Genomic DNA, 288,358 nt, shown 5'->3' with positions numbered 1-288,358 from the left:
GAAGAAAGTAAAAAGAAAATGGGAGGGAGGGTACTCATAAAAAAAGCAAAAACTCCAAACAACAGTAACCTGACAGGCCAGGCCAGTCAAGGGAGAGTAGAAATGAGGAAGTTCTTTGGACAGCCAGGCTTTCCTCATAGAAGGATTCTTTTAAGGCCCATCCCTGGTGGAAGGTTTTTTAGTTTGATCACATACTCATATTCACCTATGCCTACCTCCATTCATTCATTCCACAAGCATCTTTTGTGCTACGACCTGGGAATTCAATGATGCAAGTCAGAGAAGAACTTTTGCCCCCATGAAGCTTGCAGTCTAGTGGCAGCAGAATACGGTGGGAGAGAACATGGATGTTAACCAAATGATTACACAGACAAATCAATAGTTAGGGTTATGAAGAAAAAGCCCAGGGTGCTATGGGAAATATATGAGCTGGTGACTGATTGTTGGGGTGGGGGATGTGGAGTGGATATGTAGGTAGATAGACATCAGGGAAGTTTTTTTGTTGTTGTTTTTTTGTTTTTGTTTTTGTTTTTGGTTCAAAATGGTTTTATGGAAAAACTAATCTGTAACAAAAACTTGGCATTGAGTGCGAAGGCTCCACCGTTTTTGAGCAAAGCATACAAAAGGTTCCAAGGGGGACCGGGTGGGGGTGGGGGAGCGGGTGGACATTTACAACAGCAGGCATTTTCTCTTCCTCTTCTTGACGGGAGGGGGGCAGAGAACCCCTCGGATCGCTTCGTCAAACACTGTCTTGAGGCCCCGCTGCGTGAGCGCTGAGCACTCCAGGTATTTTATGGCACCGAACTCCTTAGCCATAGCCAGACCCTGCGGGTAGGTGATGGGAGTCAGCTTCTTTTCCTTCAGCTTCTCAATCGTGTCTTTTCCGTCCCTGAGATCAAGTTTAGTCCCCACCAAGATGATGGGGGTGTTGGGACAGTGGTGTCGCACTTCGGGGTACCACTTTGCTTGAACATTTTCAAATGATGCAGGACTCACAAGAGAAAAGCAAATTAAGAATACATCTATTTGCGGATAGGATAAGGGATGTAATCGGTCATAATCTTCTTGTCCAGCTGTATCCCATAAGCCCAAGTTCACCGGTTTTCCATCTACCATAACATTCGCAGAGTAGTTGTCAAAGACAGTGGAGATGTATTCTCCAGGAAATGCAACATATTTGTCCTGAGATCCAAGGTTGTATTAGGAACTAACTGAGGCAGATTAGGGTATAGGCAGACAATATAAGTCAAGGTCCTGAAACAGGAAGGCTTTGGTGCTTTTGAGGAACTAAAAGGAGGCTGTGGCTGGAGGAGGCAGGGAGAAGTGGTATATGCACTTGGAGAGAATGGCGGGGACCATATTAAGAATTTCTTTCTTTATCCTAGGAGCAATAGGGAACCATTTATTTGTTGCCTTCCTGGAACTGAAAAGAACAAATAAGTGTTTCATCCATTTGTGTGTTGACTCCCCACCCCACCCCACCCCCTGCCCGGGCCTGCCTCGGGTGGGGAGTACCCTTCCTTTGGGATAAGACCATATCTGTCTTGTATATCATTGTATTCCCAGCACTTCCCCAGTGGAGAATCAGTAAACATTTTGGATGAATTAATAGCAAATTATTTTGGTAGGGCCACGACCAAAGTCCAGGTGTTCTCCAAAGTCTGTGCTTCTTCCAGGATGCCAGATTACTACCTTAATAAGAGGTTGCTTTGAGATCTGTCTGCTCATGAATATGGTAGATGTTACATGTTTCCCTCAGTGCTTTTGCTCTCCTTAAATAACTCAGCTTCTAAAGCAGTGCTTATTTTTGAAAGTCTGGAAATTGCTCAGGAGTACTGCTATCTTCCATGATGGTAGGTGGATGTCATGTGAGCTATTAGGGACAAACTGTGCAAGAGGAAGGACTTTATGATTACATATCCATGTGCCCTGGACTTCTTTTCTGGAAAAACTAACACACACACAGTGGCCAATTGCTTTCCCACCAATAATCTTCACAAGTCTCAGTGAAATCTTAGTAACACTTGGTTTCTTAGTAGGTTTTCCCCCCAAGCCATGACACACCCAAAATATTTGACACTTGAAGCAGATGAGTTTTTAAGACCCTCTTGTATAAGACAAAGTTATTTTTAGTAATAGGCATGTAATAATCAGGAATGTTAATTCTTTTCTTGATTTTTTTCTTAGGTTTAAAACAAACAATAATTGAAAAAGAAGAGTAAGTTTAGGTGTTTGTTTTTTTTTTAAACCCACTTTAAATTCAGTAAAGTATTTCATGCTTGAAGTAAAATTTGCACTTACTAAACAAAAATATCACACTTTGCATTTTATGCCCATTATCACTTTTTAAAATTTAGATACAAATAACAAACTCAAAGTGGTCACAGAGAATGTCAGAATTAAAGTGAGACAAAACTGTTTTTGAAGTCACCATGCTATGATTATTTCTCTCAAGTCTACTCGCTTAAATGAAGAAATACGTAATACCAAAGGGGATGGAGACATAAAAATGCACCTGAAGTGAGTTCAAATGATTCTGAACAATTCAGAATGTATTCTCACAAGAGTCTGTGGCTGAATCACAGAAAGGAGTCTGTGAATGAATCCATGGAGATGGAGGGGACAGGTGGGGGGTGCGGATAGAAAGGCAGCCATTGAGTAAGCTATATAGTTCTCCAAATTAACTATATAGCTAGTTCTCCAAATTAACCCCCATTTAATACACAAGGCTTATTAAAGGCAAGAGCAAGATTTGCTACTTTGAAGCTTACATATACTTACTTAAACCCCACAGTAACCACAGCAATTGTTTAAATCTTAAACCAACAAAATGTCTTTTGTGGGGAAGAACATTTTATCACTGACATTGCTTAGAATAGCCAGCACATGATAACAAAAAGCAGACCAATCTTTCGAACTGATTATTCAAGGTATTATTTTTTTATAAGTCCTTTACAGAAAATGTACTCCTTTGCTGCCTGCACCTAAGGAGGCTGCCCCAGCGCCTGCCCTCGGTAAGCCACAACTCTAACTGTAAAACAATTAAAGAAACAGCAAACTCCATCAAAAATGTTACATGTTGTGTAAACCTGGCGATTCACAGACCTGTACCCCTGGGGATAAAAATACATTATATGTTTATTAAAAAAAAAAAAATTTGGAAGGGGAGGCGAACCATAAGAGACTATGGACTCTGAAAAACAACCTGAGGGTTTTGAAGGGTCAGGGGTGGGAGGTTGGGGGAACAGGTGGTGGGTAATGAGGAGGGCACGTTTTGCATGGAGCACTGGGTGTTGTGCAAAAAGAATGAATACTGTTACGCTGAAAAAATAAATAAAATGGAAAAAAAAATGTTACATGTTATTTAAGAAATGGGGGGTTTCCCACTTTCCCCTCCAGGCTTTAAGGATAATTTCTAGAAATTCCTTTCCTAAATAACACTTTGTGGAAATAATGAAAAAACTCCAGTGACCCTCTATTTGGGAAAATTGGGTTGTTGCCTGTTTTCCATATTTAAAAAATACATCACTTTGGCAAACATTTTAGTGTGTTTCTTCCCTCATTGCTGAAAAACCACTCCTAAGTGTGGAATTGCTGGAGTGACCAATGTTTAAAGCTTTTCCTACTTTACTACTACAGACAAACTGGCTTGTAAATATGAAGAAAAAGCACCACAATTTCCTACCTCCAAAGTTTCCACTGAGGCTATGGTAGAAAATACGTCTGCAAGATACAGAGGATCCTCGGACTCCGTAGTAGACAAGGAAGCTGTCGTCAGCAGGGAGGAGGCAGGAGAGGCAGAAGCCAGACTCCTGAAGTGACCCCCCACCCCCAATCCCCATTGTGCGCATGCCCATCTCAAGATACTGTGCCCCCTGGCTCCCTAAGGCTTGGGCTGTCTTTCCCGCTTCTCTTTCCCACAAGGCCCTGACTAGACATTATATTCCTCCAAAAAGCAATGTTAAATTTCCACAGTGAGAAAGGCAAATTTTGACTGAGTCAGGGTTGAATTGTGAGGCACCTGGAAGGAGTTTGATCAATGTTGTGTATCACACTTCAGGACCTGCACCACATGAGGACAATGGGTGTGGGGCAGGCGGTGGGGGGATCAGAGAACACTGAGACTCAGAGAGGGATAGAAGACTGTCAGGATCTCTAATATATTTATTTCAAAACTGTCCAGTGTAAAAGTATTCTCTATCTTCATATTCTTGCTTTATCAAGTGACTGTGGACTCACAGGATCTCAGACTCAAACTAGCACATTGGTTTCACGTTATTAGGGGTTAAACAGTGCTTTAATGGATAAGCTGGGTACTTCAGCGTTTTATATGTATTTATATATAATATGTGTATTTTGTATTTATATGCCTATATTTAGGCATATAAATTTATTTATTTAAAATATGGTTTACATGGAAAAATGGAAATTACATGGAAAAATATTAATTCTACATAACCAATTTATTAATAAATGAATAACTAGGTAACGAAATAAATGTCAAAATCCATGTAAAGGGCTTGGAAGAGTACCTAACACATAAGCACTGACCAAATGTTAGTTATTTGCTTGGCTGTCCTCTTGGTTATTATTATGAGTCTCCTTAAAAAGGGCATGGGCACAGGGAAGTCGTTCCTTGGGGCCAGCAAAACTACACTGGTAGATTAAAGTTCCCCAGTATTGTCATCCTGAATAATTGTGAGATTCTTGTGAGGATGGATGCTGGGTGGTCAACTAACAAAGAGGCCACATCAGGGCCTGTACCAGTGGGAAGGACCTACACACTTTTTTCCTCTGGGGACAGGCCAAGCTGCTTTGAATCAAGCTCTACTTCTCACCTGTGCTGCGTATGTGGGTAACTCACTTCACTTTTCTAAGCTTCCGGTTTCCTCACATGCAAATAGAGACCAGAATAGTCCTTACCTCCTGGGGTTGTTGTGATAAGTAAGTGAGACATAAAGCAGCTAGCATGGCACCTGGCTAGTAGCAAGGACCCAGAAAATATAGGTAATTATTATGCGTTCAGCCTGGATGACCTTTTAAGGGTTTTGTTTTTTGCCCAGATTAAAGAACTCATCCATTCCACAATTTAACAAAAAGAAACACTCTGGAAACTGAAGTCAGTACATAGTGAGTCGCGATTATCCAAGAAGGTCACCTTCAAATGTATTCCAGTAAAACTTTGTATCTGTCCGTGCAGAGACAAGTCTTACACCAGCTGTCTCCATAGCTGTCACTTACTTCGCCCACTTTTTGTACAACTGTGCTCTTTCATCAACCTTAGTGCCCACTAAAAGTAACAGCTGCCAAGTGCCATTGTTGTTTCACATGGTACTTGACAGCATTGTGGACTTCATTTTTCCACCTGCTGTCAAGCCGAAGAATTCTCAGAATTCTCCCTTTGTTTTGTTCCAGCATTGGTATTAAAAATATGAGACGAAGTAGTGAAGATTCAGGGCAAAGTCGGTTTTCTACTCAGTGAAGTTGAGTTTGCAGGTGAATGAGAGATGTGGGGGAGATGCCTGGCAAAGGGGCTCCAGGAAATGTATCTCTGTCTTGGTGGGAAACACTCCTGCCTCCACACTAAGCTCTCACTGACCCCTCCAGCCCCCACCCTGACCTCTAGGACCTCAGCAAGGAAGTACTTGCAGAGTTCAGGTGACTCTGCCAAAGGTCAGCCACCTCCGAGGTTTGCAGGGACTTTAGTCCCAGTTCTAGCAATGTCCTGATATTATTATTCTGACCTCAGATCTCTCCTGATCTTACAGCTCTTCTTCCAGGACTGAATTCTGCCTTTTTCTGATGAGTGCTCCATTCCCCCAAGCTGGGATTGGGATCCTACTCCACACTGCCAGCCCCAGGGCCTTGCTAATTCATGCCAAATTTTTCTAATGGCAACCAGTGGCTTGCCACTGACTCTGCCAAGACTCTGAACTGGTATTGCAGACCAGTTGGGTTTACTATCTAACACCTGTCTCTTTATTACATTCACCAGAACTATGATCGTCCAGACTGGCTGAATACTTATCCCAGTTTGGTTCAACATCGAACACTTCTGGACCAGGCGGGGAGTCCTTGTAGGTCCTGGCCCCTCTATAATTTTCCTGTCAGTGACTACTAAGTTTCAATTTTGGCATGGGACCCTACCCAAATATGTCACTTGCTGTATGACTCTGGATAAATATTGTAACTGAGAGGCCACAAATGCAGTTACCTATAGGGACCACCCAGGTGGGTAAGATAGATCTAAGTGGCTGGCTATGGGACTCAGCAAACTAGACGGTCATCATCACCCAGGCCTGGGTGGTTATTGTCATGGCAGACTATGGGACTCTTCTGTTGTGTAACAGGGAAGAAATGGACATGGGAAACCAGCTGATTCTTTCAGCTCCCTGTGTCACTCCTCACCCCTCATTAACTCCAGCCATTTTATGGCTTCTCTGGAAGAAGCCATATGGGTGATATGGGTGAGATCCTGTCACGCTGGATCATGGTTTCTCCTCTCTGTTACTCTCCCTACAGCTCCTAAATGCCTCGGTAAGATTTCCAAAAAACAGTTCTAGCCACGGCTTAGTATGGGATACTCTAAAAGTTGTTCTCTGTGCCTTGTTAGTCCAGTTTACTTGGTATGCTTGCTAATATGGGTCTTTTCTAGTTACTGTATTTGATTTCAAGGACAGAGAGGCTCCCTTTTCTCACCAACCATATCTCAGGTAGGGTCTGCGGAGAGAAAGAATATGTGGAGCACAACAAATACATCATGGCTACCAGGGAAGCTGCCAAAAGTGGTTCTGAATTCACTCACCTTTCTGGGCTCTGTAGGAAGAAGGAGTTGAGCTCTGTGGTCACTGGTATTAGACAGCTAAACACTCCTCAGAGTAAGAGAAGGTTAGAAGGGAACTCTTCCGGCCTTTCTTTCAACTAAGAAGCAAGATGATAGATATCAGATACCAAAGTGAATGAGACAGACACTCCCTTTCCCAACTAGTACATTTAAAACTGCTCCAGTAGATCAAGATAAGATTAAGAAGGAACTTATCTTGAGACAGAGGGAATAGGATGGGTGTAGCGAATGTTGTTAAGGCTCTTCTTCCAAATCCCCTTGACCAACTGGCCCACCCCCTCCCCACTCATAACAACATCCAGCTGCCTCCTTCTCCTGAGAATTGCCCTCAGCGGATAGCACCGGCCACCTGAATGCCCCCTGAATGCCCCCACTGTAAGCACCTCAGCAAACCTTGGCCCAACTATCAGGAGAGTATAAACTGAACTCCTTGCCTCAAGGTGGGACTATCTTTGTGATGTACTTTGAGCTGTAGGGTCTCCCCTGTGGGGTCAGATTGAAACCAGTCTCCAGCTGCAGTTTACATTCTTGCTTACCTTCTGCCTTCCCCAAGCTTTATCCTGTTTTTGGCACTCCTTTTCTAATGAGAACATTTTTTTCAATAAATCACTTGAACAAGAATCCTCATTTCAGCCTCTGCTTCTAGAAAGATTGACCTAAGATAGTGAAGTGTACCTCCTAGACAGTGGGGGTGGGTCTTAAAAATGGAGGCTCCAAGGCAACTACTTGGACAGCTTTGAAGTGCTCCCTGTGATCGAGAGACAAAGAGAACTGGTCCCTCAGTTAGGCTTGTGGAAGGCCACGTCGCCTGGGAATGATATCTGACTCTCACCCAGGACTTTAAAGGCAGGTGCCTCAATGGTGGAGCCAGGAGGGTCCTGCTGCACGGAGATGGCCTGACCCCAGATCATGGGCTGATAAGGACCACCGTGGGGCAGGAAGAGGAACAATGTGAGAGTCTTCTTGGCCCAATAGAGCTGCATGGAGGGGCACAGAAACCTCAACTAAAAAAGCCTCCTCTTTTCAGGTGAAGAAAAGTGTCATAGGTGAAGAAAATGTCTTCACTGCAGAGTGTAGAAAGTGTCATAACTGGCCACCAAGAATGGAGATCAATCATCCCAGATCAAGGGAGCTGCAAGAGCAACAAGAAACCTCTGAAGGACCCACAGAATTCCCACAGGAGAAAAGAATCAATTGCTACCACCTGCCAACCCCATCCAAGGGTTCCATCTTTAACCACTGCCAGGTTCACCCACCCAGTGAAGGCCCTACTTTGACTCAGCCAGAGAGAAATCACAGGTAGCACAGGTGAACTGGGAGAAAGGCAAGAAAAGAAGGACCATAAACTATGCCCCACCAAAATCTTGGGAAGCACACTATGGCTGGAGAAGGGGTGATGGTTTAACCCCGACTTCAAGTTTGGATTTTTGATTAGTATATGCGACTGAATATATTAAGGTTCTAAAATGAGACTGACTTACAATGAAACACCAAGAGTGATGCAAGAAGGACTTTATTCATGGACAAGAGAAATTGATCTCCACTGAATTTAGTTTAAAGTGATGGAGGGAGACAAAAATAATGTTTGGATCACATTGCATGGGTCAGCCTTGTGCGACATATGGTTACATAAGCAAGGAGCAGAAGTGGCTTCCCACTGCTTCCCGAAGAGAAGCCCCAGGCTGATTCAGTCAGCTGCATCCTCAGTCAGGCGCCCAGGATAAAAATATCTATTGGATAAGAATCTGAAACATCAGGTTCTGAAACTTTTGACTGGCCAAGTGCCAGGTGACTCAGAGCTATGCAGTGGAACTAAATGAGTCACATCATCCCTCTCTATGCTCTGGAGGAATCTGCTATCTTTAAAATGGTGGCAACCGGGCGCCTGGGTGGCTCAGTGGGTTAAGCCGCTGCTTTCGGCTCAGGTCATGATCTCAGGGTCCTGGGATCGAGTCCCGCATCAGGCTCTCTGCTCAGCAGGGAGCCTGCTTCCCTCTCTCTCTGCCTGCCTGCCTCTCTGTCTACTTGTGATCTCTCTCTGTCAAATAAATAAATAAAATCTTTAAAAAAATAAATAAATAAAATAAAATGGTGGCAACCTCGTTCCATGGCACCGGTTGGGAATTTGTGTGTTCCTCCTGTCATTGTGTTGTTGAGCACCTGCCAGGTGTGGAAGACTGAAGAACGGTGAAACAAGGACCTCAGCGGCAATGATACAATTTTCTATGTGCTCTCCTTTTAGTGCTGAGGAGGGAATGATTTTAACAGGGGTGATGATGAGAATGAGGTTGATCAGAGACTACTTAAGTGAGTGGATCACAACTTTGCTGGAACATTGGCATCACTTGGTATACTTTAAAACCACCATCCTCGGGGTGCCTGGGTGGCTCAGTGGGTTAAAGCCTCTGCCTTCGGCTCAGGTCATGATCCCAGGGTCCTGGGATCGAGCCCCGCATCGGGCTCTCTGTTCAGCAGGGAGCTGGCTTCTGCCCCCCTCTCTGCCTACGTGTGATCTCTGTCTGTCAACTAAATAGATCAAATCTTTAAAACAAACAAAAAACCCCACCATGCTCCATCCTTGGGAGATTTTGATTTATGTGTCTGGGCTGCTATCTGGGCAGTGGGATTTAAAAAGCAAGCAAACAACAAACAAATAAAAACTCCCCAGATAATTTTAATATGCAGCCAGAATTGTGATCTACTTTAGATAAGCATAACAAAACTCGGTGTCCCAATAAACCCATCACAAGTTGAAAATATTTTAAGTCAAAAATGCATTTAATACAGTTACCTACTGAACATCATAGGTTAGCCTAGCTTACCTTAAATGTGCTCAAAACACCTACATTAGCCTGCGTTGGGCAAAATCATCTGGATGGCTCAGTCCGTCAAGCATCTGCCTTTGGCTCAGGTTATGATCCCAAGGTCCTGGGATTGAGTCCCACATCAGGCTCCTTGCTCAGGAGCAGGGAGCCTGTTTCTCCCTCTGCGTGCTGCTCACCCTGCTTGTGCTCTTTCTCTCTCTCTGGCAAATAAATAAATAAAATCTCTTTAAAAATCATCTCACATAAAGCCATTTTAATAATAAAGTGTGGGGTATCTCCTGTAATTTATTGAATAATGTACTGAAAGTGAAAAATACCATGACTGTATATGGACAGAATGGTTGGGAATTGTTGACCCTGGTGATTACCTGTCAGCTGGGAACTCTGGCTCACTGCCTCCACCCAGCAGCATGAGATAGAATCAAGAGTATTGATGGCTTAGGCAAAAATCAAAATTCAAAATTCAAAGTATGGTTTCTACTGAATGCATATTGCTTTTGCACCACCATAAAGCTGAAAAATCATTAAGCTGAACCATTAGGAGTAGGAAACCATGTGTATAAGGGTACAAAGACAATAAGTGTATTAAGATTGTATTTTTCATAGTTTATTAGAAATTTTCATTTTATGAAAGCCAGTAATAAACATTTCAATGTATGCATGAACTTAAGATATCCAACTGATTAATTTAAAAAACACTAGCATTGGGGTGCCTGGGTGGCTGGGTCAGTTGGGTGTCTGCTTTCAGCTCAGGTTGTGATCTCAGGGTCCTGGGATGGAGCCACAAGTCAGGCTCTCTGCTCAGCACAGAGCCTGCTTCTCCTGCTCCCCCTGCTTATACTCTCTGTGTCAATTAATTAAATAAAATCTTAAAAAATAAATTTAAAAAATTTTTGAAAAGACTAGCATATATTATATCCACCCAAGAACAATTTCCTTTTCAATTATCATTAGAGTAGATTACCACTTGCACTCCTTTATAAAATCTATTTTTACCAAGTAATCCTGGTTTCAAACTATTCTATAAAAATAAATTTCTTATATTAAAGTGTTGAGTATAATAATATCTATAACATCTATAAATAAATAATAAGTAATCTCTTTATCTTTATCAGTGACTTCAATATCTCTGATTCAATAGCAAAGACTATCTCTGAAAAAATCAATGTACAAGATGCCAAAACATTCAGATTAATTCCGTAGGCAGCTTACTTCTGGGTGTTAGTATGGGAAAGAAAAGATGGAAAAAAAACTCCAACAAGATTTTATACAAGTGCACAATATGTTTTTGTTTTCAAAACTTATATTAGAGCTACAGGTAAAAATTATTTGGTAGTAGCATCTGGGTCCATCATTCATCACCTAACCTATTTTACACTCTGGAGGCCAAGATACAGCATGAAATAGCACTAGGTATTTAACTCCATAACTTAAATTGTTTTTATACACACACACACACACACACACACACACACACACATATGCACTGCAGCCACACGTAGGCAGGATTTTTGTTTATTCCATCAGTGAAATTTATTTTACTTTTTTAAAGACGTATTTATTTATTTATTTATTTATTTATTTTGAGAGAGAGGGAGGGAGGGAGGGAGGGAGGGGAGGGGCAGAGGGAGAGAGGCAGGGTGACAATCTCTAGCAGACTCCGGCTGATCTCGGCCCCTGACTTGGGACTTGATCTCACAGCTCTGAGATCTAACCTGAGTCAAAACCAAGAGCTGAAACTGACTGTGCCACCCAGGTGCTCCCCCCACCAGTGAAATTTAGAAGTGTGGGTTAGAAAAAAAGCGTGAATTTTTTTCTCTCTTTATATCATTATGCACATTGTTTACAACATATTTTTAAGTTCTCAACATCGATTTTTCTCCCTGTTTTTTAAAGTACTCTCCCCCTCCTTTTATTTTTTTGGTTCTTCAGTCTTTCCTTCTATTAATCAAACTGTATTCTCAGTTATAATAGGCCTGTCCACCCACTTGGTTCACTCATTCATTCCCTAACTCACCATTTGTGATATGACAATTAATTCTATTGTAGTCAACTGTCACACCCCAGATAATGGCTTCAGCACTTTGAAAAGAAAGGACACGTTGATTTCTCTACTGATGCAGTGAGCAGCTTGCTTCACAGCCCCACTTTCTGAGAGCAAAGTTTAATCATCAACAGAGCAACTTCTTAGTGAATAATAAAACTCCAAACCAGTGTCTCTGGGCAGTCCCTCTTCACACCCTCCCACCTCCTCCTCCCACCCACTCCCAACCCCTTTCACCTAGTGGCTGGGAACCTGCCATAAACCAAAGTAACAGCTGCATTCAGAGGTTGGAGAATCTGAGTCATGAACTGCTCCTCTTCTTTCGAGAAGGGATTACTTTCTTTCTTCTTTCCTCTCTTCTATTTTGCCTTCTCCTTCTGACCCCTACTGTTTTGCTCTTCTCGCTGTACTTTTTCTTTTCTTCCTTCCCCCTTCACCCCTCTCCTGGCCATCCTATGTCTACAGCCAGGGGCCCTTGGGCATGGTTGATTGTCACCAGTAGGCCTGAGGCTGGCCATGAGCTCCTCCATTCTCCCAGCTCAGAACAATAGAGGTCTGTGGCAATTAAAGAGGTAAATGCTGACCGCCTTGGGGGTGCCAGGTGGGAGCTGTATTCTGTGCAACAGGACCACAAGGGATGCATGCAGCAGATTTCCATTTCAGTGGTTTGTCAGCCAGTCCCCAAAATGAATATCCCAAAGCACTTGGGGAATTGGTAATAAAGGAGGGAGACTACTTTGACATGAACAACATGAATTTGGATGTGTATCAAAACAAAAATAATGTTTGGAGGATCCCTGTCATTTCCTTTTCCCCATGTGCCACAGAGAATTCTGACCTGATTGGCTTCCTGACCCTCCCCTGAGGTGATTCCTGGACTTTGCTGATGAAGAACAGAAAGAGAAGGGGAGAGAAGAGAAGAGAGGAGTTTTCCCAGTAGTTTGCTAAAATGAAGTCCTAACAACCGCTGAAGGTGATCATATTAGCAGGTGGGACCTTTTGCAAGTGCCTAAGTCATGAAGGAACCCTCAGAAATGGGATTAAGGCTTTATAAAAGAGCTTATGGATATTTTGAGGTAGGTATGGACTATTCCCTTTTTTGGTAACTGTGCCTGGTAACTGTGCCCATTGATTAGTTAGGACCTATGGAGAGTACCTTATAAAAGAGACCCGAATAGAGATCCCTAACTCATACCCCCATGTGAGCACACAGAGAGAAGGCACCAACTGTGAACCCCGGAGAGCAACTTCACTGAGCGAAACTGATCCTGGATATCCCAGCCTCCAACACTGGGAGAAATAAATTCCTGTTGTTTATAAGCCACCCACTCTGTGGTATTTTCTTATAGCAGCCTGACCAAAGACAGAAGTCCTCAAATCCACCCCCTCCCCGCTACACACACCCTGTTTCAGTGACTGGGAGGAAAATAGGACTCAGCATACAATCTTACCCAAGGCTCAGATTTAGTACAGTAAAAGGATACAAAGCAAAATCAGTGAAAAGAAAAGACACATGGGGTCAATGTGAAGAAAACCAGGTGCAAGCTTCCAAAAGTCCTCAGTCACACAGGATGTGCTTAATTCCCCCAGAACTGAATTGTGAGGACACAGACGAAGTGTGAGGGAAGCTCATTAGAGACTAGGCCTCAGGGTCTTTATGGGGGGCTGGTCATGTGGGCACTCTCTGCCTGGCCTGTGCCGGAATTTCAGACTCCCAAAAGAAAAACAGAGGTTCAGCATAAACCTCATTGTTTTATGGACAGTTTAGGCACAGTGAACCATGCTTCTCATTTTGGGGGCAGTGGGAACCCTCCCAAATACCAGACAAGTTCCTAGACACCAGCCAAGAGCCAACATTGCAGTCAGGCCTTAACGATGACGGCAGTCTCAGGCTTCCTAGAACTCTCTTCTATGCAGTGATTATGTTTTTACGGCTCCCGCCCCCCCCCCCTTTTTTTTTTTTTTTAAAGATTTTATTTATTTATTTGACAGCGAGAGAGAGAGAGATCACACATAGGCAGAGAGGCAGGCAGAGAGAGAGAGAGGGAAGCAGGCTCCCTGCCGAGCAGAGAGCCCGATGTGGGACTCGATCCCAGGACCCTGAGACCACGACCTGAGCCGAAGGCAGCGGCTTAACCCACTGAGCCACCCAGGCGCCCTACGGCCTCCCCCTTTATCAGGGAAGAAAAGGATGCTTAGAAAAGCCAACTACGTAACTTGTAAGCAGTGGAATTGAAATACAAACTCAGATCTCTGACTCCCAAGCCTGAGCATTAGTCTGTGAATCACAGTACGCTGGAACTGTACAAAAGAAATTTGGAAGGGACCATACAGTTCCAGCAGAATAGGTGGTACTGAAAAAGTTCAGGACATGCCTCCCCAAATATGCTGCTTTGGCATATCTGTTACTTTGAATTAAAGGCACTTGGAAACAGCAGATCCAAGAAGGGCACTCTGACTTTCCTTTTTTTCCCCCTGAAAGCCTGAGATAGAATTCCCACAAGAAAGGTGCCTTCCTTGTGCCAGGAGGAAGAAACATTCTTAATCACCAGAGAAGGGTGTCTAGGCTGTTAAAATAACTTCCTTCAGTCTCCATATATTTGAGTTACTTTTCCACAATTGCTACTCTTTGTTCAATCTAGTATGTAAGGGTTTAGGCCTCCTCACTTCTTTGGGTATACATTTTTTCCATGAGGGCTTTCATGTACATGCTTTTCTCCTGTTAAATCTACCTTTCTCTCTCTCTCTGTCCCTCTCTTTTTTTAAGATTTTATTATTTCAGAGAAAGTGCAAGCATGGTGGGGGAAGGCAGAGGGAGAAAGAGAAGCAGGCTCCCCACTGAGCAGGGCTCGATCCTAGGACCCTCAGATCATGACCTGAGCCGAAGGCAGACGCTTAACCGACTGAGCTTCTCAGTGCCCCTCTTGTTAAATCTGTGTTATGTCAGTCCCTGCCTTAAAAGCATAGAGGAAAGAGCCCAGATGCCCAATGACAGATGAATGGATATATGTATATCCACATACACATATATACACAATGGAATACTACTCAGTCATCAAAAATATGAAATTTTGCCATTTGCATTGATGTGGATGGAACTAGAGGGTATTATGCTAAGCAAAATAAGTCAATTAGAGAAAGAAAATCATCATATGATTTTACTCATATGTGTAATATAAGAAACAAAACAGAAGATCATAGAGGAAGAGAAGAAAAAAATAAAACAAGACAAAATCAGAGAGGGAGACAAACCATAAGAGACTCTTAATCATAGGAAACAAACTGAGGGTTGCAGGAAGGGAGAAGGGTGGGGGAATGGGGTAATTAGAGGGCACTTGATGTAATGAGCACTGGGTATTATACAAGACTGATGAATCACTGGCCTCTACCTCTGAAAACAATAATACATTATATGTTAATTAATTGAATTTAAATTTAAAAAAAGTTTCCCTCTAACCCAGTACTCTACTTCTGAAGATGTTTCCAAAGCAAATAAATTGATTTTTGTGTAAGGGAAAAAAAAAGGGGGGGGCGGTTAAACAGAAGTGCCGGGGTGATGTAGTTGGTTAGACATCCGACTCTTGGTTTTGGCTAGGGTTGTGATCTTGGGGTCATGAGATCAAGTCCCATATCAAGCCCAGCATTGAGCTCTGGCTTAGTTTGAAATTTGCTTGAGATTCTTCCTCCCTCTTCTTCTTTCTCTGCCCCTCTCCGCTGCATGCTCCCTCTCTCTCTCTCAAATAAATAAATAAATCTTAAAAAAAAAAAAAAGAGGAAAAATTTTACCTTTCCTGTGGTACATTCGGAAAAAGTAGTCCCTTCTTTTTAAAAAAATTGCTATTATGGACCCTTTTAAAAAATTGAGTGTAGTTGACACAGAATGTTACATTAGCATCAGGTGTACAACTAAGTGATTTGACAAATTTATATGTTACGCTGTGTCCACCACAAGTGTAGCTATCATCTGTCCCATTACATTACCATTATAATATCATTGACTATATTCTTCATGCTGTGCCTTGTATTCCCATGACTTACTCATTTATGGACCTTTTTTTTAGAGGGGACCTGAGCCAAAGGCACATGCTTAACCGACTGAGCCACCCAGGTGCCCCGGGAGAGAGAGAGAATCATAAGCATGCTCCACAACCAGGGAGGAGCCCCACCGGGGGCTCGATCTCACAACCCTGAGATCATGACATGAGCCGAAGTCAGGAGTCAGATGCTTAACCAACTGAACCACTTAGGTGCCCCTGTTGGGTCTCTTTTTAACTAGGCTTAGGTACTTGGGAAATACGTTATATTTAATGAGAACAGGAAACTTTGTCATGAATGAGGAATGAATAAGGAAACCAGTGTGACATGGGTGTGAATCCTTAGAAAATATCCTAAAATTACAAAGAGGTCATGGAGCTTTGATTTGTCCCAGCTCCTAGAAGCAATAGAGAATTCACACAGGAAAACCAAACCTATTCTAGGTACATCAAGCAGAAAGACCTCAACAAAGGGAATTTCTAGTTTGATACCTATTGTGACTGTCTCATCTCTCATGCCCTGGGGCTCCACTGACACATCCTCAAGGTAACCTCATTGACGGTTCTTGGAAGAAGAGTCCTCCTGATTTCCTAACCCACTCTCTCTGGCCTGGTTTTAGTGCCAATCAGGGACAATCCCTATAAGAAAACTGTCACTTCTACTCAAGTCTGAGTAGACTTTTCCCCCAAAGTGTGCTAACTTGACTGTGGTTCCCCCTCCCCCCGCCCCCGCTTGTAAATTCAGGTTAGAATGGTACATACTGAGAGAAAAGGGAAAAGAATACTAGCAGAAATATGAGCTGCACCTTCCCTCCCCAGTTCTGTCGAAATATTAATCTGGAATCTGGTGAAGAAAATGAAACAAAGGACTAGATGAGACAGGGTGCAGCAACACCTCCTTGTTCCCAAGTCGTGATGAAAAAATAAAGCTGACAAAAGACACTTTTGCAGACTTGAAAGGACCTCACTGAATTCATTCCACGCTGCTATCTAACAGCTTCACAAGATGCTGCTTTTCTTGTCAGAGTCAACCACGGAAACCCATTTTCCTGGCCCTGAGCTTCTCCTCCTCCTCCTCCTCATCTGCCTTTTGTTCACTTGGCTGCTTTTAGGGCTACAGTGGCTTAAATCCCCCATAGTCTACATGTACATCAACAGACGGAGTCAGAGTTTTCTGTGGAATTAATATATTTCATAAAACACAAAAAACTATGTCAAAATTGAATATGTATGCAATCGCTGTTTCCCGAGGCCATATTCAAGAGTCGATGGGCGACATTCCCAGCCATCTCCAAGCTCCTCAAGCCGCCTCCTTTTTCCCCAAGGTGGTTAACACTTTTTTATGGGTGGTGGTGCAGTAAGTTGAATTGTGTCCCCCCAAAATTATGTCCAAATCCCAATCCTCGGTACCTGCAAATATGTAACTTTATCTGGAAAAAGGGTCTCTGTGGATGTAATTAATGAAATTATAAACTTTGAGATTGGATCATTGTGGATTTAGGATGGGCCCTAAATTCAATGTTGTGTCCCTATAAGAGAGAGAAATGAAGAAGACAGAAGACAATGTGAAGACAAAGGCAGAAACTGAAACTATGAGTCTATAAGCAAAAGAACGGCAAGGATACTGGCCACCCCCACGGAATCAATTCTCCTTCAGAACTTCAGAGCTTCTGAAGTTTCCTTCAGACTTCAGAATCAGTCTTCTAGACACCTTGGCTTTGAATGCGTGGCCTCCTGAATTCTGAGAGAATAAAGTTCTATTGTTTAAGCCACCCAGATTATAATAATTTGTTATGGCAACCCTAAGAAACTAATACACGTTGGTATTTCTCATTGCTAGCATTTACTTTCTATACCCAGTCCTGTAGTTATAGTTTCATCATAACAGAGCTTGGCATTTTTTTAACATAAAGGGTGAAATACTAAATATTTTAGGCTCTGTGTGCCACACATTCTGTGCCATAACTACCCTACCCCGCTCTCGCAGAACAAAAGCAGCCACAGACAATACGTAAATAAATGGAGATGACAGTGTTCTAATAAAACTTTATTCACAAGAACAGGTGGTGGGCCAGGTTTGGCCTGTAGGTCACAGTTTGCTCAGCCCTGGTGAGGATGTTCACCTGTGATCTTGATGCCCCATCTCTTGGCATCTTCCTAGAGTCTTCTTTATACCATTTCTCCCTGAAGCACTAGGAGGTCTTCATGCAAGAAGGCTTGACATGGTTTGTTTGGGTTTTTCAAATTCTCTGATAGAGATTTGCTTTAAGTTCTCACTCTCAGTCGCTGGTTCTTTTAAAATAATCACCTGGCCCAATTTATCTCCTGTTTCTCAGAGTTAAAATATTGCTGTCGTGAAATACATTTTCCTCTTCTTACATCCTGCAGCCCCATTTGCATGGTGCATTTCACAAACTAATGATGAAGGCGTTGTGACTGTCATTTGACAGTGTTGAGTCGTCAGCGGCTGGGGACTGTGCTTCAGAGTGTGTGTGGGTGGCTTCAAACACTTGGGGGCAAGCAGCCCGACAGCTCTGTACTGCTGAGTGGAGGAAATAACAAGAAAAGAGAGAAGAGGCTGTTTATTGTAAGTAACTTTTATTTTAAGATCAAGGCCAATAGGAGGGGAGTTGGGAAGGGAGCATCAAAACAACAAATGAATATTTGGAGGCAGTGAATATAAGCTGGGGGGGGAAGGAGGCAAAACAATCAAAATGGGATTTTATACTAGAAAATCAAAATCAGTTTGTAGAGAACAGTGGAGCTTTAAAATACAAGTGTCAAGGTAAGAGAGGAAGGTTTACTTGGATTCAGAAAGAAATATTTGGGGTTGAGAAGGAAAAGGAAGCCAGAAACCTTCTCAAAAATCTGAGACAAATAGGCTCTGATCTAGACAATTCGTTTGTCCTTCCTTTGTCCAGATTCGTCCCTAGTCAGTTTCCTATGGCTGCTGTACCGAATTATCACAAACTTGCTGATTTAAAACAACAGAAATTTATTTTCTCCCAATTCTGGAGGCCAGAATTCTGAAACAAATATCACAGGTGTCACCAGGGCTGTGGTCCCTCTGGAGGCTCTAGGGGAGAAGCTGTTCTTTGCCTCTTTGAGCTCTGGTTACTGCATTCTTCCTCAACTTATGGTCCCCTCGCTGCATCCTCTGCTTCTGTGGTCACGTGGCCTCCCCCTTTTCTCTCTGCCTGCCCCTCTTCTGTCTGTGTCAAAACTCCTTCTGCCTTCCCCTCATGGGAAGACAGGTGATGGCCTTTGTGGCCCTCCCAGATAATTCAGGATAATTCCCCATCTCAAAACCTTTCATTTAATCACATCTGCAAAGATCCTTTTTTTGGCCATAGAAGGAACGTTCATAGCTTCCAGGGACTAGGATCTGGATATCTTTGAGGGAGGCATTTTCAGCCTACTAGAACCCCCAAACTTTATACCCAACCAAGTGAAAAGCAGTGTGGCTCATAGGGTCAGTTTCCTCCAAGGGCAGTCTGGCAAGAATCTTGAGCAAAGCGAGGGAGTGGGAGCAGAAGGATGGCTCAGTTTGTCAAATATTTCTTTCAACAATATAACATTTCAGCCCCTCTTCATAGACAGGCTCCCCACATATCCACATGGCTGCCTTCTCTTTAATCAGTCTTGGCAGTAGGGAGTGATTATGGAAAGGAACTAAAAAATGTAAAGGAGGGGGGTCATATTTTAAATAGGCAGAAACCCAGGAAAATTTTCTACAATGAACACGTTTCTAAGAAAAAAAAATATTTCTAAATATGGACACAGAAGAACCTGGACCCTAGGGATGGGGCCCATTGTACTGATACACACCCACCCACTTCCTCTTAATGTCAACATGCCTATAAAATCATACAAAACCAGGAAGCATTTTAAACTGCTTTCCACCTGAATATCGTGCCACATGCATCTCAGACTCACTACGCGTAAGACAGGACACAATACCTCCCACCACCAACATGTTCTTCTTCCTTATTCATTGTTACAGCCTGAAAGCAGCTGTGTTAATTTGCCATCCATGAGCTTCAGAACTGGAAACCCCACGAACTGTATGCAGACATTTTCGTATATGCACATTGATGGCTTTTCCAGGGGAGAAATCAATAGCCTTCATCAGATTCTCCACAGAATTCTTGACTTCAAAAGGGAAAGAAAGGCCTGCCCTGACAGGGCACTCAGTCAGATCTACAGAAACATTGCTGCATAGCCTTGTGCATTTGCAACAGAGAATGCCCACTGCTTTGTTTTTGCATGCATTTGTCAAATTTGCGTGCATTGTCCTCACAAATTTGTAGAATAGCTGGCTGGCACAGTAAAACAAATTTTGGCACCATTCCCTTCCCTGTAAGTAGGGCTACAAGTCCAAGATCAATCTTCTCTCTGAAGAAATGGATTTTGCTCTTAAGAACAAGGAAGCAGGGGACCATAATGAATACTTTTTTCTGTGTCTAAGGATTATTTTGACATGCCAACACATACCAAACAGACTTTCAAATTCTTGGAAGGCTTGCCTCCACTTCTTCCTCAGGTCTCAGTTTAAATATTTCTTTCCCCAATCAGCACTCCTGGGAAAAGATCATAGACTCAAATTCTGAAATATGGGTCTTGTTGCTTACTGAATATCTATAGAGGGGAAGGAAATTGACCACGAGCTAGGAACTGGAGGCTGTCCCTCTGGTCTTAACTCTTGAAGCAACTCAGGATTTCCCTCCAACCCCATCCTCTTCTGGAATCACTTTGGTATCCTCAGGAAAGATAGGACTGGTGCTCAGCAGCACACAGACTTCAATAGGCCATTTTATGAGAAAAGAGAGTGGAATGGCCATTTTGAAAACAAGGAGAGTCACAGTACTCCTTTAGAAAACTAAGAAGACCAAAAAGACGATGTCATTGAAAATAGCCATGATGAAGGTTCAAGGAAATAAAACATTAAGAATTATTTTCATTGATTTTACCATTTAGAAAATTGTAAGATCTACTGATTCTAGACGGGCAGTTTTCCCTTCACAATATGTTCTTATATCAGCCCATATAGTTTGTTTGTGGCATGATCACAATTACATCTGTATAATTTTATGTTTTTAATGACTTTCCATTGGACTTGTCCATAGCTCTACAAGAGCAGAAGCTGCCCATCTTGTTAGAGCTTAACAGTGCCATTTTGGGTAGATACCAAAAATATTTCATATGCAAACAGATGGATTAATGAATTAACACAGAATTGTGATTGTTTCTCTTCCCCTGAGAGAACTGTCCTTTGACCACAGCAGTTACTTGTCTCATTGGAAAGGCTTCTCGAAGTGGGGTGGTTCTGCCTGCCTCTGCTTTGAGCAGGGTTTCTCAACCACAACACGGTTGCCATTCTGGGCACGATGGTTCTTTGCTGGGGAGGGCAGTCCTGTGCTGTAGGCTGTTTAACCCAACGTGGGCCTCCACCCTCTCCATGCCACGAGCACCGCCCTCCTTCAGTCATGACAAGCAAAATTATTTCCAGACTTTGCCAAACTGAAAAACAATGCTCAAAGAAAGAAAGGAATTGCAGGAGGTCTTTCTGAATCTGGGACAAGAGCCCACTGGCAGGTAGAAGAAGAGGAAAACAAGCTGTGATTTAATGCCCAAAAAGTTATGCATCTGAGGCTCTCCCTGCAGAGGCAGGTTTGTTTTTTGTTTTGTTTTGTTTTGTTTTTTATTTACTATAATAAATCTGTACCCCCCAAATCCTTGTTTTCTGATCCTATCTTTGATGTTTTTTATATCCTATACTTTGATGTTTTATTATTTCTTAATTGCTTGCTGAAAATATCTCTTGAATAATTCCAACTTTATTTCTGTTGAACTAAGAAGAGGAATTTAAATTCTTTTGATGTGATTCAGCAGGACAGTTACCTCAGGCTGAGACAGATGGGAACCTAGAAAAGATTACAGAATTGGGGCAGCTGGGATGCGGCTCCCGACACACCTGGGCTGCTCTGCTCAGCGTGATTGGTGACAGCTTCTGACAGCTTCCTTCAGACAAGCAGCAAACTCATGGAAAGGTGACTGGAGTGACCAGGAGTCAAGTTCTTTAGAGGGTAGGTGCTAGAAATTTGCTTAGTAATCTCAGTTTCCTGTTTTCTCAGTTCTGGATCTTTCTACACAAAGCACGAGAGACAGGGGGATCTTAGAAGGGATAACGGTTTCTGCTGAAATGGCAAGTAATACTTTTGCTGTAAAATTAATGCAGCTGTTTCTGGATCCTGGGGCACTGCAGAATTCATTTCGGTAGGAAACCTGCTCATTATTAAGGAATGTACAAAGAATGAAGTTGCAAATGGAACACAAACTAAAACTGAAATGTACAAAGACCACATCCTTTCCATTTTCCGTAACAGACCTAGTCCTCAGGAGTCCCATCCCACTGGGTAGCAGCCAGTTTGGGCCAGGTGGAGTGGGGTGGTGGGAAGAACACATGAACTTTTCTAATGAATGCCCCACTTCCTTTAAAATACTCTGTGTTGATGAAACATTCTATTGATTGAAAGTTAAACTTCCTGTGGGAGCTGGATTTCTCCTTTCCCTTCCCTTCCTCAACGTGGCACCTGGGTATAGAAGAAGGTTGCATCTCGCTGACACCAGGGAGACAGGGCTGGGGCTGGCCTGGTGCCTGTCCTTCTGGTGTCTCTACTGCAGGCCACCTGGTCCTGTCCTCAGGTATGTACAGGCTGGTGCCCACTAAGGGGGGCTAGGTCTGGTCTCCTTCAGAGTATCCTGAAGGTGGGAGCTGCTAACGTCTGCAACTGAGGAACTCGTCTCGGTCTATTCTCTGAGTTTGGTTACGGTCACCCTGGGTACTCAGCCCTAGCTCCTCTCCCCCTCTACTTGTTGGTTGCTGTGCACCCACTGGAAGTCCAGCCACTAATCCCAAATATTTCCCATCCCACCTCAAGTTTCCAGCAACAAGGCTTCTTGGCCTCACCCCTGCATAGTGATATCTTGTAGCCAGTTTCTCAACCTGAATCTCCTGTTTTCAGCAGTCCCTCAGAGGATTTGAGAACTTCTAGATTCCTCAAATGCCATACAGACCCCAAGGAGTCAGGAGCTCTACCTCAGATGTCTCTTTGCACATCTCCCTCTCTTTTCTTATATCGACTCCATGTGTGACACTGCTAAGCAATAATAAGACAGCTTCTGCAGAGTTTATGGACAAGTGCAAAAGAAACATAATGTTATACAAATGTATTCCTTTATTATAATTGTGATAATGCCATAAACAAGGAAAAACAAAGGTCCCTATGCTGTGTGCCCTCCTCTTATTGATCTGATGACCTCCCTCCTTCCTTAGAGAAGATAGGAACGACACAAGGTTCTCCCAGCCTCACTACCTGTTCTGTGACCTGTGTCTCCCTTCTCCTTCCCATAATCCCTCAGGGCAGAAGGTGGGCTGTCCACACATTCACTTCCCAATCCCCCTATACTCTTGTAGCAGGGACTAGTCTTTCTGAGTTCTCTCTCTCTGGAATATTACTTCCATTTTAGCTCACCAGATTTTGTTCTTGATATGTTAATGATGGCTCAGGAAATTTTGAAAATCATCTCATCTCTTGAAAAAGACTGTCTTTTAAGACAGCTATTTAGTCTCCCAACTGCTCTGGAAGTCAAAAGTGGGGTATGGATTTTTGGGCGGTATGGATTTTCTTTGCATTCCTACTGCTACAATCTTAATCCTCCCCAAAGCCAGCAGTCAGCTCTGGCAGAACAGAGAATTGGCCATGCATAAAAATTATAAAAGATAAAAGTGTAAGTCATTAGGGGCATCTGGGTGGTTCAGTGGGTTAAAGCCTCTGCCTTCGGCTTGGGACATGATCCCGGGGTCCTGTGATGGAGCCCCACGTCAGGCTCTCTGCTCGGCGGGGAGCCTGTTTCCCCCTCTGCTTCCCCGCCTGCTTGTCAAATAAATAAATAAATAAATAATCAATTTTTTAACAGTGTAAGTCATTAATAAAAAAAGCATAAGATATATCCTTGTTACTTCCACTTCACACACTGATGGAGCATTTTAGGTGTGGGAGACAAAGCCCAGGGTCAGTCGTGTGGAGTGGGGAGGTTGAGATAAGGCTCAGCATGATAAAGTCGAAGTGTTTCTCACTGGGCGAAGGAGGTTTTTCTATCTTATCTGGATAGATATAAAAAGTAGAACTTGCGTAAGAGAGGAAACCCGAGAAGGAAAAACTAGAGAGTTAGGGCACTCCTCAAAAACTTGGCAGGAAAGCAGGCCTGAGCGAGAGGGATGGCTACCAGTAAGACACTCCCTGTGGGGGTGGAGGCTGCAGGCAGTAGTACTAGGGGTATCTGATGTCTGATTTCCTCTCCATCTGCTTCCATTGTCGCCCTTGTCATATCACTACCTTGGAGAATGGAAGTGCAGCTATGGTCCTATTCCGGTAAGAAATAAACCAGAAAGAAATGAGGCGTGGTGATAAAATAACCAGAAGCAAGCAACTGAGAAGAATCTAGGAGCAGGAATTTGGGGTGAGAGCTGATAGGTTACAACTAGGACAGATACCTTCCCTAATTCCATTCCCAAATCTCAGCACTTCCAGCTCTATGTGAAGGAGATCAAATTTTTTTCTTTTTTTTTTTTAAGATTTTATTTATTTGAGAGAGAGCGAGCATGAGCACAGGGGAGAGGGGGAACCAGGCTCCCCACTGAGCCAGGAGCCTGTCACAGGACTTGATCCCAGGACTCTTCTGTGATCCCACAGAAGGCAGATACTTGGCCAACTGAGCCACCCAGGTGCCCCACGGATCACGTTTTCCAATGGTCAATCCTAATATGGTAGATTAAAAGTGGCTGCCAATTGTTGGTTACTTCCTATACAGAGAAGTGATATTTATTTCCCACCATTTTGCATTTGGTTTGGCCTTGTCATTGCTTGAACCAAGAGAATGTGGTGATAGCTCTGCTCTGCTGATTCCAAACGTAAGTCTTTAAAAGCCTGGCAGTTTATGCTTTTCAAAACTGTGTCACCACACAGCTATCATAGATAAGGAAAATCCTCCTAGGAATCTTACCTCAGTTGGAACCACCTTATCTGACAAAAGTGAAATTAACACAAGAAAAGCAAACAGAAGTTTATTAACATATGCAACACACACACACAAAATCATTCAGCAATGAGTCACTCAAAGAGGTGATTAGAACTTTGGCTTATATAGTATCTTAGCAGAGGAACAATAAATTTTTAGAGAAATGACAAGACAAAGGAAAGAGTCTTTGTTTCTAGGACAGCAGGCTATCCTATGGGAAAAATGTTAGATAAGGACTAGCTAGAGCAAGATTTGCTCTGGTGTGGTCAGTGGCCTGATAAGGGTCTAGACTTGTCTCTGGTGATTAACTTCTGTCCTTCCTGGTAGAGAGGGGAGGAGGGACACCTTTATAAATTTATGTCCTGTTTTTGGACAAATAGGGGGAAAGAAGAGAGTTTGTCTTGCATCTACTCTTCTCAGTTGCCTTTAGCTCAAAATAATTCTTATGCTGAAGTGGCATATTTTGGGGTGGCATATTCATCTATTCTTCACTAGGTCTAGAAAGATCACATAGAGAAACCACATGAAAAGCTCAAATAGAGACTGACAAGCCCTGGGATGATATGGAGAAAGAGGGAGACCCAGCCAAGCTCAGCCTTCCAGCCCTCCTTTCCAAGATGCCAGACATGTGAGTGAGCCATTGGATACTGGAGCCCTGGCCATGACCTGATTTTACCAACATGAGAAACCTCCAGAAAAGACCAGTATTAGAACCTCTTAGCTGATTCCAGTCAATTCATAGAAGCATGAGATAGTAGTTACTTTAAGCCTCTAAGTTTTGGGGGTGATTTGTTATGCAGCAATCGATAAGTGGAACAGTAGGGTAGCGCCAAGGTAGGCAGGGAAAGAGAGTGTGGTGTATTGTGCATTGCCTTTTCCATGCCTCCATCCAGAAGTGACAGGTAAAATTTCCATTCCTATATCATTAGCCAAAGCAAGTTCTATAGCCATGCTTAACTTCAGGGACTTTATGTCCAGGAAAGAAAGTCCAGAGTGAAATCTACTACCCCACTTCTAGCAGGAAGGGAGGCTGGGGAAGCCCAGCAGGTTTGTAAGGATTTGTTGTATGGATTCATTACCTAGGGCTGGGCACACTGCAGCCCTGAACACAATCAAGATACTGTTGTGGCTGGGGGGCGGGGGGGAGGCAGGAATACATGCAGCATTTGCTCCAAGAGGGGAGTGGTAAGTGACAGAGAGATTGCAATGGCTGCCACTAGCTCTTGCACCCTGCCCTGACCCGGGCCCTACCCACTAAACTTGAGTTCTCGCCATCCTCACACTTTCAATCCATATATTTGGAATTTGAGTTTGTTGGAATTTGAGTTTGGAACAAGAAAGGGAGAGAGAGAACGGAAAGAGGAAGTAAAGGAGGAGGAAAGAGGCAACAGTTATGTACTTGGGTGTGAAATGAAAGACAGACCTTGAGTGCTCCTGACTCTAACTTCAGCACTTTTTCCACCACTTAGGGGGAGAAAATGTTTAATGTTTTCACAAAAATGTCAAACAGAAAGACAAAGGGAAAGGGAACATTTCAAAGAAGTGTGAAGTGTGTGGCAGTCTGGGTGGTCTGGTTGAAAAAGGAAAAAAAAAATTCTTCTCAAGTTGTGCTTTGGGAAAATTTTGGAGGAATGGAACATTCTGATCTAAGGCTTAATGCCTTGAGTGCTGCTCTCTCTATCCACAGCCCTAACGTAGATCATTGTTTTTTTCTCTTCTTTCTTCTAAGTTCCCAGCTCAGCTCAGTTTCTTCCTTGTTGGTCAAAATTAAAACCAAAATAACAACTCTTTTTTTCATTTCTATATTAAGTGAAAGATAAAATCCTAAGGAAATGTTTAACCATCTTCAAAAGCCTTTTCATATATTGTCCTCAAGAGAACTTTATTTACCATCCTTATTTTACTAGTAAAAGAATTGGGGCTAAGAGAGGTTAATTTATCCAAATTTACCTACCACATCTGAAACTAGATCTAGTCACCTTCATAATCCCTTAAGTTAACACCAAAATACTCAGACTTTCAAGAAGTTATTTGGTGCATTGTTCTTAATAGAACCTGGGATCTAGAAATTGTCTAGACAGCTTGGCCAGCATTCATTGTCTCATTCAGGAATACAATTTCTAGTTCCTCCTTCTGATGGAACTGTCTTTAGTATCCTCCCACAACTATATCATTTTTGCTTTTTCTCTACTTTTATTCTCATCCAAAAGTTCCCCACTGTACTCCTACCTAGCAGATATGGGTTTCCATACATGTGGATATCTCAAGTCATGTCCATTTGTGGCCAAGTCTGTTTATGCCGATTCTACTCACTTGACTTTATGATGCCTATTAGGTATATTTTCTGCCTTATATTGAAGCCTCAAGTTCACCTAGTTTTTGCCCCTGCTTTGCTGTCTCTCCCACTCTAGCCCCTTCAAATAAATCACATTACCCACAAAGCCTGTCTTGGGCTTCAGTAAAACTTTGAAGGAATTCATCATCATTTTACCCTGATTATCAGATCAATGGCTCTTATATTTCCTGGTTCTCTTGGGCCCTGAATCTAGCTCCTGTTTTCTGCCTAGTCCTGTTGGTTAGTGGCATGAAGTTGCTCTTCCAATTTCATCTATGCCCATCCTAAAAAATGCCTTATTGAAGCATGCAATAATAATGAGAACTGCCATTGGGTATGGGTCTACCACGTGTCTACCTCTAAGCTAAATATTTTATGTATTATTGCATTTACTCCTGTAGGGGAGGAAAAATAATTTACCCTCTACTCTTCTAAATTCTCTGCTAGGAACTCTGTAACAAAAAACAAATTAACAAAAGAAATACAGACAGAAATTTATTAACATGTATACTTCATATATGAATGGGAGACAGTAGCTTTCAGAGGTAGTTTAGAGTTTGGGCTTAAATATTATTTTCAGCTAAAGACAAAAGAGAGAAGGGTATGGGGGAAGTCAGTTATGGGGAGATGAGCAGGAAAAGTATGGTAAACAAGAATAAGTTTTGCTATGCAGACTTAAATCCTGTACCTTCTCCATTGATGGTTGAGTTTCTTCTGATGTAGTCATTCTCCTCCCCCTGGGGCAGAGAGGGAGAACCCCTTAAAAATGGAGACTTCTTGGGCGCCTGGGTGGCTCAGAGGGTTAAGGCCTCTGCCTTTGGCTCAGGTCATGATCCCAGGGTCCTGGGATTGAGCCCCGCATCGGGCCCTCTGCTCAGCGGGGAGCCTGCTTCCTTCTCTCTCTCTCTGCCTGCCTCTCTGCCTTCTTGTGATCTCTGTCTGTCAAAGAAAAAAAAAAATGGAGACTTCTTTATAAATGTAAAGTTCCCTTACAAAAGGGTAACTTCTAATCTGTTTTCAGAGCTTCTTCTTTGTCTTCTCTTTCTCAAAATAATTCTTACGCCAAAGATTTGGGGCGGCACATCTTACCACCCTTCACTCCTCATGACAAACCAGCCAGGTACTTCTATTCCCTTCATTTTTCCAGGAAGAAGAAACAGAAGCGGTATTAGTGCTGGGAAACATTCCTCATATTTTAAGTAAACCTCTTGTCTGGATACCGGGCACTGTGCTGGGTTCTCTGCATATACTACTTCATCTGGTCTTCCCAACAGTCCTGCAAACTGTCTAGGCATTCTCATCTCTACTTTTTTGGGGGCAGGGGGGAAGGGGACATGAGGCTCAAGGAGGCTAGGTGACTTCTGAAGCAGGCCAAGGTTTAAACTTCAGTCTCCTCTGTAGCCACACTGGCCTTCTTGCCAGACCCTTTTAAGGACCTTTGTCCTAATTGTTGCCTCTGCATCAGTGCTCTTCCCCCATATCCACATGCCTCCCTTCCTCACCTCCTCCACATTATTTGTTCAAATGTCACCTATCAGCAAGGATTTCCCTCCCCTTTGTATTAGACCTATACCCTCACTCATGGCTGTCCCTCACCTCTTCCCCACTTTATTTTTCCCCATAGCACTTATCATTCTCTGACACCACACATTTTAGTTACTAGAATGCAAGTTCCAAGACAGGATTTTTGTCAATTCACATACACTAGTATGTGTACAGTTTTTGAGAAGTATTTGTTGAAAGAATGGATGGATAAATAAATATCTAATTCCAAATCTATTCCCTTTCACCATGGTATTCTCAGATCTTTTGTGTCAATCATATCTTCCTTTTGCTTCTAGGATACTTTCTCATGCTAAGGAATTTTTTTTTTTTTAAATAAATGCCTACATTCAGTATTATCAAGGAAAAGAAGAAACAAGTCCAGCCTATCCCGGGCCTGGAAACCGCACTAGCAGCAGTTTTGAGCTTTATCAAAGAACACTTATTATGTGCCTTCCTATTTGTGATGCTCTGCTAGGTATTATGCAGAAAATATTAAACCAGAATGTTTATCTCTGGCTCCATCTCCCCCTCTAGTTGGCTGGTTACTGGGAGAGGCAGTATTCCATGAACAAATGGAATACACATTGCATGTACCACCCAGGCCTGAATGATAGGTGTTGGGAGCCAGTGTTTACAGGTCAGTCAGTCAGAGAGCTAATCCATGGGAGTTTCATTATTAGACAGGATGGGGTTTCCAGAAATCAACCAAAGAGAACTTTTCCATCCAAAATCTGTTTGATTTGGGGGGCTACTGCTGAGAAGCCATTTATCTCCTACACAGTGAGCTTCCTTTACAAGTTTATGGTTTGGTTCCTGGAACCAAACATTTGAATGAAGAAGCCACAACAAACATAATGCTGGAAGAAGAAATTGCAGCATCCCCTGTCCTTGGGAAGAACCCATTTTTCATGGTGCCATGCAGATCTTGGGCCTAATGCCAACTCTTTTTTAAAATTAATTTACTGGGACGCCTGAGTGGCTCAGTCAGTTGGGCGTCTGCCTTCAGCTCAGGTTCTGGTCTCAGGGTTCTGGGATCAAGTCCTGCTTTGGGCTCCCTGCTCAGTGGGGAGTCTGCTTCTCCCTCTGCCTCTGCCCCTCCATGTGCTCATGCTCTCTCTCTGCCTCTCTCTCAAATAAATAAATAAAAATCTTTTTAAAAAAAGGATATAAGTATATTCACAGATGCCGGTTCGTTAACTAGCAGGGCTAAATGGCTTTTTATAAGTGAATAAACCATAAACAAAGCCATCTCCAAGACAGTCTCCAACAGTCCCCCCTCCTGAGATCTTTACCCTTGCATAGTTCCCTCCCACATCATGCTAGAGTTGGTCTGTTTGACCATTAGCATACAGCAGAACTAGTGACATGTCACTTCCTAGATTAGGCTATAAAAATAAAAGGTGAGGGGTGCCTGGGTGGCTCAGTGGATTAAAGCCTCTGCCTTCGGCCCAGGTCATGATCCCAGGGTCCTGGGATCGAGCCCTGCATCGGGCTCTCTGCTCAGCGAAGAGCCTGCTTCCTCCCCTCTCTCTGCCTGCCTCTCTGCCTACTTATGATTTCTGTCAAATAAATAATCTTTAAAAAATAAAAATAAAATAAAAGGTGAGGAACTGAAACCTTCTGCCAACAGCCACGAGAACACATCTGCACGTGGATTCTCCTCAAAGCTTCATTCAAGCTTTCAGAAGACAGCCATCCCTGCTGACAGATTACCTGCAACCTCATGAACCAGAACCCCTCGGCTGAGCTGTTCCTGGTACACTGTTGTTGTTTAAAGTTGGTAAGTTTGGGGGTCTGGGTGGCTCAGTGGGTGAAGCTTCTGCCTTCAGCCCAGGTCATGATCTCAGGGTCCTGGGATGGAGCCCTGCATCCGGCTCTCTGCTCAGCAGGGAGCCTGCTTCCCCCTCTCTCTCTGCCTGGCTCTCTGCCTACTTGTGATCTCTCTCTCTCTGTGTTAAATAGCTAAAATAAAATCTTAAAAAAAAAAGTTGCTAAGTTTTAGGGTAATTTCTTATACAGCAATAGATCACTTAGACATTTTTTCATCCCAAAGTCCTCCCCTCTCCTAGGGCATATGAGCAATATCTCTTTCACCATTCCTAGACATTTTGCACTTTGTTTGGCAACATATATTTCATAAGAAAAGACACAATTTAGTACCAGCATTTTCTTAGCTACCTGGTTTTAAAATCAGCTTCACTCAAGCCAGAATTTTAAAAAGGCAGAAAAATGACCTTATTGGATGTAGGGGTCCCACTATGATTTCCAGCTCTAGTATTTTAAGATTACATGTAACTGTTACCAAAATTTCCCTTCTTTCATGGCTTTCCATCATGCTTACCTACTTCCTATGAATCTTCCTATGAATCCACTGATTGCTTTAAAGGAATCACATTCACAGGGCTTGGTTCTCTTTCAATACTTTTTTAATTCATTTGCTCTTCAGTTCATGATAAAATGTTCTTTGAAGATCTTTGAAGAATGTTTTTAGGTCTAAGAATTTAAAAACATTAAGTGGGGTGCCTGGGGCTCAGCTGGTTAAGTGTCCGAATCTTGATTTCAGCTCAGGTCATGACCTCAGGGTCATGAGAGGGAGTCCCACATCTGGCTCTGTGCTGGGTGTGGAACCTGCTTAAGATTCTCTCTCTCCCTCTCTCCTGGCCCCCTTCCCCCTGTGCACACTCTCTCTCTCTCAATAAATAAGTAAATAAGTAAAAGTAAGTTAAAACATGGAATTCAACTGCTTTGGCCATTCAGTGTTTGACCTAGGAGGTAATGTATATGAAGGTCTCAGAAGAGTTCCTAGCATATGTGTTCAATAAAATTATTATTTATATAGAAGTACAGATTGACTCCCTATTATATAGATAAGGAGATGCTTAATGTGCTTAATACGTAGAGACCAAAGTAGGGAAGAATTATCCACTAACACAGCTTGGACTCCACAGTGGATGTCAAATTCAGAATAGCTCTTATAATTCTAGTCAAGAATGCCCCCATAGCATGGTTTCTATGATTTCTCCATCATCTGTCATATAGAGCTGTTAACAAAGCTTGTCTCTCAAATGCTTCCTGATAGGTCATTGTATAATGATCTAGCATAAAATGACTCAAAAACTTCCGTGGATAGTTAATATCCATAGATATTATTAAAGGAAGAAAGGAAGGAAGGAAGAATTGATCATTTTCCAAAGCTTTAATTGTCCTTAGTTCTGACCCACAAATAATTGTGCAAACTCACTTTGAGTATATTATAACTTTGCAGATCAGGTAAAATGTTTACATGGTTTTATGTGTCAATAATTAACACATTACTGTGCCTTTGGGTAAACACATTTCTTAGATATAAGCTAGCAAATTATTGCCTCACACCTCTAGGAAACCATGTATACATTTTACCTGATCTGCAAGGGTATAGGCCATTATAATATCCTCAAAATGAGTTCGCACAATTACTTGTGGGTCAGAATTAAGGGCAATTAAAGCTTTGGAAAAATGATCTTTCCTTCCTTCCTTCCTTCCTTTGATGAATTTACTTTGAAGAACCAAAATTTATTTTCCCTTTTCCCCATCTTTATTGAGGTATAAGTGACAAATAAAACTGTAAATATTTAAGGTACGTAAATTGATGTTTTGACATAATATACATTGTGAAATAATTGTCACAATCAAGCTAATTAATATGAAAAAATGATGTTTCCAAATTTAAAAAATTTGAGTTGCAAGTGATTCCCTCATGATTTTACATAGGAAATGAAGACAAACTGTAAAAAAAATTAAACGACAGAATATTAGCACAAGAGAAAGAAGTTCCTGAGTGTTGTCTAGACAGGCATTCAGAAAGCAGTGACAGTATTACTTGTTCTTTTTCTTTTAACCACTTATCAAGAGAAAGAACATCAATTTTCACATCATAAATAAGTCACTGAAGATGATTACATTCCCCCTTCCTTCCCCAGAGAAAAAGGAAACTGAAAAGTTCAACATAAAATATACGTTATTATACTTGGACAGGCCTATAAGGGCAAAAGTTTTCTCATAACCTCATTACAATAAAACCACTAACACCTCTTGCTTACTAACACCGTATTAATCAGTTATGATCTTGACGTTATATGGTCCCTTATACCCCAAACACATGTAACTAATTTGACCCAATACCAGTTACCTTATTCTGTATAGCAACGACCCATAAACTTATCAGCCTAACACAGCGACCACTTATTACCTCACAATTCTCTGGGTTAGCAATTTGATATGGGCTCAGTTGGAGCTATTCTTCTGATCTTGGTGCTCAGCTGCTGGCTGGCTAAAGGGCTGTAGTTCAATGGGAGGGCTTATCTAAGACGACCTCAGCTGGGACAGGTCATCTCTGCCCCATATAGGCCTTTGACCTTGAGGCAATTTCCTGGCCTCTCCGGTGCTCTCTGCTGGCTCACTCACATCAACATACAAGTATGCTATTACTTCTCTCACACCCAGAAAGTCCACTTTCATCTCTAGCTAACACCTTATCTCTGTTCATTCTTATAGCAAAACTCTTGAAAATGTGTCTATACTCACTGCCTTCAATTCCATTCTTCCCATTTTTGCTTAAAACCTACTCCAAAAGGTTTTAGCCCACACCATTCTGCTCAAGTGGCTCTTGTCAAGGTCACTGATAACCTTTATGTTGCTCAGTTCAACGATCCATTCCCATTCCTCACAGGACCTGTCTGCATTTGACATGTGTCATCACCCCGTCTTCTCAAAACACTTCCTGCACCTGGCTTCTGGGCAGCACACCCACGTGCCTGTCCTCCTCCCTCACTAGCTTCCCCTTCCAGGTCTTCTTGGCTGGCTCCTTCTTATCTTCCTAATCTCTCAATTGCAGAGTTCCTCCAAGCTGAGTCCTTGGATTTTTCTCTTCTCTTCCTTGATTTTACTCAGTTCCCTGGTGATCTCATCCAGTCTCCTGGTTTTAAGTACCATCAATATTCTGATAACTCCAAATTTATATTCCCATCCTCTACCCCACGTCCAGACATAAATAGCCAGCTGCCTACAAGGTATCTCCACTTGGATGTTAGATTTTTCTATTTCTGCTGCAACAAACTGAGTAGTTTAAAACAACCTGAATTTAATGGGGCATCTAGGTGGCTCAGTCAGTTGGGTGTCTGCCTTTGGCTCAGATCTTGGAGTCCTGGGATCGAGTCCCACATCAGGCTCCCTGTTCAGCAGGGACTCTGCTTCTCCCTCTTCCTCTGCCCCTCTCAAATAAATAATATCTTAATAATAATTTAAAAAGGCCATGAATTTATTATCTTACTGTTGTGGAGGTCAGAAATCCAAAATGGGTCTCACTGGGTAAAGTCAAGTTGTCAGCAGGGCTGCATTCCTTCTAAAGGCTCTAGGGGAGAATTCATTTTCTTAGACTTTCCAGTTTTTAGAGACTGCTGGCATTTCTTTGCTTGCGGCCCCTTCCATGCTCAAAGCCAGCAATAGCTGTCAAGTCTTTCTTTTTTTTTTTTTTTTTTTTTAAGATTTTATTTATTTATTTGACAGATAGAGATCACAAGCAGGCAGAGAGAGAGAGAGAGGAGGAAACAGGCTTCCCGCTGAGCAGAGAGCCCGATGTGGGGCTTGATCCCAGGACCCTGAGATCATGACCTGAGCCGAAGGCAGCGGCTTAACCCACTGAGCCACCCAGGTGCCCCTGTCAAGTCTTTCTCACTTGCATCACTCTGACACTGACTTCTTAGTCTCCCTCTCCCACATTTAAAGACTTAAAATTATATTACATACACCTGGATAGTGCAGGCTATCCTCCCTATTGAAAGGTTGGCTAATTAGCAACCTTAATTCTACTACTTTAATTCCCCCTTGCCATGTAACCAAACTTATTCACAGGTTCCAGGGATTAGGAACTGGATGGCCCCTTTTGGGGGGTCATTACCCTGACTTCCACAAATGCCTTATAGTCATGTCAAACCTATCATATCCAGATTGACCTCCTGATCTTACCAAGCCTGCTCCTCTCTAGGTCTTCCTCAATTTCAGTCTGTGCCAACCTCATCTTTCCAGTTGATTAGAGCACCAAGTTTAGAGTCAACTTTTTCTTCTCTTCTCTTTCTAGGTCATATCCAGTCTATGAGCAAATCCCGTGGACTCCACCTGCAGAATATACTTAGCATCTGATGATTCTCAAAACCTCCTTTGCAAATACATGGGTTCATTCCTCTCCAGTACTCTCCCAGGTTGCTGGTAATGGTCTCTAGATCTCCCAGAGTATCCAAATAGCCTCCCAACCCATCTCTGTGGTTCTACCCTGGCCTACCAGCACCTATCTCCTGTCTGCCCCCACATAGTCTATTCTCAATTTAACAGCCAGATGATACATTTTTTTAAAAAAAAAGATTTTTATTTATTTGACACAGAGAGAGCATGAGAGAGAGCACAAGCAGGGGGAGCAGCAGGCAGAGGGAGAAGGAGGCTCCTGGCTGAGCAGGGAGCCTGATGTGGGACTCAATCCCAGGACCTGGGATCATGACCTGAGCTGAAACTGACTGAGCCACCCAGGTGCCCCATCCAGATGACATTTTTACAACAGAAGTCAGAAGTCAGTCACCCATAAAAGCTAACGACAGCAATGCCCACATGATCTGTCCATTCCTCCTACTTCTCCAGCTTCTTCTATTCTTCTCTGACATACTTGCTTCAATCCACCCACTAGGGCCTCCCTGCTTTGCCTCTAACAGTCCAGGCACCTCCTCGGGGCTTTTGTATTTGGTGCTTTATTCTTTGAAAGGTTTACTATATGGGTCTCTTCATCTCCCTTAATCTTTGCTCCAAGTCACATTTTCAGTGAGGCTTTCCTTATTCATTATTGTTTATTTTTAATTTTTCTGCTTTTTCTTTTATTGAAGTTTAGTTGACACACAAAGTTACATTAGTTTCAGGAGTACAAGGCAGTGATGTGATGACAAATCTTTTTTTTTTTTAAGATTTTATTTATTTATTTGACAGAGAGAGACCACAAGTAGATAGAGAGGCAGGCAGAGAGAGAGAGAGAGAGGGAAGCAGGCTCGCCGCTGAGCAGAGAGCCCGATGTGGGACTCGATCCCAGGACCCTGAGATCATGACCTGAGCCGAAGGCAGTGGCTTTAACCCACTGAGCCACCCAGGTGCCCGTGATGAGACAAATCTACTTGTTATGCTATGCTCACTACAAGTGTGGCCACCGTCTCTCACCATGCTACACTATCATAATACCATCGCTATAGTCCCTCTGCGTACCTTTTATCATGGTGACTTATTCATTCCAGAACCGGGAGCCTATACTTGCCACTCCCCTTCACCCACTTTGTTTATCTCCCCCAACCCCTTCCCCTGTGGGAAGTTCATCCTCTGTATTTATGAGTCTGTTTCTGCTTTTTGTTTTTTCGTTTTTGCAGATTCCACATATAAGTAAAATCCCAACGATACATGTCTTTCTCTGACTTATTTTACTTAGCACAGTACCCTCTTGGCTTATCCATGTTGTTGCAAATGGCAAGAGCTCATCCTTTTTATGGCCAAATAATATTCCTGTGTGTGTGTGTGTGTGTGTGTGTGTGTGTGTGTGTGTACACACACCACATCTTCTTTACCCATTCATCTATTAATGGACACTTGCATTGATTCCATATCTTGGCTACTGTAAATAATGCTGCAATAAACATACAGGTGCATATATCTTCTCAGATTAGTGTTTTCGTTTTCTTGGGGGTAAATACTCAGTAGTGGAATTATGGATCATATGTTATTTCTCTTCTATTTGATGAACCTCATACTGTTTTCCACAGTGGCTGCACCAATATATGTTCTCAATAATAGAGCGCAAGTTTCTTTTTCTCCGCACCCTCGCCAATACTTGCTATTACATATTATTTGGAGTTTAGCCTTTCCAACAGGTGTAAGGTGATATCTCATTGAGGGTTCAATTTTCATTTCCCTGACAGTGAGTAATGTTGAGCCTCTTCTCACATGTGCATGCACATGCACAGAAACACGTACATAGAAACCTTTCCTTCTTTAAGGCTTTACTTTTACCAGGAGCATTTATCACATTCTAACTTACCATATAATTTAAATTTTTATATTTTATTTTTGTCTCTTACCACTAAATAGTAAATTCCATGAACGCAGGGATGCCTTCAGGTATTCCTAGTTCTTGGGCCAGTATCAGGTACATAGCAGACACTCAGTAAATATTAGACAAATAAATGATCTGTATCAGTTTTTTCATCAGTAAAATGGGAATAAAAAGAATAGTAACTACACCATAGAGGTGGGAGAATTTAGTAAGTTAGTATACATAAAGTGTTATTAGAGAGCCTGGCACAGAGAAAGCATTGAAGAGGTGTTTGCGCTTGTAATCTCCCTACCATTTATACCGATTCTTCTCTTGTTACTCCATGAGCACCAAGGAACGCCTCTCAAGAGGGAACAATAGTAAGATGTTGAGAATACACTGTGTCCTAGCAATGAAGATATATGTAAATACTTGCTATTTTATATAATTTAACAAGCCCTCAACAAGTAAGGATGTTGCAGTGATTGCTATTGAATCTCTTGATGTGTATTTTGAGGACAGAATGTTCATCATTCTTATTTTTCTATTGGAGGCCCACACGTTAATACGGACAAGGTAACCTGAACCTTAGTCTCTCAGAGCCCGTTCAAAACTGACCACAAAGGGCAGGCAGATGAGCTAAATCCTCACGATTGCTGTAGTTCCACATTCCTTTGTCATTTGTTGGATTTAGGCGATGACCTTCACATCTAGAACCAGCACCAGTCTTTCCCAGTTTGAATATTGGCACAAACCACAGACCATATTAATCTTATTTCAAAATGTCAAAATTCCAATATTCAGAGCATTTGAAGCTGTGCAAATATCCTTCGAGAATACATTAAAAAAAAATCAAAGTATTATCGCTGGTTTTATTCTTTCCCCTCGCAGCATATACCAAACTGAATCCCAAAGATTTCAGCAAACTTATTTCCATTTACATACCAGTGAAGCCAAAGGGGGAATAAAGGGAGGCTATTGTCTGGAAACAGAAACTCAATGGAGAGCCAAACCTCAAACTTACACATCTATGAAAATTAAAGTCTCTCCTGACAAAGTAGGTCAAATATCACTGATGTGTGGCTGTTGGATGGTCAGTCTTACTCACTCCCTAGTAAATACAGAGCACCAAAAAAATCAACTTTATAATAAATAGGATCATAGCTGGCTGCTTGTCTCTGGTTAAATATAACTTCTGCTATTTAATTCAATTACTCCAGACAGAATTCTATAAAATTGGACTCTGAATACAACATTTTAACACCAAGTTTGAAAACAGCAGTGTGTGGTTGCACCTATCATTCACTGTACCAGGATATCTAGCTAAGAGGGCGAGGGAGGCCGAAAGATTTTTGGTTTTGTTTATTTTTAATTCCAAAGCTTCATTGTGAATATTAGGGATAAAACCTGGAAGACTCAGAGCACAGAGTACATGTCATAAGTCATAGAGCTGGAAAGAATAGGTGATAATATTATAGAGGATGGTAGTAAGTCATATACTACCAATGCCTAGATAATCCATAAGACCCTTCCAGAAATTTGGATCAGGCCTGGAGACAAGGGGAGAAAGGGAGAAGGTGGAAGAGAAAACCCTTGAATGTGGGAATTTATCTAAAGAAAATGAATTTTTCAAAAATGACTAAGTTATAGTGACTTGGCAAGATTACATTTTCTTCAATCTACTCAACAGAAATTGGGGGCTTGAAATCCAAACTCCATTTTTAAGCAGTTTTTTAAGATTTTATTTATTTGAGAGAGAGAGAGAGAGAGCCCATGAGTGGGGGTAGGTAGTAGGGGGGGGGTATTGGTGCTGAGGGAGAGGAAGAAGCAGACTCCCCGAAAAGCAGGGATCCCTATGGCTGGGGCTCAGTCCCAGATCCCTGGTATCAAGATATGAACCGGTCAGATGCTTAATCAACTGAGCCACTCAGGAGCCCCTTAAGCAGTTTTTTTTTTAAAGCCGAGAATGTGTAAACCTGAGTAACAAGGGTTGGAACTATAAAATTCATACCCAGCATATAGCTTTTATTGAGCTTCCAGGGTACCATGGCCACTAGGCTCAGAGCCTTATATACATTATCACCAGGGGAAAAAGTGATCTGAGAGGCTGGCTGGGTATTTTCTATTTGCTGCTCCAGAGCCTTATCTACTTTGCTCTGTGCCAAGAGAGGCTCACTGATATGAACCTTATCCATGCCGCTTCTTATGGAGAGGACTGGTGGAGAGGCAGATCTGGGTACTTACTCCACTGGCTCTCTTTATGTCATATTCCCTTGGATTGCCTTCATTCATCAGGCAGCCCTTTCCATTGCTACTGTTATGGACTGAATGTTTGTGTCCCCCTCCCTCAAATTCATATGTTAAAACCCTAACCCCCAAAATGATATTTGGAAGTAGGGCCTTTGTGGGGGGGGTTTGTTTGTTTTTTTAAAGATTTTATTTATTTATTCGACAGAGGGAGACCAAGCAAGAGAGGGAATACAAGCTGGGGGAGTGTGAGAGGGAGAAGCAGGCCTCCTGCTGAGCAGGGAGCCCAATGTGGGACCCGATTGCAGGACCCTGAGATCACCACCTGAGCGGAAGGCAAACACTTAACTACTGAGCCACCCAGGTGCCCCGGAAGTAGGGCCTTTGGATGGCAATTAGGTCTGACGAAATCATGAAGGCAAACCCCTATGACAAGATCAGCTTTCTTCTAGGAAGAGGAAGAGAGACCAGAGCTTGCTCTTTCTCTGCCGTGCGAGGACATGTGGGAAGGCAGCTGTGTGCAAGCCTAGGAACCAGCTCTCACCAGGAACCGAATCTGCAGAGGTCTGGAGCTAGGAATTTCCAGGCTCGGGCTATGCGAAACAAACGTCTATTGTTCAAGCTACCCATGCTGTTGGATTTTGTTGAAGCAGCCCAGCACCATAAGACAGCTACCCTCTCAGAATTCCGGGACCACTGCCCTCCATGGCTTCTTCAGGCACAGGGGAGATAGGGGCTCCACATACCACCCGTCTCAAAGCCCTGCGCTACTGCTTTCTGACTTCCGTAAAGCCCGCCCACGAGTTAGAGGCACCTTCTGCTGACCGGGTCAGAGAGTGTCCTCTCTTTCCTGCTAGGCCACTCACTGATACACGCGTAGTTCCTAAGCAGAGATGGGGTGACCATTTCACAGGAATTTTGCCATCTGCGTGGCTACGTGGCTCTTCATGCCTCTTCCTACTCCGACAGTCTTTCTGTTTAACGGTTACACTAATGAAGACAGTCTTTGTGTTTTTATCCAATTATACATGACACAACAACATTTTCCCAGAAAAAAAAGTTTACATTCCATTCAGCAAGCTTATTTTGTCTATCCTCCCAGAAGCTGTTGTGTGAACAGAGCCACCCCCACTCCCGCGGACCCCCTGAACAGGATTTAAAAGAAAAAGGAATGGAGAAAAAGCAACTGACAGCCCAGAGTCAGGGCCGGTGGGTGGCCATGGACTGGGCGTCCCTGGACAGTTGGCGGCTTCTCTGCCTTGGACGGCCAACTCTCTGGAGATGGGATTCAGATCCCCAGAGTGTTGCTCACTGGATGAAGAAGGCCTCCTGTCCTCACAGGGCTCAAAGCTTTGGATGGATCGCCATGCTTCTGAAAGCTGCAACACTATTTGTCAGTGCCCCCTGTGTGCTCCCTGTGTGCTCAGCTCCCCTGGAGAGACCAAATCTGCAACTGCTATGGTAAAACAGAGTGAGAAAAAAATAATGAAGAAAATGCTCCAGTGAATCTCAAACCATTTCACTTTACTATCCCATCTCCTTTTGTCTTATAACGGGGGATGATTGCCAAATTGTTGTTCACATTGTTGTAATTACTGCTAACAATCCCTCACACTTGTCTAAGGCTTTACAATTCACAGAGTATCACATTTTATTCTCACAAGGATCTCGTGTGTGTGCATGCACGCACACACACACACACAAACTGTGAAAATAAATAGGCAGGTATTCTCTTTTATTTTTATTGTTGGTGTTCTGTTTATTTTTAAGTTCTCACATTATCTTATCTCTTCCCATTCCAACCCTTCAGTGTTTTTGTTATATATTATAAATAGGCCTTTTCTTGATCTTCATAATAGTAATCTAATTAGTGATACTATGTGTTCTATGTTATTTGTTTGATATTCATTTGTTGACTATCTTCTGTAAACAGTGAAGTGTTATGGGGAATACGAGACCATTTCTGTCCAGTAGAACTTTCTGCAGTGATGAAAATGTTCTAAACGGTTGTCGAAAACTGACCTCTGTGTTATGGAGCCAAAATATAAAATGAAGAGAGAATGTGGGATAAAGAAGAACAATAGTTTGATTGCTGTGCCAGCAGGAGAGGCTGCAGCCGACTAAGGCCCTCAGAGACTGCAAGCCCACCTGAAGGCAGGGGCTGGAAGTTTTAGGAGGAAATACAGGATCGAGCCAGTTTTGACAGGAATAGTATACCGGCTGCCAGCTTTGTTCATCATGTTTATAGGGTGGTAGTAGGCTCCTGAAACAAAAGGTTAAGAAGAGGGGGGGTGCCTGGGTGGCTCAGTGGGTTAAGCCTCTGCCTTCTGCTCAGATCATGATCTCAGGGTCCTGGGATCGAGCCCCGCATCAGGCTCTCTGCTCGGCAGGGAGTCTGCATCCCCCCCCACCCCCACCCCCCACTACTTGTGATCTCTGTCTGTCAAATAAATAAAATCTTAAAAAAAAAAAAAAAAGAAGAAGAAGAAGGGAAGAGGGGAGGCTTGCAAAAGAAAGGAAAAAGGCTACTTTAAAATCGAGCTTGGCTGAAGCATTAGTACATCCATTTTGATTTTTGTTCAATTTTATGCTTTTAAGCATTTTCAAAGGTACTGTGTCCATTATGATAGCAACTAATTGCATGTGGCCATTGAGCATTTGAAATCTGGCCAATACAACTGAGGAATCGAATGTTTAATTTTTTTGGAGAGGTTGTGCTAAACTATCATATTTACAAAAACAGCACAAAAGTGAATTCAACAATCGATGCTCATGCACACTTCGTTCACGTCTTCAACAACAGATATTCTCATGCTATAGAATGGAATAAGAATACTAGCTTCAACAGCAGCGGCTAAGCCCTAGAGTCACACAAGTTACATCAGAATGGGCAAATACTGCCCAAGTAAAATTCTGTTGTTAAAGGGGGAACGGGTCTAAGGCCATTCAAGTTCAAGAACAGAGATACAAATCTTTCAGAGCCCCATCTATTTTTGTTTGAAGATTGTGACTTTCCTTCCTACTTGTGGTCTTAAACTTCTGTTTTACAAAATCTAAAAGGAAAATACAGAAGAAATCAATACAATAGGGGTTATGTTAAATAAGTGTAACATACATAGCTATAATTAAAATGAATTGAAGAAAGCCAAAACATTACAATTGTAAAACTTGCTTGTTACTTGTTGAATCAGTCCTATACTAGGAGTTAGGTAATAGATACAATTATTTTCAAGAAGATTGTGTTAACTTATCTTAATTTAATGTTGATTTTTAAAAAGATTATTTATTTGAGAGAGAAAGAAACAGAGAGCATGAGCAGGGGGGACAGGCAGAGGGAGAAGCAGGCTCCCCGCTGAGCATGGAGCCTGATGCAGGACTCAATCCCAGGACCCCAGAATCATAACCCAAGCCGAGGGCAGACGTTTAACTGACTGAGTCACCCAGGCACCCCTGATGTTAACTTTTAAAAATCAAAATGTTTGACTTCAATAGTTGTTATCTTTGGCAGTGCATCTCTAGAACCAGGATAGCTACTCCTCTCTTGCAGGAATTTAGAATCCAAAGGGATGTTGTTGTAGAAGTGGGGGGCCAGCAGGAGAACAATTACAAACTTGTATAAAATTCAAAACTATACCAAATATATCTAAACACTGAGATCATCTAATGAAGCTGTCTGTGCGGGATGAGATTTATGGAAGGAAAGCATTCAGAGAAAATGGGATTTCAGGAACTGCTATGATGGAGGAAGGAAGAGTAAAGGCAAGTAAAAGGAAAAAGACCATTTGGAGGAGTGAAAGAGATGGACCCTGAAGAACAAGAGATGGGAGAGGGGGAAGAGAGTCACACCCAGCCTGCTGACAGACTTTGAAGCAAATCTGAAGTGAAGGTGGATATTGATCCTGATTAGGGAAGGCTGACACCATATGCCAGTCCAAGGATAGCTTTCTGGCATAAGGAGTATTTCAAGAAGCAGCAGACACAGGAGAAGTGCTGAAACAGAATAGAAGTTACGACCCCCGCCTTTTTTTAGATTTTATTTATTTATTTGACAGAGAGAGAGAGAGAGCACAAGCAGGGGGAGTGGCAGGCCGAGGGAGAGGGAGAAGCATGCTCCCTGCAGAGCAGGGCAAGCCAGATATGGGACTCAATCCCAGGACTCTAGGATCATGACCGAACCAAAGGCAGTGGCCCAAGAAATTTAGCCACCCAAGCACCCCTGAAGTTACCTTTTTTTAAGAGAAGTTCATATTTATTAGGAAATTTCAATTTGTAAGTGTGTCTCCCTCTCTGTACCAGGAAAAGAAGTATGACTTAGTCACAAGAAACTCAACAATGCAGAAGTCATGACTTAAATCATCATGGCAATCTTACTCTTGTTTACCATATTTGTCCTGCTTATCTCCCTATAACTGACTTCCCCCACACCCTTCTTTCATCCTTAGCTAAAGATGGTTTTCAAGCCTGAATTCCATAGCACCTCTGAGAGTTAGTTCCTCAGTTTTCGGAGTACACCCCATGTATACATTAGATATACGTTACCAACTTCTGTTTGTATTTCTCTTATTAATCTTTTTTATTTTTCATTTTTTAAAAAAGATTTTTATTTATTTATTTGACAGAGAGAGAGATCACAAGGAAGCAGAGAGGCAGGCACGGGGGTGGGGGGAAGCAGGCTCCCTGCTGAGCAGAGAGCCCGAGGCGGGCCTTGATCCCAGGACCCTGAGACCATGACCTGAGGCGAAGGCAGAGGCGTAAGCCACTGAGCCACCCAGGCGCCCTCTTTTTTATTTTTATTTTTTTTAGATTTTATTTATTTATTTGAGAGAGAGTTAGCTAGAGAGAGAGACCACAAGCAGGGAGAGGGGCAGAGGGAGAGGGAGAAGCACACTCCCTGCTGAGCAGGGAGCCCCATCCCCAGGCTCAACCTTAGGACCCTGGGAGTATGACCTGAGCTGAAGATGCTTAACCAATTTAGAGCCACCCAGGCACCCCAATCTGTCTTTTTTAAAGGGCTCCAGCTGAGAACTTAGAAGGGTAAAGAGAGGGGCGCCTGGGTGGCTCAGTGGGTTAAGCCGCTGCCTTCGGCTCGGGTCATGATCTCAGGGTCCTGGGATCGAGTCCCGCATCAGGCTCTCTGCTCAGCAGGGGCCTGTTTCCCTCTCTCTCTGCCTGCCTATCTACTTGTGATCTCTCTGTCAAATAAATAAATAAAAAAATCTTAAAAAAAAAAAAAAAAAAAAAAAGAAGGGTAAAGAGACCTACATTAGTAGCATTGGAAACCATTATTGGATAGTATGGACAATGCAAGAGAAAAACAAGTGGAGAGGAAGAAAGAAAACTAGAGGAAAGTAAAACAAAACAAAACCCTAAAAATGTTGGAGTGCTGTGACCTGACACATCTTTTGTTATTTCATTTATTTCCTAAAAGTGGTTTCAAATATTAACAGAAGATTAGCTAACCATTTGCTGGTTTCTGAATTTGTGTAGGAGAGGAAATTTTTATTCTACCCTTCTAGATTCTGTGGCTGGTCTAATAATTAAAATGACACAGGACAGATTAACAGAAGAAAAACAAATTTAATTATGTACATGTACAGGAGACCCAAAAGGGAGCCAGTCAACTGAGGTTTATGTAAGATGCTGAGCTAAGGAAAGGAAAGGGGCCTGGGGCTTCAAAATGAAGAAGGTAGTTTATAGGAAGGGGAGAGGAGGAAATGTTTGGCAAACACAGGTTATGCAGATCAATTTCCTAAGTAAAAATGGTTTCTCTCTGGTAGTAGCTCTCTTCCTGATATAGGCCCCCTTTCTAATGTAAATTTCCTTTCCTAATGCAGATTTCCGCCACAAATAGAGAAATTTATGTTTCTTTTAGGTATTTAAGGGGGAGGTTAAAAGCTTTTCCTGAGCCTTCTGGGTCTTGACTGCCTTCAGCTCAAAGAAATCCTCATGCAGGAGTGGCATTTTTTCTTTTTTGGGAGGGGAGGAAGAGGATGGTCTTGTTCTGAATCCCTTTGTTTGCATAATATTGGGAAATATATATGGTCTTTTATTATTAAACATAAATCCCAGCTCTTTGGCCAACGATACTGTATTTAATCTAATGACTTTCCACTTAACCTCTCTTTTCCTTCAACCCTATACACACACGCACACTTCACACTCCTACCCAAAACCATGTTCAGAACAGGACTTCTCAAACTATCTGAGGTGAAGAACTGGTTTTTCTTTTCCCAATCCATCATGAACTCAAACTTTCATAAAATACAACAAAAAAAGAATAAAATTAGAAAAATGGAATAAAAAGACCAAGTTTTCTGCTCTTAGATTCAATATATATAAATGTACTCTGACATTGTTGCTTTAAACGTTTCTAAATGCTTACCCTCAATTTATTACTTATTTCCTTATGGACTGTGTTAAAAAATGATTAAAGAAGAGAAATTAGGTGATATACCTTGTGAAGCAGATGGCCTCCAATCAGAGAACTGTAAAATGGGGAGGAAGGTGAAAACTTCTACAGGACAAAGAATAAAGAACAAGGAAGAGAGAAATAGAAAATATCAGATTGGCTGGGGTACCTCGTTGGCTTGCTTGGGGTGAGAAGGAAGAAGGAAATAAGCACAGACTTAAGAGCTGGCAAAGCAACTGGGGACTGGCTGACTGGGGTAATCCGTTTGTGGTGAAGCTGAGCATTTCCAGGGACAGGAAAGTTATCTGAGTTTCAGTTTGCTGATGGGGCACCCAGAGAAGGAGCAGTTCCATCTTCTAACTAGAGATTTATTTCAAAAACTGGTGACAAATAATTTGCTATTTGGCACCTGGCCATGCGTCATACTTTAAATAGCATTGACTTAGACGCATGATGATTTACTATGTAGAATGTTGTGTAATAAATAGAAATTTATTATTTCTAATATATACACAACAGAATGCAGAGGCAGTATTATTTCTGATCTTCAACTATTTATGCCTTTTTAAAAAAAGATTTATTAATTGATTAATTAATTAATTATTTGAGACAGAGTGAGAAAGAGAGCATGAGCTAGGAGAGGGGCAGAGGAAAAACCAGACTCCCACACTGAGCAGGGAGCCAGATGTGGGGCTTGATTCCAGGACGCTGAGATCATGACCTGTACTGAAGGCACACCATTAACCAAGTGAGCTGCTCAGGTGCCCCTATTTATGTCTTTAAAATAAAGCAGATCATTTGAAGTTCATAATCTTTAAGGAATCAAGTTTTTGTCTGAGAAGTTCTTTTAGTTCTTTGTGTATTTTCTTGCACTCATAAATATTTTTAAAAGTGTCAGTTTTCCAATGGATTCTTAGGTTCAAATAAAAATATGTTGAACAGGGGCACCCGGGTGGCTCAGTGGGTTAAGCCGCTGCCTTCGGCTCAGGTCATGATCTCAGGGTCCTGGATCGAATTCCGCATCAGGCTCTCTGCTAGGCAGGGAGCCTGCTTCCTTCTCTCTCTCTCTCTCTCTGCCTGCTTCTCTGCCTACTTGTGATCTCTCTCTGTCAAATAAATAAATAAAATCTTAAAAAAAAAATATGTTGAACACCCCAAGTGAATATCAATGGGTATTGATTTCTAATACCCAATGTTTGTCTGTTTAATGTGTTCCTTGTTAAGAACATTTTTTTTTTTTAGAGGAGAAGGGAGTTGAGGGAAATTGGAAGGGGAGGCGAACCATAAGAGACTATGGACTCTGAAAAACAACCTGAGGGTTTTGAAAGGGTGGGGGTGGGAGGTTGGGGGAACCAGGTAGTGGGTAATAGGGAGGGCACGTATTGCATGGAGCACTGGGTGTTGTGCAAAAACAATAAATACTGTTACGCTGAAAAAATAAAGAAATTTAAAAAAACATTTTTTTAAAGATTTTATTTATTTATTTGACAGAGATCATAAGTAGGCAGAGAGGCAAGCAGAAAGAGAGGGGAAGGCAGGCTCCCTGCTGAGCAGAGAGCCCGATGGAGGGCTCTATCCCAGGACCCTGGGACCATGACCTGAGCCAAAGGCAGAGGCTTTAACTCATTAAGCCACCCAGGCACCTCAAGAACATTTTTATTTGTGAATGAAATCTTATAAGATAGCTGCTTATAACATTAGAGTTTATTGCCACAAAGAAGAGTGAACTATCAGAAAATGACTGAGTTTTCATAAATATCAATGTCATACTGCTGTATGAGGAAATGGAAAAAATCTGGCCAAGAGAGGTGAGGGAATCAGTTTTCAGCACTGCAAAGTTTTGCAAATGTGCAAAGTGCAAATTTGTTTATTAAAAACAACTAGCTTAAAGTTTTAATTACTTTAAAAATTCCTTCATCTAACACTGCCTTTATTCCTCCTAAATTTTAGAACAGATATAACATCATAACAGAAGCCTACAAGAAAAAGCAAACGCATATCACTAAGGAATAACAGCCTCAGGAAAAACTGAAACTAAAGCTCAAAGGCTGTTGGCATTTATTTTCCCTTCACTCCTTTAAAATTTTGGAGACTTTGCATTCTATTTCCCAAAAAATGTGGTTAATGTTTTAACATTTCCACCAATTATGCTGAGCAATCTAACTTGACCTCCCATTTAAGAGAAAGGTTTTCTTGTTCTTTTTAAGTTTATTACTATACAATATGAAAAACAAATGTTATGTGTGATCCTTGATTGGATCCTAGATTGAAAAAAAACCCAAAAACAAAAAAATTTTGACAGGGCATTATTAAGACAGCGGAGAAAGTTTGCATATAGGCAATATATTAGATAATTTGTTATATCAACATTAAATTTCTTTAGTGTGATATGGTATTATGGTTATATAGGAGAATGTCCTTGCTCTTAGAAAACACATGGTAAACTATTTAGAGGGAAAGTGTCATGATGTCTACAATATACTTTCAAATGGTTCAGTACTGGGGCACCTAAGTGGCTCAGCAGGTTAAGCCTCTACCTTCGGCTCAGGTCATGATCTCAGGGTCCTGGGATTGAGCCCCGCAGTGGGCTCTCTGCTCAGCAGGGAGCCTGCTTCCCCTCTCTCTCTCTGCCTGCCTCTCTGCCTACTTGTGATCTCTGTCTGTCAAATAAATAAATAAAATCTTTTAAAAAATGGTTCAGCATAAAAAAAAAGGTACATGGAGATGGATGGATAGATGATAGATAGATAGACAGACAGATAGAGACAGATAGATAGATAACAGACATAGCTAGCCAGTGCGGCAAAATGCTGATAACTGGTGTATTTAAGTAAGGCTGTTCCTAACCCTGCAGGGCCTAGGTCAAAAGCTCAAATGGAGACTCATATACCATGCCTAAATATTTAAAGTTATAAAGCAAACTCATAAAATAATGAAATACATTCTATCTTTAATTTTGACTAATACATCTTCATAATGATCTGGAAACCAAATTTAAATTTAGAATTCACAAACTCCTGCAAGTTTTACGTTAGAACGTAGTAATTCAAGGAAAGCCAGCCCTGGTCTCCTGGCCTGCAGCCAATCCCATTTCTCTCCCCATCCCTAAGACCATCCGTATCATAAGGGGCTCTACGCACATATGGGTGGACCTCAGTTCATGCATTCAAGCACCATCTGTGGGGTAGCAGAATATGAAACCCTAAAACATACCCCTTTCACATAAGGATTATTTTGAGCTGAAGGCAACTGAGAAGAAACAGGTAAAAAAAGCTCTCTTTCTCTATTTGCCTAAAACCAGGACATACATTTTCAAAGGTATCCCTCTTCTCCTGTCTAACGAGAGGACAAATTTGATCATCGGATCTGACTTTAGATCCTATCAGGCTGGAGATGGCACTGGAAGAACCTATATAACGAACTTCACTATCCAGCTTTTGTCTACTATTAGTTTCCTAGATATCAGCCCCCTCTTATTTGCTGCCCTTTGAGACTCAAAGTCTTTTTCCTTTGTCTCGTCACTTCTATAAAAATGTATGGTTTCCTTGCTAAGATACTATGTAAACTCAATTTTTTAAAAAAGATTTTACTTATTTATTTGTCAGAGAAAGAGAGAAAGAAAGAGAACAATTAGGGGGAGTGGCAGACAGAGGGAGAAGCAGGCTCCCTGCTGAGAAGGGAGCCCCATGTGGGACTCCATCCCAGGACCTTGGGATCATGACCTGAGCTGAAGGCAGATACGTAACTGCCTGAGCCACTCAGGTGTCCCTAAACTCAGGTCCTAACTAAATCTTTGAGTTACTCATTTTTCCCTGGGTATCTCCCATGTATATATGAGGTATACATATTAATAAGCTTCTGTTTGTTTTTCTCTTATTAATCTGTCTTTGGTTATAGAAGTCTAGCCAAGAACTTAAAAAGGTAGAGGGAAATTACTTTTCCTCCCCTACACACCCATATCACAGCTCCCAACTCCCACAAATAGCTGTTTCTTGGCCACCTTTTGGGTCAAAGGATATGCATAATGGACGCAGTCTAACCTCAGGAAAACAGACCCAAAAAGAGGAAAGAAGCAGGAATTCCAGAATCTAGGATACCTGCAGCATGGAATAAAAGTGAGGGGTTCTGGTGGGAGCTGAGCTCCAGATGGTCATGGCTCTTGGCTCAGAATACTTCTTATCCCTTGGGGAGGGCAAAGTCTCGAGGAGAAGAGGGGCCCTCCAAAGGATGTGTAGTACTGGATATAGGTGAAGAGATACGGATTTCCAGTGAAATTATTCTCTCAATTTTAGCTTGAACATTTTGGCATATTTTTTCCCACTTTCCAAAAATGCTTTGGAGATGATTTAGAAAAAAATATTTTATATCCTGTTCTTTTCACATATCATTCTAACAACTGCAGGGGGAGGAAAATTAATCTTCCCTCTACCCTAGAAGTTCTTAGCAAAGACCTCTGTAGTAAAAGAAGTTTATAAACATGTATATTTCATGTATATTTGGGAGATGCCCAGGGAAAAATGAGTAACTCAGAGGTGGCTTAGAGTTCAGGCTTAACTACCATCTTAATTGGGAAGGGAAGGGGGGATATAGGCCTCTTAGGGGAAAGTAAGTGATTTTTAGGGAAGATGAGTGGGTTCTTAGAAAAAATAGATGGGAGAGATGATAAAGTTTGGGTGCTGTGTCAGTGATTCCTAGTTGGTGACACTCCCAGGGAGGGGATAACTGAGTTCCTTTTGTTGTTCTGTCTTGGGACAGATATGAGGAGTTCAGAGAAAGCTCCTCCTTGCATTTAATGTTTTTCAAATGCCTGAGACTCAAAATAATTAATATGCCAAAGCAGCATATTTTGAGGTGGCATGTCCAGAGCTCCTACACTCATATTTTGAGATGACACATTGTTACACTTAGCAGTAATCTTTTACATAATTAAGAACTCTTTGCAAACATTATTTTTAATATTCATTATGTCTAATCTGTGGTATTGTGATTTTATAATAAGAAATACATATATGGTCTTCATCCTTGTTCCTGGCACAGAGCTCCTAAAACCGCTGGAATCTCCTAGGTGTTGACAGCAGGACAAGGTGTCTTTTGTTATGTTAATGAGGCGACTGGTGGATCGCTGGGAGGGATGGGGGTTCCTTGTTGCCAGGGGAAACAGCCAGGTGTTTAGACAGCTGGATCTTCCAATCCCGCCCCCTGATTTTTGACGGGGAGAGGGGCTGGAAATTGACATAAATCACCAATGGCCATTGATTTAATCAATCATGCTTCTGTGATGAAGCTTCCATAAAAAACCAAAAGGACTAGATTCGGAGAGCTTTCTGGGTGGGTGACTACATGGAAATTTGAGGATAGTGGTATGCTCAGAGAGCATGGGAGCTCTGAGCCCATTCCCACAGGTACTGTTTTGTTACATATCCTTTTATAATAAACTGGTAAAGGGGCACCTGGGTGGCTCAGTTGGTTGAGCGACTGCCTTCAGCTCAGGTCATGATCCCAGAGTCCTAGGATCGAGTCCCACATCAGGCTCCCAGCTCCATGGGGAGTCTGCTTCTCCCTCTGACCTCCCCTCTCATGCTCTCTCACTCTTTCTCTCTCTCAAATAAATAAGAAATTAAAAAAAAAATAAACTGGTAAATGTTTATTATACATAAACATTTTATATCTATGTTTATTATACATAAACATATACTCACAGAACTGAGTTCTGTGAGATGTTCTAGCAAATTAATTGACTCTAAGCTGGGGGTTGTAGGAACCTCCCATCTATAGCCACATAACAGGTCAGAAGCACACATAACAGACCTACACTGACACTGACTTCCCAAGAGGGTGGAGGTGCAGGCTTACACAACTGAGTCCTTAACCTGTGGGAGCTGATGCTATTTTTTAGATAAGTAGTGTCAGAATTGAGTTGGATTGTAGGGCACCTCGTCAGTGTCTAGTGGGAATTTCTCACGGACAAAACTTAGGCACGTGACCACATCTGACTTGTAGGAGAGCTGGAAAAGGCAGTCTGAAAGCCCAGAAGGAGAAGGAAATAACGTGACTAAACCTATCCAAACTGTTCCATCTACACAACCTTCCATCTGCAGGTTGTGTAGCTGATTCACTGTTTCAGCCTGTCAGTGGACAAAAGCAAGAGGCCTCTAGGGTTTGGTTTGGGTTTTCATTTCCTGGAGGAGTCCATGAGCCTCTACTCTGCCAAATGTGGCATGGATCTCGTAGGATCACCCCACAGTCTCCTGCCTTCATGAAAACTTGAGGTTGGAAACCCTCCGGAGGAATTTGTCTTGCCAACAATCCCTTTCCCTCAAGTGGATTCCATGATAAAAGTTCTGTTAGCCCTTGTATTTGAGCCAGTTTGGTGGTGATATTCACTGTATTCACTCTAGTGTGTAGACTGTATTCACTCTAAATGAGGGGTCCTTGCATTTGTGGAAATTACTTCCCAATAGTCTCTCTGCATTTTTTAAAATGGTGCATTTCTTATAAAGGAGGCCCAAGATACTTATTTTAGTTTAAATTCAAAGTGTTATTTTTACAGCTGGAGCAGAGAGTGACTGTGTGTTATTCACTACAATTTTGAGAAAATGTCAGACCTTAATGGATTTATATTTCAAACCTTCTGACTTTACTTTTTTTGCATTGATTTTAGGTACTGACAGAACTTATAATCAAGTTGAATGTCTGGCAGAGTTGGGGAATTCAGCTGCTGTCATGCTAAATAAAGGCTTTAATCTGGGGAAGAGGAGATTTAAAAGGTCATTTTAAGTTAAAGGATGGGGGTTCATTTGAGCACCTCCAAAAGAAATCTCCAAACTACTCAAAACTGGGTAAATCCTAAGGAAGCCTTATTGGAAATGGTTTTAGCTAGTAGGCCTACCAGTCAGGCTAGTTGCCAATGTTTGCCCATGAGCAAGAAGGTTGAAAATTGACTTCAGATGGTTAGTCATTGATATACACACAGGAATCTGCCAAAGAATCTTTGAGGCGCAGAGAGACACAAGGCTGCAGAGAACCTCAACCCAAATTCTCAAAATATTAGGGGAACATGATAGGACTAGTGAAGATACTACTTGTGTTTCTTAGAGGCAACATTAACTCTGAAATATTTTTTTTCCTGTCATTTAGGAAAAAAGCAAAAATAAAAGAGATGCCAGAAGTATGTTGGTATAAATAAGCCACCACTATTGGCAAAACAATTAATCATTTACTCAACAAGCATTTATTAAGCACTGGCACTTAGTAGTGGAGATAGGAAGATGAATGAAAGTTTTTGCCTTCAAAGAGCACATAACCTAGAGCAGAGGAAAATAATTGCAAAACAGTGTTATAAGGGCTCTAAGGGGGAGGCATGCGTAAATCCTGGGGGGTGGGGATGGGACACAAAGAAGGAAGCAAGTTTGGAGAAGATGGTGTGGGAGAGATTTACTGAAAAGACCCTTGGGATGCATCTCAAAGGATAGGAGTATAAGCAGTATTTGCCAGTAAAAGCAGCATTTTACTAAGAGAGGAAAAGCATAGCAAAGATTGTCAGAGCAGAAAGGCACGCTCCAACTTTCACATTAAGTTGGTTACTAAAGCTGTTTTCATAGCAGAACTTTTTTTATTTCAAGGTTTTCTCTTTTGATTTGCTTTTCTTTACACTTTAGAGTGTGTCTGTGGAAATATCTAATGGCGAGCCAAAGCAATCTCACCATTGTGAAGTCCAAAGTACCCAGGATGACATCTTCTGGATATCTTCCGCTGACCTGGTTTCCCTAAAATATTCCCTGGCAGAACCATGTGAATGAGAGCATGACCATTAGAAAAAAGGCATTTTAATCCTCTGGTCTTTTTTCAAATTAAAAACATACAAGACCCTTTTCTATAGTCATATAGCTAACTTTTGATTATGCAGGGTCATGGGGATAAAAGTTAGGGTGACCAAACCAGGAAAAACAGGGAAAAGAGGAAAGGAACCAAATTTAAAATTTAAAATTCATTTGTAAAAATCAGAGTAAAATGAAAGAATTAAAACCAAGTCCATCTGTTTTTACGATAATTATGAATGGACTGATTCGCCCATTAAAGTCAGAAACTACGTGAGCTTAAAAAGAATAAACTGCCCTAAATGCTGTTTCCAAGAAACACCTGACACACAGTGACAAAAAGGAAATGGGATAGTAAGTCATCTCAAAATCCACACTTGCTCATGATTTTAACTGCTTTCCTCCATCAGACTTCTTGCCTCAAACGAAGTTATAAAAGTCAAACTGGCAGTCTTAAGGACCCCTCATATTTACTGACAACATAATTCTCTGACAGAAGTAGAAGTAAAGAATTTATGTTAAAGCAAGTTGTATCTGTCAGGGTCCAGTCAGGAGACAGAAATGGCAACAACAGACAAGTTCATATGAGGAACTGGTTACACAAGTTGTTGGAAGGACCAAAGCACAAAAGGAGACACAGCGAGGTGACACGGACAGCAAGTACAGGAAACAGCCACCACTCCATCCGTTTGGGGAAGCAAAGGGAAAGTTGGGGCTGTCGGAATCTAGAAGTTTCAGTACCTAACTTGTAACACCTGAAATCTAGAGCCCCAAGGAGGCTTTTCTCCCAACACTGCTCATGTCATGTTATGTTAGGAAAGAGACAGATAGTAGGCATGCCCCAGGAAAATTATCTGTTGTACCCTACGGCAAGCTTATCCCTAATCCTGTTTCCTGGAGAAGAGGATTCACCATATGGGACTCCAGGTCTCCTTTTTCTAGAGAAGGTAACTCTTAAGTCTTACAACCCTACAAGTCGGCCAAATAGCCTCCTTGGCACCATTACTTTAGGACCACATGAAAATTGTAAGGATGGCAAAGAGGATCATGTCAGTGACAAAACAAACAAACAAACAAACAAACAAACAAACAGGCTAACTCAAGAAAGAAAAGAAAGGAAAGGTCTGCCCTTGGACTTCTTCTATAGTCTACAGCAGAACTGATCCTGATCATTTTAGAAATCAACAATTATAGCCTTCTAGGACATTGTATATCCTCCCTCGAGAAGACGGGAGTGGTTCCTACACCATTTTTCCTGAGTTCCAGATAACAGGAAACAGCTTCTATCAACCCAAATTAAGATGTCACTTTTATAGGAGGATAAAGATACAGAAGGATAAAAGCTTCTATTTGAAGTGTTTTTTGATCTCCTGGTCAAAAAAGCTTCACTAGAAATGGGGCTTTTCTAATTGCTGAAAGAGCACTGGAAAGATCATTCTTTCCAGTTTCCAGATGGTTTCCAGAACCATCAAAATATGACTACTGATGTACATCATCACGGACAAGGTTTTAATTCATCATAGTCAGTCCATGGCCCCTGAGAGCTGAGCTCTGTGCTAGGAAGTCATAATAAGATTACCTGGCTTTCTCTGTCTCTGTGCAATCAGTCAACTGCTGTGGTTGATGAAGTTAGATAAAATAATCAGATAAGCCTCTGATGCAATGATGATAATGACAAAAAAGCAGTGAAATAAAATGGAGCCAACACAAATCAATCCCCTTGCATAAAAGTTAAAGTGAGTAACTTTGTGAACCTAAAACATTGTTACTCAATGTCAAGATTTATCATTTACAACCCAACACTGGATTAAACTATTCTATAGGGGCGCCTGGGTGGCTCAGTGGGTTAAAGCCTCTGCCTGCGGCTCAGGTCATGGTCCTGGGGTCATGGGATCAAGCATGGAGTTAGACTCTCTGCTCAGCGGGGAGCCTGCTTCCTCCCCTCTCTCTGCCTGCCTTTCTGCCTACTTGTGATCTCTGTCAGATAAATAAATAAAATCATTAAAAACAAAATAAAAAATAAACCATTCTATAAAGCAAATATTCCGAGAGTCTCAGGTTTAAGGTTACCTTAAACATTATTAGTTGCAGAGATAACAAACTGACCAAAGACCAAATGTACATATGTGTTATGTGGCCCATAGTGGGGTTTTCTCTCCCGGTGGAATTTGACAGCACATTTAAGAATTAGAACCTTTTCTATACAAAGGTGAATTCCTGGCTTTTCTTCAAAAATAGAAAGATTTCTTAAAAGAGGACCCATGTTCCTGCATGAAAACTATCAGTGCTGAGTAACAATTGTGCTCTTTAGAGGAAGTATACGCAGACCCCCATTGTTCCCTATTATATCTCCAATTTAGAGGCTGAGAGTCAACCACTGTTTATCATGTTGCTGCAACTGTTTTACATGGAGTTAAGGGAAAAGTGAAGTACTTCCTACACTTGGTCACTTCTCTGATTTATGCTCCTTACTTGGCCTCCATAGACACCTGATTGAAGAGCCCTGGTCTGGTTGACAGCTCTCACCCCACTTGATGCTTGAGTCCCTACATACCATCTTCAGTCATGCTCTAGAGTCACAGGGAACTCACCCTCCCTGAGACAACCAGTTCCATAGTTAGTCACCTCTGAACAATACAAAGTTCTTAATACTGAAGAGAAATGTATCTTCCTATTGTCTCCACTAGTCCTAGTGCAATTCTTGGAGCTATCCGGCATACAGAACACTAACAAACACCAATTAATGCAATAACTTTTGCAAGCATTTAGTCCAGAGCCTGGTATGCAGCGGGCGCTCAGTATGTGTTGGTTTCCTTCCCTGCTCCATTTCTTTCATTTTCAAACATTTGTTGAGTGCCAACTATGTGCAAGGCACTGTACTGGGAGCTAAAAGTAAAAAGATGAATCTAAATAAAAACAAGTCTCTGAATTCTAGAGGCTAATGATCTAGTAGCTGAGGCTGATCAGTGTGCGTTCTGTCACACTGAATGAATACATACAGGACTCCCAAACTAGACCAAGATGTTCTACTGACTTTTATAGGGAAAAAGGGTAGACCAGGGTGTTATTTGAACATTATTTGTCTTGTACCTAAAGGCTGGCATGTTCCTTGGGAGCAGAAGTTCCATACTGCCCCATAAAGTGAATAAATAATAAATTTGGCTTTGCATTAGGGAATTAAAGACCTAAAGAGACTTAGTATCAGTTGGAACATGCCTTCATGAATACTTCCATTTTAAAATCTTAGATTTGTTACAAACTCAGAGATAGTAGTAAGTACAGTGAGCTATAGGAACAAAGAGAAGGATCACCTGACACATTCTGTTTACTTACAAAATAGTATGAAAGACAGTTTCAAGGGTGCATGGGCAATAAGGCAGGGAGACATACCAATTCCCTCTCTAGAACTTGCGGTATATAATGAACACTTGGCTTAGTGGTTTCCTCCTTGTCCCCTTGGGCCCCAGACCCTGTTTCCTCTCAGCAAGTGTTTAGAGAGACTTCAGTTTGTTACCTCTGCAACTAGGTAGTGTTTAAAGTAGGATAACCTACCTTAAGGAGGGAATTCCGACAAGTGGATGAGGTGAGAGGTTTTAAAAATACATAGTTAGGAAATTCTCTGACACCAAATGCACAGGCAACAAAAGCAAAAATCAGCAGGTGCAACGACATTAAACTAAAAAAACCTTGTGCAGCAAAAGAAAAAGCAACACAACGAAAAGGCAGCCTAAGTAATAAGGGAAAATATTTGCAAACCATTTTTCTGACAAGAGATTAATTTCTAAAATACATAATAGAGAACTCATACAACTCAATAACAAACAATCCAGTTTAAAAATGAGTGGAAGAACTGAATGGGCATTTTTCCAAAAAAGATACCCAATTGGCCAACAGGTACTGAAAAGGTGCTCAGCATCACTATTGATCAGGGAAATGCAAATCAAAACCACAATGAGATCTCACCTCACGTCTGTTGGAATGCTATTATCAAGAAGACAAGAAATAGGGACACCTGGGTTAAGTATCTGCCTTCAGCTCAGGTCATGATCCCAGGGTCCTGGGATGGAGTCCTGTATTAGGCTCCTTGCTCAGTGGGGAGCCTGCTTCTCCCCCTGCCTGCTACTCCCCCTGCTTGTGTGCGCATACTCTCTCTCTCTGACAAATAAACAAATAAAATCTTAAAAATAAAAGACAAGAAATTACAAAGATATGGAGAAAAGGGAACTCTTTTATTTTTTTATTATTTTTTTAAAGATTTTATTTATTTATTTGACAGAGAGAGAGAGAGAGAAAGACAGAGATCACAAGTAGGCAGAAAGTCAGGCGAGGTGGGGGGGGGGAAGCAGGCTCCCTGCTGAGCAGAGAGCCCGATGTGGGGCTCGATCCCAGGACCCTGAGATCATGACCTGAGCGGAAGGCAGAGGCTTAACCCACTGAGCCACCCAGGTGCCCCTCTTTTATTTTTTTTTTTTAAGATTTTTATTTATTTGAGAGAGAGAGAGAAAAAGAAAGAGAGAGGGAGAAGCAGATCCCCCACCGAGCAGGGAGCGGGATGTGGAACTCCATCACAGAACCAGGATCATAACCTGGGCTGAAGGCAGACGCCCAGCCAACCGAGCCACCCAGGTGCCCCGAAAAGGGAATTCTTAAGCACTGTAGTATGAATATAAAATTTTCTCAGCCATTATGGAAAACAATAGGGAGTTTCCTCAAAAAATTAAAAATAGAACTACCATACTATCCAGCAATCCCTTTTCTAAGTATATATCTAAAGGAAATGAAAACAGATATCACATTCCCATGTTTATTGTAGCATTATTCACAATAGCCAAGATATGGAAACAACTTAAGGGTCTGTCAATGGATGAATGGATAAAGAAGATGTAGTATATATACATACAATGAAGTATTATTGAACAATGAGTAAGAAGGAAATCCTGCCATTTTCAACAACATGGATAAAACCTGAGGGCATTATGCTGAGTGAGATAGGTCAGAGAGAGAAAGATAAATACTGTGTGATATCACTTGTATGTGGAATCTAAAAAATGCAGAACTCATAGAAACAGAGTAGAGTAGTAGATATCAGAAGCTGAGGTAAGTGGGGAGATGTTGTTTAAGGGTATACAAACTGGCACCTAGAAGATTAATAAGTTCTGGATATCTAATGCACAGCATTGAGATTATAGTCAACGATGCTATATTATGTACTTCAAAGTTGCTAAGAAACTAGATCTTAGATACCTTGATCATAACATACTATGTTAATTATGTGACCACAGAGGTGTTAGCAAAGCCACAGTGGTAATCATATTACAATATAAAAATAGAGCAAATCAGGGGCACCTGGGTGGCTCAGTGGGTTAAAGCCTCTGCCTTCAGCTCAGGTCATGATCCCAGGGTCCTGGGATCGAGCCCCGCATTGGGCTCTCTGCTCCGTGGAGAGCCTGCTTCCTCCTCTCTCTCTGCCTACTTGTGATCTCTGTCTGTCAAATAAATAAATAAAATCTTTAAAAAAAAATAGAGCAAATCAATAGGTTGTACACCTTAAACTTATACAATGTTATACGTCAACTTTATCTCTGGAGGAAGAAGGAAAGAAAAGAGAGAGAAGGAAAGCAAGAAGGAAGGAAGGGAGGAAGGAAGGACGGGAGGGAAGGAAAGAAAAGGAAGGAAGGAAAGAAAGGGGAAGGAAGGAAGCAAGCAAGCCTGTCCTTTGCTGAAGGACGGGAGAGTGCCTGTTTTACCTTCTCTCGGTTGCCCTTGCCAAATTGCCTGGCAAAGAATGCCAGAGAGCAGAAGCACACCGCCACTCAAGAGCGCCAGGAGACAGGCTTCCTGCAGTCACAGGTGGAGAGCCTAGATCAGGGCAGCCGCCACAGCTGGAAACTGTACCCAAGGCTCTTTCCCAGAGTGACCATGTGCCAGGCCACCAGCCCGGGGCCTGCTGGGCTGCTGAAGCACATCAACGCAGATAGAACGACACCTTCAAAGGAAGACTGTCGGACATGTAGGATCCTGGCTGGGTCGTGTATCTGCATACTCACTCACTGTCTCCTGCATCCCACATTTCAACCTTGATATCTATACCATGTAAAAATTGCATACGCCTTTGAACCTAAAGTTCAAGGGTACAGACTTGCCTAGTCCTCATTCTTTTTTTTTTTTTTTTTTTTTTTTTAAAGATTTTATTTATTTGACAGAGATCACAAGCAGGCAGAGAGGCAGGCAGAGAGAGAGAGGAAGGAAAGCAGGCTCCCCGCTGAGCAGAGAGCCCAGTGCGGGGCTCGATCCCAGGACCCCGAGATCATGACCCGAGCCGAAGGCAGAGGCTTTAACCCACTGAGCCACCCAGGCGCCCCAGTCCTCATTCTTTTAATCTGTATCTCTTTGGGGTAGACAAACTGTTCAAGCTTTGTATTTGGACCATTAAGAAAATATTTTCTCATATGCCTTTTGGAATATTTATCATTTCAAGACTCAGCATCAAACTACTAAGATTGATGCCCTCAAGAGTGAACACAATTCTTCACCATCCCTAGAGTATAGGCTTGAGAACAAAGAAAGTGAATTGTCAGCTTAAATATGTCCTGTTCAAACTCCCCTAGGAATTTTGTGTTCAGTTCGAGTGATATACTTGAAGAAGAATTTTAAATTATTATTTTTCTTATGTCTCTACCTTTTCCAAATAGGATTTACATAATGAGACAAGCTGAAAAAATATTTAAAAGCTGGTAAACAGAACAGTGAATTCACCCCAAACCATGTCATATGAAAAAGGAACAGAAATTCGCTGTCTTTGTCCTGGGTCACATACCCTGTAAATGTGTCTTATAGAAGTACAGCAACAGCACATGCAGAATCAGGTACTGGATATTTTTTGAAGTACTTTTCTTCTGTAAAAAGTTTTATTACATACATACATACATGGTTTTATTTTATGTGATTAACATTTTATATACTAGGTAATTTTATTCTGCAACTTTTTTCACTCAAGATTGGTTTTTAAGATTTAAACGTGCTGTTACATCTGGTCCCTTCCTTTTGACCATGAGATTCTATATGACTACATCACAATTTATTGATTGATTACCACATTATGAAGCATTACCTTTAACAGGAAATAACTGGAAATAAAAGGCAAAGCTGTACAATTGTTGAATAAATAATGATATATCTATTTCATAGAATATATACAACTCTAATAAAGAATGAGAGAAAGGCATTAACTTTGAAAGATGTCCATGATAAATTATTAAGCATATAGAATAATCTTTTTTGTAAAAAAAAAAAAAAAAGACAAAATGCCAAAACCCATAAAAAACTCTCCCTATATAGTATACATGCATATGTGAGTTTGTATAAACATGGAAAAACATGCCCAAGAAACCCAATGAAAAGAAACCTAATAAACAAAATGTTAATACTGATTTACGTGGCAGTGGAACTGGATGGGGGGGAACTGTACATTTTTATATTATAGGCTTCTGTATTGTTTGATTTCATGTGTTATTTTGATAGTTTGAAACAGCAATGGTAATAAAGCATTAAATAAAAAAGGAAATTGTTAGCACTTAATTTGTGCTTCAGACTCTTCATTCTAGATGATCAGTGTTAAAATACCATGTCCCAAACAATCCCTCCCTTCCCACCTCCCTCAAAAATGTCCCTCAAAGTCTCAATGTCTATACTAATTCCTCATTTTTGTGCCAGATAGTAAACTAATTCACACTGAAGTGTGAATGATTGATGTCATCTCAGCTGTTACTCTTCCCAGGGATATTTGAATTTCTTAAAGGGCTGTGGATGGGCTGTAAGCTGTAACTTCATTCATCTGAATGCTTTTCTAATTTCAGACAAGAGTGAGATGACTAGGGGAGTGGGTTTAGGGAAAGAAGTCTTTCTGGTAGCCCTCACTCTTGGACCCATCACAGACCAGTTAGTCCATTTACAATTGGCCAGGCCCAGTCATGCGAGAGGCCCCTTACAATGACAATTTCAGAAAGCTACTTTTCATTTCATATTGAAAACCTAAAATGGTTTCCACAGTTGAATTATCCTGTGGAAACAGAATCATCCAAACAGATTCTAAGAGGATATACTTCGTTTTCTGGATAGCAAAGGTGAGGAGATTTTATCTCTGTTTTCCTCTTCCTTGCTACGCATAAAGTTCCTGAATCTACAGGGAAATCAATGATCAGCTGAAGTCTCTCCATGCAGCCTGGCCACCTACATCTATCCTGCAAGATGGAATGGCTTGGACCAGTCTCAACAACCTGAGGCAAACTATTAGTAACATGGGCAATATCTCCTGTGCTGTCATTTCTCACATCTTGGATCCCGAGGCCCCAGAAATCCCAGGTCCTCCTTCTGACGGTAAGAGTTACAGACAGGCCTATGTAGAAGCACATGCTCAACCCCAAAGAACTCTTGGAAATGTGGAAAATGGAAGCTCCTGGAAATGTTCCTGTGGACAAGGTAATGCTTTTAACGGTCTAATTTGAACTTTTAGTTGTGATAAAAATGGGCAGAATGACTCAGTCTACATTTCAAGATCACATTAAATGCTGGGAGGAAAGTCCAGGCACAAAATTCTCTGACATTATCCCATCCCACTAGGGACTCTTATTTGAGTTCCAGAAGGCACCTAGTGGGACAGAGGAAGATCCAGTGGTTTGTTCTTATTGAATTTGAGTTCATTTTTGCATTTAATTAACTCTCTTATTTGCATAGCCCCCCCCCTCAATAAACCATTTTTAAAAAAGGAGGATGATGAGGGGAGGTAATCACAGTACTCAACTGGAACAGATTCTGCCTCCCAGAGAACATGGAACAATGTCTGGAGATTTTACAGATTGTCACAACTAGAGGCAGGAAAGGGGGGCACATTCCTGGCATCTAGTGAATAGAGGCCAGAGATACTGCTAAACACTCTTTGATGCACAAGAGAGCTCCCCACAAAGATTCTCTGGTCTCAAATGTCAATAGTGATGAGGTTGAGAAGGTCTACTTTTAGATTTTGGATTTATTGCTAAGGTGTAACTCTTCACTAAGTCTATGGGAGCACTAGAAATTTTCAAGTACTTCTTTGCTTTCCATTTCAGAATTGGCCTGAGTGCCTCTTGAGTTCTATGACATGAAATTAGCATTAGAATAAAATCTTTGCAAACATTAGATATATCAGCTTTAGAGAATATGAATTAGGGCACCTGGGTGGCTCAGTCAGCTAAGCATCTGCCCTTGGCTCAGGTCATGATCCCAGGATCCTGGGTTGAGCCTGGCATCAGGCTCCCTGCTCAGTGGGGAGTTTGCTTCTCCCTCTCCTGCTGCTGCTCCCCGTGCTTGTCCTCACTCTCTCTCGGTCATTCTCTGTCAACAAATAAATACTAAAAAAAATATTTTAAAAAAGTCAATTCGACATTTCTGAATCTGAATAAAACATACCATTTGATCTTACTGCAGTGTGGGGTTAAACAAAGTCGAACAGTGTCGAACTGTTTTAAGAGTATATTTTCTCTTTCCAAGGAGTAATCTGTGGGGCACCTTAGAATCACCTAGAGTATTTATTAAAAATGCTGACTCCTGTGTCTCCCTTCTCCTATCTATGACAAGAGAACCTCTGAGGGTTACACATTCTCTCCAACCTAACCCTGTCGGCCCTTACCACATAGCGATGAGCAAATACTTGCATACACCCAGAACACTGTCTGACATCCTCAAATGTCAATGATCGATATTAGTTATCATGATCATTTTGGGGACATAATAAAAAAATAAACATGTGGTCTTTGTTCCCGATTCTTGGCATAGAGCTCCTAAAATTATTATTATTTTTAAATTTTTATTATTATTTTTAGAAAGAGAGGGGGCATCAGTGGGGGAGGGGGGCAGAGGAAGAGAGAGAATCTCAAGCTGGCCTCATGCTCAGCACAGAGCCTGACATAAGGCTTGATCTCACATCCCTGAAATCATGACCTGAGCCAAAATCAAGAGTTGATTGAGTGTCTGAACTGAACTGACTGTGATATCCAGCTGCCCCCCAGAGCTTCTAAAATTCTTAGAATTTACTCTCTTTTTTATGCTAATAAGATGACTCATGGAGGGGCCCTAGATTGCTTCAGCATGGGGGGCTGGTTGCCATGAAAACCAGCTGTCTGATTAAAAGGTTAGAACTTTTAGCCCCACTTTCACCTCTAACACCAGGGTGGGGAAAGGGGCTAGAGACTGAGAGCAATCACCAATGGCTATTGATTTAATCAACCATGGCTATGTAATGAAACCTCCATAAAAACCCAAAATGATGGGGTTCAGAGAGCTTCCTGGTTTGTGACCACATCAAGGTATGGAAAGGTGGAATTAGCCAAGAGAGTGTACCACTCCCCCCCATACTTGCCCTCCGTATCTCCTCCATTTAGCTGTTTCTGAGTTATGTCCTTTATAATAAACAAATAATAGTAAATAAATCACTTCCCTGAGCTCTGCAAGATATTATTATGAATTCTTGAATCTGAGAGGGGATAATGGGAACCCCTGAATTAGTAGTCAGCCAGGCATAAGTGTTGGGAGGTGGGGACCCTATTTGTAGCTGACTCTGAAGCGGGGGCAGCATTGTGGGACTGAGCCCTTAACCTGTGGGGTCTATGCTAACTTTGGGTACTTAGTGTTAGCATTTAACTGGATTGTTGGACACCCAATTGATGTCAGAAAATTAGAGATTTGCTTGGTGTCGGAATGACATATTTGGTGTTAGGAAAAAATGACGCAATGATCTTACCTTAAAGTAACAAAGAAACCATGGAAAGAGAGTAAATCAGATACCAAAACAGTATGAGCATCTTAAAAATCTTAATACCTGAACCTTTCAATGATATCTTCAATGTTAAAATATTCTAGAAATTTTCTGCTAATTTCTGATTCTATATTTATATGGTGCTTAGAAAAATCAATTATAAAGTACAGATATTTCTGTACTACCATATTCAAAGCAAGATATTTTAAAAATTTCCACCTCTCTTAAAATGTTCCAAGACTTTATGTGTAAGACTGTTAGTAATAATACTCAGAATATTGCACTTGCAGAAATACTTGAGTGACACATTTGTAGATGTTGCTATCCATACATTATCTGTGGGTGGACATGGGAAGTTTCTGTAGTTTCTACTTCACACATCATTCCATTTCTTCTTCTTCTTCTTTTTTTTTTTTTGAGAGAGAGAGTGAGAACACAAGTGGGCATTGGGGGAGGGGCAGATGGAAGAGAGAGAGACTCTCTCTCACCCAAACGGGGCTCAATGCCACGACCCTGAGACCATGACCTGAGTCAAAACTAAGAGTTGGATGCTTAACCAACTGAGTCACCTAGGTGCCCCCAACATTCTACTTTGTAATGGCAAAATGACAACATGTGAACGGCAAGAGAGAAAATTGAAGACTCTCTGATTCAAGAAAGATAATTTTGGTGTTGCCATTTTGCCTCCAGGGACAAGCCTTAGTGGAGAGCTGTCTGTTCATCATCCACTGGAAGACTGCTCACTCAGCTGTTTACTCCCTGTCCCCTGTGGATGGGGGCTTCTAGAATTTCCTTCTTACTGCCTTGACTTTCTCTGGATCCCACTGTCTCAGACTGAGATTACTGGTTCCTATGAAAGCAGACCACTGAGTATAAACAAATGCTTACGCTCTGTTTTTGTTTTTGTCTTTATCTCTTTGTTCTGCGGAACCAGCTTCCCCTCACCCTACCTTGGTCATGCTGAAGGTCACTCAACTTCCCAACCTAAAGCCTCCCACTCTCCTGGAAGACAGAGGAGAGAGATTAGAGGTTGGATTACAACATCAGGATTAAATACTGGTTTGTTTTCTTCCCTTTCACATGTCACATGGGAAGTCACATTTGGCCAACTCACTTCACAGCATATGACAAGGACACTATCAGCAGAGACCATCTCCCCTTCCCTGACTTCCTTCTGTTTTCTTTAATTCTCCAAACATTTGAGGTTTTGGTCATTAGTAAGTGAAGAGGCAATTTAAGCTTCTTCCTGAAGAGACCTTGAGGCTGAGGGGAAAGCATGGAAGGTGTTAGTGATCCCTCAGATTTAAGTATTCTATAAATGTACACATATGTTTCATTTTAAAAAGTAGCTAGAACTCGTGCTTGCTTCGGCAGCACATATACTAAAAAGTAGCTAGAACTTTCTAAGGCAGCTCAGTCCAATAAAAGTACAGTGCAAGCCCCATATATAATGTGAAAGTTTCTAGTTACCCCATTAGGTAAAAAGAAACCAGTGAAGTTAATTCTAATATGCATTGCCATACTATAGCCCCTTCTATTTACTCCAGCTTAAAATCTCACATAATATTCACAAATGGGTATGAAGGACGTAACAGCAAACCCTACAATAGGTAAGCAGTGATGTCGGGATAGATAATTGGTGGTGTGCTACAGGAAGCGGGCTTTGCTCAAGCAAGCTTTGAAGCCATGACAGAGATCCTTCCAAGCAGTTCTCAACAAGCTCTGTGGCTATTATCCTCCTGACCCCTAAATCAGAGAGTTCTGTAACACAGAGCAGATGGCCGTGTGTGGCCTGTATTTTTACAGAACTGTCCTTGCATGGATTGATCCTATAATAAATAAGAAGAGAAATAACCGGAGCTCTAGGAAAATAGTGGTGAAACTTCTGTGTGACCCCTGAGAAAAATCTGCCACCTAGATATTTTCAAGAGTGAAATTAAACCCAAATTTCAAACTAACAAAAATGCACACAGCAGATGTGATTGTGATGGGTAGGTGCCCTGAGACACAGTAATGGTCAGAACTGGTTTTGCCCCTCAAATGAGTTTTGTCCCTGCACTTACAAAAAGCCTTCTGTTTTTCAGAAATTTGGGGATGTTGTGTTTTTGCAGAGAAAGGATTGTGGACCTGTGACTGTCTCCTGCTGAAATGTCACACATTTTGAAACGTACTTGTCCTTATTTGACTAGGCAATAAGACATAGTGTTCTCTGGAACGAAAACTCTCCCTGCCACCCACTTGTATTACACATGGGACATTAATAAGGCAATGGTGAGCTCATCCTCCTGGCTTGGCTTCCTTGGCTGAGCTTCCACAGCAGTGGCAGTCAGAGCCTCCAGATCCATCAGGCAGCCTGACTGATGCACTGGTTTTGGCTCTCACAGCTTTTTGCGGGCCCAGCATTTTAAGTCCTGGACAAGCTGGCATCCAAAAGGAATCCCTTTTGCTGCTAATACCAAATCCTACAAAAGCTTCTCTCACTCTCTGAGGACCTCTACTCCCCAGATGCTCTACTTGCCAGTGAAAATGCTTTCTTGGCTCACCAAATTTATACCACCTGTTAGGAATATGGGCAGTGGAGGGATTGATACCAAGGAACCCTGTGAACCTGAATTCTGTTCTGGAGTGAAATACATGGACAGAAAATGACACTGGCAGTGAAGCCTATTATATTTAGCTGGGCTCTAGCCAAAGCCCAAACACATTCCCTTGAGACCTAGAGCAGACCAGAAGCAACTTGGTGAGTGTATTTTACCCACTAGCCTGAGCTCTTAGGCCTCCTGTTTTAGGTTTTGGCTCTATCAAGGAAAAGGCATCCAGAACCTATGGTATGGCCACATTCTTCCCTGCTGGGAGTGAAATGAGGGGGTGTGGGGGGAATGGGAGTTACTGTGTCCCTGCTAGGCAACAGCATCCCTGATTTTTATTCTTTGACCTGTTGTTCTATAGACTTAACTTCTAGGCTCATCTTAACTGGCCCTTTGGGATGATAAGTACCCACACATTCAGTGTCAGCGGAATGCTTTCTCTGAAACGACTAATTTAAACATTTCTAATAACACTGTACTCCCCAGAAACCTGTTATAGGGACTCTCCTTGCCCTTGAACCTGTTGTTGAGGAAACAGCAAAGATATCAGAGAGGGTGGAACTCTGAGCTTCTCGTGGTCAACAAGGTGGATGTTTAACAAAGTGATGGTTGAGTAAACGAAAATGGAGCAAGACATCTTATGCTGGCAACCATCCCTTACCTCAGAACGCCGCATAGAGGGTGCTGCTCAAATCATTTGCTTATTTACCACCCTGGAGGAAAAAATAATCTTTTCAGTCTGGGCTAATGGCAAACTAAGGCAGGTTAGAGATATAAATGCAGAATGTGCTCCATTTAGAAACAAGGAATCCAAATAAAACCCAACTTCCTCCTCACTTGTGTTTCTTTCTCCATTTTGGGAAGTAAATCAAAGCCATTGAAGATGTTGGCACTGCCAAATGTATATCAGATCTGTATCAAAGTCACCCTTTCATAAGAAAGAACAACCCCACAAAATATGTATTCTTACTCTACCCTCTGGATTAAAATCTTGGTCTATTGTATTTGTCTGGTTGTGTTGTTTTCAGAGGAGTCTAAACCTGAAATCTAATTATACTGCATAATTAGAACACTAATACTGATGTGCTTCCATCAACGCCTGTCTTCCTTTATAGGCTATATCCTTATGGCCTAAATTCATCTTCATTCATAGTACCTGAGCCATCCTGACAAAATGCCCTGAATCAGTCTGGGAGAAATTCATTCTGATACATGGTCTGATACGTGTTCTGTGTTCAGATCCAGACCTATCTTTAAGTCTCGCTGGAAACTGATTGGTAACATAAAAGTCATTTGTTGGTTGAAATACTATTGCTGATTAGCCATTGTAATTAGTTATTAGTACTTTTATTGATCAATACTATTACTGATTAATGAAATACTGTCACTGATATGTTTTGCCAATTGTGTCATGACAGAAGTCTGAAATACCATCCTCCATATAATTAATAAAAAATCTGGGGTGCCCGGGTAGTTCATTTGGTTAAGTGTCTGACTCTTGATTCCTGTTCAGGTCATGATCTCAGGGTTGTAAGATTGAGTCCCACATCAGGCTTGGCGCTCACTGGGGAGTCTTCTTGGGATTCTCTCTCTCCCTCTGCCCCTTCCTCCACTCACTCTAACTCTCTCAAATAAATAAATAAATGTTTAAAAAAATCCAGTTTGGTATTTATGCAAGTGAAATCTTACTACCTTCAATGAATCACAACTCCAAAAGAGAAATGCTTTAATTTCAGCATTTGCCTGGATGCAAAAAAAAAAAAAGTAAAAAATCCAGAATTTGCTCAGTCCTAACTTGATATTATTAATACACTTTTATAGATGAGGAAACTGTATAGATAAGGCAAAAAGTGTACCCATTATACACATGAGGCACAAAGAGATACCATAATGCTCAAGGTCACATAAATAAGAAGAAAATTAGCATTTGAATTTGGAGTATTTTCCAACAGAAGGTATGTTCTTAATCATTATGTAAAACTACCTCTCATTAATACCCTCCCTTACCAAGGTCCTAAAGCCTTCTATGATCTGACCCCACATTTTTCTCTGGTCTCATTTATTGCCATGCTCACTCCGTTCTGGGCACACTGGCCTCCTTGCTATTCCTTGGATATTTCTAATACATTCCTACCTCAGTCCCCAAAATTACTGTTCTCTCTACTTGCAAACCTCTACCCCCTCAAGTATCCTCCTGACTCTTCTCACTTCTTTTGGTGGCTATTCAAATGTCACCTCAACAAAGCAGACTTCCAGACTTCTCTATACGTAAATGAATTCCTTTGCCCCTGCCTCTTCACTCTCTATTTTAACATGCATTTCTCTTCATAGCGCATATTAATATTACACAGTTACCAATTTATTTATTTATTGTCCATCTTCTCCAACCAGAAAGTAATCTCCACGGGGCTAAGAACTTGACTGTTGTGTTACTGCTACGTTACTGGCTTCTAGAACAGGTCTAGCACACACTAAACCCTCAATAAATATTGGCTGGGTGGAAGAAAGAAGGAAGGATTGGTAGAATGGAGTGAGCAAGATTGAGCAATTCACTGAAATTATGATACTGGTTGTGTAATCAGTAAGGATTTCTAACCCCAATCACACCAACACATGATGTCCATAATTTTCTCATGTGTAACTCGAAAGGTTTCCTTATGTCATTTCCTGAAGAGGATAAGGAATGTAGCTCTAACTTTCAAAGTGCCTAAGGATGAGGATAATACAAATTAGTTCCATAATTACTATTGTATTCACAAACCCTAATTTATGAAGCTCTTTAGAGGGTCCGAGCACTGAGTTAAGCACTTTACATGGTTTATCTCATTTTATGGCAAGAACAGGACTTTTGATTTTTCAATAGGGAGAAAGAATGAGCAGTGTTTACATATATGAGCCCTGGAATCAACCTGCCCAGATTAAAATCCTGAATCCACCAAATGACTCGCTATGTGGCTTTGTTTATTATCTGCAAAGAGGACATGATATGATATTAACCGTACATAACTAACAGAGTTGCTCTGAGGCTTACATGAGATCATACAGGTGAGACACTTGACACAGAGTCAAACATCAGCACATAACAAACAGTCCAACATCTTAGCTATTATTACTCCCATCTTCCAGATCAGAAAATAAAAGCTGAAAGCCATTACGTAATTTGCCCAAGGTCACAAACAATGAAAAAGTAACAGTGGGATTTAAACCTGGCACTGTTGAACACCAAAGATTTTTTTTGGCAGACCATCTTTTCTGCCTTTCCTAATCTAGCTTTGTGTTCAAAGGGCTTTTAGAGAAGTAAACATAGTGTACGAAACTGTATCAACTTGGCTAGTATTCTCTTTTAAGATATTAAAGGTAAATGTTTGAGAACTTACACAAGGAATTATTACGTATTTGTAAATAGAACTATGCTGAACAGTGGTAGACTTGAGAGCCATGCATATTTACATGTCTGTCTAGAAAAAGTTGATCACATTTGATTATTTAACTGTGAAAAAAAAATAAAGTTTCTAGAAGAAAATTTAGGAGACTACTTTTATAATTTGGAGCTAGGAAATTTAAAGTTTAACCATTTATTTGAGAGAGAGAGATCATGTGAGGGAAGGGCGCAGGGAGAGGATCCTAAGCAGACCCCTATCCAGCATTGGTATCCCAATACCACGAATGTTCAACTGACTAGGATGTTCAACTGACTGAGCCACCCAGGCACCCCATCTTTTTTCTTTTTAAAGATTTATAATTTATTTGAGAGAGAGAGAGCATGTGTGCTGCACAAGTGGTGGGAGTGTCAGAGGGAGAGAATCTCAAGCAGACTCCCCGCTGAGCACAGAGCCTGATGTTGGGCTGGATCTCATGACCTTGAGATCATAACCTGAGCCAAAACCAGGAATCTGACGCTTTACCCAGGCTGCCCGGGCAATGATTTCTTAAGACAAAGAACACTAGCTATAAATGATAAATTGGACTATGTAAAATTAGGAATGTCTTTTCACTGAAAGACACCATTAAGAGAATGAAAAGTAAAGCCACAGAGTAGAAGAAGGTATTTGCAATACTTACAACCACACGGAATTCTTATCTGGAATAGATAAAGAATCCTAAGACCAGTAAGAAAAGCCACATCACCTAAGAGAAGAGTAAGCAAAAGACATAGACAGGTATTTCACAAAAGAGATAATCAAAATGGGCAAGATGCATGTATTTGTTTTGAAATCTATCAAGCCTGTGGCCTTCTAAATTAACGTCCAAGGATCAGAAAATCCAGAAAAGTCAAGTGCTGTGCCAATGCTCTTAGAGGATCAGGTATGCCTAAGACAAAAACCGTGCCTGCTGGGACCTCTGGGTGGCTCAGTTTGTTAAGCATCTGCCTTTGGCTCAGGTCATGATCTCAGATCCTGGGATGGAGCCCTATGTTGGGCTCCTTGCTCATCGAGGAGCCTGCTTCTCCCTCTGCCTGCAGCTCCCCCTGCTTGTGCTCTCTTTCTCTCTGACAAGTAAATAAAATCTTAAAAAAAAAAAAAAAATCGCGTCTGCGAGGATCATCTCATTAAAATACACAGCACGATAAAGCACAAGTTACACTGTGTAAAGATAAGGTTTAAAGCTCATGGTGGTAACAGCTTAATCCTGAGTGAAAGGAACAAGCAGGTTTCAGAGGAGGTGACACTGAGCTGTGTCCTGATGGATGATGAAATGTGTGAGTTGATAATGAGCACCTCTCCAGCTGACAGGGCCTTGCAGGGGGTGGTGGGAGGGAAGGGAGGATAAGAGGAGCACGTCTGCACAATTCTCCAGCAGTGGAACCTTTTAAAGGACCAGTAAGACATGGGACTCCACATATCAGGGGTCACTGTGCAAGGACTCGAAAAGACAAGTGATCCAAAGGCAGTTCCTCCTGCATGACTCACTCCATCTTCCACTGGAATAGACCTGGCTTCTGTTTTGGTCCTTATTCTCTGGATCCTTCCTCTTAATTTTTAACCAGGCATCTGTTTGCAGGCCACTGAAATAGATTCCTCTCAGTTGTTCCATGTTTTTTTCAGAGGTCAGTTTTGATCTGACATCATTACAACCAGTCTGGGTTTTGTCTCTGCATCTTGAGTGAAGTCACTTTTATATAGGTTGTTAGCCAGTAGTCTCTGGAAGCTTTAGGACAGGGAGAGTATGGCCTATGTTAGCTAACTTGCCCTGTGTGTGAGACACAAAGTGCTGCTCCTTTAAAAGGTTTCCAGTGTTCAGCTTCACTGTAATAATGAAAATACTGTCTGCTGGTCGGCAAGAATCTCAAAGCAGCCCTTTTGTCTCTGGGTTGGGGCTGTCAGGTCAGCCTCCTTCACTGTTTGTCTTTCCAGTTTTAGGCACAATAGCCTACTGTTCTCCAGAAAACAGGGAAATGCTCCTGCAGCCATTTGGTAAAGGAATTTTGAAAAAAAGAAGAAGAAGAGGAAGAGGAAGAAGAAGAAGAAGGAGGAGGAGGAGGAAGAGGAGGAGGAGGAGGAGGAGGAGGAGGAGGAGGAGGAGAAAAGGAGAAGAAATTATGTGACTTTCCAGCAAAAATAGTTCATTTCTAAGTGAGTCTTCAATGGGATCACAAGAACAGCCTCCTGAATGCAGAATAAGCACAGGTGCGTGACGCTCATTGGCATGTTTTGCTCCAATCCATTTGAGTTGTAAGGATTTGGGGCTGCTATTTTCTTCTGGTGTTTCCTTTTTTTTTTTTTTTTTGAGTCATAATAAATTATCTGTAAATAGCAACTCCCTTCCCTAAATCTTCCTTATGGTCTTATGTAGGAAGGGTTGCAAGCAAGGGAAAATGATGAGACTTTAGTAAAGATTTTAAATGGATTCCTGAGGAAAAAGGGAAACTGAAAAAGATTTTAAAAGTGGATTAAGTTCTACAAACTTTCCGAGCAGATTAGAAACCACCACAGGGAAAATATTAGCAGATGGCTACAAAATTAACAGTGGGGTGAACAGCAAGGCAGCTTTAAGATCCACCTGCCTATTCTTTTTGTTTTTTTTTTTTTTTAGATTTTATTTATTTATTTGTCAGAAAGAGAGAGAGAGAGAGAGAGCACAAGCAGGGAGAGCGGCAGGCAGAGGGAGAAGCAGACTCCCTGCTGAGCAAGGAGCCTGACCTGAGGCTTGATCCCAGGACCTGAGATCATGACCTGAACCAAAGGTAGATGCTTAATAGACTGAGCCATCCAAGTGCCCCTCCCACGTTGTTCTAAAGGCCTTCCCGACAAAGGATGAACATTGCTTGACTAGTGGGACCATGCTCTTCCCACAGGCTCCTCTCCTATCATATCTGCAGGTGGTGGTGTGGAAGGCACCACTGGGATTAACACTAAAAGAGACAACATTCTAGGAATGCAGGGATTCCAGCCTAAAGAGTTCAATTTTATACTTAAGGTATAAAATTCTCATCAATAAAGGTCACATGAGCAGAAAACAAATTATTGCTCACCTTTTCCTGGTATACCCTGGGCAAGACTTGCATTTGGGGTCATTGTCAATGACACACCATAACAACCCCTGAGAGAAGCACTGGAAGCAGTATTCAGAGGCAACACATCAGATAATACCACAGCATGAGTGATGATGTAACCAGCATGAAATAACTGATGTTAGTGAGTTGCAGAGACAAAAAGATCTGTATTACTTCTGTACAAATAGCTTGCAAAGAGCCATGGCATTGTGAGTAGTAACTGCCTTGCTACCTTTTTCTTGCAGTGGGAGATCTAAATTAGCCAGGAACCGAGTATCTAACATGAAAGAGCATGAAGAGATAGCTCCTGGACCTCAACAGGAAGAGACAGGGCCCTGGATCCTACAAAGAATCTTTTCATGCACTGATTGGATAGAAAACAATTATGAAAATCTCTACTCTACCCATTTCTTAAACCATCAGTTAATTATCTTTTATGGGTTCAAAAACTTTGTAATACACTTTCAATCAATTTTTTTTTTAAATAGACAGGGTTCCCCCAAAATATTTTGCCCAGGGACTCACACACTCTAGAGAAAGAGCTGTTTGAGCCCCTCACTGTGTCTTGCCTGACTTTCAATTGGTATCTCTGTTTTTTAAATCTCCACAGTTTCTACTGCATCTTCCAAACCGCCAAAGAGTGCTCTTTCTAAAATTCAAATCCAATGAAGTGTTTCCTGCTTACAATCCTTCCTGTCAGCTGGCCTCTCCTTGTCTCTTTTAGCCTCATCTTCTACAATACCTCATTAGCTACTCTATGTTCTAACCACACACTGGTAATATTCAAAGCCCTCAGTGCTCTTAAGTGTTCTACCCTGTCTTGGGATTCTGATACCATTGCTTGTCTACCTAATGGATTCCTACATGTCAGGCAAGACTCACTCAGGCTCCCATTACCACCTCATGAACGGCTTCCTTCTATCCCATTTTTCTCAGGCTGAAGGGGGGGCCAGAGTAGCTAGAGAGAAGTGGGGGAAGGACGGAGGGACGGAGTTGAGGTCGGAGGGTGTGGGAGATATTTCACAGAAGTCTTCAGAGGATTTTATTCTGAGAGAGAAGTGGGGACGTCCAATATAGCCCATGAATTGCACCTCCTAATATCCACATCCTCGTGTAGTCTCTTCCACTCTAAATCTAGGTTGGCTGAGTGATGCAAGGTGAAAGGGTTACTGTGCCAGTTCTGGGCCAAAGTCATCAGAAACCTTGGCAGCTTGTGAACCGTGCTTCGGAAATCTCTTAGCACCATTTAAGTTCAGCCGCCTTGCTGCTGCTGCAAAGACCACGTGAGGGAGACACAGAGCAAGGGAGAGACCTGACACTACACGGTGAGAGCAAGAGATCCAGCCATAGCAGCCCGGCTCATGGGCTCCAGCTTCCACTTCTCCTTGTCAAGGGGCCAGATATGTGCATGAAGCCTCTTTGGTATTGGACCCCCATCCACAGCCTTGTGAGTGTCCTTTGAGCCATTTACCTGTATCCTTGTCCACCCATGGAATCATGAAAAGCAATAAAAAGGTCATACCAAGCCACTATGTTAGCTGATCACCAAATCAGGACTCAGCAGGTGATAATCAGAGGTGGCATGAAGCATCAGTGAGAAGATGTTGGGTGAGGGATGGTTATCCATCCCTCACCCAACAGATGCAAAACTGTCAGTCAGCATCCTGAACCAGGGCTCAGAGACTGGATGGGCAGGCAAGGTGCAATACCAGGTGTCCAGCAAGACTGGACATCCCCACACTTATTGTCAACCTAGCACACTCCTCCACTCTCCATCATGCTCATCCCATCAATCCCACACTTTTGATCAAGAGAGATGAGGCATCAAACAAGTGTGACAGTGGGACATCCATCCATACCTGGGCCAGGCAGTAAGGCTAGGCGATCACCCACCTGGCAGGGTCTTGAGGACGGGAAGCCAATATCTGATCAGATGTTGTAACAGAAATGGCTGAAGGTGATTACCAGTTAGTCCTTTGTTTTTGTGGACAAGGGCACAGATTTCACCCAGTTAATTTGGCTTCATTCCATGGTCACAGACTAAACCTTCAACCACAGCCAGCTGTCAAATTGGATTCCCTCCATTTTTCTTGGAAAAGATAAAACAAGATACCATGTCCAACCCACAGCTCTTCTCAGGGAAATGCCGTGTTGTGAGTGAGACCATCTCATCTATAACAGTGGCAGCATCAGAAAAATAACTGGGGGGGTGTCTAAAATTCATCTGTTTATCTCCTTCCTCTCCACATTCCAGCCTAAATTTGTTCTTCTATTTGAATTCCCTATTTCTTAATGGGATCACCAGTCAGTACCCAGTCCCAGGCTTAACTTTAACATCATTTTGAAGTCTCTCTTCTCTGCATCCCCTACACCCAATCTATACCTTGATATCACATCTACAATGTCTCTTAGCTCAATTTTTATTCTCATAGTTCTAGTTGAGTTATGTACAACTCTTACATGGAAGGTTCCAGGGACTTCTTTAACTAGTCTGGAAGCTTCTACCCTTTTTTCCCCTCCAATCCATCTTTCACATCTCCACAAGAATAATCTTCCTAAAGGATGTTCTGAGCCTGTCATTTTCCATCTCACAATTCATCAATGATTCGGTAATTCCTGCAACAGGGCTGCAAACTCAAATACCTTCAGGTGATTTAAGTGTAAGACGTGACTGAATGTTTAGGACAACAGGGAGCAATGTAGGCCTGCTGACAAGTGGAGAGAATGAATCTCGCTCAAGGCATTTACATTCCCTATTTTTAGAACTACTGTTCTGACCAAATGAACCACAAAATTTCACAAAATAAAGGTTAGACTCTTTGGTCTAATATTCAAAGCTCCCCGTGACACAATTCCAACCTACTTTTCTACACCCCAAATTTTCAATGTCAGCGTGTGGTTCAGAGATGGTGGTACATATACGGCACCTGGCCATTACTCTTCCACCTCTGCCTGGTCCATGGGTAGATAATGCCACTGTTCATAGCTGTCTTTCCTGTTGGGCTCGATACAGCCTCAGGATCCTCCTCAACACAATACTCCAGAGAGCATTAATGAGCTGGGTAGCATAGAGTGCCAGTTAAAACTCATTTGCCATTGTGTGCAACTCATGTCTAATCAATTCCAGCCCAGGCCAGATCTCCTAGGTTTACTGTCCTGTGCTTATCGGGCAGACCAGAGAATCTTAGCATTTTGAAATAAACAGCCTGGTGTGGCTGTTTTTATCTCCCCCAAACTCTCCGTTATCCCCGAGACTGCTGTGCTCTAGGCTCAATTCCATGTTAGGAGATTTGCACCACCAGTCACTACAGGTCATGGCAGGTGGTTTGTTCCAGAGAGAGGTCTAGAGGACCCCTCTCAGGAAAAGCAAATTTCTTGAAAAGTCTTCCATGCTGGTGCTCCACCAACAGCCTTGTGGGGCAAATAACCTCTCACCCTACCCCTATGGATATTGCTGTTTTAGAGGAACTTACTCACAACACAGCTAGTCCACAGTATTCAGCCTGTTTGGAGGTCATTTGTTAATGTTGTGTACATAGATTCAAGCTCCCTAGAAGTATCATAATCTGAGTTGAATTTGGCTCTGTGGTGTGTATGGCTTGTGGGAGATGTTTATGCTATGATGCCCACAACAAACAGAGTCTAAGATTTCCCAGTGGAAGAGTTTACTCCATTCGATAACATTTTTTTTTAAGATATTACTTATTTATTTGACACAGAGAGAGAGCACAAGCAGGGGGAGTGGCAAGCAGAGGGAAAGGGAAAAGCAGGCTCCCTGCTGAGCAGAGGCCAGATGGGACACAGGGCTCAATCCCAGGACCCTGAGATGATGACCTGAGCTGATGACCTGAACATTTAACTGACTGAGCCACCCAGGCGCCCCTATCCTATAGCTATCGTTTCTATGACTTGGGGTCAGTTTCACTTTTTCCTATTTAACGGGGCCCTTTACATTCCAAAAAACCTCAGTTTTCCTCCTTGTTTTGCAAGATGTTTACATGTTCTTCTAAAGCAACTGATTTTATTCTTTGTCCAAAAGGAGAAAGTAAGACAGATGCTACTAATATCACACAAACTAATTCAAAAACCCCAGGGACAGGAAGTAGGAGAAGAACCATTTATTAAAAAAAAAAAGAAAAAGAAAAGAAACAAAACAAAACCTTAATGGATCCAGTTTATCTTCATTTATGATCCTCCTGAGAGGTCTTTGGCCTGGGACCTGCTGTGTGGACATCGTACCTGCTCTGTGTGGCTATGCCCTAACAACAGGTGTGGATATAACAGAATTTGACATGAAGGAGTCCTGCTTCACCCGTCACCCTAAATGTTGTTCTAACTGCCTGTACGGTTTAACATGCCTCCCACAAAGCCTTCAAATGACTGGGTCTCTGGGGCAGCCACCGACGGTGGTACAGCAGGTTTGAAAGTGAACAAGGCAGGTAGTCAAATGCACATCACAGCTGGGAGCCAGGACCTCATGGACCTCTGTGCCCCCCTGGCCTTAGCCCACTGAGAGTCTTTTATCTGTTCAGAATTCTGGGTTCGTTTTGTTTTGTCTTGTCTTATCTTGATTTTTCCTAACTCAGAAATAAGCTTTGCTATGGACTGAATACAATAAATTCATATGTTGAAGCCCTAATTCTCAGCATGACAGCACTGAAGGTGGACCTCTGGGAGGTGATGAGGTCATAAGGGTGGAGCCCTGGTGAATGGGACTCATGCTCCTGTAAGTAGAGACAGGAGAGAAATCACTTTTCTCTCTGCCATGTGAGGACACAGCAGGAAGACAACTGTCTGCAAGCTAGGAAAAGAGCCCTTACCAGACATGGAATCTGCCCGCACCTTCATCTTGAAACTCCCAGCCTCCTGAACTGTGAGAAATAAGTATTTGCTGTTTTTAAGCCACTTAGTCTATGGTAATTTGTTAATAGCAGCCTGAGCTGGCTAAGAAAAAAACACACAAGACTTAGTCAGAGGCAAAATCCATGCTAAGGACCACTTGCCAAACTGTCTCCCAAGGACGGTAATTAATCCCATCTATCCTATCTGTACAAAAGGTGAAAGAAGGCATTATATGGGGAAAATCATCCCAGCAGGATAGGAATGTATTAAAGTTGGGTTTTTATCTTTAGTAAAGACAAAGACACCAGTGACCCTGTGTTTGTGGCTAAGGTGGCTTCATGGAGAAGGCAGGATTTGATGGCCCCTGGGGAAATGAACCCTCAAGAACCACCTGTTTTTACAAAAAGCTTGTTCATCATTGGGATTCACCTCCACTGAGATGGTAGGATCAGCTCAGGCTGGGGGGTTAGGCCTCCCCTCCAATCCCTGGCTGGCCTCAGGGAACGCACAGTTCCCTAGGCCTGAAGTCCAAGTGGAGGGTGTGCTTTAGCCTTGAGGTTCCTGGTGCACATGGAGTTGCACTTTATGAAAAATCATTAAGGGCGTGCCTGGGTGGCTCAGTGGGTGAAGCCTCTGCCTTCAGCTCAGGTCATGATCTCAGGGTCCTGGGATCGAGCCCCACATTTGGCTTTCTGCTCACTGGAGAGCTGGCTCTCTGCTCAGAGAAGAGCCTGCTTCCCTCTCTCTCTCTGCATGCCTTTCTGCTTACTTGTGATCTCTCTCTCTCACTATCAAATAAATAAACCAAATCTTTTTTTAAAATCATGAAAGATTTTTTTTTTAAAGATTTGATTTATTTATTTGTCAGAGAGAGAAAGAGAAAGCAAGAGAGAGAGCACAGGCAGACAGAATGGCAGGCAGAGGCAGAGGGAGAAGCAGGCTCCCTGCCGAGCAAGGAGCCCGATGTGGGACTCAGTCCCAGGACGCTGGGATCATGAGCTGAGCCGAAGCCATCCGCTTAACCAACTGAGCCACCCAGGCGTCCCAATCATGAAAGATTTTATTTTTTAAAATGTTTTAGAAGATTTTATTTATTTATTTGTTTGTTTATTTATTTACTTGACAGAGAGAGCCCTGCTGAGCAAGGAGCCACCGAGGTCCCCCAGGATGAAGGGGGACCTCATTTTTAAATATTTACTTTTGGGATAACTGGGTGGCTCAGTCGGTTAAGCGTCTGCCTTCGTTTCAGGTCATGGTCTCAGGGTCCTTGGATCTCAAGTCCTGCATGGGGCTCTCTGCTCAGCAGGGAGGCTTCTTCTCCCTCTGCCTGCTGCTCCCCCTGCTTGTGCTCTCTCTCACAAATAAATAAATAATATCTTATAATAAAAAATTTATTTTTTCTTAACTATTTTCCCCAATTTAATCGATATGATCACTTTCCCATGGAGGAGAAAATACACTGCTAAAAAAGAAAGATACTATTGTCATCTTTACTCTCTCCTACCCACCCCCCAACTATGTGACCGCTGAGAGTGTGACTCCAGTTCCTGGCATTGCACCACCCACTATGGAGCTGGACCTGAAAAGGCCTCCCTGCTAAGGCTCTGTGGGCAAAGGGTGATGACAAACGCTAGAAAGGAGATCTGTGCTACGTAACAAGACGTTTGCAAAACAACAGACTAGTAAGTATGTTGGAAAACTGACAAAAGTATATCCCTCTTATGATTGTGAGGATTTTAGGTGGTTTTTCATAGTTAACATTTTATAAGGAAATAGGAATATTCAGAAAGACTGAACAAAATCCCAGGGTGGCACGAATAATTAATTACAAAAAAGCATAGAGAGAAGACCATAACAAACAACAGCATACATAATTTCTCTCATGGCCTCAATAATCAATCTCTTGATACTTCTTCAACTTTTATTTTCATCATCGTTCAGCTTATTTCTCAGCAAAATTTAGGTTTCTTATTCATTGCCCTTATGTAAAATTAACAGTACATTTCCTGTGTTGTGCTTGTCCTTTTTTTTTTCTTCCCTTAAATGCTTTTTTAAATGGCACGACAGGGTGTAGGATGTTTGATGTTCTCAGAGTTACCATGAGTGCTGGGCTGTAAATAAATCATGAATGTACCACATCATTCATGAATTATTCATTTTTTTCTTGTGCTTTCTATAGAAGACTATGCATCAAAATCAAATTCAAACTATTGAAACCTTAGGTGGTTTCAGATCACTAAAAGAGCTGGTTATTCAGCCTTGCAGTAAAAAAAAAAAAAAAAAATTTTATCTATGGTTATGTAAAAATTCTTACCAGCTGGAAGAAGTCTAATGTTCCCTATGCTTACCAACACTTACACTTACACTTATCCTACACTTACCCTATCTTCCCTACACTACAGAGGTGATCACAGAGATCACAATGGGCTTAAAGGTATAGAGGCCTCAGGTGGTGGGGTATATATTTCAGTTTTTTATTTGAAAATTGTGTTTTCCCATAAAAAGGCATCCTTTTCAGTCTTCGGGCTTATAGCCCAATTCCACGGTTGTCTGATAGTACAATTTCTCCTCTTTTACACACGAAGCACAGGCTGTCCCCAGCTTACTAGGTACCCAACTTACTAAATTCCAAATCCTCATTCAAGAGTTGTTTGGTTGTAACAGATTAAACACATTTCCCCAAAGAGACAAGATGAGTGGTTTTGTCCCCAGGCAAACTCACAGCCTGTTCACCCACAAGGTACAAGAAATATGAACCTAATGACAATCTAGAATGTCATCAACGGGTAGAAGCATACTTCTGTGGAAGTATTCCATAGAATACTTCGGTATTTCAGCTTGGGGTAGGAAGAACAGACCTCAGTGTTTATGTCACACAGGCTTGAGGCTGATCCAGGGCTGGGAAGAATGGGAAACAACAAGGAGAGTTACGTATAGACATGGGTGTATATATGGATTCACCCTTGTGAATGGTTGATTCTTAATTCTAGGGGTTTTTGAATTCAAAATTATGTTTCACATGTATTTCATGCATATGTATACACATAAACACGTATTTTCTAGAAAGACAGTCTATTCCTTTCATTAAATTTTTGAAAGGATCTCACATCTTCAAACTCAAAAAAACTAAGAACCATCCCTCTAGCAGATATGAATAGGGAATGAGATGGACTTCTTGCCAGTATCATTTTTCCATCCTATCAATCTCCCGAGACATTTAGAATAAACGAAAATGTTTTCCTGCTCTCTGGGCTCCACTAAGACCTGATTTTAAGATTCCTCTCCCTTCTGATGTACTAGGAAACAGGACCTCCTGTTCTGGAAGCAGTTTTTAATAGTTCCTGCTGCCTGTAAATATATGAAAGTGTATGCAGAATTAATGTCTCCTTCTTTCTTTCACCTTTCCTGTTTTTCTTTTCTCTGTCTCCCTTCTCTGTCCATCTGTTTGTCTGTTTCTCTCTCTGTCTTGTTCTCTTACTTGGTCAAAAGGTGCTGGTCAAAGGGAGGCTTGAAACACAGAATACTCAAGTTAGAACCACTTACATTTCAGAGGAATGTATTCTCAGGTCTTCTGCGATGCAGATGTCTTGCTGGTTCTGCTTTGGAGCACGTCTGTCTGTTCTGTCAATGAGAACTGGTTTGATCTCTTGAGGTCTGGAGGGTGAGAAAAGGTGGAAGTGAGAGACGAGTTACTCCAGGTAGCCTGAATCAATGTTACAGATGCAGAGACTTCAAACTGTTCATCCATTTGTTTGTTCTGTTTAGTTAGTAAGCACCTACTGTATGCAGAGAATTATGCTGGGCTCTGAGGGATACAAGGACTGAAAGTTCTGGTCTTCTCCTCTGAGCAACAATGTCATAGGAAGATGGACATACAAACACAAATACAAAACATATTCAATTGCTAGAAAGGAGGTATGTATTTTCAAGCAGTGGAAGCAAGGAAATACAAATAATTCTGTTCAGTTGGGGTAAAGGTAGTGGTGGGAGATTCTATTTTGAGAAAGGTAAATTCATAGCCAGGAACACACCAGGGCTCTAGCTCCAGGGCAAGACACTTGGCTCTTCAGCTTTCCTGTCTTGAGTTCCTGCATCTGAACGTGATGGGATGGACCATCTCTGGGATGTGGTCAGAAAAAAGGGCATTCAGACTAACTGACTAAACTGACCTGGGGCCTGCATCCAAGCTCTAAGCCCTGCCTCTTCCTGTGCCTCAGTTTGCCCATCTTCTCAGGCCTTCCATTCTAACTGTTATATGAGAAAATTAATTACTCCTTTTCAGGATTGATGCAAGGTAACTAAGGATTAAATGTTAGTTCTTATTCCTCCTTCTTCTTTTCAGTTCTTCATGGGGTTCTGGTTATTGTGAAATTCTTAGGCCAGGTGATAATGAATCACCCCAACCTCTCCCACCATTTATCTAAATTTTTTTTTCCCTGATGTATTTGAGGCTATGAATTCTGTTTAGGAGATTAAGTGAAGTTTTTCTGATTTTTTTGCTTTGAACTACTATGGGAATTATGTTTGCTAATATCAAGAATGTAAGGGCATTTGGGTGGCTCAGTTGGTTAAGCATTTGCCTTCAGCTCAGATCATGATCTGAGCCCCATGGCAGGCTTTCTGCTCAGTAGGGAGTCTGCTTCTCCCTCTCCCTCTGCCCCTCCTCCCTGCTCATGCTCTCTCTCTCTCTCAAATAAATAAAATCTTTTAAAAAAAGAATGCAACGTCAGGGGAAAAATTTTAAGCTAACAATTCTTGACCAACTACTATGTGTATTAAGTACCATATATGGACTTTAATTTCACAACAACCTGACAAAGCAATTACTATTATTATCCTCTGTACTAGTCAGGGTTCTCCAGAAGAACAGAACCAATAGGATGTATGTGTATATATATTTATCATAAGGAATGGCTTGCATGATTATGGAGGCTGACAAGTCCACAATCTGCAGGGTGAGTCAGCAAGCTGGAGACCCAGAGGAGCCAATGGTGTAGTTATAATCGAATGGCCAGTGGGGCTGAGATCTAGGAAGAGCTAATGTTTCAGTTCTATTCCAAAGGCAAGACAATGCCAATATCGCAGTTCAAAGGCCATCAGGACAGAGCTCTTTTTTTTTTTTTTTTAAAGATTTTATTTATTTATTTGACAGACAGAGATCACAAGTAGGCAGAGAGGCAGGCGGGAGGTGGGAGGTGGGAGGGAAGCAGGCTCCCCGCCGAGCAGAGAGTCCCATGTGGGGCTTGATCCCAGAACCTTGGGATCATGACCTGAGCTGAAGGCAGAGGTTTTAACCCACTTGAGCCACCCAGGCGCCCCAGGACAGAATTCTTTCTTTCCAAGGGGTAAGGTAAACCTTTCTGTTCTATGAAAGTTTTCAACTGTTTGGATGAGGCCCATTCACATTAGACCCTAAAGCAAGCTGCTTTACTCAGATTGGTCTTAGGAACTACCCTCCAGCTACTGAAGAGTTAATGCCTGGCAGAGTGGGGGACCTCAGGAGCCAATGTCTGATTGGCTGCTGACTTGGCCACACTTGTGATTAAATATTCTAATTTCAACCCTGGCTCTCCCACTCATCCACTGCACTGGTTCAAAGATAAATTGCTTAACTTACTGGCTTCAGTTTTCTTCTCAGTGAAATGAGGGGTAAAAATACCACCTAGCTTGCTGACATGATGTGAGGAGTAAATGAGAGTATAAATCAAGTGTCTGGCTTAAAGAAGGCACTCAAGGAACAACAGCGATTATCGTTATTAAATGAGATAATCCTTGCAAGGCACTTAGCGGTGTGCATAGAGTTAGGTCTCCATAAAGATGAGGTATCTTCACCTCATTACTATTTAGAAAATAGACATTATTTCAAAAATAATAGAAAATGAAATTATCTAGAAAAATTCCTCGCTGATTGACAGGTAAAAACAAATGACGTGTAGCCAGTAACTCAAAAATTCTGCAACTCCATATGGCAATCTATGGCAGACATGTTTCTATGCTTCTGACATCAGAAACTGTCATGCTATCCAAGATTCCCTCCAGGAGAAAATACTCTCTGAGGATTGTAACATAGGCTTTTCCACTGCTAACGGGATAATTTCACATGCATTTGCACACTTAAGCAGGGTTGGCCATTACAAAAACTTATTGAATACTGTCTGTTCTCCAAGAGGGCATGTTCAGGGATATCCTAATTGGGTCCAGATGGTTTTGACTATCTGTATGGAACTATCTAGCTGATGAAGTATGTCCTCAGCCTTGAATCAGGAAATGTTCAGCCAGCAAAAAGGGAATTCAAATCCTTCTTTGCATAGCCTTATAATGTGCACTCTCCAATCTGGATCCTTCTATAGAAAAGTGGAATGATCTTTCTTGACCTCCAACTCACTCCATGTGATTGCTAACATCCCCACTGCCATGACTCCTATGGACTGCTGCCAGCAATGTTCTTATATCGGTATCTGCATCTCCCAATGGAAAAAGGGTCTCTTATTTAGATGCTTTTTAAAAATATATATATAATTGTCCAAAATTTTTAAAAAATGACATGCAATCCCATACCAAATTCTAATTACTATAAATCTTCACTTTGTTTTTCATAGCCCAAGCAAAACGCCTAGGCAAATTCCCTCCTCCCTTGTGACAGTGTTCAGGATACACTCCCCAAACCATGGCACCTTGATGTACTGAATATTTTAAGCAGAAGGAATTTAAGAAATAGCATGAGTGGAAAAAGTTTTCTGACCTTCCCCTGAAGTAGGACACAAAACTCTCATGCAAAAAGTGCCTTTCTTACAGCCAGAGGAAAGGAACATTCTTATCTCTAAGACACCAAGATGAATCTGAACCAACAGGCCTTGCCGGATCCCCATGTTTACCACACTCAGCTCACACCCCTTCTCATTCTGTCACATTCTCCTCCGACTTTCCACTCTTCATCAAACCTAGCCTAAGAAAAAACACACTCAGGTTTGACTGCTTCTTTGGGTCTTCATTTCTTTATGAAGTTTCCCATGTCTTGTAAAACTTATGTTAAATCAATGTATAAGATTTTCTCTTGTTAACCTATATTTTGCTATAGGTGCCCCAACCAAGAACTCAGAAGGACAGGGAAAAAGATATTTTTCCTCCCCTACACTTGCTTTCCTCACACCCCCAACATGTCTTACCAATTTATCTTCAATCATTGTCTCGCACCCTGAACATACTTTATCCCCTAAAACTTTTGAGATCTAATAGGTTTCATAATTGAGAATTGTCTGGACTTTAGAAAGGTAATGTGGTACATATACTGTATTTTATTTTATTTTTTGTTTGTTTGTTTTGAGATTTTATTTATTTATTTGACACAGAGAGACAGCGAGAGAGAGAACACAAGCAGGGGGAGTGGGAGAGGGAGAAGCAGGCCTCCTGCTGAGCAGGGAGCCTGATGTGGGGCTTGATCCCAGGACCCTGGGATCATGACCTGAGCCGAAGCCAGACAAACTTAATGACTGAACCACCCAGGCACCCCTGTATTTTAAATAATACATCTAACTGGGGCTGGGGAAGCATCCCATATCAAACACATTTAGATTTTAGTATCATAACATACAAATATTCAACCAAATGACATAAAGACTACAGGTATCATTTCAGGTCTGATTTTGCCACCACATGAGTTTTTTACAAACTTAAAATATTTTGTTTCAGAGCTTTTTTGACTTTGGAATCACAGATTTTGGATCATAAAATGATTTTGCAGAGGAAACAACTCTTGCATTTCATATTTCCTTTCAAATGAATGGTATCCTGTTAGTTACGCTTTTGGCCTCTCTCCCTATGGCCCTGTACTCAGCAATGGTAATGGGGGTGGCAGGTGCTAGGCAGTGATTAATCTGATTGGTACACTTGGCAAAAATAAACTGGGCATTGTCCACCCAGCTCCACACATTTTGCTCTTGGGAAGCAGCTGGTGCTCTGCCTTCTTAGGTCTTGGCCTTTTGCCCAATTTGGTCATGATCCTTATTTCAACCTTAGAATTTATTATTATTATTATTATTATTATTATTATTATTATTATTAACAATATTTTGGCTTCCATCTGCCACCCTTTGTTTTGTTTCTCAGTTGGTTAGGAACTCAGATGAGAAAAGGCCTGACCTCTCAGAGACTACAGAGTTTGGTCCTTGGCTGGGAATATTGAGAAATTGAAACAGTGGGATTTTGGTTGAGAACAAAATACCTGCAGGGACTATTTTGGCAATGCCATGACCTGTGACTTTGTGGCCTGGATTTGGATGTGTAGGCAGGGCCTTTGACTCTGAATGTTTCTAAAGGTTTGTGTTAGGCCAGGCAGGTTTTCACAGTTGTCTATTAAACCAAGTTGTAGAACTTGAGAAGTATATCTCAAGTTTGGGGCAAAAAGCATTCTGGAATTTTACAGAGAAAATATTTTATAGAGAAAACAGCCATCATGGAGTGACCCTTAGAACAATCTTGGTCAAGGGCAACTGGGTGGCTCAGTGGGTTAAATCTGCCTTCAGCTCAGATCATGATCCTAGGGTCCTGGGATCAAGCCCCATGGCAGGGTCCCTGCTCAGCAGGGGAGTCTGCTCCTCCCTCTCTCTCGGCCCCTCCCCCTGCTTGTGCTTTCTCTCTCTCTCTAAAATACATAAAATCCTCAAAAAAACATAAAACAAAAAAAAATCTTGGCCAGAGTACAACTGATTCGTAGAGAGACATAAGAAACAAACTGTAAAATTTCTCTAAAAATGGAAACTTAAGGATTCTGGTTGACTCAACAAAACTGTGATCTCAATGAGTTGGAAGTGGGAGGAGTAGAAGACAGAAAATGGAGGAAAAAAAGACAAAGAATCACGGATTAGTAGGGGACGAAATGTGACACCATTTCAGGACAGTAGGGCACCAAGAAGAACCGGAAGTTAAAACTGGGGGCTTCGGTGGTTTTATTACAAGAAGACAAACAGCCCTGGATCTGATACCTCTCCAGAGTGCCTGTGCTCACAAGGAGAGTGAAACTTACAGGGATTCTAAAACTTGACAGGTTGGTGGCTTGTTGAAAATGTAAATTCCAGGATCCCAACCATGTAGTCTTACTTGGGGCCCAGGCATCTACAGTTAAACACGCTCTCTAATTGATTCTGATACAGATGGTCCCTGGGCCATATTCTGGGAAACACAAATAAAGCCAGGATTTTTAATGATTAAAAGAAAAACATGTTACAAATGCAAACACAAGCACTTCCTCCAGATCACAAGGTTAAATTCCAGGCCCCTGCAGAGCCTGTCTTTGGGTTCTGTCTCCAGCTGTCTGCCCATGCCTGCAATCTGAGGTTCTGACCCCATCATTTTATGGGCTCCTCAATTCCACAAGCTGCTTGGATGGTAAGGAAGGTTCTGCCTGAATCTAAAGCTATTTTTTCCTCATGCAAACAGTTCTTCTAGAACACTGTAACTGGTTTTTTTCCCCCATGGTATGGTAGGAAACAGGTGAATATGTTAGTCCTTTTTCTAGGTTCAGAAAAGAGTCAGCACTTGAGAATGTGGTTAATTTTTGCAAATGCACCTCAACTTTTACAAGTAAATGTTTGACAGATATTAATTTTCCCCAAGCAGTTGAAATGTAATTTATACCAACATTTGCCATGTTTTTTGGTTTTTGTTTTTTTTTAAGATTTTATTTTTTAAGTAACCCACTACACCCAACGTGGGGCTTGAACTTAACAACCCTGAGATCAAGAGTTGTCTGCTGTACCAACTGAGCCAGCCAGGCACCCCTTTATAAATCTGATTTTGAAATTAGTAACTGGTTTGCCTTCAACATTTGCCATGTAACAAATTAAAATGATCAAGGAAATATCTATCATAGATGATAAAGAAAGGCTATTCAACAGGCCTTAGCGGGGTGGGAGACAGACAGCCTGCCTAATCCAGTTGGTGCTCAGAATATGTTTGTAGGGATAAAGTTCATTATTTTTGGTCATAAGTTGTCTTCTTTACTTACTATATTATGTTCATTTACCCAAAGAAACAAATGGGTTTGCATATTATTTAATTCAACAGGTATTTCTGTTGTCTCAGAATTTCAGCTGAAATCCAAAGCTGAGAAAAATAGCTGAGGAGTACTACAAGTTCTAAAAAGAGATGCAGGCACATCTACTCAGGGCTTAAGAGTGGTCAAATGGGATCATACGGCCCTTCACCTGTCACCACCTCCAGCCAGTCTAAGAGAAGCCTAGGGATTTAGTGGTGGAAAGAGGCTCTCTTTAAAGAGAGTTGTCAGTTAGAAGAGCAGATTCTGGAGTGTCCCTCTACCCTAAGCCAAGTGAAGGAATCAGCAAAAGAACCACTCAGATCCGCCAGGGGAAAGAGACCACTCACCTAGTCCTCACTGGGATGCGCTAGTCCTCCCACCAGGGTGGGGAATCTACATGGAACTAGGGAGCTGTGAGGTGTGTACCTGATGAAGACAGAAGGTGCCTCACATGGCCTCTGGTGGCAGGGCAAGGCGAGTGGCCTGATCCTTTCAGGTTTCAGTGGGGGCAGGGGACAAGGGAGGCAAGTCTGCCTTTCACTGCTATGAAAGACATCAGTGTTCTAGGGGGCCAAATGGACACCAGGGAGAGAAGATGGGCACAAGGGAAAGAGGTGTGTGGGAATGGCGCAAAGCATGTATCACACACAGTGGAGAATACAGTGGAGTGGAAGTCTGGAAATGGGCGTGGAGAGTGTTCTCCAAAGAACCCACGAACATTCCTTACAAGAAACACAAGCAGTAGGTTTTTTCCACAAGAGAGAAGGCATTCTACAGCCAAGAGAGCTGTTCAAACAACACTGGCTAAAAAATCACATTTTGCTCCCTTTCTTACCATCCTTTCTCCCCTCCTCTGCTTGCTCTGAATGTGGAGGTGTCAGTAGCACCCTGGGGTACGGGAGAGGTTGCGGAGTCACAACGGACCACACCACCCCCACCCCGTGCAGGTTAGGTGTGAACAATGTCATGTGATTAGCTGTGAATCACATGACAAAGCAAAAGTCTACCATTAGATAGGTCCGGATTTCCCAATTGCTGAAAACAGAAGTGTTTTAATATTTGGAAGTGACAGATAAAGCCAAGAGATATTCCTGAGATATTGTCCAAGGGCAGAGAAAGGAGAACCAACCGGATGTGTGATGGTAGAGGAAAAACTGGACATTTCCTGACTGAATCCTCCTAAGCCCTGTCCATTTGCTAAGCCAGATATTTTTGCAATGTGCCCAGGCTGCAAAGGATAGAAATATGAGTAAGGCTATTGCTGTCGTCAGGTAATTTAGACAAGTGTGGCAGGATTCCAGATTGAAGTAAGAACTCGTGTTTTTGTTCTCTATGATTTTTCAGCCTCCCCCAGGCTAAGAAGATGGCTGAGCTCACTGGGTCCTTTGCCTTAGGGAGGTTTGTATTTCAGGTCAGAAAACAGAAATACAGGAAGACTATCTTTCCTTCAATCTTTTGTGAAAGGCTTTATGATTTTTGTGCAAATATTAGGTATCCAGTAAGGAGAGGCAGAGAAAAAGGATTATCTGTGAAGGCCAAGAAAGGGGAAGAATTTCTCCCAAACAGAAAAGGAATAAAATTTAGCTGGATCCATGGGGGGCAGGAGCCTGTCTCTCCTTCCACCAGTACCATAAACAGGAAGACAGAGTTTAACTGGGGAAGAGTAGGTGGCAGAAAGAGGGCATGTCCCAGCCAATGGGTTTCTTTCAAGGAACTCTGAAGGGTCTGAGGATGGAACCAGATGATGGGCTAGAAACTAAAGGCTCATAACTTCATTACCTGGCTCTGTGGATACCATGGTTTCTTAGATACTCATTTGTTTCTGGGGAAGATTGATTTTTCCACTCATCTGAGGGCACTAGGACTTGGAGTCAGATATAATATGGTTTTGAACTGACATTTATTGACTTTCTGAATTTTAGTTGTACATTTATACCCACTACATAAGAGAAGAAAGAACCAAACTATAACAGTCTTGATAAATGCCAGAGAGAGGCGTATGTTAAGAGGCTAAAAACAAGAGAACCTTTTAACTGGGGGTCACCAGAAAATTACTTTATGCAGGATCCAAGTTTGATATATAGGATTCCAAATGACAGCAGGGGTGGAGGGATGAGTGTAAGGCATCCCAGTGTCAGCAAATGCACAGACATGGAAAAGCCAGAGGGAAACAGTTTATGGAAGCACTTTACTATGGTTATCCATAGAAGATGCTACATGGGGATATCAGAGATGAGAAAAGAAATTGGGTGAGGCTTGCCTGGGAGTCTGAGCACTGGTATTTATTTTGGCAGCAACAGGAAAATATTATTGGCTTTTGGGGAGTAATAGGACATGACCAGAACAGAGCTTTCGAAAAATTGATCTGTCAGAGATAATATGGGATGGACAGAAAGAGAAAGTGAGATGGAATGGGAAAGGGGAGGTTATTGCTGTAATCCAGATAAGAGGTCATGGAAGTCATGACAGAGCAGTGGTAGTGACCTTGGATTGTAGAGAAGGCTGTGAAAGACCTCAGGGAGGTAGATCTTAGACCTTCATGGGAGGGAGATAAGAGGGACTTTGAAGTGTTGAGCCCAGCTGATGAAAAAAAAAAAATCAAAATGTCATCATAGAAATTGGAAATAGTGGAAAAGGAGCTAATTTACAATGAACATATTCTAAATTTGAAGTTCACCATGATATCTGAATTTGTAACTGGGTTGTAAAGAGAGATTTCAGGGAAGAGGAGTGCTTTCATAGCAAAGTTGCCTATCTCCACAGATGTCCCTTAGTGGATGGATGTCTGAGAATGTTTTGGGGAGAAGGGAGGGCTTGGGCTATGACAACAGAAACGTAGAGAACTGAAGTACAGAGCTGGGCAAAGGACGAGGCTCAGTCCAGATAATGATCCTAAAAAGAAACGGCTTTAAAGAATTTTCTAGTTTACTTAGGACTTTCTTTCATTTTACCCAGCGCTCTCATGAGCCCTGGGCCCCTATCTTTCCCAGTACCTTTCAAACTTCCTGTATCGTAGACTTTTCTCAAAAATAGGATGAATATATACCTGAGAGTCAGAGACTTCCTGAATTTGGAAAGTCTCTGCCACTTTTGGGTTGGTGGACCTGGGGAGCATTTCTTAACCCCACTTGGTCTCAGTTTCATTACATTAAAAAAAAATTATTACAGCAAAATGAAATTAATAGGTTTTATGGAGAAGAAATGCAATAATTCATAACAAAACAGCCAATAGAGTGACTAGTAAATATTAAACTCTCAAAAATGGTAGCTTCTTCTCTTCTGTCCTGCCATGTAGAAATTCCTGGTATCCAAGAAGACCCTTCAGTGGAGGAGCACTGAATTCCATGCAGTGAGTTGCATGGAGACCTACATCCTAGCCCCAGCAGGGCTATTTAGTAGGTTGTGCCCCTGGGCTAGCTTCTCAACTAGGGCTCTCATTAACATGACAGTTGGCAGAGAGCACTGTTTGCTAATTTCTACTAACAATGATTTTGTCCTCTTTTCATGTCCTCCATTTTTTGAAATATTTTTCTAAGGATCTGCAGTTTGTTGAATCACTACTTCATTTCTTATGCAATCACCAGAGTTACTAAACTGGATTGATAGAGCTATTGCCCAAAGCAGCCTGGAGAGACCTGATGTAAGAAATTATATAATAGCTATTACGGTCTTAAAAAAAATGGCATATGGACACTGATGACAATGCCTTGGAATGTTAGATTCTAGGTGGACACCACTAGACAAGGTGATCTCAGTTTTCCTCGAACACTCTGTGAATCCATAAAGGAGTTTAGGTTTCCTACTATGTGCCTTTTGAAGCTCAATCATTTGTTTTGCCCTTAGGACAGTAATTTATTGTAGTAAAGAAGCTATAACTAAGAGACCTTTTAAGCACTAGACCAAACATCCAAACATTCAGTATGATGGGTAATCCACAGATATTAATGTGGGCTAGAGCAGTCATACAAGAGATGTTTAGAGGAGGTAGAGTTTTCTCTGGTTCTTTAGTGACGACTGGATTTTAAGTAGCCTGAAAAGGAAAGGGGAGAATTCAAAAACTGGGGAAGAGAGGAATATCATCATAGGATGCCCAGAAAAGAGAGGCCAATGGGAGAGAAGGATTGTTCTCACTCTCCCAAGAAAAAAAGCATCCACCTCTGTACCCTTAGTTCCGGACTCAGAGGAAAAGGCCAAAATGTTTTGTGATTGAAGTCATTCTTTCCTCTCCAGCTTCATTTCTAGCCCCCTTCTTCCCATAACTCCATGCTCTAGCCATGTCAAATGATGGTACCGCCATCCACCAAGTGTCTCTAGCCAAAACCCTCAAAGATCATCTTGATTCCTCCCTTGCCCTCTCTTCTCCACCCCGATCAATCTTCCAGAAAGACTTAAGATTCCATTTCTAGAATTTCCACCTCATCTTTATAAAATGCAAACCTGGTTAAGCCATTTCTCTGCTTAAAATTTTTAATGGTTCTCCATCAGCTACAGAATGAAGTCAAATCCTCTTATCATAAATATAAACTAGGGGTGCCTGGGTGGCTCAGTGGATTAAGCCGCTGCCTTCGGCTCAGGTCATGATCTCAAGGTCCTGGGATCGAGTCCCGCATCGGGCTCTCTGCTCGGCAGCGAGCCTGCTTCCCTCTCTCTCTCTCTGCCTGCCTCTCTGTCTACTTGTGATCTCTCTCTGTCAAATAAATAAATAAAATCTTAAAATAAATAAATAAATAAATAAATATAAACTATTCATACTCTAGCCCCTGATTACCTTTCTAACCTCATCTCCATTGATTTCTTTGCTCCGTGAAAAAGTCCAGGTGATAGGAAGCTTGGAAGATGCTGGGAAAGACACAATGGCTGAGGGCTAAACCTTTGCAAGTAGCACACTTTCCAGATATTAGAAGAGATGATGAGAACTTAAAGTCACACAATAGTAATAGGGAGAGTGATGAGAATATGGATTTGAGAAATATTTAGTATGTAGGATAGAACAGAGACATAGAACTAGTTAGATTCAAAGATAAGAAGAAAAAGGCAAAGCTAGGATGATGATGATGGTGATGATGACGACAACAACAACAATAGCCAGTAATGTCATCAATAATAACCAATATTTTATGTGCACTTCCTATATATGAAGCATTGTTCTAAAGGTGACATGTGTTAACTCACTAAATCTCCAAATCAAACCTATGAGATAGAAGCTGTTTTTATCCACATTTTCCCACATAGTTTGGCTTTGGAGTCTGCACAATTAAGCACAGTGTAAAACTGCCTCAGACCAATTGTCCTCTCCAAAACATGCCATACTCCTTTGAGCCTTGAAGTCTTCCCCAGTCCTTCTGTATGAAATGTCCTTATCTTTTCCTTGGAGTGGAAACTTTCTTTAGGACACAGTTTGAGTATGACCTCCTTGGGATGTCTTCTCTGTGTTCTTCCCCAAGCACAACTACTTACTCTTTATTCTGTTTTACCATCATATAATATGTGTAATTCCACTGGTGAGCGCAGTACACTACACAGCAATTACTTGTTAAAATGTCTATCTCCTCTAACTAGAGTGTGAGCTCCTTAACAACAGAATCTGTGTCACATTCATCTCTCAATCCCCAGGCTCTAGCATCTTCCCCTGACACCTAGTTCTTGATCCATAGTAGGCATTCAATAAATGTTTCTTAAATGAATGGACAAATGAGTGAATAAGCAAATAAGAAATATGGAGGTGAGAATTTTCCACCCTCCCATGTTACGGACTGGTGCTGGTGTGAGCTCTTAATGCAGAACTGGGCCAGAAATGAATGGTAGTGGGATGATTAGACAGAGTGGAGAGGTCAGAGATGAACTTGAGACTGGGTATGCCTGAAAAGATTAGCAACAGGACTTTCAGAATAGCCAAGTGCTGGATGCCAAAGTCTGAGATGGCAACTTAAGGAAGTGGATGTAATGAGAGCATCTAAAGATCAAATATGAAAGGAGGAACAAAGAGATATTACTCTGGTTTCTGGACACAGGTTTCACCAATTTCCCTGCCATTTATTACTTGGAATACAACTGTTGTTCACCTATTTCCCTTTCTCCAGAGCTTCTGAAAATATTCGAACTGTGGAACATACACCATTACTAAAGTTATCTGAAGAAGAAATCAATCACACTTAGGAATTAGCATGTCACAACCATCAAGTCAACATTTCCAGATGGAAGCCAAAATTGCTTTAATTTCAAAATGTAGTATTTACCTGAATTCTAAAATGTGATCATTCATTTCATTCACATGGCTGACTGGGCAAGATGTTCCCTTGGGCCATCTTTTTTTTTTTTTTTTTAAGATTATTTATTTATTTATTTGACAGACAGAGATCACAAGTAGGCAGAGGCAGGTAGAAAGAGAGAGAGGAGGAAGCAGGCTCCCTGCTGAGCAGAGAGCCCAATGCGGGGCTCGATCCCAGGACCCTGGGATCACGACCTGAGCCGAAGGTAGAGGTTTTAACCTACTGAGCCACCCAGGTGCCCCTCTTGGGCCATCTTTATCTTCCATATCTCTCCACAAACTATTGTGGACACCTCTTATAGCCCCTTCATCTTAAATGACCATCGTTTATGGAAGGACCTTCCCTGTGTGCTTGGCTGCTGGAGTCATTTTGTAATCTGCTTCTCGAACTTTTCAGACTTCTAAGTAACAGCAAGAAGTAGGTTAGCCCCCTTTCTCTGTGTGTGTTAATATCATCCTCTTTTCTCTCTATAGTTGTAGACAGCAAAACGGAGTCTCTCATATCAAGCAAGAGTCTGTGTCGCAATGACACAAGCAATTAAGGTACTGCAGCTAGGAGATACTGCCAGGACCAATGTCAGCAGATACCCCGGCCGGTAAGGAGCAGAACCAGAGGAGGTCTGCAGAGACCCAAAACTGATGAAATCCCCTTAAAAGGAGAAGGATTTTGGCAGTAAACTGGCAGACCCTTCAGACCTGACCCCTCCATACATGACCACTTAAAAAAGGCAACTACCACCTAAGGCTCTGACGGATTGATCTTTGAATGGAACTTACAGCCTTCCCTGCTTCAACATCAGAAGCAGTAAGTGCCAAGAGCTGACCCAGGCCAGAGGGAGGCCTCATCTCAAGTGTCCCCCCACAGACTGACTTGGCCTTTCCTTCCTTAGCTTCCTGCACCCTTCTGCCATCTTGTTTGTTGTGTGGCTTGTCTTCCATGCTGCTTTGTGTGCTGTGTAAGAAGCCAAGTTTAAACACATGATGAATTGTCACTGAGTTTAGAATCCTGAACCTGCATTATAATTGTGATTTAAGGGGTGCCTGGGTGGCTCAGTGGGTTAAAGCCTCTGCCTTTCGCTCAGGTCATGATCCCAGAGTCCTGGGATCAAGTCCCGCATCGGGCTCTCTGCTTGGCGGGGAGCCTGCTTCCTCCTCTCTCTCTCTCTCTGCCTGCCTCTCTCCCTACTTGTGATCTCTGTCGGTCAAATAAATAAATAAAATCTTAAAAAAAAATAATTGTGATTTAACTTTGCTTTCTCGCTGAATAAAGCTGACTTTGTGAAAAGACACACCTCATGTGTGCCCCTTCAGAGATAGCGTCCTCATTCTGATAGCTCTTATCTGTGCTGGCAAGAGAGTCCCTTTGGATCCCCATTTGGAAACTCTCTTCTGTTGTCAGAATTCCAAGAACTTTTCTGCACAGCCCCCTACCCAAATGCCCCCGTGTAGCATACATCTCCGTGTTACAGTCTTTCGTCGACAAGTGCAAGAACTAGGGTTTAGTCCTGTCCAGCGGTTCTCCCTGGGAGATCCCTAGGCCAGCTGCATCAGGATCAACTTGTGAGAAATGCAAATTCTCGGGCCCTATCCCAGAGGGACTGAGAGAGAAACACCACGCAAGACAGGTGATTCTGATGTGCCCTAAAATCGGAGAGCCGCTTCCAGCAGCAACGTACTCGCCCACTTCTGAGAGGATTTTACACTTTCTCCTTCAGCCTCAGTGGCCCCTCCCCCCAAAACACTCACAACCTCTTAGATTCTCAGTTCCCTGAGAAAATCTGACGAGAACTTGCCTGTGCTCCCACGCCCAGACCCCTAAGCAACCGGGCTCCCTCCCTGCCGCGGTGTCCCCATGTCCCGACCCGACGCTCGGACACTCACCGGTCCTGCCCCGCCCTGTGCAGTGGCCGCGCGCGCCGCGCCTGCTCGGGCGCCTGAGCGCCTGCGCGCGCCTAGGTCTCCCTTCCCGTCGGGTCGTTCTCGTCCGCACTTCGTGTCTCCCCGTCGCTTTGGAAAAAGAACTAAAGAAAGAAAAAAAGAACCGCTTCCTTCCCTCCACATCCACCTTCAGCCACTGTTCATTTCTGGGATCCACGTGAAGCAGAACTGCACAGGCTTGTTTCGGACCCAGCGGCTTATCCGCGGGAGGCTGTTCGTGACCCGCGGTGCCGGGAGCCGGAATGCATGCGCGTGAACCCGGTGGGAAGGGCGAGACCGCCGCCCTTCGAAGCAAACAAGAGAAACTCTGGCGGGAAATGCCGCCAGCTTCTTATGAGGGGGCATATTCTTTATTAAGGAAGAACAGACTTTTATACTGCTCGCTTCCAACTTAAGGGGACTGATGTGCCAAACAGTTTGATCTTCCTGGAACAAAGACTAATTTCTCAGCTTCCATGGGGGCTCTGCGCTACTTACTCAAGGGCAGATACCCTGAGAGAATGGTCCTTTGTTTGGAAAAGCGGCTTAATGAGGTTAAGGATTTACCAAGGGAGGCTCTCAGGAGTTCAGAGTAGTGAAGAGCAGAGGAAAACTGTTCTACATCAGAATGAGCAGTGTATTACTTTGCCAGGACTGCCCTAACAAAGTAAAACAGATCCGCGGGGATTCAGTAACAGGAATTTCTTTTCTCACCGTTCTGGAGATAAGAAGTCCCAGATCAGTGTGTCAACAGGGTTGGCTTCTTCTGAGGCCTCTCACTGGCTTGTAGATGGCCATCTTCTCCCTCTGTCTCCGCATGGTCTTTATTTTGTGTGTGCTTGTGTCCTAACTTATCTTCTTGTAAGGACACCAGTCATACTGAGTTAGGACCCAATTTCCTGACCTCGTTTTAATTGCCTTGTTTAAGACCCTATCTCCTTCTGTCACCGGCTTATTTCACTTAGCAGGACATCCTCCGGGTTCATCCACACAAACCTGAATTTGGTTGTTGGATATGGTAGGACATACTTTTTTCAAAATCTGAATCATAGTCCATTCATGCTTATGTTGGAGGTCATCAAGAGGATGTGACTGCCAGTTAACCCATGAGGTGGGCCTAAGCATCTCACAGCCCTCCCCTGTCCTTGGAATGTGGGTTCTGCTTGCCTTCCCTGCTCTCAGAGGCTTCCCCAGGGACATAAACTGGTGACAAAGACGTGGTATTGAGACCATCTGGATGGTAGATACGACTGAACCTAATTAAGCTTCTATATAAACTTGACCGATTTCGCATGCAGGTGTGGAAATCTGCTCATCTTGCAGCCGCCGGAGACCAGGCTTGTCTTGTGTGTTAGTTCTGTGCTTGTTAAACTCTGCCACCTACCAGCACGAAGTGGCCTGCCTTTTCCCTCCCTCTCTCCCTGCCCTTCACTACAGGGGGCCAGTTTCACATTTCACCAGGGAAGTTCCCAAGGAGCTTGCAAATCTACAGTATATACCACATTTTCTTTACTCATTCATCCACCAATGGACACTTCAGTTGTTTCTGTATTTTGGCTTTTGTAAATAATGCTGCAATGAACATGAAAGTAAAGATATCTCTTTGAGATCCTAATGTCAATTCATTTGGGTGAATACCCAAAAGTGGAATTGCTGAATTATATTGTAGTTCTATTTTTAATTTTGTTGAGGTACTCCCCTCCCATACTGCTTTTCATAACAGCTGTATCAGTTTTACATTCCCACACCATCATATGAGGGTTCCAGTTTCTCCATGTCCTCACCAACACTTGTCTTTTCTTTTCCTTCCTTCCTTCCTCTCTCTCTCTCTCTCTTTTTTTTTTTTTTTTTTTTTTTGGTAATAGCCAACCTAACGGGTGGGACGTGATATCTCTTTATGATGCCATTATACCAGGTGTCCAAAGGAGTCAAATTCACAGAAGCAGAGTAGAATGGTGGCTACCAGGGGTTGGAGGGAAGAGGAAATGGGGACTTGTTGCTCAATGGGTATCAACTTTCAGTCATGCAAGATGAATACGTTCTAGAGATCTGTTGTACAACATAGTATCTGTAGTTAACAATACTGTAATATACACTGAAAAAATGTGTTAAGAGGGTAAACCTCAAGACTGTTATGTGAGAGTGTAATAAGCATGTACATTATCAGTCTCTGTGTTTTGGAGACTCTGTTATTAATTGGCAGTCTTGCTGTCACCCTAACTAACAAAGACAGTGAAATATCTTCATGATCTCAGGATTAGTGTATTTTTGAAACTCTTGTGAAAACTATAGAACTTAAAAGTCAGAAAATTGGTATAATTAACCTTATGTAGCCATCTGGTTTTAGACTTTATCAACTTTTCACCACATTTACTCCATCTATTTTTTTTCCCAAGGATTTTTTTTTTAAGATTGATTGATTGATTGATTGATTTGACAGAGATCACAAGTAGGCAGAGAGGCAGACAGAAAGGAAAGGAAGCAGTCTCCCCACTGAGCAGAGAGCCTGATGTGGGGCTCGATCCCAGGACCCTGGGATTATGACCCGAGCCGAAAGCAGAGGCTTTAACCCACTGAGCCACTCAGGCGCGCCTCCCAAGGATTTTTTTTTTTAAGATTTTTAAGATTTTATTGATTTATTTATTTGAGAAAGAGAAAGAGAGAGCAGGAGCATGGGGGGAGGGGCAGAAAGGATGGGAGAGAGAGAATCTCAAGCAGATGCTGTGCTGAGTGCAGAGCCAGACTTGGGGCTCCATCTCAGGAACCTGAGATCATGACTTGAGCCAAAAATCAAGAGTCAGATGCTCAACCAACTGAGCCACTCAGGCACCCCTCCAAGGATCTTTTTTTTTCTTTTCTTTTTTTTTTTAATTTTATTTATTTGACAGAGAGAAATCACAAGTAGGCAGAGAGGCAGGCAGAGAAAAGAGGAGAAAGCAGGCTCCCTGCTGAGCAGAGAGCCCGACACGGGGCTCGATCCCAGGACCCTGGGATCATGACTTGAGCCGAAGGCAGAGGCTTTAACCCACTGAGCCACCCAGGCGCTCCTCCAAGGCTCTTTAAGAAGAGGCATGTTGTTGTTGTTTTTTAAAGATTTTATTTATTTATTTGACAGAGAGATCACAAGTAGGCAGAGAGGCAGGCAGAGAGAGAGGAGAAAGCAGGCTCCCTGCTAAACAGAGAGACCGATGTGGGGCTCGATCCCAGGACCTTGGGACCATGACTTGAGCTGAAGGCAGAGGCTTAACCCTCTGAGCCACCCAGGTGCCCCAAGAAGAGGCATGTATTATGTTAAATCATCTGCTGTGCTGTTTGGCACTGTACAACTGTTAGTTATCTTAAACTTTGACAAATGTGTGCTACATGTGAACTTCTTTCATTGGTGACAAAATCAAGGAAGTGTGTGCTGTTTTTCCCTTATGAGGTACCAAAGGACAGAAAGAAGAGAAGAACCACAGAAGAGGAATGGGAGGTTGACTGAGAGTTTAGCAGGACCAGGAAGTCTGAGCAAGGAGCAAACATGGCAATGGATGCAGCTTGGGGTTTGCAGAAATCTTGGGAAAGGCATGGGACTCTCCACAGTGTAGGATAGAGACTCAAGACACCTCTGTTTAAACATTAAATATATAAGCAACTACACAGCTAGAGGACTTAGGGACACCAAGATGACAGCCAGCATGAGTTTAGCATACACACTGATGAGAGAGTGGACCTAGTACTGTACATCTGAGCACCATACCAACTTTGGTATTTAGCCCTGCAGATCATCCCAGAACAAGAGAAAAGCAAAATAAATGGGCACACATATACAACTCCTCTTAGTCCATAGACCTGTAATCTAGAATTGTATCTGGTGCTCCTCACCTGCGTCTGCACTGAACCTTCCTCTGCCTTTGCAATTACTGACCCTCAGCTTCTGCCTCTACCTCTGCCACAGCCAGAAAGTGGGGAGCTGTCTAAGAGACTGATATTCCACCTGCTTGTGAAGTGTTTAATTTGCCATATTCGACCAATTTTTCTCCCAGTTGGGAGTAAATAAATCCACCAGGAGCTCTTGGGAATAATCCCAACAGATCATGAATATTTTTATTTCTTGATATTTACTGAACCCAAAATGATGCAGCTTTCACCCTGATACAAAAACTTAGGCCGAAATATCCAAATGGAAGCATGATGTGTCCCACACAACAGGGGTGCTGTTATTTTTTTTTTTAAGATTTTATTTATTTATTTGACAGAGATCACAAGTAGGCAGACAGGCAGGCAGAGAGAGAGGAAGGGAAACAGGCTCCCCGCTGAGCAGAGAGCCTGACTTGACCTGAGCCAAAGGCAGAGGCTTTAACCCGCTGAGCCACCCAGGCGCTCCAGGGGTGCTGGTTTTAAAGGATGTATTTTGCATGGTTTGCAGGCTTTCCTACTTGGGGCTATAAGTCCATAATTGGCTGTCTCTTGTGTCTGATTTTGAAATCTTTTTTTTTTTTTTTTAAAGAGAGATGGGGGGGGGGAAGCAGGCTCCCTGCTGAGCAGAGAGCCCAATGCAGGGCTCGATCCCAGGACCCCGAGATCATGACCCGAGCGAAGGCAGAGGCTTAACCCACTGAGCCACCCAGGTGCCCCTGATTTTGAAATCTTAAACCTATTCCCTCCTATGAGAAAAACCCTAGATTCTGAGCTAGCTCTCATCTGCACATGCATCTCAAGGTGGGGAGCCAAAGGCTGTGACAGGGTTTTCAGCGTACGTGGCTAACCTGCCATAGTTAAAATCAACTGGGAAAACTAGAAATTCAGGTGGTTATTGTGTTGTCACAATGCCAATGAATTGGTTGGGGGACTATATGAAAATGGAAGAATATTTTTGGTTTGGCAGTAATTGATAGTGTCATTTGGCAGGAAGTGTCTCAAATTCGCTTATTCAAATTCACTTCTATTTAAGCCAGTCTGTAGAGCCTGCTTAGAGGATCAGAATGTACAGACGGAATTCTTGGCAAAATCTGTGGAAACTTCCAGGATTATCTGGATTCTGTAGGGGCCTGGTCTTTCACTGCCCTTGACTATTTTGCAAGTCTATAGAAACTGAAGTTAATTTGTAAAAGGCTGAAGATGATGCAGATAATTCCCATTCTTAGAAATGCAAATGAATTTTGTCCAATGAGGATGCATCAGTTTCCACTTAGCGGAGGAGGCCAGTTTTGCCTTTATCAGCAAATTCAATTCACTCTTTTGGATTGCCTGTAAATGTCTTTTTCCTTGGACTCTCCTTTGAACCAGTTTTTACTTCTCATTAATTTCCTCATAAAATAATGAGTGAAAAAAATCTTTGACACAAATTCATTTTATATTTGTGTGAGTCACGTTTCTAAAAATTACCTTTTAGGACTCTGATTCTCCAGCAACTTAGTTTATTCCCCAAAGTGAGGGGAGTGAGGGGAGTAAGGGGAGAGCCCTGAATTTCTGACTGAACATTTACCCAGAAGTGACTAATTGAAAGAGTCACTTGAAAAAACAAGATAATATTTACACTTATTCCTGGATATAGAGGTTCTAGATTTGGATTGATTTCAGAATAGAGTTATAAAAAGCATTTTATGTCTGCACATCCAAATTTGAGGACTGCTGTGATTCTCCTTTTTTTTTTAAATCCTACCATTTTAACTTTTTCACTTATGTAACAAAAAAATGGTAATAACAGATGTGTTAGGCTTAAGAAAGAGAATGGAAACTTGAACACCATTGGATTTAACTCTGTCTCTGCCTCCATCTTCCCTACCTCTCTCTCCAGCACCTGTTCCCATGTTAATTTCACTCTCCCAGGCTGGCTTCTCACCAGTTGTGGTCTGGCTGCTAGCATCTCAGCATCTCTTACTCATATCCTCTGTGGAAAAAAACAAGAGCACCATTAGCATAAGTCTTTTTTCAAAACTGTTGGCATGAGAAGGAGAAGGAGCCTTTTAACTTGGGAAGAAGGGTGGAATTTTTTTATAGGGTTTCAGCAGGCAGGGTCACCTGAAGTTCAGCTAGTTTCAAGAATATTTGTTCAAAGATGGTACTCAGGGAAGGGAGGAATTATTCTGATTAATTAGCAGCCATTATTTGGACAATTCGGATTTTACTAAGAGAAGTGGAAGGAACAGTGAGGGGCTGAGGTCATGTGCAAGAGGGTGTGCAATCTACAGTGACAAGGACATGGAGGGCCACAGTAGAAAATTTGTAGTTTCTATAAAGAAATTATATAGAAACTTCAGTATCTCTTAGACCTTACAGTCCTCAGCCCACAGAGACCCTTTTTCCCATGTGCAGTTGGCTAAATCTTAGGGAAGGATTTTGATTGATTGTTCCTATCTCTGGATGACTCACTGTGCTCAGGGAGTCAAGAATGAAGAGGCTGTATCTAGGCAGATCCAAAGACTATAGCAGGGTAGGAGCAGGAGGGAGTAGCTCAGACCTAGCGCATGGGGTCATCAGGAGGGAGTAGCCCAGACCATGATCCATGGGGACTGTGAGCAGGACAGTCCACCCTCCATCTTCATTTATGTTCACAAAAGCTTCCTTTTCTTCCTTCCAAGGAAACAGCTCAATTTTGCCTTTAGGGGACACTGCCTAACGGAGAACCACTCAGAGAACTTTTTGCTAAACGAGTATGGGGAGCAAACCCAGGGGAAAGGAAAGCCTCTTCTGAGAGCATCCTAGTGCAAAAGGCTGACACAGCCCTGATGGGCAGATTTCTTCTGAAAGTCTTAAAACTTTCTAAATGATCACCATGGTCACTTATAGAAGATAGAAAAATTTGGTTTAAATAAATATCCCAAGTTGGCAATGCTCCCTGTCTCTTCATTTTTTTCTATTTCCCCAGTATCCAATGCCCATGGCCCCCCTTCTTTCCTATTGTAGAGCCCAGGGAAGGCTGCCCCAAGATGGACCACTGTGGCAAAAAAGATTATTTTTGAGTTAAAAGTAATCAAAACCCAACAGATGCAGGAAAAACTCTCTGCCTCCCTCTCAGCTGCCTAAATTTATGTAGGAAAGGAGAACCTGTACCAGAGAGCTATTAACAGAGATTCTCTTTACCTAAAAAACGTGTCTGCATAACAGAACAACCTTGTTTTTCCAAACACTCCTTTCACCTTTCTTCCCTTTGTATCCTCAGACCCTACCCCTCTTTAGCTCATATAAATTCCATGTTGTCATTCCAACAATGAGTTGTCTTTGGAGTTTCATGTTTGTATGGATTTCCATACATCTGCCTATTAAGTATGATTTTCTCCTGTTAATCTGTCTCATGTCAATTTGATTCTATCCAGCTAGAAGGACCTTGTATGTAGGACAGAGGAAGATCTTCCTTCCTAACACTAAAAATAAGACAGATCTGCTTTCAGGAGAAGGAAGTATCTGTCCTTAGCATTTTTATTGTGTTAGAAGAACAAGTTGGTGACATATCATGGACTTCAAAGTCCAAATCCCCAGAATCTGAATCTTGACTTCCCATTTACTTGCTCCATGACTGTGGGCAAATACTTAACCTTCAAAAAGTTCCAGTTTTTTCATTTGGGAAATGAGGAACAATACCTACCTCAAAATTTAAAGGTATCATGTATGTAAAGAACATATGGAATATATTAAAATCCAATTCTATCATTTTTTGTGATGAGGATGATGGTGATAATTAGGAAGGCATTAAAACCTACTCATTTCTATGTTTTCATCCCTCATTACTATTTTTAAAATAGAATTTCAGGATTAGAAGTGAAAAAACCTACTCATTTCAATGTTTTCATCCCTCATTACTATTTTTAAAATAGAATTTCAGGATTAGAAGTGAATTCATAGATGACTTCAACCAGTGGTCAAGCCTCTCTAAACAGATCTTAGTTGCTCCAGGGCCAGCAAGGGGTGTGTGTGAGTGTGTGTGTGTGTGTGTCTGGATCTGTGTATGTTGATGGGATGTGATAATTAAGCAGAATGTGACATCAAGAAATTATCAACATTAACACTGATTACAGATACTGGTGAATTAGCAGTGTAGAAAGGGGAAATGAAATTTGGCATAGCTGTGAAAAAGTAATACTAATTACAGTAATTTACATTAGCCCCTTACCATTTATGCTTAATTACCATGCTGTACCATCCTAATCATATGTGTTATTAAATATATGCCCAGTTAACATCCATGTAAGTTGTCTTGATTAGAATCAACATCTCTGGTCCACTTAGACACCTGCTTAGAGGATACATTGCTTAAAGTCATTGCTACTTGGGGGCTAACAAGAGGGACTTTCTCAAACTAGAGAAACCAGTTTTCTCTATCATATCCTAAAGTAGGAGGAGGCACAAACAATCTGAGGTTTTTCCTCCTCTACTTCCCCATCAGAAGGTTTTCAGAGTGCCCAAGGAGTTCATGTCACCCCACCTGAGGGGACACACACACACACACACACACACACACACACACACAGAACAACAGATAGCAATAGAGAGATACAGAGATAAATAAAGACACGGAGACCAAGAGACAAGGTGACAGTTAGACATGCAGGAGACTCAGAGAGTCAGAGAGGTGGCAACAGAGAAGAAAGTAGACAGAGATAGAGAGATAAAAAGGGGAGGGGTAAAGGCACAGACAGAGTCAATTCAGCAAGAATGAATTCACATGCCTTCTCAGACTCTGTTGATTTTCTCTGATAATTTATGAGACAAAATGTTTCCCAGAAGTAGACCCAGACAATCATAGCATTCCTCATTGTCGTGGATGGTGATGAAATAGGAAGAACAAGGTGAAAGAAATGAAAGGTAGAGAGAAGAGAGACAGAGAAGGCAATAGAAAAACAGAGACATGGGGAAAAACAGACAGACATGGAGAGGGGGTGAAGGAAAGGGAAAAAGGGTATGAGGGGGCTCATGAGTCTGCTGGATGCTAAGTCTGTGCCATGCTGTGGAGACAGAGAAATGTGGGGGAATACATCCATGTCCTCTTCGTTGTGCTAAAATTTCCACGTCCTTAATGTGCAGTGTGGAGATGATTTGTTTATTGGGCATCTACTATGTACCTGGAACCAGGCTGAGTGCTTTCACTTATATTGACTCATTGAATCGTCAAAATGACACTAGCTGGCAGGTACTATCATGATACCCATATTATGGAAAAGGAAACAGAGGCATGTAACTTGCCCAAAGTAACTCAGGTAGTAAGTAAGATTCAAATCCTGCCATCTCCCTGTAGAGCCTGTGTTCTCAGCCATGACGTAGCACCAGCAAAGCCAGTTATGTAATAAAAGCCAGTTATGTAATAAACAATTGTTAAGGGATCCGTGATTTAAAAACATTCTTGCTTGGGGGCACCTGGCTGGTTCAGTCAGTAGAGCATGTGACTCTTGATCTTGGGGTTGAGTTCGAGCCCCATATTGGGGATAGAGATTACTTTAAAATCTTTTTAAAAAACAAAAATAAATAAAAACATTCTTGCTTAATTATAATTTATTTTAAAGTAACTTAATATGCAAGTCAATCAACATTTCCAGAATATAACATTTTCATTTCCACGAACACTTCCTTGTCAACTCAGCAAGAGAAGCAAGGGCAGAATTCTAGTGCTGTGGTTGAGAAATAGAGAAATAGAAGCCTCCAGGGGTCTCTATTACTTCATGATTTTTCACACAGCAAGATGGGCAGATCCCAGTGTCCTTCCTCCACGGGTCCTACTTCCACAGTGACTTTGGGTTCTGTTGCTTTTCCACCAGGAGACCTTGAAGGGACTGGCATGTGGTTTCTCGGTGACTCGTTTCCCCTGTGGAGAACTTCCCCTGTGGAAACTTATGTAAAATATCTTCATCAGCTTTCTGATCTGTTAATAAATAATGATAATTTATAGAAGAGCTCATTTGGTTATCATCCTTGGAGATTAATTGGGTAATTAATTTTAGCTAAGCGCATATGAAATATCAAGTGCCTCATACGTCTTCAGGATTTATGCTCCCGTGTTCTTATGAGGCCTGCAGGCCAGAGATTCTCTGCTTCGAGATGAGAAGCTGATTATGAATGTCCCCCATCAGGGCTGTTTCTCACTAGATTGAGCCAACCCCCCTCAAGAACTCATTGGGAAGGCAGACAATTGTCAGGGTCATTTTTCCTTGCCAGACTGGGACTCTGGAGCTCTGAGCTGCAAATCGAAAGGAACTGGCAAGAAAGAATTCAGCTTCCTGGTTGCTCCAATGCAGACAATCTATGCACCATCTTGTGCACAGTAGGGGGAATCTTTCCTGGGAGCAGTGGTGGTCAGTGGTCATGAACAAGGGCTACTTATGTCCATGGGAGCTCCAGAGGATACTGGTGCGACTGGAGCCCATGCTTCCTTTCTGTAACTGCTGACTTTTGAGCATGCTGACAGCCAACACACAAAAAAAGGTTAAGAAGGTGACGATACTGGTTAGTGGTTAAGAGCATGAACTTTGGAGTCCTACAGGCTGGGTTTGAGCCTGGCATAACTGTGCCCCACCTACATGCTCACAGCGTCCACCATTACTTCTGTGTAGAGAACAACTCAGTTCTTATACCACTGTAAAATGACTATGTAAAATGACTATGCTAGGATCTTTAGAGAACTCAGTGATTGTGGTAGACTGAGCCAAAAAGATCTGTCCGCAGTTAGGGGCACCTGGGTGGCTCAAATCAGTTAAGCGTCTGCCGTGAGCTTCTGTCACTACCTCAGGGTGCTGGGATCGAGTCCCATGTTGGGCTTCCTGCTCAGTGGGGAGTCTGCCTCTTCCTCTGCCTCTCCCCCTGTTCATGCTCTCTCTCCCTCTCAAATAAATAAAATCTTAAAAAAAAAAAATCTGTCCACATTCTAATCCCCCCCCAAACCTGGGGTATTACCTGATATGGCAAACGATGGGATGACGTTAAGGATTTTTCAAGAAGGTGCTTATCCAGGATTATCCACAGGAGTTTAAATAATCCAGTGACAAGTGTCCTTATACGAATGAGGCAGAGGGAGATTTGACAGAAGAGGCAGCAGCAATGTGACCACGGAGGCAAAGACTGGAAGTGCTGTGGGCCACCGGAAGCTGGAAGGGTCAGGGGACAGATTCTCCCCTGGAGTCATCACAGGGAGCACAGCCCTATTGATTCTTTGGTTTTGGACTTCTGACCTCCAGAATACATTTCTGTGAGAGAACACATTTCTGTTCGTGACATACTTTGTGACATCAGCCACACACGGCAAACCCCGCCGTGGCTCATGGGATGAGGGGAGTCCTAACAGGGAAACCTGTTTGGCTTCATACCAGTTACTGGTTTTGCAACAAAATAACAGGCTCTTAAATTCCATTGTTAAGCACTCTGGTTGATCTTAGAACTGCATTCACACAGCAACATCTCCTCAGGATAAAAACAGAGCAACCCAAAAGTCATCATTTACATTAAAGAGCTTAATTTATTACCTCTGAAATTTTCCCTTCCTTCATACTTTCCACAGTTGTGAAAACATGTTCCTTTTAGTGCCAAGACCTATACTATATTTAGTTTACTTTGCTATGTGTTTATTCCCGCACCAGAACACACACACTCACGTAGAGCTCACTGCCACTGACCGCATGCGCAGTTTAGCTACAGCACCACTACACAGGTCAGACTTCAGCCGGGCACACTTCTGTTGATACTGCGGGCACTAAACCTGTTTGGAAGAAATCCAAACGCTATTATAGAAAAAGTCAATGTTTTGGCCTCCATTAAAGTGCCTGCATGAACGCATACCTTTTTTAACTCAGATGTATTGAGATGTAATTTACATAGAGTAAAACTTAACCTTTCTTTAGTCTACAGTTCTGAGTTCGAACAGACACCTAGAGTCTTAGAACCACCCCACGATCAAGATACAGAACAGTCCATCATCCCAAAAAGTTCTTTCACACCCCTTTGTGGTCAGCTCTCCTCCCTGGCTACCAGCGAACTCATGACAGGCACAGATAAGCAAAGCAGAGGCTGACCCCTGGCTACCACTCCCGCCCTCCACACACGCTGCCTCTGCCTTGGCTACACCAGTCTGACGGGTTCCTTGTGCTCTCCGTGCTCCCACCCATAAGGTCTACCTCTATCGTCCCTTTCAGCTAGAACACACTTCTCTTGTCTTCTGTACCTAGGTTACCCCTACTCGTCCTTGAGATCTCTTTTCCACAAAGAAGCCTTTCCTGAGTAGCTCTAGTCCCTCTTCATTGTACTGAGCACAGCGATTTTACATTTGTTTGTGTATTCTTTGATTAAGGTATATCTTCCCCTTAAACTTCGAGTTTCGTGAGGGCAGGGGCCATGATCTTAAGCTTAGCCTATAGTACAATCGTAGGTATCCAATAAAGACTAAGTACATGCATAGATACTTTGAAACCAGCAATGTTCTAGGTGTTTGCTTTTGATTCTTTAATCAAAAAATCTTTGATTTTTTTTCCAAATGTGATGATCTTAAACCATAAATCCTTTGACATTCCTCCCGCCAAAAGGTGGACTCTAATTCCCCTCCCACTGACTCAGTGACTTACTTCTAATGAAGAGAATGCCGCAGAAGTGACAGCATCATAGAAGGCACTGCACTTTCTCCTTGCTACCCCTGGGGTCTCTCAGTCATGGGGGGGATGCCAGCTGCCATGTCATGCAGACATATGTGAGCAGCCTTATGAAAAAGCCCACGTGGTGAGTTACTGAGGCCTTCTGCCAACAGCCACGTCAGTGAGGGAATTGAATCCTTCAGCCCCCGTCAAGCCTCTGGGACTGCAGTCCTGGCCCAGGTCTTCCCTGCACCCTCAAGAAAGATCCTGAGCCGGAACAATCCAGCTAAGCCCCTCCCATATTCCTACCCTGGGAAACTGTGTGAGATGTTTGCTGTTTCAGGCTGTGAAGTTGGAGGATCGTTACACAACAGTAGCTGAAAGAACTGATCGGGGAAATCAAGAACAGCAAGTGAAGGTGACTTGTTCAAGGTCACACAACCAGTCAATGGCGGGTGCAGGATCCCTGCACAGGTCGTGTGGCTCCGAAGGGCACATTCTGTGTCCCACACTGCATTGCCTCCTCAAGATGCTTAGCCTGGCAAATGCAAAATCATCTGGCTGCATGTATAAAATCTTTGCAAATTGGTTCATGTTACAGTTTTAGGAGGTTGTTTTCCGGAATGCCAAAGAAGCTGCTGACTGGAAGAGTTTCTGGAGAATGGTAAGTAAAAAGGCAATTCTAATGAAGAAGTTATACTGGACTGAACTATTTAGTCTCTGCGAAGACAATTTGTTGGAAGAGTAGATTGAGGCAAGTTTGTTAGAAATTAAAAAAGAGATAACTTAAAAGTTGTCTTCCTTTAGCTCATTATTATGGTATTGTAAACCAGTTTTCACACAGTATGAATGCATTTTCCTAGAATGCTCATTTTTTATATATCCAATATATTTGTTTAATATTTCACATATTACACATCTTTAATAGTGTAAATATTTGTAAATATATTTGTAAATAGTGTAAATATTTAGTATATATAAGAAGGAATTACTGAAATTCAGTATTTTTTAAAAGATTTTATTTATTTATTTGTCAGAGAGAGAACACGAGCCCAAGCAGGGAGACAGCAGGCAGAGGGAGAAGCAGACTCCCGGCTGAGCAGGGAGCCTGATGCGGGACTTGATCTCAGGACCCCAGGATCATGACCTGAGCCAAAGGCAGAGGCTTAACTGACTGAGCCATCTAGGTGTCCCTTAAATACAGTATTTTGCTCAGATTTCCTAGTTAACATTCCAAAGGCTTGTACCTTGCAGTAGGCAAAGATTTCTTAAGTAGGACACAAAAGCATGAATCTCAACATATAAACTTAATTAGCCATTGCAAGCTATTTATCTGCATGGTGCCCAGTGGTATTGCTGTCTATGCTAATTAGACTGAATATCTTCAACCCATCACTCTAGAACGACTGACTCATTTCCCTTTCTCCTCTTATGCCTTTCCTTTTCCCAAATTAATAAAACATTCCTTTCATCTAATCACTCCACTCACCTTTATTGTCTTTCTTTATTAAAGCATTGTCACTAGTTCCTTCCTCACGAGTACTGGACTCTTTAAGCTAATTTATGTTGAGGTCTCTGTGGGAATGTTGCTGGGCCACGGGAAGTCCTGCAAGTGTGAACCAGAGAGATGTCTCTCCATCTCTTGTCAGCGATCCTGCCTTCATGTCTGCGGAGACTTGAGAATTGCTATTCAGTGACAAACAACATGGAACATTTTCGTTTTCCCAATAACTTTGCTTTCAAGAATCTCAAGTCACTCTGGAGCTGGAAAAAATTTAATTATGCCAAGTAGCAGCTCCTGGGTCTCTTTGGCTGAATTAAGCCTATTCCAGTGCTTGTCTTTAGAGTGGATTACTAAAATCTCAGCCACCTGTCCAGTTCACAGCCCATCCCCTCAGTGGGAGCTCAGCTGTCTATGACACGGTGCTTGGCCTCTCTTCTCTATTCCTCGTGGGGCCTGCTTCCCACTGGTGGGCTGAGTGGGTAAAGGGTTCAGGCATGTGAGCATATGAGTGCTGGCACACATATGAGTGCTGACCATGGGGACACCGAGCAGGTCCAATTGTTCCCTGTGACTACTTTACCTACCACTGGCTACAAAATGCTGGTGTTGTCTGTGGCTGGGATGGGACTTTTGGGGACCCAGTAAATAACTCCCCTTCCACTGGGAGGCAAACGTAGGACTCAGGCTAAGGGAGACAGGTACACCATGGCAACTCCTGATAATGCTTCTACTGGCCTGCTGGGCTTACAGAGCTAAATAGAGCAGGTAGGTCAATGCTCCATCTCTGCATTGGACAGATGGACCCAGTTATGGCTCCCAACACTGCCACTTTCTCTTACGGCCCTGCAGAGGTGAAGCTGACCATGCTTCCTTTCTCACAACCAAGAGGGAGAAAGACAGTGCTGAATGAACACATACAGTTCCTCTACTCCCACTCACCAACTGGGCAAATCCCTCTGCCTCCTGGGATGGGGAGGGTGTGAAACTAGAGGCTGAGAGAAGTCTCAACCAAATAGGGCAAAACCAATCAGAATGCACATGTATGGATATGCATGCACATTTTTATTTAATTTTATAAGCAGCCTAATGAAAGATATGGAAGGATACCTGGTAGGTGGCTCACAGCATTGCCCAGTTTGGGGGGTGGTGGGTGGGATATAATGTGAAAGCAGGAGAAGAGAGTATAGAGATAAGCCAAACAGGGAAAAAAAAATCACCAAGAAACAGTATGTACAGTGTGATCACTCTATATTTATGTATGTGTATGTGTATGTGTATATATTTGCCTTAAGAAGTGATACTCAAGGGCACCTGGGTGGCTCAGTGGGTTGGGCCTCTGCCTTCAGCTCGGGTCATGGTGTCGGGGTCCTGGGATCAAGTCCCACATTGGGCTCTCTGCTCGGCTGAGAACCTGCTTCCTCCTCTCTCTCTCTGCCTGCCTCTCTACCTACTTGTGATCTCTGTCTGTCAAGTAAATAAATAAAGTTAAAAAAAAAAAAGAAAGAAGAAGTGATACTCCAAATTCTTCAACCCGTATAGTATGGTTCATACTCCACCAGTTAAAGTAGATACCAAAGAACTGGGGCAGGATCCCTGAAAATTCCCTCACTGAACCAGGCATTCATCTGGAGTGGAGGGTGGCCCAAGGGGTTTTGGGAGAGAGACTGGGAGACCAGGGTGGTAGGATGGGATTGGGGGCTGAGGGTGGTAGTACTTGAGATGCTCAAGGCAGTAGCTATTCACTAAGCCAATTCAGAAGCACTTCAATGTTTTGACATGACTAGTTCTATCAATGAATTCTACTTGAATAACACACTTGTTGATTTACTCCTAAGTTAAGATCAAATTCTTAAACTGTAACAGGGAAGTTTCTTTCCTATGCTATGTTATCTAATTCAACTGGGAACAGGCACCACTCATATGAAGAAAACCTCAATTCTGGGGGCCAGAGGAGCCTCTTCAAAGCTTCACTCAAATGACTGGAAAGTTGAGGCTTGGCTGTTGGCTGGAAACCTCATCAGGGCTGTGGATTAGGGCCTTGGTTCTTCTCCATCTGGGCCTTGGTTCTTCTCCATCTGGGTCTCTCCTCAGGCTGCTTGTGCTTCCTTACAGCATGGTGGCTGGGTTCCAAGAGAAATCAGAAGGTGGCTGTTTATAATCAAAGAAATCACATAGTGTCACTTCATTATAGTCTACTGGGCAGGGCAGTCACAGGGGCTCACCCACTTTTTAGGGGAGGGGACTTATATCCCACCCCTCCAGGGAAGGAGTGTCGAGGTTGTACTATTAAGAAGAGCATATGGCAAGGAAGACATGGGAGGAAATGCAATATGCTACAACACACTTCTGCTGTCTGTGATATCTACGGTCCGTGTTGGCCTGGGTTCCAAAGGTCTCTGCTTTTATTCACACTGCTACATGTAGGGCACAGATTAGTTAGTATAACTGAAAGATTGGAGGAAGAAGGGAAAAGTTAAAAATGTATAGGCAACCAAAGGAAGAACTAAAGTGAACATTTGTGAAACTCCTACTTAACAATGTGGCAGGCATTGTGTTAGGCCCCTCTCATAGATCCTTATTAATTTCAAGCTTTCAAGATCTTTATTAATCCACACCACAGCTGTGTGAGGTAGGTACTATCATTACCACTTGGCAGATAAGAAAATTAAGGCAGAAGAGCTATTTAACTTGTCCAGCTATACAACCTGTAACTGACAGCAGGATGGCAATACTGGGCTGCTTGATTTCAAGGATTATGTTCTTGCTACTATACTATGCCTCTGAGCATAGAACATAAACACATTCTGTACCATGTTGCTATGTAGTTCATTTTGTTTCTTCTTCTACTTATACAAAAGATCTCCTTTTTTACCTCTCAAAAGGCTTAGAGTAAAACATGGCAAATGGGCTTCTCTTTTCCAAATAACTGACAAAGTCTTCTCAAGGAGCACATTAGATAACTCCCTTTTCAGTCAATTCCCTAGTTATCATTTGTCCATGTAGGAATGTAGAAATTACTAGCTGGGGGATTAGATAAGAAACCCTTACTACTTATTAAGCTAATTGTGTTATAAGGTAATGTAAATGTTAAGACATAGAGAGAAATTCAACATGAGAGTTCATTAAGTACAAAATGATGGGTACATTGTGATACAAGTGAAGTCCCAAGAAGCTTTGCATAAATGTACTTTGGGAATATGTATTAATATATTTTTTAAAGATTTATTTATTTATTTAATTTGAGAGAGAGAGCGTTTGCACCTGGGGTTGAGGAGAAGGGCAGAGAAGAGGAAGGAGGAGAGCAGCAAACTCCCAACTGAGCATGGAGCCTGGGGTTCCATTTCATGACCCCGAGATCATGACCTGAGCCAAAATCAAGAGACACTTAACTGACTGAGCCACCCAAGCACCCCTGGAAGACGTACTAATATTAGACGTACTAATAATAAATATACCACGGGACTCCCTGTTTAAAGAAAACGCACATTTCTCTTGTTGCAGCAGGGACTTCTCTATAGTGGGACAGAGATAATGGAGTTCATCATAATTAGAATGCCCCAGTCATTAACTAGGTGTGTTTAATCTGGGCATAAGGACCCCTGTTGCAATGATCAGGGAGGTTTTCACTGAGATACCTATTTATAATACGGTATTATAATTTATAATAAGATCTGGCATAGCTGATGGAGAGGACAAGAATGCCCCTCTTTCACCTGGTGCTAAATGCAAATACCCAGAGTGGTGGTGAATGACAGAGACTGAAAGGATGACACGTATTTTACCATAACCTAAACGTAAATGCAATTCAACCATAACACAATATGTCATCAATTCTTGGGGCTACTGAGAGGCTTTTGACACTGACTTGGAAATTCAGTTTCCCACTGAGGCCTACTCTTTAAAATGAACAAATGATTGCATAGAATAGAAACATGCTAAGTCACCTAGAAGAAACAGAATGGCTTCCAAGCTAGTAGAGCTCTGCAGTAATTTAGTATTTTCAGAAAGCACTGTGTCCACGAGAATTTAGGTAGAACTGAAAACAAACAAAAGTGGAGTCACTGGGGCAAATGTTGGTTGGGTCTATCTGATCATTGCCCAGGAGGAGGAAGCCTTAGTGGTATGGACAGTATGGACCATTTTGGATGGTATAGTCCTATTCATTCATTCACTGAACTGTCTCAAGTGCCTAGCTGGCCAGGCATTATCTTACATGCTGGGAATATGGAAGTGAGTAAGTCAAAGTCCTCATGGAGTTCACATTCCAGTGGGGGAGGCAGTCAATACAAAAAAATAAACATATATACTAATAACATGAGATCCGTGCTTCAAAAAACCTTCACAAGGTAGGAAGACAGTGAATGAGGGAGATGGGAAAGGACTATGATATTACTTTAGATGGAAAGGTCAAGAAAGGCATATCTGAGGAGGTGATATTAAGACAGAGATATTTGGATGAAGAAAGGAGGTGAGCGATATGAAGATTAGTGGGGTTAGATTGTTCTAAATGAACAGAACAGCAAGTAGAAAGCTCAGAGGTTGGGGTGAACCTGTGTGTTCAAGGAACAGAAAGGCCAGTATGGGGAGTCATTAGTGCCATTTGCTAAAATGTTCTGGTGCTCTCTCCTTTCAGGCACAAGGTTGCATTATCTTGGTTCTTCTGTGGATGGACAGGACTACACCTAGTATGTTTTATCTTATCTTGGAGAGTGAGGCATGAGCAAAAATGACGTGCCATTTATGGACAGAGCTGGCAGGCTGTCTAGAGCACTTTTTTCTGTCTCTGGCTTGATGATTAGTAATGCTTCAGACAGTGACTGCTCCAGCAACCACAATCTAAGAGGAAGACAAGGCAGGCAAGGTCCTTGGCTGACCCTCAAAAGACATAAATGCGAACAAGAAATACATTTTGTATTGTGTCAAACTTCTTAGATTTGGAGTTGTTACCTCGGTCTGACATCACCTGTCCTGACCAATACCTGTCCTGGTCAATGTAACTGGTGGGGACGAAGCTAGAGGGAGGGAGGTAGATGTCATCTAAAGGATAAGCAGTGGACAGATAGTGTAGAGCCTTGTAGAATATGGTACATTTGGGTTTCATTCCGTGTGAAAGAAAAACTCTGGACAGAGTTTTGAGCAGGGGAATGACATGAAGATTTGCATTTGAAAAGAATCATTCAGTCATGTATGGGAAGTCCTTATTAGTGGGAAACACCTAGTGAGGTTTTTAGGAATGTAATGTCCTCTACTCGCTTTCGGTAAATGGTTCAGTAAAAATGTGTTTTAGTGTGTATGGCTTGTGTGCACATGAACAAGGGGTAAAATGGTAGTTGGTAAATCTAGATGAAGGGTAGGTAGGTGCTCATTGTATGCTTTTTCAACTTTTTTTGTAGGTTTAAATTTTTTTAAATAGGGGCCCTTGGGTAGTTGAGTTGGTTGAGCGTCTGACTCTTGATTTTGGCTCAGGTCGTGTCCGGGGGTTGTGCAACAGAGCCTCTCGTGGGGCTGAAGTCTGCTTCAGATTCTCTCTCCCTCTTCTCTGTCCCTCCCTAGCTATACACGCGCACATGCTCTCTCATAAGTAAATCTATAAAGCTGGGGGGAAATCACTCTAGGGAAATGCAAGATGGGATAGTAGCAAAGGCCATAGGAAGGCTGCTGTGGTAAGAGATGAGGTGATTTGGGCTGGAACAACAATTTTGAGAAATGGGTGGCTTTGAAATCTAATTTCTATGTGGAGCCAGAAGGACTTGCTGATAGACTGGCAATGGGATGTGAAGTAAAGTTTAGAGTTCAAGGTGTCTCTTAGGTCTTTGTCCCGAGCATGTGGGAGAGTGGTAGATGCCATTAACTGAGACAGGACAGCAGGGGAGAACCAGCTTTAGGAGATGGGAAATAGCAATTCTGTTCTGAACAAGTTAAGGGTGAGTCTCCGAATAGAGACTGGGTTTGCTTTTGGTGAGTGAGCTGGGGCCACAGAGTAGAGGTTGTCTGGGAGAATAAAATTTGAAATCATCAGCATGTAGTGGTATAGTGAGAAATCACCTCTCTACCTCTTCCCTATGTATGCCCTCACCCCCAAATTACTACCCCTACCCCTCCTAGTTTGTGTATTCACTTGGAGTTTAGGTTGCTACCAATTTATTACAAAGCTGCATTGAATAACTATAATGATGTGAGAGATGGTTCTCTCTCACTATAATGTGAGAGATGGTTCCTAAGCTGTAGGTTTTTTTTCTCTGCTGGCCCTGATGACAGGAAAGACATATTCTATCCCTTTTGAGAGGGGTAAACAATCTCTGATAAAAGTTTAGACTCAAGGGGCGCCTGGGTGGCTCAGTTGGTTGAGCGACTGCCTTCAGCTCAGGTCATGATCCCAGAGTCCTGGGATCGAGTCCCATGTCGGGCTCCCTGCTCCTTGGAGAGTCTGCTTCTCCCTCTGATTTTCTCTCCTCTCATGCTCTCTCTCACTGTCTCTCTCTCAAATAAATAAATAAAATCTTTAAAAAAAAAAAAGTTTAGACTCAAATTGCATTCCTCTTCCTTCTCCCTTAGTCTGAAACATGGATACCATGCCACTCTACCTCTGGTATAATATGATTAAATAGCTCCCCTGCTAAAGTTGTTAGGGCTATTCAAGTCTAATGCATATTGTCTGGAGAATAAAAATAGCTTGTGCTGGCTCAATGAAAAAAAATCAGAAGGTTCATAAAAGTTATTGGGGAAATGTATGTGTGGGAGGTAATCATGTAACCTCAAAACACAGTAATAAAAAACTCAGTTGAGAAGTTAATGCGTATTTGTCCTTTTCCCCCTTCCAGGGTGTGGTAGATTGTATTTTCCAAAATAGCTGCCTCACTGTATCTCATCCCACATGCTCTTCTAATAATGGGACATTGACACTCTTCCCACTGAGTGGTGGGGCCTATTTCCCTCTCCTTGAACTTCAGCTGACCTTTGTGACTGCCTGAACCAACAGAATACAGCGGAAGCTGTCCAGCTATGGCCAGGTAACTCCCACAACCCTGAGAGGGAATAATACAGTAGGTAAAATCTGTTAACTTTTGAGGTTTTTCATTATGCAGCAACAAAATACAGGAACATGGTTTTGACTTTTAATCATCTTTATATTTTCTTTGTTCTTGATCCTTAAATTTATATTCAGATTTTAAAGCAATTTTATCTGTTCTTATTGCAGGTGACTTCAAATCCTTTGTGGAAGAGGGCTTACATACAATGTAATCAAATTTTTTAAAATGCTCTTCTGGGGGCACCTGGGCAGCTCTTGTCAGTTAAGTGCCTGCCTACGTTAAGATCCCAGGGTCCTAGGACAGAGACCCACATTTGTGGCTCAGCAGGGAGCTTGCTTCTCCCTCTCCCTCTGCTGCTCCCCCTGCTTGTGCTCTCCTGCTGTCAAATAAATAAATAAAATCTTTAAAAATAGTAATAATAAAGTGCTCTTCTGTCTAACCTGGTGATGTAAGCTCCCTAGTCTTATTCTATAAATGATAAAGATAACCCATGAAAGCTCTAGAACCACTTTTACGGGATTTAAAAACAAAAAAGAGATTAGAAGAGAGTTAAAAAAGAAAAGATTGTGGGGTACCTGGGTGGCTCAGTCATTACACGTCTGTCTTGGGCTCAGGTCATGATTCCAGTGTCCTGGGATCAAGCTCCACATTGGGCTTCCTGCTCAGCAGGAAGCCTGCTTCTCCCCCTCCCCCTCCCCCTGCTTGTGTTCCCTCTCTCGCTGTGTCTCTCTGTCAAATAAATAAGTATGGTTCATATATACAATGGAGTATTATGCCTCCATCAGAAAGGATGAATACCCAAATTTTCTATCAACATGGACAGAACTGGAAGAGATTATGCTGAGTGAAATAAGTCAAGCAGAGAGAGTTAACATATGGTTTCACTTACTTGTGGAGCACAAGGAATAACACGGAGGACACTGGGAGATGGAGAGAAGTGAGACGGGGGAAATCGGAGAGGGAGACAAACCATGAGAAACTTCAGACTCTGAGAAACAAACTGAGGGTTTTGGAGGGGAGAGGAGTGGGGGGTTGCGTGAGCCTGGTGGTGGGTATTATGGAGGGCACGTATTGCATGGAGCACTGGGTATGGTGCATAAACAATGACTTTTGGAACACTGAAAATAAATAAATAAAATCTTTTAAAAAAGGGAAAGAAAAGGGCGCCTGGGTGGCTCAGTGGTTTAAGCCGCTGCCTTCGGCTCAGGTCATGATCTCAGGGTCCTGGGATCGAGTCCCGCATCGGGCTCTCTGCTCGGCAGGGAGCCTGCTTCCCTCTCACTCTCTCTGCCTGCCTCTCTGCCTACTTGTGATCTGTCAAATAAATAAATAAAATCTTTAAAAAAAAAAAAAAAAAAGGGAAAGAAAAGATTGCTTTGTGTGGACCTATTCTACCCTGCCTGCTCTTTCTCCCCCAAAACATAACCTTTTTCATGAAACTTTGATGGAAATAATTATGACCTCATCTATGAGGATCAAATGACTAATTCAGTCAGTGAATAGTTCCTCAAGAGACATTTACTGGCTACTATTGTATGCTAGATATTAGACCAGGTACCAAAAATACAAAGACACAGGCCAGCTTATAAAGGGACTTCTGGGCTCCTGATTATTTATAGTTACAAAATGTGTATCATACACAAGGTCATATGTCTAGGCATGTCTGGAAGTCTTTAAATGCCTTCAGTGATGGAGAAGTATTTAAAATAACAATAACAAAATAAAGCACAACTATCAAATGATCTGACAGATAATTTAAAAAGTGAATGGAAAAAGTTATACAGCAATTTTACAGTATGTTTATATATCTATGAGTTCGGCACAAGGAACAGAGCTAACTGGGGCACCTGCATGGCTCAATTAAGTGTCTGATTCTTGATCTTGGCTCAGGTCTTGATCTCAGGGTTGTGAGTTTAAGCCCCATGTTGGGCTCCATGCTAGGTGGGAAGCCTCCTTAAAAAACAAAACAAAAAACCAGAGCTAACTTATTCTCTGCATAACCAGAGAAATGAAATAATAATATACTAACCTTAAAAAATGAAATTACAGTTAGTATAAAAGATCATGAGATACCACAAGATAAGACATTGGTCTTTTTTTTTTTAAAGATTTTATTTATTTATTTGAGAGAGAGGCAGTGAGAGAGAGCATGAGTGAGGAGAAGGTCAGAGGGAGAAGCAGACTCCCCGTGGTGCTGGGAGCCCGATGTGGGACTCGATCCCGGGACTCCAGGATCATGACCTGAGCCGAAGGTAGTCGTCTAACCAACTGAGCCACCCAGGCGTCCCGACATTAGTCTTTTTTTTTTTTTTTTTAAAGATTTTATTTATTTATTTGACAGAGAGAGATCACAAGTAGGCAGAGAGGCAAGCAGAGAGAGTGAGAGGGAAGCAGGCTCCCCGCCGAGCAGAGAGCCCGATGCGGGACTCAATCCCAGGACCCCGAGATCATGACCTGAGCCGAAGGCAGTGGCCTAAACCACTGAGCCACCCAGTTTATTAATACATTCTTAGTCACCACTTTTTCGAGTTTTACTGTAATTAGAATTTTAAAATCTGGTTTCCTAAACTGAATCTCAATCCAAGTACTGTCACATCCATTAACTTTTCAAGAAAGGGGCAAGAAGATGGGAACCAGAGCTACTTGTTTACCACTTGTCTTCAGCATCTGGCCCATAGCAGGCACTCACTAAGAATTCGTTAAACTGAGGGGCGCCTGGGTGGCTCAGTGGGTTAAAGCCTCTGCCTTCAGCTCAGGTCATGATCCCAGGGTTCTGGGATCAAGCCCCACATCGGGCTCTCTACTCCACGGGGAGCCTGCTTCCTCCTCTCTCTCTGCCTGCCTCTCTGCCTAGTTGTGATTTCTGTCAAATAAATATTAAAAAAAAAAAAAGAATTCGTTAAATTTGTGGGGCTCTTGGCTGGTCCAATGGATTAAGCCTGGACTCTTGGTTTCAGCTCAGGTTGATATCTCAGGCTGGTGAGATCCAGCCCAGCAACAAGCCCAAGCTCAGAGTAGAGTGAGCTTCAGATCCTCTCTCCCTCTCCCTCCGCCCCCTAGCCTACTTTTTCTCTCAAATAAATAAACAAACAAACAAATACAAGAACTCGGTGAATTTATGTATTGCAAACATGTATTTAAGAGAACAGATTAAACGTAGCAGTTTTATACAATAGGCAGGTCTGAATACTTGGTACAAACAGCCGTGTTTCGGGTGTTGCAGGGAACTACTAGAAGTAGAAGACACTGTCCTTCATGCAGAGTATTACATGCACTTAAAAACCTTGAAAATGAAATATAAATATTGCAAAATTCAAATTTTTGAAATGAAGAATTTTCGGCGGGTTGCAGCTGCTCCAGCAGTGGAAGGGTGGAAGAAGCTGCAGCAGCCAGACAGCCCAGCTTCGGGAAGGCTCTGGTGCTCCCCGGCCTGCAACCCGGCCTGCTGCGGCAATGATGCCCAGGAGGAAGGGCAGCTCTATCGACAGCACAGTTAAGTAGGAGCCCAAGAGGAGGTCAGACAGGTTGTCAGCTAAACCTGCTCCTGCAGAAGTGGAAATGACTCCCCCCCCCAAAAAAAAAGGAAAGTAGGAAAGGCAGGATCCAAACTTAGGAGACCACGGTATCTGGTATCTGGGAACTGCTACTGCTGTGCTACTCCAGGCGCAACTTTTTCCTAATGAAAAGCCATCCCCGGCGACTCCACGGTCTTGTGACATTTTTAGTGACTAAGATCGTGACTGTGAAAGTCTCAGTCAGATGTCATACTTGCCTGAAACATAGAAATTTTCAATTTTCCTAAATTTAGTAATAGCAGTGACAGATTTTTGTTTTCTGGCCTGGGTAAAAAAATAATAATAATGGATATGGTCATCCTGGTTTTTTTATGGTAATATATGTTACCTTCGTTGTGCTGCAGAATTTTAAAGACTTAATAAGACTGAAAATACTACTAAGTCTAGCTTGAAGGAAATCCATTCTTGTGCTGTGTACATCCCGGTTAGTGCTTGCCTGTTCCTTACGTACTGTGTTTATTATTCTTGACGATAATCTCAAAGCCACAGTTGAGGCCAGGAGAAAGGCAACGTGTAGGTTTTTGAGGATAAAGTTCTCAAGCTAAGGTGCAGTGAATCCCTGTGCAAGGGTACATACATCAGGACCTGTGTTCTTTGAGAACATAATGGTTTAAATGTTGTGTTGTTGGTTTGTTTTGCAACTATGTATAAAGGAGTACATTATATCCTTCTATTATAAGAAACTCTGAATTAACCCTAAACAACACTGGAGTTGTTTCCCTGGAATACACTCATGATTGCATTGCTCAAATTGAAGGTCTTTGGAATGAACTTGCTCTTGAGTGTAATGTTTAAAAACTTGAGTTGGGAAAGCAAAGTATATGTAAATCATTGTAACTTTGATTTTGGGCATAGTATCGAAACCACCTTCTGCAAAGCTGTCACCCTTTTCAGGGGAAATTCACAGTAGGATTAATTTCTGTACACTCAAAACCTAAGTGAGAGTTTGGTGTTAGACCCCTTTTCTAAAAGTACAAGTGGAAGCTTAGCACTGCATAATCAATTCTTTACTTAAGCGTTGTACAGAGGGGCATCTGGGTGGTTCAATCAGTTAAGTGTCTGCTTTTGGCTCAGGTCATGTACCTAGGGTCCTGGGACTGAGACCAGCATCTGGCTCCTTGCTCCGTGGGGAGTCTGCTTCTCCCTCCCCCTTTGTCAAATAAATAAATGAAATCTTTAAAAAAACAAAAACAAAAACAAACACATACCAAATTAATGTAAAAGTCTCAAACCTTTTCAGGAGAAAGTTCTACTTTTTTAGAAGAAGTATTCAAAGGTATAAGCAGAGTATGTTAACAGTGTATCTCACAACAGAAAGTAAAACAGTAATTCTTCCCATCCAAGTACTAACCAGGCCCGACCCTGCTTAGCTTCCGAGATCAGACGAGATCGGGCGCGTTCAGGGTGGTATGGCCGTAGACAAAACAGTAATTCTTTATAAAAAGTTAAGTAAAGGGGCGCCTGGGTGGCTCGGTGGGTTAAAGCCTCTGCATTCGGCTCAGGTCATGATCCCAGGGTCCTGGGATCGAGCCCCACATCGGGCTCTCTGTTCAGCAGGGAGCCTGCTTCCCTTCCTCTCTCTCTGCCTGCCTCTCTGCCTACTTGTGATCTCTGTCTATCAAATAAATAAAATCTTAAAAAAAAAAAAAAGTTAAGTAAAGCAGGAATTTTTCATAAAGGCCAAAAAAAAAAAATAGCAGATCTTGTTGCATAATGATGGAGTGAACTATGTATTATTATTACCCATCTTTGATTGAGTTTTTTTTTTTAAATAAACCAATTCGCTAAAGTACTAAAGAAAGAAAACAAAAAGGAAGGAAGGAAGGATTGATGGACTTTCAAACTATTTATTACTCTTGAACTCTGGCTATGCACCAAATACAAGAAAAGCCAGCACATACATCAATTATTTTTACAAGCTCTTAGGGGACAGGAGAAAATGATAGAATGCATTTCACAACCTTTCTGAAACTAACTTTTAACTACAGAAATGAAAATAAGTTTATAGTGCACAAAGTCACATTGTCAGTTACATATTCAGTGGTATATGGATAGTGAAAAAAACATATCCAGGCTTTCCCACATAAAATGGATATAAATAAGGGGATATTTAAAAGTAAAAACTAATTTATATGCTTGAGAAAAAAAATCAAGACTTTTATTCACTGCTTCAGAAATTATGAGTAGAGAAAATAAATTATTCTGAATGAAGCAAATACTGAATTTTGTATTTTAAACCATTAATATAGGATGACACCTGAAGACTCCATCCAAATCTCGTATTAAATGACTCTATGAACTAAATACAGAAAGGTGAGGACAGATGAAGAGAATGAAAGAAAATACAGAAAAGCAAAAAGGTGCTATAAAGAAACACCCTCCCATATATAAACGAACTAACACAGAGCTGAGACAGGCACCTGTAAGAGGAAGAAAGACAAACTTAGTCAGATCTTGGCTTCCCCCATGTGGAAGGCTTCCTCAGAATTGTTCCACAATATTTTCTAGTATTTGTGTCTGAATGTCTGCCAGCCTCCTAGTGTACTTCTTCTAAAGGCTTTTTAAGTTTTGATGTTTTCCTAACTAGCTAACCCTAACTGAATTGAGAATCAGTTGTCACATCCTTCTTTACTGTTTGAGTTGAATTAAAATTTTGGTTAATAAAAAACTTCCAATTTTATACTTCCTCATCTGAATCTTGGTCATACATTTCCCGAGGCTGTCTCTTAATATTGATTACTAAATCAATGGTTAAAATTTTTGTTAAACACTGAAGAACTGAAGTTAATAACTGGTATTTACCAGCTACTGATTCCAAACCTGTCTGACTGCTCATAATGGGTTGATTGGTTTGTAGTGCACGGAGAGTTCTTATATATATTTGTGGAAAGCTGTACTTTCCCTTCTTAGACTTATACAGGATTTGGGGAATGCCTAAAAGAGCATTAGCTATTATTATACTAACCATAGTTTCTTCTGATTGCTGACATTTTCTGGTATAGTTGAGAAGATAGTAATGTAACAGGATCTCAAAATTACCACCCACTGGCAAAACACAACCTGCTGGTAGAGTGGAGCAGCAGTAATTCTGGGAAGTACACATCTCCAGTGACTTCTCTCTCACTGGCAACATGTTTCCCTTTCCAGCAATTTTTGTGACTTGTAAATTTTCAGAGGAAATTTCTATTCCAGTGTTTTCTGCTGTTGAATTAGCAGAATTACTCTCAATAAATGGTTCGTTGTCATCAATTGTCCTGGTTTTAGTTGGAGCTAAACATCTCAGTGTTTCATCTGTCTGGTATGTATCTGTTGGTGTCACTTTTGGTGTTGAACATGGAATACAGGTTTCTAATTCTACACTCGGAACTACCAAATTTGAATATACTTTTAAATATGTTTGAGTTTTTGGCAGATTACCTTTGTTCTTTACAACTGTGCCCTGATACGGCCTTTGTATTAAGCCATTAACAATTTCTGGCAATGGATTACTTTCTCTGCTATCCTTGTAAGCAAGAGGACTTGATGTATGGTTTTGATCACTGGTTTGTATCATGTAATTTAGATCAAGATCTTTAAACAGCTGTCGAAGCATTTTAAATGCTCCATGTAAAGCACCTTCATGTTGTTCAACAAGACCCTGCACTGGTCCACAAAGAACTATACAGTGTGGTATAAATGAACATGTGCTAATCAAACCAAGATGAACATACCTTTTGGATCTCAGGATAAGGGGCTTACAAAATTTCACCAAAGCTGTGTTACAGATTTCATACTGTGAAGAGGCTTGTGGTAGTATAAAGGGAGAAAGACCCATGATCCTCTGGATAAGAGAAACTTCTTCTGGTGATAAACACTCTACCACTGATATGCCATTCAGTCCTGCATAATAAGTAACTAAGTCCGGTTGTTTCACACTAGACAGGAGCAATTTTACATTTTGACTCTGTAAATATTTCACTATTGCTTTTGTCCTTTCCATAATCCAAAATTGAGAGGTCTGAAACTGTGCTTCTGAATTTAGAATAAACTCTGATGCAGAAGCTGAAAAAAGAGGCTGAATAGTTTCTGTAACTATTACCATTCTTATGTCACCATCTGCTGGACAGTATACAGAAAAGTCTCTGTGAAGCACAAGCCCAGCCATGATCCTGGAATCTGAGACAGGAAGGCCCGTGACGCCAACATTCAACTCTACAAAATAGTCATCCACTAAGTCAAATACTTCTTCAAACCCACTTTCACAAGCCATACACTTGAAAAAGTAGTTACACATCAACTGTGAAATAAAGTAGTGATTATTTCTCCCCACTCTTCCACAAAAGTATGCTTCTAGGAGCAGCTCTAAAGAGCTCCTACACAATGTTCTCTCTTTAGTGGATGAAGAAAAGATGGTCAGAAAGTGTTTACTTAAGTAGTGGTCCATAATATAATCTAATATTTGTGTCTGAAACGTCAGAAGAGCTTGAGAAAGAAATTTCCACTGACAACAATTTTTCCAATGCCTTCTATGGGTTTGAATATTTTTGGAAATCAAAGAATCCTGTTCTTTGTCTATGACTGTATGAAGTCCTCTGAGTAAATGACAAAGAAAGATAATAAATGTTTTAGCACCATCTCCTGTTTTTCTTAGATGACTGGAAACACAGGCCACCACCATCCTGTACAGAAAAAGAAATAAAGCAACTCAGATTTTCAGAAGGCTGCCTTCATACATGTAAACCAAGTTGAACCATGGTTTCACAACTAAAGTCGTAAGACTTTAATGACTGATGCTTTTAGTTTTACTTTTTACAAAGTTTTACTTTGTTCTATTTTAAGATTCTGGGGTTGGGTAGAGCGAGGAGGGTAGTAAATGTTCATGGGTGTTTGTAAGATTTGATTTCCAAAAGAACGTTCCACGGGACCACGCTCGAACCCTAAGCATACACTGGTTTCTCCCAAGGTGTCCTCCCAGGAGCACAGGCTAAGGGTGCAGGGAGATGGCCTGGGGTGCTCGGCTCTGGGTAGAAGAGTGGGACCAGAGTACCTGGCTATGGGACGCTGTTACGAGCTGGAAATGTGCGACGCGGGTACCTGGCTATGGGATGCTCTAAGTGTAGCGCCTCCAGGAGGCAGCCTCCACTCCGGCTGATCAGCACCTCGCCGGTGGGCTTCGTACACAGAACTTGCCGCCCCTCGGGCCCCACGCAGCAACTCACGATGGTCTCCAACACTTCCGTCACCTGCAACGCCGCCTTCGCAGAACCGAGGGCGGCCATGGCGCATAAAGTTGGAAGAGCTTCCGGCCGCAGGCGGCGGAGAACCGACACCGCCAGGGAGGAGAGAGGCGGGACGGCCGGAAACGGAAGGGGCGGGGGGAGGTCAAGCGCCGGGGCTGCTGGGCATACTCCCCCACCGCCCACGGGCAGAGTATCCGGTTGTTGGGCCACCGGTCCGGATAGTCTGCGAAGCAGGAAAAGTGGTCAGGGCTTCTCAGGAGCTGTACCTGGACTGGAAACTGCCAGCCCTTCCCCTGCTCCCTGGGTGAATTTATTCCCAGCAGTGGCTTCAACTGCCACCAAATCCGTCTCCTAGGAAACGCCCTTCCTTCCCGGAAGTCCGCACGCTAGGGGAGCCGATGTGGAGGAGGGAATGGGTACCCCGGGTAGAACCGGGTTCGTGCCCCACCCCTGATAAAATCTCTGCGTTGGACTCAGTAGTATTCTGTCCACAGTATCACCAGTTGTTCTCCTAACCATCACAGTGTCTAGACGGAGGACAGCGGCAGGCTTTCCACTTCTGCCGGGGACCTTGCCACATTTCCTGGGCGCGGATATTTGAAAACCCCAGCCACCACACTTTTTCTTTAGCAGAGGAGACAGATGTGAAAACAGCTATATGGGCGATCCCTAGTATGCTTTAAAGACATAGTGGCCTGGGGCGCCTGGATGCTCAGTGGATTGGGCCTCTGCCTTTGGCTTGGGTCATGATCTCAGGGGCCTCGTATCGAGTTCCGCATCGGGCTCTCTGCTCAGTAGGGAGCCGGCTTCTCTCTTTCTGCCTGCCTTTCTGCCTACTTGTGATTTCTGTGGAATAAAAAAAATCTTAAAAAAAGTGAAATGGTTAACCGTACTGGTTTAAGACTTAGACCTCGGTTTGCTCTGACATTTATCTGTGACATTCCGTAAGTAAACTCTTTTGTCTCCACTTTTCTTAAAAAATGGAGATAATAGACACATAAAGGGAAAACTCTCACAAGGTTTTGCAGAGTGATAATGTTTGCAAAGAGGTTTTTTTGTTTTTGGTTTTCTTCCCCTACGATGCCTGTCATATATACCACTCAATGGCCAAATATTTATAGCACCCCCCCCAATTACTGTGATATTCACTAATGTATAGATCCACTCTACAAGAAAAGGATTCTTTTTGTAAAGTGCAGAAAAGCCAATTAGGAAGATAGGTAATACGGGACACCTATGATTGTGCAGTCAATATTAGACAATTAACCATCTTGCAGATTTTTCATCGAGGTTAAACAACGAGGGACTGTTCTCCTTACCTCTTATTCCTACGCAAAGGACGGGGGGAACCTGTAAGCCCTCCTCCCCACCCCCACCTCCAATTAATAAGACAGAACCAAGTGATTAGTAGCCAGAAGCAATATAGACCCTGAAGAGAGAGCAAGAATGGAAGAGGAGAAGGATGGAGGAAAAGAGAGGAAAACCAGACAGGAATGATTTTGGAACTCACCTGATGTTGACTTTAATATGGAATAAATGATTTGAGGGGAAAATCTTTTTATAGGTTTTGTATATATATTTGTTTAATAGTAAGTTTTTTCCTGGTTCCACCCATCACAAAACAGTGGTGGATATAGCTATAGTACATAGATTGGAACAGTGGATTACTCCAAACTTTTAAAAGGAAAGTGCTACCAGCAGGGTTCTATTTAAGTGTACAGTGGAAGAAGAATGGATCTTGAAGTCAGACATGGATTTAAACTTGGCTTGCCATCACTCTACGTAGCTCCTGGAATCATTTAACTTCTCTGAGTCTCAGATTCTTTATTTATAAAGTAAGGTTCTGATGAGCATTTAAGAAGAATGAACATAAAGCACCAAAGAAAGCATACATAAGGGATTCTAACTATTAAATCCTTCCTAGCCCTTCACCATCCTTCACAAAAACCCCTACAAAAAAGATTTTTTTTAATTTAAAAACTAGGATGAAGTAAGTCATCATATGTTATATTCAAAGTCATGTGATCACAGTTAGCTCTTTTTAAGAATTTTATTCAGAATGCCTACATGTAGAAGTTAGCATAATTTTATAGATTAGAAAAATTCAATTCTTTTGTCTCTGCAAACATTTATAATAGGTTATTAGGAATAACAGATTAGAAATGTGATACATTACAAAACAGTTGCCTATGACTATCTGTACATCTACTATGCACCTTAGGGAAAGGATTTGACAGTGTGCTGTACTTACACTGCAGATAACATACTTTTATTCTATTATACAAAACTGACCAGTGGTAGTGTTTGAATTTTATAAATGGCCATTCAACAGTATATTTAACTTAGATGTATGTTTAGCATGCTAAAAAGTGAAAAAATTTTCAGCTGAAGTTCTGTGGCTCATCAGTTCAAATGTTTCATGGCATTTTTAAAATAAATTTCAATATTATAATACTAAAATAATTTTACATGACAAATGCAAAAAGATAATATTTTCTAAACATTTTAGAAAGTATATTCACATTCATTTTGTCATGGGTTTCTTGTGGCTCTTCTAAATGTTAATCATATGAAGGAGACACTGGTCTTAAACAATTTTAACAGTCCATCTTCAATTAAAAACTGTAACAAAACAAACAGTATGTTAAAGAGTAACAAAAAGTAACTTAAATATACTAAATTCACACACTGTATGTAAACAAAATGAAACCAAATTACATAATAGTGGCAGATTACACATTTTAAAGAATTTCTTTATCCATGTAGTCAAATGAGATAGACGCTGAAATGTAAACTTACTGATTTGTATGGTGTTACCCCTTATTGTTTCAAATTGGAAAATTTGGTATAAATGCTAATAGTAGTATTTTATTTCTGTACATTTAACATAATTCAAAATAATCTACAGCATCATGTATGGCTCATCAATATTGCCATCATCACTGTATATCAACCCCCAAAAAACCCCCCAAATATATTCATTACTCATTAGAAATGCTAAACACGGAAAAAAAGGGAATTTTATACATTTATTTTCTTAAATATTTGACTAAGATATTCTTCAAAAAGTTAAAACTGCCTTCTATAGAATTTTATGTGTATATGGCACAAGTTGACACCCAAAACAGTGTGAATTCCATCAAAAAGGCACTGTTTACAATACTCAAAATACTCTGACACGTCTACTTCAATGATATGAGAGTGAATATATTTGAAACAGTTAAACAGACAAACCCTTATAAAAGTACAGCATTACTGTTTATATATACTAGAGCTATATAAAATGAAATAAAGTGACACAGAGAAATGACCCTTTATGACAAGTAAGCCTATAAACACTTTGAATTATACTGGAGAGTTCTATAACACAAAAATAACAAAAAGTATTTTGTTAAAGGCACAAAAGCGTGAATACTAAATGAGTGTTGTATTTTACAAGGCCAACTTTTTCAATGGAATGGTGACAAAGATTACACTGTACCTTTATAAGTGATCAAAAAAATACTAACATGAAATACAAATAAAATATCTATTGCTGAAAATTACTTGTTTTGCATGCCCTATTTACTGTCATTCGTGGGCCAGCTACACCTCACTAAGTGATAGATAATTGAAGGCATAGTACATTTAATAATCAAAACAAATGCAAATGTCAATAATTATTACTATCTAAAATTTCCTGTGAAAAAATAAAATTTTTGATTAAATGAAAAAAAAGTGGTCATAAGATCTTAAATCCTAGAAATTGTCATGAGATTCTCAGACAACTGGGAACTGTAATCACAATTTTTATGAATCCATGTTTGAAGGAATATTAATTTCAGGTAGAGAACATTCAAAGTCAATTACATATATGGCTACATACAAAGTTAATTATGTGTTTTAAAGGATTCACATACTAAGTCTAGTATAAGCACTGATCTAAAACTAAGCCACCAATTCCTGAGTTTTGTGTTCAGTTCACAGAAAGGAACTCATACAGCTAAAAGCATAAGAAGACCATTCGATTAGATATATGCTTTCAGTGTATAAGAAACAGTCATGAGTAACCCTGCTCTTTTTCATGAAATAGTTTTTGACTCGAGTAAAGAACCCAAAACATTGCCTTAAAAAAAGAAAATAATCACTTTTCCAGTCCTAGAAGATACCTATACAAATAAAATACTATTTAGACCACATGAAAATAATACACAAATGGGTAAAATTAAAACCCCAAAGGGGGGTTATCAACAAAAAATTTAAAATAAGTTTTCAGGGTTTAATGATGAAATGATTTTTGTGATCAGCCAATCAACTTATATATGATATAAATACTAATTTAAACCATAAAAAGGATCAAATTGTACAATATTTACAAAATATCATCTATCAATGAGTAGGCAGTTGAGCATACAACATTGGTAACAGAAAGTAAGGACAAAAATTATATTGACAAGTATGAAATACCAAGAGATCCCACCTGTTCTGTGTAGTCATATTATACCTATACTTACACCAGGTTTAGGTATATCTTATTTATATTTCAGTCAATTAAAAAAATGTTTTCACATGTACATATGGAATACAGCATTATTTTGCCAAAACTACATGGGAAATGGCTCTTTTTAAAACCTAAGGCTACTTAAGATAGCTATATTAGGGGGAAAAAGCAGGCTCTTTTTCATCACTTTCCATTTTTGTAATTTAGTAATCATTCTTTGATTTTATATTTATCATGGCATAAACAGTTTATTGTAATCTTGCTAGTGTCTCACATCTCTTCTTAATCAAAGGCAAATGTAGCCAAAAGTTATTATTTTATTAATAGCCATTTTGAAATCTATACTTTCAGGATTCTGAGATCTATCTTAGGAAAACATGTCATAAGCTTAACTACATTTGCAAAAGTTGCTTCTGAGGAATGTAAATATTTATGAAAAAAGTAAAAATATTACCCCCCCCAAATTAGGAAAATGTTTGCCTAAGCCTGAACAAAAAAAATCTTGAATAATTGTAGTTTTATCACAGAATGAAGCTGCTCAGAGGAGGAGAATAAGGAATTAAACTTCAGAACTTGATGCTCTTCTTAAATGCTCAACTTATTGCACACTTTAAAGAAACCAATTTTAATGTACACGTAAATGCTACCATACAAAGTGTCCTTTCTTATCGCCTTTCTCTTTTTTGGCTTTTGAAATAAAATATTGGCTATAATTTTTTCTATTCTATTTGTTCACTGAACACACTAGGATCTAAACGAAAGCTAAAATACGTGTTTCATAATGAAAGAAACATAAATTATCAGAATTTCATATGCCCTTTAAACATCTCTAGAATTTGGCATATGCTATTGGACCAATGGAGTTACAAAAAACAGAAATAAGAAAAAGGAACAGCAATAAATTTTGACCAAACTTTTTTAAGCAAGTGCTTAAGGTGGTATTGTATAGATACAAGAAAGATATAATGAACAGATCCAAATAGCTGCATACCAATTTTTTTATATTGATATACACACACATACATTTATACTTTTATCTATAAATATCAAATTCTAGGGGTTAAAAAAATCACGTGTAAACTTTTAAAAAAGCAATTTGCCATTTTGTCTCTCTTAGTACATCAATTTTGACTACACTTTGTTCTTGTATTTCTAAGAAGACAACTGATCTGGGTGCTTTGGAAATGATTTACTTTTTTTTAACAGGACCATTTTGAACTACTTAGGTCTATTATGCCATCATTTCCCATTCTGTAATTCCTTACTGATAAAAGTCTTGTGCCTGTTTTATGAAGAAAATAGATTGCTATATATATTTCATGTTAATGCTATATCTCAGAACATACTATAGAATACAAAGACTACTGTCAGATATACATAAGACACAATTGTGTATACATGTGGATTTATCATACTCACGTGTAAACACATTGTCACAAAAGCTAGAAATGTTCTGGCACTTAACACATAGCTCACTTTAATAACCAAGAGTTCCTATTTCAGGTTAAGGGTAAAATATATGAAAGGTCAACACCTCTACATTTATCTCTATAAGATTTTTGTTTTAGAAATATTGTGACGTTTTAATAAAGACCAAAGCAACTTGAACATTTGGTCCCAGGCTAAATCTGATCATTCCAGGTCATTGATTCAACTGTAAGGAACTTCTACTTGAACATGAAGTTTATTATAACTTGAAGCAAAATCAGGAGGAAAATGATGAAGTAGTCTTTTTGCTGCAGAAAATAATCCGTGGCAGGTGTGCTTGAAACTAAATGATTTCGAAGAGCCATAATATTTCTACAAAAATAAGAAAAATAAATTTTATAATTACATGTCAAAAATGTTAGCACAGAACTCACAATTTGATATATGAGTCTTATTAGTAAAGTCTTAGTTAACCAAACACTTACTTACATTATCTAAAGTAACTAGTTCAATCAATTATGACTACCTAAACAGGAAGCTGATTATTCTACATGAAGCCACTTTTAGGTCTTGTCTAAATCTACATTCCATGTTATACCAAAAATATTACTCAATGATGTTCATCAAACATAATGTTAAAACTTGATATAAAAATCTATCATCTTTCTCTCAGTGTTTTTAAAACAAAAATTATCCCTTTTAAGTTGGCCCATTAAGGTTCTTTTACCTTTACTTTAGGGAAAATAGAAATAGAGTTGGAGAAAAATGTCAAATTCTCCAGGAAAAAATGATACAATGGATTTCATGACATTCCTAACTTGAAAAATGCTACATAGGCACCTCATATGCTAACAAAATGTTAACTTAGTCATGAAATGAGCTTATGCCATCCTCATGCCATCCTAAATGCTTTTGGCTAAAAACAAAGAAAAACTATATAGTGAAAACATCCCACCCCACTCTCACCCCAACTTTTTCTATTAATGTGTTTTACCAGTATAGAGAAAGAAAGGAAGCAAAAGAATAAGTAGGCTCATTAATTTATAAATCTAATTAAACTAGGAAACGAAAACTTTATATAAGGGCTGATGACACCCAGATGCAGAAGACAAGCCCCCTTCTGTAAAAGCGCTCATGGTCCAGCAGGGGCAGTGGGGGCAAGTTCAGCAGACACACACAGTAACAACTCTGTAGTCTAGTAAATGCTCAAAGCATTACGTATGGAGAACTGTACAAGAAAAGTGGACAGATTAATAACTACAGGGCATGGTGAGTAATGAGAAATGTTAGTAAAAGGATGGTATTTGAATTATATTCTGAAGGATAAACAGGGATTTTCTTAAGGGGTAGAGTAGGAGGAAGAACAATTCAGTGTTGGCAAAGCTCCAAAGATGACACTGCACAGTGTACCCTGGAGATGTGAGGAGCTTCATTCACAGAACTAGAACATGGGACAGGTGTAGGGGAATGGCTGAAGATGAGGCTGTAAAGGAAAACAGCAACTAAATGTAAGCTGTAAGATCACTAAGAGAAAAATCACCATAAAAAAAAAAAATTTCTCTGACACAGCAATGGGAGGCAACCAGTCTGCACTCATGCTAGCTTAGCAACCGAGCAGAACAATTAGGACCCTTCCCCCTCCAAGGAGCCTTCCTACGTGTTAGTGACCTTGTGCTGCTGGATCAGGAGAGGTGTGTAGGAAGAAGGGTCTCTGGAACTACAAAAAGAGCACTCAAAGGTCTCAGGCTATTTACCATTGCTATGAAGTATTTCCATATTTCAACAACTGATGCACTCCAATTAAAAATCAGCCACGTACAAAGGGACGGCAGAAAACTTTGTTAGTCGACTTTCTCAGAAACCACCCCACTTTCACACCTAACCCAGCTATGTTTCTAGTATGCTACAGCAGTAAGATTCTAATTCTACCCTCACAGATGAGAAAAAACCACCACTTTCCCCCCATATTTTAGTGGTGAAGGAATTTCATAAGCTTTAGTCATCAGGCAATAGAAGCCAAGGTTCTATTTTGGCCCAACAATGTTATAAAACTGTAAAGTTTGCATATAAATTCCTACATAACAATATTCTTAACTATCCCTCTACACTTAAATGAAAAGCCACTGTCCATATATTACCTTTTAATTTCTTCCTGTGTTTGTTTTATAGATTCTATGGAATTTTGAATGTCTCCCAGTTCTATCCCTTTCTTTCTTCTTGTATTTGGTTTTACTGACTGAGCTGAAAAGACATATGGAATGAAACTGGTGAAAACAGCGACCACATTTAATTATAAACAATTTACATTTCAGCTTAATGATTCTTATACAGTAAAATTTTCCTAGGCATTACTTTCAGGACTTAGAGAGTAATGTACTAATACTCTGCATTTTTAAAGTTTCAATCATATCACTTCAAAACTAGAAAACTACAAATATGTTTAAAGTAACCACAAATTAGTTAACATTTTAGATGGCATCAGTTTTTTAAAACTCATTAAAATAGATAAGATTAATAAAAATACATGTATACCTTTTCTGTACATTTTTACTACTGATCAGTACACTGTATTTTTTTCCCCTTTCAACCCTTATATCCGTTCCTTCCTTTCTGTTTTTGTTCAGATCTTAACCTCTCTCCATGTCTCAGCTTTCTCATTTGTGAAACAGGAATAATAATAACGCCATACAAACTTCACATGGTGATAGCAGTGTATTACATCTAGCTTGGCACATATGAAGTACTCGAAGTAATCAGTGAATGTCAGCTGATAAATTACAGGTAAATAGTGGAGTGTGTAAGAGAGTGAATTAGGGAACCAAAATATCTGTTTATATTATATATACATACTGCCTTACGGGATATGTGACCCTGAGCAGGTAAATCTGTGTTTCAATTTCCTTTTCTGTAAAATGGGAACAAAACAGTATAACTAATACTGCCCCCTCTAGCACACCAGTACCCTGTGACTCATACTTTTAAACTTCTATTGATTTTATTCTTCTTTTACACTGGAAATCTTAATAATTCATCAGGGTTCCTTTAAGAACTTTCCTCAAACTGAATTCAGCTCCCTTTCCCTTAAACTGTTATTTGTTGTCTATGTTATTTGTTGTCTACTAACTTCCTGGCATTTATCATTTATTCACCTCTAGTATTATCTCTGTAAAAATAAGCTACCCAGCTTAGTGTGAGCTTAGTAGAGAACCATAGCTTTAAAAAAAAACTTTATTTTCTCAGATATTGCCCACTCCTTTCTTGGATATCTCAGTGTAATTCAAGATATTTTACATATTATCTGACTTGAACAAGAATGGCATACTATTTAGTTTAGTTCATAATTTTGATATAGTTATATTTTTACTTGTCTGTAACTTCTAAACACTACAAGAATTTATTCTAAAAATGGAAAACGTTTTCTGAAGCATGGAAATTAGTTCAAAGCTCAAAAATTGCTTCCTGCATTGAATCTAGGAAACCATCAACAATTTTTCAGAAGCTAACAAGACATAAGAATTAGTACTACAGTGCAGTTCTTGATTTTCATGTTCTCTCTTGTCTTTCCCTTGTGACCTGGTCTTGAAATTTATCCATAACCTAAAATAGCTTTTTTTGCAAACCACCTGTCTCTAAACTCCTACATTAACTTCTTCATTTAAATACGATAAATACTTTTCATATATTAAACATAATATAGTAATATCCCCCTCCCTTTTTTTTACAGTAATATCCTTTTAAAAATTTAGCGAATAGTCTGTAGTAAATATTTTTACCTTCACTTCCAGATGAGTCCTGGATATCAGGTTCTGGGGAGGAATAGCCTTTTGCCACTTTCTTCTGTTGCCTGGTTGGCTTATGTTTCATTTTTGGGACACTAACCTGAAAAAGAACCCATGCTATGTGAATTTGCAATGAATTTTTAAATTAAAGAGCAATGGTGTACAACTGTCAAAACTATTCATGGGTATAGTACACTGAAATAAAAACAGAGATGAAATAGTCTAATTAAAACTTAACAAGATGTGGGGCACCTGGGTGGCTCAGTGGGTTAAGCCACTGCCTTCGGCTCAGGTCATGATCTCAGGGTCCTGGGATCGAGTCCCGCATTGGGCTCTCTGCTCAGCAGGGAGCCTGCTTCCCTCTCTCTCTCTCTGCCTGCCTCTCTGCCTACTTGTGATCTCTCTCTGTCAAATAAATAAATAAAATCTTTAAAAAAAAAATTTAACAAGATGTGATACACTTAGACATCCAAATTATTAAATTATAGTAACAAACATTAATTTGGTACAAACAAAAAAAATTTAAAAATATGCAATGAAGAGTTTCTCTTCACTCCTGAACTCTATCAACACAAAATACTTACTATTACTTTGTATATCCTTCAAGAGACATATCTATACACACAAAAATATGAATATAGACTCCCCCCATACTTCTAACTGCACCAGTCAATATCTCTAGTTCAATGTCAAATAAAAGTGCTCTTTTTCAATTGTATTTATCTTGTTCTCAACATTAGAAATATTCCCTTGAATAATGCTGGGTTTCCCATAAAATTATTCACTTACTTTTAATAATATCTGGATAATGTAGAAAGCATCTTTTTTTTTTTTTTGAAGTTTTATTTGAGAGAGACAGTGTGTGCATTAGCAAGCACAAGCAGGGGGAGGGGCAGTGGGAGAGGGAGAAGCAGACTTCCACTGAGGAGGGAGCCTGACATAGAACTCAATCCCAGAACTCTGAGATCATGACCTGAGCTGAAGACAGATATTTAACCAACTAAGCCGCCTGGGTGCCCCGTTGCAGAGCATGATTTAAACTTTCAGAAAGTAACAACAAAACAAAACAAAAAGTAAAAAAAAAAAAACTTATAGAAAGTATGTGAATGCATGCACAAGATTCAGAAGTATATCAAATGATCAACTGAGACTAAATTTTTCTTAAAATAATGTACTTTAGACTCTACTCTATTAATAGGCTTGCAATTTTGGAGGTCAATCCTAAGGTTAAAAACTCAAATTCAAGAGAAGAAACTAGAATCAAAAGGGTAAGGTAATATACATGTTTAGAAAAACGGGGAACCAGTCACCATAACTCCTAGATTCTATTCATACTATTCTAAATAAGAATTATCCATCAATTACCTATTCTTTTGCAAAATCTTATTCAAAAGACTGAAATTCAAATAAAATTTCTATAATTTTATTACAGAAAATAAGTAATGAGCAGATAGGTTCTAGATTCAGCCTAAACTATGCCCTACTTCAAGTCATAGGGACTGAACATTATAGGATTAGGATCAAAATCCACAATCTTAGAGTAGTTCAAACTGGAGACTAATAAAGACGGGTGCAAAGTATTTAAAATGACAAAGGGAGGGCGCCTGGGTGGCTCAGTGGGTTAAAGCCTCTGCCTTCGGCTCAGGTCATGATCCCAGGGTCCTGGAATCGAGCCCCACATTGGGCTCTCTGCTCAGGGGGAGCCTGCTTCCCCCTCTCTCTCTGCCTGCGATCTCTGTCTGTCAAGTAAATAAAAACAAAAAAACAAAAAAAAAACCCTTAAAATGACAAAAGGAGTCAGCAATTGATCTCTCAGTAAATTCTACCTGTAGGAGGAAATACAGATGCCCTGTCTCTATCATGCTAACGTTGTTAAAGGAAGAAAAAATTTTTTAATATTTAAAGATTTTTTAAAAAATTTATTATTAAGAGAGGGAGGGAGGGAGAGATAGTGGGGAGAGAGAGGAGAAAGAGAGAGAGATAGAGAGAGAGAGAGAAAGAAATCTTAGGAAGGCTCCACGTCTAGCATGGAGTCCGATTCAGGGCTTGATCTCACAACCCTGAGATCATGACTTGAGCCAAAATCAAGAGTCAAATGCTTAAATAACTAAGCCACGCAGGCACCCTAAAATGTTTTATAATTTCTAAATAGTGATACCATGTTATGTGTACAGATATACATATATATATAATAAATTTTTCCATCTTAGTCATTTTTAAGTGTACAATTCAGTAGTATTAAGTAGTTTCACAGTATTGTGAAATTGTGAAATGTCACAGCTACTTCTAAAACATTTTCATTATCCCAAAGAGAGACTAATAATTAAGCAACAACTTCCCACCCTCTTCTCCCCTCAGTCCAGCAGCCTCTTTTTCACTTTAGTTATTCTATTTTTGACCTCCAGAATTTGGTTCCTTTGCATAATTTTTCTTTATTGATATTCTAATTTTGTTTATGTATCTTTTTCTCGGTTTTCTTTAGTTCTTTGTTCCTGTTCCCATTTAACTCTGTGGGCACATTTGAGACAACTGTTCTAAAAACGCTGTCTGCTGAGTCTGATGTCTGGATTTCATCAGGGATGGTTTCTGTCAATTTATTCTGTTCCTTTTAATGGGTCATGCTTTCACACTTCTTTATATGCCTTGTTATTCTTTACGGAAAACTGGAATCTGATTGTTATAATGTGGTAATTCAGGAAATCATATTCTCCACCTTCCCCAGTGCTTGCTGTCTTCTGGACTGATGAAAGCTACAGTACTCCACTTGTTCAGTAAAGTCTCTAAATTGTTTTTGCCAAGACTGTATTCCTTGTTCATGGTTACTGAAATCTCTGTTCCTTAGCTTGTGTTCAGCTAGCATTTTGACAGAAGCTTCCTTGAACACCAGTAGCTAAACAAACAAAAACAACCACAAAAACAAAACAAAAAAACTCCCAGCCTTAGCAGACTGGCTCTGTGTAATGGCTCTCTTTCAACACTAAGTCAGGCTTGTACATGTCTTTTTTGAGCAAAAGCATTTTGCCTTGGACATTTCCATGGTTTTCTAAAATCCCTGATTCCCTAATTTCCCAAAGATTCTTTCCCTAGCTTTTGTTTTTGGCCTTCCACAGTCTATGTTTTGTTTCAGTGGTAATCTTTTGCACTAGGATTGGGCAGGCTGTCAGTATGGCTCACAGCAATTCCAAGCAATGCAGCCTTTGTGCTGGAGCTCTGAGTTAGTAACAACAGGCATCATTTAGGTAGCCGCCAGAGAGGTTACAACAGACAAACAGAATTTGTGAATAAGGTCTGCTCTGCTCCCTCTGGAACCACATCTCACACTGGGAATCTGGGGACCCTTCAAGACTACCAGTGCACCCAGGAGGAGTTAGGGTAAGGATAAGTAAAAATGCCATAAAGCTTTCCTACAGCTTTGAGGTCACCTCTGTCTTGATTTAGCATTCACTTTGTTGCTGCAAACTTCTGATTATTTTCCATAGTTTTGGAAAATTTGGTTCTGATCATTTTTGCTTGCTTTTTTGTTTCTTTGAAGGGACAAGGGCTTGGAGCTGCCTACTCTGCCATCTTGCTGACCCCAAATTTTAAATTTTGAAGCCAAGTTTTAAACATTGGTGGCCAAAGATACTAAGGGTTTTAAAAATTTGTAAGTATATGTGTGCCTGGGTGACACACTTGGTTAAGTGTCCAACTCCTGGTTCTGGCTCAGGTTATGATCTCACAAGTTGTGGGATTAAGCCCTGAGTCAGCTATCATGCTCAGGGAGAAATCTCTCTCCCTCTGCCTTGCCCACTTTCTTTTTCTAAAATAAACAAACAAATAAACAAATAAATAAATCTTTAAAAGAAAAATTTGCATGCCTAGCAGGTCTTGTTACTTTTTTATTACATACCATTGGAGTGCGATGTTTTACTTTGGTCTGGATAACACCATCTTTTTCAAACTGTATCATATCATTAAGTGGATCCCATGGTCTAGTACTGAAAAAAAAATGAAAAAAAAAAAATTCCACTTGTTTAATAACTGAACAAAACATTCAAATACTTTGTCAAAAATGTATTCTATAAATAGATTTACATTAGCAATTATGAACCTAGCTGTAAGATTAAGATTTGTCAATCTAATATTCTGATCCTCAACTTATTTTGTAGACTACTTTCATGGGGTCAAATTTTTAAACATCAAGTTTAAAAATCTCATACTAATTTATATATATGGCTTAATGAAAAACTACTTCAACTAACAGTAAAAATTACAGAAATAGGGGTGCCTGAGTGGCTCAGTGGATTAAGTTTCTGCCTTCGGCTCAGGTCATGATCTCAGGGTCCTGGGATCCAGCCCCATGTCGGGCTGGCTCTCTGCTCAGCGGGGGGCCTGCTCCCTCCTCTCTCTGCCTGTCTCTCTGCCTACTTGTGATCTGTCTGTCAAATAAATAAATAAAATCTTTAAAAAAAAATACAGAAATAAAGGCAAAAAACTATGTTGGTATATTGTTTGTAATACACTCTTTTTTTTAATTACTTACTCTGCAAACTTGTAATGCCACTCCCCTGTGAGTGAATCAAGCTCAAATAACTTGCATATCCATTCTTCACTTTTTGTTTTCCGATCTCTGGCAGCTTGTCTTTGAGATTCTTCTAAAACATACTTCTCTTGAGTAGCTTCTGTTTGGTCTTTAGCATTTATGGCTCGAGTTACCCGCTGCCAGAGTCTAATACATTTGCAAAAACAGCATTAAAAGAGCAAGAGAAAATCAAATCTTGAATCCCCTTGAGAGAAAATGGTACCCATGTGGGTTTTGTGATTTGAAAAAGCTTATGCTCACAGGCATCAAAATGTGTCAAGAGATAAAAAGTGGTGCCTTGAGTAGAGAGATCACAGTGGAGACTAATTTTTTTTTCTCACCAGGAGAGAGATATTACGTGGGTTCTTAAACATATGGCAATGAATGGTGCTGACTCAAGATAATAAGAATATAATGAAGGCTCGAGAATCTATATTTTTAAGCTCCCTGGATGATTCTTATCACTGTTCAAGATTCACTGGCTTCAAAGATCCAATACTGTAATGCCATGCTTCTCAACCTTGGATGCACGGATCATCAGGAATTTCAGAATCAAAACCTTGGGGGTATGCCCAAGTATTGGTTTTGAAAACGTTTTCCAGGTGATTTTGATGTGTAGCCAGTGTTGAGAACCAATGATATAACAGAAAAGACTGAGGTGAAATCTTTTCCCCTACTAAAGTTTAGTTTTGTTTTCTTTTTTAAAGGTTAGTTTTTTTTATCAGACAAATAAAAATATACTATCTATATTCCATCTACCTAGGAAGATAGCATGTTGTGACTGAAAGAACACAAGCTTTGGAATCAGAGTTGGGATGAATTCTTGGCTGGTGAACTAAAAGTTACTTATCCTAAGACTCATTTCCTCATCTTTAAAATATGTTAAATTAAATTCACATCTCAAAAATTGCTGTATGCCTTGGCAAAGCTTTGCTCTTGATAGAGAGCATCATGTGGTTATGGCTGAAACAATTTTTAGAACTGGTATATACATATTCTTCCATTTTTGACAACCTCAATTTTGAATGTAGAAGGAAAGAATCCTCATGACAATGAGATATGAGAATGACATGCATATGAAAACATGTAGTGAGAGCTAAATTGTATAATGTATATAAAGTACCTCGTAGAGTGTCTCTTACATAGAAAACTTCTAACACAAAGAAATATATAATAAGAATAGAACTGGGCAATACTTAAACAATATTTTTGGTTCAAAAGTATAAGAGATCAGCAAGAATTTCACAACTTAAGAACAGAAACTATACTGGTAATTATTACCCAACTAATGTAAGTCCTCTAGAAGCCCGCATAGCCTGTGACATAATTCTTTTATTTTGAAAACCAAGAGTAATTAGTCCCATGATTTTATGCAAAGAGAACATTAAGTTTATTATTTTTGTTTTTAATAGGCCCTGGGGCAGATCAGAAGAGAAAGGAAAAAATGAGAAGCTTTAGTTTAGAACTGCAGAAAACCAGTATGATTTGCATATTTATTTGACATTCACATATACCAAAAAAAAAAGTCCTAACACATCCCAAAAATGTTAAATTATTTTGGTGAATTAAAATGTGACTGAAAACTGACAGAGAAAAGTGTCCATACTATTAAGGGATTAAAAAACACTCTTCAATATCCATGACATTAGCTGACAAATGGTATACTTACTTCTCTGATTCAAAATCCCCCTGCTCTTCAAATTTTACAGTGTGCCTTATTAATCTCCACTGCTTAATGTCTGGTGTTGGATTCCAGAAAACCTCTGAATTATCAGTCTTTTTGTCATTAATAAAAACTTCACTATCCTACATTTAAAGAAATTAAAAATTAATGTAGAGATTTTTCATTATTTAAAAAGGATTGTTTAGTATAACAATATAATAATACTTTCTTCCTGATGTAATCCCATAGTTAAACACATTTTTAAAACAAATACAACTAGCACTTTTCTAAAGGTCCCAAATCTTGTCATTTTATAAAATCATTAAATAGGTAATACTAATCATTTAAAAAATTTCAACACAACAAAAAGTTCATGAGATATCACGTTTTAATTAATAAACAAATTTCAAACAATTACTTGCAAAAACCTCAACAACCATTTCAGAACTGTCAAAGAAGAGCACAGTATTTGCTAGAACTACAAGATGCTGTTGACTATCTATATACTCAATATATACAAAAACCTCAACGAGCTTTTCTTAGCATTAAAAATTTTAGCACAATCTTAGAAATTTCATTTCTTTAAAAACAGATTTTTATCTTTTTTCCAAATGATTTTTGGGTAGAAGTAAATTTTTAAAATTACAGAGCATATGTGGCTTCTTGGTTGAGTCTCTAGATCCAATTTCATTTTCTCATCATTTTCTTCTTATTACAATGTGGAAAATAACATATACTCCATGTTCACAGAGACTGCATCTAGGCAGTACCAACATATATCCTTCTCATTCATTTAAGCTCCTCTTAACAAAATTACATAAATGTGAATTTACATCAGTAGAGAAAGAAAGAAAAACCATTGCTCTCAAATACCACTGTATCCTTTCCATGTTCCTCAAAAGGAAATATAACTCTAACTGGAAATGCCTTTCTTCGAGGTGAGAGGCAGTATACTGCTCTGAGTAGAAGCACAGCCCTGGAGCCAGAGAGCATGGGCTGGAATATTGCTCCATCATTTTGAGCAAATTAAACTCTCTGTGCCTCAGTGTCCTCCTCTGTAAAACAGAGACAGTTAACAGAACCCACCTCATACAATTATTTAGTATAAAATGAATTAATAAGAGTAACATTTTTAGACAGCGCAGTACATTTTAAGTGGTAAGTGTTAGCTATTTTTATTGAATTAAAGTTTTGGAAAGATAAAGTATTACATGAAACTAAATACTGCTGATAACAGTTCAATGCCAAAATACTTGTTAAGCTGAAGCTTATGTTGAATAGTGATGATGCTTTTAGCAATGGAATGAGTGAACTTATAAAATGTTATTTTTATTTTTTTTCACAGAATACAATTCTTTTTCTAAAGCTAAAATACAAAAATACTCACCCAATGGCCTTCCAAAGTAGCTAGGACTTCTTTTCCCAATTTAAGTTTCCCTGATATTTGATTAACACAGTCACTACTACCTAGAAATGGCTTTTAAAAGAGAAAAATGTTAAGAAATATTTTTGCTTTTAACTTATATTTACATATAATGTAGACAAAAAGGAATGAAAGATGTAATTGTATAGTTACAGTGCTACTGAAGGCAAAAAGGGAGAAATTTTAGTCAGAAATGCTCCGTGAAAAGAAATTGGAATTTGTGGGGGAAAAAGGTAAAAACAGAGTGTGTGAAGTCCAAATAAACGTAGTGAGAAAGATCACAATTGATGACTCATGCTCCCTGTGCTCTCTTCCAACTCAACTCTAGTCCATCAATGTTGTAGTCTATTTAAATAATAATCCGTCAGTGGACTTGAGGGAATTAATTCATCTATTAGAATAGCCCTTCCTTCAAAACAACAATAAAATAATAATTAACCAAAAAATCCTCCAAAAATCAAATTAGAAGAAACACACTTTGAGTTACTATACTGCCTTACTGATGTCTCTCATCAGTAACAAAATTTTGATGTTCCAATCTAGCCCATAAAGGTGTCAGAAATTACTTAAGACATCTTTAGTCATTATTTTCAGATATCATTATCAGCATACGAGCAAAAAAATCTGCTAAGATTAAAAAAAAAAAAAGGGCACTGTACCAAATAATACTGAAGAGACACTTTTTATCAGAACAAAGCTGCTGATTAGTCACTGGATCAGCTGGATATCAACATAGAAGAAATTTAGTAACAAATATTAAACAGTTCATAGAAATATTCTTATCTGAACATATGTATTGTCCTAAACCAATAACTGCCACAATGAAAAGGTCTTAAATTTCCCTTCCACTTAGAGGCAGACAAAATTTTCAAAATACAGCCATCTTCCCATTGAGAGGTGGGGTCTACATCCTTTCCCCTTCAATTTGGGTGGGCTTAGAACTTTTCAATTGGGGGCGCCTGGGTGGCTCAGTGGTTTAAGCCGCTGCCTTCGACTCAGGTCATGATCTCAGGGTCCTGGGATCGAGTCCCGCATCGGGCTCTCTGCTCGGCAGGGAGCCTGCTTCCCTCTCACTCTCTCTGCCTGCCTCTCTGCCTACTTGTAATTTCTCTCTGTCAAATAAATAAATAAAATCTTAAAAAAAAAAAAAAAAGAACTTCAATTAACAGAAAATGGTGGAAGTGATGTAATTTGATTTTCCTGCAACCAGGTCATGGATGGCAATGCAGCTTCCACCTTGCTCACAAGAACATCTGCACTTGGAACCATGAACTCCCAAGTAAGAAGTCTGACTACCTTGAAGCCACTGTGCTGTGAAGAAGCCAAGCCACATGGAAGGGCCATACATACAGGTGTTCAGATCAGCAGTCCTAGTCTTTAAATTGTCTCTAACCCATGCACCAGACATGTAAGTGATGAGCCTTCCGATAATCCCAGCCCCAAATGTTGAGTCACTTACAACCTGCAAGTCTTCCTGAGGCCCCAAACATTATGTGGCAGAGATAAGCCATACCCAATATGCTCTGTCCAAGTTCCCGACTGATAGAACCCCTACAGATCAGAGCAAGGTTGTTTTTAAGGCTGTGAGTTTGAGTAAATTGTTAGGCAGAAATAGTAACCAATACAACTCTTAGTATATACAACTTTAGCTCAAGTTGATACCTACTTTGTGGTATCTGTAAAGAAATGCTTTAATTTACTGAGAAATTTCTATCCATTCACTTCATATATCTCATCTCTCATAAAATACCAACAGTTTTATTAATTAAAATCAATAAACAAAAAATGAAGGCCTTCTGTTGATTTGCATCTGCCAAAGCTGCCCTCTGATGAATTCTGGGTTCTTAAATTTATTTTTTAATAAGGAGCTAAACTGTGCTCTTTGTTCAATATTTATAGCACAGATCCTCTTTAATTAGGTGATACCTTCTATCTGTACTAACCTTTAGTTTGAATTCAAGTATTGCACTGTATCCAGTTTTTTGACATGTAATATTGACTATGCCACCAAGCTCCAGTGTCATTGTGCCATAAAGAATCCCTAAAGAAAACAAAATAAAACAATTTTGACAAAAGGTTCAAGAGAGATGCTGGCTAATAACAAGCAAAACTTTACAATCTACTCTCCTTCTAGGAGAAACCCGTAATTCAAGGATATTTTGTCCCACCCAATAACAATCTGTCACATACACAGAGTTGTTTCTGTAGTACTTAAATAGGTAACAGAGGATACAATTATTTGCAGATTCCAGTTCCATTTGTAGATCCAATTATTTGCAAATTCAAATTCTCACTAAAACATGTTAGCAATTCCAAAATAAATACTCACAGCACTTTTGTAGTCCTTCATGGATATGCACAGAGTGGTGAAAAATTTGAGTTATCCTATGTGCAAATTGCCAGCTGAGGTTGAACAAGGTTAACAGTGCCTTCTAGTTTCATCCCTCACTTGGTCAACAAGTGCCTTTTTTGTGGTATTTTTAAGAGCCACATTTTTCACAGTTAGGTGATTTTTGTTGGTAATTTTACAGTTTAAAATGACCTCCAAATATAGTGCTAAAATGCTGTCTAGCATTCCTAAGCATAGAAGGTTATAATGTACCTTACGGAGAAAATGTGTGTTAAAGCTTGGTTCAGGCATGAGTTAGAGTGCTGTTTGGCTGTTAGTTTGATGTTACTGAATCAATAATATACAATAAGGCGTCTTTAAATAGAAACAAGGTTAGATATTGATTGGTTGATGAAAAGGTGATTCATAGTAACTTAATTTTGTGTTTGCCCTAGGGGCAATGGTTTAGTATTCATTAAACTGTGTTTGTGGTGACTTTACGGAACATAAGTACTGCTAATCACAAGAATTAACTGTAGAAGTAAGACAAACATGTAAAAAAAGAAATCCCTCAAGACAGGTTCTGTGGCTAAAAGTTGAGAAAATTCATTTAACTTTGTTAAAGTTTAAGAGTGTGTGTGTGCATGACTTGTTCTTGGACTAAACTGTTAAGGGAGCTTTTAATATGCAAATGCATAATGTTAATTTCCAAGAGGGAAGAGACTGTACGATGTGTCTCATACTTATTTGGTTATGGAACTCACTTTGTAAAACAATTTGTGAGATTAACAATTTGAGGAAAACATTATAGAAAATACACGTGTGTAAAAAACAATCATTATTTCCTATGCTCATTCACGAGGGGTTATATTCTAAATGATAAAAGATTTTAAAATATACTTATCAATTTTGTTCATAATTTCAGATATTTCACTTCATGCCTATTTCAAGAACCACACAGGAAGCTCTAAGAATTATCTAGCCTGGGGGCATCTGGGTGGCTCAGTGGGTTAAGCCTCTGCCTTCAGCTCAGGTCATGGTCTCAGGCTCCTGGGATTGAGCCCCGCGTCCGGCTCTCTGCTCAGCAGAGAGCCTGCTTCCCTTCCTCTCTCTCTGCCTGCCTCTCTGCCTATTTGTGATCTCTCTGTCAAAAAAATAAACAAAATATTAAAAAAAAAATAATTATCTAGCCTGAGGCCACAAGGTGGCCGCTCTTATACTTCAAACAAGGTAAGTCCATGTTACAGTGGATGGGAGTAAACAAGCCTGGAATTGAGTCTCAGCATTCTCACTGGTTTGGCCTTAGATAAGATACTTAACCCTCTCAGTTTCTACATCTGTGAAATGAGGCCCCATTAAATAATCCATGTTTTCATGAATCAGTTCCTAAAAGAGGATAATCATTACTCAAAAAAGTTATTTTTCAAAAATGGTTTGCAGGGAAGCCTGGGTGGCTTAGTCAGCTAAGCCTCTACCTTTGGCTTAGGTCATGATCCCAGAGTCCTGGGTTCAAAGCCCGCATCAGGCTCTTCTCCCCCCGCCCCTGCCTGCCATTCTCCCAGTTTGTGCTCATGCTCTCTCTGACAAATAAATAAAATCCTAAAAAAAAAAAAAAAAGGTTGCAAAGGATTATATAGATAATGACCAAACTGAGTGTTGAAGCTGATGCCATACAGCTTAATAGTGCAGGTCACAGAGATCTTGACTCTGCAACATCCTAGCTGTTTGATCTCAGGCAATTAACCTCTGGTATGCCTCAATTTCCACATTCATAAAAGAGACAATATTACCTACTTTACAGGGCTGCTGAAATGATTAAATGAGTTTGTAAATGTAAGGTGTACAGAATGGCCGGGTCCCTGGTCTATCGTAAATGATAGTATCTTTATCTGTGTCTTGAATAATGGGGAAAAGTATAATACATTAGCTTTTAAGAAATTGCCAAGTGAAGATAAGAAAAATTTTTATAGGAGTTAGCATACTGAAAAGAAGCAAATTAACATTTTAAAAAGAGGTGGAGGTGTAAGAAAACGAAAATCATTTTTAATAAGATTTTGAAATAATGGGCAGTTTCATCAAATTTTAAAACCTGTACATTAGGTAAATGGAATTCTATTCCATTATTATAACTCAGTCTTTTCCAACCGAAGTATTTGTCATAGAAGTCTGTTGTAGGTGAATTCACCAAAGAAATATTCAGTAGATGACAACAATAATCTTAAATATCTATAAACCAAGGACATTTTCAAACAAAAGGCTGACTCCCTCAATCACAAAACACAACAAATTACAGCCATACACATTTACTTAAAAAAGGTTTATAAAATATCTAACTCAAGTATGGAAAACACTTACCTTTACAATGAGCATATGGCATTGTCATGACATAATCTTCACCTCTATTCAAGAAAGTTAATCGTGCTTCTCCTTCTAATATTGCAGATAATGAGTTTCCTAGAATAAATATCATGTATTAAATTTCAGAAAACTAATGCAACGAATTAAAAATAAACAAAATATATTCAGGACACCTAACATACATCTACAGTGGACTGTCTTAAAAATGTCTCAATCTCAGTGTGCCCAAATGTGTGTTTGTTATCTTATATCCAAAACATATGTGATCCACAATCCTAGTCTTACAAAATGAGTACTTTTAAAAGGTACAGTTATATGCTTATTATGTTATGTTACTTTATATGAGGCTCTTAAAAATCTTAAATACATAGACAAAACACTGTTTTATGGCGTGGCTTAATAACATATCTGTGTTTGAATAAAAACATTTTTACCTGCATCTTACATAGTTAAGTCCCAAGCTTTCAGTACTTAAAACTGACATAATACTACTACAGATAACTTGAAAAAAGAAAACATAAGCATACCCATCAAAATGCAATTGTTGATAAAATTCCATGGTATTATCTTCTAGTTTTTCTCCCATGTTTATTTTTCTTCCCCCCATCATCAGTTTTATTGAGGCAAAATTTACATATAATATGTGACCTACTCTGATATTTCATTAGTCTTGGCAATTGTATATAGTCATGCAACCATCATCACACAATTATGATACAGAACTTTGCCACCACCCCAAAAAGCTCCCCCTTGCTTCTCAGCAGTCAATCCTTTCTTCCAGCCCCAGGAAACCACTAACCAGGGTTTGGTTTTTGTCACTGTAATTTTACCTATTCTAGAATTTATACAGATGGCATCACAGAATATGCAGTTTATTGTGTTTGACTTCCTTTACAGAGCAAAATGTTTTTCACATTCATCCACGTTGTTGTATCAACATTTCATGCCACTGTAACAATTTTCAAAATCTAATATATGAACATAGTGTAACTATTTACTTAAATCTTCTTTAATTTTCCTCAGCAATGCTTCATAGTTTTTCAGTATTTACAAGTTTTACACATTTTTTATTTCTAAATATTTTATTTTTCCACATACTATTGTAATTGAAGATATTTTAAAAATTTCATTCTGTAAGTGTTCATTTTTAGTATATAGAAATACAATTGGCTTTTGTATTTTGACCTTGTATCCACCAAACTTACTAAATTCATTTATCAGTTCTAGTAGTTTTTTATGTATTCCTGAGAATTTTCTCTATAGATCAGGTATGAATATGGTTAACTCCCTCCTTTCTAAACTGTATGCTTTTTCTTTAACTTGCCTGCTGTGTTGGCTATGACTTCTAATACAATTTTGTACAGAAGTAGTGAGAGTGAACATTTTTGTCTTGTACCTGATCTTAAGTAAAAATTACTTAGTTTTTACCTTAAGAGTATGAAATTGGCTATATATTTTTCCCAGATATCTTTAATCTAGTCCTAGTTTATTAAGGGCTTTTATCATAAATGAGTGTTGAACATTGTCAAATGCTTTTTCTGCATTTTTAAAAATGATACGGTTTTCCTTTATTCAATTAATATGAACTACACTGATTTTCAATGTTATACCAACATTGTATCTCCAAGAGAAACTCCCCTTGATAAACTGATCATGATACGTATCTTTTTAACATAATCCTTTTATGTGTGTGTGTACCTCCCTTTATATATACTGATTTGTTACTAATTTGGTAAAGATTTTTACATATACATTCATGAGAAACGATGATCTATAGTTTCTTTGTACTGTATAGTCTTGGGATTAGGATATAATGTAGGTCTCATAAAATGAGTTGAGAAATGTTTCTTCCTTTTTTCTGTAAAATGTTCAGTGGTTTTGTCTTTTGGAGTTTTTTTGGTATTATTTTTCTTTAAATATTTAGAAGAACTTAAGACATCTGAAATTGGAGTCTATGTTTTGTTTATTTATTTATTTCAAGATTTTTATTTATTTACTGGACAGAGAGACACAGTGAGAGAGGGAATACAAGCACGGGGAACGGGAGAGGGAAAAGCAGGCTTCCCACCAAGCAGGGAGCCCGATGCGGGGCTTGATCCCAGGACTCTGGCATCATGACCTGAGCCGAAGGCAGATGCCCAATAACTACATCACACAGGTGCCCCTGTTTTGTTTTTTTAAATACTACCTTCCAGAAAAGGGTGCAAACAGAGACAAGGAGAACTCACCATAGAACTTAGACTTAGCCAGGATACTACCACTAAGGCAAAATCCATCCTTTCGGTTACTAACATAAAAGGCAGATATTGGTGGATGATGGGACACCTATTGAACACAGGAAAAAATGTAAAATATAATAACATAAGCATATTATTGTGTTATTATCAAAAGTTCAAGTCTTAAAAGTATACTCTAATAAGAAGAAGCAATGTTTGTTAAGTGGTAAAATTAAACATTGGTGACTACAGTAACCAGCCTCCAAGATATATCTCAAGGAAACCACTTCGTGGTATTCACACCATTAGGTGGGCTCCTTTTACACTGTACCAAAGTTACTTTGTGTAGAAGTGACATATGTCACTTCTGAAATTAAGTTATAATACACGATCCATTTTGGTCTCTCGCTCTCTCAGATCATTAGCTCTGAGAAGCTAGCTTCCATGTTGTGAACAATCCCATGGAGAAATCTATATGGAAAGGAACTGAGTGTTCTTGTTAAAAGACATGTGATGAGCTTAGAAGTGAAATCTTTCAACTCAGGTAAATCTTCAGATAATTACAAAGCTGGCTGACACCTTCACTGCACTCTCATGAGACCCTGAGCCAGAACCATCCAGCTAAGCAGCTCTCAGATTCCTAAACTTCATTGTAGAAGCTAATAAGTGATTGTTGTTTTAAGCCATTAAGTTTTGGCAGTCACTGATTATATAAGCAATGGATAACTAATATAGTGGCTATTCTTCATATGGATTACAATATAGGCAACAGGAAACAAAAGCTTTGACAAATATGTTACCTTAGTAATCTAAGATAAACACACACACACAAACCTCTTATGTTTTCTGAAATGAGTCAAAGCTAAAATCAAACTCTTCTCAAGCTTCTCAGTTTAGTGAGGAATTATAGTAAACTAAAATGCAAGGTGATATAACAATTTTTAAAAAATTAATACACAGATAAAATGTCTCCACTTGAGAGCTATATCAAAATCTCTAGGGAAGAGGAAGATTCTTCATATGACATATAATCCTCATCCTTCTTACACTCTAGGTGAGAATAAATACAGTAAGGAGTCATTTGTTATTGAGAAAAAAAATGTTTTATTACTCAGGACCGGGGCAAAGGAGGATGAGGGGAAAAGACTGAGAATCATGAATATAAATGTATGTAAGTCTAAATTAAAGATTAAAACTAAGAAATATTTCTGACTGCCTACTATGCGTACAACAAAAAGAGGTTTATAGGAGGGTATTCCTTCAAGGAGCTAACAATTCAATTAGGAAGTAAACAGTGTAAAAAGTTAAACAGTGTGTTAAAAATAACAGCTTAATGGATAATCACAAAAAATAATACAGAAGGTTGAGAAGCTAGAAGTCACTGGGAGATGCAGTCACTCGGATCATGAAAGAGGAGCGGGTCAGGGTTGGTTTAGATGGAGAAAAGCTGAGAAGAAACACTGGAATGGGAGAATTATAAAATAACGAGACAAAAAAGTACAATATCAGGTTGTCTAATTATGAATGCAGAGGTCTGATTACTATAGAGGATTCAGAAAAGCATCTAAACTAATTTGAGATTAATTTAGAAAGATATGGAAGACTTTGAATGCCAGAGAAATGGGTGTAAGTCTGATTTAGGAATTAGGAAACCACTGGACAATTCTGGTCATAAAGGAAGCAAAATCTGGCTGTGGGTAGGGGGAGGCACAGAAAAACAAGATTTATTTTTGGTCACAGGATTCCATGACCGTAATAGCAATACTTACAAATATGATATTTAGTAGTATTCAGTACTAAAAGTTTAAATCCTTAACTAAATGTTCACTAGTAAGAATTATTAAGCAACAGTGAATTTACTGAGTTAATATTCTTTATCAAAATATTCCAATAACTTCCAAACCAGTTTTGTTTCTGTAACATGCACTTCTAATACCTGTTCAGCAATATAAAAAGTTTTGCTGTTCGTTCTAGGATGGATCCACAAACAACGGAAAGTCTCACCAAGTATAGGATTGTAAGGTTTCTTCAGTCCCTGGTAAAAAAAAAAAAGAAAAAGAAAAAAAAATACAAGTTTCAAAATACAAATCTGAAAGATTCAAAATAGTTTAAACTAGTCCAAATGGATTTAGTGGTGTCATCCGGGGATTTATCTGTATAAAATTTCACAGTAGAGACATGAAAAAAATGAAATAAAATGAAATCACTTCAACCCCCAATATAGGTCTAAATTAAGCAGTTTGCAATTTTGCTGACTCAAAGAGGCCTTGTAATGCTTATCAATAAATAGACAAAAGATAACATAACAAATAAAGAGCTCACATAAGGTTAAAGAAAATAAAATATAAACATTACCTTTGGCTTTTTATAGAATCCTGACAAATACCATTTCACTACTTTCTTCAAACGGAAATAAGGATTTTCTTCGAGAGCAGCCCTAAAAAACCAAAATGGTATACACTAAAATTCCACAAAATATATCACAAATTCTCCCTTCTACTTGTCAAGTAAACAACCGAGTATGAGATATGACTGGAAAACCTAAGTCATATTTAAAACAGATAGTAAAAACAACCATGTACCTCAGTCTGTAAGAATAACTTTTCATAGTCTGGTTGCTTTTCTCCCCATTTTTCCTATTGTCTGATATACCACCCAGGTCTTTGCTCAAGCAGTTTTTGGGAACTCTACAAACCAAGGTTTTTCAAGTGGGTTCTTAGAGCCCTAGATGTTGCTAGGAGTTCTGTGAGAAATTATCATTAAAAAAAAAATAACCACATTTGAGATTCAAGAATTGCATGATTCCTAGCATTTACAACGATGGGGTCAAACAGTCTCATTAACAGTTTTATTAGAGTTCAGCTCCCTACTTGATTTAGTCTGTTCTCAGTAACTGATGTTAATTAGAAGAGATCAATAACAGGTGAGTGCCATCCTACATGAAGGGAGGACGACAGGCTGATATTAATCTCTCCCATGAAAAATGCTCCATTAAGAAAAGGATTGTATGTTTTTTTAGTTCCTAGTACAAAATACAGAAGTTTCATATCACAAATATGAAAGTTTTAAGATAACTGAGTCAATCAAAAAGGATTTAACCTATTCTTAGTGATTTTCCAGTGAATAATATCTACCAGTGCAGCAGATAATCAAAGAACAATTTTCATTTTAAAGAAGAAATTTTTAGAAGCCATTACTCAGCTACCCCCTTGCCCTTTTGCTGTTGCTATAAACACTGCAGAAGATTGACCATGTATGCCACAAGTGAATTCTACTGAGTTTTCATACATATAATTATAATTATAACTTAACTATTTATTAGCAAATAGAATTATGTAGCCAGAACACTTTTTAAGTGAAAGAAAAGGGAGCAAACCACACACATTTCTTTGGACCTTGCTTTTTCTACACACACATAATCCTAATGATCCCTCCAAATCAAGTAATAGACTTCTTATGTATAAAAGTATCATACATTATTTAACTACCTCAACTATGGCTGAATACCTGAGTTATCAAATCTTTGACTATTACAAGCCTTGCTGCAACAATCTTGCATATATGTCATTTTGAATATGCAGAGGTATATCTGTAGGAGTTACTACCAGAAGCAGAATTACTGGATCAAAGGACTGAATGAAATTATAATTCTGATAAATATTGCCAGATTCCCTTCAAAAGCACTGTGCTAGTTTTTATCAGGCAGCAGCAGAGTACAAGTGCCCGTTGCCCCACAAAGCCTTGGCAATGGTGTGTGCAGCCAGAACAATTGGGGAAAACGGGCTTCTTGCAAGATCTTACTGTGATTTATAGGAACCTGCCTCATATTCTGAGAAAAATGAATTTCTAGACAGATAAAAGAACTATAATAAGATGTAAAGCGCAACTGGGGTATAAAAGCTTTTGGATTTTGGTCACTGTGATGGATAAAAAATAATAGCTCATAATTTGAACCTGCAGTTTTCTTATTTTGAGTGAGATGTTTAAGGACAGTTTCTATTCATTTTCAAACTCTGGTCATTTCCTCCACTCCTTTTTCTATTAGGTTACTGATTATTTCATTAAATTTCTAAGAGTCCTTTTTATTTTAGGGAGATTAACACTTTGTGTTAATTAAGGGTGTGCCTTAATTTGCAAAAATCTCCCAGTTTCTCAATTATCTTTTGATTTAGCTTATGATTTTTTTTTTGCAATGTTCATTATTGCAACTGATAGACTAAAATTGTAATTACCAAACTGAATACAGATATTGATGCAGAATCTAAAAATCAGGTCATAATACCAGAACTCAATATCCTAGAAAACACAGTGTCTTGAATAGCTGGAATGGGGGCAGCATGCAAAACTTGGAAAGGTATGCATAAAGTTGATGTCTTTCCCTGGTTCTCCAGGAAACTGCTAGAAAAGGGGCAGCTCTTCCTCCACCTCCTTTATGCCTGCCTTCCTCAGAATTATACCCAGTATCAGCTAGCAGGAAAAAAAGCAAAGATGGAAGTCGGGATTTATATCATGAGCCAGCAACTGGCCTGGTTGTGGTAAGCTGCACATGCTTCATGAGCATGTAGAGAAGATACGTGTGAACAAAAGCACAAGCCCTTGGATGGGACCTGAACAAGAGCTTAGCTGACGGAGGCAGGGGTGAAGGCAAGCAGAACACAAGGAATCCCAATCACCTCTTCCTATGTTAGGTCCGTGAACAGGTCAGGGAGCCTGAGAAAGCAGTGCCGTTTAAAAAAAAAAAAGAAAGGCCCCCTCGGTGGCTCAGTGGGTTAAAGCCTCCGCCTTCGGCTCAGGTCATGATGTCAGGGTCCTGGGATCAAGTCCCATGTTCAGGCTCTCTGCTCAGCAGGGAGCCTGCCTCCCCCGGCCCCCCCACCCCGCTTCTCTGCCTGCCTCTCTGCCTACTTGTCATCTCTCTCTGTGTGTCAAATAAATAAAATCTTCTAGAAAATTTTAAAAAGCAAGGAAGCAAGCAGTGCTGTTGGTAAAGGGGTTGACTCCTTGTCTTCCTCAAGCATGTGGTCTTCCGACACAACTTCATAAATGGAAACATTATAGCAAAGTATTAAATACTCTTATTTAGGCCAACTGTAGAAATGATGAAGAGAGTGAAGAGTGCTATCTCATAAGAGATGGATTTGGGCAAGGCATAATCCCTGTACTTACAGACCTCTGAAAAATCTCTTAAAACCATGAATTGTCTTCCCTTCCAAAAAATCTACAAAAAAAAAAAATCTAAAAAAGAAGAATCTACTTACTCAGACAGGAAATCTGCATGATAGTAGTAATCTGAAAGTTTATCCAGGAAAGAACGAGGTTCCAAAATAAATGTAGGCAGAACCACCCTGGACAGGTCCATGCCAGGACGGACTTGTTTCAGCAGGGTCCAGATAAGGCTTTTGTTTTCTTCAGACACAGTTTCTGTTTGAGAAGCCTCACCTGCCTTTAGCAATTAACAAAAAACACTGAAATATCATATTTATTTCAGGCATTTTAGATATGTAGATAAGACATCTGATGTTGAAATCGGAATATGCTATAGAACTACTTCAAGCATTCTTAACATGAGAGGAAGTAACTCATAAAGTAGTAAGTCTATAGCTATAAAACTTAGGTAAAGAGAGTAGTTGTTAATAGACATCACAGAGAAGGATATATACAAAGAATTCATTACATGCTATTATTTTATACTATACTTACTTCTATGTACTAGCAATAACAAGAAAGTTGTAAGCTCATGTATCTTTGTAATTTACATTGTACTTGGCAATAACATCAAGCAGTACTATCCTATTTCAAAAACAAACTGAAGGAAATGTAAACTTTATATTTAATAGAATATATCGGTACTTGTGTGAGTATACATATGTATTTAATTGTTTATAAATTCTGATACATTTCATATGTGTGTGATTTCAAAAATAAAATAGGTATCATACAAATATTTTCTTTCAAAAAATAAGCACTAGATTAAAGAAATGTCTTCAGTTTCACTTGGAAGTTCCTAAGAATTAGAAAAACAAAATCTCTGAAAATCAGATTTTTACCTCTCCGAGTTCTTCATGGCTCTGTTCAGTGTAGGTAGTCTCCTTTAAAGGCTCAATGGGCTCAGGTTCGATATAAGAGTCATCTTGCCTTTCTGATGTATCTGTGTCACTTTCTTCACTTTTCCCCATCACCTCATTATCAGACTCATCATGCTCTTGATCATTTTCTTTATCGGATTTATCAGAGTACATATCTTGGTCCTTAAAATGTTGCCGTTCAATTTCACTATCATTTAACCTTGAGGGAAGGATTAGGAGGAAGAATAAAGGAGATTAAGAAAATATAATTTAGGGCGCCTGGGTGGCTCAGTGGGTTAAGCCGCTGCCTTCGGCTCGGGTCATGATCTCGGGGTCCTGGGATCAAGTCCCACATAGGGCTCTCTGCTCAGAAGGGAGCCTGCTTCCCTCTCTCTCTCTCTCTGCCTGCCTCTCTATCTACTTGTGATCTGTCTCTGTCAAATAAATGTTAAAAAAAAAAAAAAAAATATATAATTTATAAATCAGATGATATGAAACATTTATTAAGACTTTAAGTGTCAGGCACTGTTCTGTGGTTTACACGGCTTTACTCAGTTAATCTTAAAAAATAAGCCCATAAGTATTATTATTATTCTTCTTACCTTACAGATTAGTAAATAAGGACACAGAAAAATTAAATAAAACCCTGGGAAATATTAAAAGAGGACACTCTGAGTTCTCTGTTTCTTTAACACTTAGGGCTAAAAGCTTCTAAAAGCAAAATTTTAGACTTTCCCTTGTTATATTTTTTTCTTTGTTTTATAAACATCCTCACTTGAATCAACTTCACTATCATTTCTGATATAAAGAAAAACTTCAAGTCAAGGTCATCAGATTCTCAAGTGAGCTCAAATAATTATGACCTTCCCCCTATAAAGGTCTCTCCAAAGTCACTCAAAGTAAGTGAAAATATAAAAGTAATCCCCTCTTTTTAATACTTGACTCAGAGGCTTAATCTTTTTTTTTTTTTTTAAGACTTTATTTATTTATTTGACAGACAGAGATCTCAAGTAGGCAGAGAGGCAGGCAGAGAGAGAGGAGGAAGCAGGCTCCCTGCTGAGCGGAGAGCCCCATGCCGGGCTCAGATCCCAGGACCCTGGGATCATGACCTGAGCCGAAGGCAGAGGTTTTAACCCACTGAGCCACCCAGGCGCCCCTGAGGCTTAATCTTGAAAAAAAGTTCAGGAAGAATTGCTAATGGAAATTTTGGTTTATAGAAATAAACCTATAGCCTAAAATTGATTAAGTTGCTATACCCCAATCCTATTCTTACTTACAGTGATTAGGATTAATAATTTGTTCAGAAAAGAATTTTTTAAAAACTCCTCACTTCCAGAATAAAAAAAATGTTTTAACAAAAGATTCTTCTAAAAAAAATTTATTTATTTATTTATTTATTTATTAGAGAGAGAGAGTGGGGGCAGGGGCAGAAGGAGAGAAAGAGAGAATCTCAAGCAGATTCTGTTCTAAGCACAGAGCCAGATGTAGGGCTGGATCTCACAAGAGTTGCATGCTTAATAGAACAAGCCACCCAGGCTCCCCTAACCAAAGAATTTCTAATAGAAATTCATTTTTATAGTACTAATTTTCTTTTGTCCCCTTTTTAATCATGTATTTAAAAAATGTAGTCTCAAATTCTGTCCTTATTTTCTTACCACCTACTCTCTTTCTTTTCATGGTCTGGTTTTCACTCCCCTGAATCCACTGAATCTGTTCCCTTAAAGGTCACTAACAATGGCTTAGTTGACAAATCCAATGGCCTTGTCTTATCTTCATCTTCTGTGACTTCTCTGTGATTTTTGATGATTATTTTCCTTGAAGTGGTCTTAGTGCTTGGGTTGCATGTAACTATGGTTTGACACTTTGAGCTCTCTGATCCCTCTTAGTTCGTTTCATCCTTAAGATATTTTATTCTTCCTTGGTCTTCTCTGTCCTCTCTCTCCTTTTGCAAGCTTGCCAATTTTAAGCCTTCACCATCATTTCTGTTTGATTTTCAAACCCATGCATGCATAAATAAGCTTCAGGCCCATGTTTTAAAATGCTTGGCTGACATCATCTATATATCTTGGGACCAATGCATCCTCAACATGTCCAATATTTAACACATTATCATCTCCCAACATGGTCTTTTTAAAAATTTTACCATCATCTTACCAGTCATTCAGGCTTAAAACTTGTAATCTTTTTTTTTTTTTAAAGATTTTATTTACTTATTGGTCAGAGAGAGAGAGAGCGAGCACAGGCAGGCAGAGTGGCAGGCAGAGGCAGAGACAGAGGGAGAAGCAGGCTTCCCACTGAGCAGAGAGCCTGATGTGGGTGGGACTCGATCCCAGGACGCTGGGATCATGACCTGAGCCGGAGGCATCCGCTTAACCAAATGAGCCACCCAGGCATCCCCAAACTTGTAATCTTTAACTTTACCCACTCCCTGTCCCTTATATCCAAGCAGACTATACATCTCAGGGAGGCCTCCATTCCCCTCTTCTCTGCATCACCAGCTCTTATTTCATGTTCTGCCATACAGCCAGATGAACAAATAGCTATGTTGATTCTACCTTTGTAAAAATCTGTTTCCTGATTCCCTAGCTGAATGTTAGCTTCCTATCCTCTAAATTCTCCTGATCTTGTAACACCCTAAAGCATCCCTCCCCTTTGGTTATTTATATTATTCTTATTATTTATAGTTGCCTGGCAATTTTTAGGTTTCAAACAAATCAAAACAAACAAACAAACAAACTCTCTTCAGGATCATACAGCTAGTAAACTGTTGTACTGGATTCAAATTTAGGTCATATCTGATCTCCCTATTTATAATGCAATGAATAATACAGAAAAGTATGTATAATGTCTTATACAGAAAAGAGGCTCAAAATATTTAAATGAATAAATATGTGAAGCAGATGATGTTTTAAGATTCCAAAATAATAGCACTTAAAATTACCTGGGATTCAAAAAAAAAAAAAACAAAACAAAACAAAAAACAATGGACTATTTATAGCTGAAGAGCTTTGAGAGAAAAATCTTGGGAAGAAACCCCAACATTCATTCATTCAATTCCAACTTTGAGGAAAGTAAACTCAATGCTGATGAGAATAAGTAGTTTCAGAACAGAAGTTGAGTACTGGGACAAGGGAGGAGAAAGGAAATCTAATTTTCTTCCTACAAAGCAATAAGCTGTGTGAACCTCAAACTAAGTATTTTTTTTTTTTTTAAAGATTTTATTTATTTATTTGACAGAGAGAAATCACAACTAGGCAGAGAGGCAGGCAGAGAGAGAGGAGGAAACAGGCTCTCCGCAGAGCAGAGAGCCCGATGCGGGGCTCGATCCCAGGACCCTGAGATCATGACCTGAGCCGAAGGCAGCGGCTCAACCCACTGAGCCACCCAGGTGCCCCTCAAACTAAGTATTGTTAGGTTCCACAGGGAAATATTTTTTTTAGTATTAACTACAATGACTATCTCAGAGGATAAAACCCCAAACAGGATACAGTTCTAACTTGAAAACACTTAAAATAGGAGAATTCCACAAATACTAGGTAGAATAAGTGCCATTATCAAAAAAATTAAAAAGTATTACAGAACAGCTATAGAAGAACAGATTATACCTTATTGTCATGAAGCAATAAAGGCTTTGCATTTGATGTAATATTTGAGATTGATCTTGAAGAAAAGAATTATTACAGGAAAAAAAAAAGCAAGGAGGATTAGGAAACATTCTTTTTTTTTTTTTTTTTTTTTTGGATTAGGAAACATTCTTAATGGAGGGAACACCATGTACAAAGACAAGGTATATATTTGGGAAAGAACAATTAATTCACATCAGCTGAAATCAAGGAAATAACTTTCTATATCCTTATAACAGCAACTAAAAAGATCTCAAACCAGCCCTGAAGCCATATAATGGGAAGAAAACAGACAAGTTCAATTTCAGATACACTAAAAAAATTCTAGGCCCACCAACTAACCTAGTGAACAACATAGTCCCTCATAAAAATTAGTGACAGAAGCTACTCACTGGAAGTTGTCACCACTGTGGAGATTGTTAGCACGTAATAAGCCATACAAAGTCACATGTGTGCTCTCTGATGAAATGCTCAGGTCATGTTCCTTTCCTTCCCTGATCATTGTACGTTTAAGGAGACTAGAACATTTCAAAGCCAATTCCAAAGCATCCATCCAGCACCTTCCTAGAAGAACACAGATTCGTATGCAGTGTAGATCAAGAAACTATAAAAACAAGTAGCCATCTTAATTTAACACCGTTAACCTTTAAGCATACCATTATTTCTTTGAGAAACATGAACTAGCAGAGTTAATTTGAATATAAAATCTTGAAAGGATTATTTTAATGCAATTTTTCATTTTAACAGGTGGTTTTTTTTTTAAATTAACATATAATGTATTATTTGTTTCAGGGGTACAGGTCTGTGAATCATCAGTCTTAGACAATTCACAGTACTCACCATAACACATACCCTCCCCAATGTTAACAAATGCTTTTTACAGACAAAGCATCTAGTAACCACTGGTAAATGAACAGCATATAGGATGCATTAGAAAGTATACCTAATCTAAAATAAATGTACTTTATTTTTAAAATCTCAGAACAATAACAGGTAGTATAATTTGCAACTACCAAAGAAGGCACATAAAATATACTGAAGACATTACGTTTCTAATAAACAAACTTATCAAAACGATGTTTTGTTGTTGATAAAAGGTCTATCCCCAGGTTTACCATCCATTCTACTTACAGGTATGAAAATTTCTGAGTCATGGAAATGACTATACAGTATTGTCATGAACTGCCATATTAGTAGAAACACTAATAACTTAATTTTTAAAATTAAAATTTATTTTTAAAGATTTTATTTATTTATTTGATAGAGAGAGAGAGATCAAGTAGGCAGAGAGGCAGGCAGAGAAAGGAAGGGAAGCAGGCTCCCCGCCGAGCAGAGAGCCCGATGCGGGGCTCGATCCCAGAACCCTGGGATCATGATCTGAGTCAAAGGCAGAGGCTTTAACTCACTGAGCCACCCAGGCACCCCTAAAATTAAAATTCAGAACTGTATTAGCAAAACAAAAAACCTGTTGGTTGCTCTTAAAAATGTATATGTATATATCCTTTCTGATGGAGGCATAATAGCTTCCATCAGAAAGGATGAATACCCAACTTTTGTATCAACATGGACAGGACTGGAAGAGATTATGCTGAGTGAAATAAGTCAAGGAGAGAGTCAATTATCATATGGTTTCACTTATTTGTGGAGCATAACAAATAACACGGAGGACACGGAGAGATGGAGAGGAGAAGGGAGTTGAGGGAAATTGGAAGGGGAGATGACCCATGAGAGACTATGGACTCGGAAAAACAACCTGAGGGTTTTGAAGGGACAGGGGGTGGGAGGTTGGGGGAGCCAGGTGGTAGGTATCATGGAGGGCACGTATTGCATGGAGCACTAGGTGTGGTGCAAAAACAATGAATTCTGTTACGCTGAAAAGAAATAAAAAAAAAAAGAAATGAAAAAAAAAAGTATATATATTTCAACATGTGCTGGAAATATCAGTCACATAAAACACTTTCGTAATGTAAGCTTGTGCCTATGGTATTTTAATTTTAAAAACCATCATCAGGTAAAGTAAACTTTGAAAACTTAAAAGATTTTCTAGACTAAGCTAAATTATGAAACATTAAAGTGAGGAAGAAATCCATGACCAGTTATTAAGGTTTAAAGTTAGCTTTGCTATAACGTAAGTTTTATTCTCTCCATATTGTTTTAAGAATTAAGTCACTAGGCACAGAACAAAGTTTGTACTTGAATCTCTTACATAAAAAAACTCAAAACAGGGGCGCCTGGGTGGCTCAGTGGATTAAGCCACTGCCTTCGGCTCAGGTCATGATCTCAAGGTCTTGGGATCGAGCCCCGCATCGGGCTCTCTGCTCCGCGGGGAGCCTGCTTCCTCCTCTCTCTCTGCCTCTCTCTCTGCCTGCGTCTCTGCCTACTTGTGATCTCTCTCTGTCAAATAAATAAATAAAATCTTAAAAAAAAAACAAAAAAAAACTCAAAACAGTGTATATGTGTTATAATGTTAATTGAAAAATTTTTATTTGTTTATTTGACACAGAGAGAATACAAGCAAGGGGAGTGGCAGGCTGGGGGAGAGGGAGAAACAGACTCTCCGCTGAGTGGGGAGCGCAATGTAGGACTTGATCCCAGGACCCTGAGATCATGACCTAAGCCGAAGGTAGACGCTTAACCGACTGAGCCACACAGGTACCCCTAAATGTTAATATTTTTGTTAAAAAAAGAGATTCATTTGGGGCACCTGGGTGGCTCAGTGGGTTAAAGCCTCTGCCTTCCGCTCAGGTCATGGTCCCAGGGGAGCTGGGATCGAGCCCCACATCGGGCTCCCTGCTCAGCGGGGAGCCTGCTTCCTCCTCTCTCTTTCTGCCTACTTGTAATCTGTCTGTCAAACAAATAAATAAAATTTTAAAAAAAAAGATTCATTTATTTGAGAGAAAGAGTACATGCATGAGAACAGGGAAGAGGGGCAGAGGGGAAACAGACTCCCTGCTGAGCGCGGAGCTTGACATGCGGCTTGATCTTCCAGTCAAGCTAGAACTAACAGTTGGACGCTCAACCAACTGAGCTACCCAGGCACCCCATAAATGTTAATTTTTATAATACAATACAAATAGTATGTTAAATGTACCTCTAAAATTATAAAACTTAATGAGTTACCACGAAGAATACTAACAAAGTCAAAAGGTGTTAATACATCAATGGAGGATGAAGAAGATAACTTCAGGTTGTCCATTTGTCACTTGATTTTACAATGCTTCCTTCCTATCAGATTTCCCTGTTTGTCTACAAGGTTAATGATATTTTAGTATTATAAGCAATTTATGACTACAATACCTCTGCTGCAAATACCATACTAAAGAGATTATCCCCAAAGGAAAATACACAGTGGCAATAAAATAAACCCTTAAAAATCAGGACCCAAATCAAATCCATCAAAATCTGTATTTACCATCTGACTCTGAAGTAGCTCGGATGATCAGATAACTGCTAGGTAAGGGCTGAGTTATAGATCCAACTGCTTCACCTTTTGGACCCTTAAAACAAAATAAAATAAACAGTATACAGTAGGTATTATGAAATCTCAACTTGATATTATCCATTACTATCTATAACAATCTGAGATAGGTATGGGTTATAACCTAAAAGCAAACAAGCTTTAATCCCATGCTTAAGAAAGCAGATGGTAAGTATTAAGAAAAGTTTTTCTCTTTCAACAAATATTCCTCCTTACCAGAAAATTGATCAACTTATAGCTAACTTATTCATGTAGTAAAGAGAAACCTGCAATTTATTATACTAGACCAAACTTTAAAAGAGAAATTTCCATCCCACAGATACTACTAAGATAAATAATATTAAATTTCTAGAGACCTAAAAAAAAAAGCTGGAAATATAATTTACAAGAAAAAATGAATTTTGACTAGATCTAGGAAAAAAATCTCCATTTCACAACCATTGATAAAATTGTTATAAAATACCAATGAAAAAAGCTAATTTTATTTTTCCAGAAAGAAATGGATTTTATTATTGCTGTTTTTTGGCCAGGGTTATTTGTTTTAGGAGTATACAGCACCAAGAACTCTATAGTAATTAGTATCACCAAGGCTAACCTCAGGTGAACTCAGTTCTTCCCTGGAAAGAAAATCTGAGGATAGAACTAATAGTATAATTTTGACAAAGCATAATTTTAAGTTGTAAGATCAAAGAATAAAATGAATTGGAGAAGCATAAACATAAATAAGATAAAGATTCAAAATGAAAAAACAAAAAAAGAAAAAGTCAATATAATTTTAACAAGTCCTGTAATACCACTTGGGTATTTTCAAATAGCTTTATATTTTATAGGCCAGTTCCCAGAACCAGCAGAGAGTAGGATCCAGTCACACTGCTTGGGTTTTGAGCTTGGTTCCATGCTAGAAAAATTACGTAAGTAACTTCTTTAGGCCTCAATCTCTTTATATGGGTAACAGAGAAAATTACAATCTGCTAAGGTATGAGAATTTTTAAGAGTCCACAAAAGTGCTCAAGAGTTCCTTATACAAAGTAAGAACTGATAAATACTACTTTTACCTTATCATAGAATACTGACTTTAAAGCTGTTTAAACAACGTCCTAAGCATATTTTGCTTGTGGAAATGTTCTGATGATCATCTAATGGACAAATTTCCTTCCCTCCCAACAATATTGAGAATTCAATAAATTTGACATTAAAAATCTTTTTTAATAATTCAAACATTCATTATAATTCTTACAATCCCTAAGAGTACTAGTGAAGAATAAATACTGCACATAAAAGGTTTTGAAAGTTTTTTTTTTTCTTTTCACTTGAGAATGACATGATACATAATTAACAGAGGTTCTTTGGGTTAAATTCTTTCCCTGTGGGAAATGCCTAATCCCAGAATGGAACTAACTCTCTAATCCTAAATTTAGTCCCACTATGATTATAGGCTATGGAAATAAAGGTTAAAAGTCCAGGTATTTTATAGGTGTATATATATTGCCTAATTAAGCAATACCAAGAAATATTTAAAAGCTGAAGTTACTTTTGTTTAAACTTAAGTTTCAATTAGGTGGCTTCCCCCAAACCCTTTATTTATGTATAACTGACCTTTTTAGAAACTAAAACGGTTCCTTTGTCAAAATTTAAACTAAATCCATTTATTTTATTAGCATGTAGTGCATTTTAAGTTAGATCTTAAAGGAAAACAAAGCCTTTCGGTGTACACAGTAGGTAGAGGTAAAAAGAGGAATAATGCACTTAAAAACAAGCAAATTTAGACGTCCTGGCAGAGATCAGAAATCATTAGGTTGATTGATTTATCTCCATTTTGAAACTCATAAGTTATCATCTTTACCTTTCACCTATGTAACAAGCACTTACCTTCACTGCCCAAATAGACTGCTCCAAAGGATGAAACAGTTTGAAACAAAAGCCATCCTTTTTTGATGGACGTTCAATGATTTCACAAGCATTCAGAAGGACTGTTCCTACCCACTGACCATTTTTTTGGGTTTTATAAATCAGTAGCACACCGGGTTTCAAAACACACCACAACTTGGTCCAGCTCTTTAGAGTACCACGAATCTACAGAAAGACAAGTTTATTTAGGAAATAAAGCTCTTTTTCTTTTTGCTCTGCAATATAAACACTCAGTAATGGCAAATAGGATGTTTTAGTCTAAAATTTCCACAAAATATATACTTTAGATTCAGTAGATTTTTTTTTTAAGCTACTAGATGGTAAGCTACTACCTGCACACAAAGGTAAAAATAGCATGGCTCCTGCCTCTGGGTAACTTAAAGTCTAGCCAGAGACTAGTTAATAGTTTCAAAATAATGTGCCAAGTAGAATGGTTTTCCTAACCCTCCGGGCCAGCTCAGGAGCCATTAAAACATACTTTCCTAGTACCGAGATTCTCCTCTTACTAGCAGCTATCGTAATTTTATCTGTGAGAGTATAAGAAAATTCCACCTTTTTAAAAAAGGGTTTTCTCTTTATTTGTTAGAGAGAGAAAGAGAAGGAGAGTGTGTGCACCTGTGCAAACAAGCAGGGGGAGCAGCAAGCAGAGCATGAAGCGGGCTCCCAGCTTAGCAGGGAGCCCGAGGTGGGACTTGATCCCAGGACTACGGGATCATGACCTGAGCCCAAAACAGCCACTTACCTGACTGAGCCACCCAGGCTTCCCAAGATTATTTCACCTTTTAAGATCCACTCCCGCCCCAACACACACACTACATCAACAGTGCTGAAATCACTGCTAGCACAAACACCAGGCATTTACTCCCTAACTATTCATTGAGTGGCAGGTAGAGGGAAGAACTCTCTTCCAACCCCTAAAATTATCTTCTCTAAATTACTTTGTTCTTAGTAATTACTTAAAGTGGGCCATTTAAGTTCTTGGGGGAATTTAAAAATACAGTTACCTGAATCTCTCTCTCTAGTCTCAAAATGTTCCTCATCCCAGGGTTTAATGTTATGTCAATAACAGGTCTATAACTGTTTCTCCTATCAATTTCTATTTCTGTCATCCATTAAAAATGTTTCTATGCAAGTCACTGAATTCACAATATTGAAAAGAATGCTAATATATTTAGAATAAAAACTAGTAATTATCCTCATTTTTATTTACTGTAAAACATCCGCTCTCTCAACACACTTTTATGAATTATGAAATAGAGGACTCCCTAACCCTGAAATAGGCATACCACAGTAATTGTAAAGAAGAAAAAAATTAGTAAGGGAGAGTTTTGAGCCAGGAATGGAGAAAAGAGAATATCTTTGAGAAAAGTATGTGCTTATGTAAAAGAAATGGAAAGACAAGAAAAGCAAAAGAGTTATCCTAAGATAACATTCTGGATCTGGGACATGTGACAATAGAACATGGATGGCAAATATCAAAATGAAGGTATGATTTAGAAAGTCAGCCAGGGGATGCGTTGGAGACTTCTAGGGGATTAGTTGCAGGAATCCAATGTCAGAAGACAAGAGAAAGAAGTTTAGCTCTGAAAAACCCAAGTGAGACATGGAGCTTAAAGACTTCTAAGTAGAGTCAAAGTAAGTCAGAATGTGTTTTCAAGGGACGCCTGGGTGGCTCATTTGGTTGAGCGGCTGCCTTCGGCTCAGGTCATGATCCCAGCGTCCTGGGATCGAGTCCCACATCGGGCTCCATGCTCGGCGGGGAGCCTGCTTCTCTCTCTGTCTCTGCCTGCCACTCTGTCTGCCTGTGCTCACTCTCTCTCTGACAAATAAATAAATAAAATCTTTAAAAAAAAAAAAAAAAGAATGTGTTTTCAACACAACACTGAAGAAAACCCTAGTACTACCTGAACTAACAAGAAAACTGTCAATAAGCTCCCATTTTAATGAGAGAACTTCCACAAAAGATCTAACAATTTTATGTTGGAGGTTAAAGCAACTTTTTGGGAGAGTGGAAAACTTTCAGGGCTGGGGTGATTTTTAGATTAAGGCCAGGTACTAAATTTCCTAGGATTCAGAGTCTGAACAAGATCATTCTTAAACTTAGCATTAGTCTGAAAGATTCCAACTGAACATTCTTCAGGTAAGAATGAGGAGGAGGATAGTGGGGGATGATAAAAAAGGAAATAAAAGTAAGTGGAAATAACCAGAGGCCAAAATAAGGTATGGAAACATCAATATACATGTTTTTCTAAAAATTAATCCTTTCCAAATGATAACTTTTACATTAACTTTATTTTATATCTTCTCAATAATGCATACACCAAGTCTACAGTAATACTAAATGACAGTCTGAACAGCAAAATATTTCTTCAGACTGTATAATATCACACAAACTAAAAAGCCTTTTAAAAAGAACTGCTATCTATATTTAATGTTATTTCAAGACAGACAACATTAAGTTTCCTTCTCCCCATTAAGACTGGAACATAGAACCTCTGGGATACAATTAATAGGTTGCCAGATAAACAATCATCCCAGGAGTTGTTTTCATCGGGCTTTAGGTGCACTTTGGGCTTTCCTGTTCCAGTAGGTAAACATCCAGCAATTTGAATTCAAGCTTCAATGCAAACTGACCTTCAACCAATCAGCCATAACAATAACAGAAGGATCTGTGATTGTACTGAGTAACTCCTTTGTGGCTCTTTTCTTTTCTTCCCGGTAATTTTTCTTTTGCACCTATTTTACAGAAATAATAGAAAAATTAAAAATTCATTAGAAATGGGCAATTCTTTCCAAAAATTTTAGTTCTATAACATATAGAATATAAAATTCTAAACCTGTTTTAGAATTCTAGCTTCTTAGGATAAAAAAAAAAGAAACACTTTTTAAGAGCTGGTATGAATTTTTAGAGGTTAGAATCCAATTTTTCTGATCACTAGTTCTCTGTTATCTTTTTGAAGAATTTTATCTTTTTAAAATTACACAATACTACATGTATCCACTCTCATGGTAAGAATTTGAAACAACACAAATAAAGCTAAAAGCTGTTTTTATTATACCCTATCCTATTCCAATCCCCAGAATTGACCACTATTAACACTTTTGGAAAACACTATCTTTTCAGGTTTTTTCTATGTATACAATCTAAAGAAATACACAGCTTTCATGGCTTTGTTTTTTTAAACATTTTTTTTTTTTAATTCTCCCATTCAATATTTTTTGGAGCATTTCCACGCCTACTTCATTCATTTAATTGCCACATAAGCTTCATAGTATGAAAAGAACAGTAAGAGCTAATGTTTACTGGACACATTCTGCATACCTGTTACTGTTCTAAGCACTTTACAAGTACTATCTCATTTAATCTTCACAATAACCCCAGAAAGTAAGACAATTATTATCCTTATTTTATAGATGAGAAAACTGCGGCACAAACAGTAACTTGCCCAGGATCACACAGCTAGTAAGTCAAGGAGGCACGATTCATCAAAGGCAGACTGGCTTTAAAGGACATGCTCTTAACCATCATGCTAACTGCTTCTATAATTTTTTTTTAAGTTCTCTTACTGATGGAAATCCACTATGTTATCAGTTTTTTCATATTACAAACAATGCTGCATTTGTTTTCAACTGGCAATTTTGTTTTCCTGATGTGAAGATATGAGATATAAATAATTAAGAAATCATAAAATGATATTAATTCATTCAAAATATCAAAATACCTTCATAAATTACCTCTGAGATAATCTGGGAAAGCTGCAGTGGATTAATATAGCCTTATTATTACTTTGTTGTTATTATATGGATGGGAGAAGAGTAGTGATAAACTATCAGTGATACATTTCTTTTAGCTATAAAACATTCCTAGTTACACTTAATGACAAAAAGACTATATACACCTAATAATTTTTAAATAATTCTACAGCCAAAAAACTTTAAACTTTTAGTCTTTATTAAAATGCATACCTGAATAACAACTGATTTAATATGGGATTGTAAACACAAATGCATCCAGGATCAAATATAAGAAAAAAAGGGGTAAAACAGACCATGCAGGGATCAGAGTCAATTAGAAAGCATGTATTTCTGAAGATCCAGGATCTGTGGCCATTCTGGAAGGCAAGCCCAAGGCCATATTTCTTAAAGAGAGGTTGGAAAGCTGAACTTGTATTTGTTACCTCAAATTTTTAGAACACATCTACCTGTGGGTCAAATTCAGCCCATAACCCTGCAGTTAATAAACTTGAATTTCAAAAAGCACTAGGGCTTCCCATTACACGTTCTGCAACACAGTGAAGTGCCTAACTAGGTACAACTGTGCAGAGCTATCCAGTCCTCAGCCAAAGGCACGGCCAGTTAAGGCCTGAGGCAGCACTGGACAGTTATCAAGTAGCCTCCTCTGTTGACTCCAGTGTGCCATACAAATATTAACATTCTTTATGTGTGCCTGTCTGGATACTATTTTTCTTTCCTTAGGAGACACATATTTATCTTGTTAGCCCATTTTCAAAAGCACATGCAAAGCATAATGTTATTTATGAAATAACTGGAAACGAACCTTGAGAGATTCTTTTTTTGTGAGCTTGCTTGAAGCAGAACTATCCTTCTCTGAGCCATTATAAAGTTTAGATTCAGACTGAAATCACAAAGAAATAAACAAAAGAGAAATCATAATCAAACCTTCACTTATTTTATACATACAGAATATAAAAATTAATATTAAAGCTATGTTTGTGAATTCTTCCCATTTATTGCTGTGATTTAGGGTAAAATAAATTTTCAAATGTCAATTTTCTCTATATAGATAGAAAGCTTTAGTTTAAAAGTAATCCACATTAAATCCACAAAAGCACAGAATAAACACGAATCAGGGATGCCTGGTTGGCTCAATCAAAAAAGGATGCAATTCTTGATCTTGGGGTTGTGACTGTGAGCCTCATGTTGGATGTAGAGATTACTTAAAAAAAAAAAAAAAACTTAAAAAAAACCCTAATCAATAAATTAATCTACAATGTGTTAAATAAGATCATCTGTAAATTTTTGCATTCCATTTTCCAGAATATTTCTAAGATGCATATGCAATTATTTATTCTTAGAACAAAAGTATCCAAAGTAACATAATTTCTTAAGTTAAAATATTCTAAATAAACCAGACCATGTACATTTTAGCAAGTACTGCACACATTGCTACACATATATCAACAGAAATTAGTATTTAAACACCATCTAATTTGTAAATTTGTAGTGTTTAAAAACCAATATTCCTAGCATCTACTTCTTCCTGCCTATCCAGTGCCCCTAAAGTATTATTGTCTTAAACTTGTTTTCTGACTTTGCTTATACTTATTTTTATTTGATCTTTATAAGAACCTTTACACATAGAGGTGCCTGGGTGGCTCAGTCAATTAAGCTGCTGACTCTTGATTTTGGCTCAGGTTATGATCTCAGGGTGTGAGATCGAGCCCTACATTGGGGTCTGCGCTTAATTGAGTTCACTTCTCTCCCTCCACCCCTCCCCATAGGTGCACTCTTACTCTGTCTCCCTCTCTCAGATAAAGAAATCAATCTTTAAAAAAAAAAACCAAAACCTTAGGAATAGACATAACAAGTGATTTTATCTCCATTTTACAAATCGTGAAAGGGAGATTCTGGAGGTGATTTTCTAAACTAACAATAATGTAACAGGAACCAGAATGTAGGTCTCCTGATACAGCACTCTTTTGAAGAGACTACATTCTTTCATCAGAGTAAAAGAGCATAAATGTGAAAGTTGCTTTTGTAAATCTTGGACAATAAAATTAAACAAGTTTAGTGTCATGTGTCCTATGATTTTCATTTTTATCTACTGTTTTATCTATTATTAGACACAGGAGAAGGTATTTAAAGCTCTTGGCATGACTCTTGGGGCCAATAAAGTATATGGGGCTTGATCCAAATGGTGGCTTTCAAATACTGAATGGTTAGACCTGCAAAGCACTAGGTGTGATTATATATAACAAAATTCTGGGTATAGATTCCCTCACTCAGTTTTAAGAGCCATGAGGCAGGGACATACTTATTCACCAATGATACCTAGCTATCACCTGGGGAAAAGAAAGGGCTCACTAAATATCTGATGAATTAATAAAACAAAAATTAAACTAGCATTTGGAACTCATTTCTTTTACCTTTCTGAAAAAACACCTCTGCTACTCGAAACAAAATACGGGTTATTGGGGCATCTGGGTGGCTCAGTTGGTTAATCATCTGCCTTTGGCTCAGGTCATGATCCCAGGGTCACAGAATCAAGCCCTACATCCGGCTCCTTGCTCAGCAGGAAGCCTGCTTCTCCCAATGCCTGATGCTCCCCTTGCTTGTGCTTGCTCTCACTCTCTCTCTCTGACAAATAAATAAATAAAATCTTTAAAAAAAAAACCCCAAAACAAAAACTGATACAAGGAAGCTGAGAGACAATGTGGGGTATTTGGGGGGTAGGAAAGGAATAAATGAAACAAGGTGGGATTGGGAGGAAGACAAACCATAAGAGACTCTTAATCTCACAAAACAAACTGAAGGTTGGGGGGAGGTAGGGAGAGGGTGGTTGGGTTATGGACATTGGGGAAGGTATGTGCTATGGTAAGTGCTGTGAACTATAAACCTGGCGATTCACAGACCTGTACCCCTGGGGCTAATAATACATTATATGTTAATAAAAAAAATTTTAGAGAGCAAATAAGGAAATATTGAAAAAAATAAAAATGTTACTTAATTTAAAAAAAAAATACGGTCCTGGGATCGAGCCCCGCATCAGGTTCCCTGCTTAGGAGGGAGCCTTCTCCCCTCAACCCCGCCTGCCTCTCTGCCTACTTGTGATCTCTGTCAAATAAATAAATAAAATCTTTAAAAAAGAAAGAAATAATAAATAAAAATAAAACAACCCAAAGTAAAATTATAAAAAAATAATAACCTTAAAAGAAATTAAATAAATAAAATAATAAAAAAAAAACAAACCCAAACAAAACAAAACCCTTAACTGAACACTATCTTAATGATGACCATAAGGTTTAATGTATAGTATCGTTTGTTTCTTCATTAAATGGCCTTAGAATGTTCAGTATGTTATATTTTCTTTTTCCTTCTTTCTTTTCATCCCCTCCCACCCTTGCAACTATTGTCCTCTTAAGGGTTGTGTGACTTCAGGCTATTCAATCTCTTTCAGTCTTAGTTTCGTTGTTTGTAAAATAAGGATACTCCTATTGTAGGGTTGCTTTGAGGGTTAAATGAGGTAGTGTGCATGATATGTTTAACATACTACTTGGTATATATTGTGTTTCAGGTTTGTGACTATAGAGTGCAAGTGCTATCAAAAATCTGACCTTTAAATAAATGGAACATTAATGTATAAGAATACTTTCCTCTTGCTTTGAAAACTTAAAATACTACAGATATAAGGGATAATAATAATGTTAATATGACTAGTTCAGATATCCTGATTTGTAGGGTTTCTTAAATATCCAGGTAAATGTATTTTTACAGCAAGTGACAGACATTTAGCATCCCTATAGATAAGCAGATGTATGTATGACTGGAGAATCAAGTCAATAAATAGATCTGGGCTCAAAAACCACTCTCCTTGTAACAGAGTTACTTTTATCCCAGTAGATACATTACCCATGCTGGTAATTCCTTTTGTTGAGATGGACTACTAAAAATTCATTTAAAAATGCTAACAGCAAGATGGGACGGATTTGATTAACTGACTTTTCCAATTCAATCACTTATAAGATGCATGAGAAATAGAAACTGCCTTTATTTTTTTAAAAATGGGGGGGTAAAAAAAAGTGTATTCATATATTTTAAGAAATAATCCCAAATCCTATGACCAAAATGGCGGTATTAATACTTTTTGCATCAAATTCAGAAAAATATAAGGTTAAAATTATGATGGTCTCAGTTATGCACACTGATTATAGAAGGAGTAACAAAACTCTGTTTCCTGAAGTTACTTAAGTACGGTTAAAATGATCAGAATTCCATGAGAATGTGGCTTAGTGATAAATGTATAAATTTTAGGATTGTTGTGAAAAACAAGAGTGGGTTTTGTGTCAGAATATTCAAGGACAAACAGGTGACTATACATCTCTTCAGCTAACAGAAAAAACAAGGATTAAATCTAAGTTAAGGCAGAATCGATAGGTTTCAACTATTAGAAAATATCAGGATTTAAGTACAATTTTGCTTACACTAGTTACCATGTTAAGAATTCCACTCATTTACTATAATCCCCTCCTTTTAAATAAACTGTGTTCAATGTGGGGCCTGAACTCAGGATCCCAAGATCAAGAGTCACATGCTCTACCAACTGAGCCAACCAGGTCCCCCACTGTAATTCTTATTCAAAGAAAGAAGATGAATTCTCAAATACCTACTATTAACCAGGTACTCTGTCAGGCAGTTGCAGTACCATAATCTGGGACAAGGATCTTATCTCCTTTGTACATATAAGAAAACAAGCCATTTTGAATCCCAGCTTTACTACTTTAACCCTTATTTAATTTCTCTAAGCTTCAGTTTGTTCACTTAGAAAACGGGGCCAATAATACCTACTACCTTCTAGTACTGTTATGAGTTAAGGTGACACTAGTAAGCTCTTAAAATAAAATAGCTATTAAAATCACTGTAATTAGTATCCAAGAAGTCACAGGTAATGTATATGAATCAAGATTCAAACTTGCTTTTTTGACTTTAAAGCAGTGCTGTCCAGCAGAACTTTCTGAAAGACAGAAATGCCCTATGTGGTGGCTACTGAGCCCTTGAGATGTGGCTAGTGTAACTGAGGAACTAAACTTCTAATTTCATTTGATTTTTGTTAACTTAAAGAGTCAAACAGGATTGGTGTTATTAGAAGTACAGTTCTAAAGCCTTTTGTCCCCCATTTATCCACCCTGCTCAATTAAGGTATGCAAATTTTCTTTTTGGGGGGCTCCCTGCCCTCCCTCTTTCCCTCCCCCCAATTTAGAGACTACATATAGGTGGCTCTGATATGTAAGTGTGGGGTTTAAGTATTTAGACTTCTGAGTAGGAATATTGTTCTACCATATATTCACCAAGTATTAACTGCTTGAAAATAGCTTTTAAAAATTCTATAAATTTCATTATATGTCTAGCTACTGAAGACTCCAGATGAATTACTTTCTCTTTAATTACACATCCCATGAAATAATCAAGGAATTTCTTATATATATATAAGGTACTATGAAAACTTCTATCCTAAGTACTTTTACACATATGATAGATATTTAAATAATGAATACTTGAAAAGTCTGGATAAAATTATACATAAAAAAAAAAAATCATGGACCCTTCTCAACCACTACCATGAATGGAAACAAAAATGTAGGTTTTTTCATGTTCTGTTCCTCACACATATGCCCACTTCTATTTTGCTAAGAAAGGGGTGTTTAATCACTTAACAGTGTTTCACAGTGGAATGCCACAACTGCTACCATAAGGATAGCTAAAGACTAGTAGCTATGGCAGGAAAATAATGGATAGTAGCTTTCAGTAGCTAAGAACAGCAGAGAATTTACTAGCTTAAGAAATAGAATTTTCTGACAGTCACTGAACGTTGATTCCACAACCAAAAACTTCTTGCAGTATAACTCTGGAGAGAACACACTGGTTACCAATAGGCTATATTTCCAAGTAACCAATAGGACCAACATCAACCCCAGTGGAACTTTCCTTTTTTCGTATATACTGGATGATTTAGATATACCAACATAAAAAAATACCCTAAAAATCTGATAGAATTTTATTGTTAGTTCTTCTTCTTAAATATTAGAAAAACATCATAATCATTTATTTGGGAATAACACATTCTTACCTTGCTCTTTGACATAGAAAGTGAAGATTCATCTTTATTTTGAGAAATGTCTTCCTTTCCCCTTTCAAAACCTTTAAAAAACATTGTTATTATTTTAGTATTACTATATAGCATTCAGGCATTAAGAAGCAAATGCATACAAGTCATTCAATTTCAAATATACATTGTATTTGATGTATATTGGTACAGAAAGCCTAGACTAATTACAGTTTGAAATACTTTTAAGGGATCACATGTAGTATAATAACTCTTTAGAATAAAGTAAGGCTTGTTAATTATTAACTGATAATAATTATCTGATAACTGATAATAATTATCTGATAATTAACTGATAATTATTTAATATTTAATCAGTTAATAATTGTTAACTGATAACAATTAATTATTAACTGAACCCATCAACATGAAGCTAAATATCTCTTTTCTATGCTCCTAGAGCACTCTGCATGAACTCAGGCCTCATGGAGCTTTTATTCTAGTGAACTTTTTTTTTTTAAAAAGATTTATTTATTTTGAAAGAGAGAGAGACAGAGAGAGAGAGAGACAGAGAGAAAGAGAAGCAGACTCCCCAACTAAGTGTAGAGCCCAACGTGGGAGGGGCTCAATCTCAGGACCCTGAGATCAAGACCTGAGCTAAAACCAAGAGTCGGTTGCTCAACTGACTGAGCCACCCATGTGACCCTCTAGTGAGCTCTTTTCTAATGAACAATACTAACTGAAAGAGCCAACCCAGCATCTTTTAACACCTCTTGCCAAATTGGAAACAATTCTACAACTGGTGATAAAAGACTAGAGGAAAAATCAACCTAGACTGAGGGACAGACTTAAAAAAAACCTAACAATGTGTTTATTGTGAGAATTAAATGAGGATCCATTAGAGAGCATTTAGCATACTATTTTCCACATAGTATACGTTCAATTCATGTTGACTCTTAAGATGATCATTGGCACTGACTACTGTATACAAATTCTAAAAGGATGAATCTAAAATACATAAATGCACAAGGATGAACATGCAGGGATCCCTGCAATTATGTAACATATGAACATAACAGTATGCCAAAAGCAATGAACAGATTAATGTTATTAACAGTATAATTAGAGAAATGTTAACACTGAAATTTGTGTGGCAAGTATAAAAGGAGCAGTATTCAATTTAAAGATATTCCTTCTACTTTTAAAGGCAAGTATTATGAACTCCTCCCTATAATCATTTGTTCTAAGTCCAATAAAAGCCTATATTAAAAATACATATATCATTATTCATAAAGTAGCACTTAAAAAATCATCAGTAGCACCAGTGCCTTGAAGCATTTAAAAATCATTTCTAACATATTAATTATACCTTTTTCCTCTATATCACTTATATTAGCTAAAAACAAATCCATTCCAATTTCCTAATCCAGAGATTTTATTGAATTGGTTTCTATAACACAAAGAAGGAAGTATTTTCCCCTACTCCCCAACTGTGGTAAAGAAGATCACTTAATCCCAATACTAGGGGGAAATTAAACTATTCCATAAATGCAACATGAAATTTTAAATAACTTATCAAAATTTTAGACTTTAGTATAAAGCAAACCAAAGTTACCTAATTCAGTCTAAAAATTCTAAAATATTTGTTCAGAATAGTAATATTTTATAAGTAATTCTTTCTTTTTAAAGATTTGTTTATTGGAGAGAGAGCAAGTGTGAGTATGGGGATGGGGGACAGAGGGAAAGGGCAAGAGAATCTTTTTTTTTTTTTAAGATTTTATGTATTTATTTGACAGTGAGAGATAGAGCTAGCACAAGCAGGGGGAGTGGCATAGGGAGAAGGAGCAGCAGGCTCCCCACGGAGCAGGTAGCCCGATGCAGAGCTCCATCCCAGAACCCTGGGATCATAACCTGAGCCAAAGGCAGATGTGTAACCAAACTGAGCCACCCGGCTGCCCCTATAGTAAGTGATTCTTAATAGTAATAAATTATTATTTTCTACCATGTGTGGGAGATAAAAATTACTTTAAAATTACTTTTTTAAAAAGTGGTATTTATAGACAAAATTCTGAAGCCTGTAACACATTATTGACCATTATTAATAATGCAGAGCAGTTTCACATCATGACTTTTTACCAAGTTTGCTTGTTAGTGATTTTAGGTAGTAAATTCTCTTCCTACTATCCTCCCCACTGCTTTAATGATACGGAAACCTATACCCCATCAAAATGGCTAAAATTAAAGGGATACTACCTTCCAAGTACAGATGAGAATGTGGAGCAACTGATCTCTATTCACTACTGTTAAGAATATAATGGGGCATAACCACTTTGGAAAACTGTTTGAAAGTACATACTAAAGGGAATTTATGGATATTCTAACACAAAGCAATTCTAATCCTAGATATACCCAACAGAAATGGTTGGGTATATTCATCAAAATAAGATATAAAAATGTTCATAGCAGCTTTATTCTGAAAAGTCTGAAACCAACTCAAATGGTTATGGAGAGTTGAATAAGTAAATATATTTGCACAATGGAATGTTATACAGCAATATAGTTGTAATTAAAGGAACAAATTACTACTACAGAAAACAGTAGACACAATATTGAGTGAAAAAAGCCATGTCTTTCCACACACATGCAAAAAGCATATACTGTATGATTCCATTTACACACAGTTGAGGAACTGTCAAACCTAATCTATAGAGTTAGAGGTTGTTACAGTGGTTTACCTTTGTTATAGAAGGAACTGAGTGGGAGGGGCAAGAGGCAGTCTTATGTGGATCTGGGAAGTGGTTACGGGGTCTATATATAACTTAAAATCAAAAGGTTATGGCATTTAACTATATGTAAGTTATGCCTCAATAAAAAAATAAAAATTCAGCCTTCTCTATTCTTTCAGTTTATTAGACCTCTCCTGCTTTGACATCTTTCCTCACTTAGTCTATATTCCTTTAACTTATTTTGCACCTAGCTAATTCTGATTAATTCATCAACAGTAATTAACATAATATTAATGAAAACAACAATAAAGGAACCAATATCCATTTGTAAGAACACTTGTGATTACACTATGCTAGATGCTTTACTTAGTTATCTTTAAAACAACACCACAAAAACCCCACATATTAACTATATTTTATATAATTTAAAAAAAACCAAGGTTCACAGAAATTAAGTAACTTGACAATGTTAGTAAGTGAAAGTATCAGAGCTGATTCAAACTTAGGTCTAACTTTAAAATTTATGCATTTTTAGAATGCTAGGTGCCTCTCAAGACCCAAGGACACCTCTTCTGGGTGGCCTTGCTGTGACTGTATAGGCAGAGTTAGCTCTTCCCTTCTCTGAGATATATAGCATTTCATACATATTTGTATTACCCCATTTATCACAATATATTTCAATTATTTGTTTTCATGTTCATATTCCATACTTGACTGTGAATTCCTGAAAAGAAAGGTCTAATCCTTATTTACCCTTTCAAACATAAAAATTTGATTATTTGATCCAAAACTTAGCAAAACTGGACTCCAGTTATTTGTAATCATTTTATTAAATACGTAAAATATAGAACAGTTTCAGAAAATGCATAAAATGTAAATGTATAATTTAATGTATACAGTGAATACTGGCAGAACCACCACCCAAATAAAAAAAAAAGTCAAAATCCCCTAAGATCCTCCCTACTTCCCAGCACCGTTCTTCTTTTTTTTTTTTTTAAAAGATTTTATTTATTTATTTGACAGATAGAGATCACAAGTAGGGAGAGAGGCAGGCAGAGAGAGAGAGAGGAGGAAGCAGGCTCCCTGCCAAGCAGAGAGCCCGATGCGGGGCTCGATCCCAGGACCCTGGGATCATGACCTGAGCGAAAGGCAGAGGCTTTAACCCACTGAGCCACCTAGGCGCCCCCCCAGCACCGTTCTTGATCACAGTCTAATCTCCTCAAAGGCAACTATCTTGACTTTTACAAACATTCTTTACCACACGTCAAGCACATATTTCATTCATTTTCATCGCAGATTAGAATCCAATTGCATGACTATACCACTATGTATCTATCGATTGTAGATAGGCATTTGGGTTGTTCCTAATTTGTCCCTCTTATCAACAATGGTGCCACAAATATTCTTGGCAGTGTATCCTGGTAGACATATATATGTATACCTACCTGTGATTTTCTCTAAATTCTAGAATTCCTGGGTTATACTATATGTGTATCTTTAACTTTGAGGATACCAAATTGTTTAATTTTCTACTAATAGTATGTAAGAGTTCTCCTTTCTCCATATTCATTGTAACATCAATACTGACAAGTTTTTAATATTTTTGCTTATCTGGGGGGTGCGTATATCAATGGTATAATGAGGTTCTAGTTTGCATGTCCCTATTAATGATGTTGAGCACTTTCTCATGTTAATTAGCCATTTTAACATTCTTTGTGAAAGACCTTCTCAGATCCTTTGTGCATTTATTTTTTTAAAGATTTATTTATTTGAGAGAGTGCACACAAGCATGCACTCACACACCCAGGGAGAGGGGGAGAGGGAGAGAATCTTCAAGCAGGCTCTCCACTGAGCGTGGAGCCTGACAAGAGGCTCAATCCCATGACCCATGAGATCATGACCTGAGCAAAAACTAGGAGTCGGATGCTTAGCTGACTGAACCACCCAGGTGCCCCAATCCTTTGTGCATTAAAATATAAATAAATGTCTTTTTCTTATTGATTTATATAGGAATTTTTGATGTATTCCAGGCCCCTTGCCAGCTATATGGTACAAATAATTCCCTATTCTTGTCTTTTTATTATCTGTATTTTTTTAAATAAACTACTCTTAATTTTAAGGTAGTCAAATTAATAGCCGTATCATTCTTTAATGATTAGTGCTTTTTGGTCTTAAGAAAGTCCTTGTCATCATAAAAATATTTTTAAGTAGTAGAGTAATACAGAGTTTACTTCCTCCTACTAACCCAATGGAATATTATCCCTATATAAATTAACACCGTGTCCTTAACTTCTAATTTGTTAACAGAATACAAGTGCTATCATCAACAAGGTATAACCTTTTCATATACTTCCGTAATAAATTTGGTTCAATAAATGTTTAGATATAATAAAGCAAGCTTTATGATGCTTCAGTCTTGCTAGAATGAGATTATATGTACATTATTTACAAATGCAGATTTAGTAGGTATTTACAAAATATAAATAGATTAACTATACTTAACACAGCCAAGAATCCAGAAATTTTACAAACCTCCCCCCCACAACAACAACAAAAACAACTCTGAGAAGTCAAAATATACTAAAAAGAAACCTATCTGTGGACTAAAACTCACACAGTTTGTCCATAAGTGATTTATTTCCTTAGTTTATTTACTCAAAATTTCTGGTACTATTCTAGAGATTGGTCCAATAAGCATCTAGAAGTTATACCTGAGATCGGGGAAAGAAACAGATGAGCAGACGTGAACTTCAAAAAAAAAAAAAAAAAAAAAAAAAGCGCTATGGTGTTACTGGAAATACATGGGCAAGTGGTACCATTTCTGCATTATAGCTCAGCATAAAGAAAAAGGCCATACCAATATATTTCTTTAGGAAACTAAAATGAAAAGAAGGTTATGTTCAAAGTAATAAGGCAAAATGATCTTAAAATACCACTAATGTAGAACCTTTCCTCTAATAACGTCAGGTAAAAACGAATGTATCTAGGGGCGCCTAGGTGGCTCAGTGGATTAAGCCGCTGCCTTCGGCTCAGGTCATGATCTCGGGGTCCTGGGATCGAGCCCCACATCGGGCTCTCTGCTCTGCAGGGAGCCTGCTTCCTCCTCTCTCTCTGCCTGCCTCTCTGCCTACTTGTGATCTCTCTCTCTGTCAAATAAATAAATAAAATCTTAAAAAAAAAAACAAAAAACAAACAAACAAAAAAAACCCGAATGTATCTAAAAATTTTTTCCAGTACAATGAAAGGTCCCAGAAGAAATACAGGTTTTATTTTTTAACTGGAAAAACAACAACAACATCTTCATCTGTATGAATAGAATTCCATTCTATTTCTTATCTGATAAAACGCAAAATACTTTAAAGAGCTTTCCATCATGGCTGGTTGTAGTACAACTACTGGTTGTAAAAAGGGGAATATGGAAGCCTCCCTATGAATACGATTTTATTTCAAGAATTAGAAAACAAAACCAACCATTTACTTTTCCATTCAAACAAATCAACCCAGGGTGACCTTCAATATACTCTTTGACAAGAGAAACTGACAATTCTGCATTTAGTTACCTAATTAAGTAAATACCAAACTTTTAAAAAGTTGAAGTTTTCTGTTTAGTAGAGTCACATGGTTATTCTTTAATATTAAGTAGACTCATTGCATGAAAGTCAGCACGTTTGCTAGCAAGCTTGCTAGCTTAAAAAAATAGAGACATACACAGAAATAGAAGTAAATCACATTGTAAAAGCAAACTGAGTACTTAACTTTAAAATTTTTCAGTATGTTGTATTTTCAAAGCCACTTCTGAACAAAGACAAACACTAAAACATACACCATTTTGAGAACATAAGAAGCATGATAGTAACCATGCTATACTGAGAAGAAGAAATACAGATTATGAATGCCATTCAAAGCTTATGCTCCTTAGGCAACAGTTCAGGACTATGGTTTCCAATTCTTTTTTGAAAGAATTTTTTCAAAGAAAATGAAATCAGTGAATTTATAATAACGTATTTTTATTGTCCAGGTAGCACCTTCTATAAGGTGTTTCACGATCTCAAAATAATGCATATATCACCTATCAGAATGAATATTCAAAAAAGCTGAGAATAAATCTTAGCATGAAGCAGAAAACATAATACAAATTTAACAAAATGTGTCAGAAAAATCTATAGATGGTTAACGTAAGCACCAGTTTCAGTGATTTCTTTGCCATGAGAATAAAGAATATTTTCTTTTTAAAAGAAAAATATAACCACAAAGGAGTAGACAAATTTATGTTGCAATTTAAAATTTTAAAAAGAAAAAAAGATGTTAAAATATATATCCAAATCTTTGCTATAATAAATCTTTTTCATACAATTAAATTTAAGATCTATTTCATTAACCAATTATTTAATATCTAAATCATAGCTGTCAAATGCCCAATTTTATTTTAAAAATGTTACCTTAAAAACAACAATTTCTTAGCACAAACTAATTATATATACAAAGACACATCTAACAACAAGGAGGCTATTTCAAAAATTATACTTAGAAAACTACACTTTAGTTCTCAGCATTTGAACTATTAAAGCTTAAGCTAAACATCAATTTAACACAGTTACTATTCTGAAGAAAACAGTCAAGCAAGTATCAATATTAAATATCTGGGTTTTATTTGCAAAAACCTCAGATTAATTTGCTTATTTATAGAATTTTACATTTATCTCAAGTCTAGAAAAGGTTTTAATTTTATCAAAGGGCCATAATATTTATTTCTATAATTAAAGCAAAAATTCATGCTATCAGCAATGCACGATTTGTAATTCACTGAATCACTAGTTCTCAAGTTTGAGTGTAAGAGATTTTAAGAGAAAACATGGAAAAGCCAAGCCTTATAGCAGCAGTCACTAAAACTGAACCTTCACTACAGAATCTGTTTCATTTAAATAAAAGCAGTTTTAAGATACTGGAATATCTGGTTTAATGAAAAGCCTGCAAGAAATTAAGAAAAGAATGCAAGATTAAACAAACAAACCTGGCAAAGAAGGAGAAAGTTCATTGTATCCTCCAAATGAAGCATTCCGGACAAGCTTTCGGCCATCAATTCGTGGAGGAAATAAAACAGGCGAAACCACAGTACAGGAAGAAAATCTACGTTGTTGTGAGCTCTCTTCTTTCATGGCTTAGAAGGGCTATTTAACGTATATTTTCGCTCAGAAGGCTAATTAGATCAGTAAGGCAAGGAGAGGCTTTTCTCTCACGTCTAAATGTAGCGAACCCCACCAGCACAAACAAAGAACACACACATTTAACAGCAAAGGAGAAGGACCAGAGACTGTCAAATCAGCAATAAACAGAGAAGGCATTAAGCCTTGCTAATGGTTGTTGTTTTGTTTTTGTTTTTTAATGAACTGATAAACGCGAAAGGCTATTCCACTAATGTTTTACCTTTTATCAAACCAGCAATGCCCTGAACTGAACAGCTGCTTTAGTAAAACAAAGCAAGATCAATAGAGATTTAGGATGAAGTAAAATGCAACCCTTTCTCATATCCGTTATGTTTTCTGTACTATTAGCCACACTTCCCACCTCTTCCGATTCCTTCCACTTTTTGCTTACTTCATGTATGGATATAAATATAACACTGTTATCTTTCCTGAAGCCTCTAGATCTATATCTAATCCACTGCTTGCTTCAGCCATATTTAAGAACTCATAAGGAAAGATATCTCTCAAGTACAATTTTGATGGATTCTAACAGCTAAAGTGGTAACAAATATTTAAGTTTTATCTCTAGCAAGGATATCTGAGTCATTAAGACAATGTTAATGCAAACCAATCCAGAGGGAAGACTGAAGACACCAAAATAACAGAGTGCTCTAATACATATCCTCTTGAAACAGATATAAGTTGCTACAGTTCCTGTTCATTGCATTTAAACTTTGCAAAATATATCACCTACCAATAAGGATTTTCCACTTAAAACTCTATTTAAAGAAAAATGCAACTTTATTTTCACAATAACAAATGGACTATTTTTCTTCACTAGGTTAAAACCAAGTTACTGGTATGATCTCACATTATTAAATCTAATAGTAAAGTACAAATAGCCAAATTTATATACTCTGCTATCTCTTTATAACTAACCTTTAAAATTTCAACTGACAGTGGTTCATTTTTATAGGTACCTTACTATACGATCTCAGTCTCCTTCCTATTATGCATACATTTCAAGGCTAGTTCTCCACTCAAGATATAATAACATCCTATTTAATCTAAGTCTGTCTCTCTTTACTAAAAAGTACACTTAACAACAAACAAATTTCCTTTATGTAACATGTTCTTCATTGGTAAAGGCATTTCAAAAATCAAATAAAGGTAAAAATAAGTTTACAGTTGATTATTACAACTACAGCAAGGATTTGGGTTGTGTTGTTTTGTTTTGCTTTTCTCCATGTCATAAAATATAAATGACCATTAATTATAGACAAGAGAGAAATAATTATAATTCATTCAATGGTGCTTGACTCTCAAGGCATTATAATGTTAATGTGGTTCAAATCCCAGCTGGATACATTCAGTTATGTTAATTTCTGTGGGTCTCTGTTTCCTTATCTATAAAATGCTAATGACATTACCTGTATTATCAGATTGTTATTAGGATCAAATTGGATAATATATGTGAAATCTAAAAAGGTTTCACATTAAAATGGCAGAATGAAGACACTAACCTAATGTGTTCCCTCCTAAAACTAAAATTATAAGAGAGGGGTAGTTTTTTAAAAACATAAACAAGTATAGGTATGTATTCCACAAGTATGGATCCAGGATAGGATACAATAACAACATATATTGGACATTGAAAAGCATGAGATTAACAAGTAGTCACTGTCTTGCTGAATCACAAACCAGCAATAGTAAAAACTGAGAACAAGCCCTATTTACACCAAAGAATCCTTTTGTATATAATTCATAACACCAAGTTCCTCTAGATCAGGAATCAGATAAGCTATTGACATCACCAATAATTCTGGAATCAGGACCAAAATATAAGCAATGCTTTCAAAATTGGAAGGAAAATGACTTCTAACTTAAAATTCCATACCCAGCCAAACTATCAATTACATATTAGGGTAAAATAAAGATATTTTTAGATATATATAGTCTAAAATTTACTTTCCATGCAAATTTTCAAATAACTTACTAGAGTAGTCCTTCTCATCTAGGATTCATTGGGCCTACTGCATTGAAACATCCACTTTTCAGTATGAATTAACCTTTTTTCCCCATACATCTATAATGGCAATACCCATGCACCATAATCCTTGGAAGAACTGAGAAAATATTCACTTATTTTCTAAGGCCTTACTTCCCTCATATGACCCCACTTGAGAATGGATATCATAAAATATGTATTTTACCAAAAAGTGATAGCAAAAGTAGGAATGCATGGGATAAAGGAAACAATCCTGTCAATATAAAAGAGCTTTTATTGGGGCACCTGGGTGGCTCAGTGGGTGAAAGCCTCTGCCTTCGGCTCAGGTCATGATCCCAGGGTCCTGGGATTGAGCCCCACATTGGGCTCTCTGCTCAGCTGGGAGCCTGGTTCCCCCCATCTCTCTCTACCTACCTCTCTGCCTACTTGTGATCTCTGTCAAATAAATAAAATCTTTAACAACAACAACAACAACAACAACAACAACAACAACAACAAAAGAGCTTTTATCACCCAGAAAGTCCCCCACCAATGTACCAATTCTTTGTAAACCAAGGACAAGCTGTTTGGGTGAACTCTGCCCAATTTTTTTTTCCTGACTTTGGCTTGTCTTGATAGTATGCTGATGAAGTTTCTTCTCTGTTCCCCAATGCCATGATGTTTGGATAAGGTGAGTACACTTGCAGTACACTGACGTGTTCTACTTTTATTTTTTTTTAAAGATTTTTATTTATTTATTTGACAGAGAGAGAGACACAGTGAAAGAAGGAACATAAGCAGGGGGAGTGGGAGAGGGAGAAGCAGGCTTCCCACTGAGCTGGGAGCCCAATGCGGGGCTCAATCTCAGGACCCTGGGATCATGAACTGAGCCAAAGGCAGACACTTAATGATTGAGCCACCCAGGCGCCCCTCTACCTTTTTTTTAAGACTTTATTTATTTATTTATTTATTTATTTAATAAATTCCACATTTTTAAATTTTATTTTATTTGTCAGAGAGAGAGAGAGAGAGAATGTGAGCACAGGCAGAGTGGCAGAGGGAGAAGCAGGCTCCCTGCGGAGCAAGGAGCCCTATGTGGGACTCGATCCCAGGATGCTGGGATCATGACCTGAGCTGAAGGCAGCTGCTTAACCAACTGAGCCACCCAGGCGTCCCAAGACTTTATTTTTTTAGAGAAGTTTAAGGTTCATAGCAAAACTGAGAGGAAGATAAAGAGATCACCCATATACCCCTGCCTCCATATATGCATGATCTCCCCTATCATCAATTCCCCTCACCAGAATGGGACATTTGTTCTAATTGATGAACCTACATTGAGACATTATAATCATTCAAATTCCATAGTTTATCTTAAGGTTCATTTTTTGTTGTTGTATATGCCATGGGTTTGGACAAATGCATAATGACATGTATCTGTCATTACAGTATTATACAGATTATTTTAACTGCCATAAAAACCTGTGCTCTGCTTATTCACCACTGCCTCCCTGCTAACTCCTAGAAAGGACTGATCTTTTTACTGTTTTTCCATAGTTTTTCTTTTGCCACAATGTCATGTAGAACTCTAATGAGTAACAATAGTTCAAAGTCTCTGTTGCTGGTGTTTCATTTGTCTCTATTTCAGCACCAACACCTCCTGTCTTACTTACTGAACCATTATGGTATTTTTTTTTATTTAATTTTATTTTATTTTTCATTATGGTAAGTATTAAATAGCCCCTGACTCTTGCTTGGCTCCAGCTCTTCAGGAAGGTCTTCACTCTTCTTTGCCCTTTGTTCTCCCTAGATAGTTAAGGATAATCTTATCAAGTACCACGAAAAAATCCAGTTGAGATATGAATTCAAAATACCTTTAACAGATAAAATCAATTTGAGAACTGACATACTAATAATATTGAATTTTCCTACTGGAAATATGGTATGCCTCTCCATTTATTGAGAATACACCATTTTAGTGTTATACTTTCCTACATAAAGATACTATGTTAGCTTTTTAATTTTTTTATTTTTATTTATTTTATTTATTTATTTATTTATTTTTAAGATTTTATTTATTTACTTGACAGACAGAGATCACAAGCAGGCAGAGAGAGAGGAGGAAGCAGGCTCCCTGCTGAGCAGTGAGCCGGATGTGGGGCTCCATCCCAGGACCCTGGGATCATGACCCGAGCTGAAGGCAGAGGCTTTAACCCATTGAGCCACCCAGGTGCCCCTATGTTAGCTTTTTTAGACTTATTGCTAGGTACCTTACTTTCTGTTATTTTAAGTGGTATTTTTTGAACTGCATGTTTCTAACCATTTGTTTTTCTAACCCATATACAACCACAGTTAACATGTATCCAGTAATTTCTTAATAACTTTAATAATTTACCTGTGAATTTGGGAGAGCTTCTATATAAACAATTATACTAACTACAAATAAAATTTGTTTGCTCCTTTACTTTTATTTCGTTTTATCTTATTCATTAGCTAAATTCCAAGTACAACATTGAAATGAAGTGTAGATGGTATACACCTTTTGTTCCTAATTCTAACTTTATAAGGTTAAGAGTTTCCTTCTATATTTCAAATACATTTTATTAATGGGATGATAACACAGTTTTTCTTCTTTAAGCTGTGTGTTACATAACATCATAGTTGTTTTTTTTTTTTTTTTAAGATTTTGTTTATTTATTTTAGAGGGTGGCGGAGGAGAAGGAGAGAGAATCTGAAGCTGACTCTGGACTGGGCACAGAGCCAACTTGGGACTCTGATCCCACAACCACAAGATCATGATCTGAGCCAAAACCAAGAAATCAAGCCCCCTGGCCCCAGCATGGAGCTTGCTTTTAAGAGTCTCTCTCTGCCTTGTTCCTGCCCCCCTCCAACACCTTTTCCCCCTCTTTTTTTTTTTTTTTTTAAGATTTTATTTATTTATTTGACAGAGAGAGAGAGATCACAAGTAGGCAAAGAGGCAGGCAGAGAGAGAGGAGGAAGCAGGCTCCCCGCGGAGCAGAGAGCCTGATGCGGGGCTAGATTCCAGGACCCTGAGATCATGACCTGAGCGGAAGGCAGCGGCTTAATCCACTGAGCCACCCAGGCGCCCCTCCCCCCTCTCTTAAAAAAGAAATCAAACCCAATTTCAGAGATGTTAAAGTAGGAAGAGGGGTCCTTTTTTAGACTTAATGAAATACAGTTTTAAGGCAAGACTGGAATTCTATTTTTCCCTAAACGTTCAGTAGAACTTGTTTGTAAATCTATCTTGGCCTATGACGTCTTCGTATAGCTAATTTATAATACTAATTAGAATACAAAAATCACCAGAATTTTCTATTACTGAATAAATTTTGGGAAGTACAATCTTTCTAAAAATTTTTCAAATTTCTTGGCTAGAGTTATTTGTATCTTTTAAGCACCTGCCTGTATTTTTAGTTGTGTTTTTTAAAAAAAATTATTTATTTATTTGACACACAGAGAGAGAGATCACAAGTAGGCAGAGAGGACAGGCAGAGAGAGTGGGGGAAGCAGGTTCCCTGCCAAGCAGAGAGCCTGATGCGGGGCTCCATTCCAGGACCCTGAGATCATGGCATCAGCCAAAGGCAGAGGCTCAACCTGCTGAGCCACCCAGGCACCCCTAGTTGTGTCTTTTTATCCCTCATGATTATTTCCCCTAATCTTGCTCAAGTTTTGATAACTTTTATTAGACTTTTCAAACAATCAACTTTGTCTTTCTTGCTCTCACCTACATCTATTCTCTTATCTTTATTCTTTCCTTCCTTCTATCTACTTTGCATTTAGTCTATTACCTTCCTAATACTAAGTTAATGCTTACTTAATTGATTACTTTTCAGCTCTCCTTCTTGTCAAGTATCAGCATTAAAACTATTACTGTTTAGGGTGCCTGGGTGGCTCAGTCAGTTAAGCGTCTGCTTTCAGCTCAGGTCAAGTACTGGGATCAAGTCCTGCATCAGGCTCTCTGTTCAATGGGGAGCCTGTTTCTCCCTCTCACTCTCCCCCTATGCTTTCTCTCAAATAAATAAAATCTTAGAAAAAACCAACAACTATTAATGTTTAGATTTCCTGCTTGGGAATTGTGAGGCCTCCTTAATCAGAGGGTTATTGTCTTCCACCCTTTATTTATTTATTTATTTTAAAGATTGTATTTATTTATTGAGAGAGAGAGAGAAAGAGCATGCACACACAAGAGGAGAGAAGAGAGAGACTCCGAAGCAGACTCTACATTGAGCATGGAGCCCAATGTGGTGCTCAATTTCACAACCCTGAGATCATGACCTGAGCCAAAATGAGAGTCAGACACTTAACTGAATGAGCGGCCCATTCATCCTTCTGAAAGGTTCCCAGTATTATCTTTCAATATTGTCTTTAACCCATCAAATCACATTCTGGCATTTGTAATTCTGATTGGTGCAGACACTGGTCTGGATAGCAGGTAGTTTATGCAGATTCCCTCTGATGGTGGCTTGTTACCTCATGTGTTTACTGATTTTTTCACATCATAATGCTTTCTTGTTGTTTTGTTTATACACGAGCTCATAACCAAAAATCAGTAATTTCTAGAGGCATGTGTTTAAACCTCTCCTCTAACAAGTATCTGCATTGATTCTTCCAGGCACCTGGGAATACTAATAACTCAAGACCATTTTAAACTAAAAAGGTATTTTTGGGTTTTGCCCCAGAGATTGTATGAATTCTGGCCCCGAGCCTACAGTTGTATATGTTTGTGCTTCTCAAAGAAGAGTCCCTCTCTCCCCCATTCCACCTGGAGTTACAAATAAGATAGGCAAATGCATCAGCATCTTCCTCTATGGCTGTGTTTTTCAGGTCTTTTTTTTTTTTTTTTTAAACTAAGAAGGACTCCTTATTTCACATGGAGGCATCTCCAATCCAAATTTCCATCATTAATGGGCCACAGACCTTTTCTCTTTAAACTCAAGCTCTAGACCTTCAGAAAGTAGCAAGTGCTAGTCAGGACAAATGCTGGCTCCAGAACTCATCACCTCTGTGGATTCTCACTTTCAATAATTCTGCTCCATCTGCTAATTTCCTTACTTTGCTGACAGTTCAACCATACTTTTTTTTTTTTTTTTTTGAAGAGTTAACAAAAAAAAATATTTATGAGAGAGGGAGAGAAAGAGAATGAGTAGGGGGAAGGAGATAGAGGGAGAGGGAGAGAATCTCAAGCAGAGTCCCCACTGAGCACAGAGTGACTCAGGTCTTCATGTTATGAGCCTCAGATCATGACCTGAGCTGAAATCGAGTCGGATTCCCAACTAACTGAGGTGCCCAGGCACCTCTCAACCGCACTTTAAAAACAAAATTTTATTCATTCATTCATTCATTTCAGAGAGAGAGAGAGCATGGGGTGGGGGGAGAAGCCAACTTCCTGCTGAGCAGGGAACCCAATGCAGGACTCGATCCTAGAACCCTGGGATCGTGACCGGAGCTGAAGTCAGACACGTAACTAACTGAGCTATCCAGGTGCTCCCCAAACTGTGTGTCTTAATGGAACAACAGTAAAGTTTGAAATACAGGATGCAGTTGGCAAGAACAATACCATAGCACAAATGTACTAGAGAGGAACAAAGCAGTCATTGTTGTAGATGGTATCACAAATGACAAGCCCTTTGCCAGAACAAAAAATGGAGTTGGTTAAGCAGCTGCCTTCGGCTCAGGTCATGATCCCAGCGTCCTGGGATCGAGTCCCACATCGGGCTCCTTGCTCCGCAGGGAGCCTGCTTCTCCCTCTGCCACTCTGTCTGCCACTCTGTCTGCCTGTGTGCTCTCTCTCTGACAAATAAATAAATAAAATCTTAAAAAAAAAAAAAAGAACTTAAGAGGCAAGCCGATCCTAATGCTATAATAGCTTTATCAGGAAATGAGGCTGACCTTGCAAATGAAAGAGCTATCGATTTCTTGGAAGCACAGTCCTGTGTAGATGACAACAGTTACTCAGGGAGACATGAGCTAAAACATTGATGAATATAAATGAAATATTCATGGCAGCAGCTAAAAAGTTGCCAAAGAATGAATGACTGAATCCAGGAGCAAATTCTGTCGGAGGAAGAGGAGTAGATCTACGAACCCAGAGAGCCAACTAGGAGTCAGTGTTGTGATAACTAAACCTCCAGTTTAAACTTGCTGGAATATTCTTCTGCTTCCTAAATGTTAATGAGAGTGGAAATGGAACATTTAACTGGCCCAGTGTGACTTCCATAAAGAAGAGACTTATGATAGAGTCAATTTCCAATATTGAATTATTTTAAGTGTTTTGAGCTTAATTTTTAATAACACGTATGTGACCCTCTGACTAATGTTTCAGAAGTAGAAGTGGGGAATGTGCACTGTGTGTGCATGCTTGTTTCCTTAGATGGTTAGGGGGAATCATTTCTCACCACCAGGGATAGAGACAAATGATGATGTAAACCCAGAGTTAACCAGCCAGCTCTATGAAAAAGATTTGGAACTTATTAATTTAGGCTTTTCAAAAACACACTTTTTTGAAGGAGATTCTACAGATATACATGCTTAGCTACAGTATTCAGGCTACTAGTAATTTCTCTTAGTATGCGTACTTAAGATGGACACTCCACGTTTTAACAAATTAACCATAAGGAAGCCCCACATCTTCAGGGGGAGAAAACGAACATTAATGGCATGGAAATTATAGCTAGTCTTGATATTTTTAGTGGGATAAAAAAAAGTCAAATGTATACTCATCTTGTTTTAGGTATATGAAAAGTGTTAAGTGTACCTTAATGGACAGTGTTCCCTTCAAACATGTAAGCTCTTCAACAGAAATGAAACAATTCAGGTGTCTGTGATTTCTGTTTAATCAGAGCTGGCCACTACATAGGTTTTGTTGTTTTGGGCAGGGAGCAGGTTTTTGTACTCTTTGGACATAATATACTCAAGGCACTAACAATTATGTACATTCAAAATTTGGTTATATTAAGTTTGATCTTCAGTGGTACTATAAATAAGGTTCTGTACTGCAGTCTCCATATATGTTCATTACTTTTCTGTAATATTTATGTTGCTTAAAAGTACAGAAAATGTAGTTGCTAAAAGAGCTAATTTTTCCTTTTCTCTCCCTTTGAAAGGAAGGGGGTCTAGTTGTTTCTACATGGCTAAAACCATCATAAACAATATATGAGTAATTTGTAACGTAAGTATTGCAGTGTGTTCATAATAATCTTGCAATGCTGTTTCCCAAAGCTCATTTTATTTTGATCAGTTCAGTATACTGCACTAATTACTTTAGGTATTTTCATTATATGAAATCTACCATGTGTCAGAGATGACTGAATCTAAGTGTTGAACTGCTAGAACTTGTACATCTACAGCAATTCAGAATTAGTAAAGGAACACAGTTCACCATATTTAGTTTAACACTAAGTGCTCTGGTTAGAATAAAGTGGAGCATTGGGTGTGATGCCAAAACAATGAACACTGTTATGCTGTAAATAAACAAATAAACAAATAAAAAAAAAAGAATAAAGTGGTATAAAAAAAACAGAAACAAAAACAAAAATATAAAACAAAAAACCCCCACTATACCCATCATTTTGATGTTCTTACTAGGAGGGTTTTTTCTGAATGCCTAGTTTGCTATATTACTCAAACTGTAATGTGAAGCTCACATATATGTTTTTATGCTTCCTTATGTTTCCCTACTGCCTGTCCTGAAATTTCCCAATTACAAATTGGGACTGAAAATATCATTTCTGGTTTGTTTCTGCTTTCTAGTACAGAACTCTGTACAAAACGGAATAAAGGCCAGCTTGCATGAGACCCTTAGAAAATCCTGTAGTCCCCAGGAGGAATTTGTCCATCTGTCACAAACCCTTCCTTTATCTGCAAAACAGGAGTTTGCTAAACTTCACTGGGTCATTCTTAAATAAAACCTACGTATGTTCAAAATTACAACAACCAAAATGAAAACAGAAAAATTTCTATGAAACTGTTTATCTTCTCTCAGAAATTATGCAAATATTGGTAAATTATTATCTTGTTATATATTTACTAACAATACAGAAAACTTGTGTCTCCATGCCTCAAATAAGGAAAGGAAAATTGTAGCTGTTAACTCTATAGGTGAAACTATTTTACCACTCTTGCTAAGAAGGCAATTTCAACCTCTCAGACTCGAAACCAATAGGAGGAAATCCCAACAGAAAAGAGCTGAGAAACTAGTGCAAGTGCTACTTGATAATTCTTTAATGTTATCATAAGTAAACACACACACACACACCCCTTAAATAAATATATATACATACACACACATATATATAATTTAGATACACGGACCAAGAACATGTATAAAGAAAAAAGTGTCCTTTAGTATTCTTTATGTTCATCTTACTGCTTTAATAGGAAGCAATTAATAAAACCTGGCAAGGATAAGACAGACTCATCTTTGTAAAGATGTTTAAAACACAGCTAATTTATTCATTCTCACTTTTCAATAAATGTTTTCAAAGTATTTCAGTTTCCCCTACATAGGAACATTTGAAAAACATACATATTGCAACATTTCACAAGAGGGATTTAGAAAACTACTTTCTCATTTTTTAAATTTGCCAAATTTTATACCATTTTCTCATTACTTAATAGATACTTTCATACCTCTTTAAGAAGCAACTATCCGAACACAAGAAATTTCAAACAAAAAACAATTGTGTCTTAAGAAATAACTTCAAAAATCTAACAGTGAGGATTCAGTATCTCAGAAGAAAATTAACATAACCTCTAACGCATACTATCTGTAATGAAAACAACCTATGGCTACAAGCCAAAGCACAGCATTTAGGAGGAAAAAAAATTAAAGGTACTGGGGATAAATTTAAATACTCTTTCAGATAAAACACTTTTCATGAAATTGAACACATATATTCAAGACTCAAATGTTCACGAATTGATCCTAGAAATATCTTACCAAGGAAGGAAGAATTGCTTCGATTCATGGAGGAAACTGACTTCTTGGTCTCCTTTTGTCTATAAACCATTTTAATGAAGGTGCCACCTGAGATTATACCAGCGAGGTCTAAAACTGTCACCCTGGGGAATCTGGTACAACATCTTCACACTAGCAAACTCTGCAAAGAAAATCCCCTTTACTTTAAAGTTTTCTGTTAAGTTGTAGATATAGACCCATCATGTCATGTTTAATGCTACCAGGGAATTCAAGAGAAGGGACTTGGCAGGGTTAAGAGAATTTGCTGAAGGATAGAGAAACAGAACACTAAGAATACACATTTTTTTTTTTTTTTTTTTTAAGAATACACATTTTAATTCAAGTCTAGATAAAGCAAGCATGGTCTAAATTCATTTCGATAAATCGTTAAGCAGGTAACATTAAGTAGTAACTTTCAGTTTTAAAAGTTTAAAAAAATTTTTTTTTTAGTCCACCTATTTTATTTTTTTTTCAGTATTTAAATTTATTTATTTTTTAAGTGTATCAGTATTCATTGTTTTTGCACAACACCCAGTGCTCCATGCAATACGTGCCCTCCCCATTACCCACCACCTGTTCCCCCAACCTCCCTCCCCCGACCCTTCAAAACCCTCAGGTTGTTTTTCAGAGTCCATAGTCTCTTATGGTTCGCCTCCCCTTCCAATTTTTTTTTTTTTTTATAAACATATAATGTATTTTTATCCCCAGGGGTACAGGTCTGTGAATCGCCAGGTTTACACACTTCACAGCACTCACGATAGCACATACCCTCCCCAATGTCCATAACCCCCTCCCCCTCTCCCAACCCCACCTCCCCCGAGCAACCCCCAGTTTGTTTTGTGAGATTAAGAGTCATTTATGGTTTGTCTCCCTCCCAATCCCATCTTGTTTCATTTATTCTTCTCCTATCCCCCTAACCCTCCATGTTGCATCTCCATGTCCTCATATCAGGGAGATCATATCATAGTTGTCTTTCTCCGATTGACTTATTTCACTAAGCATGATACCCTCTAGTTCCATCCACGTCATCGCAAATGGCAAGATTTCATTTCTTTTGATGGCTGCGTAGTATTCCATTGTGTATATATACCACATCTTCTTTATCCATTCATCTGTTGATGGACATCTAAGTTCTTTCCATAGTTTGGCTATTGTAGACATTGCTGCTATAAACATTCGGGTGCACGTGCCCCTTCGGATCACTCTGTTTGTATCTTTAGGGTAAATACCCAGTAGTGCGATTGCTGGGTCATAGGGTAGTTCTATTTTCAACATTTTGAGGAACCTCCATGCTGAGTGGTTGCACCAGCTTGCATTCCCACCAACAGTGGAGGAGGGTTCCCCTTTCTCCGCATCTTCGCCAGCATCTGTCATTTCCTGACTTGTTAATTTTAGCCATTCTGACTGGTGTGAGGTGATATCTCATTGTGGTTTTGATTTCTATTTCCCTGATGCCGAGTGACGTGGAGCACTTTTTCATGTGTCTGTTGGCCATCTGGATGTCTTCTTTGCAGAAATGTCTGTTCATGTCCTCTGCCCATTTCTTGATTGGATTGTTTGTTCTTTGGGTGTTGAGTTTGCTAAGTTCCTTACAGATTTTGGATACTAGCCCTTTATCTGATATGTCGTTTGCAAATATCTTCTCCCGTTCTGTCAGTTGTCTTTTGGTTTTGTTAACTGTTTCCTTTGCTGTGCAAAAGCTTTTGATCTTGATGAAATCACAATAGTTCATTTTTGCCCTTGCTTCCCTTGCCTTTGGCGATGTTCCTAGGAAGATGTTGCTGCGGCTGAGGTCAAAGAGGTTGCTGCCTGCGTTCTCCTCAAGGATTTTGATGGATTCCTTTCTCACATTAAGGTCCTTCATCCATTTTGAGTCTATTTTCGTGTGTGGTGTAAGGAAGTGGTCCAATTTCATTTTTCTGCATGTGGCTGTCCAATTTTCCCAGCACCATTTATTGAAGAGGCTGTCTTTTTTCCATTGGACATTCTTTCCTGCTTTGTCAAAGATTAGTTGACCATAGAGTTGAGGGTCTATTTCTGGGCTCTCTATTCTGTTCCATTGATCTATGTCTCTGTTTTTGTGCCAGTACCATACTATATGTGGAAAACCCAAAAGACTCCACTCCAAAACTGCTAGAACTTGTACAGGAATTCAGTAAAGTGTCAGGATATAAAATCAATGCACAGAAATCAGTTGCATTTCTGTACACCAACAACAAGACAGAAGAAAGAGAAATTAAGGAGTCAATCCCATTTACAATTGCACCCAAAACTATAAGATACCTAGGAATAAACCTAACCAAAGAGGCTAAGAATCTATACGCAGAAAACTATAAAGTACTCATGAAAGAAATTGAGGAAGACACAAAGAAATGGAAAAATGTTCCATGTTCCTGGATTGGAAGAATAAATATTGTGAAAATGTCTATGCTACCTAAAGCAATCTACACATTTAATGCAATCCCTATCAAAATACCATCCATTTTTTTCAAAGAAATGGAACAAATAATCCTAAAATTTATATGGAACCAGAAAAGACCTCGAATAGCCAAAGGAATATTGAAAAAGAAAGCCAAAGTGGGTGGCATCACAATTCCGGACTTCAAGCTCTATTACAAAGCTGTCATCATCAAGACAGCATGGTACTGGCACAAAAGTTTTAAAATTTTAAACATATAAAAATTAGTTTGAAATAGACTCCTTTAAAAAGCAACATTTTATGATCTCTTATAAAGTACTACAACTGAAAGATGGTTTTGTAAAACTAAAAGCATGCAAAATAGCTTTTTATGACCAAAGAATTACAAGATGAATTATAGTAACTCATCAAGCTTTGATAACAATCTCAAATGCCATATAGTGAGAACAGAGTATCCATGAGATGAGCTTTAATTTAGTCTCTAGGTTCCCTTGGCATTGCCCTTATTCAAAAGTAGAGGGGAGAAAGGCAGACAACAGACTAATTAATAGACAGGTCTTTCTTTCTTTTTTTTTTTTTTTTTAAAGATTTTATTTATTTATTTGACAGAGAGAGAGAGAGAGATCACAACTAGGCAGAGAGGCAGGCAGAGAGAGGTGGGGGTCGGGGAAGCAGGCTCCCCGCAGAGCCTGATGTGGGGCTCGATCCCAGGACCCCGAGAGCATGACCTGAGCCGAAGGCAGAGGCTCAACCCACTGAGCCACCCAGGTGCCCTCTTTTTTTTTTTTTTTAAAGATTTTATTTATTTATTTGACAGAGAGAGATCACAAGTAGGCAGAGAGGCAAGCAGAGAGAGTGAGAGGGAAGCAGGCTCCCCGCCGAGCAGAGAGCCCGATGCGGGACTCAATCCCAGGACCCTGAGATCATGACCCGAGCCGAAGGCAGTGGCCTAAACCACTGAGCCACCCAGGTGGCCCAAGTCTTTCTTTCTTGATGAAAAGTTGAAATAAAGGTCAAAGAAGTCACATAAAACAAATTACCAAACCATTTAAGAGACTGTAATCATACTAAAGTTTAAAAAAAATTTTAAGTAAATTGGTATACTTAACTTTAAATAAGGTACAAAATCTGACACATAAATAATTTCTGGAATAATCTGATTCATTACCATAACCTAAACATATGACAAATAAAAGACTACCTTGATGTGCCTGGGTTCTACTGAGGAGAATGAGTCTCCCTATCTCCTTCAAAAAAAAGAAAAGAAAATCCTAAAACAATGAAAGGAAACCACACTGCAAACAAACAAAGTTAACAACTGTTTTTAAGGGATAATGACCTATATTAAATTGATATGAATCAATATGCTTCTGCTAGGAAGCAGAAACAATCAGATTATCTGCCGTCCTAAAGCACTGGCAATATAAACTTCTAACACATAAGCATGAGAAAAAAAAAGTAGCTGACACTGTAATTCACTCCAGTAGAGTACAGTAAGACTACAGGCTTCGACAGTCCTCAGATTGAAAACTGCCTCAAATACTTACGAGTTTTGTGAATTTGAACAAATTTCTTAACATCTTTAGTCCTTAGTTTTCTCACTTGTAAAACTGATATAGTAACTGTGCCCGTCTTATCATATTATTTCAACAGTTCTGTATAGTTTTGACATACAACTTTTAGCATATTAGCCAAATTCGGTAAGTGCTTGATGAATGGTAGCTGTTAGCATGAGTCCAGGAAATAGGATCAATATAAACGCCATTTCTTCCTGATGCATGCTCTTCTGCTCCCTTGTAAGACTCTTTAGCATACACAGGAACAGTATTATATCTGAGGCTCATGTCAGATTCATGTACAGATTTTAGTACATGAATATCACCTCCAAACTTGCATCTATTCATTAAAAAATGAGACTAAAGCTTCAGAAGAGCAGGGACTAGCACATAAAAGGTGCTCAGTAAAGACATTCATTCATAGTACCTACTATGTTCCAGGTACTGTGTGTGCTAGGAATAGATGAATAGTTAAAAAAAAAAGGAAAGAAAGAAAAGAAAAGAAAAAAAATGACAAGCTGTCATGAGGAGTTTAATGACAATGACATTTACTCTCTACACCTTTCTTCCTTTTACATTAACCCTCAATTATGTCATCATTTCAGTATTCATCTGCTGGAGAACCCTTGCCTCAGCCCCCACAACCATTTACTTACACAATGCCTTTAAGCTGTCCACTAATTTGGACATTTCCTCCTACAGACCTCCCCCACCCACCAAAGCATTCACCAAACTCACCCATTAAACCTCCACTCCCCTGCCAGCATCCCACACTTACACTGCCACGATTACTTTTATTGCACATACCTAGTAAAGCCTAACCTTACAGAAGAAAATCTCACACTAAGGCAGATTAATACTAACCTCAAATGAGGCTTGAACAGCACCCCCACTATCATGGTTCATCTACTTTCCAGCTGTATTCCTAGTCCTGTCAATCCCTTCACCTGCACACTAGATTCCATTCTTGTTGCCTCCTCTGAGACCTACCCTATTAATTCTCCCCTCTTACTCACATGTTTTGTATTTCTCTCTACTGACTTTATCCTGTCAATGTTTGGACATGCTCAAATATCTCCTTTCTCTAATCTCCTTCTTGCCTTATGTCTTTCTCTAGCTATCATATACTTTCCGGTCCTTCAAGGGCACAATTCCTGAAAGAGTCTGCTATCTGAATTGTCTCCAATTCCTTATCTTTCTTACTATATTTTATTGCTATCAGCTTCTGCCTTCAGCACTGTCCCGAACACTGATTTCATGAAAGCAAGCAATGACATCTTGTCAGTGGATAATTTTTAGCTGTCTTAACTAGCTTGACTTCTGAGCTATATGTAAAACTATAGGTCACTTTCCCCTCCTTCATAAAACCACCTGTTTCATTCTTCTGGGGATACAACCCTCCTTTACTAATTCTTTCTCCTTCAGACCCTTAAATGTTGACATTTTTTTAGGATGGTATTCCAACTACTTTTTTCAAGCTTCAATTCTTCCCAAACTTTTTATAACTCACGAGAAGAAATATATTTTAATCAAGTGTGTTTGTAAGCACAGAAAGTATCAAATAAAAATTTCACACATCAGATAAGCTCTGATCTTTTGATTCTATTCTACTTCATTTAAAAAACAATACTGTCTGGGAATCTCTCAACTGATGTACATTATTGTTTTATTTTATTTTTTTTTTAATATTTTATTTATTTGACAGAGAGAAATCACAACTAGGCAGAGAGGCAGGCAGAGAGAGAGGAGGAAGCAGGCCCCCCGCAGAGCAGAGAGCCCGATGTGGGGTCGATCCCAGGACCCTGGGATCATGACCTGAGCCGAAGGCAGAGGCTTTAACCCACTGAGCCACCCAGGTGCCACTACATTATTGCTTTAAATGTCTTTAATTACTCTGTCTATGCTGATGACTTCCAAATCTACATTTCTAGTGCAGAAGTTTCTACTAAGTCCCAAACTCATAAAGCCAATTTCCTCTTTAACATACCACACAGTAGCTCTAAAATACTTCTTTTTTTTTTTTTTTAAAGATTTTGTTTATTTATTTGACAGCGAGAGAGAGATCACAAGTAGGTAGAGAGAGAGAGAGAGGGAAGCAGGCTCCCTGCTGAGCAGAGATCCCGATATGGGACTCGATCCCAGGACTCTGAGATCATGACCTGAGCCGAAGGCAGCGGCTTAACCCACTGAGCCACCCAGGCGCCCCTAAAATACTTCTCATCATGTCCGAATCTCACCATGCCCAAAACTGGAGTTCTCAGCATCTTTCCCCCAAACTTGGTTTCCCTCCATAGTTCTCTATCTTGGTGAACTTTTAAATTAGTTTCCCAAGCAAAATATCTAGAAGTCATTGCTGATTCTTTCTTCACTCTTTCCACTGTCACCTCCATCCAACTTATCACTAATCCCTGACACATCTTTATTTTATTTTTTTAATTCCCACCACTGTCACTCTCATCCAGGCTGTATACACCTCACCTTGACAGTACAGTCTGGTAATGAATCTTCTCACATATACTATATTCCTCCAAAATTATAAATGCAATTCTAATCACTCTGTGTTGCTTACTATTTTGGTTGTCTATTGCTATACCTTAAACTTACTGGTTTAGAACACTAAATTTTCTGCTCCCAATTCTGCAATTTAGGTAAGGTGGGGGGGGGGCTATCTCTGATTCACAGAGTTATCTGCTAGAATACCCAATACAACTTCCTCACTCATGTATCTGGGATGACTACAACAAGTGGGGGCAAGCCAATATAGGCTTCCACACAGCATGGTAGTATCTGGATAGTGAGAGTTCTTACACGGCAGCTGGCTTCCTCTAATATGCAAAAGCAGAAGTTACCAGGTGTTTTTAAGGTCTGGTCTCAAAAGTCCTAGAATGTCACTTCTGTCATATTCTACTGATCATAGCAGTCACATGGCCATTCTAGAGTGAATGAGGGTTAGGGTAGATTAAGAATAAAGTCCATTTCTTGATAGGCAAGTTGCAAGGACACATTTTTTTAAAAAGGCATGTAAGATGAAAGACATTATTGCAGTCATCTTTGAAAATGAAATACACCACAGTCCACCTACTTCACATTCCTTCCACATGTAAAATACACTCATCATCTCCCCCTAACCAAAATGTCATCCTATTATAGCACTGGCTTTAAGGCCAGGATCTAGTTATTTAAACCACGTTCAAGTGCAAATGGTACTCCTCGGGTTTACTTCCTCACATATAGCTCATCAGGGATAGCTCCTCTTAAACCAAAATCCTTTCATCTCAAAAGATAACTTATTTGCCCCACTGCAGGAAGCCAGGGATAGGACTGCAATGAAGACTTGAGTTCAAAAGATGCAGAGGGGGGCGCCTGGGTGGCTCAGTGGTTTAGGCCGCTGCCTTCGGCTCAGGTCATGATCTCGGGGTCCTGGGATCGAGCCCCGCATCGGGCTCTCTGCTCAGTGGGAAGCCTGTTTCTCCCTCTCTCTCTGCCCGCCTCTCTGCCTACTTGTGACCTCTCTCTCTGTCAAATAAATAAATAAAATATTTGAAAAAAAAAGATGCAGAGGAAAATGAGTTACACATAAGGCACAACAGTGCTATTAGCAATTGTGAAATTTGCTGGGCACACGTCATTAGCAGTTTGAGTAGAACAGTCATGTTCTTTGCAAAGAGTCCTTTGTGGATCCAGACTCTGCCCTCTGGGTTCCTCACTCCATTCTGTGAGTCAATTGCCCTATTTCTTAAGAAATGGTCCATGTTTGCAACAGTGGAGCTTTCTCAGCTGCTTCATGCCCAGACAAGACTGGGATTTTCCCCTCACACACAAAGGCTCTACTTATTTGAACTACGTCTATCCTTTTCCATCTAAGCTGGTGGTGCTTCCATTAGTATCATTCTTGTAAAAACTTTGTGAGTTTCTTATGAATTTTATTAGAATAACTTCAGTGAAACAGATGCCACAACCACAAATTTTTTTGAGATAGACCATTCACTACTTAGTGCTATGTCATGGTGATATAGGACAGCAGACTTAAGAGGCTCAGAAGCTCTTTTGGCTAGCTGAGACTTTCTAAAAGGTACAGTTTTAAGACCCTTTGAAGCCCTGTGTCTAGCTCAAAGAATCCAAGACACAATGCTTTAAATCCTCCTGAAGTCTCCACATAAAATCTTACAGAATCACTCTTAATCTGATCCTTACTCTGATGCCATTTTTTACTAATGGCACCCTAGTATTTGAGAAGTATTCAAATAAGCAAAGGGAAGGTAAAGGACATTTCATAATGGAGAACCAGGATAAATAAAATCATAGACAAGCTAGGGAACCGGGAAGCAAGCCACCTTGCTGCGTTCATGATGAAGGGAAACACAAAATGAAATTTGAAAGGTACAGTAAAATCAGACAAACTAAGAATCCTGACCACCAGATTATGGAATATGGATTTTCTGCTCTCAACTATTTGTCCAAATGTTACTACATCAGAGACACTTGGAGAGCTTTATAAATACATGGTCTTTCCCTCGAGGGGAATAAAAAAGCTCCTAGAGACTTTATAAGGGTGGAATAGAAATCTGTATCTAAGCAAAGCTACCAGGTGATTCTCAGACACAGCCAGACTTAGCAGCCACTGCTTCAGGCAATAGTCAACTGTCAACTTTTTGAAAATGGGAGTGACAGAAATGGAGGCATCTAGTGAACTTTCTGGTTACAAGTTTGAATAATTAAAAGTTGTATTTTCATTTGTAATTTTCTATTTCTCTTTATTCATATTATTTCCCTTGGAGACCTACTTCAGAGGATCTATGTACTCTCTGCCTATATAATCTCTTAAGCCCCATTCCCATTATGATCTCACCTTAACACATAAACAGTAATTTTCTGTTTGGTTGTTTTATTAAGAAAGATGGGCCTGAGGGGAGCCTGGATGGCTCAGTCAGTTCAACATCCCACTCTTGGTTTTGGTTCAGGTCATAACCTCATGAGTCATGGGACTGAGCCCCACATCAGGCTCCTCGTTCAGCAGGGAGTCCTTGAAGATTCTCTCCCTCTGCCCCTCGCCCCACTTGCAGACATGTGCACACTCTTTCTCTAAAATAAATAAATCTTTAAAAAAAGAAAAAGAAAGAAAGATGAGCCTGGTATACTGGAGGGCAAGGTCCTAATAGAATCAGGATGGTGTGGTACTATATATCATAGGTCTGAAATGATAAGGACCTGGCTTAAGATGTAATAGTAAGAATGAAAATAAAGAGAGATCAAAGCCTTAATGCTGTAACACTTTCAGAAGAGATCACAGAAAATGTTCTCTGCAACCTTAGGGTACACAAAGATTTCTTTAGTTGGGGGGGGAAGCATGAATCATAGGGCAAAAAATGATAAGCTGGGCTTCATCAATATTAAAAAACACCTGCTTTTTGAAATAAATCATTTGTACAATGAAAAGATATGCCAAAACTTGAAGCAAATACAACACACACAGCTAGCAAAGCATGATACTGAAATACACAAAGAACTCTTAAAACTCAATAATATGATAAACATACCAGTTGTTTAAATGTGTAAAAACTCTGAACTTACACTTCAAATATACCAGTGGCCAATCAGTATGTGAAAAGGTGTACATCACAAGTGGTAAGAAAAATACAAATTAAAACCACAACGTGCTACCACTACATGCTCAATAGGTTGGTTAAATAAAAAAGGTTGAATATAGAGCAACTGAAATGATCATACACTGCTAAGAGATATATAAAATGGTACAACAACTTTGGAACTAGTTTGGCCACTTTCTTTTTTCTTTTTTTTTTTTTTTAAGATTTTATTTATTTATTTGACAGAGAGAGAGATCACAAGTAGGCAGAGAGGCAGGTAGAGAGAGAGGAGGAAGCAGGCTCCCTGCGGAGCAGAGAGCCGGATGCGAGGCTTGATCCCAGGACACTGAGATCATGACCTGAGCCGAAGGCAGCGGCTTAATCCACTGAGCCACCCAGACGCCCCTGGCCAATTTCTTATAAAATATAAACTTACCATGCTTCATAATTGCACTGTTACATATTACTCAAAAAAGAAAAAGAAAAATCAAAATCTCCACAAAAGCATTCAATACATAATGGGATTCTATCAAAAGACATGGGAGCCAAAGGTAAAAGTTCAGAAAACTTGAGCCTCAAAAAATCCAATTACTAATTCGTTGAAACTAAAAATACACACATGCACACATACAAGCAAACAAAACAAAAAGAACAACAAGAACAAAAAAACCAAACAAGTTCTGGAATCATATCTAGGTTCAAATTTGAACTCTATCATATATTAATTGTGTGAACGGGGGCAAGGAAATTACCCTTACCAATTGCTCAATTTCCTCACTTGTGAAACAGGGAGAATGATTTATACACCATAAGGTTCTTGCAAGAATTCCAGTAAGTAATGTGTGTAAAAAGTACTTAGAGACGTAAAAAGCATTAAATGTTAGTCATTATTACTGTCAGAAAGTTTTTGGGAGTCTAACTCTTTCCATTCAGAAGCTGATAATACTAAACAAGAGTATTTGAGACATGGTAGACAATTCAAAGAGGTTCACAGGACATTTGTTCTTTTCCTCCAGCAGTTTATCCTCATCATAATCAAGAGTTAATGGATAGCGGGGTGCCTGAGTGACTCTGTCTGTTGAGTGACTCTTGGTTTCAGCTCTGGTAATGATCTAGTCATGATCTCAGGATTGTGAGACTGAGCCCTATGTGGGGCTCCTCACTCAGCAGGGAGTCTGCTTGAGATTCTCTCTCCCTCTCCCTCTCTCTCTCTCTGCCCTTCCCCCTTCCCACTCTAAACACTCTCTTTCTCCCTTTCTCTAAGATAAATAAATATTTTTTAAAAGTTAATTAATAGATTTTAAACAAATGTGACACTTGGAAACTATTATATAAATTTCAGTAGTTAAACCAGAGGGAGATATTTTGCATTACACAAAGTCAACAGGTTGATAAATAAGAACATTCTGTATGTAATTCACTCCACGAATATTAACTTACCCATAACTAATACAGAAACATTTAGGTGCAAATCAAGATATAACTGACACTGCAACTGCTTTAAATGCAAAAATGAGAGGTTTACATGGGCATCCATCCTGAAGGAATCTCTAAATGAGTCTCCGTAAGATGCTGAAGTACAACAATTGAAGTATCAGCTTTCAACCCCAAAGAATCATTTATTTAAAATAATAATAACAGTAATAAATGCTATTTATTAAATCAGCTGTCATGAATGGTTATTATTTACCAAACTATGTTCTAGGCTTTTCATATGTATTAACATTTTAAGCCTTATAATAGTACCTAGTGCTAGGTACTACCGTCATCTGCATTTTACCAATAATTGAAATACAATGAATATATTAAAAGGTATGAAGTTCTTTATCATATTAAAGAAAACCCTTAGGGGCGCCTAGGTGGCTCAGTGGGTTAAAGCCTCTGCCTTTAGCTCAGGTCACGATCTCAGGGTCCTGGGATCAAGCCCCACATCAGGCTCTCTGCTCAGCAGGGAACCTGCTTTCCCCTCTCTCTCTGCCTGCTTCTCTGCCTACTTGAGATCTCTCTCTGTCAAATAAATAAAATCTTAAAAAAAAACAAAACCATAAGGGCCAAAAAAATTTATGTGTCATGACTGGAAACACACTTTACATCATCTCTTTAATCTAAAAACAGGTTCTCAGGAAGAAACAACCATTTATCTTGCCTTTCCTATAGGAACTATATTTCAATGTTTACCAAGCAACTCTATGACAATTATCTCTTCTTTATAGAAAAATTTTAGTAACAAATGTAAAAAGAATGACAAAATTAGAAAATCACCATTTCCAACTCCTAATATTTTAACTGCTTAAATGGTCATCAAAGGGTACTTACACATTTAAGGAAAAAGCTGATGGGGAAAAAGTCTATTTACCAGGTGCCAAATGATCTATTTTACTTTAGGGTCAGAAGGGAAGAAAGCATGCAGTTTTCAATGAAGAGGATAAAGCTGTTACCACCTGAATCTACTGATTAATCTTAAGTCACTAACAGTGAGACAATCAAACATGAGGCGAATTCTCATGTAATACAGCATACATTCCCCCACAGTACACATATCCTACAAAATAATTTCCCCACAAATATTCAATCTGAATATAATCAATGTTGCATTTAACTTTCAGTTTACAGAATATATAGAAGATAGGAAAACAAATTAAATAATCCTGCAATAAGGTGATCCAATGTAAAAAGTCAAATATCCCATAGGAACATTGATCCAGTTTTATTAAAAAAAAAAAAAAGTAACAACAAGAAAAAATAAAAGTAAACAAAAAGACTCTTTGGGATTAAAGGAAATACAATGACATAACAATCAAACACAATCTATGAACCTTTATTGGATTGGCCTACTGTGTAATAAGTCTACTGTTAAAAGATGTGAGAACAACTGAGGAAATCTGAGTATAGACTAGGTATCGGTCACTAATTGGGTTAAATAGAGGCTTTAATGGTTATGTAAGAAAAAGATTCTAAACTGCATTATGTATTTTGGGGCACAACATCATGAGGTCTATAATTTATTCTAAATATTCCAGCCTTACCCTCAAATAAATGAAACAAATATGAAAAAAAGTTAATAATTTCTTAAATCTAACTACTTGTATATTAGTGTTTACCGTACTGTTCTCTCAAATTCCGTTTGCCTGAAAATGTTCATAATAAGTATAAATGAGGGTAGTTTTAATTATTAGTAACTAAACTTTTTCTTGCTTCATTAAGTCCCAAATTAAAGAATTCTTCTAAATATTCTAGTACACAGATACATGAATTAGATGAATCTATTACAGTCAAAACTGTGGTGCAGAGAATGGAAAAAACACATAAGCTACATCCTTTAATGAAGGTTATTTATACCAGTGTGTACCATATATCCACTTTCAAGCTTCAAAAAGCATTTTGGCAACAAAAATGCTAACTTTCCAAAATATATTCAACAACTATTTAATAAACATTAACACAGTCATTATTTTTGTTTTTATATAAAGTTTTTCCAGTTCCAACAATGATAAATAAAAATTTTCCAACAACCACTTGACTAGGAAAACATTTTCCACTGAAATAAACTAGAAAATGACCATGTAACTTACTATTTACCAATTAATATTCATCTAAAAAGAAGTAACTAAATCCTACTTTCAAAGAATAATTCAAAAAGTCACAACACTACTGGGATCCATGGGTGGCTCAGTCAGTTAAAAGGCTGCCTTCAGCTCACAACATGAAAAAATATTTTATATTTTATATTTATATTTTATAAAGTATTTTAAAGTGAAGCCTGCTTGGGACTCTTTTTGCCCTCTCTCTCCCTCACCCTCTGCTCCTCCCCACCCCTTGCGATGCTCTCTCTCTTAAATAAAATCTTTCAAAGATTTTATTTATTGATTTGATAGAGATTACAAGTAGTTAGAGTGATGCTTTCTTTTCTTTTTTTTTTTTTTTTTAAAGATTTATTTATTTGACAGAAAGAAATCACAAGAGAGGCAGGCAGAGAGAGAGGAGGAAGCAGGCTCCCCGCTGAGCAGAGAGCCCGATGCGGGGCCCGATTCCAGGACCCTGAGACCATGACCTGAGCTGAAGGCAGAGGCTGAAGGCATCTTGCTCCCTGGTTTCAAACTATAAAACAGCTATGGTAATAAAAACGGCATGGTATTGGCATAAAAACAGACACATCAGTGTTTATTAGCTTTCAAACACCAAATTTAAGTGCTCAGTTTTAAAAGCAGAAGTCTTTCCACCATGGCTATTGTAGTACCACAAGAGTCCAAAGCATTTGATTAAATAAACTTTACTAAGAAGCAGAATTCAATATACAAAATTTATCAATTATGAATTAGGAAGTGAGATCCATAATCCCTGGAAGTCCTCAAGACTCTTTTAGAGAGTCTGCAAGGTCAAAACTGTTCCATAATACATATTCATTGTGTTGACATTTGTACTGATGGTATCTGATGTGCATATCTGCACAAGCAGATATGAAAATGCAGGTGTCTTTTCTTTAGCTAGATATTAAAGAGATCTGCAAAAATTATATAACAGTAATTCTCAACCAAAGATAATTTGGGACATGTGGCAAAGTCTACAGCTATTTCTGGTTGTATACAACTGGGGAAAATGCTATTACCATCTAGTGGGCAGAAGTCAAAAATGCTGCTAAATATCCCACAAGACACATGACAGCCCCCCACAACACAGAATTATCCAGCCCAAAATGTCAAAAGTGCCAAATTTGAGCAAATTTTTTTTGAGGAAAAGGGAAGGAGGAACATAGCTGTTTTTTAATAAAAATGTTATTCATATTAACCTGTAATAGGTTTATTATAATTTTAAATGAATTAAAACATTTTTAAAATTTCTTCATTCTAATTTATAATAAATATCAATAGGTTAACCCATGTAAAAGTTCTTTGAGGTCTTCAATAACTTTTAATATTGTAAAGCAGTCTTGAGATCACAAAGTTTGAGAGTCACTCAATTAGACAAAAAGTATAACTTAACCACGTATACTGGAGAATATAAGAGGAATTAAAAGGGTTTTAAAGGAAAATAAACTCATTTCAAGAGTATAATGGATGACCAAAACAAATAAAAAGAACACCATAAAACCAAAACAAGAAAAAAGTTATGACCTAAAATGACCTAAAATGTCATTCTCCCCTTAAAACAACAACAAAATTAAAAGCACAATTTCTTACCCTGACTATGAGGACTTGCTGGACTAAAAGATGGCTGATACAAATCTTTGGTTGGTGTTGGATAAGCTTCTTTCCCTTGGCGCTGATTCATCTTTCCTGGTGTCAGAAGTTGAGATTCGTCACTATTTGCTACCACAGCTCAAGGAAAGAAGAAAAAAGAATTTGTACTTCTGTTATAATTTGCAAAATGGCATACTTAATAACATGGACTAGAACTAAGACTGAAACAGCCTCAATGGTTATATTCATTTTACCAATTCCATACTTTAATTTGCTTAATTGCTTTGTTCTTTTAATTGTAGTTTGCCATCAATCCAAGAGAAATTGGTAGGTATGCAAGAGTCAAATTACACAAAATATAGACATTATAAAAATGAAAATACATAGTCAACAAATAATGAAAGGTACTCCCAGATTACTATGGACTTTTCATTGTCCTATTAACTCTTTATGTTTGCCAATAAAGCAATAAATAAGAGACACAGTTCATAAAAGAAATAGAAATGGTCAAGAAACACATAAAGAGAGTCAACCTTCATTAGTAATCAGAAAAACACAAATTAACAGCAGCATAAAATATTTACATTCACTAGAATTTCTATTCTAATTTCTAATTTTCATGAAAAGTAGGTATGATTTCTGTAATAGATAGAAAAACTTGAGGATCACTCAGAGACTGTCTACTAAGTAATAGAGATAGGATGTCCAACTCAGCATTTGCTTCCAAAGTCTAATCTCTTAAAAGCTTGCTGCCCCAATAATCAATTTAAATAGTGTTTAAGGCTGTTATTCACCTATCTGACCAAGCTACTAATAAAGATAAACAATGCCCAGATGCAGAGAGGACAGAAAAGAGAAACATACTCAATGAGTGAATAGGGTAAATTGTGTCCAAATCCACAGTACCCCAAGGTCACCATGTCCTTTCATTTTACATTTCTGTGTTTTCTGCCTACAAAAACTTTAGGTTTATCTTGAGAGAGAATGATCCTGTCTTCACTACAGATTTAATTTTTAACTTAACCAGAATTTCATGTTCACATTTTTATCACCATATCTTCTAAATCAATTGCTTTAAATTCAAATCATTTAAAAATTATATTTTAGCCCTATAAATTTCAGTGTAAAAATTCAAAAAAACCTCCCCTTAACACCCAAGATATAAAAAATTTATGTTCCCATCAAGTCCATAAAAAAAGAATCTATACACTCCTGAATTTATATCTTTTGTCCAACTGCCTGCCTTAAAATAACTTCTATGACTTAATAGGCATCTCAAATTTATCCAGAGCATAATTCTTGATTCTGCTAATTCTCTAAACCTGCCTGTCCTGCACCACAGTTAGTGGAATTATTACTTTCCTCCCCTCCCCATTCTTAAGTCAAAAACCTTAGATATAATCTTCTATTTTCCCTCTTTCTTTCATGTTTCACATCCAATTCATCTGTGAGATCTTTGTAGTCTACCTTCAAAATTTATCCGGAATCCTTTTATTTTTCCCCACTTCCACAACTACCACCCTGTTCTGAGCTACCATTGCTTTCCCACTGGATCACAGCAACAGATTTTTACTTAGCCTTGTTCCTTGCTTGTGTAGAATTCATTCTCTACATAGAAACCTGAACAATCTTTGTAAATCATCAATCAGATCTGCACCATGCAGAAATACTTTCAATGGCTTTCCACTATACTTGTAATAAATTCCATGGCTTAAGAACTCAGAAGTGGCTGTCCTCCCTCCCCCCGTTACCTGATTTTCAATCTCATTCTTTACTACACTCCTCTTTAGTTACTTGGCTCTAATGTAATGGCCTTCTTGGTATTCTTCAAAACATGACATTTTGCCCCAGTCTCTGGGCCTTTAACTCTCTGGTTCCCTCTACCTGGAAAACTCCTACCCCAGACTTTCACACTATTGACTCCTCTCATCATTTGTTATCTGTGTTCAAATGTCATCTCTTCAGAAAAGCTCTTCATGGTACTTGTGATAAATAAGTTCCCAATAAACTTGTAAATTTTTTTTGGTTATTGTGCACTCTGCCGCAATTATATCTATCACTTCATTGAACATGATTTTCATTGTAGCTCTTATCACTGTCTGAAATTATACCATTTGTTTGTTTATCGTCTGCCTTCTCCATTAGACCATAAGCTCCACATGAGAAGGGAGTCTGCCTTATACTTGCATAAATCCTCAATCCCGGTACGGTTCTGGCATAGTGAAGGTGCTCAATAGAATCTTGCCAAAGGAACCCATCAACAAACTTTATATTTGCATAAAACTTCATTATCATAAATAGCAGCTCCTTTGGTTACTAAACCCAAGATCCACTTAATTCCTAAAAAGCCTTAGTAAAATTAAAAATGTATGGTATTGGGGCACCTGGGTGGCTCAGTGGGTTAAAGCCTCTGCCTTCGGCACAGGTCATGATCCCGGGGTCCTGGGATCGAGCCCCACATCAGGCTCTCTGCTCAGCGAGGAGCCTGTTTTCCCCCCTCTCTCTGCCTGCCTCTCTGCCTACTGATAATCTCTGTCTGTCAAAAAAAAAAAAAAAGAAAAAAAAGTGTATGGTACTGATGTAGGAAGAGACAAACTGACCTAAAGAACATAACAGAGAGCTCTCATAATCAAACCCATGTATATGTTGAGCCTAGACACACAAAAGAGGTAGGGAACAAAAAAGACTACTCCATTAATGATAGTAGGAAAACTGAGTATTGGAAAATTAGATCCCACCCTCATACCATGCACAAAGAATAGTTTTACGAAAATTAAAGACATAAAAAGCAAAACCTAAAACCTTTTAGAAGAAAATACAAAAAAAAAAAAACTTCATAAACTTGGTAAGGAATGACTCCCTGAAAAAGACAAAACAAAGCATTATCCAAAACACAAAGAACTGGTGGGCGCCTGGGTGGCTCAGTGGGTTAAGACTGCCCTTGGCTCAGGTCATGATCTCAGGGTCCTGGGATCGAGCCCCACATCGGGCTCTCTGCTCAGCAGGAAGCCTGCTTCCTCCTCTCTCTCTGCCTGCTTCTCTGCCTACTTGTGATCTCTGTCAAATAAATAAATAAAATCTTAAAAAAAAACAACAACAAAGAACTGGTAAATTCTACTATATTAAAATTAAGATTTTAATCAAAAGGTACCATAAAAAGTTAAGAAGAAAAACAGGATATTTGCAACATATACAATAACAAAGGGTTGGTATCCAGAATGTTAAAATAGTAATAATAACCCTATAAATCAATTGGAAAAAGACCAACAATTAAATAGGAAAGTTTAGGGATATATCAAAAAGCATAAAATACCGAGGAATACATTTAACCAAGGAAATTAAAGACCTATACACTGAAAACTATAAGACAGTGATAAAAGAAACTGAAGACACAAATAAATGGAAAGACAGTCTATGCTCATGGACTGGAATAATTAATAGTTATAACGTCCATACTAGGCGCCCGGCTAGCTCAGTCGGTAGAGCATGAGACTCTTAAAATATCCATACTACATAAAGCAACTCACAGATTCAATGCCACCCCTACGAAAATACCAATGGCAGGGTGCCTAGATGGCTCAGTCCATTAAGCATTTCAACTCTTGATTTCAGCTCAGGTCATGAGATCGAACCCCACATTAGGCTCCATGCTGAGCTTGGGATTCTTTCCCCACTCCTTTTCCCTCCTCCTCTACTGCTCCTGTAGCTTATGCATGTGCTCTCTTGCTAAAGTAAATAAATAAAATCTTAAAAAAATTTTTTTTAATTCCAGTGGCATTTTTCATAGAAATAAAACAAAAATTCTAAAATTTGTATGTAGCCTCCAAAGACCCTGAATAATCAAAATAATCTTGAAACAGAAGAACAAAGCTGAAGGCATCATGCTCCCCGGTTTCAAACTATAAGAGAGCTAAGCAAAACAATAGTCAAAGTAATCAAAATGGTATGGTATTAGCATAAAAACAAGACACAATAGAACAGAACACAGGGCCCCAAAATACACTTATGGATGAATGGTCAAATTAATTTATGACAAAGGAGCTAAGAATACACAATGGGGAAAAGGGCAGTCTCTTCAATAAGTAGTACTAGGGAAAATGGACAGCCACATACAAAAGAGTGAAACTGGACCACTACTTTACATCATATTCAAAAATTAACTCAAAATGGATCAAAGACTTTAATGTAAGACCTGAAGCCCTAAAACACCTAAAAGAAAACATAGGCGGGGTGCCGGGGTGTCTCAGTGGGTTGAGCCTCTGCCTTCGGCTCAGGTCATAATCTCAAAGTCCTGGGATCGAGTCCCGAATCGGGCTCTCTGCTCAGCGGGGAGCCTGCTTCCCCCCACCCCCCCCGCCTGCCTCTCTGCCTACTTGTGATCTCTCTGTGTCAAATAAAGAAAAAAATCTTTAAGAGAAAAAAAAAAAAAAAAAGAAAACACAGGCAATAAGCTCCTTGACATTAGATTTGGTGATAGTTTTTTGGATCTGACACCAAAAGCAGAGGCAACAAAAGCAAAAATAAACAACAGGACCCCATCAAACTAAAAAGCTTCTGCACCACAAAAGCAGCCATCAACAAAACAAAAAGGAATCCTACTGAATAGGAGAAAATACTTGGAAGTCATGTATCTCATAAGGGGTTAATGTCCAAAATACATTAAGAACTTATACAACTCATCAGCAAAAAACAATTTGACTAAAAATGGGCAGAAGGTCTAAATAAACACTTTTGCAGAGAAATAATGCCAACAGGTACATGAAAAGATGTTAAACATCGCTAATCATCAGGGAAATGTAAATCAAAACCGTAATGAACTATATTCTCACACCTATCAGAATGGCTATTATCCAAAAGAAAGGAAATATCAAGTGTTGGCAAGGATAAGGAGAAACCTGACTGCCTGTGCACAGTTGCTGGGTATGTAAATTGTTGTAACCACTATGGAAAACAGCATGGAAGGTCAAGAAGTTAATAATAGAAACTATCATACAATCTAGCATTCAACTTCCATATAATTTTCTGAAGAAAATGAAGACAGAAATTTGAAAAGATAAATGTACCCCTATGTTCACCATAGCATGGTATTATTACCATAACCAAGACATGGAAATAACCTATGTGCCACTGACAAATGAATGGACTACTACTCAGCCATAAAGAAGAATGAAATTTTGCCATTCATAACATGGATGGACCTTGAGGAAACTATGATAAATAAAATAAGTCTGACAGAGAAAGACAAATACGGTATGATCCAAGTTCAAAAACCAAGTTACAGGGCACCTGGGTGGCTCAGTGGGTTAAAGCCTCTGCCTTCGGCTCAGGTCATGATCTCAGGGTCCTAGGACCGAGCCCCACATTGGGCACTCTGCTCAGCAGGGAGCCTGCTTCCCCCTTTCTCTCTGCCTGCTTCTCTGCCTGCTTGTGATCTCTGTCAAATAAATAAAATCTTAAAAAACAAAATAAAACCAAGTTCCTAGATCAGACACAAACGGGGGTGGTGAGCGGGCAAAATGGGTGAAGGGAATCAAAGGGTACAGACTTTCAGTTACAGAATAAATAAGTCATGTGAATGAAATGTACAGCATGATGATTATAGCTAGTTAATGTTATACTACATATTTGAAAGTTGCTTAGAGAATAAATCTTAAAAGTTCTCATCATAAGAAAAAAAATCTGTAACTATGTATGGTGATGGATGTTAACTAGACTTACTGTGGTGACCATTTTGCAAAATATACAAATACTGAATCATCACTGTATACCTGAAACTAATATAAGTTTGTCAACTTATATAAGGTTGTCAACTGTACCTTAGCACAAAAAAGATTTTTAATTAAAGAAAAAGGAAAATGGGGGGAGGTGGACTTGAACAGTGAGTTCATGCAAGAAATGCAAATGGCCAATAAATATACACAAAGATGTTCATCCTCTCTGGTAACAAGAAAAAGACAAACTAAGATCACAATGAGGTAAATATTTTAAACTCAGTAAAACTGACAAAAATTAGTAAGTCTGATAGCACCAAATGCTGATAGGAATAGGAATCAATGAGACATTTTAAGCACTGCTGCTGGAGAATAAACTGATACAAGCATATTGGAGAACAATATGGAACCACCTTATAAAACTGAATTTCAGCATATCCTATGGGTCCAACAATTCCACTTTTAGGTTTATATCTAGAAATAGTACTCTTATATGCATTTACCAAGACACAACAAGAATGTTCATAGAGCAAAAATCGAAACAACTTAAATATTCATAAACTGAAAATAAAATGGATTTATAGATATGCGTATAATGGAATAGCTTACAGCACTGAAAAGGAATGATCTGTAGGTATACCCCAAAACAATATTAACACAAAAAACAAGTTCTAGAATATGACATACAGCATGATATCACTCATAAAATTAACCAAGCAAAACTTAGTGACACATATGGAATTCAAAAATATAAAAAAATACATTTTTTAAAAAAGCAAATGATAAAACATAAAATCTAGTCATCACTTCTTGGGGGCAGGCAACAGGAATAGAGGAGAGAAGGAGCACACGGTTGAATATGAGGGATTTTAAAGATTCATGTTCTTGAGTGGTAGGTTCAACACATACTCACTGGATGAGTCATCAGTACATTTTAGGCTAATTTAAAATACATTATGAGAAGAGCAACTAATAGAATTAAAGTATGTTTCAGTATTCATTCAGTAACAGGTATCTGAAGAAAACAGTTTGAGAAGTGCAAATTTAGTTGTATCTATCTCTAATTCCTTACTAGTTGAGGTATTACTATTTATGATTTTGAGAATGTTGAAGTGAGAGTGTAAGGAAATAGCAATATAGAGAGTATACTGTATATTTAGAAAAAATTTAGGATTTTTTTTCCTATTTATTCTCTTACCCCATTTGCGAACACTAACAACTATGCAGACGATAGGATTTGCAAAATATAAAAAAATCATTTTGATGTCCTACATCATTTGTACAATCCCAAGATTGTACTATTTGAATGTAAGCTCAAGAAGGGCATTCACTTTTTCATCTGTACCCCTTGGCCTAAAACTGACAATAAATACTTACTAAATGACGAGGTAGATATTTGACAAATGAATCACTCACTGCATGATTCCAGAATACTTTCTGACATAATTCCCTTACGTACTCATGATAGCATAACAGTGCCCTCTTCTGGTTCTACTTTATAGTGGAAATAAAGTAACCTACTTAGCTATTCATGTTGCATTATTATCTTAAGTATAGTAGAAACTAACCATGCTGGAATAATTAATAGTAACATAATTAACGTACCAGCTGTAAACTTCTAAGGAGAATGTGATTCTATAATTACTATCTTTACTTTATTAATAAGTCAACTCATCAATACAAAAATCTGAAGAATTTTTTTAAGCTTCATAGTCTGGTGTTTATACTTAATCTACGGAAGCTGAGATAAAGTTAAGTAATTAAAGTCATAAGTAATCTCTATGTAAATCATAAGACTCCCCTTACAGATGGTTTACCTTTTCTCAAACCCCTTACAGATGGTGTACCTTTTCTCAAACACTTAAAGAAACTAAGTATGTTTGCATATATCATTATAGTTTTTATTCATTCAATACGGATCTTAATATTAATGAAATCACTTTTCACTCTAAAAGATTGTGATCTCCAGTAAATACACAGTTTCAACATTCTAACAGTTGACAGAGTATAATATAAACTCATCTCTAATATATATTATATAGTCTTGTTTGTATATGCAGAAAATACGTAATCACAATAAATCTCTTCTATTCCAAGTGGTAAGTAAAGACCCCCATTTATAAAATCCAATTCCTAAAACAGAACCATTTTAACCTGTATTAAAAATTCAATTCTATTTTTCAGTTTAGCACTGTCAATCAGTTCACCTAAGCCAACATTTAAATATATGAGGTAACTAAAGTAATTGGAAAATCCACTCAGGTATCACAAGTAAGGCTGCCAAGAAAACATAAAAATATTTTGATATCTGTATACTTTTTTCAACTTTTAAAATTTCTACTACTCTAGGGGCACCTGGGTGGCTCAGTGGGTTAAGACTCTGCCTTCAGCTCAGATTGAGCCCTACATTGGGCTCTCTGCTAGCAAGAAGCCTGCTTTCCCCTCCCGGCTGTCTGCCTCTCTGCCTACTTGTGATGTCAAATAAATAAAATCTTAAAAAATTTTTTTCTACTATTCTAATAATGCTGGTTATAAAATAAACAATATATTTAAAATACTATGAATTGTTGCAATTATGAATTTTTAAAAAGATTTTATCTTTAAAGAAGATTTTATTTTTACTTTTAAGTAATACCTACACTCGGGATGCCTGGTGGCTCAGTTGGTTAAACGTCTGCCTTCAGCTCAAGTCATGATCCCAGGGTGCTAGGATTCAGTCCCACATTGGGCTCCTTGCTCAGCAGGGAACCTGCTTCTCCCTCTGCCTGACACTCCCTTTGCTTGGGTGCACTTATTCTCTCTCTCTCTCAAATAAATAAAATCTTAAATAATAATCATAAAAAAAATGTTTTAAAGTAATCTCTACACCCAACATGGGGCTTGAACTAACAACCCCAAAATCAAGATTGGCAATGCTCTATGGACTGAGCCAGGTAGGTGTCCCTTTAAAAAGGAATTTTAACATATTACTTTAAATAGTCTCTTTTTAGAAAAAAATTACATATATACTATAATCAGTATTAGAGACAAACAGCAACCAATCCATACCAAAGAATTTTAAAACTAGAAAAATGGTTGCCGTTACCCTGCTCAGTCTCCTTCTTTAGCCAATGGGGGAAAAAATGAGCCCAGAGCAGTGAACTGATTTCCAATGGTCAGATAACCGTTTAGGAATAAATACTAAAACTTTCTAAATCAATATAATTTCTACATTGCTGTTGAATAAAGTTTAAATCTTTTTTTTTGTTTTTTTTTTTATTTGACAGAAAGAGAGATCACAAGTAGGCAGAGAGACAGTCAGAGAGAGAGAGGAAGCAGGCTCCCTGCTGAGCAGAGAGCCTGATGCGGGGCTCAATCCCAGGACCCTGAGATCATGACCTGAGCTGAAGGTAGAGGCTTAACCTACTGAGTCACCCAGATGCCCCAAAGTTTAAATCTTTATCTGGTTTATGACACAGTAATATTTTAATTATTTGGTCAGATGTGAATTCAGCAAACTGATGGTTTCATTACGATGTTTTAAAACCAGGAAAGAACACACTGGGCTAGTACCCAACTCTAATCCCTTGATCCTTTAAGTTCTTAGCTTCAGGCTCTGTATCTACAAAGTTAATGCTTTATTAGATGATATCTGAGGTTCCTTCTACCTCAGTAATTCTGTGATTTTCCAATACAAAAGTTGCCTCTGTTACAATGCTCTGAAATGATCTATTAATGGGGGTCTAACTCCCCTGCTAGACTATCATGATCCTTTAGGGCAGGGCACATGTTTTACTCATCATCTATCCCTCCACAGTGGTCAAAAAACCTTTTTTTCAGACATAAATTTAATGTGTATATTTTCTAAATCCCTAAGATGAAACATGTTTCACTTATGAAATCCCCAAAGTACAAATAAATGTGTTTCATAACCAAATTATCTATTATGTAAAGATTATGAAAAAAACAAAAGTTTTCATTTTCAAATGGTAGTGAATTTCTTGTACCATATCCAGTCTCAAAGAAGTCTAGTCTATGAAAACAAAAGTTTTCATTTTCAAATGGTAGTGAATTTCTTGTACCATATCCAGTCTCAAAGAAGTCGTCTATCCGTCTTTAGACAATCAAGAAGTAAATATACAAACACTATCTATCTCAGACAGGCACTGACAGCTGTTTAGTGCCCAGAAAGAAAAGTAGACAACTTAATAATCAAAAGAGAAATACTGTATGCCTTTTACAAGTACACAGCAAAATATGTCTCCAAATATGCCATTCAAACTTTGGCTACTTACTTGAGGGCCCAAGGACATCTTTGCTATCACCAAGAAGCTTTAAATGCAGGGTAATTGAGCAGCAAACAAATACAATCCAAACCAGGAAGAAGCAAAATGCATCAGGATTGAAGCAGCAGTGAAACAAAAGGACAAGGAAAATAAGCATTAGTTTATAAGTAGAAAGCACATGCACATCAATCCTAATAATCATAATTCACAAGGAATTTCCTTTGCCACACATAAAAAGAAGTTGGCTTAAGCATTATCAAATATTTGTTTAAATTTTGGAAAACAAAGATGGAAAGACAAAAATGAAATCAACCAAGTATTTTGTTTTGAAAATTACTCAAATCAAAAACTACTTTCAATTTTAACTCAGGTTAGGAGTGGTAAAATTATTTAGAAATGTAAGGGAAAGCCCAAAGTTGCTCATTCTTTATATTTAAGTGGTTTTAAAATCTATAGCACCCATGCACTATTAAATATTAGTTCTGCATGCCATGAAAGCACTAACTCTACATAGAAATTCAGTCTGTTTCTTCTATAAAAAGAAAGGAACATTTACCGAGTGCTTATTATATGCCAAGCATTATGCAAAGAGCTTTTACAAAGACATTAATAAAGTAGAATGAATTTTTTCTCAAATGGCAAAAAAGAGGAATAATGATTAGAATGATAAATTGATAAATTTTATTGTCAGATAAATCTTCTTAGGAGCCACTAAATAGGAACTATTAGCACATGGATCTACTGGTCTTTAGGAAGTAGGAAGACCTAAGTCTGAAATGAGTAACTTGCAATCAACTAAAAGAAACAGTAAAAGCCTAGACCTTTTGTCTAGTAACTATTTTAACATAGAACATTATGCTAAATGTTGCCTACGGAGATTATGCTAAATGTTGCCTATGGACAAGTGTTTTGGTCTCCTTTGGTAGAAATAGAGTCCTTAGCTTTCCTTCATCTCAAATATCAAGTATAGTAACATCAAAACTAAAGTCACAACAAAAATAAAAAATTCCCACGGATTACATTGTTGCTTGCTTCTATTTAAAGGGAATGAAGGAATCAATTATCTGTGACCAAAAAGAAAGGTTGCAGTTGTTTGCTTTGCCTCTTTCAGAAAAATCTTGGCCCTGTTGCTTCCCTAAAGCTCAAAATTGTGTTTTAACTCCTTTAAAGATATTCACTCTAGTCATTTTTCTACACTTGCCCATTATTCTATAAACTGATTTCAACTTCACAAACTAAAAAAAAAAATCCATCTATAATGACAATGAACTAATTGTGCTCAAGTCCCTGTTACTTATGGCCATGTTACCACAACTAGCAAGCATGTGGGGGAAAGATTAAAGTATTTTTGGCAGAAGAGCTATACAAAGGCTCCAGTGTTCCCCATGTCTTTGTGTATAATCCCCCTCTTAGAGAGTATTTTGGACTCACTTAAACACTTCTAATGAACAGAATATGGCAGAAGTGAATGGATGTCACTTGCAAGATTACACAGTTAAATGACCATAACCTCCATCTTATTTATAGTCTCTCGCTCTCCTTGGGGAAAGCCAACTGCAGAGTCATGAGACAGCCTTGTACGTAGGCCCATGAGGTGAAGGAATGATGTCTGTCAACAACTGACTACGTGAGTTTGTAAATAAATCTCCTGCCTTGGCCCTTCTTGCCCTCCATCCACCCAGTCAAGCTTTCAGGTGAGACTGCAGCACACAGCCTCCCCAGTAGCTTCACTGCAACCATTTGAGAGATTTTTGAGCCAGAGACACCTAGTAAACTGCTCTTGGATTCCTGACCCACAGAAATTATAAAATAACAAGTACTTGTTGTTTTATGCCACTTAATTTTTGGATAATTTGTTATATACCAATAAATAATATGATACTGGAAAACAGAAAGAAGGAAATTGACTTGACAGGTATTTCATAGTCTCTAAAAATATCTTTGTGTATTGATATGAATAATTACTAATTTCCCTAGATTTACCATTAAATATGAATTTCTCGAAGGAGAACAACAGTTCTAACCATATATGCACAGCTGGGACTATTTAATTTCACAAGGCCAGTCATTTCTGAAGGTTTTTTTTAGTTGGTCTTCTATTTAGGATAAATGATTAAGTTCACTTTCATCATACATATTTTCAAATTCTGTTAATTAACAGCATTATATCAACTTCTTTGCAGCTGTACTCCTTGCCTGTTTGCTCCCAGAAAATAATCCCTACCATACAGCAAATTCTGGTATTTGTTTCAAATTATGCTTTCAACATAACTTCAAGCATGTTTGTCATAGAAATGTGATTCGATTAATCTATTTTTTTTCATATTGAGGCACTGGAGAATCAAAATAAACACTGTCTATTCTTATCACTGATGGCTCCATCCAAGTATTTATGAGTACCTATTATATAGACAGGTATTTCAGGCACCAAGGGATATAGCAGTGAACAAAAAAGGCAAAAAGTTTGCCCTTTGTGGTAGTTATGTTCTAGTGGGAGAGATGTACAATAACATAGTAAACAAGTAAAAATGTGTTGCATATTATATAGTATAAAAACTAAGGAAAAAATAAGCAGAGAACAAGGACACATAAAGTGTTAAGGAAGAGGGAGTTATAATTTAAGATAGGGTAGCCTAGGAAGACTTCACTACAGAATTGATTGAATAAAATGAGGGAGTTTATCATAATGATATGAAGGGGAAGAGTATTCTAGGCAGAGAGAGGAATAAGTGTAGAGCTGAGGAGAGGAATGGGAGCAAGTCTGGAGGACTTGGAGCATAGTAAAAAGTCCAGAGAGGCTGGAATACAAGGAAGAGCATAGTAGGAAATGAAGCTAAAGAAGTAAAGGGGTGCCAAATTATGGAGGACCTAGTCAGGACTTGGCTTTATTCTGAATGAGATAGGAAGCCACTGGATTTCTGAGAAAAGGAGTGACATAATCTTATTATGTTTTAACAGGATTGTTCTGGCTGCTATGTTGAGAATGGACTAGAGGGACAAGAATATGATCAGTTAGGAAGTTACTGTAATACTCTAGGGGAGAGTTGAAGGGAAACTTGGACCAGGTGGTAGCAGTGAGGGTGAGAGGAAGTAGGTGAGTTTTAAATATATTTTGAAAGTAAAGCGAACTGGATTTCCAAACAGAACAAGTATGAAGTTTTGTTGTTGTTGTTGTATTTTTTTTTTTTTTAAGAAGCAAAATGATATAAGAGTTGCAGTCTAAGTACCTGGAAGAATGGAACTCTCACTGTCTAAGATGGAAAGGACAGTGAGAAGAGTTAGTTTACAGAAAGAAACAGAAGTGCTAAGTTTGAGACAGGTTAAGTTTGAAATATCTGTTAACCATCCAACTCAAAACATCAAGTAGGCAACTGGACATACAAACCTGTACAGAGAAAGGTTCACGTTGGAAAGAAACAGTTTAAATTATAGTATGTGTGACAGGTAGGATATAAGACCTGAACGGCTAATCACAGGAGACTAAAAAAATGCGACAGAAAAAAAGAAAAGGCACCAGAAAACATACATTATAATGGAAAAACAGAACTAAGAATTAAGCTGAAACACTCTAAATAAAAGTGGAAATAAAATAAAAAAAAATATGTGAGACTTCAGAAATCTTCCCCAGAATGCTGCAGATACAAAGGCATTAAACTGTAATACAAATGAAATTACCCTCCCAGAGTTGCCTATAATTAATGCCAATGGGAAATGGGATATAAGTAATTGAAGATTATATATTATAATTTTACCAAGTAACTTATAACACTTGTATCCATGGCTAAATTGCATACTACACTTTTTACTTTTACTGCTTTTAGGACCTGGCCCTAATTTGTACAGCTCCATGTTGTATAACACATGAATAAAGACAATGTGAAATCACTGATGTGGGAACACTCTACACAAGTATCTTGTAAAGTTTAAAAAATAAAAAGCTAGCCATTCTTCTTGGCTTTTGTTAGAGAACCAAAATATTACGTGAAACTCAAAGAATCCCGGAACTTTTCCTCAGCTTGTTCAAAAAAAGACCATTAAAGCTTTGATAGAAACATTTTCTCTAACTGAATAACACCATATTTGTCATTATCCCTTCAACAATGTCCACACAGTCATTTCAACAGTTTCTTTCTCCTATACACTGATTCTCTGTTTTGGCACAAAGTATGGGGTGAAAGTGATAAAATAATAGTAACATGCCTAGAATTGTTCTATTTATTATTAATTAGTATACTAACAACTATTTTAACTACAAGCATGAAATACAACCATTACCTAAATCTTTACTGAATTTAGTTGACAAACAACAGAGAAAGAGCATTATACAAAAATGGGATTTTACTTAATGTACTTCTAAATACTTGCCACACCATCGTTAATTAGCATAAAACTTGCCATCTTTCGGAAGTATAAATGAATAGGTAGACGTTCATAATCACACCCTTCATCCTGGGAAAACCCTTAGTCCTAAGCAATTCAGGGCAGATGGCCACTTTATAACACAGAAACAATACTATAAGAACTATTAAGCCTGATTCCATTGCCTTAAGCACAGCACCTCCTCCTTAACATACATATGGATTTCACTTAAGCCATCTTTTGAGCTTAAGCCAAAGCACAGCTTTGATACAACTTGAAAATAAAGTTAAAAAAAAAAAAAAAGTTTCAAGCAAGTTGCTCCTCTTCCCCCAACATAGTTAATCAGGTTGTGTTCATAGAAGCAATCCTTCTGCAGCTGGCTCTCAGAAGCCACAATTTGGAAGGAGGATTATATAAAACACCCCAAGAGTGCTCTATTTAATGTTATCTTTGGCCCTTGAAGTAAGAATCTTCAGTGAGAGATCTAAAACACAGCAAAGATTTGTTTGTTCTTCCTACAGGAGTCCTCTTTCTACACTCTGAACTTCTTATATTCCTGCAATCAACTGTGAAACACACATTGTGTACATTTTATCCCTGGGTTTTATAGGAGATATTTTACAGAAATATTTTTCTAGGAACTAGAGCTTATCACTGTTAGATAGAGATTATTAATTGGCCTGCCCAGGCAGTTATTTTAAAATAACCTAATCAGACTTTTGATTCAGCAAATGCACTTCTACGAATGTACACTAAAGTGATCACCCAAAATATTTAAAAAGATGTGTCCACAGATATTTATCACATCACTTAGAGTAATCTAAAAGAGTATTCTACTATTAAATAATACATTGATACAATGAAATACTATGTAGCCATTGAAGCTTTTTTCCCACTGACTGAACATCATTCATTATGTGCTGACTTTTAAAATAGGTTAAAAAAAAGTTTTTATGACTCCACTTTTATAAAATTTCATATGTAAGACATATACATATGAAGAAACTTAGAAAAGAGGCCACCAAAATACTAAAAGTGGTTGCCTCTAGAAGGTAGAATTTCATTTATTATACTCTTCTTATTGTTTAAATATGCCCCCATTGGTATGCATTATTTTTACAGTTAAAAAAAATTAAATCCATTCACATTTTGGAAAAAATGAAAACATTTTTAAAGTGATCTTTTCAATCTACATGAATTACTTAGTATAATGACATAATCTATGATAAAATACAGTGAAAAATATATTTTAAGAATCCAACTCAAAATCCTCAAAAAATAAAAAAATGTTAACATTTCAAACATAGCACCATATATTACTCACTGTCTCTTGAACTTCAGCAACTTCTGAATATGGCAAGATCTAAAAAAAAAACAAATTTTCTCAGGAGTGATTTAATGTCAAATACTTGAATCTGAATTTAGAAAGCACCCAGTGTATAAATGAATTGAGTGGTGCATTAATCTTTTAAGAAGTAGCCCCCCCACCAAAAAAGGTGCAACAATATGTTTACACTGGAAACCAAATCCTTTTAAAAACAACAACAAAAAACTCTGAGGCTTTGGCAAATTCCAGTTAATCTGCCAATCCTCTCTGGCATGCTCTGGGGCTTTTTCGCAGTTTTTATCCTCCCTGCATGTATTTAATTCTATCAGCCTTTTCCCCATGTAAACGTTCTCCTCTCTTGGTTTCTAAAGTACTCTACTCCTCTGCCTTCCCTTCTCCTGTTTTCCTGACTCCACTCTTCTTCTCATTCAGTAAGTCAGTGGCCATAACGCGTGCTCAGTCCTCAACTGTTTGTTGTTTTTTTCCTCTATCTACTCCTTTTCTGCAGATTGTGTTCATGCTCAAGGTGTATTTATCACCTTTATTCAGAAGACTTCCAAGTCCTACTCCATCTCTAAAACTTCACTCCAAAACATTGCTACCTGTATGTTCAGACATTAGCGCAAATTAACTTCTGGTTCTAAAATCTATAAACAAAGGAAGGGCTCCGAAACCAGGAAAGTGGTTTTAGAAAGCATCTTTAAATCAAAGATAGCACTCAGTAGCTTCTCTCCGAAACCAGCTTCCATGGCAATTTGCCCAAGTCTTTCAATGGTATCATCTTTCTCTCACTCAGACCAAAACCCTTAAATCATCTGAGACTCTTTCCCCCCAACATCTCATGAAGTCATTAAGTTCTGACGATTTTTACCGAGACAATGTCTACTTCACATTTAATATTTTCCTTCAATTCTCATTAATACTATTACCTAGGCCGGACTCACATCACTTCATTTCTCATCTCCCCTTTCAATAAATGTCCCTGCATTACATTTCACCTCACTCATTCATTTACGCTGCTAGGTACCAGAATTCAAAAACACAATAAAGACATGGTTCCTACTGCCAACAAAATGACCATATATTGAAGATTGTATGTACTGTAATAGTAATTTATGTGACATTGAGGTAAGTTATCTTGTTTAACCAATATTACTCCTCCTTTGAGCTAGCACCATCATTATCAAGTTATTGAACTCTGAGATTTTCTTCTCTATGAATACATAATTATAAATGTTACAACTTTCCAGAATCATTGTGAGGCTTAACAACAGTTTACATGAGTGGTACAGTTTACGTAAGTGTACTTTATAGATTTTTTTAAAAAGCAGTATGCAGACATACGTAGGATCACTTAGGAGTGTACAAATAACAAAGACTAAGAAAAAACCAAGAACTTCATTTAGCAAATTAATTCCATAAACTATCACATTGGCCATGTTACTCCTCCACTTAAAAACATCTGATAGTATCCATTCTTTAGAAAATAAGCACCAAACCTGATACTGAAATTGTCTACAGCATGGACCAATTATTCATGCCACAGGGTGTTCTGATCCCCCATAAGATAGCTTTGCAATTTACCTAAATTCTCTGTCTAGTAAAACTGATTATGCTCAGAGTGATTTGCAATTCTCTCCCTTTCTTTTTGCTTCCTTGTTCAACAGCTTGAAAGTTCCCTCACCTTGAAGGCTCAGCTCAAATTGCCAATTCTGCTATCACAGTTCAAGATAAAACTCTTGACTTCCTAGTATCAGTTCTTCATCAACCTAATTAGTTGTCTCATAGTATTTTCTCTATTGCTACCACAAATAAGAAAAAAATGAATTTTTATTTAACTTTTCCCTAATATTATAATGGTCTCGTACTCTGTTACCAAATAGAACTTTCTTCAATGATGAAAATAGTTTATATCTACAATATCCAGTAGAGTAGCTACTAACTACATGTAGCTGTTAAATTCTTGAAATGTGGCTACTGAAAACTGAGGCACTGAATTTATTTAATTTAAACATCAGTGGCTATACTATTAGACATTTCAAGTCTTATCAATCTTACCCTTCCCAGCTAAACCTCACTGATCACTCTAGGACTGGCCATCACGGATCATTCCTTTTCTCAAAACTCTCTTCCCTTCCCCAGTTTCCAAGCTATTTTCTCTCTTTTTTCTTCTTCCCTCTTGTTGCTTGGCTCCCTTTCCCTTCTGCCCCTGCCCTCCAGTTGTATCCTAAAATCTCTTTTGTCCCCATTCAACAGGCTTTCCCCAGATTCCATTGACTTAATTTTTAAATGGGGTCTATTCACCAACAACTCCTCAAATTAGTTTCCCTCCTTAACCTCTCCTGAGCTCCTGCTCCTTAAAAGTTTCCCAGTCACCATCCTGCTGCACTCATTCTTCTTATCTCAGATAAAGTATCACATCCTCGGTGAGGGATTTCTTGACCTCCCACACCAGGGCTTCTCACACCAGGCAAAACAAAGGCATACTATATCTGTGTTGTCACTGCATTCTTCTATCAGGCAGAACTGCAGGGGAGAGCCCAGAGTTCCAGGTGCTCCTAGAGACAGTACCACTGCAGCACACCACCATTTTCCTGACTGAGGAGGTAAAAGACAACTAATTCACCTTCCCCACAAACCTCAACACTTAACAGCGGAAGCACCACAGACTGCCTAATAGACCTGCAAGCTCCACAGTGTCAATTATCCTTTAGGATTCTGTTCAAAAGTAACTTCATCAAAGGCACCTGCGTGACTCAGTCAGTTAAGCATCTGACTCTTGATATCAGCTCAGGTCATCATCTCAGGGTCGTGAGATGGAGCGCCACGTGGTGTTAAGATTCTCTTAATATTCTGCTTAAAATTCTCTCTCTCTCTCAGTGCCTGGGTCGCTCAGTTGGTTAAGTGTCTGCCTTGGGCTAAGGTCATGATCTCAGGGTCCTAGGAGTTACATGTTGGTCTCCCTGCAGCGGGGAGTCTGCTTCTCCCTCTCCCTCTACACTCCTGCTCATGCTCTCTCTCTCCAATAAATGAAATCTTAAACATAAAACAAACAAAAAAAAACTCTCCCTCTGACCCACCCCCACTCTAAAAAAAAAAAAAAGTAACTTCATCAGAAGACTTCCACAGTATTCTCAGAAAATAGCAACACCCATCCCGTAGATTCTCTATCCATCTTACCCTGCTTTATTTTTCATCACAACAATTACGACTTAACAGTATGTATTTATGTATTTTTTTTTCTTCCTCCACTAGAATGTTAGCTTTACTGAAGTAGGAACTTAAGTTTGTTTCAGTCACTGTTGTATCCCTTAATACTAGAACAGAGCTTGGCACTTGGGAGGCAATCAACAAATACTGAATGACAAATGCACGAATGAAAAAAAAGGTTTAGTCATTATTATAACTCTAATACCTAGCAAAGAATTTCTTAAATGTAGTTTGCTGACTTCCTATTTATGAAATGAATTGGTTTAAATTCTCTAACAGCAAAAAAGTCTTATTCATCTCTGTATTTTCCAAACCTTAACATTCTGCATGCTTCACATAGATACACAAAGAACTAATATGGACTTGAATTCTGAAATCTGAGTTCTAAGCCTAGCTCTCTCAATATTCCCTGGGTAAACCTGAATAAATATCTCAAATTCAGCTTTTTTATTTGCTCGTAAATTCTGTTAAAGTCCTAAAATTCTGTCATAATAACAATTCAACATAGAAAATTACCTCAATACCTGAGAACATCTTAAGCTGTAATGTAAAGCATATTCATATTTTCTTCCACCATTAGTCTCTGGCTATCATATGCCCAAATTCCTTTGTTAGGAATTCCACTATTTCTTGTAAATAATTCTGTCTTTTATAAATAACACTGTTACAGATTCACCACCTGTCTTTGGTAATGAAGCATAAGTTCTATTTCTTCTGGTAATGGTGGTCTCTTGCTATAATGAAAGCAACCTCCTTCATCAAGGACTTCATATATAAGGAAAGTTCAAAACTGACTTTGTCAGTTGTAACTAATGTCATGCATCTGGTGAGACTGCTGGTGAAGTCTGTGGTTATAAAACAAGAATTAAATCTTGGCCTTTGACCTCATTAACATTCTCCCCTATATCTGACCTAACCATCCTTTGTTACCTGATAAGCATAAAGAAACCATGTAATCATATCACAATCATACCAGGGATGACAATAAGCTTGTATACAAAAATATTTCAGTGTATGATGCTTAATCTTATGACCTACTTAAATAACTTTGATTTTCAGTCTCAAGTAAGAGTTTATGTTACTTGGAATTTTATTTTGGCCAATTCCTTACACAGATACATACAACCACATTCTATATTGAATCATGACCAGGATCTGAATTAAGACACAAGGGCTGTATAACAAATAGCTTCTTTCCTTTTAGAGTTCAAGTTCTAACAAATCACAGATTAGCATATCATGTTGTTCAGTATCAAGCCAGAGGAAAGACTGCTAATATTGGAAACGTCAACTTCCATGATTCATAATATCTACCACACATAAAAATGCAGTTAACAACTCTTCTTCAATTGTATACTGCCTAAATGACAAAATATTCACTCCAGATAGAAAAATCAAAATTAGTTATAGGAGAAAAAAGCTTTGAGTTAAATAAAATAGATCATGTATCACATACTTTTTCAAGTACACATTATACTAGGTAATGCACACAAAAATTTTAAAAGGCTGTGTCTGACATAGATCAATTTATAATAAAAACGTTAGCCTTTATATTCAATGACAAGAATAACAAAATTAAGAGTACATGTATTTAAATCTTAACATGACCCACTGATTAGCTATGTGATCTTAGAAATAATTACTAACTCCCTCAGAGTCTTAGTTTCTTCATCTCTAAAAACAGAGTGAACGTCTACCCCATAGTACTATGGAAATTAAATGAGAAAGTATGGGAGACACCGAGCCGAGATCAGGACACATAGTAAGTGTGCAAAAATACATTTGTTTGTTTGTTCTCCATACTAATAAATTAACCCAAATATGGAATGTGCAAATTCTAAAAATCTAGGGAAAAAAGCAAAATCCAAAAGGGACACATTTTCTATTCAGCTACTATTACCCTATAGGTTTTAAATGCCTTCTACCTAGATTACACAACTGCAAGCTGACTTATTCCCTGGGCTAACCACCTCTATTTTTATAGTTCTCAATGTTGGCCAAAAATTACCTGGGAGACTTTTAAAAAGTACTAATGTCTGCATCTCACTCTCTGAGACTCTAATTCAAATGAACAGGGATGCAACATGGGCACTGGGATTTTTCAAGACACCTCAGAGATAGCTCTATAATGTTTAGCTGGTTGTCCCTGCAATATCCCATAATTTTGCAAGATGATTTTCCCAAGTCACAACTCTAAACAGGTTTTGCTCCAAAAAACAAGAACAAAAAAATTCAATAGTCTGACATTACCTTAAAAACAAAAATTTCAAACTGTAGAAATTGTATTCAAGGATCTGTATATTCTGATTCTAACTTGGTTGAGATGCAGTATAGAAAAATAATTAAAGCTTGGCTTATGGAGCCAAATGTATCTCAGTTCAGCCACTTACTAGCTGCATGACCCTGGGCAACTTACTTATTTCTGTGTTCTCTTCTATTAAATGAGGTATTAAATTTATACCCATATTAAATGAGGGTAATTATGCTATCTCATAAGGTTATTAGAAAATTATGTAAGTTTAGGGGCACCTGGGTGGCTCAGTGGGTTAAGCCTCTGCCTTCGGTTCAGGTCATGATCCCAGGGTTCTGGGATCGAGCCCCGCATCGGCATCGGGCTCTCTGCTCAGCAGGGAGCTGCTTCCTCCTCTCTCTCTGCCCGCCTCTCTGCCTACTTGTGATCTCTATCCGTCAAATAAATAAATAAAACCTTAAAAAAAAAAAAGAAAGAAAAGAAAATTACATAAGTTTACCTGAAAAGCACTAGGAACAGCTTCTGGCACAGAATAGAAATTTAACAAATGTTAGCTGCTATTCATTTCTTATAGTTTATTTTCTTGGGGGGGGGGGACTTTATTTATTTATTTATTTGAGAGAGAGTACAAGCAGAGAGAAGAGGCACAGGGAGCCCAAGGCAGAACTTAATCCCAGGACCCTGGCTGGGTTCATGAGCCAAAGGCAGACACTTAACTGAGTCACCCAGGCTAATGTATCTCTACCATGCTAAAATTCTAACCCTTCACATTCTAATCTGAGGTTTGATAGGATACATTTTATTTTCTAAAAAAAAAAAAACAAAAAAAAAAAACAAGAAGAAATTTAAGTAAGAGCTAAATGTAGAAGGGCACCTGAGTGGCTCAGTCTGTTAAGAGATTGCATTCTGGGGACGCCTGGGTGGCTCAGTGGGTTAAGCCGCTGCCTTCGGCTCGAGTCATGATCCCAGGGTCCTGGGATCGAGTCCCGCATGGTCTCCTTGCTCGGCAGGGAGCCTGCTTCTTTCTCCACCTCTGCCTGACTGTGTGCTCTCTCTCTCTCTCCTTCTCTCTGACAAATAAATAAAATAAAAAAAAAAAAAGAGATTGCATTCTGCTCAGGTCATGATCCTGGAGTCCTGGGATAGAGCCCTACATGGGGCCTCCCTGCTCGGTGGGGAGTCGGTTTCCTCCCTCTGCCCTTCCCACTGCTCAAGCACTCGCGCGTGTGCTTGCTCTCTCTCTCAAATAAATAAAATCTTCAGGAAAAAAAAAAAGGTTAAATGTAGAGCAGTGGCTTTAATGATATTCTGCTTACAGAGGCACCTGCATGTCTTAAAAAGAAAGTAACCAGCTGAATGAGCCCCTAGGCTCTTTCTCTTCTCTCTAGGACAGTATCAATCAGACAAAGCAATGAATATTCCCAAGAGAATATTATTCCCAAGGAAGTATAAACTCATAAACAAAAATAATTAATGTCCTAAGGAGTCCAAATGTTATGAAGGAAAAACTGAAGAGTCTCAGTTGGAGAGCTAATTACTGGACCAAACCCGTCAAAAACTTAAAATAATGATAATAAATATGCTCAAAAAGATATGAGAGGATATTGTAAAAATGAATTATGACCAAACATTCACAGAAAAGCAGCTAGTAATAATGGGTATAAAAATATTATGATGAAACAAAGTATACAGCAGGATTGACAAGCAAAACAAATATAATAAATAAATTAGTGAGCAGAAAGAGTGATGAAGGAATTCAACAAGAAGGCATAATGAAAAGAAAAGAAGGAAAACACGAGAGATAAAACACAGAAACAAAAGCGCCACATTTCCCAAAGAGAAGACCCCTTAAATAGGGCACAATGTATTCCAAAAAGTAACCAAATAATAAATCTTAAATGATGGGTGGCTCAGTGGGTTGGGCCACTGCCTTCGGCTCGGGTCGTGATCTCGGGGTCCTGGGATCGAGTCCCGCGTCGGGCTCTCTGCTCGGCGGGGGGCCTGCTTCCCTCTCTCTTCTGCCTGCCTCTCTGCCTACTTGTGATCTCTTTCTGTCAAGTAAATAAATAAAATCTTTAAAAAAAATGAAAATTATAAAAAAATAGATTAATTTCTGAAAAAAATATAAAATGCTATAACCATTCCATCAACTTTCACCTGCAGGCATACATACACAGAACAATAGTCCTAACTGTATAAGGACTGGAAAGAATAAACTATTTTTGCAGATGAATCAGATAAAACATTAAAACTCTTAAAGACAAAATAGGTAAGCATTCAACCAGTATCTGTAAATGTCAAAATGAAAACAGAAACAAAACAAAAACAAAAAGTGCTTGAAAGATACAGATCATAATGCTAGCACAATATTACAATTTTGTAATAGTTAAATTTTATCGTGATCATCACTCCCTCATTCCTGAAGACCCTGTCATTTCTTCTTTCTACCTTGCCCCTACCCCCATCACCTTCTGGATCCCTCTTTTCATATCAGGTAGCTATAAATTATTCTTCTTTAAAGTGTTAATTACTAAAGGCTTGAGGAATTTTCAAACTTTGGGGTCTCTAGATTCCTTCACTGTCCCAGAAATTACTGAAGACTCCAAAGAACTGTTCTTTACTGTGGATTATACCTACTGATATTTGCCCTATTATAAATTAAAAATGAGAAACTCACTATTTCAGCCACATAATCAAAATCAACATCAGAAATGACAAGTCAGGTTGACAGTATATACGCTTGGCAATGATGTGATGAAATGGCATTTTACTTTTGTGGTCTCTTCCCCAAAACCCATAAGGACCAGTGAAAAACAGACAAATCTCAATTGAAGGGCATTGTGCAAAATATCTAACCAGTACTTCTCAAAATTATCAAGGCCATCATAAACAAGGAAATCACAGTCAAGAGGACCCTAAGGAAACATGACTACTAAATGTAATATGCTATTCCAGATAGGACCCTGGAACAGAAAAGGACAACAGGTAAAAACTAAGGAAACCTGAATCGAGTATGGACTTTAGTTAATGTTATCAACCTAGACTCATTAATTATATCAAATGTACCATAAATGTGTTAATAACAAGGGAATTTGAGTACAAAGTATATGGGAACTCTATAATTTTGTTCTATGCCTAAAACTATTCTAAAAAATAGTTTGTTTAAATAAAAAGCATTGCTTAGGAAAAAACCAAACTAAGGAAACTTGAAAACACAAGAATACACAAGCACACACTCCATTAGCCAGTAGATTGATGACATCAGCACCTCAGGTAGTCGCTGGAACAGTGCACTGTACACTCATGAGAGAATGAGAAAAGAGGCAAATAACACTGAATACCATTTACCGAAGAAGCTCTCCAAGCATAATGGAAATACCAAAAATTTCTGGCTTAGAATTTTGCCGAAGTACTGTGTAAATCACTGGTTATTTTTCTTTTTCAAAGCTAACTCCTGGACAACTGGGTGGCTCAGTCAATTAAGCATCTGCCTTCAGCTCAGGTCATGATATCAGGGTCCTGGCATCGAGTCCCAAGTCAGGCTCCCTGCTGCTTTTCCCTCTCCCTAGGCTACTCACTGGGGCAATTCCATTAACTGGCACAGCAAAATATACAAGCTATACAATGTTGCCAAATATTACATATAGTAGCCACATTTCTTAGAATAGGATTTAAAGCTCTCGGTGAAGTCTAGTAACATACAAATTTTACTTTATGAACACCAAATCATAGTAAATATGAAAAAAAAATCACCTAGTAAGTATGTAAAAATAAAAGTTTCAGGAAGTTGGATAATCTCTAGGCCCATTAGAAAGACACTCATTTACTACATTCTAAGAATTACTGAACTAAATCGTCTTTGCATTTCCTTACATTTCAGAAATTCTTTGATTCAAAGTACCCATTTACATCAAAATCTTAAAAAAGATTTTGATGTAAATGGTTGATTGTGAGCATCTTAGAATACAAAAGATTCATGAGTATTTTAAAAACTATGTTCTCTTCTGAAGTCATTTATGTAATTCATTTATAATACAAAAGTTTTTTTTACCTCTAATAGACCTTCTAAAAGAAGGTTTCTTCCAGCAACAGAAATAATATATAAAATATTTTTAAAAATACAATGACTGTCCTTAAGGTGAAAAACCTATTCAGGTTTTGAATTTAAAAAAAAAAAGAAAGAAAGAAAAAAGCTTCACATAGTCTACGTCGATCTATTAATAAAAATTTAACTCCTACATTTTAAGCATTTCTTAGTGGTTAATTGCTAAAGTGATCTAAGTTCTGGACTTTTAAAAACTATCATAAGATACATATTAAATGTATACTTGTGTCCTGAAATATAGTAGTTCCATGTACAGAGATTTAATCCATAGTTTTTCAATATTTACTACTTAAGACAATATTACCACAAAAACTGAACTATACACAAGTGGAATAATGAATGGGCAAAAGAATTTTTTAAAAGAGAAAGTAAGGTCACTTGGGTGGCTCAATGGGGGTAAGTATCCAACTCCTGACTTCAGTTTCGGTCTTGATCTCAGGGTTGTGAGTTCAAGTTCCTGCTGGGCTTGGAGCCTACTTAAAAAAAAAAAAAAAGAAAGAAAAAGAAAAGGTAATCTCCTATGGAAGAATAATACTAAATTAAGGGACACTAACAGTCATACTGAGTCCAAACTTTAACAACCTCACACCAAGACTCCTATAATAGTCTCTTAATATTTTTTACTCTTCCTAATCGTTTTATATCCTCACACCAAGACTCCTATAATAGTCTCTTAATATCTTTTACTCTTCCTAATCGTTTTATATCTTGCTTCCAGATTCATCAATCTACATAAAAATATTCAATGATATACTATGGCTTTCAGATTCAAGTTCAAAAATCCCGGGTCTGGCACTCAAAACCTACAATTTTGGTCTTTTTCTGCCTCATGAATCATTTTTCCCGTAAATAACACTACCTTCCAATCTACCTTAATTTTTCTAATTCATTTCTCCCTAAAAAAAAAAAAAAACCATAAGCAGTTAATTCTCCCCATTTAGCTTTGCCTCTTGTTATCCTCCCTTCCTAGAACACTCTCCTTGCTCATTTTCAATCCTATACTATTTACCTGTAGTAGTCAAAGTGTATGTTCTCTTAAGAAAACTCTTCCAACTACCCCACTGTGTAACAACCACCCACTCTTCACAGCTTGTAAATCTTGCCTTGTTTTATGTTCATCACTCATCACTGAGTAAATCTGTTTTTGCCTTATCTATCCATCTCTCTAGTCTTCCCAAAATAAACCCAATTCAGAATATATTGTATATCTCTTGGCATCCCCTTCACCAGGCATAGTACTTTGTACAACGGCTGCAATTTTAAAAAGTCTACTAATAGCTTAAAAACTAGTCCCTGCAATCATTTTTAAAAACATTATGAACTCAGGAGCGTCTGGGTGGCTCAGTGGGTTAAAGCCTCTGCCTTCAGCTCAGGTCATGATCCCAGGGTCCTGGGATCGAGTCCCGCATTGGGCTCTCTGCTCAGCGGGGAGCCTGCTTCCTTCTCTCTCTGCCTGCCTCTCTGCCTACTTGTGATCTCTGTCTCTGTCAAAAAAATAAATAAAATCTTTAAAAAAAAATTATGAACTCATATTTACACACTACTTCATATTTTCAAAAAACTTTCTGGTTTCTCTTGATCATACTGACTCTATCAAGTACTCAGAATGAATATTCTTGCCTATATATTTTTTATTGAAGTAGAGTATTTGCCTCAATATTTTAGGAACAAAAACTGAGATTCTGAGAAAGTATAAAGCCAAAATTACTGAATAGTCTCGGGCTTTTTTCAGTGTGTATTACTGCCTCTCCTGCCTTCTAATTATTTATCTTTTTGGACAGAAAGCTTAACACAGCTAGGTATATCAACAATAATAGTAATAGCTTTTATTTACTGAATGTATATAATGTCTGTGGCTTTATAATAGGCACTTTATAGATATATTATCCCAATCAAAACTCAAAACAGGGAAGCCGGGGTGGCTCAATCAGTTAAGCATCTGCCTTTGGCTCAGGTCAGGATCCCAGGCTTCTGGGATCAGGTCTGGCACTGGGCTTCCTACTCAGCAGGGAATCTGCTTCTCCCTCTGCCTGCAGCTCCTCCTGCTTGTGCTCTCTCCCCCTTTCTCTCTCTGACAAATCAATAAAATCTTTAAAAAAAAAACAAAATCAAAACCAAACCTCAAAACAATTCTGGAAGGTAGATATTATTATCTTTATATAACAGATGAAGAAACTGAAAGCCTAGAGAATTTAATTAATTACCCAGGTCATACAACTAAGCAACAAAGCTTAGATTTTAATATGTAGCTAAATGTCTACAGAGCCCGTGTACTTATCCACTTCTGTTAGATCTAAACAGTAACCAGCTTAGGCGGTGCAGTTCAAAGGTGATATTTTATAAATAGGTAACTCAAAAGTAGATCTCAAGATTAGTTTCAAATACATAAAATTTGAGTAGTGCAACTGAAATTTTTGGTAATTTTTTCTCTGTAATAAGCTACAATATTTCACAAAAGAAACTGATGAACAAGAAAAAGAAAACTGTTCTCATTGCTTTTTTTTTTTTTTTTAATTTGACAGATAGAGATCACAAGTAGGGAGAGAGGCAGGCAGAGAGAGAGAGAGGAGGAAGCAGGCTCCCTGCCAAGCAGAGAGCTCGATGCGGGGCTCGATCCCAGGACCCTGGGATCATGACCTGAGCGAAAGGCAGAGGCTTTAACCCACTGAGCCACCCAGGCGCCCCTTGTTCTCATTGCTTTTTAAATATCTTGCTCCAATCTCTCTAAATATCAGCATGATTTAGAAAAAATGAATTAAATTTTATTAATACATCACAGATATTCTGGTATAGAATTAAAACTGTCTAGATATTAGTTTAAAAGAGGGGCACCTGGGTGGCTCAGTGGGTTAAAGCCTCTGCCTTCGGCTCAGGTCGTGATCCCAGAGTTCTGGGATCACGTCCTGCATGGGGCTCCCTGCTCGGCAGGGAGCCTGCTTCCCCTCTCTCTCTCTGCCTGCCTCTTTGCCAACTTATGATCTCTATCAAATAAATACAATCTTAAAAAAAAAAAAAGATAACAGTAAATTTTAAGTATTCTTAAAATTCTATTCAGAAAGACAGGCACAGAGCTAGTACATTAGTGGCAAAGCACTGAAACATCCCTTAAGCTGTGTGAGCTCTTAGAGAAGATAATTAACCTCCAGCTCAGAACAATTTTCTCTCTTTAAAAGTGAGAATAAACAAATACCTACCTTTAATGGGTGTTGTGAGGGCAGTCTGACAAAGCATACACTTAGAGAATAGCAACTATTGTTATTATTGGCATTTTTATTATCAATGAGATTTAAAATATTTCAGCTAAAATAGTTAAGTCCACTAACCTTAAATAAGATATTTATGGCAAAGTATACATGTTCTAAGACAAGGTTTTAATCTTAACTTTTTGTTGAAATCATAGCGAAAATAAAATAACCTACCATCAGTTTTCCTTTCATAATCACTGCGACAATAACCTTCGTAAACCAAATTACTTCCATGCCCATTTTATTTTCTATTAACAAGTTATTTTAAAGTTTAACTTTCTTTGACCCTTTAAGAAACTAAAACAAGTCTGAACCAGAAATTCAAAAAAGGCTGGGAACAATTTAACACAAGTAAACAAAATAGCATTTTGCTATCAATCATTAGACTGTTCCTAAATCTGAGTCTGAACGAAGGATTTTCACTAAACTAAAATTTACAGACATCTCAATATAATTCCATAGCAATATGAAACATAGAAAAGTTGGCCTCTGCATTATCCCAAAGAATTTATCATCCCAAGGTTTGGAACCAAATTAATACAAGTAAGCAGAGAAGGAGATAGGATGGAAATATCAGAAAACTGACTGGGTTCTGCTTCAACAAGCTTTAAAATATCTGTCATTTTCATACCAACAGGAGTTAAAGAATTACTTTAAATTTTTTTAAGTTTGTTTTAAATATATTTTTTTAAGATAAAATAATGGCTTACATCAAAACACTTCATAGCTGTAGGTTATAGTACCTTATTATGCTACATTTGAACCACTCACCGAAGTTTGATCAGGTTCTCCATCTGCCAAACCTGCATCCATAGTGAAAGAAGGTAAGTATATGCTTCTCTTTCTGTTAATATTTAGCCATCCTGTAAATTTGAAAATCCTGGAAGAAAAAAAAAATCCCATGTATTAGGACTAGTATAAAACTGTGAGAAATGGAAAAATCAGTAAGTATATTAGGAGGAAGAAATCATTTTAGGATGAGGTTACTGGGAAATCCAATCATGGACAAAATAGATTTTGACATGGGACTTTAAGAATGGTAAAGTTTTCAGAGGAAAAAAACGGAAGAAAAGAAAATAGTAACTAACAGCAAGAGCAAGGTTACAGATACAAGATTGTTCGAAGAGAAATGTTTAAATCTACCTACAATTAAGTAAATGTTCTTTTTTCTCATGATTACATTGGCAAATGTGCTAATATTGCCAACACTGGCAAGAATGTAGGACAAAGTATTCTCATATACTTTGGGAGAAGAATATAAATTATAACAATTTTTGGCAGGGCAATTTAAAAATACGTATACTTTAATCCAGTAATTTTGAGGCTAATAATTATGCCATATTTGTTTATACAAATGCACAAAGATATATAAACACATCCAACAAAGTAATAGAAATGATGAGAAAACTAGAACTTTAATGTCAATCATTAGGAGTTTGCTTAAATTATACTATAGACATAAAATGGAGTATCATGTAGCAACTTCTAAAAATCAGGTAGGTCTTTACATACTCTTACGTATTTACTTTATATATAAACTAGAATGAGGGCCACATTAGGTGGAAATGGCAAATTATAGAACATTATATATAAAATACTCTTCGTGTTTCTGTGTTTTCCCATTTTTACAATGAATATGTATCACTTTTATATCTTTATTTTCAAAGTCTTAGAAGCATGTCTTTATAACAGGTCTTTTTCTTCTGAACTTTTTTTTAACAAACCTCCAAACTGAACTCTTATAATAACTACATATACTCAAATGTCTCTAATAATCCTTCCTTAAAAGCGCTAACAAAAACAAAATCAGTAAGTCAGCAAAATTCTGGTCCTTTCTTTAAGTCTGAAAAACATTTTCTTGTTTCTGCAAATACAAAAGGCTACAATGAAGTATAAACAGGGGGGATAATACTTTTTAATTGGGTTTTGGAGGGCTATCATTTGGTTTCTTTGATACAACCAATAAAATCAGCCCAAGCTAAGTGGACTTTCAATTTATAAACCTTAGGTATACTTCCTTACTATATGTATTACAATGCATTGTAATTATTTGTTCTCATGATCTAATTCTCTTCAAGGACAAAGACTGCATTCTACTGATCTGTCTACCCAGTGCTAGTTCATGGTAGACATTTAATAAACACTTGTTGCACTGAATGTCACCTCAATTACCTGTATGAATAATGATCCAAAACAGAGCATATAAAAATTACTTATGTCTATGAGATGTACACTAAAATTCTTACTTGAATACTGACAGGTGTTATTCTAGAAATTGGCAAAACTAAAAACAAAGTGTAAAAACAAAGTAATAAAACACCCATAGGAAGCTTCAACTTCAAAAGTATTTTACCAATTTTTTTCATCCTATCCATTCCATTTTAAGGGTTTATTTATTCCTAGACATCATATTAGGCACTTAAAATACGTAAGTGAAGGAGTTCCCCTCTACTTGCTAGATGCGATGCTGCCTGATTCATGAATCATTTAATAAAACCAACTGAATCTTTCAAATAATAAAATACATCAATAAATGAAACAAACATCAATAAACAAAATAAAATACATCAATAAACAAGATAAACAAATAATCTCATGGAGCTTATATTCTAGAAAGAGACAAACAATAAATACAATAAATTAAAAGTCATATGTTAGAAACCAATACTGCACTATATCTTAACTAAGTAAAATTTCTTTAAAAAGGTTTTATGTTAGGGCATGATGGTATGAGAAAAAAATAAGGCAGACTAAGAAAAACCAGGGAGGAAAGGGTTACAATTTTATATAGCATGTTCACGATAGGTCTCATTGAAAAGATGACATCTGATCAAACATTTGAAGTAGGGAGGAGATTAGTCCTTTAGATATCTGAAAAAGCATTTTCAGGTCACAGGGAATACCCAGTGCAAAAGCCTTAAGTGCCTAACTTGGAAGTTTGAGGAATAGCAAGACAGCAATGTGCCTAGAACAACATGAGCAAAGGGATGAAAGAGTAGGAAGAGATCTGATCACAGAAGTAAGGGAACAAAAGTAGTAGATCCAGTAGGTCCAGTGGGTCACTGTAGATCTTAGCCTTTAATTCTAAGTAATATGAGAAATCACTGGGGGTTAATATGATTTGACTTACATTTTTAAAGTTTCTCTCTGTGTTGACAGTAACTGTAGTCGTGGGGGAAGGGTAGGGATTGGGAATTCAGTTAAGAGGCTACTGCAATAATCCCGGAGAGAAACAATGATACTAGGTTTAATGACAGCCATAAAGATACTCAGAAGTAGTAGAATTCTATATATATTTAGATAGTAGAAGCAACAGGATTTCCTGAAGGATTGACTCTGAAGTGGGAAAGAGAAAGGAATCCATAATCACAAAGATTTTTGCCCTGAATGACTGAAAAGATGGCCATCAGATGAGATGGGGAAGTCTGACGGTGGAGGTACTTGGTCAGGGTAAACATATTTAGTTTGGGATATGTTAAGTTTGAGATGTCTATTTGATATTCAAGTGGGCATGTTGAGCAAGCACTTGGATATAATATAGCACACTGAATCTAAGATAGCAAAATGAGAAGTGTCTGAATACATTTAATTTAAAGACATGAATGTTACTCTTAGTAGTAGGCATGTGACAAATGTTTGTTAGCCTGTGAATAGCGTATATATATTTCTCAAATGATTTTTTTTTAAAGATTTTATTTATTTATTTGACAGAGAGAGATCACAAGTAGACAGAGAGGTTGGCAGAGAGAGAGAGGGAAGCAGGCTCCCTGCTGAGCAGAGAGCCCGATGCGGGGCTCAATCCCAGGACCCTGAGATCATGACCTGAGCCGAAGGCAGCGGCTTAACCCACTGAGCCACCCAGGCGCCCTCTCAAATGATTTTTTAAACCAGTATTTGGCTTTGCAGTAATTTTGTAAGAGGAGATTTGGGTTTGTTTGTTTTTGTTTTCTTGTTTTTTTTTTAACAATAAGCAGCTCTCAAAAGTTTTATGTAAACAAAATAGTAATGAAACCATACATGACAAGGAATTCAGTGTGTAAAACAGGTCACAAAATGTAAGGCAAATGGCTATGATTTTTGTTCTTTTCAAGCAATATTTTAAGAGGGAAAACTTATACATAGCTTGTACTAAAACACTGGAAGACGTGGCAACACTGAGCAATAACTGATTAGGGCTGAGCAGCAGCCATCCACTTTATAAGGGGAAACATTCTCCAGTTTGCACCCACCTCTCATACCATATTTGCACCTGTACTTCACTGCTTCTCCTTTTTGCCAACTGCCTAAGCTCTGTAAATACTTAAGTTCTGACTGATTTAAAGTTACCTGTACAGAATCTTTCCTAAAACAAAGAAACGTTCAATAACATAAACAACTACTTTTAAAAAAAGAGCAATTTTAAAAACTCCCATTTTGAATTTTTTCTCTATCAGCCACCATCTTTTCTGATTAAGCTTTCTACCCGTAATTTTCGAGCTACTTTCTTCTAGCACCTAATGACAGTACAGAACTCTACTATAAGAATTTGTCCTGTCAGTTCTATTTGTCCATAATGTTCAAACCTCCCTGATTATTAAAAAGTCCTTCCTCAGTTCTACTTTCCCGAAAATTACCCTCCTATGTGTCTCTTATCTCTATTGGAAAATTTCATAAATGTTCACACATTTATTTCCTCTATTTCTTCCCCTGCTTTCATGCCTACATATATTATGTTGGTTCTACCCCTAGGTTAATATGAAGCACAGATGTACATGTATGTGTCTGTCTGTTGTGTAGCTTTTGGTGACCAAATGTTTTCCTGACTTATCCCAATTTATGATTAAAGGCTATGCCTTCCTTAATCACCATTGTCTGGAAATGAAGACTTCCTCCCAATAAAATTTTCACTTAGCTGAATCTTCCCATACTCTATGGAATAAAAGGGCAAGAGTGGGCATCCCTGTCTTGTTCCTGACCTCAGCAGTAAAGTTTTCAGCTTTTCACCACTAAATATGATGTTAGCTGTGGGCTTGTCATATATGGCTTTTACTATACTGAGGTACATTCCCTCTTATCTGCATTGAGACGAAACGGATGTTGAACTTTGTCAAATGCTTTTTCTGCATCTATGGATATGATTGGATGATTTTTATACTGTAATTTATTAATATGGTATACCACATTGACTGATTTGTGGATGCTGAACCATCCTCTCACCCCTGGAACAAACTCACTTGACCATGGTGCATGATCCTTTTGATGTATTGTTTAATTAAGTTTGCTAATTTTTTTTTTCAGGATTTTTGCATCTATGTTCCTCGGGGATATTAACTTGTAATTTTTTCTTGTGACATCCTTGTCTGGTTTGGTTTCAGGGAAATGTTGGCCTTGTCAAATGAATCTGGAAGAGTTTTCTCCTCTTTTATACTTTGGAAGAGTTTGAGAAGGATTGACATTAATTCTTCTTTGAATGTTTGGTAGAATATACAAGTAAAGATAAATGATCTTGGATTCTCGCTTGTAATAAGTATTTAAATTGTTTATTCAATCTCCTTACTAGTAATTGATCTGTTCAGATTTTCTGTTTCATCATGATTTAGTCTGAATAGCTTGTACATTTCTAGAAATTTGCCCATTTCTTCTAGATTGTCCAATTTGTTGGCATATAATTATAATTTTTCATAGTAGTTTCTGGTGATCTTTTGTATTTCTCTGGTGTCAGTTACAGTATCTCCTCTTTCATTTTGTATTGTATTTATTTATGAGTCCTCTAATTCCCTCAGTGAGTTTTAGCTAAAAGCTTGCCAATTTTATCTTTTCAAAGGATCAGCTCTTGTTTCATTGTTATTTTCTACTGTCTTTTTAGTCTCTATTTCATTATTTCTGCTCTAATCTTTGTTATATCCTTCCTTCCAGTAACTTTGGGCTTAGTTTGTTCTTTTTGTATTTCCTCAAGCTGTAAAGTTAGGTTGTTTATGAGATTTTTCTTGTTTCTTGAGCTACAGCATTTATCACTGTAAACTTCTCTCTTAGGATGGCTTTTGATGTATCCCACAAATTCTGGTATATTTCCGTTTTTGTTTGTTTTGAGGTATTTTTTATTTCTTCTTGACTCATACGGTTGTTCAGAAGCATATTGTTTAATCTCCACATATCTGTAAAATTTCCAGTTTTCTTCAAGTAATTCATTTCTAGTTTTCAACCACTGTGGTAAAAATGATGCTTGATATGATTTTAATACTCTTTAATAGATTAAGACTTATTTTCCTAATGATGTAGTGTATAATTGAACATAATAAAAAAATTTTTAAATAAAGACCTATAGCTTAACATACAACCTATTCTAGAGAATGTTCCATGTGTACTTGAGAAGAATGTGCATTCTGTTGCTTTTAGATGTAATGTTCTGATTATGTTTGTTAATTCCACCTGGTCTAACATGTTTTTTTTTTTTTTAAGATTTTATTTATTTATTTGACAGAGAGAGAGAGAGATCACAAGTAGGCAGAGAAACAGGCAGAGAGAGAGGGGAAGCGGGCTCCCTGCTGAGCAGAGAGCCTGATGCGGGACTCGATTCCAGAACCCTGAGATCATGACCTGAGCCGAAGGCAGAGGCTTAACCCACTGAGCCACCTAGATGTCCCGGTCTAACATGTTATTTAAGGGCAGTTTTTTCCTACTGCTTTTCTGTCTGGATCATCTATCCAGTGATGCTGGGGTATTAACATCCCTTATTATTACTGTATTGCTATCTACTTCTCTTTGGGTCTTGTAAATACTTGCTTTATGTATGTAATGCTAATGTATGTATGTAATGTTGGTGTATAAATATTTACAAATGTTAATATTCCTTTTGGACTGATCCTTTTATCATTACATAATGCCCATCTTTGTCTTACTACAGTTTTAAAGTGTATTTTGTTTGATATAAATACAGCTACTCCCACTTTCTTTTAGTTTCCATTTGCATGGAATATCTTTTTCCATTCCTCCCTTTTCAGACTTCTGTGTGTCCTAACATCTAAAGTGAATCTCTGGGGCGCCTGGGTGGCTCAGTGGGTCAGGGTCCTGGGATCGAGTCCCGCATCAGGCTCTCTGCTCAGTGGCGAGCCTGATTCCCTCTCTCTCTCTCTGCCTGCCTCTCTGTCTGCTTGTGATCTCTCTCTGTCAAGTAAATAAATAAAATCTTTTAAAAAAAATTATTATTAAAGTGAATCTCTTCAGGCAGCATATAGATGGGTCTTGTTTTTTTTTTTTTGCTGTTGTTATTGTAGTTTTATCTATTCAGTCACTCTCCAATCTTTGATTGGAGAATTTAGTCCAATCAGATTTAAAATAATAATTTTATTTTTTAAATAATTATTTATAAGTATGTACTTATTGCCATTTTGTTAACTGCTTTCTGGATATTTTCATAATTCCTCTTTTCATCTCTTCTCTTACTTTCTTCTTTTGTGGTTTGAGGACTTTAATGGTATGCTTACATTCCTTTTGCTTCATCTTTTGTGTTTTTACCATAGGTTTTTATTGTGTGGTTGTAATGAGGCTTACATAAAACAATTTCTAACTATAGCAGTGTATTTTAAGTTGATAACAACTTAAGTTTGATCCCATGGTAAAGCATATCATTTTTACCCCCACCCCACCTTCCCACATTTAAAAATTTAAAAGATGAAACTAGATGAGAGTCCCTGGGTTATCTGTGCAGACAGAAAAAAGGATCAAGTTCAGATCCCTGGGGTACTTCAATATTAAAGGATCGCTATTTATAGAATGAATGAATCCCAATTTTTGCTTTTCAACTTGGAAAAATTATTCCATGTAATTGCTAATGTGGAGAACATAGGCAAAAGAAAAAATTAAACTTCCTTACAACTTAACAGCCATAGACAATTTCTTGAGACAGGCAGAGTGACCTTTCTCAAGAAGCTTAGCTACTTCCATGTGAACACTTTGCCTAAGGCAAAAGGCAACCATGGCTATACAGTAGCCCAACCTCCACAATCCTAGTTTAAAAAAAAAAAAAAAAATCTCTTTATCTCTACCCAACTACCCCCCCACCACCAAGATATAAGTTAGCAATCATCCTCCAAACTTATGGCCCACTGATATACATCTGAAGGGATCTCATGGTGAAGGTTTTACTAGCCAGTAGTAAATGACCTTTTCCTTAAAAAATAAAATAAAATAAAAAAGTAGCCCCTCAAGGTCCTGGTAAACTTGCTTCCAAATTTCTGAGAAACTTACACTATCCCTAACCCCCTATCAATTTGAAAGTATATAATCAGCAATCCTCACAACCCTAGTGCTGCTCATTCTGCCCTCCGGTCCTATCCCCATGCTTTAATAAAACCACCCTTTTTGCACCTAAGACATCTCAAGAATTCTTTCTTGACTGTTTGCTGTTAAACCCCAACATGTACATCAATTACATTATTAAAAACTGAATTAACCAATATAAAAGGCAAAGAAGATACACACACACACACAAAAGTCAAATCATAACATGACTGATTTAAAAGAGGAAGCCGGAAGTGGAAAAGAAAGATAAAATTAAGGATAGGTGCCCTAAATTCTTTACTTTTGATAATAGGAAGTTGAGATAAGAAACATTGCTAATATGTCAAGAAATAAGTTTTTAGTACTTTCTTTGAAGCCAAAGACTGAAACATATGAAACAAAAAATCCTAGAGGGAAAGGGTGATTGGAGGCTTAAAGTATACGCACAATAATTTCCCCATCTTTCAGAGGTGAAAGTCAAAAGATTTTTATATTGATGTAGTTTTGCAACATTAGTGAGATCTTTTAAAGCCTACAGACAAAAAAGAATTGTTCAGACGTCTTTGGCACAAAAGTTGATTTTTTTTTTAAAGATTTTATTTATTTCTTTGACAGAGAGAGATCACAAGTAGGCAGAGAGGCAGGCAGAGAGTGAAGCAGGCTCCCCGCCGAGCAGAGAGCCCAATATGGGGCTCGATCCCAGGACCCTGAGATCATGACCCGAGCCGAAGGCAGCGGCTTAACCCACTGAGCCACCCAGGTGCCCCCAAAAGTTGATTTTATTAAAGCTTGGAGATTGGTGGGCAGAAAGCACAGCTGCACTGGGGTTCTGAGGAATGGATGATTATATACTTGGGTGCTGGGGGGAGGAAAGGAAAAAGGGAACTGCCCAAAAGGACGTTGATATGCTAAAGAAGATTCTCAGGATACTGGAGGCCTGGCTATTGTGAAACTAAGGTTGTTTTTCCCTGTAACAAAGCATTACCATTAATATAGTTGGAAGTTTCCTGAAGAATGTCACATGTATGTATTCCACCAGGGAGTGGGGAGGGGGTAGATGGGTAGGTTGCGGGGTGTCAGCTAGTGCTCTGTCCTTGGCTTGCCTTCTGCTCCCTCATCAAAATGATAATTTAAGAATTAAAAAGTTTATTTCCTAAAAGTTTAAATAGTAACTAAACAAACTTAACGGCAGTAGCACGAGAGAGTAGGCTGGAGAAGAAATCTTTTCTGCCATTTAAAAAAAACTTTTAACAGTGTATGTTACATACAATCAAGAAGAAAGTGTAAAAAAATTTTTGTAAAAGAGTACAATGTGTCATAATCCTAAAGATTCCTTTCTCCAGATTGCATGGCTAAAGCTAGGCCTGCATCCAAATTTAAACATAATTACTAGTCAAACACAAAGTTTAAAGAAGACTTTGTTCCCTCTTTTGTTCCTTTTGTTATCAGTACTCTAGCCATTGTTTGGAGAATTGGTGCCTCACTCACTGTCTACACTTAAAAAGTTCCTAGAAAAAGTAATTTTTATAATAGTTCTTCTTTATTAGGGGCTTAAATTGCTATTTCAGTAACAGAGAAAAGGAAGGAGCAACTCCTAAGCAATGCTAACATCTTTAACACGTGTCAGTTAATCTCTAAAAAAAAAAAAAAAAAGATTTTATTTATTTATTTGAGAGAGACAGAGACCACAAGCAGGGGGAGGGGCAGGGGGGAAGGCATACTCCCCACTGAGCACGGAGACCCACTCCAGGAGTTCAATCCCCTGGGATCATAATGTGAGCCAAAGACAGACACTTAACCCACTGAGTCACCCAAGTGCCCTTCTTAATCTTAAGTTTACGATGCTATAGTGAATGATGGCTCCATATGAAGGCATCAACAAGTTGTATATGATTAGTATTTCCTCCTATCTCGCAGGATACCTCAGAAGTTATTTGTTCTGTTTTGTTAAATGATTATGTAACAATAACAAATATTCTCAAAAGCAAGAATGCTTATCAATGAACACATCATACTTCTAAAGAATAACATACTAGAAGAGTATTAGATTCAATAATCCTAATCTCTCTCACTGCCAGTTTGAAAAAAAAAGGGAGGGTTGCAAATAAAAACAATTTTGTTTAGCTAGTCTGACCTAATAATATATAATATTTACACTAAGTCAAATCCTTAAGGAAAGCCAAGTATGAGAAATTCATCACATGAATGTGACAGTTCCCCAAAAGCAAGCCAGCACCACCAACATCATATTCACAAGCACTTTGACAAAAAAAAACATTATTTAAATGGATTTCTGGAATAAAGCAATTGTCTATCCAAATGGCTTTCTTGTAAATTATTACAAAATAGTGCAGTACATAATGTTTCTTAGAGTATAATAATATTTTGGCACCTATGAATTGTGTTAAAATTCCTTTCATTCTCAAAATAATAACAACAATGATGATGATAATAAAATACACAATATGTAGAGTTTAGCCAAAATAATATCATTAGCAATTTGCCCAGAGGAAAATCATAGTGTTAGACTAAGTTCAATGAAAAACAGAAAATCACTACTACTAAATTTCTGGTAAGATACAAAACAAATTCCATATCCCATTTTCCTTAGATCAACCATTAATATACATAACTCATAACTTTTAAGGCTTAAAATAAGCCTTTATACCTATATTGCTTCACCATCAATTATGTGTCCTAAAAGGGCTCAAAACACATTAATCAAATATCTATTTACTTCTTGTCACTTAGGAGACACTGTTGAAGATTCTGGACATATATGGAACAATCAATATCATTCCTGTCCTAGCCAAAAAAAGGCAAAATAAACTGACTAGCATACTGCAATGTAATGAGCTTTATGACAAAGCTACATGTATGATGTTACCTACATAGCACATAAGGATATTAAACTCAGCCTTCTGGAGGTAGTAGAGTAGCAACACAAAAAAACAGAAGGGGGCGCCTGGGTGGCTCAGTTGGTTAAGCAACTGCCTTCGGCTCAGGTCATGATCCCAGCGTCCTGGGATCGAGTCCCACATCTGGCTCCTTGCTCCGCGGGGAGCCTGCTTCTCCCTCTGCCACTCTGTCTGCCTGTGCTCGCTCTTTCTCTCTCTCTCTCTCAGTCTGACAAATAAATAAATAAATAATCTTAAAAAACAAAAACAAAAACAGAACTTTGCAAAGCCTTTTGATATTAAATAAAACAAATTAACTACCAGAAGTAGAATATATAAATAAATCTAACTAGGATTAATTAATGCAGAATCTTTTAAAAATCTTTATAATCTAATGGCTTTCTTAACTTTTGCAGTCTATTTTGAACTTTGGTTTACATTTTTTTGAGATTCATCTATTTGGTTTGAGACCTAGTAACAAAACTAGTTTACCTTATCTCCCAATAAATACCTAATTCTAAAAAACATAAAATAAAATAAAATAATGAAGTAATTTCAAATAAATTACTATAGAGTACAATTTTTCTAAAAAAATACATGTGGAAAAGGAATAGATTAGAAAGGTAACTTCATAATTTATTTATTTTTTAAAGATTTTATTTATTTATTTGACAGACAGAGATCACAAGTAGGCAGAGAGGCAGGCAGAGAGAGAAGGGGAAGCAGGCTCCCTGCTGAGCAGAGAGTCCGATGTGGGGCTTGATCCCAGGACCCTGAGATCATGACCTGAGCTGAAGGCAGAGGCTTTAACCCACTGAGCCACCCAGGCACCCCAGTAACTTCATAATTTAAAAATAAATTTTGGCACAGCAAGATTCTATTTTATGCATCTATTCTATATAATATAAGCACATATTATATAGAATAGATATAGATCTACCTCACTGGACATTTTGCAGAGTTGGATACAGAGAAGAAAGTATGAATGACAGAATATAACTCAAGGTAATACATTTCCTTAAAAGTATCAAGCCAATCTGCAAAGAACTATGTAAGATCCCTCTTACTATACATTCATACTTCCCTTTTAACACTTCAAGAAAAAAAAATCATTTCGAAGTGAAATATAGAGTTCTATGGGTTTAAAAGGAAATAGCAAACAACACATAGAGACAATAACCAACCTAGTAGCAACCAGACCCAGCATCCAGTCTGTGATCTCCATCATTTCTCATTAAAAGATATCAGGGCTTCTTTGAGAAATGGCATATTCTAGGTCTAAGAAAACAAATGTACAAGGTAAGCCTAGAGTATCTTACATTCCAGTATCTTGCATATCCAAGCAAAATGCAAGGAATTATATATAATGAAGACTCAGGAGCCAACTCAAAAGGACTCCCTGTGGCCAAGATAGGACCACTTTATAGAGAAAATTTGTATCTATAAAACTCAGTTTGAAAATCAAAGAGCTAAACAACCATTTAAAAAAAATCTGAGGGACGCCTGGGTGGCTCAGTTGGTTAAGCCACTGCTTTTGGCTCAGGTCATGATCCTGCAGTCCCAGGACTGAGTCTCACATCCGGCTCCCTGCTCAGTGGGGAGTCTGCCTCTCCTCTGACCCTCCCCTCTCTCATGCTCTCTCTCTCAAATAAATTTAAAAAAAATTTTTTTAATTTGAAAGAGGGGCAAATTAAACCTAAAAAAGTAAAAGGAAGGAAATAACAAAGAGCAGAAATATGACACAGAAAACTAAAATACAAAGAGAAAAATCTACAAGGTCAAAAGTTAGCTCTTTAAAAAGATTCAATCTGATGAAGGCTAGGTAAAAAGCAAGGGGAGAAAAAAGAGACCACAAAAATAACCAATATTATGACTGATAAAGGAGAAATCATAACAAATCCTCCAAACATTTAAAGATATCCTGAAAGAAAATTATAAATAACTATACCAATAAATTTGAAAATTTGTAAGAAAAAGAAATTCCGAGGCACCTGGGTGGCTCAGTGGGTTGGGGCCTCTGCCTTTGGCTCAGGTCATGATCCCAGGGTCCTGGGATCAAGCCCTGCATCGGGTTCTCTGCTCCCTGATGCTGAGGAGCCTGCTTCCCCCTCTCTCTCTGCCTGCCTCTCTGCTTGTGATCTCTGCTTATCAAATAAATAAATAAAATCTTAAAAAAAAAATTCCTAGAAAAATCCAACTTATTGGGTACCTGAATGGCTCAGTCAGTTAAACGTCTGCCTTCACCTCAGGTCATGAGCTCAGGGTCCTGGGATTGAGACCCACACTACACACTACTGGGTGTCTCAACTTTTATCAGACTCTTGATCCCAGTTCCGGTCTTTATGTCAGGGTCATGAGTTCAAGCCCCTCACTGGGCTCCATATTAGGTATAAGGCCTACTTAAAACAATAAAAGAAAGAAGATAAGACGAAACCAGACCAGACCAGACCAACAGCCAGCACAGAGACAGATTTCACTAGCTTTTGCCCCACAGGTATTTGAGTTCACAGACTCTAGCTGCCTGATCCTCACATAACAAATACATTCCTTCCTCTCATCTGCCCCTTCCAGAGCCTGAAATCACACCAGCAGCCAGTCCAGGCATCTGCAGTTGCTGAGTTCAAGACACCAGCCTAGATTCCCACAGCTGACTTCTACTGATAGGCATGTGCTCAGATTAGCTCCTCCAGTTGTGTACTTGCACACTACTGGCCTGACATTTGGTACCCCTTCACATGCACATACATGCACATTTTGGAGACTGTAACCAAAGAAGAGCAACAGCCAGGGCCATCATAATTTCTTGTGGGTCCAAATCAGGCCCTGTCTTCTGTCACTGGCCAGTACCACTGAATCACTTACAGCTAGCCCCTTGAGCTGTGCCCCTGCACACCCTGGCCCAACTCCATCACTGTCCTCTACTGCCATGCACCCATAGCAAGACACAGCAAGCATGTGGTGCACACCTACAGCCAAGGCCCCTGCAGCTACCTACCTGCCCTGAGCCCCACCATTACATGTCTGTTTGCGACCACACCTGCCACTAGCTGCACCCCTAGCTAGTCCTTATAGCTGAGTCTGTGAATACCACAAGTTCCAGACACTACCAATGCTTGCCCTGGACCCTAGGTGCTGAATCTGGAGGTGCTACTGAGGACCTCAACAATCCTCAATGACTCTGCAGAACTCCCACAATGCTAGCCAAAAACCATACATTTGTTGATGCTACAGACCCCAATGGCTTTAGCCAATGAGCCACAATTGCCACTGAAGACCCAGTGCTGCCACATGCCCCTGCACTTGTTACCCTAATACCATGAGACTCAGGGATACAGCATGCTCTAGCATGCCCCACCTGTCAATGAAAGTCTTCTCTTACTGAAATCAGTCTATAAAGTCAGGAAGGGGTGACTGATTCTTCAAATACACAGACACAAAGATACAAGACTATAAAATATCAAGAAAACATAGCTAAACCAAAGCAATATGGTAAAAACCTCCAGAAACAAACTGGCTCTAAAGAAATGGGAGATCCAGGAATTGCCCAACAAAGAATTCAAAATAATCATTCTGAAGATGCTTAGAGAGCTATGAAAGAACACAGAAAAACAATTTAACAGTATCAAGAAAATAATACAAGAAGATAAACAGTTCAGCAAAGAGACAGAAAACAAAAAAGAACAAATAAATTTTGGAACTGAAGAATACAATAACTAAACTGAAGAATTCAACAGAAAGCTTCAACAGCAGATCGAAAAACAAAAGAAATAATCAGGGGTCTTGAAGACAGATTTTTTAAAATCATCCAGAAAGGCAAGAAAGAAAGAGAAGAAAGAAAAGGTATGCAGAAGTCTATGGGTCTCTATGGGTCTTGTAAGATACCAATAAGAGAAGCAAGGTATACATTATGGGAATCCTAAAAAGAAACAAGAGAAAATCGAGTAGAGAACACATTTAAAGAAATAACAGTTGAGAAGTCAAACTTGGGAGATTTGTCTGGACATCCCGGTTCATGAAGCTAATAGGTCACCATATTTTCAATCCACACAATCTTCTCCAAACACATTATAATAAAATGGCACAAAAGCAAAGAGGATTTTAAAAGCAGCAAGAGGAAAAAAAAAATTCTTGCATATAAGGGAACCCCCATGTCTATCAGTGGATTTCTCAACAAAGGCCTTCAGGCCAGGAGAGGAGAGGGTGATATAGTCAAAGTATGGAAAGAAAGAAATTGTCAACCAAGAATGTTTTACCCAGCAAGGTTGTCCTTTAGTAATGAAAGCAAGATAAAGACCTTCCCAAACAAAACCTGAGGGAGTTCTTTACCACTAGACCTCCCTTACAAGAAATACTGAAAGGACCTCTTCAAGCTGAAGTTAAAGGACGTTAATCAGTAACAAGGAAACTTATGAAAATAAATAGCCATTGGTAAAGGCAAGTAAGTAGTCTAATTCAGAATACTCTAATACTGTAAAATGGTGGTGTGTTAACTCTAGTATAAAGGTTGAAGGACAAAAATTATATAGTTATATATAATTATATATGATATATATATGATATATATATAACTATATATAGTTATAGCTATAATAATTTGTAAATTGATACACAATATAAAAAGATTAAAATGTGATATCAAAAACACAAAATGTGAGGGAGGGGAATGAAAGAGCAGTTTTCTGAGGGTTTTTTTGTTTTTTGTTAAACAAAAAGTTGATATCAGCTTAAAATAGACTGTTATATCTATAAGATGTTTCAAGTAAGCCTCAGGGATACCAAAAAACAAAAACTTAAAGAAGGCACACACAAAATAAAGAGTCAGTAATCAAAGTGTACCAATACAGAAAATCATCACTTTATAAAGAAGGAGAACAAGAGAGGAAGAAGGGCACAAAGAAACTATAAAATGGCCAGAAAACAATTAGCAAGATAGAAATAATAAATCCTTACTTATCAATAATTACCTTAAATGTAAATAGATTAAACACTCCAATGAGAATGCACGGAGCTGCTGAATTAAAAAAAGAAAAAAAAAAAAAAGACCCAACTATATGCTGCCTACAAGAGACTCACTTCAGCTTTAAGGACACACATAGGCTCAAAGAGAAGAGGTGAAAAAACATTTCAGGCAAATAGAAACCAAAAGAGAGCAGAGGTAACTATAATTATATCAGAAAAAATAGGCTTGAAGTCAAAAATTGAAACACAAAAAAGGTCACTGTATAATGAAAAAGGGGTCAATTCATCATGAGGATATAACAATTGTAAATATATATGCACCCAACATTGAAGCAACTAAATATATTAAGCAAATTATACTAATAGATTTGAAGACAGCAATATAATAATGGGGGGAATGGACTTCAATACCCCACTTTCAAAAATTGATAAATCTTCCAGACAGAAAATCAATAAGGAAACACTGGACTTGAACTATACCTTGGACTAAATGTACCTAACAGACATATACAGAACATTACACGCAACAGCAGCAGAATACACATTTTTCTCAAGTGCACATGCAACATTCTCCAGGATAAATCATATATTAGGTTACAAAACAAGTCTCAGCAAATTTTAAGAGACTGAAATCATGCTAGGATCTCTTCAAACACAAAGATTTGGAACTAGAAATCAATAACAAGAAAAGCGGAATATTCACAAATGTGGAATTTAAATAAGCCACTCCTGAACAACCAAAAAATCAAAGAGGAAATTAATAGGGAAATAAAGAAATATCTTGAAATAAATGCAAATGTAAATACAACATACCAGGTTTATGGAATACGGCAAAAGAGTTTATAGGGATAAATGCCTAAACTAAGAAAAACGAATGATCTCAAGCAACCTAACTTTACACCTCAAAAAATGAAAAAAAAAAAAAAAAACAAAAACAAAAAACAAGAACTAAGCCCAAAGTTAACAGAAGAAAGAAGTTAAAGATCAGAGATGAAAAAAATGAAACAGAGAATAGAAAAATACAAAGACCAATGAAACTAAGAATCGGTTTTTTGAAAAAAACAAGAAAAAATAAATTAAAAATGGAGACATTACAGCAGATAACACAGAAATACCAAGGCCCACAAGACACTATGATGAACAATTATACACCAACAAATTGAACAACCTACAAGAAATGGATCAGTTCCTAGAAACATACAACCTACCAAGTACAAATCATAAAGAAATAAAAATTCTGAGCTGACCAAGTAACAAGTTAAGGAGATTGAGGCAATAATCAAAACCTCCAATAAAGAAAAGCCTAGGACCAGATGTCTACATGGGTAAATTCTACCAAAATTTTAAAGAATTAACACCAATTCTTCTCAAATCCTTCAAAATAAACTAGAGAAGGGAACACTCCATAATTCATTTAATGAGGTCAGCATTATCCTGATACCAAAGACAATGCAATATCCTGATGACTATAAACACAAAAATCCTCAACAAAATACTAGTAAACAGAATTCAATAGCACATTAAGCAGATCACACACAATGATCAAATAGGATTTATCCCCTAGGATGCAAGGATAGTTCAACACATGCAAATCAATAAATGTAAATATGCTACATTACTAAAATGAAGGACAAAAATCACACGATCATCTCAACAGCTGCAGAAAAAACACTTGACAAAATTCAACATCCTTTCATAATTAGCTGGAAAAAAATAAAAGCTCAACAAATAAGGTATAAAAGGTAACATATCTCAACATAAAGATCATATATGAAAAACTCACAGCTAACATTCAGTGGTGAAAGGCTGAAAGCTTTCCTTTCAAGATCAGGAACAATACAGGGGTGCCCACTCTCATGACTTCTATTTGACTTTCAGTCCCAGCCAGAGCAATTAGGCAAGAAAAAGAAATAAAAGGCATCCAAACTGGAAAGGAAGAAGGAAAAGTGTCTTGGAGCGGCTGGGTGGCTCAAATGGTGTCTGCCTTTGACTCAGGTCGTGATCTGGGATCAAGCCCGCCCTACATCAGGATTTGCTCAGTGGGGAATCTGCTTTTTCCTCTGCCCCTCACCCCTCTCCTGCTCTCTTTCTCTCTTACAAATAAATAAATAAAATCTAAAAAAAAAAGTGTCTTTGTTTGCTGATAATATAATTTTGTATACAGAAAATCCTAAACATGAGTTAAAAAACTGACAGATCTAATGAACATATTCAGTAAAACTGCAAGATACAAAAATAAAAAATTACTATAGTACAATAAACTAAGTGGAAAAAAAAACAAGTCAATTCCATTTACAATAGCATCAAAAAGAATAATATACTTAGGAATAATTTTTTTTAAAGAATTGGCTTTATTTATTTATTTTAAGATTTTATTTTATTTATTTGACAGAGAAAGACACAGCAAGAGAGGGAACACAAGCAGGGGGAGTGTAAAGAGAGAAGCAGGCTTCCCCGCTGAGCAGGAAGTCCAATGCCTGACTTGATCCCAGGACCCTGGGATCATGACCTGAGCTGAAGGCAGACACTTAACAACTGAGCTACCCAGGTGACCCAGCTTTATTTTTAATTTTTTTTCAAGTAAGCTCTACACCCAAAATGGTCCTTGAACTCATGACTCCCAATGACTCACGACTCATGACTCCAAAATCAAGAGTCATGTGCTCTACTGACTGAGCCTGCCAGATACCCCACTTAGGAATAAATTTAACCAAGGAGGTGGAAAATCTAAATACTGAACACTGTAAGACTCCAAGGAAGAAATCAATGTAGACATCCCATATTCATGGATCAGAAGAATTAATATTGTTATATGTTCATACTATCCAAAGTCATCATTGATTCAGTGCAACCCCTACCATTATTTCAAAGACACATTTCACACTAAAATAGAAAACCAATCCTAAAATTCCAGTGGAACTATAAAAGACCCCAAATAGCCAAAGCCATCTTCAGAAGAACGAAGTTGGAGGCATTACAATTTCTCTTTTCAAATTATATTACAAAGCTATAGTAACCAAAACAATATGGTCCTGGCATAAAAACAGACACAGACCAATGGGACAGAACAGAGAATTCAGTAATAAACTCATAAGTATATGGTCAACTAATATTTGACAAGGGAGCCAAAAATACTCAATGGGAGAGAATAGTCCTTTCAGTAAATGATTTTGGGAAAACTGGAAAGTCACAGGCAAAAGAATGAAACTGGATCCCTATCTTACACCATACCCAAAAATCAACTCAAAGTGGACTAAGGACTTAAACCTAAGACCTGAAACCAAATAACTTCCAGAAGAAAACAAAGGAAAAAGCTCCTTGACATCAGTCTTGGCACTGATTTTTTTTTTGCCGGGGCGGGGGGGAGGCTATGTATTAAATATACAAGCTACAAAAGCAAGATTGGTATACCTTCTTTTTATAGGTATAAGACTGGACTATATGAAACTAAAAAGCTCCTGCACAGCAAAAGAAACAATAAATATGAAAAGGCAATCTACAAAATGTGATGAAATATTTGTGAACCACATGTCTGATAAAGGATTAATATTCAAAGACATAAGGAACTCGTACAACTTGATAGCCAAAAAAAAAAAAAATTTGATTTATATATGGGCAGAGGACTTGAATAGACATTTTCCTAATGACATACAAATGACCAACAACTACATGAAAAGGTGCTCAACATCACTAATCATAGAGGAAATGCAAATCAAAACCACCATGACTGGGGTGCCTGGATGGCTCAGCTGTTACATTACGCAGCTGCCTTTGGCTCAGGTCATGATCCCAGGGTCCTGGGATTTGAGCCCGAATAGGGCTCCCTGCTCAGCAGGAAGCCTACTCCCTCCTCTCACACTACCCTGCTTGTGTACCCTCTCTCGCTGTGTCTTGCTCTGTCAAATAAATAAATAAAATCTTAAAAAAAAACAACCACAATGATTAATCAACTCACACCTGTTAGAATGACTATTCTCAAAAAAACAAGATATAACAAATGTAGGTGAGGATATGAAGAAAAAGGAACCCCAGTGCACTGTTGTCAGGAATATAAACTGGTACAGCCACTGTGGAAAACAGTATGGAGATTCTTCAGGAAGTTAAAAATAGGACTACCATATGATCCAGCAATTCCATTACTGGGTATATATCTGAAGGAAACAAAATCATTATCTTGAAGAGATATCCCATGTTCATGCAGCATTATTCACAATAGCCAAAACATGGAAATTTTATTTATCAAATAAAATTATTCAGCCATTAAGAAAAGGAAATCCTGCCATTTCCAACATGGATAGACCTTGAAGACATTATGCTAAGTGAAATTAAATCAGAGAGAGAAAGACAAATACTGTATGACCTCAATTATATGTGGAATCTAAAAACACTGAACTCATAGAAACAGAGTGCAGAATGGTGATTGCCAGGGGCCTCAGGGGAAGGGGAAATGAGGAGATATTGGTCAAAGTGTACAAACTTCCAGGTATAAGATGAATAGGTTCCAAGGATATAATGTACAGCATGGTGACTACAGTTGACAATACTGTATTGTATATTTGAAAGCTGCTATGACAGCAGAGCTTTAATGTTCTCACAGCAACATAACAAAATGTTAATTATGTGAGATTAAGGATGTGTTTAACACAAAGTTGTGGTAAACATCCTGCAGCACATACATGGATCAAATCATCACACTGTATACCTTAAACTTACACAGTATAATATGTCAATTATATCTCAAGGCTGGGGGAAAGGTATATTTGCTCTTATTTATTTTTGAAACCTCAGTTTCTTGCACAGTACCTGGCACATAGCAAGCACTGGAAAAAAAAAATTCAGTAAGTGAGTAACGGGAACAAAGAAAAACTTTTTTCACAAGTAATTAAGACTACATGGTTTAAATCATTCAGCCACTTAAGGGTATAAACAAAAGATAGAAGCAAAACAACTGATGTATAAAGCAGAGTAGTCTCCATGGGCATTTAATAAATGATCATGGCAAATCTATAAAGGCTGAAAAGTTTGAGTTCAGTCAAGAAATGTTAAAACTGCATTAAAAGATTAAAGAAATATTATGTCACCCTAGAAACTATAGCAGTAATGGATTTTTTTTAACCTGTACATGTTGACCTCCCCTTCCTATAATAATATGTACCTTGATCTTCCCTTGAAGAAAGCAACCCTCCTCCAATGTATGCAATCTTGCTTGGTACCCTGCTCTCCCCTAACAAAGACTGAGCAATAAACCCAAACCAAGTCAATCAGTCCCTATCTGACTCACTCTCCGAGACAGTTGACTCATGAGCAGAGTGATCACATGAATGGAAAAACAATTAGACAACTATCTAGCTTAACGGAGGCTCCACAAAGACCATCCATTGCTTCCTGCTCTCTAGATTGCTGGGGCTGCTTAAGTGTCTAGTTCTTTCTAAATCATGGTTTTCCAACTTTTACTTCAGGAAAATGAGCTTATCGTTCTAGTATATTATTTAAGTCAGCAAAAGTTTCCTACTGCTTGAACCAAAGAACCCTAACTGAACATATTTCAGCCTTGTACAACTAAAATAAGCAAGCCTTGAATAACAAAGTCAAGGTTAACTTCAAATGAATCCACAAAAGTGGTATGTGAGACGTGAAACATAAAACACCATATACGCTATAAGGAAAAAAAAGCAACAATAGCATTATATTCACCTATGTGTTTCTAGCTAGGTGTTTTAATTCCATTAATAAGATCTATCACATAAACATCATCAAGACCAGGTTTTAACCAGAATGCTAAGGAGAAAAAGGAGAAAAAACCGTGTTTAATCAGAAATGTGACTTCTATCTCAGTTTTAGTTCAGTCTTACCATCCAAAATGCCTCCTCTGGAGCTCTTATATCTTAGTTTCTCATCCCCTATCAAATGAAGGATTTGTGGTCAACTGCATGATTAGTATTAAAAGGAGAAACATATCTAAAAACATCTATTTGAGCAGCTGACAGTTCCATTTGTCTGATCTTATAATCTATGCAGTCTTTCTGAAGTAAACAGTGGAAACAAAGTATATGACCAATCCTTATAAGGCCCAAGACCATAATCAACCCATCTCGATAACTAAAAAAAGGGGAAGATATAACTCCACCTCTATCTCATCACCTCCCTGGTTTCTAAAAATTTTAAGTTGTACCAAATGCAAAGCTTAGAAACATCTTTCAAATGATAAATGTGATTTCCGTCGGAAGAAAAAAATACACACATATTTCTAACATCGTGTAGGACTTATTACTTACAAGAACAAGTTAATTAAAATGCATAATCAAGAGTCTTCAATGTTTCCAATATGTGAGAAGTAAAGAAAAAGGATACAGAATAAAAAGAAGTTAAAATCCCCAAGGACAAAAAGAAAAAGAGAGAGAGAGAGAATTGAAACAAAACAGTAAAAAAGAGAGAAATGAAACAAAACATTAACAAAAATCAATACAAAATTGAATGTTACATTTACCACTTCTATTATTTTTATTCTAAAATAAGACAGATTAAGAAAAAAATGAATGCATCTGGGTACTATTTTGAAACCACAAATAGTATTCATTTTTTTTTACTCCCATTTACATGTAGTTAAACTAAATTAAGTGCAATCTGTATCTAACGTTTTTCTTCAATTCAACATGTTCCCTCTTAAATACCCTTTAGTTTTGGCAACTGCCATTAGTGTTTCTCAAATACTCATGTGAAAGAATGCTTTAGGCAAAGCTAAGATGCTTCTGTTAAAGAGACACAGGAGAGGGAGAAAAAGAAACATGATTTTAAAGTAACTGAAAAGTGTTACAATTTCATTTCCCAACCAATTTCAGATTTGGTATTTAAACGCAGCTTCTGACACACACTTTTGGTATTGCAGACCCTATTTACTGACCTCCAAAATCATATAGATATACCATTGAAACCTAGTGTTACTTATTACCAGTGATTTTTAGGAAAAGGAAGATCATCAACTGCTGTCTAATTCCTTCTCACCAGCTGAAAGTACTTAGCATCTTCCTTAAAACAAACAATATCTGCCTAAAAAATATCAAGCACAAAGCCTTACTGGCAGCAACATTCTGAAAACAAACTAAAAAAAAAACCAACAAGTAAATGAAAACAAAAATCACCATGTACACAAACATAATCAGTGAGGATAAGAGAGCAAATTATACAAGGAGTTTTTTTCCATTTTTAAGATGATTTTGGGTTAGGGGATTTATACTACCTCCAAAATTTATTACAAAAATAAAGTAAAAGAGTTTGATATTGGCATAACATAATATACCAGTGGAAGAGAATAGAAAGTCCAGAAATGACATCCATGGTCAATTAGTTTGCAAGAGAAGTGCCAAGGAAACCCAATAAAAAGGAAAATATTTTAAATAAAAATCTCATTAAAAGAGGGAGGAAAAAACCTGACTTACACTAAACACAAATATTAACTCAAAATAAATCACAGACCTAAATATAAAAGCCAACATAAATGTAAATATAACTATTTCAATATAAAACTTTTAGAATAAAATAGCAAAAATCTTCACAAATTTGGGGTAGGCAAAAATTCCTTAGGAGGCTAGAAAACACAAACCATAAAAGAAAAAACTGGTATGCTAGACTCCATAAAAATTAAAAGCTTCTCTTCAGAAATAGAGTTAGGAAAATGAAAAGGTAAGCCAGACTAGGAGAAAACATACACAATACATACATTTGACAAAGAACTAGTATCAGACCGTAAGAAGAACTCTTAAAAGTCAGTAATAAGAAAAAGCAAAAGTTTTTAAATAGACAAAATATTTAAACAATAAATAATAATACGAATGACCAACAAACTAATGAAAAGATGCTCAATACACTACTGGTCATCAGTAAAATGCAAATGTAAAACCACAACGAGATACTACTACACAACCACTAGAAACGAAAATTTTTTAAACTGTTGACAAGGAGAAGGAACAACTGGAACTCTTATATACTGTTGGTAGAAACAGAAAATAGTAGAACTATCCCGAGGTATTTACCCAGGAGAAATGGAAATATGTCTGCTCAGAGACTTGCACATGGATTTTTCCTAACAGTTTTTTTTAAATGATTTCATTTATTATTTGAAAGAGATAATACAAGATGAGGGGGGTGTGCAATTGGGAGAAGCAGGCTCTCTGCTGAGCAGGAAGCCTGATGCAGGACTCTGGGATCATGACCTGAGCCAAAGGCAGACACTTAACTGACTGAGCCACCTGGGTGGCCCTCACAACATTTTTAATAGTCAAGTCATATATCTAAGTGAATGAACAAATTGCAATACACTCATACAATGGAATACTATCCAGCAATAAAAAAGAATAATCTCAAAAACATGTTGAGCAAAAGAAGCCACACAAGAGTACATATTCTATGATTTCATTTACATGAAATTCTAGAACAGACAAAAAAAAAATGTGTAAAGAATAGAACTCAGATCAGTTGTTGCCTGAAGAAGAGCTGGGCAAGTGGAGACAGTGGAGAAGAGGAATTATTAAGTGGGAAAAGGGCACAAGGGATTTTGGGGACTGATGGAAATGTTCTATATCTTCTTTATGGTAGTGATAGTTACATGTGTGTATACATCTGTCAAAATGCACCACATTATATACATAAAATGGGTACATTTTATTCTATGGAAATTATATCAAAATAGAGTTTGGTTTTGTTTTTTTTTAAGTGCTACTGGTAGGTTAAGTGATAGAAACCAAGAAAGGAAAGAATACCGAAGTAGGTAAGGCAGAATAATACTATAAAAAGCAACTTTTTTTAAATGATAGGAAAAGCTCACATTCTAGCACAGCTAAAGCTAGGAATGTACCGGAATTTAATTTCAATGTAAAATAAGCATAACTCATAAGATAGCTGTGAAAATTAAACTAGATAGTTAACACTGTACCTGGTATATCACAGTAACACAACTCATATTGGTTGACTCTGTATCTATCCATGTTTAGTGTTAAGGTAAAACCAAGAAAATCATGAAAGAACTTTTAGGGGAAATAATTTTAGATGCCAATTTTAAAAGGAGAAAAGGAGATGGATGAAAAGGAAGGAGGGCATTGCTGGTGGAGGGAATGGTAATATACAGAAGAACGGAGGCGGCAAGGAGCAAGCTGCATGTTCTGAGATGGAAAAATTAGCACGCATGTGGCAGCAAGTCCATATACGGGAATAACTAAAAAAGCAGGGTAATCTTCCCATCTGACATAAATATTCATTTAAATTTTACAGTAGGATCCAGAATAGTAACTTCATCCAGTTGATGCTATGATACAACATAAATAAACTCAACTTCACAAGAAAAATAAATTCGGCTACTTAAAAATCAGAAAAAGAAAAAAGTTCTTTCTGCTTAAAAAATATGAATGGTTACAATCATCAGCTTTAGTCTCGTGGAGGTTAACCACAGTTCTTTTCCTAAAGAAAAAATAATTATTAAAATATAATTATAGCAAGGCAACATATGGACTTGTTGTGCAGTTGTCACTGCTCTCCTAAAATTATGAAAGCTATACTTTACAGAATCAAAAATCTGTAAGTGATTACTCTGAAAAACAAGATATAAAAAAATCTCCTCAAAAGAACTAATCAGCTACAACAAAAATTATCTCATGGCATGCTACTTAATGTCAGAATGCTACAGTTATATTCCAAGAGACCTGAAGTGAACAAGATCAGGATTCTTGAGCACTTACATAATTTTGAAATATTATTACATGTATGCATTTTAAAATGTGTTTAATAAAAAGAACACAGGGGTAGCATTCTTGTAGCATTCAAACTAACTCAAATCCTTATTAAGATTGTACATATTCAGCAGAGTAACTAACTCCTTTCTATATTTTATACATAAAACAGTTAAGTGTCATTTCAGTGTTTTAATTCTGGGAAGAGACAGCCAAGATCATCAGTAATAACTTAGGCTAATTTAGTTCCCAGAATGAGAGAAATGTACAGAAATGTAGAAAGAGAATGAGATGCACAATGAAGAAGGAAATATTAAAGGGCAATAATACTGACCTTTAAAAGGAGTAGCAGCAATATCACTATGGTGAAGACAACAAAGCTACAAGATTAAATTAAGACAAGTCTCTTGTTGAGGAAGGATGTAATAGAGTGACAGCTAACATAAGGTTTCATCTGTTCCATTTATACCAAAGCAATATCCAGTTAGAGGCCTTGGCTCAAACTGGAACGTGCAGAGACTAAAGAATGACCTTATCTAGTTTTGCTTTCTTAGGCCCACATGATATACACATCAATGTAATACCTGAAATAATTATGAGTGCATAAAATTATTAATGTGCTATATCATCCAGAATTATGATTTTCCCTTTAAAATTTCCTTTTGATGATTTTTCTTAAAAAAAAGATTTTATGTATTTTATGTATTTATTTGACAGAAAGAGATCACAAGCAGGAAGAGAGGAAGGCAGAGAGAGAGAGGGAAGCTGGTAGCCTGACTCGGGACTCGATCCCAGGACCCTGAGATCATGACCTGAGCCTAAGGTAGAGGCTTAACCCACTGAGCCACTCAGGTGCCCCTTGATGATTGTATTTTATACTGTAAAATATCTTTTAAAATATTTCCTGTACCTATATACACTAAAAAAGGAAGTTACTATTTTAAGAAACATAAATTTAAAAAAAAGTTTTTAACAATAAGATTAGCAATAAATATTAGTTAAGACCTGCCACTGTTTGGGATGCCAGGGTGGCTCAGTCAGTTAAGCATCTGCCTTGGATCAGGTCATTATCCCAGAGTTACACAATAGAGCACCATAGCCAGGGTACCGCAGCCAAGCTCCCGCTCAGCGGAGAGTCTGCTTCTCCCTCTGCCTCTCGCCCTGCTGTCATACTCTCTTTCACTCTGTCTCATAAATAAATAAAAATACTTAAAAAAAAAAAAAACCTACCACTATTTTTCTGTTTTTGTTTTTTGTTTGAAAGATTTTAGGAGAGTGATACTGCTAAAAAGTATTCTTTTTAAAATGAGGACTGTGAAACTTTTTAAGTCAAGCACCTTCAAAATGACTAAAGGTATGACAATAAGAGGACAGACCTTTTAGTGTACTTCAAAGGCTTTATCACTGTAAATAAACATTTTATGTAGGGGTGAGAAATTTGCCCATGGGGCATCTGCATCACTCAGATTAAAGATTTGAGGAATTTAAAAGAAGAGCCACTACTGGGTAAGTGGAAGGGGAATAAAAGTAGCTTGATCTCTTGCGGAGGGTGTGAAGTAACTTTTTGGTTATTCATCTTAGAAACATGACACCGAACAACCAGCTATATAGAAACAAGAATACACACAATAAAAAGTAAATTTAAGGGGCACCTGGGTGGCTCAGTGGGTTAAGCCTCTGCCTTCGGCTCAGGTCATGATCCCAGGGTCTTGGGATGGAGCCCCGCATCCGGCTCTCTGCTCGGCGGGGAGCCTGCTTCCCCCCCTACCCTCCCGCCTGCCTCTCTGCCTACTTGTGATCTCTGTCAAATAAATAAATAAAATCTTTTTAAAAAAAAAGTAAATTTAAATTAAAGCTCTCTCTGGGCAAGCTATTGCTGGAGTCACTAGTTTCCTCAATGATTCTTCATAACTTTTTGTGGCTTTGCCTTCCTAAAATCTTATTTGAGGGGAAAAAACAACAACAACAACAACTAGATTTTTAAAAAGAATTTAAGCAAAAAATCAAACGAAAAGGGCAGAGTTAAAATACATAAAAGTGACAAGAAAATATTGGAAAATAAAAGCTAAAGATTAGGAATAAGTACATAAAATGTTAGTGGACACACTACAGAAAGATGAAAGCAACTAAAAACAGATAAAAAATTAAAAGGAAATAAAATCAGCAACTTAAGACACCGAGAGCAGAGAACAAAACCTATTTTTTATTTTATTTTATTTTATTTTAAAGATTTTATTTATTTGTCAGAGAGAGCAAAAAGAGCACAAGCAGGGGGAATGGCAGAGGGAGAGGGACAAGCAGACTCCCTGCTGAGCAAGGAGCCCAATGCGGAACTTGAACCCAGGACCTTGGGATCATGACTGGAGCCGAAGGCTGATGCTTAACCAACTAAGCCACCCAAGCACCCCCAAAACTATCTTTTAATCAACATAATATTAATAACAAGAAAATAATAATGCTAATTCAAGAGCTGAACACCTTCCCTCAGATTCTTTAAACTAAGGGGCACCTGAGTGGCTCAGTGGGTTGAGCATCCAACTCTTCGTTTCAGTTCGCTGTGGAATCGAGTCCCTATCTCAAGCTCCACACTCAGCAGAGAGTCTGCTGGAGATTCTCTCCCTCTTTCCTTCTGCACCCCCTTTAAAAATAAATAAATCTTTAAAAAAAAGGGGGGGGGGAAATCCCTGGGTGTCTCAGTCAGTTTAGGGTCTGGCTTCAGCTCAGGTCATGATCCCAGGTTCCAGTCCTACACCAGGTGTGGGCTCAAGTCCCACACCAGGCTCTTTGCTCGGCATGGAGCCTGCCTCTCCCTCTGCCTGCTGCTCCCCCTGCTTGTGCGTGCTCTCTCTAATCAATAAAATCTTTAAAAAAAACAAGAAAATTCTTTAAACTAAGACTTCTCTGCCTTCTCAAGTGTTTCCTGAATACATAACACAGCTCCCAGCCTCATACCAATGAATCCTACTCCTAATACCCTGGCTTTTATAAGACATTTATGTGAGAAGGTGACACAATTCCTTAAAAAATCCTGTGCAGTAAGCATGATGATTGGGTGTTCACACCATTGTGTGACATGTGCCTCCCTCAATCCTTGTTACCATCCTGGTACATTACCCATCTGATGTGGAGAAAAAAATACTGAGCGGGGCCGTAAGTCCCATTTGTCTCATCTACCATTAGTACTCAGTGAGTAAAACCAAACCCTGACCCACCTACATCCCACACCCCCCCAAAAGTGATATAAATTTTTAGTGCAAAAACTTAATCAGTTCTGTGAAAACCCTTTTGTTTCTGTTTTGTTTTGGTCAACACTTCCGTAAAAGCATCAGGTATGCCTACTAAGTGAGTACCGAAGTAAATGATAAGATATTATTTTTTTTAATCTTGTTTCTAATATTAGTGCTTCCTCCCCAAACTACTATATTTTTAACTTGGCAACAACTACGCCCATGAGGCATTCGCAGGTGGATTAAGATAATCACTTTTCATATAAAATTGAAGGAAATGTCTGCCCTTTGAAATCCTAGCATTCCTAAACAAATTTTAAAGCTATCAGAAACCTTCAAGTCAACCACTCACCATCTCTAAATTTTACAGATGAAGAAACTAAAAACAGAAGGGCTAAGTGACTTGCCCAAGATCATGAAGCCAAAAGAACCATAATGCAAGTCTCTTAAGTCCTGGACTAATGTTCTAAGAACACAATATAAAGTCAATGGAAGGAATATTTAGAATTTAGCCTTTTAGATTTAAGATGTACTGATTGGTAAGAAAAAAGAAAAAAAAAAAACCTGAGAACAGTATAATACTAGGTTTATGTTTATTTGCTTGTTTGTTTTTTAAGAATTAACATACAGGTGTATCCATACAGGCAGGGCACAGGGAGTAGGGAGTAAGGAGACTATCTAGAATAATAATATCAAACTGCTAATAAATGCGCTGTTTTGAACATAAAGTGTGGTCCAGTAGCAGCAGAAACTAACTTTGAGTTTCTGTAGCTGTTGAATTTTATAGTCAACACATGTTGACATAATAACCTAATTTTTTCTTTAAAAAAAATTAGGGCACCTGGCTGGCTTAGTTGGTAGAGTGTGGGACTCCTGATCTCAGAATTCTGAGTTGGGTTGGGCATGGAGTCTACCTAAAATTTTAAATAAATAAAAAATTTAGAAATACAAATACATAATTTACCCTGAAAAGAAAATGCATTTTGAAATGGCTTAAGTCTCAATCTCTCTCTCTCCTTGTCTCTCCTCCACCCCACCCCCATGTGTTAGTGTGTGTGGACACACATACACATGAACGTGCACACAAACACACACAACTCACTCCAAAGATATTACTATGCAACTGGAGTTCATCTTCAAATTATCTTAACTTTTCTTCACATTAAATGTGGTCTTCCCTTAAGAACAGCACAGCATTGGGGCGCCTGGGTGGCTCAGTGGGTTAAAGCCTCTGCCTGCGGCTCAGGTCATGAACCTAGGGTCCTGGAATCGAGTCCCACATTGGGCTCTCTGCTCAGCAAGGAGACTGCTTCCTCCTCTCTCTCTGCCTGCCTCTCTGCCTACTTGTGATCTCTGTCAAATAAATAAGTAAAATCTTAAAAAAAAAAAAAAAAGAATAGCACCGCATTAATATGTTAGAATAATTCTGAAAAGTTAAGGTAATTTAAGTAAAAGACTGAATTATAAAATTCATTTAAAGACATTTTCCTTTAGATACATAGTAGTAATAAAAAGTGAATTAATGTATTTGTAATGAGTAAGAGTATTTGTAATTTAAAAATTATTTTTATATAAATGCATACTGCTAAAGTCGTTTTGATCATGTTAACATCATTCTTGGTAGGCTAAACATACTCTCCATGCCCCCACACCCCCCCCCACATAGTTTAACTATTATTTTACTATGGTATTCCTCACAAGATGGTAAAGATAATGATGCTCATTCCTCCACGTAAATTATGAATTTCAGAATCAGTAAGTCCAAACAATGATACTTTATTAGAGTTCTCCACAGACTCTTATGCTGTTCCTCAAGGTTATTTATAGTGTCCCTCAAAGTTATTTATTTTTATTTCCTATAATTATGGAGTATTAAATATCTGTCCAAAAAGTAAGGGATGTCTTAAATGAGTAAATTATATTTCTTTCACTCCTCTCCCCATTTCTTTTTCAACCTGTTGACATTGGTGCCCACCCTTGTAATTCCACTACAATTACACAAAGATCATTTACTGACAAATTTAATGCTTAATTTGCCATACCCTTATTCAAAGACTCTTCTGATATTCTAGTCCCCCTAATCAATCATTTTTTGGTTCCTTCACTAGCTCCCTTCACTCTGTCCGGGACTAAAGTATCTCAGGGTTTCATTCTATTGGAACCTCTTCTCTCTCCCTCACTTTCAACTACCACTTCCATGCAGTAGCTCCTTATACATACTACCAGCCTAGAACTTTCTCCTACATTCAAAGCCACATATCTAATGACCTGCGAAGTTCAAAAACTTTTAGGACTCATCAGAACCATCTAGAAAGCTTGCTCAAAAAACAGATTTCTAAGACCTACCTCCAAAACTTTTGATTCAGTGGGTCTGAGCAGAAACCTAAGAATCTGCATTTCTAATTAGTGCCCCGACACACACTTTGAAAACCACTGGCCTACATGATTCTCTCTCAGATAAATTACAGATATCTTAATTTCAACGCAACCTAATGGGTCTCCCAGCATGCAGCCGGGCTGCCTCCAAACCATTCTTTACATAGCATCCAGAGTGGTCATTCTAATCCTGATGATTTCATGATCCTTTGTTTAAAATATCCTAATGGTTTCCAAGAGATCTTTTTTTTTTTTTCTTTAAAGATTTTATTTTTTTTGACGGAGAGATCACAAGTAGGCAGAGAGGCAGGCAGAGAGAGGGGAGGAAGCAGGCTCCCCGCCGAGCAGAGAGCCCAATATGGTGCTCGATCCCAGGACCCTGAGATCACGACCCGAGCCGAAGGCAGAGGCTTAACCCACTGAGCCACCCAGGTGCCCCTCCAAGGGATCTTGAGACAAAAATCAAAACCCTTAACACGATCTATCAAGCCTTACATGACCTAACCTTTGCTTACTTCACCACACTGTTACCATTCCTTCTTCTTCTTCTTTTTTTTTTTTTCTTAACACTCCAGCCACAGTGGACTCTCTCAGTTCCTAGCAAAAGCCAAGTTCCTTGCTGTTCCAGGATATTTAAACAAGATGTTCTGCCAGAAATATTCTTTTTTTCCCCAGCTCAAGTCACCTTCCTTGGCTCCCCTCCCCCACTAGGTCAGCAAATTCTTATATTGCCCTATATTTCTCTCTTAGCACTCTCCACATTGTAATTACATAGTGAATTGTGCAATTAGTAGTTTGCTATCTATTCCACACCTTCCCACAAATACAAGCTAAAAGAGGTCACATGTCTAGCTAGTTCCCACTGAATTTTTAGCCCCCTGCATAGTGACCTGTTGAATTAATGGTCTTATTACTTTGAAACCCGAAAAGGAAAAGTACTATTAAAAAGGGATTAGAGGTGCACCTGGGTGGCTCAGTGGGTTAAAGCCTCTGCCTTAAGCTCAGGTCATGATCCTAGTGTCCTGGGATCCAGCCCCACATTGGGTTCTCTGCTCAGCAGGGAACCTGCTTCCTCCTCTCTCTCTGCCCACTTGTGATCTTTGTCAAATAAATAAATAAAATCTAAAAAAAAAAAAAAAGGGATCAGAAGCATTTTCTTATTATCCTCTGATCCCACAAATAAGGAGGCTTCATTAAACTCCACTATCTGGAAGTTTAAAATCTAGAAAAATAGCACCTTCAAAAGGTAAAATAAAATCTTCCTATCACAAGTTCCTATGCAGCCAGATACATAGATTACTGTTTAGTAACTGCACTAAAGAAAGTACTAATATCTAAAAGCTATTCACTAATATATAAGTGTACATCGCAGCCAAAGATAATTTTTGCACAAAAATAAATTTACATGTAAGCTTGCATCACAGTACACTCAGGCTTAGCAAGAGTAGTTGTTTTAGGGGGCGCCTGGGTGGCTCAGTGGTTTAAGCCGCTGCCTTCGGCTCAGGTCATGATCTCAGGGTCCTGGGATCGAGTTCCACATCAGGCTCTCTGCTCGGCAGGGAGCCTGCTTCCCTCTCACTCTCTCTGCCTGCCTCTCTGCCTACTTGTGATCTCTCTCTGTCAAATAAATAAATAAAATCTTAAAAAAAAAAAAAGAGTAGTTGTTTTAGTTCACGCCAGGAAGTGGGATGGGGTAGCTGTCTAGAATTAAATCCTTATCGGATAACCACAAATTACATAATATTAATATTACCAGAATTAAATTACTGTGTAAACAAATGTTCTATAGATTCTCATCTTCTTTAAAATGCAAAGAGTATCTGCTATCTGTAATTGTCTCATCAACTATTCTTATCTAAAGCACATGCTAAGTCAGCATAGCACTAACCTAAGCGGCAAACAGAACAGGTATAACTAACTACCTTAAGATGTAACTTTAATATACTAGAATTTATAGCCAAATAAAGGTTAAACTCCATTCAGAGTAGTCATTTTTAGAGGCTATTTCAAGTTGTCTTCACACAAAACAATTTGGGACTGCTCTTTTCTAATCACTTCCTTAACTACCTTACAAGAGACATTAGGATAATAGATTTTGTCCCTTTGGTCTGCTTATTTTTAACTAAAAATGACATTCCTCATTTGAACATTCCTCATTTTATGTTTGAGACTTGGTTCAGAATGACTTCCCACTTTTCCACAGATCAAATCCATTCTCAAAAGATGTCAATTACCCCCACAGAATGTAGGTTAAAAGAATAAGGGAGCACTGGGGTGGCTAAGTCAGGTAAGGATCTGACTCTGATTTTCACTAAGGTCATGATCTCAGGGTGGTGAGATCAAGCCCTACATTGGGCTCCACACTGGGAATGGAGCTGCTTGAGATTCTCTCTCCCTCTCCCCGTCTCTCAAAACAAAACAAAACAAACAAACAAAAAAAGATGCTGAGCAAACTACAGATGCATTAAAGCATAAGCGTATTTACTATAAACTAAAAGATTAAGAAATGAAACAAGTTTTAGAAATAAAATCCGGTGTTCTACTCTAACATGGTTTGCAGAGGTAATATGGTATACCAAATAGAATATGAATATAGAATGAGATAGGCCAAGGTTAAACTTCTTACTCGGCCCCTTAGTAGCTACGTAAGTGAGCATGCTAGATGAACACAGTCTGTACAACATGAATAACAGCATCGGTAAAATGGTAGTAATACCATTATTTCAGAGCTATTTATAAGGATATGGTCTAACTGGAATTCTAGCCCCTGACATCTTCAAGGAATCCTCAAAAGAACTTAAGAGGCTATCTGTTCCAAGTTCTCCATTTTACTAAGACCCACGAGACTAAGTGGTTTGCCAAGGTCACACAGTTACTTAGTAGGAAAGACAATACTTTTGGCAGGTTTCTTATTCTCCCAGTGCATCTGTTTACTAAATCAGTTGGTGTTTATAATGTTATGTTGCCCAAGCCTTTGACGGAGGGTTTCAAAGAGGGTTTCTGAGACAGTAACAAATCAAGACCACATAAGGGCAGTACTTACAAATATGATACTGGCAATCACGTATTAATAATTTAGTTCTATATATTAAATGTTTCTCTTGGATTTTAAGTCTTTTTTCTTAAAGCTAGGTATTTTAAATTACAGCTAAAACTACCCAATTATGCATAAATTTTCAGTTTCTTGAAAGTTTCTTTTTTTAAGGAAAATATGAACCTTGTCTTAAATCGGATACTGGGAAAAAATAAATGTGTTTCTCACTTTTTAAGTGTGGCAACCAGTACAGTAAGCCAAAGAGCTACCTAATTTCCTAAAAGTAATGCCCATACTTCAGGCTAAGAGTTCTTTATCAAGGATCAAAGCTCAAAATGCAGGATCTAAAATTAATTCAAGACAATCTCGAAAGATTTTATTATTGATTTTCTTATTCATTCCCAAAAACAGTTTCTTCATATTTTGATATAGACTAAGAATGGCTTTCTATCTTGGACATGAAAGAAAAATGAGTATTTGAGTGCCTAACTCTGGCATCTAAGCCTAGATGCTTCTGGGTTTTGAATTCTAGGTATAAATTACTGCAACCAAAGTACTCATCATCTTTAATTTATCATGTGAGTAACCAAGACACATAATTACAGTTCTGCATGTCGAGTCAAAAAGATCTATGAGAACCAACATAATTTTAATACTTTAAAAATGATTACCAAATATGCAAAACTATGGAGATAAGTCTCATACTGAAATTCTGTTCTGAAAGGAAAACTGATCAATACAATGAAAAAATTCTTGAGAATTCTAAAACAACATATTTTCTGAATTTAATTAAAATCATAATTTGCCTCATAGCCACAAAATGTATCAGTGACTAATTTAATCTTCTGAGTTTGAAGAGGCTAATTACTACTACCATGAATTAAGATAACAGAAGAAATGAAATCTTACTCGTTAAAAAACTAAATATGTGGGGCACCTGGGTGGCTCAGTGGGTTAAAGCCTCTGCCTTCGGCTCGGGTCATGATCCCAGGGTCCTAGGATCCAGCCCCACATCGGGCTCTCTGCTCCACAGGGAGCTTGCTTCCTCCTCTCTCTCTGCCTGCCTCTCTGCCTACTTGTGATTTCTCTCTGTCAAATAAATAAAATATTTAAAAAAAAAAACCTAAATATGTTAAGTAATCAACCTTTTATTTTATTTATTTATTTATTTTTTAAGATTTTATTTATTTATTTGACAGAGAGATCACAAGTAGGCAGAGAGGCAGGCAGAGAGAGAGGAGGAAGCAGGCTCCCCGCGCCCTGAGATCACGACCCGAGCCGAAGGCAGCGGCTCAATCCACTGAGCCACCCAGGCGCCCCAAGTAATCAACCTTTTAAATGAATCTCTATTTTTCCTGAGGAGTTTTCTCTCAATAATGACAGAATATTATTTTCTTTTAATTCCTACATCATAATGATAAATTATTGGGAAAATGAAGATATAAAAACCATAATTTCCCAAACAACCAAACCTTTGAAAGTAATCCAATATTATCTATATAATGCTAAAGATTATAGTTTAAAATTTCAGGAACAGTAAGAAAAAGTGCCAAAACTATAAACATAATCAAACAATAAAGGATACTGTAATGAGCCAATCAAAAAGGAAATTAATCATGACAACAGATATCTGAAAGGAAAAATTGTTAAGGATATGTAAAAAAAGGTAAAGAAAGAGACCTAAGGTAAAACTACTACCACCTAATCTAATCTCTGAATTCTAAAAATAAAGAGTTTCACGGAATATAAAAGAAATTCACAAAATAATCAGTAAATAGATAACCACTACATTAGGGAATACTCACAACACTGACTTCCTCTATATTAGGAATATATAAACATATATATATGTAGAAAGAAACTGCACAAGAGTCAATTTATTTTCTAAACTACTTTAAATTTCAATTAAGTAATTACTATGAAGGTCCTGTAAGATCTTATGTAATCAGGCCAAATCTGGGGGTTTAACAAGCCGTCTGAATCACAACCCTTCTGACAAGATTTCAACAGTAAAGTCGTCAGCATTTCTTAAATCTGGATTGTAAAAACTTCTGATTGCAGGAGAATTATAACTCTAATCATAGAAACACATTCCAGCATAGAAATCAGAGCTATAGAAGAAAGAATTACAAAGTCTCATAAGAGAAGACTTAAAAAGATTAATGGGGAAATGGAGCAATACCACAGAAAAGAAGGAAAAGAAACAGATGAATTTAAATGTATTTGCCCAGGATAACTTACAATCAATGTGGTACCTAAAGATTCAGGAAAAGGAGAGTGGGAAATAAAAAAAGAGAACAGGTTGAAGAAATTTTGTAAGAATGCTGGGAAATTTTTATGAATATAAAATGAAATGAGGAGATGAAAACTAAGGCTTTCGATGAACTAGCTAGGCAATTTAAATTCAACACTTACAGTACCAGAGATTTTAAGGTAGAATAGAAAAAAAATGGAGAAAAGTATCAGTAACTACTGAACCAAAGTAGCTATAACAATTAAAGCAGAGAAGTAAATAAAAAAAGAGTAATACCTCACCCGCCTGGATACAGTTAAGAAACAGAAAATAAGTAAAGATACCTCAATAATCAAAATATCACAAGAGCCATGTGATAAAGCTAACAGGCCATTCTCTGGAGCAAAGGCACTATTTTATGCACAATTCTAAATGGTCTTATTCAGTTTCCAAGCAGCAAAGTAGAAAATGGCAAGAGAATCGTAATGATATGTGCAAATTGGAGTAGATGACAAGAGAAAAGGAATCAGAAAAACTAAGAGGCAAACAAGAATTCAAAAGGAGTACAAGTTTTAGGACAAACTGGTATAGAGATATAAACACCTATATAAATCAATAATTAAGGAACAATACTGTATTTTAACAGTATCATGATAATTCCCATGAATATGCCTGCCTTTTAAAAATTAGTTCAGGGGCGCCTGGGTGAGTCAGTGGGTTAAAGCCTCTGCCTCCGGCTTGGGTCATGATCCCAGAGTCCTGGGATCGAGCCCCGCGCTGGGCTCTGCTCCACGGGGAGCCTGCTTCCTCCTCTCTCTCTGCTTGCCTCTCTGCCTAGTTGTGATTTCTCTCTGTCAAATAAATAAAATTAAAAAATAAAATAAATAAAAATTAGTTCAAAAAATAAATTGAAGAAATAGTTTAATAGTTCTACATACCTTATGTTTAAGAAGCTAGAAAAGGACTGTAATAAAAAAATGGTAGACTATATATAAAATTTCCCTCCAGTTACCCCAAATATCCCACTGAAATAAAAACAATTCATAAAGGAAAAAAAAAACTGTAAGAGTAAATAAATTTAAAATTGGAGATGGGATATAATGTGTGTATATGTATGTATATGTGTGTATAGAGATGGATAGATAAATAGATATAACAAACTACACCTTGTTATACCTTGGAAGTGATGCAAAAAGGTGGGAACCCATATGTCTGACAGGACTCCAGAGAGGCATGATTGCAAACTACATGACACAGCAAAGGGTGAAAATAGTAGGGCCAAAACCAGAATTAAATATTACTTGACTGTGTCCTCATGGGCTTCAGAGGTTTAAGAGAGTCATAATGGCACATGCTGATGAATATTCTGGAACAACATCCAATGGATGTTGGGAGCTCAACTACCCATTCCATGCAGCCCGTGCTTACAGTAATTTTACACAACTGAAATTTCTCATTAAAATTACAATCTGTGCACAACTTTTTCTACACGGTAATTTAAAGACTCTAGATCATTCCACCCTCTAAGTGCTCCAAATTTCTTGGACTGGAAAAAAGAAGTTAGAGAAAGAACACCTGCTTTTCTGTCACCTCTACCCAGAAGTGAAAACACATCATTTCCATTCACATTCCACTAGTAAAAATCAGTCACATACGTGGCTCTACCTAGATGCAGAGAGGAATGACAAGGAAAGAGGACAAAATGACAGAAATGCATGCCTGGCTGAGTAACTACTTCCCAGTGTTCATTGTACTGGAGCAAGAGGAAACACAAATTTTGGTGGGCATTGCACTAAATTGGCAGTTGCCCTCCCCCCACCCCCAATCATTACTGCATGGTCTCTCCCTTCACAGTAGTAATCTATTAACAACCTTGTTGGCTCCCACTGTTAACTTCTATTTCTTTCACTAGGATTTTCTGAAAACTTCTAGATTTCTTTCATACTATCTAAGAACCAATGGAAACTCATAGGGTGCATCTCTGGGCCTTACTCTGCCTCAATACACCATCTTCTTCCATGATCAGCACATCAGGTCAGCGCCAGACCAGGTACTGGGCAATAAGGTAGTTAAGTGGCTGTAAAGGCTGTGAACTTAAGCAGTCTGGCTCTAAAGCCTGTGTTATTCTGCCTCTTTAGATGCCTAAAATAATAGGTAGTAAGAGAGTCCTTCCAGGATCATTCATAAAGCATTCACATCTTGTAAAGCAGTCTAAGAACTATTACAAATTCCCTACTACGATGCACAGCACTATTCTTCTTTACTTCTGGATTGCTGATTTTAAATATTATAGTCCAAACAATAGGCAAAATTAAACAGTAAGCAAAGCTGGTCTTCAGAATTCCCTAATCCCGCTCTGTACTGTATAAGCATACCCGTGCCCTCATGTCCCAAGCATTCCACCTCCTTACTCCTACTCAGTAATAATGTTACTTAGAGTAGACTCCTTTCTCCCCAGATCTACCATACTCCCACACCCCATCAAAAGTTACATACCAAGACTGCATAATTTCCATAGGAGCCAGAGTCAAGAATTCTTTGTAAGAAACTATGTAATCTGATAAACTAATCCTGCTAATATATGGCATCGGGCAGCCAAAAAACAAGTTACTTTAATGGAAATTTCATTTGGAAATTTCAATAGATTTCAATTACACAGATCTGTGACCCTCAAATATCTCTATATAAAACCTATCCATACCATGTCTTTGCATCAGTCTTACTCTTAGAAAGTATGAATTTTAAAAGGTTTTTTTTTTAAAGATTTTATTTATTTACTTGACAGAGATCACAAGCAGAGAGGCAGACAGAGAAAGGAAGGGAAGCTGGCTCCCCGCTGAGCAGAGAGCCTGATCCAGGGCTTGATCCCAGGACCCTAGGACCATGACCTGAGCAGAAGGCAGAGGCTTTAACCCACTGAGCCACCGAGGTGCCCTGAAAGTATGAATTTTAAAAATTTTAACAAGTCACCTTAAAATACCATATCTACTATGTTCTTAAATTTCTAGTTTAGTTTGGAATTTCCTGGTAAGAAACTGGCAACTGAACGAACAATAAAGACTTTTTTGCTTTAGTTTAAATATTTCCAAGATTTACAAAATATACAAAATAGGATGTCAAACACATATGAAATTTTTAAAAAATCAAGGCTATACGGCATTTTATTACAAAATGTATTTTCATTTCAAACCATACAGCTGATATAGACATGAAGGTCAAGACTTGTCATAAGGGGCAACTGCAAATAAACTTTACAAGGCAGTTAAATGTGATGATTAAAAGGACAGGCTCTTAAATCAAAGCTCAGGTTAAACTTCTAATTCAAATCCTTTTGGTAGGCTCAACCACCTGCCACTTAGCTTCCCTGAGACTTTGGTTTAGTCCAAATCCTGGCTCCACTATCTACCACTTAATCTCTCAGTGCCTGAGGTTTAAAAAAGGAAAAAAAAAATCTGATGGGGAGGGGGAGGTGCTCATTGTGAGGATTAAATGTGATAACATAGCAAATACTTCTAAACTTGTAACTGGTACATTGTAATCAACACATATTATTTATTATTAGTAGTAGTATTACCAACTATGCCTACTAAGACACCTTCAGGAGCTATAACAATCTCCTTCTGAATCTATCATGTTAATAACCCTAAATCAAAAAGTTTCTCCTTTTTACCTGAAAAGAGTCTCCAAGCTCAAAACCATTTGCTCTTTTTTTCAGTCTTCTGTGAATACGGAAGGTGATGGGTAAATGGCTTCTTTTTCATTTTAAGACTCAAGACTCTTTTTAGTTTTTTAAATAATTCCCTTGCAAATATTATACACAAGATAGATTGCTCTGTGGATTATAAACACTACGAAGAGTTCACAAAATATAATGAAATTTTGAGATTTATAAAAGAACAGATACCAGAGCAAAAAGCTTAGATAAGAAATGAGGCAGAAGTCCATTAGCCTGATCGAAAAATATTGAATTCTAAAATAAAGCACAGCAGGTAGAGATCCTTCATGGTTTATAGTCACTCAAATCACTAAAAACACATAAAGGATACTTCTGGTAATTTTTTTTTTAACTTAATAGCAGGAAAATCCCGTTTCTTCACAACAATGAATAGATGGCACGACAGGCATGGGAAATTTCTTCAAAAACAAATTCTCTAGGGAAGAAATTCCTAAAGGCTCAGATTTTCAGCTATACACATCCCTTACTTAAAGCTTTAAAAATCTGAGGCATCTAGCATTTCTGTGGTAACATTAAAGTAAAAAAGTTAGGCTTCAGTTCTATCAGAAAACATTATGCTTCACTGAAAGAAAACTAAGCATCTAAAATTTTAATACTCAAAAATGTAAAGGTAATTTAAAGGGTCAACTCAAAGGTCAAGTAGATATTACAGTTCATGATAAATACACCAACATATTTTTTAATAATCTAAAGTTTGGGGGTTTTTTTCCCCCTGAGAGAGAGTGAGAGCAAGCAAGCAAGGTGGGGAGCAGAAGAGGGAGAGAGAGAATCTCAAGCAGGCTCCATGCCCAGTGGAGCCTGACATGGGGCTCAATCCCACAACCCTGAGATCATGACCTGAGCCAAAATCAAGAGTCAGATGCTCAACTGACTGAGACACCCTGGCACCCCTGACAAAGATCTATTTCAAACAATTTAACATGAAGTCCTCCTATGTGTTAGATCCCCTCCATATACATGATGTAACTTTATTCTCCCAACAGCGTAAGGATTATTGTCCTTTTACAAATGAGGACTCTAATGTCCAGAGATTTGCCTACACTTGCTTGTGTAAGATTTAATCAAAAATCTAATTCAAATTTTTTGACACCCCAGTTCAATGCTCTTGCTTTTACTATACCACTGTCACTTCCACAATTCAAGTACTCTAATCTTAGTTCTTATGAAGTATACTAATCTTTTCCTCTGGGAGAGGCAACAGTTGTAAGGGGAGAAGAAAAATTATTCATAATGTCACCATCAAAGAGGAGAAGAAAAATTATTCATAATGTCACCAAAAAAAAAAACACCACCTCACTGTGCTTATTAATCCCACGATTACCCAGTCCAATGTAAATGCTTTGTTCATACTGTCTACCCCCTTAAAACACCTGCTTATCTTCAGATACACAGCTTTAACTAAAACCTAACTCAAGAATTATTTCCCCTACAAGAGCTTCCCAATTATGACCTGTTCCCTTCCTCCCAATCCAACATCCTTCCTTATCATCTCCTTGTATCTATTCTGGACTACATTATCACACACTCCTCTTTGTTCTCCTGCCATATATTTGGAACTACATTTTTTTCATTCAGTAACTATTAAGCATTTGAAGAGCTAATGGTGAACAAAAAAGGTCCTTGCTATCACAGATGACTTACATTGTTTGCATCTTTTAAAAAGGTAAAAATAAGATAGGGTAGAAGAGTATGATGTTAGACAACAAGGATTCCTTCCTTACAAGGTCTCTGAAGAAACCTTTCTCGCTTGTGTACTTGATAACATTTTCTGGAAGGAAAAATTCCTACTATCACATCTTCCAGATGAGACCTTCAACTTAATGCCTTCAAAGAAATATGAGGGAGTGAGGAACCAAGGTAGAGAGAAGGATAGATCTAAACATCTTTCAAGGGTTTCCAACACAGGAACGTAAATCTACATCTACATATTAGTCCAGACATCCCTTCCTGAGTCCCATCCACAAGAAAATGATACTATAGCCACAACTGCTCCAATCGAGCATCTCCACCAATCTCCTTGCACCCAGCCACTTTAATGCAGTACTCAGAGACTTTTTAATTCATGTTATATTTATGGATTACATGTACATCATATTCAAAAAAATAAGACATATGCCTTCTACTTTTGAATCCCCTGATGCTCCAAGATCACTGCTATAAATGCATTCAGCTTTGGATATTATAAATATTCAACCGTAACACTTCGGGTATTGCTATTAGCGTAAGACTTTTCCACAAAATCAGAACACTACGTCTAAGTATCATCCCTTACTCTGTCACTCATGTTCCAAGTAACCTGCTCTTGAAGGATTATTTATAAACCAAAACAAGTTTAAATGTACTAACAGTACTCACTAAAGAAATCCTGCAATTTGTCTTTTAACAAGACAGATCCTTTTGTAATGAAAATTTAATAAAATCATAATGTTATCATTTTTTCTTAAATCAAAACTAAAATATAACTTCATTACACAGAATTGTAATTTATTTATCCCCACAGTATAAGGGTTTTCAATTAAAAAATGAACCAAGAAACTAGATCTTGCCAAATTTATAAATGTGCTGCTGTAAAAACCATATTTGATTGCCTCTAAAATGTAATAGTACTCTAAATGAAAAAGACAGCACCTTTTCCAGATCACAGATACCATATTAATATTCAACAAGAAAGAAATAAATCATGACCCTTTTTTAATTAAACAACCAGTTCTAAGCAGCTGTGTACAATGTATTGTGGCTTAAACAGTCCGCGTGGAATTAGACCACAACAACCTAATCTCCATAATTAAAGACCTAAAAGGTAGTTCTTTTTTTTTTTTTTTTAAAGATTTTATTTGTTTATTTGACAGAGAGAGATCACAAGAGAGGCAGGCAGAGAGAGAGGAAGGGAAGCAGGCTCTCCGCTGAGCAGAGGGCCCGATGCGGGACTCGATCCCAGGACCCTGAGATCATGACCTGAGCTGAAGGCAGCGGCTTAACCCACTGAGCCACCCAGGCACCCTAAAAGGTCCCTTTCCCGGTACTTTGAACAGGCATATTACAGTCATTCCATACATAGTTTGTATCAAAAAAGGGGCAACAAATACTTGAAATTAGCTGTACTTTCTATAAAGGAGAAACCATACCCTTACGCTCCCTTTCCCAACCTGTTTTATAAAATTAGCATGATCATAATTCCACTGTAAAACAGGTTTCTAGCAAACATAAAAATTGACCACAATCTCTCAACATGATCAACTGCAGACAACACCCGATGGAATGGAGAAAATCTAACAAGCAATTCATCCACATTCCTCTACAATCCTTGTTTTCCTTGAAATCCTAAGAGGCAAAAAACAAACAAACAAAAAACCACTTTTAAATGATTATCTGAAAAGACCTAAAGTGACACTAATTTGAGGCTAAGTTTCAAGGGAAGTTAATTAAAAACTAATAACCCCACTATAGTATTCCCATACTAATCAGAAGTCACTCAAAGTCCTCTAGCATTAGAAAGGCAAAAACTTCATTAAATTATTTAACATAAATATGCTTATAATATCATCAGATATGTTTTCCCATCTGTTTGAGGAGTCCAAGTTATCTATCATTTCAGACAATATTTAGATAAAATGAAATTAGCTAAGTTCCCTAAAGCAGATGTCTCTCATAAAGAAGAGTGTTATATGACTTTTGTGAATGGAAAATCTGCATATACTGTTGCTTCACTCAGCTGGTCTCGAGTGGGTGGCTCAATGAACCAGAAGCGTGCTCCATGTGAAGCTCCTTAGAACCTGAGTCCACTCTTGAGAAAGGACTTAGAAACAAACATTACATTTAAAAGTACAACAAAGGCTTCGTCTTCCTCCTACGTTACAAGTCGGCCACAGGAACTGAGTTTAGAGGAACGACACCGTGTCACTCGGCTCTGTATGGGCGGGTGCGGTTGCGGTGCGCGGCACAGCCTCCTCCGAGGCTGTCACAGGAAAACCTAAGCCTCGCCTTAACCGCGCCAAGTGACAAAGCACCAGCTCTCCCCCCGCGCGGGGACTTCCGGCGAGACCCCGCCGTCCGCCCAAACTTCGGGTGGAGGCACTCAGGGTGGTCAGAATGCTCTCACCACCCCCGGCCCCTGATGTGGCTTTGTAAGGTTTGCACACGCACGTACTGTGGGCCCCAAAACACTCCACCCCCGCGGGCCTTTGGAATCCCCCACTCCAAAAAGGGACAAAGAAGCCGAAGAGGAACTCTCTGGCGCGGGGAGCCCCGGCCGAGCCGAGCTCAGAACGTGAGGATAAGGGAGTGCAGTCGCCCAGGAGGGTGCAGACCCGTCGGCCCCCGACTTAGGGACCGGCGTGACACTCACCGGTGCGGAACCCCCGGAGAGGCGGGCAGCAGAGGGCCAGTTCCTCCGGGGCCCTGCACGCGCCCGGGCGGACCCCAACTTCTCTTGGCTGCTGTAGCCGGCGGCAGCTAGGGCGCGAGCCCAGACCGAGGGCGAAGGCTCGCCGCCGCGGAACCCCCGGAGAGGCGGGCAGCAGAGGGCCAGTTCCTCCGGGGCCCTGCACGCGCCCGGGCGGACCCCAACTTCTCTTGGCTGCTGTAGCCGGCGGCAGCTAGGGCGCGAGCCCAGACCGAGGGCGAAGGCTCGCCGCCGCGGAGTGCTGCTGGCTCTGCACAAGAGCGGGGCGGGAACTCCGGGTCCGCGGTCCTCTGGCCAGGGCGGGCTCCACCTTCCCCGTATCTGCCCGATTCTCGCTGTGGCTCCTGGCGCGGTAAACCCTAACGCCACAGCCGCTCGGGGTACCGCTCCCACCACCGCCCGGCCCGGAGCTCGTCGCGGCCTAATGTTGTCATCGGCCGCGTCGCCGCCTCTCTGGGAACCTGGAGCCTCCGAAATACTTCACATCCGAGCGCCCTCCCCTTCCAGGCCCCGCCCCCCAGCTCGCGCGCTCCTGACAACCCCCCCTTCCCGTCATGTGACAGAGTGCAGAGGCGGCCGTGGAGACGCCTCTTCTGCGGGCTAGGCGGTGAGTCGCGCGGGAGCAACTGTCAACACCTTGTTCTGCCAGAGTCTTATCGCCGCCCAGTTGCCTCCGAAGACCCGAAGGCGGCTTCGGAATGCGAGACCACCGCCTTCCGCCCCACGCCTGTAACCTGCCGAGGCGAGGCCTTCTGGACGGGTCTTACAGGGCCCTGTCTAATCTGAGGAGACCGCACAGTGCAGGTCCCTGGTGAGGGTTTAGGACCCCACGCCCACTCGGAGGCACGAGGGTGACGCCCGCCTCCTCAGCCCTGACTTGGCTAAAGTTTTAGTCAAAGGAAAAAAGAAGGCACCGTGGTGTCTGGGTGAAAAAGCAGTAACTAACTCTTCCGATTTCTAGTAGCACGTTAATTTGTGGCATTTAATTTACTGTTTTCCTCATTAGAGTTTTTTATTTTTGAGGAAAGGATGGTGCGTTTCAATCATGCTGGGATGAAAAGAGCCTAGCAAACTTATTTTTGTTCCTAGTCAGGTTCAGCATCCTTCATGCCAGTTTTGCAGTCATTAAGTCTTACAATATGTTAGGTTGGTGGCAGTTTAAACAGATACACAGGATTTTGGCAATTTGTTCCATTTTTAAAATAAAGACTAATCCTCCCCCCCCCCCCAAGTACCTTAACTTTGGACATACCTTTTGCCTTCCTTTTAAACCGTGGTCCGAGGAACTCTCTCCCCCACCCCCCAACTCTGGTGAGGAGGGGAAAAGAATATGCTGGACACCGCAGGAAAAGCAACAATACATAAATGAGGGGGGTAGAAAAGCAAAAAGATCATAATCAAACCCTGCGAACAATGAAAGCACGTGAGAAAGCTTTCTCAGTTTGCAATTCATTTTTACTTGGGGCCCAGAACTAAGGGTTTTTGCTTAAGCAAGTCTTACACCCTCATTACATTTTCTTAATATGACATCAAAAGCCTTCTGATCAGCTGGATACTTTGAAATGAATAAGCAGTAGAGTTTGGCCTGTTTAAATCGTTATGATTAATGTATTTTATGGATACACTAAAAAACAGACTTTAAGACTCACCATTAGTTCATGTTAGTCAAGACAGAAAAACACTGCCAATTAAACTATGCCATGCCACTGATATTTTTAGAACACATCTTGAATTCAGAGATCGTTAAAATGTGAAAAACAATGAGTCTTAGAATCTGTGAGACTGGTGATGAGCTGGTGTTCCAATGAAGAAAAGATTCTACAGGTTCTGTTCTGAACTCTGAGAATTGTAGTTCAAATAAATATGAGAGACATTTATTATTCTGTGAATGACACTATTTCAGCAAAACTAGTAACTTTGGAGTTTGTCAGTAGATTGAAACCTGTCTCCTATTTTCTAGAGAAGTATTTTTTATACAGACTCAAAAATTAATTTTTTAATGAAATAAGCTAGAATGGAATAGAATATAAAGACCAGACTACATACCTAGTGTGGACAAGAAATTGCTTTGTGAAATTTTTGTTTCATTTGTGGGGAAGGATAAGAGTGTGTCCTATGTTGTGATTTAAATTGTTTCTAACTGTGAATTGCAGTCAAATAGATTTGAAAAAGAATGTTCTTAGAGCACAAATAACACGCAAAATATACACTCTGGGCTCTGTCTGTCTAGTACTTTTCCTTTACTTTGGAAACTAAAGCTAAAGATTAGAAAGAGAAGGCAAATTACCTTGGCAATCCTCTCCTGCCTCAGCCCAAATTTCTTACACAGGCAGTTGAAAATAAATGGTCTTTTTCTGGAATAGGAAGCACCCTTCTGGAAGCAATGTGGCCTAGGTTATAGACTTTGCTAATTAGATGTTTGACTAGATGAATTACCCTCTGCATTTCAAATTTTGATAAAAGTAGGAAGTTGGACTATATGCTGTTTAACCAATGTTATTCAACCTTTTTTTTTTCAGTGATGATATTCACATTTGAAACAAATAACCATTGTATACTCAGGACTGTACAAATTCTTGTCAAACTAGTTGTAACTCCTATAAACCACACTGAGAAAAAAAAATCAGAATGCAAGTTCATGAAAGTAAAGATATGGAACAACAAATGTAAGTATATCTTTTGCAGTTGTCTGTACTTTAACTGTGGCTAATAATAATTGCTTGCCATGAATGATGATTTTGACATACCTCACAACTGATTGCAACAAAATGATGTATCAATATATTCAAATTCAGAAAGACATACTTTTCAGATCCTTTCAAATCTAATATTCTATGATTCCAGGAAATGATCATTCAGTCTAGCATTTGGTTTTTTTTGTTTGTTTGTTTGTTTTTAAGATTTTTTAATTTATTTATTTGAGAGAGAGCATGAGCGAGGAAAAGGTCATAGGGAGAAGCAGACTCCCCATGGAGCTGGGAGCCTGATGTGGGACTCGATCCCGGGATTCCGGGATCATGACCTGAGCCGAAGGCAGTCCTCCAACTAACTGAGCCACCCAGGCGTCCCCAGTCTAGCATTTGTGATGTAATCACAACATAAACAGAAACTGTAATATGTGATCCTGCACTATAATTGAGAAATATCCTGTAACTCTCATTTGCTATGTTGAGATACCCTACAAGTTTTCTACTCTTAAAATAATTTTTAAGAATAACATTTTTGAGGGGCGCCTGGGTGGCCCAGTGGGTTAAAGCCTCTGCCTTTGGCTCAGGTCATGATCCTAGGATCCTGAGATCAAGCCCTGCATCAAGTCCCATCACATCATCAGGGTCTCTGCTCTGCAGGGAGCCTGCTTCCACCTCTTTCTCTCTGCCTGCCTCTCTGCCTACTTGTGATCTCTGCCTGTCAAATAAATAAAATCTTTGAAAAAAAATTTTTTGAACAAAACTTTTTATTAAAACCATCCACTTTTATTATAACTATCCAATTTTAACTGCAATGAGAATAAATCTCTTATTGCCCAGTGTTTAATTAATTATACATTTCTGAGAATGAGAAGTTCTTTTTCCAAATCAGTTAAAGCACTGACAGGCATGATAATTTTTCTCACAGAATATGTATGAACCCTGACCTAAAATGAGAGAGATTGGCTTGAGGTTGTTTTTTGTTTTACCTTTAGCCTTTCCATTTAGACATCTGTGTTGCCAAAAATTGCTGATGAAGATTTTCTATCAAAATGCTCATTTTCTCAGAGAAGATTAAGAGTAACCTTAAACATGAATAAGGTATTCAACATGATAAGATTGTGGTAGATTATATTATTACCCGTGGCCCTGTAACTTTCTCTAGCCAGTGGTTTATAAACAGATGTAATATATGCTAACTACTTTAAATCTGAGTGCAACATTCAGGTCAATCTCTTAGTCTCATACTGCCTGCCATGAGAAAGGCATTTTTCAAATAGGCTATCAGAATGAGAAAATACATGGAGCAGACCGACCTGCAATTTACCTTTACGCTGCAGCAATACAGCAGCAGCTGACTTGCTGCTACTAACATGAAATAAGAGTAAATCATAAATATTTATTACAGAGATTTTGAATTTATTATGTAGTATAATCTCACAAATCAGGTTAAGTATATGTAAACCAACAGATTAGTGGTTCAAAGGCTAAATGTACTATAGAACCATATTACTCTTCTATTTAGTAAAAAAGTAATAGACACCTACAAAATAGTCACCTAGATATTTGGTAAGCACCCAACTAAAAATTTCTATTAAATAGCAGTCTATTTATAAAATCTGAAGATTTGCTTACAAAATATTTACATATTGATGCGGGGCTCGATCCTAGGACCCTGAGATCATGACTTGAGCTGAAGCCAAGAGTTGGGTGCTTAACCAACTGAGCCACCCAGGCGCCCCGAGCCCCTCACATTTTAAAAAATAACAAGCACAGAAGAAAATGAGACACCATTGGTAAGAAACAGTGAACACAGATAGCAAAAACATATTCAAAAGGACTTTAGATACTGAAATTACACATAGACTGTAAAATAACTATATAAAATATGAATAAAAGACAACCTTGAAAATATGTACAGGGAACAAGAGAGTACAAAGAATAACTAAAAGTGTTTTTTGTAAAATAGAATTAAAAAATATAAATTATTAAAATTTAAAACTCAGTAGACACTTTTAATAGTCTATTTGACATAGCAGAAGTACAATTTAGTGAACTGGGAGATAGAGATGAAGAAATTGGCCAAATGCAATAGAAAAAAGAAAAATAAATGAAAAATGCTAAAGAGACTTTAAGTGGCATGGAAGACATTGTGAGAAAGTCTAAAATAAATCAGTATTCCAAAAGAATAGGAAAGAGAAAATATGGCAAAGCAATACTTGTTAAGATAATGGTTGAAAACTTCCCAGAACTGATGAGAGAAAGACTCTAACCCACAGACTTAGGAAATCCCCAGCAAGTTAAATAATAATAAATCTACATTTATAAATATGATAGTAAAACTATAAAACACCATAAACAAAAAAAGAAAACCTTAAAAGTAGAAGGTAAAAAAAAAATAGATTATCCTCAAAGTATCTGGTAATTGACTTTCCTCAAGAGAATCAGAAGAGGGGCGCCTGGGTGGCTCAGTGGGTTATGCCACTGCCTTCGGCTCAGGTCATGATCTCGGGGTCCTGGGATCGAGTCCCGCATCGGGCTCTCTGCTCAGCAGGGAGCCTGCTTCCCTCTCTCTCTCTCTCTCTGCCTGCCTCTCTATCTACTTGTGATCTCTCTCTGTCAAATAAATAAAATAAAATCTTGAAAAAAAAAAAAAAAGAGAATCAGAAGACAGTGAAAAAATGTCTTCAGTGGGCTACAAGAAAATGACTGTCAGCCTAGAATTCAGTGCCCACTGAAGAGATCTTTAAGAATGAAGTCAAAATGAAGGCATTTTTCAGGCAAGCAAAAGCAGAGTTTGCTGCTAATATTGACTCTCACTAATAGAAAGTCTAAAGAAATTTCTTTCTACAGAAAAAAATGAAATCATCCCAATTAAAAGGTCTGAAAGTTAAGACTAAAGGAACAGTATTGAAAGTGTTAAATATTTGCATGAATCTAAAAACCATTGACTATGCCAAACAGAATTGTTAAAATTATTCAATAATATTTTTAAAAGAAAAAATAGCAATCAATCATATTCCTAGCATCAGAATAAGTCCAATCAGATTCTTACTTTATACCTACTATTAAACAGACCTCATCAGACCAAGTATTTTACCCATTTGTATTATTTTCATCTGGTATATGCCCTTAAAAGCAAAATACTAAACATTTCCATTTTTTTCCTCTTTTCTGATCCATTTAGCCAAAACTGTGTTAATGTTTTAGTGGTATTCTCTTTTTAAATAACTCTCCTGATGTAGCATTTTAAATATTTTTCTTCATGACACTTTTATTTCAAATTTGCCTAATGTACCAGTGAAGATGATTTATTAATAATCAGACTAAGAAATTACCTCATATTTAGGAGATCATGATTTAGAGTAATAAAAAACAGAATTACATACTATTTTTCAAATAACTATGAAGCATTAATGAGTCCCACCATAGAAGTCTAAAAATGAAAGTTCATCATAACAAATTATGTAATTATGTATTCACAGGTTAAGAACAATTAACTCTTATTGAAAAGCTCTGCCTACTCTTTCCACCCACA

The 288,358-nt window shown here is 38.6% G+C and overlaps 3 protein-coding genes, 2 long non-coding RNA genes and 2 other non-coding genes across 20 annotated transcripts; 2 read left to right on the top strand and 5 right to left on the bottom strand.

Annotated features, from left to right (window-relative positions):
* Positions 1–528: 528 nt before the first annotated feature.
* On the bottom strand, positions 529–3,842 carry LOC123946328 (ras-related C3 botulinum toxin substrate 1-like). The gene is made up of 3 exons (XM_046011785.1): positions 3,735–3,842; positions 1,940–1,992; positions 529–1,171 (listed from the first exon to the last, which is right to left on the bottom strand). The coding sequence occupies exons 1-3, from the start codon at positions 3,840–3,842 to the stop codon at positions 670–672; spliced, it is 663 nt and encodes a 220-aa protein (XP_045867741.1). The 3' UTR covers positions 529–669.
* A 13,976-nt stretch (positions 3,843–17,818) lies between these two features.
* On the bottom strand, positions 17,819–96,435 carry LOC123946911. 2 transcript variants are annotated; one of them, XR_006819678.1, is made up of 3 exons: positions 96,168–96,435; positions 81,529–81,639; positions 17,819–18,289 (listed from the first exon to the last, which is right to left on the bottom strand). It is a non-coding gene; the product is annotated as an uncharacterized LOC123946911 (long non-coding RNA). The 2 variants fall into 2 exon arrangements; XR_006819679.1 differs by having other exon boundaries at positions 17,819–18,286.
* A 10,934-nt stretch (positions 96,436–107,369) lies between these two features.
* LOC123946910 lies at positions 107,370–117,573 on the top strand. The gene is made up of 3 exons (XR_006819677.1): positions 107,370–109,394; positions 117,056–117,244; positions 117,433–117,573. It is a non-coding gene; the product is annotated as an uncharacterized LOC123946910 (long non-coding RNA).
* A 5,100-nt stretch (positions 117,574–122,673) lies between these two features.
* Positions 122,674–126,163, bottom strand: BBS10 (Bardet-Biedl syndrome 10). 3 transcript variants are annotated; one of them, XM_046012780.1, is made up of 2 exons: positions 125,914–126,163; positions 122,674–125,498 (listed from the first exon to the last, which is right to left on the bottom strand). In XM_046012780.1, the coding sequence occupies exons 1-2, from the start codon at positions 126,096–126,098 to the stop codon at positions 123,518–123,520; spliced, it is 2,166 nt and encodes a 721-aa protein (XP_045868736.1). In that variant the 5' UTR covers positions 126,099–126,163; the 3' UTR covers positions 122,674–123,517. The 3 variants fall into 3 exon arrangements, with proteins under 3 accessions (XP_045868736.1, XP_045868738.1, XP_045868737.1); XM_046012782.1 differs by having other exon boundaries at positions 126,039–126,147; XM_046012781.1 differs by having other exon boundaries at positions 125,867–126,008.
* A 2,902-nt stretch (positions 126,164–129,065) lies between these two features.
* OSBPL8 (oxysterol binding protein like 8) lies at positions 129,066–282,213 on the bottom strand. Of its 11 annotated transcripts, none has more exons than XM_046012050.1 (25): positions 282,077–282,213; positions 238,063–238,171; positions 224,478–224,516; positions 218,804–218,840; positions 208,819–208,956; positions 175,236–175,306; positions 169,929–170,006; positions 168,005–168,106; positions 165,332–165,535; positions 163,397–163,481; positions 160,377–160,548; positions 156,344–156,581; positions 155,555–155,739; positions 152,652–152,733; positions 152,233–152,331; positions 150,309–150,405; positions 148,078–148,176; positions 145,337–145,434; positions 143,358–143,447; positions 141,977–142,113; positions 140,269–140,454; positions 139,636–139,723; positions 135,741–135,846; positions 134,106–134,208; positions 129,066–132,339 (listed from the first exon to the last, which is right to left on the bottom strand). In XM_046012050.1, the coding sequence occupies exons 2-25, from the start codon at positions 238,102–238,104 to the stop codon at positions 132,207–132,209; spliced, it is 2,709 nt and encodes a 902-aa protein (XP_045868006.1). In that variant the 5' UTR covers positions 238,105–238,171; positions 282,077–282,213; the 3' UTR covers positions 129,066–132,206. The 11 variants fall into 11 exon arrangements, with proteins under 11 accessions (XP_045868006.1, XP_045868007.1, XP_045868009.1 ...); XM_046012051.1 differs by having other exon boundaries at positions 208,819–208,947; XM_046012053.1 differs by having other exon boundaries at positions 208,819–208,914.
* LOC123947820 lies at positions 174,761–174,888 on the bottom strand. Its single transcript, XR_006819850.1, has one exon. It is a non-coding gene; the product is annotated as a small nucleolar RNA SNORA41 (small nucleolar RNA).
* On the top strand, positions 266,151–266,249 carry LOC123947837. Its single transcript, XR_006819866.1, has one exon. It is a non-coding gene; the product is annotated as a small nucleolar RNA U13 (small nucleolar RNA).
* Positions 282,214–288,358: the final 6,145 nt, after the last annotated feature.

This window comes from Meles meles, chromosome 7, assembly GCF_922984935.1.
Source record: "Meles meles chromosome 7, mMelMel3.1 paternal haplotype, whole genome shotgun sequence".
Classification (NCBI taxonomy): domain Eukaryota; kingdom Metazoa; phylum Chordata; class Mammalia; order Carnivora; family Mustelidae; genus Meles; species Meles meles.
Note: the sequence above shows the minus strand (reverse complement) of the source record. Positions and strands in the feature narration are given on the sequence as shown.

What these genes read in the sequence shown, in the direction of transcription:
- LOC123946328 (XM_046011785.1), bottom strand. Translation starts at nt 3,842, where the DNA reads ATGGGGATTGGGGGTGGGGGGTCACTTCAGGAGTCTGGCTTCTGCCTC. An exon ending in ACGGAGTCCGAGGATCCTCT is followed by an intron (nt 1,993 to 3,734) that starts GTATCTTGCAGA and finishes AGACTTGTGAAG; the next exon opens with ATTATTGGTGGGAAAGCAAT. An exon ending in TGTGTTAGTTTTTCCAGAAA is followed by an intron (nt 1,172 to 1,939) that starts AGAAGTCCAGGG and finishes GGACAAATATGT; the next exon opens with TGCATTTCCTGGAGAATACA.
- BBS10 (XM_046012780.1), bottom strand. Translation starts at nt 126,098, where the DNA reads ATGGCCGCCCTCGGTTCTGCGAAGGCGGCGTTGCAGGTGACGGAAGTG. An exon ending in TTAGAGCATCCCATAGCCAG is followed by an intron (nt 125,499 to 125,913) that starts GTACCCGCGTCG and finishes TTTTCTGTACAG; the next exon opens with GATGGTGGTGGCCTGTGTTT.
- OSBPL8 (XM_046012050.1), bottom strand. Translation starts at nt 238,104, where the DNA reads ATGGATGCAGGTTTGGCAGATGGAGAACCTGATCAAACTTCG. An exon ending in GCCATATGCTCATTGTAAAG is followed by an intron (nt 145,435 to 148,077) that starts GTAAGTGTTTTC and finishes TGTTTTCTTTAG; the next exon opens with GGATTCTTTATGGCACAATG. An exon ending in CTACTTTGGAAGGCCATTGG is followed by an intron (nt 142,114 to 143,357) that starts GTGAGTATTTTT and finishes CTTTAAATGTAG; the next exon opens with GATAGTGAAGTTTTTATTAA.